We start from the raw sequence: 273932 nt of genomic DNA on the forward strand, positions 1-273932 counted from the left end.
TTACTATTTTTTGTAAGCAATACAGCATAAAAATAATAAGTCTGTCGATACTCTTACTAGTATCTTCTCGATAAGTATACAAGCACAGCTGCCCTAACCTTCAAAACGACTTTTTTGTTCGTAGTATGATATTATGGACTATGGTAAAAAATCAAGTGTCGGTAAAACGTCACAATACATAGAGATGCTATAACTTAATTATGGACGTATTTCGTAATTCACGTACGCTAAGAGCATGTATCATTAGTTTTGGAACGTTTCAAAATCTGAAGTCTCACGCGCATACGCCTAATAGTAACTATACAACTATATCGATAGTTGAGCAGAAAAGTCAGCTCAAATTTTGGGTGGAAAAGGAGTAGATTGAAATTTTGGGTGAAATAGGTGTAGGTTGAAATTTTGGTTGGAAAAAGTGTCAACTCAAATTTTGACTGGAGACAGTGCCAGCTTAAATTTGTGCCGCAGAAGATGTCAGTTTAATTTTTAATTAAAGGTGTCAGTTGAAAAAAAAACCATTTTTTTCCTCGTATTTAGTAGTGGCAGCATTTGAAACAGCTGAACCAACGTAGGTAAGTCCTTTTTCAGTAAGTATTTAAAATTAAGGACAAAAAAGTGAAAATGCAAGCATGATATGTACGAATTTTAATAAATTAAGAACCGAATTATAAAAAGTATGTATATAATGCTTCTATATGATCTGTGTAGAATAATTTTAAATTTAAGATGATATACTATTCGCAAAATTCATTGCATTATTTACACTTCAATGAACTTATGCAAGTCAGAAAATTCATACTTATTAAAAAAACTATCATCTCTATCACCCTCCAAGATTTTCCCGGCAAATTTTCCTGCGTCGTCTCGAACCATCTCGTCGCGAAGGTCCGCTACTCCTTATAAAAAAGCCCAGAGGCCCCGAGAATGCACTCGACTCGACGATAACCTTTCAAGGTAGACTGAGTAGTAAGAGTCCGCCTCTGCTATAACCTAGTCTACTGCGAAGCGAGGCACAGTACAGTTCAAATTTTACCCTTGAACGGTTAACTGGATAGTTAGAGTCCGTCTCTGCTATCCCACGGTCCTTCATGAGTGCGGTTTCAAAAGTTTTAACCTTAGACACTCCACGCTGGTTCTCTGCGTGTGCATTCTAATACTTAAAATAAAAGTAAGTTTTTCCTAAGTATTAAAATAATTTACTGTGTTTTTGTCTTTTGTTGCGAAGTCTGCATAATTGCCTACTACGGCATCGATAAGTTTTAAAACCACGAGAATAAGTAATCGAGTGTTTTTCGTGAATCTAGAGCAATCACATTTACTCCGGATGGTATTGGTGGCTCATAGATCGATCGCGAACTCAAACTCATACGTCGCATAAATCTGGGGCAATTACCTTTTATTTCGGATGGTATTTGTGGCTCATAGATCGATCGCGAACTTAAAACTCGTTCTTTACGTAAATTTGAGGCAATCACCTTTTACTCCGGATGGTATTGGTGGCTCTTGGACTGGTCGCGAACTTAACCTTATACTTCCTTCCTTTACGTAAATCCAGAGCAATCACATTTACTCAGGATGGTATTGGTGGCTCACAGATCGGTCGCGAACTCAAACTATTTTTCCCCTTCCGTAAACTCTCCCCCTTCAGGACACCCTGTCAAGAGATTTAGCTACCTTCTAGCCCCGCGTCCCACCTACGCGCCTAGTGCGAATCCCGAGTTATTAAGCGCAAGCTTAGACTCGAATAATACGTCGCACCGACGTAACATTATGTTTAAGACGTGTAAAATGTTATTTAATACTCAAAGTTACTATTGTTTGCCGATAATGTTAAATTTTTTAAAAATGTTACAAATATTTTTTACTGCTCGGTTCTGCTACTTTAATTCGTTCTCCAGACCAAGAAAGTTTGTTACATTCGAATGTAAATTTCGGTAAACCTCATTGACCTAATTTAAAAGTAACTCCAAAAGTTCTTTAAATTTTGATAAGCATACTATTACGTTCTCAATTGACTACTCAGATTTACGATTCCTAAATAGGAGTTCTTAGGACTTCGATTATGTTGTTTTCTGGATTTACTTATATCCATCTGTTGTCTCTTCATCCTGTTTGTAAGGTTATCGTATTTTGAAGCCGTACATGTGGCAATCAAGCTGCGATTTGGTTTACGTTGGTCAGTTTTATCTATGAAGTAGGTATGGGTAGAAGTATATTTCAATTAATTTTTTTCCTTATATTCAAATATATCGCTATACCTGAACTATTGTTAACTTAAATACACGCTCCAATAAGAAATTTAGAAGCTCTTCGAATCCAGTAATACTGTAAGAGATTTAATAAATGGAAATAACTTATAAGAAATAAATAAAACTTACAATAATAAATACATACATACATAAATATGTCAAAACTAGTATGGCTTCCCCCCCCCTTGCGCTCCGTTTGTTAACCCCACACTACCAAATTCTAATAAAACAGAAATATTGTATTTAAATTACAACATCCTTATTGTATCATACAATTTTAGCTTTTTCATAGAAAATGAGAAAACTTCCTCAACCTTGACTTTAAGAAATTAAAAATTAAGTAAAATTGGTATTGCTTATACATTTTTTTAAAAGATACCATTTATTACATTCGCTTCTTTTTCTCATTCGTATACATCATTTCGAAGTTGCCATTCTATTTTTCTTTTTGATATACATACTAGCGGCCCCCTGGCTTCGCCCGAGATTCACGGAATGGAACACCGTAGTGTATTGATACGTGATGTGCAACGTTCTCAGTTAAGAATTTTTCATATATTTTTTACATTTTTCGTTACAAAAAACTTCTTATTAAAAACATTTTTGTTCGAAATCCATACAGTTTATTTGGTCAGATAATAAGCCGGAAGAAGTAAAAAAAATATAATGATGCTGAAAAGTACCGTGCGTTTCTAACCCCATAAAATAATTATTGGTCTAAAATTACCGTTGATTCGCACTTTCTCACTTTATTATAAACAACAAAGGCTATTTGTTAAAACTGTAAATATTTAAAACTTACGGAAAGTATATAATTAAAAAATTATTTTTTCTAATCTCACAACTTTATTACCAGATCAGCAAAATTTTAGAGCTAAATCTTTCCATTTTTTATCACCACAATAAATACAAACACATTATTCTACTTATTAAAAAAATCTAGAAGATTTAGGTGACTACTGCTCGGGTTATAATGGAAAGCTCATTTCACCTAATGGATTCTTTATTTGTCGATTTTGACGCTGCTGTTTAAATATCGGTAAATGTTCTGCGTCAGTTTCTTAGGGCCTAAAATTGTATACATTTAAATCAATTTTTCTTTTTAATTTAATCTCTTGAAACTATAGGCATGGTTAAAATTTTGTGAGCCTAAAAGCTGTTTTTGTCAATTTTTTAAAGTGGTATTATATTAGTTGGCAAGGTTGTTTGACGCCCGAAACCCCTTAAAAGGCTGGTGTTACGCTCGAGACGCTGATGTGTACAGCACTTTTTTTTTGTAAAGCTCAGTCGTTTTGGTGATCCAAAGTGGGGACATTGGCTCGTGATGCGGGAGACTGTCCCGTTTCCTCATGTTTATCCTTTCTTTATTGCTTCACTGTTAGGTTCGCCCAGCGCAGACCTCGGAGATGATCGGTAATTCCTGGTGAAATGCTTAGAGTTGAGAGGATAATATAGGGTCGTTGGTCACTGGGGTTCCCAGCTTTGCGAAGAATAACTCCGCTCGTGACGACTGCCAGTGAATGACTGACTTGGTTTAATAGTGGCCGGCTTTATGTAGTCTTTTAGTGGATTAATTGTTATCAAAAATGGTAGTAAAAATTGAATTATTGTCAAAATAGTTTAACTTTGGATGGCCCTTACAAGAACCAATGAGATTAATGGTTAATAAGGGAACATAGATACTTATGATTGACCTAAAAATGGTCAGTGATGATACTTCCAGTCATTACTTATTGTTGATAATGGAAAGCCGGCTGCGGATAGCTTTACTCTTACCCTCGGAGTATCTGCGTTTGGAGACCGTTCTGGAGGCAGGTGCGCTGCTTGCCAAAGAATATCAAGTCTTTGGGTCGTTCTCCGAATAACCAACTGCTTATCGTCAATCGGAAAAGTGGGCCTGGAGGATACCTTCTCTGTGAGTATGCTGTTGGGACGAACCACTGAGAAGGAGACACTGAGTTGGTTACAGCGAGACCAAGAGGGCATCAAAGAGAATTGGGAGGTCAGAATTAAGTTGAAAATCTTAGCCACTTACATTAAGGCCACACTCAAATAGTTTCACCTTTAATGGTTAGAAGTATCGAAAATTATGTAGACGTTATTATTTTGTTTTGGATGGCTTATAATGAAGGGAGAAGGCTATTAGTGAGGGAAGGCACGCTGATTCGGCACCACGACATTTTTCCCCTTTGTAGGCGTATATGTGCGATTAATCAAATCAGATATGAACGCGCATTTTGATTTTTTGGCAGCTCGGTTTTGGAAAGGGACGAGTTTTCAAGGGCCTGGAGATGAGCTAACGTAAAAGGCTGTTAATCTCGGGGAATGAACAAAAGTGGGTTGAAAATTTTTAATGAAAACGGTAAGTCTTTCTCTGTCGAGCGTGGCCGACAGGCCGATAAGTCATTGTCGAATTGGTGTAAATCCTCGGATTGTTTAAGTATCAATCGGAAGGTGACTAATTCCGAGATTTGTCGCTCTGAATTGAGATGGCTTACGTTGTCATATAAATTGTGTTTTTTGTATCAATCCTATTGAATCATTGTTTGGCCCGTTTTTTTTTTTTTTTTTTAATGTAAGACCATTCCCGAAGATATCGAATCGCACAGGATTATAGAAGCAGCGTGTTTTTTATCTAGTGTTGGCCTTCTCGCTCTACTACATCACCATTGGGACGGATCAATCCACGAGCTTTGGTTGAGTGATTTTGCAGTATTTAGTGTCCATTGATTTCTAGTTTTAAGAGGATTCAAAGAATATTTATCTCTCTGTTTTTGCTCTTTTGCTCATACACATACAAGAACGTTCCAAAACACAATAAAAGGGAAGACGTATGATCAATTTTATTTTTTATCTGTTGTAACTAATTATCGTTTTCTTTTTGTTAGAGTTAAAACTCAATTTATGAGAAGTTGAAGGTCCGCTCACTGGCTGAATAATTTTAAGCTGATACTTGCTCGGGCCATTACGATTGATATGCTTGTCCCTTTTTGTTTTCTTTTTATACTTTCGATATGAAAATGAGTGTACATTACGATTCATTGCGTTTAAACGACGAAAAGGTCGAGGCGCCCTTTGATTTGGATATCGGCTAGCGCAGATCGATTATCGCGTTATAATAAGAAAGAAGCAGTAGACTTGAGAAAAGAACGTGAACGATGCATCTAACCAATTTGAGCGAAAGCTGGCGCCTTACCAAAAGAATCTTATGATCGTTGTTACCGCTATAATTTTGATCTGACTTTAAACATAGTGTTAAATCTAAAAATAAATAAATCGTTTCAATGTATTCTTCTGTACACATCATTTTCCCTCCCCAATATATATCATTACAAAATAACATTACCTAATTGACTTCGTACAGGCAAACACGACTCATATTTGCTACAAAAAAGATAGACACTTGCATAGTCAAAGGCTCAGGGGAGCCAACGTTATAATAAAAATGAGGGAGGCTGAAGGAAGTTGATATGTTTTGTAAAAGTGAGAAAGAAAGGAGAGAGGCTACAAGTTGTGCAAATGGGGCTAAGAGGTGACAAGGGGGGGTAAGAAAAAAGTATGTGGAGAAAAAAGAGGCTTAACAAAACCTTATAAGGTTAATTTTACAGGAAAGGAAGAACAAATTTGCATTTTTAAAGAAGCTGTGGGGTGACGAGAGGGATTGTAAGAAAGCAGTGGAGAGGGTGTAGACAGCCTCCCTAATTAACTATGTAATACAGAAAGATATGTGTCTTCCTGTATTATACAGTTATTTTGGTGGGACTGTTTACAAATTCCCCCACAACCCCATTGTCCCTCCACAGCCCCTTTTCAGCCCCCCTCAATAAAAGGGAAAATTCTTTTAATTTTTCTGTAAATTTAACGAAAGGAAATTTCTATGAACCTCCATACAGAAACGTAAAATATTTTAAGAAAATGTTGTGATCATACTGTTTTAATGAAAGTTTTAAAAAAAAATGTACATATGCGGTAATTCACCCATTCCACTACCCTCCCTCACATCTTCCTACAAAAACTTACATTGTATTGTAAAGATACTTTATCATAGGATCGTTATCGAATACTTACCCCCACAGCCCCTCTACATCCCCTTAAATAACTTGAAATTTTTTGTAAGATTATCTTATGATAGAGACAAGAGGGAGTAATTTCCCACCCCCTTCATCAAAAAATGAGAATTTTTCTAAACAGATACCTTTTATTTTTATGTTTATCGGCATCTTACCTCCACTGTACAATAACTTTAATTTGTGTTGATTCTGTTTCATCAGTTTCTATCTCAATAACAATAAATGTAATTACGAATAGAAACTTTCCAAACAAAGGTAGTTGACGAGGTGGACAGTCTCAATAGTATGTCGAATTACATTACGTTTAAATCTTTTTATGTCGTACATTTAGTCTTTTTTGTTTACTTCACATAATTCTTTGTTGATGGTTATGGCGCGCAGAGCGTACAAAGATTAGCTTATTACAAATATTAAATTTGTCAAAAGTATTGCTGTAATTATAAAAATCATCATGTTTTAATACTTTACCTTGAAATTCAACGCTTTAATATTTGTAATGAGATTACTTTTCGATTAAAGATTGTAAAAAAACTAATACTAGTTGGGTGATTAGCGCATCTTCCAGTTATTAGGGCAGTTTGTCCTATAGCGTTGATTTTTTAGGCAATACATCTTGGGAGTTACTTTGAAAGAGCATTTATTCTTCACAATGACTGAATATTTTTGTATAAACTGTATTTGTGTGGCGTTTTTAATAATTAATATTTCGTTCCCCTTAACCAATCTCTGATTACTTGAAGTACATCATTATAAGACTTTACTTTTTACGCTTCTAAGTACAAACATAATATGATGTATTTTCTAAAATATTACAAAAGTTTTTTCTTACTATCTAATGACTTAAAAAAAAATTTGTGAAAAAGTCTTTTCAGTCCTTTTTAACAAAATTATACAAGCAAATCTAAAACAACAAAAATTTTGTTTTTTCTTAATTTGTTAAAACATTTTCATAAACACGAGTGTAAAGTTTTGATTGCTTGCCCACAGCAATTGATGACCAAAAAACTTTTAATACCATTATTATAACTGCAAAAGAACAATTGAATGTGAAAAAGTCGTTGACAGAATTATCTTACAAGTTCTTATATAGGTGCTACTCATGCATGTATGTTACGTCTAAGTACTCATCGGTTAACAGGGAGTAAAAGAAAAAAATCTGCTGAAAGAACTGATATAAAATGCTAAAACATTTGTAAAGCGTTGGCATAATTTGGGAATTTCGACGACTATGAATTGAATTTAAAACCTTCAGACGTGGTTAGGACGAATCTGGCAAGATGTTATAACTTAGTCAGAATACACATGAAAGGACACCTTTTGGGCATTATAGTTTCCGCTGTAAATCCCCCAACCTATAATTCATTGAAATTTTTAACAAAATTTTAAATCACAATATTCTCAAAACCAATTTATTTGTAAAAAGTAGTTTTCATTTTAAAGAAAACATCGATTTATTCACTATACTACCAAGTTTTACGTTAATGAGTTAAGATGTGGTTAATTTATGTAGCAATACGAGTGGAGAGGTAATTTTGAAGCCCATAGAGAACAACTCATAAATTTACACAACACAATTAATTTATCTTGTAATGAGTTTTGCGATGGCATTAAAATTGTACTTCATTCCACTTTTTTTCAAATTAATAAAAAATTTTTAAACGAATTTTCGATCTATTAATGTGTAGTCCTGTACGTTCAGTTCTTTGCAACTTGGCCGTAAGACGTTTGGAAGAGCGTTGTCTTCAAAACTAAGATTTGACATTCCTTTACATGTGCGTTATGTTGACGATGTATTAATATTTGTGCTTATAAACTCAATTAACGAAACAGTGAGAACTTTCAATAGTTATGATGAAAGTTTAAAATTTACCGTTAAAAAGACAAATAACAAACAAATTAGTTTCCTTGATGTGAGGCTCATTATTTAAAATAACAATCCCATAATAACTAACTGGTTCAGAAAACCTACCCATTGTGGGAGGTATCAGATTCCAATTCACACCATCCCTAATGTCAAAAAATAGCTATAATATACACCTAAGTTGACTACAGCATTAAACTATCTCACAATAAATTCCGCTATGAAAATTTAGAAATCACTAAGAAATTTTTATTAGACAACAGTTATCCACCGAACTTTATTAATTAACGCATTAACAAAAGATTTCATTAAATTAATAATAATCAAGTCTCAAATCAAGTAGTTGTAAACAATGATTTGATCATTTTGCCGTACTTCAAATGGTTTGATTGGTTAAAAGAATTGCGCATAAAAATAGTTTTAAGATAGTTTTTAAAAGTATAGACAAGTTCTCTGCATTTGTTAAATTTGGAAAAGATTGAGTGATCAATAATGACTAATGCAATATTGTATACTTAACAAAATATAATAATTGTAAGATTTGTTACATAGGACAAACATCCACACCTCTAAAAACGCGAATAAGCGGTTGTAAATGTTTGAAAGAAAAATCAGTATTAGTGGATCATACTAAAATAAGTATACACATTCAATTTTGACAACGTAAAAATATGAGATTCAGAAAATAATAGATTTAAACGACCTTTCTCTGAAATGTCACAAATCCAGGATAACCTCAACAAAATTAACAGAATGCTAGATACGAATAAATTAAAAATTTGATTTGAAGACCTAATCAATAAAATCAAATAAGGTACTTATATTATCACTGAGTGCTTCAATGGCTTACTGGTTAGCGTGCTAGCCTCCTATCCGGAGATGATCGACGGGTCGTGGATTCGAATTCCGTTGAAAATTATCGAGATTTTTTCTCGGTCTTTTCCGATGGGATGGGTATCCAGGATACCGAAGCATCACATCTCCGAATTTTTAAACCAATAGTAAATTTTTTCTGGTGATGTCTGGACCTCCAGGATCTTTTTTTTTCAAAGAAAAACCAACACCTGGCCAGCTCATTGGATAAAGTCACTGTTGGTTATAAAAAGGTTGGTACAGCGAGTTGGATGATTTACTGGAAAATATCTTGTCATTAAGCTTGATAATACTGGGGGTGTGTTTGAGATAATTGCTGCGCCCTGTAAATAGTATCCAGTTGGATGGATGACCGAGTCATCTGAGGGAAACTTTGCAAAGGGGCCCGAACGAAAGACTCACATACTTGGGAAATAGGATGGTAATTATGATGGAAAAAAAACAAGAAAAGTAAAAATTAGGGAAATAGGATACGTAAAAATTCTGGAATAGGTATACATTGGAATCTTAATACTATATATACTGACATTATCTTATTTTACTAATATATAAAGCAAAGTCACTAAAACTGTTGTAATCGCTAACCACGAAAACTACTGAACCAATTTTGCTGAAATTTTGCGTACAGATTCTTGACACTTCCTAGATGGTTTTAGTATGGTTTTTATCTTGAAAAATTTAATAATAGCAATAAATAAGCTCAAAGTTTTGCAAAAATACGCCAGCTTTTCACTTTAGTTCAGTAGGATCCGCTAGGTGGCGTCGATATAAAATTAAAGCTACCTGCAACAGAATTAAATAAGTGTGGTTATAATACGCCAGAGCGTCACAAACGTTTCTGCATACGTCTACTGGCGGTTCATCGATCTGCATCGAGAATGTAGATCGTAGTCATGCATCTCGGTTTCCCGGTTACCGATGGGGCTCTTCTTTCTTAAATGGGCAAGTGACCTAGGTTTACTTTTACCCCTAACCCTTCCAGGATTGCTGAGTGCCACCAATAAAAAATTTAATCCAACCGATAACGTCTCCGGCAGAATACCAGAAGACGTATATAGTCAGAGCACATCCTGCTCCTGCACTTCAGAGTTTTGTGGCCGTACCACTACCACAACCTGGCTTAATGCCGTCAGAGAGTTTTATTACTACAAATGTAAGCCAGGGAAGATAGCCCTGAAGAGTACGGGCAGCCACAACTGCCAACTTCTAAGTGGTCGTTCCAACGGCATACCTACAGAGAAGGTATTCTCCAGGTCCACTTTCTCGACTAACGATGAGCGGTTAGTTATCTGGGGAACGACCTGAAGATGAGATATATTTTGGTCAGTGGCATATCTCCCCCATGTACGGTCTCCGTACACAGAGACTCTGAAGGTAAGAGTCAAGCTACCCGCAGCTGGCTCTCCATTATCAAGAATAATGATGAGGGAATAAATGGAACTTTTCAGGGCCAGTATAAGTATTTACGTTTCCTACTTAACCATCAATCTCATCGGTTTTTCTAAGGGCCACCTAAGTGTAAACTACCTAGCCAACAAATACATTTTTACTACTATTTCCGGAAGCGATTCGTCGACGAAAAGACTATATAAACTAAAGACAGGCACTATTAAACCAAATCAGCCATTCACAGGCAGACGTCACCTGTGGAGTTGTTCTTCGCAAGGCTGGAAACCCCGGTGACCGACAACCCTATATTACCCTCTCGACTCTATACATTCAACCAGGAATCACCGATCCTCTCCAAGGTCTGCGCTAGGTGAACCTAACAGCTATGAAGGAAAAAAAACTTGAGCCAACGGGCAAGCATCACGAACCAATCTCTACTAATCTCTCCACCTTAGATCATCAAAATAACTGAGTCTGCAAAGGTTTTCTGAGTAAAAGAGTTTACTCGAAAACACAAGAAGTATTTATTTAATAGGTTGCAGACACTACAGGTATTTATGAATTTGTCGGTTGTAAAACAAAATAAACGGTTTGAATGGTCATTGCAATTTATTTATTCGTAATAATTGAAAAATAATTGTCTTCATGGCATTTAACTAGATAAAAGTAATGTATTTTCTGTTTTACATACGTTAAGGTACGTATGATGATAGATTGAAGAATATGGCCAGTTGCAAAAAGTGCAACTTATGACGAAGCATACGAATAGCAAAAGAGATCTTCTGCTGCTTTGCGATCTCACTGCCTGCTTTGATGAGACAATCGAATATTATCAGAGTCCTGTTAACATACACAAATTGTTATTTATTAAAATTCAAAACCATTATCTATGTAACTTGTAGTACGATGGAAGTTGTCTTATTCTTACAAAATTAACGAGATGCATCGTGATCAATAGTCGACTGTTCTAAAATAACAGCCTATCACACCGTACGTAGGATCGGCCATTTGTATCATAAGTGTTAACATTATTGACTGATAAACCACCTGAAAAATAGTCAGTAAGTGGATGGATACGTTTCGGGTGACGTGATTTCTACTACACTGAAATTTTTTGCTTTTGGAGGACTATCTTAAATTATTGTTGGAGAAATGCACGAGTCAGAACTGTGGACGGAGAAACAAAGTAGTGAACACCTTTTGCTTATTTTTACAACCTTTATCTATTCATACTTTATTTTAACGACGTGGGAAGAGTCTTGGTGCTGGATACTTGATAAGGGTTGATCTTAGGAATGAGCAGTTGTGGTAAGTACTCCATGTGATAAAAGACTTGAAGCAACCTCATTGATATTGCATTGTATATACAAGTTTCAAGTATTTCCATGTACGTTCTTGTAAACTGCCGAGAAATCGAACCATGTCGATCTTTTTTTTCTTCATACTAACCTTCAATCTAAAAACTTAGTAAGATTCAGTCATTTATTGACTCAGCCTAAAAAATTTAGATTTTAACAATGTCATTTGCTTGTGTGATTTAAATTAGAACAGACTTTTTTTCAACATTAACAGTTGAAATTTGTTAATTTAATAGCACTCAGACAAACGAAATAATCCAAGTTCTTTAAGGTACCTTGCAAAATACTTTAAAATGAAATTTTCATCAATGTCCACTTAATACTTCATGCAAATAGGAGATAAATCTGCTTTTGAGTAAAAATATTAAGTGGTCAAGTGCTATTTGGAAATAAGACAAAAAATAGTGATTACTCTTGATAAACGTATTAAAATCTTGTTTAGGGTACAAAATGTCTTACAGTGAATTATAAAGTAATTAAAAAAAAAGAAATTTTTAAACTATGCATTACACGGCTGTCTGCTAGAAAGAATGAATATGGATTTAGATAATCGTAGGTTTAAATACTAATTACAATACAAAGAACAATACTTTGTCAGCTGTAACAGCAGAAGTACCGCCTCTTACTGCCTGTCATTTCAGCTCAGCCCATGAACAATAGTACCAGGAGGCTGGGAAACGTCTTCCATCGTAGATTAACATGTAGTACTTCTCCAGCATACTGGAACGAATAAGCTGGTTGGATGTCGAACCCAAGCCAAAATCCTGGTCCAGTAACATATTTATGACTTAAAATGAAAATTGAAGATTTGCTGTAGTTTCCTCAAATAAAACCATAACTTTGCGAATGTTTTTTGTCTCCTGAATCGATGAAATATTGCAAAAATTAATTTTCGATGTATTTTGATAATAATATAACTAAATTACCTGAATCCAGTGAGCCGTTCAAATAAAAAATCTTTAGCTGAATTAAGTTTTAGAAGTATTTGTAACTCGTATAGTGAATTAGATAATATATAATTTAAACGTAAAGTTCAAATTCAACTTGATCGGGGCAAACAACGACAAGACACAACCCAGATAAACATCTATCCCAAACTTCTTTGGTTGCTATGAGTAAAATTTTTTAATGATTCAATGTATTTATTTTGAATGCTCAATACCGTATCCTTTGATATACCTTTCATTTTAAGATTTCCATGTCTTCGTGCACCAATATTGTTTTTGAAAATTGCAATAAAAAAAAAATTATTGAATTTAATTTATACGATTTGTCACACAACTTATCATTGGGGTCAAATTTCCAATAGTTTTTCCAGGTTTTTGTGCTGTTGGCACAAAACCTTTTCTGATAGCAGGCCAAATATATGTTTGTATGTATGCAAGTGTGCGAACACCATTCTTAGAGAGAGCCTGTTAATGTTAGAAAAAATAGAGTAATTTTACATGTTTCTGTTTTGTTGTTAATACTTACTGCTGGTGATATTCAACCAAAAAGTTTTCCTATGCACGCCTGAGGTAAATTTTGCTTCTGATCAACTGTAACAGTAGAAGTACCGCCTCCTTCTGCCTGTCACATCAGCTCAGCGCTTCAACGGTAGTACCTGGAAGCTGGGAAACATCTTTCATCGTGGGTTGACAGGTAGTACTGATTCAAGCATACTGGGACGAACAAGTTAGTTGTACTTTAAACCCAGGCCAAAGTCCTAGCCCAGTTGGTTTGGTCCCTGCAGCTCTTGTCACTTGTTTGAGAACAAAAGTCAGACAAGAGACATAATTGTTGTAAATTAGAGAAAAAAAGATTACAACAATTCTCATGAAGTTGCTTTCGTTATAAACGGAAGTAAAGAATACTATCCTTACAACGGTGATAAACCTAAAGTAATTGGCAACTGAAAGTTATTGGAATGCCCAAGCAGTTAACGTAGTGTACGATACTAAATATCTAGCTCCAAACAAGGCCTACAATAGGGTTAGTACCTTCATTTAATTGTTATAGTTGTATTATTACTCATTAAAAGTGTACTAAGTTATAAATAATAATACATAAGTAACATACCTGTACTTGAATACAGTGGCTGCCACGCAAAAAACAAGACAATTTTACAAAAATCTCTGCATGATTTTCATGACTTTATCATAACTGCGGAATCTCAGAAATAAAATACAATTCAGTTTCATGTATATTTATTTCAGGTTATTTCAAAATGTCAACTGCTATCAAATATGTAAAATGTGAAGCTTTTAGTGCAGTTACCTGAATTCACAGGTTTTGCATTGCAATAGCTTTCAAACCATATCCTTGACCAAATATTGTTGTTACTCATAAAAAACAAAACTCACAACGGAAGGAATACGGAAATATTATAATACCTGCATCTGCGACGGTAACCAACTGTTAAAAGCTATAGCTGTATTAGAAGTATATAATGAGGAGAATGATAAGATGAGAACGAAAACGAGAACCACTGGTTCCTCCCTCCTCCTATTCAGCTTTTGCATTTTTCTCACTAGGATCTGTAGATATATATAGGTCCTAGTGACATAAAACGCAAAATCATATCTGCCTAACCCAACTCTGCTTGAGGATCGATGCCTATTGCAGTTTTCACACGAGATGCAAGGACTCAACCAAAATCACCTGAATTCGGTCTTCGTCGAGACGCTGTGGATGGATCAACTTTCTCCGGCGATCCAAGTATCACTTTTCACCACGAGAAACCTCATGAATCACGATGTAGCAAAGCTTGTTGACAAGTTATTCGACATTTCGGCATCATCGCTGAATCAAAACTATATCTTTGCTACATTAACTTCATAATATCAGGCCATACTTACCACAAGAATTTCAGAAACCAATCTTCTTGAATTTAAACAACTTGTATCTTAAGATTCGCCTGATAGCCGGTGATGAATTTGAAAATAATAACTCAGGTGGTAATGCTGTCAAGTATTAATTAATATAAATAACTTTTAATGTTTCAGCCCATACAGTTATATGGATGAGAAGGTCGCCATTAGGTACAAAGTTTTTATAAAATATAAAAAAATGTAGTACGTAATGTGATGAAAAATTTAAAAACAAATAGTATTTAAAATTTCTGCTATAAGAAAGACTTACAATTGTCACACAACACTTTAAAAAATTCTGTAGTAAAATTACTAGAGGATAGTAACTTTTTACTATTCCAAGCACAGTGTTTATAATATCTGATCGTGAAAACTACGTTTGAAGCATCGTAATTTTACTAGCAGTGTGCCTATACTACTATCCACTAGTAAAATTACGGTACTGACCATAGGTAACAGTGAGACCTATGCTCAGCATATAAGTTGAACTAGCTGCATGATGAATACAATCAGCTATTAAAATTACAAGACGATGGAGATTCTACGTTCCGATAGTAAGTATATATTTAACATCTCTCGGAAAAATACGAGACGATCGTAATATAGTGCTCCGATGGTAAAAGTGCAGTGATCCAAGTAACAAGAGATAATAAAAGTAATATCTGGCATTACAGTTACATGCAGATATTAAGCACTTTTCATTAAGATTGGGGAATCTCGCATTGACTGCAATGTATATACATTAATATAAGTAAAACCTAATTTACGGTTCGCACTTCGCGCTCTAGCACTATAATGAATTATTATATTTGATTTATTCTTATTTCCCCAGGATCGGAAGTAAGTTTCTTATTAGAGCTTAAGAAAACTCGTAATCAGTGAGTATTATAGGTATATTGTACTTATCGTGAAAGCATTTAAGGAAGTAAACACTTTTAAGGTCACATATTATTTCGTCACATCGCTGGTATGCAATTTCTCAGATTTTTTTTTAATGTCGATAGTATTAGGTATTTCTTCATACTTTTTTATTATACTGCGCCGAAAGTAGGAAATTTCGATCCACTTTTTGAGACGAAAATCCCTTCTCTCACCGCAGAATTAATAAAAAAAAAGCATACGCATCACGTTCGGAGGTTAAGTAATGCATTAGATTTAACATTATCCACCCTCGGCTTTGCCTCGGGCGTTTATTCACGTGGCATCTGAGACATTCTTAAACCTCACTCACTAGGTGCGTAATATTTTATTAAATAATTAAATTTATGTTAACAGTACATTCAAATTCTGGTTCCTCATTGCTGATATTAATAAATTAATTTTTCAAACAAAAATATTATTTATAAAAAACTACTTAAATATTTATATTGTTGTTTTTCATTAAAATTTTCAAATAAAAATAAGTTCTTCTATAAACCTATGCAGGATTATTATTATTATTATTATTATTATTATTATTATTATTCGAACACAATAAAGATATTTGTATGAATGCAAAATAAATAGGCATACGTAGTAAAGATAAGAACATAACTATTTTCGTGAAAGTGGAACTATTAACAGTATAATAGTACTTCTCATAGCAAAAATATGATTTTTATGCTTAGGATAGTAAAATAACGACGTGATCACAAAAAATTTCTGAAGGTTTTAGCCTCTCAAAAAATTACTATCTTAACGTTTGATTTTCTTATCCAGAAAAACAACATTTCACGAAACGATAGCGAAATCTCTGTACTAAGCTTAAGTCTTTACTTTACCTATGCTAAGCATAGTGATTTTACCACAGCATTTTTTATAGTATACTAACTATGTGTAGCTTGTAAAATGGTAAGGAGGTGAATGCAACATTTTGATACTTTGCAAGTTCTTATACACCATGTATCGAAAATGAGTAAGGGAAACTATACTACACGATAAAGCTCGTCAAGACTGATAGAAAAGCTCTTTACAAAATTTTGATTTGATGCGCATTCTCCGAGGTATAGACAAATTAACATTAATAATTTCGGCCAATCACAAAGTGTTTAGCGTCGGGGGGTTGGCTCTCAGTACCGGTAGTATAATCGACTCTTGATGGAGGGTGCCGTGGTGGGTACGTGCCTAGGGGAAAAGAAGGTTGGTACGCAGAGTGTAGCTTTATCGAATGCAGAGAATCAATGAGTCGTCGAACCGGGAGGTAATGCAAACACTGCCGAAATGAATGAGGATGTAGCAATAATAAAAGGGATAATAAAAGAATGCTCTTGGTAGTAATAATCCATTCTCTGAATAACCAATTCGCTTTTCTCCAAATTTTTAGCACATCTCTAAAAATAAACTCTACAGAAAGAAAAAGGAGTCATAAAAGGACGCTGGCAAAGCGGTATAAACAATTTACACAAATTGCCAGTCCTTGAGTATGGAGAGACAAAATAATAATTTCTCACCTTTGAGCACACTCACTGGTGACAGCTCAGTAAACTCCAAAAATTAAGACTAACTGACCAGTTGGCTTATTGTAAATCTGAAAACCAATCAATGTATGGATTGGAGTAAGCGCATAATTTTCAAGTGCCAGATGATGGTTCCACTAAGAGGAGCAGTCCATTTTATGACTTTCCACTTCCTCGCATACTCACTGATGAAACATACGTAAGATTACTCAACTGAGACCAACTGACCAGTTAATCCACTACACAATTAAAAACAAAGATAATTAGTAATTAGAGTACAAACTAGGGCAAATACTAAACCTTTGAGTGTTACTGTAACTTTTAGTACTAATCCACTGAAAGGCTGTTTGAACACTTACTGTTGACTATTCCATATACTAGCACAACTGAAACCTTCTTGCCAGTCAGTTTAGTGCATAACTAAAAAAAGAAAATCTGATTACAAGCTTGAGCATGAACAAAAATGACAAGGGTTGCAGGATGCTTTTGGTACCAGCAGAAGTGTACTTGGCGCAGGTGCTCTGCATTGTCAAACTAGAATACCTCTTCATTTGCAGAACATCTCTCAAAATAAACGCTTCAGGTTAACCACAATTACACAAAACTGTGGACCAGGTATTGTTTAGGTAAAAATACTGTATTGCATGTGCAACATTATCTGAAATGAAGAAAACCACAAAGAACTACGCATTTTAAAAAATCAATGTATATGTATGAGTACATGTTGTAAACGTATCTGACGTAGCAAGATTTACATAAACGATGTTTGGTAACATGACACATAACTTTTGATGATAAGCCCACATCGTTACCTGCAGGAGCAAGCTGCTGTGACGGCGCGGCCGATATCCGGGTAGGTATCAGGCTTTTCCGGAGTCTCATCTTTGTTTACATATCAAGCGTGCCTCTCATGACGGTAAAGGAGCAAACGACAAAGATCTGATGATGTACCTCTACTTATTCAAATTTTTTGAGATGCAAAGGAACATTAATTTGGAAAAAAATAGAGCCACAAATTCGCTAATAAATATTTTACTTAAGGAAATTACAGTAGTAGTAGTAGTAGTTTTTTTTTTGTACTCGTTTTTTGGTAATTTTGTCGGCTTACTATTTGACTTGTTTGCGATCACTCTCTATAAGGTATTTATCTACAGCTTTCGTGTCAGTTTTTTAATAACCGTTATTTTTACTATGGAGCCTCGCGGTAATCGCGCAAATTATACTATTGAGGACTACACGCAAATGGTGCACTTCTATTACCTGGCGCAGGAAAACTTGAAACAGGAAGTATTTCACCTGTTCGTAACATGCTGGTCGAGGTCGCCCCCGTGAGATTCTTAATCCTGATATGGAAGAGGTGATCCTGGATGCTTTCGATGATGACCCAACGACATCGATACGTGTAGTTGCTCGTCATATGGGAGTTTTGCAACGACGAGTCCAAGCGGTAAAGGCTGATAGTGGTAAGCATCCTTATCATTACCGTCGTGTGCAGGAACTGCTAGAGCGTGATCGGCAACCGCGAGTCAACTTTTTTACGGGTTTGTTAGCTTAAGTGCGCGTCAATGCTGAATTTGTGAACTACATTTTGTGGAGTGACCAGTGCACGTTTACGAGAAATAGTATGATGAACCATCATAATTACCATTATTGGGTTGAAGAAAATCCACGGCTTACACGACCTACAATATTCCAATACCATAAGAATATTAGTGTTTGGGCTGGAATCATCGGTGATCAAGTTGTAAGTTTATAGTTATTATTTAAACATATCGAGCCTTAAAGTATAGTCTACAGGTCAGTAATTGGAGATCCTAGTATTTAGCATAACCAATTTAATACTTGTTTTATTTGAACACAGATTGGACCAGTATTCTTGCCACCCAGACTGAACGCAGCAGCTTATTTCGATTTTCTAAGGGCTACACTACCGCCCTTGCTAGAAGATATCCCGTTAAACATTCGCATACTAGCATGACGGAGCTCCAGCGCACTTTTCCGCCAACGTCAGGAGGCTATTGGATGAGCGCTATCCCGACCAATGGATTAGACGAGGTGATCCAATTCAATGGCCAGCACGATCGCCAGATCTGACCCCACTTAACTACTTCTTGTGGGGCTGCGTGAAGGAGATCGTGTACAAACTAAAACTCTCGGGAAAGAAAACTGTCGTGAAAAAATCATCAACGCCTTCAACATTGTGCGAGGACGGGGTATAGTGCAACGAGCAGTAAACAACATCATTCGTCGTGCCAACCTCGTTCTTAGAGTCAACGGATGACACATTAAGCAACTCCTGTAATCATAAACTTAAACCATCAGCCCTTTTCAGGGCTAAAAAAATAATGCTAAGGTTCTATTGCACTACTGTACTATGCATAAACTGTATGTATAAACAAAAGGAGCTACAAGTATCTGCTGTAACTGCCTCAAATTTATTTTTTCTAAATTAATGTTCCTTTGCATCACAAAAAATTTGAATAAGTAGAGGTACATCGTCAGTTCTTTGTCGTCTGCTCCTTTACTGTAATGAGAGGCACGCTTGATATGTAAACAAAGATGAGACTGCGGAAAAGCCTGATACCTACCCGGACATCGGCCGCGCCGTCACAGCAGCTTGCGCCTGCAGGTAACGATGTGGGCTAATCATCAAAAGTTATGTCTTATGGTACCAAACATCGTTTATATAAATCTTGCTACGTCAGATACGTTTACAACATGTACCCATACATTTACATTGATTTTTTAAAATGCGTGGTTCTTTGTGGTTTTCTTCATTTCAAATAATGTTGCACATGCAATACAGTATTTTTACCTAAACAATACCTGGTCCACAGTTTTGTCTATTTGTGGTTAACCTGAAGCGTTTATTTTGAGAGATGTTCTACAAATGAAGAGGTATTCTAGTTTGACAATGCAGAGCACCTGCGCTAAGTACACTTCTGCTGGTACCAAAAGCATCCTGCAACCCTTGTCATTTTTGTTCATGCTCTAGCTTGTAAACAGATTTTCTTTTTTTAGTTATGCACTGAACTGACTGGCAAGAAGGTTTCAGTTGTGCTAGTATATGGAGTAGCCAACAGTAAGTGTTCAAACAGCCTTCCAGTGGATTAGTACTAAAAGTTACAGTAACACTCAAAGGTTTTGTATTTGCCCTAGTTTGTACTCTAATTACTAATTATCTTTGTTTTTAGTTGTGTAGTGGATTAACTGGTCAGTTGGTCTCAGTTGAGTAATCTTACGTATGTTTTATCAGTGAGTATGCGAGGAAGTGGAAAGTCATAAAATGGACTGCTCCTCTTAGTGGAACCATTATCTGGCACTTGAAAATTATGCGCTTACTCCAATCCATACATTGATTGGTTTTCAGATTTACAATAAGCCAACTGGTCAGTTGGTCTTAATTTTTGGAGCTTACTGAGCTGTCACCAGTGAGTGTGCTCAAAGGTGAGAAATTATTATTTTGGCTCTCCATACTCAAGGACTGGCAATTTGTGTAAATTGTTCATACCGCTTTGCCAGCGTCCTTTTATGACTCCTTTTTCTTTCTGTAGAGTTTATTTTTAGAGATGTGCTAAAAATTTGGAGAAAAGCGAATTGGTTATTCAGAGAATGGATTATTACTACCAAGAGCATTCTTTTATTATCCCTTTTATTATTGCTACATCCTCATTCATTTCGGCAGTGTTTGCATTACCTCCCGGTTCGACGACTCATTGATTCTCTGCATTCGATAAAGCTACACTCTGCGTACCAACCTTCTTTTCCCCTAGGCACCTGCCCACCACGGCACCCTCCATCAAGAGTCGATTATACTACTGGTACTGAGAGCCAACCCCCCGACGCTAAACGCTTTGTGATTGGCCGAAATTATTAATGTTAATTTGTCTATACCTCGGAGAATGCGCATCAAATCAAAATTTTTTGTTCTGAGATGTGTCAGGAATATGTGTAAAATTTCTAACTAAAAACGTTTTACATTACATGTCAACCCACTACAGTGTTTTATTTAGTAAGTCTCGGGCGAAGCCGAGACGGGGGGCTGCTAATACTTCAATAAGCGTAGAATTAATTCGCAGGTCAAATGTTCATATTATAGACTAGCGGCCCCCCGTCTCGGCTTCACCCGAGACTCACTAAATGGAACACCGTAGTGTGTTGACATGTCACGTAAAACGTTTTCAGTTAGAAATTTTACATTTATTCTTGACACTTCTCAGAACAAAAATCTTCTTACTAAAAACATAGTTGTTGGCAACCCATACAGTTTATTTGGTCAAATAATAAGCTGTCAAAATTGAAAAAAATATAATTATGCTGAAATGTACCGTGAGTTCCTTATGGCATAAAACAATCATTGGCTATAAGAAGCCGTTGATTTGCAGTTTCTTTCGTATAATTTACGAAAAGGGCTATATTTAAAGCCGTTAAGATTTTGAACTCCCAAAAAATATATATTAAAAAAAAACTTTCGTTCTTTTATCTCACAACTATATCAGAGCCACAAAGTCCTGGAGCTTAATCTCTACATTTTTTATTGCCACAAAAATACAAATTTTTTTTTTTCTTATTCAAAAACCTAAATTTAGATCTTCAAAAATTTAAGAGATTACCGTAAGGGTAAAATGAAAAGCTGATCCTTTACGTAAAGGATTCTTAATTTGTCAATTTTGAGGCTGCTGTTCCAATCTCAATAAATTTTGTGCGTCAGTTTCTTGACGCCTAAAATTGTATTCATTAGATACATTCGAAGTTTTCCTTCCAATTCATCCTCTTGCGACTGTTGTGACCCCTAAAGGCTATTTTCTGTCAACTTTGTTAAGTTTTAATATATTTGTTGGCAAGGTAGTTCGACGTCCGATTGCCCTAAAAAAGACCGGTGAGCTTCTTAAGTAAACTCTTTCTTGACTAAAGTTTACAGCAAATTTGACTGTCTGGATACCTCAGGGTTATCTTCTCTGGTCTGCTGTTGAAGCCCCAGACTGATCGGGAGAAAAATTACAAAGTCCAAAGCTTTGGAGCTAGTTGTAGTGCTCTTTCCCAACGTCTCCTGGTATAACGTCAAGGACGTTGGTACCTACACCTTTTTTTTTGCAGACTTAGTTGTTTTGATGAAAACCTTTTAAAAATTTTTGATAGTAAAAATTCTAATGATATAGTTCTACCCTTAATGGCTTTTTATGATGACATGGAAATGGACAATGCGCTTTGAGCGCACACTGGTGTTAACCAAGTAGGTCCAATTTATGCGGGAATTTTAGAATTTCCGTCTATAGTAGGGTAGAATAATCAGAAAAGCATGGTTAATTGGAGGAAATTGCTATTAGCTCGAAAAAAATCATAGTGATAGTTATTCAGTTTCTTAATAAATTTAAATAGTTTTAAACTCCAAATTGTGTGAATTAACGGCCCAAAAAAATGGTAAATGTGGTCAAAAATGGTTTTTCGCGTCTAAAAAAAAACTGGGAATTCGGACAAAAAGGTTACATCAGTAAAAAAGATGCGCAATTTTGAGACAAAGAAAATGAGCTCCAGAGGAATAAAATTGGCCCAGCCGTTTTTTCGCAATTAGCCAAAAAGTTCTCTCTTGGACCATTTTTTTAAAATCTGTAACACACGTTCATTTAAATATTAAGACTTAAAAATATGAATACAAGGTAGATCTTGTACCTCTTAACATCCACACTAAATTTCAAGAAGATCGATGGTAAACTTTTTGCAAACTGTTGCAAGAAGCAATACATGGTCCCTATAACCTACCAAAACGTCGTTCCGTTCGACATTCCGGAAGTACGCGAAAAATCGATATCAAAAACCGGCTGTTTTCCATGGATGCAGTGACGCGGCAAGCCGCCGCCGTAGGCCATACCCCCTCTCTGCATCATAGCTCCGGAGTTTGTGAGCGGGTCGCTTCGCCGCCGCATCCACGGAAAATAGCCGGTTTTTGACATCGATTTTTTAGGTACTTCCGGAATGTCAAACGGAACGACGTTTTGGTAGATTATAGAATAACTCTCGACGAGTACAATGCCGTTTAAAAAATAGCAATACGTTGAAAAACCAGCCACGTCCAATTTTTTTGCGGAGGGATCATTTTTTGCTTTTTGCAGCGGTTTGCAAAAAGTTCACAACCGATTTTCTTGAAAGGACCCCGCACAAATGCTATGGATAGTGGGTTCCAATGAAATCTTTTGAAATTTTAATATGTTGTGGTTCGTTATTTACTAAGCAAATGTTGCAAATGTCAACATACGCGTCTGATCCATATACAGACAGATGAGATACTAGGGTTATGTCGTTTGCGTGTACTACCCTTGGCTGTGATGAGGCATACATTGAATTGATATCAAAGAATGTTCATGCTCAACTGAATGATTTATTATTGTGTTCAAATAATGGTAGTCACTGTTGTATTATTGTAACTTCGCCTGGGGTACTACACGATTCTTTCAAAAAAGACTAACTGTAACGACTGCAGAGATTGGTTATCAATGTTTAATTCTGAAAGTATATTTTAAGTACATAAAAATTCTAATGATATTTTTAGTGATTAGGTTATTTCAAGTACTTATTAAATAACTAAAAGCTCCTTTGTTCCTTAATAATCTCTTTCTACCTTGGTAGTTTTTGAGTGCTTGCCGTGCCCACGGTACTGAGTATTGCATAGGTCATATGCTCATCTATTAAGAGTGATCACAACGATCCCATTCTTTAGCGATTTACCTTATAAGATATTCATGCCCTTAATAAAATATACTAATGGTAATACTTATTTACGAAGAAAATTTTTTATTGATCATCTTGAAGTAACATCTGTTGATTTTTTTTGGTTTTATGTCATTTTTTGGAGCCTAATGTATCTTCCTAAAGTCAATATCCTTAATCTGTTTTTCAAAACTGTTTTCATCGTGAAAAGTTTCTATGTAACCCCTGTTATTTCAGGGCGGATTTTTCCGTGGAATTTTCCTTCAAAGAAATTCCAGGGTTTTTTCCTTGCCCCACAGGTTTTCGGTCTGGGTGAATGTGAAACAGTGTTAGGGAAATAGGTAGGGATTAGCGGACCCGATGCCAAGCGTTGGGCAGGGATCGCCGGCCTTACCGGCGAGAAGTGGTACCTGAAACATGGGGCTTCTTCGGGGATGCTAATTTGCCTGGATCCGATGTTTCGGCAGAGAGCGCCGGCTTAACCGGTGAGGAGGGGACGTCCTGGAATAATGGAGTCTTCTCCGGGGAAAGGCTACACAGTGGCGAGTGGACCCGATGCACCATTGGTGCAGAGTGTGCCAGCTTAACTGGCAAGGTGTGTCTCACCGGAGATACTCACACTGTGCCCATGGATTAAGGTAGGATAAGAGGAAAAAGGTTTAGAAAATGGGTGTGGCAATACACCCCCACATATAGGTGGTGAGTGGGTGGCCCCGTAGACTAGGCCAGTAGGCTTGTGGTAACCCGGTAGAAAAAAAGTATCCTTAATCTGTATCGATGCTTCACCTTCACTGTTTTATCCATGTTCCAGTGGCAGATTTCTTTTACCAACAACGTGAAGAATGCATGGGGGTGCCGTTTATTTTCACATGTTTTTGTACATTTTTTAATATCTGTTTTAAGCTATACGTTTGAAATCTATTTTAAGATTCGTTTTAAGATCTATTCTGATTCACGATTCGAGATTTCTGATATCTGCTCTAATGCCTATTATGTTATCTTGTTTATACTTTTAAGTATTGTTTTTAAATATACTTTTGTTTTTTTATTTTTTTTTTTAATCTACTTGACTTATACTTTTTGATCGATTTCTTAGAGATACTTTGTGATTTGCACCAAGGCCTCTTTCATAATCTGTACACACACATGCTTTAAAATCTGCTTTACAACTGTATTAATATTTGATTTAGAACCCATTCAGAACTACAAAATTTCTTATACTCATTATAGAACTCCTTTGACACACATTTTAACTATATTTTAATAAATTGCTCATACTTATTTTGAAACCTGTTTATAGATGTATTTTGAAACTTATCTCTGTATCTAAAGTTATATTTTTTAATAAAATCAATACATCATAAGTTTTCTCGAACTATAAAACTAACTCACCACAATTAATATACTGTCTATCTTTGCAGGCACAAACAGAAGTCTTTTCTAATGTCCTCTTTTTGATGCCGCTCAAAGTCCTATTCCCAGCCCTAAACCTAGTAGCAGTTGAAGTCCTTGAGTCCCTACGGGATCCTTCACAGCAGTTATAGATTTGACGATGCACCTAATCAGATGAGTACAATTATTTATGACTTAAATAATGATTAAAGTAGAGATGCGTCACTTTGTTTTATTATTTTTGTTAGACTAACCGGTTCTTGCTTCATCTCCTGTCTACTTAACAAGTTCTACGAAAGAGCCACCGCCTTCATCCCACTCTACTGCTAACAACCATATCGTTGGGAGCAAGAATAATGCAGCGTCTATCGTCAGGGCCAATTCTAATGTTGAGTAGCCACATCCATAGTGCTCAGATGCTCAACAGAGTAGGCACGCGTTAACTCCAGTTATTAAGAACTCTGTCAGGATCGTTTTTTTTAGCAAGCTTTACACCATTTTAAAATATCAATCTTGTTATCTGTAATAAATCCTTTTTTCAATCTACGTATATGTATTTATAATCAGTTTGTTGATTTTGTATGATAGTAACTGTAAGATTTGCTTTTTCGATTTAATTAATAACTTATTTTCGAGCAAGTTTCTGAAATCTATTTTAAAATCAGTTCTTACACAAGCTTAAAACCTGTTTTTAGGACGAACTTCAAGACCATAATTGAGACAAGCTTTGAAATGTATTTTAGAACCACTATTGATACATGCGTGGAGATCTATTTAATGACTTGTTGTTATACGTGCTAACATTTTTGTGACCGGTTTTTTACGTATACTCTGTGACCTACTTTAAAACCCGTCGTAAGACAAACTTTAAGACTTGCTTTATAACTAATTTTAAGACAAAAATTGAGACTTAATTTAAGACTTATTTTGGAACCATTTTTTTCAAGCATTTTAAGACCTATTTTTTCACCTATTATCTATATCTTACATCTATATCTTATCTATATCTATATCTTACAAGAGTTACGAAGAAGGTAGAAAAATGTGTGAAGAAACTCGTCTCGATATAAATTTCATCTTCACAAATGCTATTGTAACACATCTATCGACCGTAGGTCATCGCTCTGCACAGATCCACCTCCGGCTACCACCTGGTGTATCTCGACCTCCAGCTTTGATCTCTACTTTATTGAAATTGACACAATCAATACATCTCAAGTCCTTAAGTGCAATTTAATACAATCGTGTAAATATCTCAAAAAGATATCGCTTTAGTTGGAAAATAAACATAAAATTATGTACCACATCGACATTACGTCAGAACAAAAAAGTAACTTGACAAAAAATAGAAATTAATACAAAAATTAAATAAAAGTTAAATGTTTGTCTTAAAACTAGTTTACGAATGCGTTTCAAAGTTAGGCTCAAAACACATAATCGAGTACGTTTTTGAGAACGTAAAAGGAGTGGTCTTTAAATTGGTCTCGAAGCTCGTTTTAAAGTCCGTATTAAAACTAGTCCTGAAACAAGTATTAAAGTTTTCTAAAACCGTCAGTAAAAAAGTTTCATAAGTACGTGAGAGAATGGTCTGTAAATAGGCTGCCGAACTAGTATCAATGTTCGTCTTATAGGTAGCCCAGACCAAATCCCGATGTTTGACGAAAAACGGTTAGTAAAATAGATCCCATGATTTTACAATATGTCTCAAATCTCGTCCTTAGACTGGTCTGAAAATCAGTTGTAAAACTTTTTTCAAGGACTGTTGAAAAGTGAAATAGAGCCCAGGGGGGTAAAAGAAACCTGATCCTGAAAAGGTCTAGAAGCTAGTTTCTATTTTTGTCTCAAAACTAGTCCCCTAGTGAGTCTTAAAGAAAGTTTCAAATCAGATACTAAATAAAGACTGAATATTCATGAAACACTGGTTTAAAAATAAATCTCAAAGCTAGTCTAAATGATCGTCTTGAAACCAGTCCTTGAGAACGTCTTAAAGTTTGACCAAGAATGAGAGGTAAAATAGATTTTACAGTGTGTAAAAAGCAGGTCTTAAGTAGGTCTCAAAGCTAGTCTCCAAACGAATTTTAAAGCAAGTCTCATAACAGGTAATAAAATAGGTCTTAAAATGCGTTAAAACAATGGTTCTAAAATAAGTCTCAAACTTAGTCTCAATTTTTGTCTTATAACTAGTTACAAAACAAGTCTTAAAGTTTGTTTCACGACGGGTTTTAAAGTAGGTCACAGAGTATGCGTAAGAAACCGGCCTCGAAAATTTTAGCACGTATAATAACAGGCCATTGAATAGATCTCTACGCATGTATCAACAGTGGTTCTAAAATACATTCCAAAGCTTGTCTTAATTCTGGTCTTGAAGTTCGTCCCAAAACCAGGTTTTAAGCTCGTGTAAGAACTGATTTCAAAGTAAATTTAAGAGACTTGTTCTAAAATAAGTTATCCAGGTCCAAAAGAGAACTTTTTGGCAAATTGCGAAAAACAGCTGGGCCAATTTCATTCCCCTGGAGCTCATTTTCTTCGTCTCGGAATTGCGCATCTTTTTTACTCATATAACCTTTTTGTCCAACTTTCCAGTTTTTTTCTAGACGCGAAAACTGACACACTATCACTATGATTTTTTTCGAGCTCATGGCAATTTAATTTTTCAAAAAGCTAATTCTATCCTACTACTAATTTTTCATCAAAGTTGGAGATCTTAGTTTTGATGTGGTGGTTTCTGTACTAAAGTTTAAAAAGAATACGGTAACGAAGTAGTTTTTTAACATTTTATCAAGGAACTAACGTTTTTAGTGAATAAAGGTATTGAGATAGATACTGGAAAAAAATGTAACGTATTTTTTATCACAGCTTTGATTGCAGGCGATAATTTAGGCCTTAACAGTATCTTTGGTTTTCTCTCCTCATATACTCTCACAAAATTTTGTCCGATTTGTTATGAGGGTGGTGAGTTATGTAAAGTATTAACAAAAGACGACTCACTGTTATTAAGAACAGTACAAAGTTACGAGAAAGATGTTGAAAACATCACTAAGTCTAGCTTTCAAGAAAACAGTGTCAAAGAACCAGACATATTAAATAAGCTACCAGGTTTCCATGTTATACAACATATTACAGCAGATGCAATACATGATTTAATTAAAGGGATGTGTAAATATGTTGTTTCTGAAATTTTCTTGAAATTTATCGTTGATGACCAATTGTTCGCAATCGAATACATAAATCACTAATAAAAACCGCTCTATTTTGGTTTTAATGTATCTAATGTACCTCAACCGCTATGCATAGAATATTTTTTTTTAAATCGAAAGCTCAAAATTAGCACCTCAGAAACTCTCTTTTTTACACATTATTTGGGGATCACCATTGGGGATAGAATACTACGGGGTAATGAGGATTATCAAATATATATCAAATTTCGCCAGGTCGTGCATATCATAACATCTCCAGTTGTGACTAACAGCTTGATTTCACAACTTGAAATTTTAATAACTGATCACCATGAGCTGTTTTTAAAATAATTTAGACATTTAAGGCCAACGCTTTACTTTATAGTACATTATCCTAAATTAATGAAGAAAAACGACCCAGTAATGAAGCTGTCGTGTATGAGGTTCGAGTCTTATTATCAAAAAACTAAAAACATCTTGGCAACTTTATTAAACAGAATTATTGTACTTAAAACATTAGGTATAAGATATCAATTGCGTATAATGCATTTATCATTTTTAGTTTACAAGAGTTTAAACATCCATTATGGATCTCAAGCCAGAGACGATTCAATTAATTAGTTTTGTCGTACAATTAGACCTAATTCTCGCTAAATAATATTAGTATTAACGACATAACATATAAAGTAGGGTCTATTATAGTCGTTAACATAAATGTAAATTTCACGGAGTATATATATATATATACACATTGTAGGTGATGTAATTTTTTTTAATGTTACTGCATTAACTGCTATTATTTTCGATGAACATTTTTTCGCTTATAGCGTGACAGTTGGAAATAAGTCCAAAGTTATTAGTTATGATGCCCTTGCATCCAAAATTTAAGCGTTTTTATTTGTTAATCAATCTGTAAAATATGTAGCAAATAAGACACTACTTGTAAATGATTCATGCATGATTGTAATTTATAAATTTATATTTTAGTTTATACGTATAAATAAAATGTGTAATGATTGGGTCACGACTTCTCGTCTTTTCAGAGAACCTGGATAATTCCTTGTATCAATTTTTTTATAAGTTTCTATTTGATTCTAAAGCATTGAAATAGGATTCAAGTCTTTTTTTTGCAAAATAATGTATTTAATTAAATGTCAGAATAGAAAATTTGGTTATACAATATATTACAATGAAAAATATGCCAGATCACCACAACAAATAAGAAAGAAAAATCTCAAAATTTTTTGCATACGTATGCATATGAATAGGAAAAATGAAAATAGGGTTATAAAGAAGAGAGAGTATTAATACTAAAAGACTTAAGTAAAAAGCTTGTGGATTTCGAAATCAAACTCATAGATTTCAAAATAAAACAAAATTCGTATTCTTGCTTGACCAAGAAAAAAAAATGAAACGTCTAATCCAGGTGGATCAAACCTGGATGTTCAGCTAAGCAAAAAGCTTCGAATCGGGCCGTCGCTCTTACGAAGTGCGCAAGCACAAATTCTCGTAGGAACTGATGTTCCAAAAAAGTTTGAACTCGTGAAATCAAATTTTTTCAAATATTCACGTTTTACCCTTTTACTGCGCCAATAGATGCGTCTATCCTGTCTCGTCTTCTCTTTGCTTTGAACAGCTTGCCCGTAAAAAAAAGGTAACAGCCGCGAGGAGGCTAGCAAGGACGTAAAGATCAGCAGTAGAAAGGCGTCCACAGCGATCATAAACCTCAAAAGCCAAAGAAGGAAGTCGATGAGACTGCACGCTTCTTGATGGCAGGTCGAAGAGAAGTGTGTAATAAATAAATTAAAGGTTACGGCAACGAGCGAAAAAAATTTCAAACAGATAAAGGAGGCGGTGTAACTAAAAGTAACTTTTTTGTTGTCAAGGTGACGCTCTTACGTTTAACCAACAATTGAAAATCTACTGCCCCTCACCCTTTTTTTGAATGTTATTGGCTGATTTGATATCGATACTACATATTTGTATAACATTATTAATATATTCCATAATAAAGTAAGTAAATTCTTTCAATATCAGACTATAATATTTCGTTGTTTTTCTCGAATGTTACGATTATATAATGTATTTTATTTATATTGTTACTGTATACGTTAACGATATTACTGCAATACTATATAGCTTAATTTTTGTCACATCTTTACTACAACCCAGCTACGTGGTAAGACTCGTAACATTAGATAGTAGTGAGAGCACAGCAAACAAAGCAAACTTCACGCCAACGAGCGGGAGTACAGGCATGCTCTCTCTCGCAGTTCACTCGTCACAAGCAACCATTGGGATTTGCTCTCTGCGTATGCTGTTGTTGTTGATGCCTGCCTCGTTGCTGCTGTGAACCACCTTGCTCCCATGAAATATCGCTTTTGTCTCGACCTCGTACATTGTGCCTTAAAATATCGATATTTTTCGCACTTGAAATCTGTTCTATTTTCTTTTGTTTTGGTTTTGCAATTTCGACACACCGTGCCCGGGGACTCAATTTCTAGTTATCTGTTGTGGCTCTTAAGACCTTGATTTACACTTGCTTTGTGTTCAAAATAACTTCGAGCTAGCAGAAAAACTTCAGAAACTTGTGCGTACAGGTCATTTAAACTTTGAACAACGAATTACAATTTATGACATATTTTAAGAATATCCCGACATCTTTATACTACCAAGATACTTCTTACCCTGCACGAATTTAGTTACACATAAAATCCCGACGCAAAACAACATTACTATAAACACCAAACAATATCGTGACCCACCCACCAGTACACAAGAGTTGTAGAAGAACATGTAACAAAGAAACCTGACAATGGAATAATTGAACCTTCCTCATCACCATACTATTCCACCCTTTGGATTGTTTTAAAAAAATAAGATGGTCAAGGAAATCCTAAATCGAGAATAGTTAATGATTTTAAAATATTTAATCAACTATTGGTGATGTATGCCCACTACCTAATGTAGCCATTCATTAATTCATTGAAAATTTTTTTAAGGTGGTGAAGCCATTATTGGATCTTTTTGAGGAAAAGAAAAAAATGTAAATAGACTAGATTACATAAAAAGCTTTGAGATATTAAAATATTATCTATGCAAGGAACCTTTACTTTAATCTCCTGACTTCAGCAAGAAGTTAAAATTAACAACAGATGCCTCCGATTATGCTGTCAGCGGTGTTTAGTGAAGAAAAGAAAGGATTTAATCACTCCGTCGTTTACTTTTGAAAATCTTTTAATAAGACTGAAATATTTTATCAATCAACCGAATAAGAATGTTTGGCAGCATTATATGCAACTTATTAAGAAATATGTTTACTCTTGTAACCGATGAGAGGCCATTAAATTGGATGTATACTAGAAAAGATCTAAGAAAACGTTCAATGCATTGGATGTTCAAGGTAACAGATTATGAATATACTTTTTAATGTAAACCCAGAAAATTTAACACAAATGCGAACACATTATCTCTGATTCCCGTAGGACCTTTTTCATTTCAAGTTAATGATGTAAGCAATGGTTTCCCTTTACTGAGGATAATTATGCTAAGAGAAAAAAGATCAGAAGATAAACGGAAAGAAGAAAGACAACAACCACGAAAAAGGTCAGTTACACCCAAACTTACTATTATTAAACCAATGAGAGTAAAATAAGTACAAAGAAAGGGAAAACAAGTAGAAAAAACTTAATATACAGCTACAAGTTCAAAAACAAGTAAAGCACGACCAAAATTAGATCATAGTTTTATTGCTCAAAGGATCTGTTTACGAACAGTGTCCCTATCAAAATCGTTACCATCGGTTTTATCAAGTGTTTGAAAAAAAGCCCTTATTGAACCATCACAAAAATCAAGCTCTCTAAGTTAATTTTTTAGATACTAAGTCAACTTCAAATTAAGAAACGGCTTCGTCATCATATTATAACAGTGACTTAAACATCAATAATGTAAATAAACTGCGGAATGATGAACAAATACCAATTTTCTTTCCATGGGCACTTTCAGCCTACGGACACAAACGTTTTTTAAACCAAAAGTACTCTGAGGCTTGAAGTGATTCACTGGGCGCAAAGAGTCCCCATGGAAGCAAAGCATCACTTTGTGTACTCGGTAAGAAAAATATTATATGCGACTTAGGTACCAACACACAAGAACCGCGCCCTTCGAGCGCTCATGTTTGTATTTTGTGCTCTAGTGACGTAATATATCATTTTCTACCAGGAGAAACAACAGGTTGATGCGATTTAAAGAACCAGCAAAATCTCAGACATTGACATAAGCAATACCAAATTGGGTTCACAGAAAGATTTGTATTTACCGGTATATGATCAACGAAGAAGCCAATTACGACAAGAAACTGAAGCAGACTTGGCCGTTGACACAGACTCTAGCACAAAAGACACAGAGGTGGAAGTTGTAGTGACACCCACTTCATTGAGTGAAAATATAGGTGACGACGTATTTCATGATAAAACTAATATTAATGAAAACGAAAATCATGAAAAAAAGTTATACTACAAAAGTATAGGGATAAAGTTACTTACAAAAGAGTGCAGAACCTGACAGAAAAACGTAATTAAAATTCACGAGGAATATTAAGTAAGATAAAAGAAGACACCAAACCAGAATAAATAAATAATAATTTTCTTTCTACAACCACATTCTTTGATGAAAATAACCCAGATCCTATAATTCATGATATATTAAATTAAATGGATTCTTATGATCCTGATAATTTTATCGATTCCATACTAGTTAAAAAAATTGCTAAAATGTCAAGACATACTACAGATTTTAAACCCTTAATTGACGTAGATAAAATTTGCGTTTAACTAATAGTAGATGGCAATTCACTAGTAAGTCCATATGTTTCAAGGGGAAACCCTTTAAGTACTACAACACAGACAAACCTTTCAAACTAATGATCGAAAGCACCTGATCCATAACAGATAACAAGAACCTTCAAGGAATTTCAATCAATACATTAAATCTTAAGGTACGCATGATAAATAAAAACCGATTAATCAAAGTGTTGTACCTGATAAAATGCTGCTATCAGATTCATACCTCTTTCAACCAATAAATTGATATGAAAAAGTGTACGTAAGTTGCAGTGATACTAGCAAAAATACTGATGATGTCTAATGTAGGCCAAAGCTAATAAATAACGTGATCACTACCAGACAGTGTTTCACGTATGAAAGAGACGATATGGTTAATTTTATTAGTAAGAAGTACCAGCCAGTCACGCCTGCCTAAAGACTGTTGAGTGCGATAGGTGTACTGGACTTAAATTATTTAAAACCAATCAAAAATAAGACATGACAATAAATAAATAAAAGCTTCATATGTGAAACCAGGAGATTTCGTGTGAGTAAAGAAGAAAGTGCGGATCCATAAATTTGATCGTTTATAAGTGAAAACAGTTTTAAGGGAAAATAATATATTACTTGAGAAAGAAGATGGAGAAATCATACGAATGTACACAAATAAATTAAAACCAGTACCCTAATAGTATCTGTGTATGAATAATATTTTACATGTCTTACAGAAACGAAACAGCTATGTGGATTATATTGGCCATCTCAATGATAATAGTACCTGAAGATCGCGCTGATTTAAACTACGCCAATTATTGCAAATATAGTATAAAACCACCAGAAATTAGCTCTTAAATTTTATTTTAACTTTGAAACCTTTAGTTTATGTTCTGGAATAAATAAACAAATATATTTTATTTGTAATACTATGAATCTGACGACAGCAGGATATTGCAATATTAAAGTATGACTCCAACGGCAATGCTGTCCAATGGTCTTTACTTATTTATTAAAGCAACGTTTCGGCCACTTTAGAATGAGGCCCTTTTCAAGCACTATAAATTTCATACAAATCATGACAAAATTAATAAAAAGGTAAACAATTATACAATCGCTCGTAGTTTAAAACACTAAAACTTACAATTATATCACAGTATACAGGCTTTACGAGATCGCTTACATTTGTCGAGATCTTACTTAATTGACTGTAGCCTGTAAGCGACTCGAACATACTAACGAAAATTAATTTCTATACCGAGGACAGGTATCTATGAGGCAGGACCAATACCAATACATACATGTGCAAGAGTTGAAATGGTTAATGTATGTATTAGAGAAGGCGTGACCTATATGAAATGATATTTTTGAATAAAATTTATTTAGTTATTATGCTGTTGTCTGCGACTAGTGTAAATTACTTTTGATAAATTCTTTAAAAATTGGTAATAAATTTTGTGTATCAAATTGTCTATTCAAGTTATGGATATTTCTACTTTTGATATAGCCTCGTATGACTTTATCCTATTCTCAAAACTGAAGGGACCTATGAAAAAAGAATGATTTTTAACGATAGAGAAAATAAGATCTGCATCGTTGAAAGAACTGGAGGATTTACTGAAAAATGAAAATCAGAGGGGCTTGAAGGATTGGGAAAAACTTTGGTACAAGTTTATGATATTTGAGGAAGATGACTTTAAAAGGGACAAAAAATTAATGTTGATGAATAAATAAACATTTAAAAAAAACATAAAGTCACTTTATATTTTCAACATTTATTGTATAAATGAGTGGAGCCTTGAAACGAACGATGAAGGCTTGATTCAAACCTGACGAGCATAAAGCCACTATACAGTATTGTAACTACAAAAGAAGAATACTCTTGTGAAAGTTAAAGGTGAAAAGGACGCTACTTGATTGCTACTAAACACGTGACGAAGTCAGTAGCTAATATAAAAAAGGTGGTTCTCAACGAACAAAATATTACACTGAAAGTTAAGGACCTAGACTAAGGTGCTAAAAAAGGAAGAATAAAGGAGGTTTTTGAAAGTGTGATCAGTAATAAAAGCCATGACATGGAGATGTAACTCTTTACATTAATAAGATGAAGAGAAAGACAAGTGAAAGTAAATCTAAGGAAAACAAATGCAAGGATTTTCAAAATGATAGAAGAATCGAAGTTGAATTTGTCTTCTGCCAAGTAAGAAAACAAATTATTGAAACAAGATGTTGTGTAGGTTATGGACAAGTCTCAACTAGCTGTAAGTAAGGTAATAGATAAGAAATTAACTTTTGTTACTTTTGAGAAAGCTTTAACCACCGAAAAAAGTGCAATTGTGCAGTGAGGTATACTTCTGCATAACAGGTAATACAACGAATGAAGTTGACAGTAGAAGCTGCCCAACATTCCGTAAAACGTTGATAAGAGTCTGTGAAGAAAGCTTTCCAAGAACGCACTCACCTCATTAAGCATTTTAGGTTCCCATCAGGATTTGTAGGTAATGACTAAATATCAACGAATAAAGGACGAGCTTTAAGCTTAAGCTTAATACTACTGTTAGCTAGTGCCTGAATACGTTTTTCTTCCGACTAATAAAAAATAAAATTACCACCGTTATCAAAGAGGTTCTTGTCAAACTGAAAGATGCGGTGAACGAACATCGGAATGAGTTTGATACAGCCTTAAAAGATGATGTGGTGGTTAATAATGGTATCCAAATACTAGTCACGCGTATGCTTTAGATAATAAGGCATGGGGACGCAATAGTAACTCGAGATACGTCAAGACTGCTGTCAAAAGCTGCTTTAGCGAGCTGGAGGGCTGTACGACTTTCTCCCGGCGATGTCAGAGAAAACAAGGTTTTACCTATATAAGTTACTACATTTTCCCTAACATAGCGATCGGTGTTTTTCAAGAGCAACTCACTGCTTTTGAATTCTAAGTCTACCGCTTAGGTTAAAACGAAAATTGATATCAGATAGAAAACGATTTTGGAGATCGCTGCAAGCCTTGATCTTACCGTAATAAACTTTAGTAAAAAATTGACGTTCAGGAGAATAAAAGATGTGACACAAGCGCAAGCACGTTTCAAAAAATGGCCAGGTTACGACGAAAATCGAGGACTGAAGAGATCGTTGACTTTAGGAGATTATCAGCGACTCAGTTGCAAATCTCAGCGCTATCATCGGAGGGGAGATGCGGGGGAGACGGTGGTACTTTACAAGGATGCAATGAAAAGGAACCTGGTGAGGACAATCAAAAGTAGTCATACTTTTTTTGGAGTGAGCTCGTCATCGAGGTTGACAGACATCTAGGGCCTAGGCTGCTGTATACTCTTAGGATGACTTAGTAGCTAAGGATCGCTGAAGCGTATAAGGCTACCGTTTGTGCAGGACAGTGTTAAAATTAATACGGCAAAAAAGCTACTATCTGACTAAGACATTTTTACTTCAAGTCAACTCTAGCAGGTCTTTTTACTTGAAAATAATTTTTGCCCAACAGGCACGGAAAAATCATTACGAAGGCACGCAGTAATAATTGATTAATTGATTAACAGTCATGAAAAACGTATATTCCTAGAATAAAAGACTTCTTACCTAAAAAATGGAAATTCAGTTTTAACATCTGGTTATGAACTCAATTAGTTTAGTATTAATAATAAGAAAACGATTCATATTAATCATAATACATTTAATACATATACTATTAGACATGTAATATTTTTTAACTTTTTGAGAAAATGCATTTATTCATTAAAAAGGTGTCAAATGTTAAATTCAAACTCATGTGGTTTCCGTCATCTGACGGGTCCTAGCGGGAGCTCATTTTTTTCGTTGTAACGTCTAGTTCACTAATGGCATAACGATTTTTGCAATTTTTCAATAACCAAATAGTCTTTACAAAAGTGCGACTTTTTTTACGAATGATTATTTTTGAATATCCCATTAAGAAATTAACACATTGGCATAAAACTGGTATATTCTGTAAGCTGTAATTTTTTACGAATTTGAAATAAAAATTTATTGTTGTAAAATGTTTACAAGCCGAGATAATTTTTTAAATTGTTTTTCAAGTCATTTGTTTATTTAACAACACAGACGTTTGAGATTTGGACGGTAGGTAGTTTAATACTTGAATTTTTAGATCCTGTATTCTTTTTGTTTTGTTTAGTATGATGCTTGCAATAGCAATACAGTAGTTAAAAATATTTCATCACGCTACCCTAAATAATAAAAAAAAAGGTCAAAATCAAATCACAAACGGCCTGGATACAACTTTTGTTTCTCAAGGTATGAATTTGAAGTTGTTCGATCAAAAAATTCTAGTTAAAAATGACAAGCGTGTCTTGCGACTCGATCAGATGGTTGTTAAGAAACATTCAAATCAGCCCTAACAAGCGTCACACTAAAAAAAAAAGAGAAAAATACAGGATCTATAAATTCAAGTATTAAACTACCTACAGTCCAAATTTTAAACGTCTGAGTTGTTAAATAAACAAATGGCTTAAAAAACAATTTAAAAGGTTATCTCGGCTTGTAAACATTTTACAACAATAAATTTTTATTTCGAAATTCGTAAAAAATTCCAGCTTACAGAATATATCAGTTTTATGCCAATGTGGTTATTTCTTAATGGGATATTCAAAAATAACACCATTCGTATAAAAGTCGCACTTTTGGCAAGACCATTTAGTTTTCACATTTCACGTTTGGACACATTTTCACTAAGTTTTAGAGCTGTTAAAAAATTTTTGACGGAGTGAAAACTTAACAAAATTTTTGATTTTTTTGGCCTCATATGTCAATTATATTAAACAATCGTCGATTATATTAATAAATCGATCTCGAAAATTTCGGTCACCAAATGTCTGTTTTAATAAGACCTACAACTGGCATATCACAAAATATGGCTTTTGTTGATTGGCTTAAAAATATAATTAAAAAACACGATTTTTCAGCATTTTTTTGCATAAAATCGTTAATAAAAAAATGATGCCCGCATTTAGAATGGGCGCTTTTTAAAAGATGAGTTCTTTACCACTCAATAATTTAAATAAACCGTGTGAGATACTGTAAGCAATTTTTTCCAAGATTAGCCTTTTAAAGAGCTAATTCTATCAACCTATTAGAGCTTAGTTCTACAAATAGTAACTGCCAGTTTCTATATTTCAAACCTAATTAGATAGTTACTTGGCTTTGAAATTGCGTCCACAGGGACAACTTTCGACATGAACGGCCGTGTATTGGAACATTTAACTTTCTCAAATAAAATAATTTCTTCCTAGGTCATAAACAGAATGATTGGTTCTATTATAAAATAAAAGTATATGACGACAACCTAATTATAATTTGTAGTATCACTTAAAATTGAAGTTATTATGTGCATTTTTAATATACTTTTAATAATAATAATAATAATAATTATGAAAACAATCAGTTATAATTTCAAAGGCTACTAGTAACAGAGCATCGTTCAACACTGTCCAATATTTTAAAAAATCATACTAAAGGAAGTTCACAAGAAATTAGTTTTTTACAAAATGCTAAAATTTAATATATATTTTACTATCACTACCATACATAAGTGTTCAAAAATTTATGAGAGTTTAAGCACAGATTATGATATGTTAATCTTTAAATTTACGGTATCTTATCAATGACTAATTTGAAAATATATCTTCTCGTAAATAACTGCTGAAACTTTCTTACAATTCTTCAAAAAATGAAGGTGATATCTGTAATACATCATTTTGAACATCAAAACATCAGAGACGTGTAACAAACAGTTAAGAAAATATCTAAGTTTCAAAATAATTTGTTATGATTTCACTATTTCAAAGTTGTTGTTAGATGGTACTCTGGAATTTCTTAAAATTTTTCAATAATTACATTGGCTCTGTAATAGAAAGTTGCTTAGGGGGTTTATCTGTATTAACAGATGAAATATAGAATCATTTTTAGAAATGTCAGTAATCAACTGCTGAGCTAAGCAGGTTCAGAATAACTGTGGGAAGTAGTAACGGTAGCATAGTAGGTTTGGCTGTAATTCATGTAACTTAAGGGCTCGGTAACGCATGTTCACAAGTGTAAGTTTCGGCCTTTTACTCACTTAGATCAAACTAATTAAAATTTTTTTTTTTCGTCTTCTTATTCGAACTATAGTCTAATCGTTCAGAGGATATGTAAAATATGGTGACTCCATTGATGAGTGATGTTTTATGGATTAATCAAGTTTTTCTATTAAAAAAATTAATTATAGTGTAAGAGAAACAAAAGTATTAAGAAAAAAAGTTATCAATTTTATTTGGTTATTTACACTATACGTATGAAGTGTAAACAAAGTATAAAAGGAACAAAAAAATTACAATAAAAATTACAAAAGCGATACTCTGTAATACAGTCTTGTCATAAAATTATAAAAGCTAACCATACTGTACATTTTTAATAATTAGTGAATACAACTTTATGGAAGAACTCTATGCGTAATTACTGATAACAATGGTGTCACTTTCTCCAAGTATGCATTTTTTAATCTGTGGTTCATTAATTGGACTCCTGAATCGTTAAAGGAAAGTAGTTATTTTCCTATTCACTCAAAGCTCATCATGATCCTGAAAAAGGTAAACATTAAATTATTATGTGTATTAATAATATAAGACATAAAAATTTAAGTAAAAGTAAGTTATAAAAAATTTTGTAAAAAAAATTTTACATTCATTATATTATATCCATATATTTTGTAATATTTTTAAGGACTTATTTCAAAAGGAAAATTTTTGTAAATTAATGAATGATTCAATTTTCTTGTAAAAAACAAAGTGAGTGAAAAAATCTAGTTTTTCAGGTTTTTCAGCAGAAGAGAAACTCAAGTTCATAGTAAAAAAAATAATACTAAATCTACATAGTATTCAGATTTTTTACACCAGATGATAATAGATGTAAACATGAGTTATGAATTCAAAAAATATTGTGAAAATTTTTTTGGTTCTCCAACTTTGGTTCTTACAACTTATTTCTCTACACTTAATTGTATTTTGTTAAATTACAGGTATGTAAGTGGTTCATCTGCGAATAAATATTTCTAAAATTTACGAATCTTTCGTGCACTGCACATGTTGCTCATGTGGATAAGTCTCCTGATACTATGTTTAGTTACCAAAGCTCGTTTACTACTTATACAAAATGTACACAGTTCGATATAAAAATTCTAGACTCCAAGCTTTAATGAAGAATTTAGCCATATGGTGTAATGTAAAAGCATCGTGTCAAACCTACTATCAAATGAATTATGTTTGCCTTGTGTGACGAGACTGTTATCGTCCTAACTTTAGTTTATTTTTACATGAGTATGTACATACATCCAGTGATTTGTTTACGGATCGAACTATTAATCCATACGTTTTCACAATATTACCAATGCGCTATTGAATGCTAGTACAGAACAAGTCAATTCTTGATTTCTGCTTTACTTACTTTAGTTAAGTACGTAATTGAAGAAACTTATATGGTAATGTTCTTACTCACTTTTCAGTTAAATATTTTTTGTCACTAAGAAAATATTATGAACACTTCTTGTTCATATTACGCCAATATAATAGTAAGTATTATTAGAGCTGTAAGGGATGTCAATTTTTTTTCAAGGAATAATGTTCCACCATGCTGAGAAACTGTACTTATTTAGTTAGTGGAAGACCAAAATATTCTTAATGTAAAAAATGCGACTGTATTAAGAGGTTTTATGTACATAGATACTAGTCAAACTAGTTGAAATTATGCATAAAGTAGCCCAAGCTAACTTTGTGACGAACTTGTAGATTTGAACATCAATACATTATTACAGAGGCATTGCAGGATGTTATCCCACATCGCATTCTGTGTGGACGCGGATGGACAAAGAACTAACTGTAAGTACTAAAGTGATGAAGTCACTGCTCTAGGTAGATATATCAGGGCTAGCAATACAAAATAGTTTAGTAAAATAAAAGAAGCTTATCTTACCATAGGCCTAAAGTGCAACTGCCGCTTTGCGCCCTCGGGCCATACTTTGAGCCTTTGAAATCATTTTGGGCCCACGGGCAGAAAAGTACCTAGGGGCCAAAGTGATTTACTCGGTAAGAAAAACATTATACGCGACTCGGGCATCGATCTACAACAAGCTCATGATTGTATTTTGTGACCTAGTAACGTAATGGACCATTTTATCAATTGAGTAATAAAGAAGTAAAGGGGATCTTTCATGAAACAAGGACCAAGCCACCTACAACCGATCTAGGTCACCATGTAAAAGTAGGTCCTAGGTGTCAAGGCAAAGATAACCACATACACAAAAAATAAGTAGCTACGGGAATCGTTATCTAGAAGCAAATCGTTATCTACAAAAATCAAAGCAATGACTAGCTAAAAAAATTTGATAGAATGACATTGAAAAGTAAATAAGCATATTGAGTCAAATTACATTGAATAAAAAATATTGAGATATTATAAGATTCATATATTCATTCAGTAATTTGTACAAAACAACTCTTAAATACAGCTTTTGCTAAGGGACAAATTACCAATTGCATAAACTAACTTTTAGCAAATTGAAAATTCATCGGATTTATTTAATACTATAAGTAAATTTTTATCGTTAGCTGAATAAAAAAATGTATCTTTTCAAAACATTCTATGTAAAATGTACTGTATTGTTGATTATTTTTTATTAAAAATAATTTTTATAAAATGCACTTACAAAATAATATTAAAACACGATGAATCTCGAAAATGAGTTGGAAGAACGTTTTACCTCAAATTTACTTTGCAAAACGTATTTTGAAACTTTCTGAAAAATCGTCGCATCCAAGAATAATATGAGAATGTGTAAATTAATAGTCAACAGTACTGTTTTAGTTATATTACAACAAAATATTGATTTTGGTATACCGTCATAGAGAAAAGTTATATAAGTCGGAATAACGAAAAAGGTGTTCTCATACACTTACCACGTTTTTAATACGCATATGTTACTAGAAAATAATGGCCACTAATATTTATGCATGTGTAAATTGGTTTACTTTCAGAGGTTACGTCTTATTAAAGTAAGCTAATAAAATAATATGTATACGTGTATGCGTGTAGGTACATGTCAGGGCGAGTATAAGCTGTAAAGAGACAGTCAGATTCCATAAAAAAGTGGGGGAGATATGGGGAAGGCAGTGAGTGATCAAGAAAAATTTTGCAAGCGGGAGTGAGAGGAATGTAAATAGCCACAAGTTATTTTCATTGGGTTTTATTTTTGTTCAGCTCCTCCCCCGTATAACCCCCTCAGCCACCCTGCTTGATTTTGAAGAGCCCTCACAGCCACCCCTCTAAATAGAGTAATATTATGTTGGCTTTTACCTTACTTGAAATGGGTTTAATGTTCGTCAAGCCTCCCTCTACCTTCCTCACAATTTTATAACTCAATAACCGAATAAACCAAAAAGCCCCCCTGAGAATTGTAAGCAACTTTCTTCAGCCGCTCTCCATTATATCGGTTATTATGTCATATTTAGTTAAATTACTTTTCGCGTCCCTCCTGTCAGCTCTCCTCACACTTTTGAACGAACCTTCTTTAGCCCCCTCATAGTTTCTAAACAAGTCGTTTAACATTTGTTCTAGCCCTCTGTAGCTATTTTCTACCACTCCCTTGATACTCATTTGATCTATATAATGTGTTAGTACATCTCCACACCACTCGTGAGGTAATGCTATGATGCGCTGATTTTTTTCTTCTTAAATTCTCAATAAGTTTATCAAGTACACTATCTTACTAATATATAAAGCAAAGTCGCTAAAACCGTTAAAATCGCTAACCACGAAAACTACTCAACCGATCTTGCTAAAATTTTGCATACAGATTCTTGACACTTCCTAGATGGTTGTAGTATAGTTTTTATCTTGAAAAAGTAAATAACAATGACAATAAATATGCTCAAAGTTTCGTAAAAATACGCCAGATTATCACTTTAGTTCAGTTGGATCCGCTATGTGGCTCCGACATAAAATAGAAGCTACCTGCAACAGAATTAAATAAAACGTGGTTATAACAGGCTGAAGCATCTCGAAAAATTTTCCAGCCGTCTACCAGCAGTACATTGGACTGCATCGAGAATGTAGTTGTCAGTCGTACAGTTGGGTATACCCCGGTTACCGATGACGCTCTTTTCCAATGGGCAAGTGACCTAGGTCTATTTCCACCCTGAACCTCTAAGATTGACGAGTGCCACGAATAAAAAAATTTAGTAACCGATAACGTCTCTGGCGGAGTACCAGGGGACGTGTTTAGCAAGAGCACAACCTGCTCCAACTATTCAGAGTAATGTGGCCGTTCCACCATCCAGACTGATACCGTCAGAGAATTTTTTACTACAAATGCAAGCCAGGGAAGACAGCCCTAAGGAGCACAGGCAGCCACATTGGCTTCTTTCTCAGTGGTCGTCCTAACGGCATACTCACAGAGAAGGTCTGGTATTTTCTAGCTCTACTTTCCCCACTAACGATGAGCAGTTGGTTATCCGGGGAACGACCTAAAGACGAGATATGCTTTGGTCAGCGGCGTACCTCTCTCCATCACGGTCTCCGTACACAGAGACTTCGAGTGTAAGAGTCAAGATCCCTGCAGCCAGCTCTTCATCATCAAGAATAAGAGTGATAGCTGGAAGTTTCAACACTGGCCCTTTTCAAGGCCATTATAAGTATTTACGCTCCCTACTTAACCATCAATCTCATTGGTTCTTTTAAGGGCCATCTAAATTTAAACTACCTTGCCAACAAATACATTTTCACTACCTTTTTCGGAAACGATTCGTCGACTAAAAGACTATGTTAACTAAATACGGCCACTATTATACCAAGTCAGTCATTTACTGGCAGTCGTCACGAGCGGAGTTGTTCGTCTTAAGACTGGAAACTCCGGTTACCGACGATCCTATATTACCCTCTCGACTCTAAGCATTTAACTAGGAATCACCGATCCTCTCCAATGTCTGCGCTGGGCGAACCTTACAGCAATGAAGGAAAAAAACACTTGAGCCAACAAGACAGTCTCCAACGGGCAAGCATCACGAACCAATCTCTGCACCTTGGATCACCAAAACAACTGAGTCTACAAAAAATATAAGGTGCTTTAGACACCAACGTTTTCGACGTTGTACCAGGAGACGTCGGGAAAGATCTCTACAACTAGCTTCAAAGCTTCAGACTTTGTAATTTTTCTCCTGATCAGTCTGAGGCTGTAACAGTAGGCCAGAGAAGATCACCCTGAGGTATCCCGACAGTAACGTTTGCTGGAAACTTCAGTCAAGAAAGAGTTTACTTAAAAAGCTCACCGGTCCTTTTTAAGGCCATTGGACGTTGAACTACCTTACCAACAAATATATTAGAACTTAATAAAGTTGACAAAAAACAGCCTGTAGGGCTCACAAAAGTCTTAACAATACCAAAAGTCGCAAGAGAGTGAATTAAAAAAAAAACGTTATGTGCATCTAATGAATACAATTTTAGGCGTCAAGAAACTGACGCAGAACATTTATCGAGATTGAAACAGCAGCGTCAAAATCAACAAATAAAGAATCCATCACGTAAGAGATCAGCTCTTCATGGTAACCTCACAATTATCTCTTAAATTCTTCAGATTTTTAAATAGGTAGAATATGTATTTGCATTTTTTTTGGCAATAAAAAATGGAGAGATGAATCTCCAGGACTTTGTTGCTCTGGTAACAAAGTTGTGAGATAAAAGAAAGAAACTTTTTTTAAATACATACATATTTTTGAGCGCGCGGTGGCTCGGTCGGCTAGGTCGTGGATTGGCACGCGGGAGACCGTGGTTTGATTCCCGGCCAGTGCGACTTTACGAGCAAGTACCTCTGTGATATTTCGCATGTGCTTTTTCACCACGCAATGCTCCTCGAGGAGGGTTTAGGCGACCTTTTCGCAGCAAAAATTTTCTCATTTCCCCCTACCCCCCTCCCAGTAATGGAAGGCCTCCCATCCCTCTTCCCTTCCTTCTCCAAAGTGCTAACTGCCCTGTGTAGTGCCCTTTATAGGACGTAAAGCACTATAATATAAAAAAAAGCATATATATTTTTGGGAAATTCAAATATTAACAGCTTTATTCAGCATGATTATATTTATTTCAATTCTCACAGCTTATTATTTGATTAAATAAACTGTATCGATTTCGAACAAATATATTTTTGAAAGAAAATTTTTGTTATTAGAAATGTCAGGAATAGATGTAAAATTTTCAACTGAAAACGTTTCACATTACATGTCAACACACTACGGTGTTTCATTTAGTAAGTCTCGGGCGAAGCCAAGACGGGGGCCGCTAGTTAATATACATACATACAAAAACATAAAATATTTTCATACTCCATCAAAAGTTAACGAATAATCTTATACAATTTTTGAACCGTGGACTTCACTTATAGCCTTGTTTACCACAAAAGGGATTTGCTTCGTTTGTACCCCACAATTTTTGAATATCAGTTGAATGCTTCATTTTTACAGTTTGCCTTTGAAGTTAATAAAAGTACCAAAATCTTTCAAAGTAGTTTGAGAGTAAAAAAAAGTAGTGTATATTTAATTTTTTTTTTTTTTTCCAATTTATGAGACAATTTTTTGCTTGGTTTATAATAGCAGAAACTATCCAACGATAAATTAAATATTGTTTTATGACATACTAAGGTAAATTTTTATGATTATTTTATTCTTCACTTTTGTTTAAAAAAAAAATTATGCTGTATTACACGTACATACTATTTTTACGCAAACTGTTTAGTTATATTGAATATCTTATATTAAAAGATAAGAGTTACTAATTTATTTTTAAAAAAATTTGTTGTATCAAAATTTCAAGTTAGAACATAAATACAAATGTATTGAAATATTATGTATATCAAGTTTTTAAATAATATATCGAGGTTAAAGACAAAAAAGTAAACTTTATTAAAATATTTAAATGAATTTAATAAAGAGAGAGAAAGGTGATTTTTATTTTTCGTGAATAAAAGGACTACGAGCGAGGTCTACGGTTTAAATATTTTATGAGATTTTTCGTTGTTTTTGGATTAAGTATGAAAATATCATGTCATGTTTTTATTCATGTTTAGTAATGTAATTAATAAACTTATTGAGAGTTAAAGAACAAAAAAACAGTGCACTATAGCATTATCTTTAAGTTGGTATGGAAATGTACTAACAATCTGTATGTACATAATTACTAAGGGAGTGGTAGGGAAAGGCTGAAAAGGGCTAGATCAAATATTGGAGCATTGCTAAGACAATGTGTTTAGAAATTGTAAAGGGGAGATTTTTTTAAAGCATTAGGAGAGCTAAGAGGAAGGGAGAGTGCAAAAAGTAATTAAACTAAAATCAACATGAAAACTGAAGGTGGCTGAATGAAGTTATTGCAATCACCTTACTGATGTCCTCATTCAACAGGTGAATCGCACGATGCGTGTAAGACAAAATGTACTGAATGTAACACTGCAGGCCATCCATGAAAAGCATGCCAATGCTTTGTCATAACATCAACAATACATAATAATAACTCAGTGATGCCCTAGGGATTTTTATAGAATTTGTTAGTTTTTCTTTTATCTTCATTAAGCTACTGGTCAGAAAGTGGGAGGAATCTCTAACCAAGTCTAGCACTACCTCAGAGATACATGTCAAGTAAGAATGGGACTATTTAATTGCATCGGCAGAGAAACCTATACTGGCCATGATGCGTAAAAGCACGGTATCAATCGAATCAAACGGCTTGCAAAAGTCAAAGGAAATGAGAATAGTAATTATCCTGTGCTCCATATCTAGTCAGACATTCTCAGTAACCTTGAGATGTGCCGACTGCCAACTGTAATGGTGTCTAAAGCCAGACTGCGCAGGTGGGAGAAAATGTTGACTCTCTAAAAACAACTATTAGAACAAAAACTTTTAGGAAATAGCCTAAACTCGCAACATATCTCAAATTTTTAGCGATAACAGGCTGGAAGATTTTGGCTGGAGGAACAATAACAGACTTTTTTTATTTGGATGGAGTAGTACATGAAGAAAACGATTAACTGGAAACAGACGTTAAAAAGGGCAAAAAACAGCCAGATAGCTACGACAGTAAGAGAAAGGTAAACTATTTAAATTACGGCCTTTTGTTCTAATCCGCTATAGCTTGATAAACTTCCAAGGTTCAAAGGATTAAGTCACTTCATTGACTGGAACAGCAGCTCAAATTTCCCGGCATTCGGCTATACTACTCGACGGATGTACGTAGGTAGCAACATCTGAGAAATAACGCCAACAACCAAAACACCAACTGCGATACAACTCAATAGAGAATCAAAGATGCCACCCTGCAATCCAAACCTGCAAAATAGTTTCTAACGAACCATCGAGTTAAGTGAGCATTCAGTTTCTCGCCACTGCTTTTAACTGAGCCCTTATGCGATGACCCTTCGCAAGCTTCACGGGAAGCACAATATTACTAAAACTGTTTACTTTGAGATCGACGTCCACGGGCATGCTGGTGACACTCACATCCTGCAGCCACGAAAAAGTATCCGTGAAAAACGCCCCCACATTAAAACTTTTAAAGTCTTGTACTGTACTTTTAATTAACACAGGCAGTGCTGAAATATCATACTCATGAAATCATGAACGATTATGTAATAGTTTTCTGATGACCAAAATAAAAGCATTCTACGAAAGAGAAAGAGAGAGAGAGAGAGAGCCGGAAAGCTCATAGTTTTTTTGCTAATTGCCGCGAGGACTCTCTGCTTTTGTTATCTACGGCTGGTTTTTCTTTTTGCGTGCAACCTTGTTCGTGTCACGAGGACCACCAGCTACCAACTTCATTCTCTGCTGCCACCCCCGTTGCTGTGTTAATCAGTGGACCTCCAATACGAGGAGCCGATGTTAACAAGCTACGATAAGGAAGTCACAAGCACAAGAAGTCTAGGTCTACCAGGAGCTACGAGAGATACAGTGTAGAGCAAGGGCTGTATATCACTTTGTTGTTTTAAAGCGTCCGCAGATTATGTGTTACGTGAGACGTCTGTATAAAACGGAAAGCAGCATCGACATCACAATGACAGAGAGAAAGAGAGATCTAGAATATTTGTTCAGCAGTGTATGTAGGTGTAGATGTGCACCAGGCCAGAGGTGGGCTAGGGCCGAACTTTACCGATAACGAGGAGCCATGAGAGTGTTGGCCGATGAGTAAAAAGTAAAAAAAGTATAATGATGCTGGAAAGTACTGTGCCTTTTTAACGCCATAAAATAATTGTTAGTCTTAAAGGGCAGTTGATTTGCACATCTCATATTATAAATGAAAAAGGCTAGCTGTTAAAAATGTTAATCTTAAAAACTGACAAAAAAAATTACAAATTTTTTTCTAACCTCAAAACTTTATTACCAGAGCAACAAAGTCCAGGAGTATAATCTTTCCATTTTTTAGCGCCACACTAGATACAAATACATATTATTCTACCTATTTAAACATCTGGAAGATTCAAGTCATTGCAGTCAGGGTTGTAATGAAAAGCTGATCTCTCACTTAATGGATTTTTTAATGGTCGATTTTGACGCTGCTGTTTTAATCACGATAAATGATCTGCGTCAGTTTCTTGACGCTTACAATTGTATACATTAGATGCGTTTGAAGTTTTCTTTCCGATTCGCCCTCCTGTGACTTTTAGCATGGTAAAAACTTTTGTGAGCCCTAAAGGCTGTTTCTTGTCAACATTGTTATATTTTTATTAGCAAGGTAGTTAGACGTTCAATGGCCTTCCAGCAACTTCTTTCTGCAAAAGCACAGCTTAGTAATTTTGGTGATCTAAAGTGAGGAGATTGGTTCGTGATGCTTGCCTGTTGGAGACTGTACCGTTTGCTCAAGTATGTTTTTCTCCATAGCTTCACTTTTAGCTTAGCTCAGCGTAGACCTTGAAGAGGATCAGTGACTCCTAATTGAATGCTCAGAGTCGATCAGAGGGTAATGCAGGGTCATCAGATGACGGGGTATCCAGCCTCGCGGCGAGAAACTCCGCTCATGACATCTGCTAGTAACTTGGATTAGTGGTCAGCTTTGTATAGTCTTTTAGTGGACAAATCGTTGCCAGAAATGGTTATAAAAATGTATTACGTTTACCGTTGGTTGGGGAAGTGGGTCTGGAGAATACTTCCTCTGTGGCTATGCCGTTAGGACAAATCACTGAGGAGGAGGCCCATAAAATTTCCTGCCAGTGTGGCTGCCCGAACTCCTCAGAGTTATTTTCCCTGGCTTGCTGTAGTATCAAAATCTGCTCTGGTATCACCAAGTCAGTTTGAAGAACGGCCACGCAACCCCAAAATGTTAGAGCAGATTATGCTCTGGCTAGACGTTTCCTGATATTAAGCTGGAGACGTTAGTGTTCAGAACGCCTTTTATTCACAGCACTTACTAATTTTGGTTGAATTCAAGGTAATTTGCTTGTCCAATAGAAGAGAGTTCGTCGGTAGCCGGGATGGCCAGCTGCACGAATTACATCTCAATTCTTGATATACTGCTGGTGAATGACTATGTATTCGACAATTTGCTCAAGAATATTATAAGCAAAACTACTTACTTCTATTGCAGGTAGCTTAGATTTTACTTTTACACTACTTAGCAGATCTTACTGAACTAAAGTAAAAAGCTAGCGTATTTTTGCAAAACTTTGAGCTTATTTATAGCTATTTTTATCAATTTTCACAAAACAAAAACTGTACGAAAATTATCTACGAAATGTTATGGATCAGAATGCAAAATTTCAGCTAAATTGGTTAAATAGTTTTGTGGTTAGCGATTACAATGATTTTTGGGACTTTGCTATATATATTAGTAAGATGATGCATTTTTTTTAATGCATGTATACAATCAAATATATGTATATATTTTATAGGTCATTTTTAGTCATGAAATTATATACTTAGTTTGATTAAGGTAAGAAAAAAACTTATTTGTTATAGAAAAAATCTTTAGGGTTTCTTTATGACACGTATAAGCTGAAGACTGGCTTTTGGAATGATGTATACAGAAAAATAAAAGTGTGTGTTAATTAATAGTTAAAATTTTTATGTTAATCGATTATTATAAATCTAATTTAAAAAAGTGTTGAGGGTGGAGTAGAGTGATGATTGAGAGAGTGTAATAAGTAGGTACACTTAAAGTGTAATGCATAGAGGAAAGGCTTGCGCGAGACGATGGTATAAATGGGTGTGTTTTTAAATTAAACAGTACTGTTAACAGTATCTGATGTTGGCTACAGGTATTTTTTAAGTTCCAGCAGACGGAATGCAGCGTGGATAGCGTATGGCGGCTTAGTGGTGGAGAACTTGCTTCTCACCTGGAGGGTTCGAGACTCCGTTTCGCCACTGCCTTTTAGGTAACTCAGTCATATTCTTCATGACCTTATTACTAAGACATTGTATAAGTAAGCAACTTATATGAAGCTTTTACCATGGTATGCAGGTAATAGTAAAGAACAACGATACGCAGACAAAAGGAAAGGGCAGATGACCCTCTAGTAGTAAAATCACCCTGTGAATAATCAATAATACAAATAATGAAATATATGTGGCGAATCAAAGCCGTATATAAACGTATATACCTAGAGCCATTTAACAAAGACAGACAGGACGTGGCATTTTTAAGGTAGGATACTCAGCGGAAAATTTTAAATATGTATAAAAATTTTAATATCTCGAATACATCAATATCCTATTACTCGTACCCTGAATTTTGTATGCCATAAATGTGAACACCTTGGATCCAAACTCAGTATCAAAATTCGTGATGCATAAGTTATTAGCAATAAATCGTATGTTACAGTTTCTACAATCTTCGTAGTTGGTAAACACGAATTAACTGTAAAAAGAGTTTAATTTTTATGATAAATGTGAATTATAGGCAATAAATAATGTATAACCCAAAGACATTTGAAATTTCCTACATTAACTCTACCGTTCTTCATAACTAATCAAGCTCATATTTGGCGACGTAATTTGGAGCTTAAGGAAAAAATGAGATGACAAATGATTGAAACATAACCTGTTTTTTAATGTTTTTAACTGCGTGTTATGAGTCAAAGACGAATTAAGAAGCTTAGTGATCTACGTATTGTTTGAAAAAACAGCTACTTACAATAATTCGTGCTATTATAGTATCACCATAATCCAACTAATAAGATAGAAAAGTAAATATATTTTGTGGTACCCTAATTAACAAACCGTATACCTAAGCCTTATTTCAACTAACGATGTGGCTAGTTAAGAATCATATATTAATAATCTTTTTTTTATGAGGTAGTGAAGTAAGAAATCGTTTAATAAAAACAATTGTTTACGTAACTTGTACATCGCTTTCATGGTTTTTGTATGTATTTTATAGATTTCGTATAAATAATTATTTGTTGTGAGAATAACTTTGCCATTAAGAAAGTATCCCCATTATGTATAATAACGTCAAGATTCTTATGATATTTGAAATATAGGTGAATAATGGCAAGACTAAGCTCCAGTTGAAATTTCAAGACTGTTCAGAGCTTTGGAAGCAAATTATTCATGAAAATACATCTTTCAATTTAACTTGGCATCTAATGGGTGTATGAATTTTTGAATATGAATGGGTATATACAATGTATTGAAAATTATGCCAGTACTATAGTTTTCTACAGAAAATCGAGTCAATCAAGGAGATACTTCCTTAACTAACTGTTATTTAAAATGTTTGGACTTGATTAATATAAAAAAAGTCACTATGATGAAAGCTAGTTAAATAGATAATAGATTTGGATTTTTTGATGCGTTTCGTTACAAAATATTTTATTTAAAAATTTTGAGGGTAAGAGTAATTTAATTTATGTAATTATTAAAAAAAAGTTATTGTTAAGAATTATACAATAGAGCAGAGTAAATATAACAAGAAAATAAAAAGTATCATGGATTCAAAATCCTGAAACTTTATTTTTTACGAAAATTTATTTCGGTTGGTTAAATTATTAACTATTTCTTTGAACACATTTATACATTTAAAACATCTTTATAAGAGCAACTGTACTTACTAAAAATTTAGTGGGATGATTGTACATTGAAAATAAATATTTGAAAAATAGTATTGTCCTAAAAAGTTATGATCTTCCCACAAAAATACCTTTGAACAAAACTAAAAGGTTAGGTAAGTTTAATTTGCTGAGTTAATACTTTGTCAAAATTTTTCGAAACCTTATAATAATTGCGTAAGACCATGTAAGATTACTACGAAATAGATACTTAGGATATACAGCATTTTTTTTAATCCAAGCAGTATAACAGATTTTATTATTTAATATTGTTGCAACTTTCACTTTAAATAACTAAGAACTCTGGAACTCTGTGCAGTTGAAATGCAGTAGTAACCACAAAAACAGTAGTAACCACTACAAACCACACTTTTTCTATCAAAGGAATAAATAGTCTAAAAATTAGTTCATAAATACCATACATAATTACTAGTAGGGTTCCACCTCTCTTGATTTGATCTATTAATAGATGAATTGTAAGACACCAATAGTATTTTGTGCCAGAAATAAGACCCAAGATTTAAGAAAAAACTTTTTGCCACAGTAGGATAATTAAAGGAAAATATCTATCCTGCATGCACAGATAAAAGAACTGTATTATCGCATACTGCATAAAAACACTTTTCCATAAAACTAAAAGGTTAGGTAAGATTTATATGTTGAGTTAATATTTTGTAAGAAATTTCTGATGCCTTTACATACTTGCAATGAATGGTATTCTTCTTAATAGATCTTAAGCCTTGCAAGGTTCTGACTTCAAAATATGAAAACGATCAAGTTTTTTATGCTCGACATACTATTCTATAACCCTCGTAGTATAATACTGTTAAGTACTCGTCTTTTTAGCCAAATTAAATTAAGTTATCTTGACTGGTACTTAATGTAAACCAGTCAAAAGTACATTAATGCCTTGCTATTTCGTAAGTATATGAAAATGTTAGGGCATTGATTTAACCTATTCAAGGTAAGGTTTATATACCACACTAGTCAAAAGTAAAAATTAGCTAGTTTGATTTTATTAAAGTACGAATACTGGACAGTATTCTCTACGAGTTTTATAGAAAAAGGATGTTGAGCAAAAAAACTTGACCGTTTTCATATTTTGAATTTAGAACTTTGCAAGGTTAAAGATTCATTAAGAAGAATACTATTCATTGCTATCATATGAAGACTTTTAAAGTTCCTTACAAAATATCAACTCAACATGTCAAACTTACCTAACCTTTTGGTTTCGTTAAAAAGTATTTGTATGGGGTATGCGATAATACTGTTTTTTCGTCTGTGTGTGCAGGATAAATTCTTTTCTTCTATTACCCTAGTCTAGCAGTTTTTTCTTTAATCTTGGGTCTCGTTTCTGGCATAAAATACTATTGGTGTCTCATAATTTATCTATTTAAAAATAACCATTTTATACTTCAAGTATCTTATTAGTAGTAATCTTACATGGTTTAACGCATTTATTATTGTTGAGTCAATAAATTAAACAACAACATGAGCAACTTACGTCCATCAATTAGAAAAAAAGTTTTATGGAGGGATTGGCGAATGGAGAACGCAGGAAGCGAAGCATCACTAGTATATATACACGCTATTATAGTTCTTATAATGTATACAGACCTTTTAGTACTGGGAGAGATTGTAGTAAGTTTATTCTATTCTTTTGTTATCAAAACTTCTCAAGGTTTGGCATCCTTCAATTATTGCAATACTTTAAAGAAAATTCTTTAAATTCTTGGTGTTTTGGATGGTTCAGTCGAAGTTTTTTCATCGAAAAAAAATATAACTACAGTTTTAATTATTAGCCACATTACCCATGAATTATACCAACTTATTTAGTTTTTTACTGTGTCTAATAACAGTTAACACTTTTTTCTTACATATGAATCTACAATAAATAAACGTTGACTATACTACACTGACATATGAAACGACTACTACTCCTTACTTTCGAATGGCGGTGCTCTCACGATTTAAAAGCACTGCTCTCCTATTTCTAGCAGCTACGATCCCAAAAGTGTGACAGAAGCGTTGCCGGTATGATGGGTCACTAACCTTACTAACTCAGAGATGGTTATGATACATATTGAGGACACAAAGAGAAACATTTCATGAGTTATGTGATGTGACTAAATATTAACATACATAGCAAAAAGCAATAAATAACAAAAAAAAATTTTGAACTCGAAAAATTTAAGAATAAAAAAATGTAGGGGCTAAGACTGAATTTCTTTTTTTACTTGATGGTTAATAAGTATTTTCGACAAAAAAAGCCATGTTTAATCAATATCGGTCAAAAGATTTATGAGATATCTGTATTAGTAAATGTAAAAAAGTGATAATACAGGCTTATGTAGTTAAGGTAACTTACTTGCTAAGAGAATTAACGTCAATATATTGATAATACTTTGAACAGAGATTAATTAGTGTATGAAAAACCTTCGATATAAATTTCAAATCCCTTTATGGTTTATAAAGTGAGATATTGATAATTTTGCTATTGAACTTTAAACGTGCAGTTTTATGAGAATCAGTACTGTTCAGATACATAAGCTGCAATATCTGAATAATCGACGTCAAGATTTGATTAGAATTTTTTTTGAAAATAGCTAAAAACTTGGTGATTATGTAGCTATAGTCTTATCTTCTTTCATGGCTTATGGAATGAGCAATAAATTAGTGAATAAAATAATTCTCTATACTCATGCAGGTTACAATACTGCCAGGGCCGGATTATGCCTTTTGCCGCCCTACGCCAATATCATTGTGCCGCCCTCTCAAGGAGAGCGTTTTTCCATATATATATATCAAATAATTTTTGACTCCCTTTAATCTCTGAAAAAATTAAATTAACAATTATCTGTCGTTCTGCACAACGTGGTTAAAGCATGTTTTTTAAAGAATCAAACAAAAAAAGTTTATTTAATTTTAATATTTGTAAACGAACGCAAGTAAACACACTTTCGTAGCAGTGGCCTAAGTTTTGGGTAAGTTTAGACCGCCGTGGAACGGACACATTCACTAAATCTCCGACCCTGAACAAACTTTATGCGTCGGAAATCTGTGCATTCGCTTGTCAGCTGAATTAGGTACATACGAACAAGAAAACAACAAAACAAAAAACAGCTTTACATTCCAAGTTTGGTTATTGTATGTACTTATAGTGATTTTGCATTGATCTGCGTCATGCAATAGAAGAATAACCTGATCTTTTTTTGAGTAAGTATTTTTCCATACCCCCATTAGTAATATTTCAGCGAGATCATCGTATTTTTGTCTGGTTTGGCTAAATATGAAATATGAGCTCTAAATATTACTGAGTTGTAATTTGTACTTTAGGTTAAAATGAGTTCTCGTGAAAGATTAAGTGGAGCTAAGTATAAACAAATTGCTAAAGAGAAGTCGAAACGTTTTGAAGAAGAAGTTTTAGCTAAAATCCCAAAGCTCGATAGTTTCTTTTTAACAAACGAGTCTACATCAGAGACTGAACCTACAAGTGAACGTAAGTATTTTCGAGTGTTTTCAGAACTTGAATAAGAATAAACGTGATTAAATCAAATCTTGATCTACTCTCTCCTTTTTTCGAAAGAATAACATACGAATGTGTACATAACCTATATCTCAAATTATAATGAAAGCGTGTAAGTACATCAAACCTTACACGGTGCCCGGTGTACGGTGCATCAAGCCAATCATAATACCTATCCTAAATAGTCTATTATACTCTAAAAAGTAAGATGCACTTTGTATCTCACATATGATCGTCCATGTAATACAATGTGAATGAGCAAAAAGCTTGCATTTATATTTATCTACACATGTATAATGAGCTGATAGTACTCCATTTTTGTTCGGATAGTCGCTTTTCATACTTGCTAAATTTACTTTGCTGTTTATCCATTGATTATATTTTATTATTATATCGGGGAATAATACTTTAAGAGAATTTTTATCGTTTTAATTACAGAAGAAAGTAACTTGACTCTGCAGGCGGAGAATTTCCAAGTTACTTCTGCAATCAACGATTCTACAAAAATTGATGAAGAACTATCTTCTTTGCGTGATCAGCCATCCGCCTCTTCAGAAGTGAATGAAAACAATGAAAGTCAGATTTTGACAGCCAGTGCGAATGATGAAGTGATGCCGAAAAATTTAAAGTCCGTTAATCACGTAAGTGATGATCCTGCGGAGTGGATCATAAATGAAGTAACAATTAATACTTTTTTACAAAGAGGATTTAAACAAAACCTTGATTGTTTTGATTCGTCTGCAACAAAACGTGTTATTTATGGTCGATCGCGATACTTGTCTAAATCTATTTTCACGCGTACTTTTGCAAATGGACAAACTCAGCCTCGCCAGTGGCTTATTTATTCAAAAAGTGAAAATGCAATTTTCTGTGGCCCCTGCAAACTCTTCGGCGAATCACAAAATTTGACTGTTGGTTACACAGATTGGAGTAACGTCTATCAGCGAGTTAAGGAGCATGAAGAGAGTCAGTCGCACAAAACAACTGTAATATTATTCTTGAAAAAGTGTGCAGTTGCTAAGACCGTACATGCATCTTTAGAAAATCAAATAGTCAGTGAGATAGAATATTGGCGCAATGTTTTGAGGCGAATCGTTGTAGTTATACAGGCACTGGCATCTCGCGGTTTAGCATTTAGGGGTGATGACGAGAATTTTGGTTCGATTAGAAATGAAAATTATAAGATGATGTTAGAAGTCATTGCCGAGTTTGATCATTTTCTTTCTAATCATATAAAAACTTATGGCAATGCAGGAAAAGGTTCAATATCATATTTGTCATCAACAATATGCGATGAATTCATACAACTGATGGCTGAGAATCTTTTGAAAAAAATCATTTGTGAGGTTAAAGTCGCAAAATATTTTTCTATCAGTGTTGATTCCACATCTGATATCTCACACGTCGACCAACTTTGTTTAATTTTGCGATATGTTGACACTGCAGGCGTCCCGAGAGAGAGATTTCTCAAATTTATCCCAAATTGTGGACATAAATCTGAGAACTTGACTACTACCGTACTCTCTATATTAGAAGAACTTGGCTTAAATATTCAAAATTGTAGAGGCCAGTCTTATGACAATGCAAGCAACATATCTGGAGTCTATTCAGGGTTGCAAGCATGTATTAAGCAAGTAAATCTGCTTGTTGAGTTTATTCCCTGTTCAGCTCATTCTCTTAACCTTGTAGGGACTAATGCCGTAAAATCATGCCAATTAGCTGTAAATTTCTTTAATAGTTTACAGAGTTTGTATAACTTTTTTTCTGCTTCGACTCATAGATGGGAGATTTTAATGAATAGTTTACAATCAAATTGTACCGTAAAAAATCTTGCGAAAACTCGATGGTCAGTACGTTTCGATGCTTGTTATAGTCTTTGTGAGTCTTGGCCCGAAATTTTATCTGAATTAAGTAAAGTAAGTTAACCAAAAGCAAGGGCAGAAGCCTTAGGAGTACATAATGCTTTAAACTCTTTAGAAAGTTGTTTCTTCACCTTATTATGGACGGATATTTTGAATCGGTTCAACTCAGTCAACAAAACACTGCAGTCTTCTCAAGCGGAATTAACAACAGTTGTAAACTTGTATCAGTCACTTATCGAATTTATCACGAATATGCGGTCTTCTGAAGTTTTTGAGCGTTATGAAATTGCAGCTATTGAAAAATGTAAAATCGAAAAATACAAATACGAAGGTACTAGAAAACGTCCTCGTAAAAGTCATTTCGATGAACAAAATACGGAGGATTATGTTTTTTCTGCAAGTGAATATATGCGCGTAAATGTATTTTATGTCATTTTAGATAGCTTGGTAACAAATTTAAAGAAAAGACAAGAATCTTACGATTGTCTGAACAACAGATTTGGATTTCTAATGAATTTACACAGTTTAACAGAAGCTGAAATATCGCAAAAAACCAGAGAATTAGTTAGCTTTTATCCTGACGATTTAGACCATAGTTTGAATATTGAGTGCCAGCATTTTGGAGCGTATTTAAAATCAATCAAAATTATTAAACCATGCGCATTAGATTTAAGTAAATTAATTTACGACAGTAAGTTTCTAGAAATATATCCTCACGTTTATATTGCACTGTCCATATTTTTGTGTTTAATGGTTACGAACTGTAGCGGCGAAAGATCATTTTCAGTCTTGCGTAGAATTAAAAACTACTTACGTTCTACTCAAAGTGAAGAAAGACTTAGCGCATTAGCAATACTTTGCATCGAAGCAGATTTTCAGAAGGGGTTAGATATAGAATCAATGATTGATGATTTTGCACAAAAAAAAGCACGGAAAGTTCTCCTATAAAAATGTTTTTGGTAATAATAATAAAAAAAAAAAACTGTACCTATGTTATTTTTTAAGTACCAATAAAAAGTTGAATACGTACTTTAATGAATCGTTACTATTTTGACGAATAATTTATTAGAAGTTTTAATTTTTCTAGGAACATTTTTTTCAAATTTTTAGAAGAAAAAAATATGCTTTAAAACCTTTTTTTTTAAATCGTGCCACCCCTGCCACAGTGCCGCCCCTACGCCATGGCGTTGTTGGCGTAGGCGGTAATACGCCCCTGAATACTGCTGATCTTATGCGTCCAAAAGGTTAGGTACGAGTGAACTCGTTTAAGGGTGTAGAAACTCAATGCATGTAATAATGTACATAGTAATAGTGTATTATGTACTATTACAAAGTAGAACAATAAATGTACTAATACGTTAGTCTGTGTTTGCCCACGTTTGTCACTGCTCTATATTAAAGAAAAAAGCATAGCCACTATCTAGTGCGTTGGTTACATAGAGACATTATAATAGAACACGCCAGGGACCAAATCTTGTGATACGTGCAAAGAGAAAGATCACTGCCAGCGAGTCCCCCTGTGTCCTTGTCTAACAAGTGTGTACATAGAAAGAAGTCAAAGCGCATACGTTAATTAGACAAGAACACAGGGGGACCGTGGGCAGCCTTCTCTCTCACTCTGCATATCGTTGCCACTTATAAGCTATCATATCTCTGGCGTGCTTTATTCTAATATCTCTATGGTTGGCTACGGACTGGTGGCCGTTTAGGACCTCTACACTTCCAAAATCAGTGGAGCGTGGGCACCACAGTGTTAGTACAGTAAATTCGCACCTGTCAGTAATGCAGCAGTACCAACATTTTATCAGTGGCTTTAGATTCACAGAAATTTCAGAAACACAAGGACATAACATCTGTTATACTCGTAGCTTATTAAACACTTTTTTCTCTTTTAAATTCAACTATTAAAATCAGAATATAAAAAAAATTTTTTTAAATTATTTTCCTCTTAGTTTTTTTTTAATTCACTCATAATTTTTATGACTACCAATTATGTTCAAAATTTTTTAGGTTATACTGATGGTAGGAACATCGGTATCAATATTTTGATGTAGGTACGTAGGTACGTTTGAAGATAAAGTCAAGCTTGTACCTACGTAAAAGACATATAAATCGCGAAGATTAAAAATGGTATAATATATGGGTTACGCAATTGGTTGCAATGCTGTTAACTAAACACAAAAAAATCAGTTAAATTAACAATTTAATAAAAATTTTTTATAAATTTTCGTTTACTGTTTGTATACAGCAATGTAATTTTTGTAATTTTTGTTGAAGTTTTAAAAAGGTCAATAATAATATTGCAATAATGTGTGTTCACTGCTCACTGATAAATCAGAATGAGGTTATAAGCTACTCTTTGTAAGCCGTATTTCCACAAAAGTTGTAGAAATCACACGAATGAGTCAACAATATTTTATCGTCCCCCATTGCTGAGTAAAAATATTAAAGAATACACGTTTACTAAAACATTTTTAAATAACAACATTGAATACTTTACAATCAACGAGAAACAATACGGTACGTTGCAGTATCTTATTTTTTACATGGACGAAATATCTCATCTTGGCAAACATCAAAAAATCAGATCAAGCTCCTTGAAAAAATTTTCAAGCACTTTTTTTACATAAGAATTTAACTGGCTATCGGACAGTACGCACAATTTTTAAGAAGTTGGAAAAAATTTGAAAATTCAAGGCATGGACATCAATTTTTAACCTCAAACTCAAGGAGTTTTGGGATCACTGATAAATAATTCAATGTCAAATTTAAGAAAATTTACCCTGTTTAGCCGTGAATGGTCAACTCTTGGCATAAACTATTGCATAACTATTCATATAGTCAAGTTACATTAATTTTAGTTACATTAATAATAGTTACATTAGTAAATAGTTACATTAATAATAGCCAGGTTTTTAAAGTCGCTGATCACGAATGTTATGTTTAAATTATAAGAATGTTCCCACTTTACTTGTTTGACCACAACCTGACAAAAAAAGTATGAGTTTTTCTGCAAAATGCCGACATATTATTTTCAAGGTTTTAGAGACCCTTATCAATATGTAGTATGTAATATTCAATACAAATGAATAAAAACATTTTTATTTCAAGACTTTAAGGGTGTTGGTCACTACATCGGGTGGTAACAATAAATCAAAAACTTTGCTTAATAGAGATTTAAGCAGTTTAGCTGGTAGCTGTCGATGAATAAATTAATGCGTATGAATCAGATATAACTGAAAATCTAAGAGATATTTATTACTTTATTATTTCACGAACATTTTCGTAAAAAATTCTTTCGAAAGTTTTCGAATACTAATTATTTGACTTTAAAATTTTTTTTAACTATTAGTTACACTATTAAATATTTTAGAATGATCATCGTAGTTTAACCGTATAGCACGTCGAGTTAATTTAATCAGTAGTTGTCACAACACAAAATTCATGATAGGAAGGTTGTCCTCTGATTATGACTTATGAAAACAATTATTTAACTAGTTGTAATAAAAAATCTTAAGTTTCCGGTCACAAGTACTTAATTGTTTCTTCTGCAAATGGAATTCATCATTTTTAATGTTTTCCATCCTAACAGCAAGAATATCATATTTTCTACAACCTAGCAGGAATCGTGGGTTAAGTACTAAAAATGTTTTTGGGTCATGATTGTTCGGGAATTTCTTCTGGAATACAGTAACACTGGTAGGCTGAAGAAAAACATATCGTAGCCTTGGCTTTACCTTAAAGCGTGCTTATACCTGACACCTTACGTATAGGTATAGTAAAAGTCTAGGCTTGCCCTTCATAAGCAACAATAATTAAGACTCTATCCTAAGGTACCGTGTTGCCTTTAGTTTTCCATAAGACATAAAAATAGCTAGAACTATCACTCAACACACAATAATAACTCACTAACAGTATAGTGATACATAACATTGTCACTTAAGGTGTACAGTGGTATTGTAGGCCCTTTCTTCGAGCCCTGTAACAAGTAAGGCTAGTCCTAAAGAAGTGACCACGTTAAAAAAATCGCTTTTATTCAAGTGTCATTTGTTACTAAGCAAATTTTTCATTCCATTGCATCTATTTAAAACTGTGTGACTAATTTTATACTAAGTGCACTATTCTTTACTAAGTTATTTTTGCACATGCTTTTTGCTGCTATATGCAAAGTAGTGGCTTTCTGGTATTACTTAAGAATGCTGTCTATAATTTGTAATATAATAATTCAAGCTGAATGAAGTCGAAAACTAATAGAGTTGACTGCTGAGAAAAGACAAAACAAATGTAAGTATGAATAAAAAAAGATAGTAAGAGTGTAATTAGTACAAAAAAATGAGCTCTTAAAATAACTCAACAGTAACTACAGCAAACCAAAACCACAAAACAGTAAATAAATTTTTCTATGTAAGAAGGTCAAAAAATTAGTCAGATAATGGTAATAGAAGTGTGTAGCTGAGTCACGTATACTGTTTTCTTACCAAGGGCAAAAAAGGCGATTTGGTGCCTATGGGCAGACTTTATACCGAGGGCCCAAAAATAATTTTCTGCTTGTAAATGTATGGTAATAATAAGGCGGCAAAGTAGGACCTAAAGATGAAAAGCGATTGTTGTACTTCGAGCACTAGTTAAAAAAAGTACTTCAAGCACAGAAGACCGTAAAGTATTGTACTGAGTTATAACATTTTACACCCATGGTAATGAAATAGTAGTTTTCACAATGCTCTGCAAGTGACTTCGGGCCTAGTATTTGTCCTGCAGAGATGCTAAATAATTGCGAACGCTGTTTGTTTCACCAGGACAATGGCTTAAACAATAAAAATCAAAAAGCTTTTCATCAATGTACAACTTGATATCATGAAAGGTTATACAACAGTTTTCAATTAGGTTCTTAAAAAAATCTATGCAATTTAGCTTTGTAGACGAAGAGCAAAAAATGTAAATAACGACTAAACACATTTTACGTAGAATTTTCATAAAATCAAACTCACACTGCATTTACTAATTGATTATGATTGCAATTTGATTTTTTACTGATACCTATGTAATTCTGTTAAATGAATATTACAAACATAATTAATTTTCAAGTAAACATAGGGAAAGGCGAGGTATATATGTTAGACGAGGAGCGGCGGCAGTAGGGTCGAGAAAAATATCTCTTAATCTGATAAGGTAGAGAAACGGTCTAATTAAAATGTCACATCAACTTCATGATCAAAACATTATACATAGTTAGGCATTGTAATCGGTTTGAATTTAATTATTCTTGTATCCAAATGTTATTTTACTGCATGTTGACAATAGACTATAAATTAAGTACAAATATAATCTTGTGCTTGAAGAATCTTTTTTAAATAAACTTATATGATAAAAAATTTTTTTTCTATCGACTTACTTCAACATAAAATTAAATTTTGCTGTGAATTATTGGAATGTTAAAAAAAATGTTGAAAATAATCAATTTTTCAAAAATTATAAAATAAGAAAATTTTTTATTCAATCTGACAGAAATTTTGTCAATCAGGAGGGAGAAATAAAATTTTTTTTAAAAACACCACGCTTGAATAATAGGAATCCCCTCACACTAATTAGTGAATACCGTATGTAAAATATTTTTCATACAAAAACATCAGTTTTTTATCATTTACAAATGGTCAATCTAATGTATATTCATATAAACAAATTTTATTGTTGGATTGTTGAATTCTGAAAGAAGCATTAACCGTGTAAGTTCTCGAAATTCTCAAGTGAAAAGTCTTAAGACTATGGAGAAAACTTCAAATTTTCTAGTCTGTTGCTAAGCTGTCTCTATACAAAAGCTAATAAAAAACTTTACTGGCCAAAGTCGAGATATTGAAATAGTAAAAGAAAATCTTATAAGTGCTGCAATTATTTTACCTCTGAGTCCGAAGTTCCTTCATCTTCATCTTCATCATCTTGAGCTTTTTCGCTATCTGTAGTTTTTGTTTCTTTGTTTAACGTCTCTTGATCATCTTGCTCTTTTTTCATTTTTTTCTCTCCTTCCTGTAATAAGTTTGAATCGTTATAAAAAGCCTTAATCGTTACTGAGTTTGTTTTATTCTTTTAAAAGTTAAAATTTTTTAGGCAGGTCATGCATGGAAATTTAACCTGTAAAAGGACAGGGTGAGTACAGATGTAGATATACAACAACATTTAGATTTTTTATATTCTGTTTTGTGCAAATCTTTGGATAAGATTTAAAGCTAACTCCTAACTTCTGTAGCTCCACCAGTCTGCTTTCTGTTTACATATGTTCATTGATACAAGCGTATATTGTGATTTCTATTTTCACTCTCTCTCTCTCTGTCTTTTTTACTCATATGCATACACACAGTTGCTGTATTCTTTGGAAGCCAGATAATTTAATTGTATCACTAAGTAACACAGCCTATACTAGACCAATACAGAATTTTCACTGGTCAGGGGGCTATTTTAGCAACGTATCGACTATGCCTGACAACGATATGTTTAGAGATAAAAGCTCCTGCTGATAGGAGCATGATCAGAAAATGTTAAGTGGCTGTAATCATCACCGTCTCTGAAATCATACCTTGCCTGCAATACACTATTGTTAACTTATTTTTAATCTATTTTCAAAATATGTTTCTGTGATACGAAGAACTTTTAATGATCTGCTGTTTACTTCTAATGCTTTTTCTTTAGAATTATTGAAGCTTCATCCCAAATAATGAAATCGAATTATCTTTTTTTTTTTTTTTTTCAATGGGTATTGAATTTGAGAAACATGATCTCTGTATTGCTCAAATCTTATGAAAGTCTAAAGGGTGACTACTACATTTAGTCAAATATTTTTTTAACTACGAATTTTTTCTAAATGCAATTCGTTTCAATGTAGTTAAGTTAAATCATTTACATGATGTATCTTCTGATTCTAAAGTTTGGTTTGTATGTAAAAGAACCATTTAAGTTGACGATCAACAAAATTTTGTAAAAACTCTCATTATGCATTTGATATTCAATCACCTTAAATATTTTTCAAATTAAAAAACCACGCGGAAATGACCTCAATCGATAAGGAAACATAAAAACTACATAAATAATACAGGATATTCTTACTTATAATACAGATTTTTCAATCATATGCTATCTTAAAAGTACTAACTATTGAGACAGTTATAACTGTACCATGAACAATGAAGGGTTTGACGCAAAAAACTTGCAGAAAAGCGAAGTCACACTAGTATAAATATGTACCTTTCTATGTTATATGGTTTTCCAAGCCAGGCTTTTCACTTTACCCCTTTACACCCTGCATATACCACCACGCCGCCACCACCCCGTTCGCTCCCCATAAAATAAGAGAATATTAAATTGCTATTGCTATTATTTTAACCTGATAAAGTAAAACCTAGAGCCCATCGAGCTCTCTAGCCGCCCACACTGTATTTACAATACATGCTGCCACTAAAGCTTTCTCCGAAAAATTAGAGAAAATTTTATAGGTTGGTCTGTTATTTTCACTTTCATTTTAACTAAGTAATAATAATATTCTGCATTTTTTTCGTACTTTTCCCTCCTTGCAATTTGAAAAAATTCTATAGATGTGTCCATTATTTCCACCTATCAAAGTTATACCGTATTTATTCTCACCCCACTCTCTAAAACATATTTTTTTTGCATCATAGTGTACTGACTAACTGAGGATATGTACACTTTTCTTTTCCTTTATTTGCAATAGTCTTTTATACTATGTTATCGTATTATTTTTTTTACATATTCATTGTCTTATTTATCGCTGTCATTACATTGTCTTCATTTATTTCGCTTTCACGCGTGACCGGATATCGAGAACTCATCACAATTCTTTATCTTTTCATACGCTTAATATTTTTATTTTCATATTAAAATTGAAGCCTTATCCTAAATTGGTTTCATGAATTCGATACTCGGCAAGAACCATCAGAAAAAGTCTGACTGCCCCGACCCGGAATCAAACCGACGACCCCTTGAGCTGTGTTGTTTTAATGGTTAGCACGCTAACCAACTGAGCCAACGACAAGCTACTAAAATATATTCAAGACTCAAGAAAATGTTAGAAAATATGGTAGTCTTGGACAGTAGTTCTATGAAACCCTGAAGAGACAGAACATCCCAATGCCCGATTTCAAGAAAAAAAAAACAACATTCAAAGAATGTAGTTATGTGAAAATAATATTGTTTCATGTTATATAATTACTTTCAATACCTTATTTGTTTTTTGATTTAAAATTAGAAAAATTTTAAATAAAAATTTGATCACATTAGACATTTCTTGATTCTTAAGTACTTTTACGTTTAATTCGAATCAAATATCCCTTCTTTAGTTTTGCATCATAATAAAAAAAAGTGCAATTGTCTATAAAAAAATGAAGACTTTTTCAAGTATAAACCTACTTAATCATAACTTTGCCCATGAGATTTGATAACTGTCGTAGCAAATGCTAAAACTAGAGGAAATTGCTTTCTGTAAGGTATGGAAGGTAATGACGAGGTACTAACTGTATTGAAAGTGATTTTCTGTAGGAAGACATTTTTGTATGCCACACGATTTATGCTTTTGGAAGGTGTCGTATTTCTTTTAAATAAATAAAAAAATTTGTTATTTTACCAACTACAAGACTTTTTCGCTAAAATACCAAAGTTATTAGAAAATTTGTCATTAAATTTATGTGCAAGTTAACAGAACAAATATATTCATTCGTACGATGACTTTATTTAAATAAAAAGTGAAAATATTAAGCTTCCAACATTCACACTTGGCGCATATTTTTCTTTCTAGCGCATTTTTATGATGAAAACCACGAGTTTCGTTCAAAAATTATGAAATAGCAATAAGGAGAGCTACAAAAAAAAGAGATCTACTCTGGCCAAGGCTTTAGTTTTTTCCTAGGGAATGACTCGCAAAGCACGCAGAGGGGCAAAGCTATATACATTTTTGTTATTTCGGCAGTACATAAGAAATTTTGAAAACAATGTTATTTACGGTAAGTTATACTAGATGTACGTAAAAATCAGTATCACCATCTTGAAGTTGAAGAGAAATTATTTATGAATGGATTTTGCTACACTGTTTGACGAGACTTGTCAATGGAGTAATCAATTGTGCTACCAAAAATCCAGACACAATGTCGAAAGGCTCTGGTAAGGCGGTTTTCGAGTTACTATGCATGGGCGGCACCCTGCTGGCTACAGCTGCTTAAGTGCCACAGTTTAAGCGCTATTGTTTTCTAACTTAATAAGTTGTTACATGCAAAAGGATTGACCAAAATTTTGTTTGGTACAATAAATCCTAACATAAAAGGTCATGGAAATTCGAAGTAAAAAAATCAAATATAACGGCCATAATGCATAAAAAATTGAAAGTATCAGATCTTGGCTTTTATTGGTCTGCCAGCAACTTTTTTTTTGAATTCATGTAACAATAAGCGCCAACACTTGCACTAAGCTGTTTTCATCTTAGTTTAAATTAGAGAAAAGAAGACCTTGGAATTACGGTTTTTTGTCTATTTCAAAATCCAATTTTGAAGATTGTCACGATAATGTTATTTTTTACTGATTCCAAAAAGATAGATGTCGTTTCCATATCCATGACATATTTTATACATTGTTGAAATTTGTAATTAATAATTTTACACGAGACCGCTAATTCAAAATTTTGTGATCAGACTTGGCATACAATAAAAAATATACTTAAGTCTATAAAATGTTTGACTATCATTTAATTTTGAATACTGGAACATGCACTTTAATTTTTTTGCGCTTGTTTAAAAAAGGGAAATTTTTAAAAACTTTTTTTAACACTTATCCTTAGCGTAAAATTATCAGATAAACAACTTTAATGTTCATTATTTTACTTCAAAACCGCTACTTGCCAAGATATTTAATAACAACTTTAAAAAGTGAATTTTTAAGTTATTTTTCATTAAAAAAAGAATGACACGTATCTCTCTTGGAATAAACATTTAGGAGTGTTATTTTACACATTTTTCTAAAAATTGTAATATTTTATTTTTGTAATGGTCCACCGTTTACTTATTCTCTGACACCCTGACTATAGGCGAGTAATATGTTTTTTTTTACCTGTAAAATGTGAACAGATACAAATTGGTCTGATTAACTTCTGCTTCTTTAACTCTTGCTGACACTTCTTCCTCCCCTAAACAATGCAATTTCATGTGGTATGATTTTTTATTATGTAGTTGATGACGTAGTAGTATGATTCTTAGGTAACAGCTAAATTTACATGTTTGGGATGAAGCGTTTATAATTTGAAATAAACTTCAAAAATAGTTTTTAAAATTTTAAGAGGTTTTAAAGACAATAAAAAAACTTCTTAAAACAAACAAATGGTGGAAAATCTGTTAGATAAAAACTAGCAAAAATATAATATTAAAAACAAAACAAAAAATTTATATGTACATGGTAACTGTTCACAATTTTCAATTTGAGTAACAACTTTTGTTAAAATAATGCTGAATTTTTCAACTATTTAAAAAAATAAGAAATATTAGTGTGACATAATATGTAGTCCCAAGAAATGGTAAACAGACGATTTATGTTTTACAATATTTGGTAAAGTCAGTTTCAAATATAAATAGTGAAATTTTAGCGACATATAATGTATATATGTATAGATTCACCTCTCTGCTTGCTACGCTCGCCAACCCCGTGCAATCGTAGGTTAATCTTTCGTAATGACCCCAATAATGCCTTTTGAGGACTTGATGAATGCTTCAATGTACATATATGTGGTCCTCACTGATTAATATTTTTATCAATTATTATTAATGTCACATGATTAATAACTAATTTATTTACATTACTATGGGAAATATCAGTTCTATTTCAATATATGCAAATATAAAATTTTTGGTACGCTAAGTTTTTTTGGTAATAACGGTAATGAACTGTGTCAGAAAGTTAAATTTGTTATTTAGTTACGTATAACATTATACTAATGTATACATAAATTCAAATAAAAATTAAATAATAATACAAACCATGGAAGTATTGCATCACTGAGGAGGTCAACTTACAGAACCAGTTAGGAAATTTTAATAATATTTACAATACTGTTGGATATAAATGTTTAATTAAGGTTTAATTGCGTTAAAAAAGAGATTAAAGTTAGATACGCTGCTGAGAATTGCAAATGAAGGGCATTGATCTTAGGGACACGATTCTGGTAATGCATCAATTATCAACTATATGAATAAAAAATATAAATAAAATTAAAGAAAAAAAAAAAACTTGTTATCGCGTAGATATAGTAAAATGATATTGCCGTTACCTTTATGCGATGTATGTAATTAAGGCAGTGAATTTTTTGTAAGATAGTGAAATATGAATTTCATCATGATTTTTCATAAGAGATCACATGAACACCGTAGTTTGATGATGTAACCTAACTTTTTAAGTGTTAATTGCATTGTGTCAATGATTTTTAACTTTGAAAGTTTCGTAGGCAACGTTATTTAATAAATTTATGAAAAAATAGTTTATGCGTGTGCATTAACCTCTTATTAATATTACCATGATCGTAACTTAGACCCTCGACAATTAAAACAGGCTTGATACTAGGGTTATCTACCTTATTCCAGACAAAAAATATCTTATATTACACAAATATATTTTCTGTGTTAATATATTTTTCATCACCGAAAAAAGCATGGAATAACAAGTAACCGTGGGGGTTGGCTTTCGAAGCGTGCACGGGGCAGAATTATGTATATACGAGTGAGGTTCACCCCGCTGCGTGCACTACGCACCAATCCCCTACTACTCTAACTTAAGAGAGGAGTCTTAAAATTAAAAACATGGAATAGAAACATGGAGCATTGGAACTTTAAATTTTAAAAACATAAGTAAATTTTTTATTTCATCTGACCGCTCCTACCATGCTACTATTATAGATTAAAATCTTTCTTCTTGTTCTGGTCGAGTTTGTAACTTATCTATAATTTTTATATTCTCTTGCTATATATTAACTTATTAGGTTCAACTATACATTACATAAGTTGATAAAGTATTTATTGAATAAACTGTTTTTTTATATATTTTAACAAGTCTTGTCAAAACTCGGAAATATTAGAACGGAGTTCTTCATGTCGCGTGCTTGGGGGACTGGAAAAAAAAAAATCCAACTGTTTAAACTATGGTTAAACTTTGTGAGAACGTCGTGCATAAATCTATTCATTTTTAAATTAAAAAAAAATACATGTTTATTTTCTTTTAATCTATAATAAACCTATAATACTGCTCTAAGATTACAGATTGTAGTTACTAGTAAAACGGATTGAAGACTTTAAAGCAATATATGTATTGTTAGAACATAAATAAAATTTTATGTATTGTTGTTCTTTCGTATAAATGAATAAAGTATATTGTACTGCCAAAAATTTAAATGTTACGTAAAAAACCACTCTATGTATGTAATTATATGGCTATCAATTGAAAATAGAGTAGAGGGAGACAGGCACGCGGAGCTTACAGAAGTTCGAAACTCTACACGTGTATATATATATATATATATATATATATATATATGTACACACATATACACACACAAATATACTCATTACTACTTCTGGTCCACATTTTATTACTATTTCTGTTAAGGCAGTGTATCTAACACTTAGCCAAAGGTTTTGATTTGTTGTTTTTAAGATACTGTAACCAATGTCGATAGTTCTATAGCAGCAAATTAAAATATGTTCCAAGCAAAAATCGTTTCGTATAAGAATACCTAAAGAAATAGCGTCAAAAATCAGCAGTAAGGTTTTAAAGATCGTCGCTTAGATACTTTAGTTTTTTAGATCATATTGTGTAATTTTTTTAATAAAGATATTAAGTTTGGAATGAATGACGTACTTTTTACCATCCCAATATAATTTCATTAAAAAAAAATGGTTTTATAACCATATTAGTAAAAAAATAAAATAATTCATTAGCTTTGCATTTAATTAAAGGATTTTGTTATAAGTGACATTAGAAATTATTAAAAAAGAAATTCAAGTAATTAATTGTTCAATTAATTGTAAAACATGTTGATATAACAACCTACAATTTTTAACAACCTACATTATTTTATTTTTAGGTAAGTATTTAATTACGATTAACGTTTAACTGCACAAAACTATATTCTAGACCTAAATTACCAAAACGTCGTAAGATTTTAATTTTTCAAACTCACAAAATCATAAATATTCCATCACTGCTATTTTTTTAATTTGCTACATAACTTCTCTTCAGTGTGTCTGTTGTCAGAGCACGTATTTTTTAGCTCACGATTAGATTAAAACCATGTACCACCATTTATCAGTAGTTCTATTAGCGTACGTGTGATATATCACACAATTGTGTCGTCTTAAGAAGTCACTTGTATTGAGATATAATATAGTTTAGAGACTAAGTTGAATAAATATAATGGTGTTCACTAATTTGTGCGTTGAAAGTAAGTCATGTGAATTCAGTTAGTCAAGTGATCCCTAAAGTAGAAACCGAGCTTCTGCTTTGTACACCTAATCGGAAAATAATCGTAAGATGTAAGAAAAACGAAATTTTTTTCAGTATCAAACTAGAATATGAACAAATTTCTTTCAATTAAAAATCTAGGCTGAAAAAATGCAAAGCCATTCTAGGTACATTGAACTATTTTGCAATTATTTCAATTGATAAATAGTTATTCACACATCTGGGGCAGTTGAGAAGAGAATTTTTAAACCTCGTGTGTATTGTCACCTAAGGCGAAGTTGGAGGTTATGAACATGGAATTTGAGCAGTCTTTAATTCCACCCGTTTTATGTATGTAATTTTACACTTTACCTAGACCAAAACCAATACGTAACTGCCCACGTAGCGATATTTTATTTTAATTTTATTTATTCTTTCTGCAATGCTTTGGAAAGTAGGATTGGACAACAGCCTATCGTACAAGAGTTTTAACTTGAAAATTTTACAAAAAACATTCTAAAATTTTAAAACAAATGGCACAAACAATATTTGCCAATTATAACCAATAATAACCAAAAATGTATGACAACGTTACAAAGTAATAGAACAAACTTGAAACATTTTTAAACATTGATTTCTTACGATTGCTAGAAATCAGCCAGTGAAAGTGTATCAAGTTGCCTGTAATAATTACAGGGTTAGAAAAAAAAGTTTTAAGTATTTTACAATTCTTGAAATTAGAAATTCGTTTTGTCTGTTTTAAATCTTGACAGCTTTAACAAACATCCCTTTTTGTAGATTATATGGGGGAAACCGCAAATAAACGGCCCTTCAGGGTCAACGATTATTTTAAGGAACGCACGGTACTTTTCAGCATAATTATATTTTTTTCACTTTTTAAAGCTTATTATTTGACCAAATTAATTGTATGGATTCCGAACAAATATGTTTTTAATAAAAAGATATCTGTGTCGAGAAGTGTTAAGAATAGATGTAAAATTTTTAACCTTTGACAGGACATGTCAACACACTACGGTGTTCCATTTAGTGAGTCTCGGGTGAAGCCAAGGCTGCTAGTCCTTAATAACGAATAAGTCTCATTGACCACAGTATATTTCTGTAAATTGGTCTTTTGATGCAATTTTCTGCCAATCTGGTTGAGTGCTAGTTCTCTTATTGTCAATTATTATTATTATTGCCTCATCTTTTATCTGATGATTTTGCCAGTCTGTTCCTGTTCCTGCTTCAATAAAAACGATTGGACCGACTGTTTTATCCTCTGCTTAAAAGTTTTCTTCAATCCGATAGCAGTACTAGCAGGATTTATTTTTAGATAGTCATCTGAATAATCTATCTGCATTTTTGTGAATTGTTCCTCTCCCATGAAAAATTTTGAACTCGTACTGACCTTATAATTCAACCCATTTAGCTAGCTGGCAAACTAGCTTTTTAAATGACAACAACTAAGTTGAGGCGGAATGATCTGTTTTAATGACAAATTTCTCTCCATATAAGTAACAACAAAAATGTTTTACTGACTTAACAATCGCTGATAACGAGTAACACAATGATTCTTTTTTAACTGACTCTACACTTAACTAAATAACCTCTAAACCTATTCTTACCTTTTTGATTCTGAGACAAATCTGAACCGATATCAGTATCTAAAGTAAATACACAATGTAACTTAGGAAAAGCTAGAATGGGAGGAGATGTAAGAACACTCGTTAGTTTTAGAAATGCTTCCTGACTTTTCAAAGACTATTCAAACCGCTCGTTTTTTAATGCCAAAGTATGGAGAGATCTAGCAATATCTGAAAAGCCTTTGATGAATCATCTTTGGTGCTAGAAAAATCCCAAAAACTAACGTACGGTTTTTTTGTTCTTGGAATCGGCCATTCCAAAACAGTCGTAATCTTTTCAAGATGTCTTCTTTCCTTTCTTTTGATTTAACGTGACCAATAATTAGAATTTCCCTTTGGAAGGAACTACACTTCTTTTTATTCATTCGAAGATTAACTTTCGAAATGAAAGAAACACCTTCTCTAGATTCACTAACATTTCTTTGAACGAGTCTGCTAATACTATGTCATCAAAATAAACTAAGCAGATTTTGTTCAATAATCCTCCAAGTGCTTTATCTATAAGTCGTTAGAAAGTCACTGATGCATTGCACAATCTGAATTGCACGACTTCGTATTGCCACAACCCTTGTCGAACAGAGAAAACTGTGATTTCTCTATCTTCGTTCTTAATTTTCAATTGCCAGTAGCCATTGTGCAAATCTAATATAGAGAACCACGACTTTCCTGATAATCTAATGTATCATCATATCATGCTAAAGAATATGAATCCTTGATTGTTGTTGCATTTACTTTCTGAAAGTTGACATAAAATCTTCTAGAACCATCCTTCTTTTTCTTAAGGACGACTGGAGCACACGAGGAACTTGATGATCTTTCAATAACTTCAGGTCTCTCCATTTCTGTCCCTTACAGTGTCAACTTCCTCTTGTTTGTGAATAGGAACTCTTCTTAGTGCACGGAGGATTATTGTCCTAATAAAAGTCGATTCTTAAAATAGCGTCCTCGTTAATTAATGTGTTGTAACCAAAAAGTACGATGTATGACACAAACATTTCAAGTGCATGCAGCATCATAAAATTAAGGTGTATGTAAACGGTTATATTGCGTGCATACACTGCTAATCTCGATGTCACAATACATACACCAAAGTTTTCAGTGAACGCTCTTGCATTCACTGAAATTTCCAGTGTACGTTGAAGCGTTCACTGAAATTTCCAGTGTACGTTGAAGCGTTCACTGAAATTTCCAGTGTACGTTGAAGCGGTCACCCAAGTTGAGATTTTGTATCCATATACCATGATACAATGATACGTTAATAAAGTTATTGATACACGGGAAGTTTTTAGAAAGGGTTTGACTTTTCAATAAGTTGCAAGGTACAAAGTTTTAATGATGCGTTTGTGTAACCAGGAACGTTTGATACTCACAACCATATGATACGAGCCACATAACCTGTAAAGTGTCAACTTATAAATATCCTACACGGCACCTTAAGTTTCACCGAGATTTTGGATGCATCCTGCGTCGTACATCGAAAATCTCGGTGTACGCTGTGTCGTACATCGAAAATCTCGGTGTACGCTGTGTCGTACATCGAGAATTTCGATGTACGATATATTTACACGCAAAGTGACCGTGCACACGCACCTTAATTTTTTGTTATCAGTGTACCTTAAAAATAACGTGTCATACATCATACTTTATTGTTCATACATGCTTATTGACGATGCTCTTTTATTGTTCATCGAAGTTTTCAGTGCTTGCATGTGAGAACAGTGATTATTTAGGACAATAATCCTCCGTGTGGCTGTCTAATTGGTTCTGTGCCTCTCTTTAGGTGTATCTCATGCTCGAACAAACCACATTTTCTACGACATTGTCATCTATGAAAATATTTGTATGTTTAATTAGCGAATCCGCAAACTTTGACTTATAGTGATAGTCCAATTCTTCACAAGTTTGCTGAAAAATACCTTGTAAATTAACTGGAACAATGTCTTGTAGGTTCATAATCCGTCAAACAGGGGCTACATCTTTATCTTGTCAAACTATTTTCTCAAATATCAAACTACGAATTTTTTCTGTTGAACCTATTTTATTAATAAATCACTTTCGAGAATACAATCATCAACTATATCCACTAAATATACGATCAATTTAATCTCGTGTTTCCGTAAAACCACAAATGCTTTTACCCTAAACTTAAGAGGAACATCTCTCACCTGTTATATACTTTAGTGTTTCAGAATTAATGGGAATTTTAATATCCATTGAATTAACAAATTTTGAATTCGGAATGGTTACATCAAAACCAGAATCTAATACAAAATTTCAAATTTTGTTATTTAATGTACTTTTAAACATAACTTTACTAGAATTTCTATTAATCCTTCTGGTATTTAAGACCGAATGTAACGGAGCTGACTTGCTTACTGTCAAACTCGCTCCTGGAAGTTCAACAAAACTTAGTTTTTCTGTCGATTGAACTCGGTAGAGGTTGTATTGACTGTAATGTCTGTCACGAGCATCAGAAAGAGTTGACCACAACTGCTGGAGTGTCCTCTCATGAACCTTCTGTTGTTTGCATAGGTGTCCTCCATTTCCTGATGTGTACATTGTCAAGCTGAAACCGCAAATCATCACGATTTTTCTGCAGCTTAAACCAGTTCATTTTTAAATTCTCTTATCTTTTTATTCCGAGTTATTACAACTCGTCTTGTGTTTTTCGGCTGATTTTTCAACTCCAGGCACCGCTGTTTGGATTCTTCCAGCTGTCGCGTGATTGCTTCAGTCTCTTCTGTAGACGTGTATCTGATGCAGGGTTTCTTCAACCTCGAAACACTTGACATTCGGATCCCAGACGAGCCCCCAAAATTGTTACACTAACCAGTAACAATTAAAGCACATTACTTTACGAAACGAAACCATTCTTTTAGTAGAAGTGAACAGAAGTAATCAGCTTGAGGTTATAATTTCGACTAAACTACTATTTTTTTTTTAACAAAAACACCTAGCAACGCATAGCAACATTTTTTGATCGCGCGGCCACTTATACCTTCCACGACTTTTTAACCGTGTACTCAACATTTAGTGTTTAGCTGTTAGTCCAAGCCATTGATAACATTTTTTTATTTTGAGAAACAAAGTATTAATCAATGCTGTGTACAAAAAAGTTATTCCCGATCCTTCAAACTCATTAATAAAAACTAATTCCATTAGTTTGCTCACATATAATCTTAAAAATATTTTTTTGATCGTTTTTAACAAAAGATACATTGAATAAAACCTATTTATACAAAATGAAATTTTTTCAGTGTAATCATTTGTTGATATTGCTCAGTAAAAATTTTTTAATAAAAAACACAAAAAGAAATTTAATGAGTGTTAAGTACGTGGCGTAGTAATCAAAGTAAAAAAATATCATGTACGTCATATGAGAGACCGTATTAATCGCAAATTATATAAATGTCATTTATGTCATAAAATGTTCAAGAGACAAACACTTTTACGTCGTCACATACTTATACGTAATCCTAAAAATGTATGAGAACGTTTACAATGTGGAAGAAAGTTTTTGCAAAATGATTCATTTAAAAGACATGAAGTTAATATACATGAAAAAGTAAGTATATTAAATAACTATAATTATTTAAACTTTTTCAAAGGATGTTTTTCGATAAACTTTATTAATGAAGTTATAATTTTTTTGAATTCAGAAACACTATCAAGAAGAAAAGTTGACTTTAAGATAAACTATAGAAAATTATGATTAAAGTGATAAATGTGTGTATATTTACGTATATCCCTATATTATACAGTGAGTTTGGTGAGTTTCGCGATAAGACCCTCTCAATGCCTCCTTATAGTCCCCAATTGACCACCCACACCTTGCCCACCCTTCTCATACCCCTCCACTGACCGCCCACACAATAAAGTAAAACTGGTTATATTTTTCCATTATATTAATTAGGTTTAAATTTCCAATCGTCTACCCACCGTCTCCCTACAATTTACGGGCCCCCCCATATGATAAGCAAATTTCCACACCACCTATGAGGTATTGCTAATTAATGGGGCGTTGATTATTTTTCTTTGTTTTCAATAAGTTTAATAGTGATATTATTCAGAAGTACAATTTTACTACATTATACAATTATACTAATGCTATTGGCCAGGTGCATGTCATGCAGCGCCACTCTTGATGTCAAAATCACGCAACCACAGGTACCCACATTATACGTCAACAGCATACACCGATGCACACTTTTAGTAATAATCAATTAATTAGTATATTTATTCATCTGATAATTTGTGTAACTGCAATTTCATAACATTAATACTATTTAGGCATACGTGCTGATAACATCTGTAAATTTGACGAAATACTGTTATTCTTCCCTTAATTAAGCAAAAATGACAGTAATTTGGTACCCCAGATTTCCTGTTTTCGCCACTACGCACACTGGCGTCGACTCACCTATCCCCTCCTATTACTTGCACCTGGCCAATATCAAATTAATAAAACAGTCGAATTAACAAACCAGCCGTAGACCTTGCTTGTAGCCCTATTTACCACGAAAAGATAGAAATCATATGTATTGAAATATGTCAAATAATGTGCATCGTCATAAAACAATATTTAAATAATAATTTCATTGATTTGATACAGTAGTTTATTATTTAATGAACTGTGCAAGAATATTTTGGATAATTTTATGCTTTAGCTAATGTAAAGAAATTAAATTTTTACATTATTAAAACTACGTTAGATTTTGGTATAAAAACTCCCTTTCCAATTTTTTCTCCAGTTATAATTTTTGCTTTAATATTGTATTCAAGTTGTTTTGTAATTTGTAATCTTCTACTGTTATATAAGCCATCCACTGTACTTAAATTGCGTATTAACATATCAACTGCTCTAATTCTCAAATGAAGTGCATGCGCTGGTAAGCCTTCACGAATATTGTTTGGAAATTTAATTGTATAGTTATTATTTGTTTTTGTTATATGTTTTTGTTTCTTCTTTTACATGATTTAGAATCTTATTATTTAAAATAAGTATATTTTTTACAAGAAGTAAGTATAACGGTATTTATTAAAAACTTAATATTCTTGCCAAAGATATCGGAATACACATCAGTTGTTTCCATTTATTTGGAACTTGAAATTATTTAGTTTATCCTGTCTAAAATCACCTCCTAAAACAATTAATTTATTACCAAAATGAGTATTTGTATTACATAAATCACGTAATGTTCTTTAAACCATTTCTAAGGCTTTTTTGGGATCATAAAAGTCTCGTTCTGATCTGTACTTAATATTAGGCCTAATTACAATCCCACGTTAGGATGTTTAAGTGAAGTAAAAAGAACTTATAAGACCTTTTTCTCCAAAAATTCATCTGATAACCCCTTATTTCCTCAAATCTTTACCTTTGTTTTAATATATAATTCTTTGATTCTTTCGATTAAATATTTACTGAATCCTAGTTTACTTGTTGTATCCTATAGTTTTTTCCTATTTACCGTATCGAATGCTGCTTTGAAATCAACAAAAGCGCAAATACTTGACCCTTTTTTTTCCTTTGCACTATATAGTCTAAAATGAAAACATTATCTCAGGCCGATCCACCCCTTTTAAATCCCACCTGACCCTCTGGTGACACTTTCTTCTCCTCTATTTTTACCATTAGTTTCTCTTTTAAAATTTTAGTGTATAACTTGTCGTCTGTAGAAAGCAAGTGGATTCCTCTGTAATTTTTTGGGTCATTTCTATCGCTTTTTTATGTAGGGGCACTACTACCGCTGTTTTCCACGTTTCCTGTATTCCTTCTCCCACCAATACCGTATTTAATACCTCCGTTAACTTATTTCTGACTTCTGCCCCAGCATAGATCATACCCTGCAGCCTTTTTTCTCTTTAATTATCTAATCGCTACTTCAACTTTGACTTTACTTATACTTTCTCTTTCATCCCTATGATCACGCTTTTTTTCCATGTACCAGCACATTTTGTACTTTTACCTATCAATAATTTTCTAAAATGATCTACCTCCTTGTTTGGCCTTATGTGATTGTCAACGTTCTCTCTTCTTTTTCTATATTTATTAAGATACTTCCACACATCACTCTCGTGCTTAATGTATTGTAGTTTTTTCATCTGTCTTTTCTAAAACTCTCTTTCCTTTTCCCAACATATTTCTTTCCAATCTTTCCTAGCCTCTACGTACTTCATTTCGTCCCCACATTCCGTCTGCCACCTTAAACAACATCATTTTTGCCTTCCTTTTTTTCGTTTTTACAATTTCTGTCCCACTAACCATTAAAACTTTTTTTTTTTTTCTTAATTTTTTTTTTTTTTTTTTTTTTTTTTCTAAACCATGGCACTCAGCACGTATTCATTCAGTGTTCTCTAAGCTTTCTCTGTCCCTCATGTACTACAACCTAAACTTTATTCTGTACCAACTTTAAATAATTCAATGCTTTCTTTTGTCCACGTATACACTACTTTTTTGCTCAGTTCTTGTTTTCTGTCGTAAGTAATTTCATTCAAATCTATCCCCCCATCCTCTTATAATACTTCTAACGGCATATGATCCGACTCTATCCTATGACCAACTTTGAAACTCAGAATCAACTATAACATTTCCGTATTAGTTAACAGATAATCGATTACTGATTTTCTCTTAGGACCTGTATATGTAAACTCCCTCTTGTAATTCCCCTCTACCGAGCTATTTAGCAAATAACAACCTTTATCATTTATTAAATCTATAAGTCTACCTCTTTTATTACTTATCACTATGTCTTTACTACACCTTGCTTTATTTTAATCTTCCATTTTTCTCAGCCACCACAATTCACATTACCTATTCTTATATAAAAATCCCCACCAATTCGTAATCTACCTTAATTTACCATATCTAAATTTTCTAGAATTTCCACAGTTCTTATAAGATCTCCTCTATTCTATGTTGAAAAAACATTTATATTTTTCCTTTATTTCCTATCCTTTTAGTTCAGATCTGATTATACCTAACTCCATGACTTAAGTTAACTTACTATTTGCATTGTAAAACCCCTTTTTCAAGTCAATAAGAAAAACCCCTTTTGCTCTACCTTTTTTGTTATGTCTCATTGCGTGCACTGCCTCCCATGAAAATTCCTTAGACAATTTTTCTTTAAAATTATTTCATCCTTTTTCCTCCATCCAGGTTTCCAACAGGCTCACTAAATCTGCATCTTCTATATATTCCCAGAAATTTTTATCCTCGTTGCAAATCCCTGCTACGTTCCAAAAATAATCTTATTTATAATATGATCACGCCTTTTCATATTTTCTGTGTTATTTGTTACTTTTTGTCGTTTCTGGCTTATGCAAAAGACTTGCTCAACGTCTTTTTTCCTCCCTGACTATCTCCTTTTCTCCCTTCTGCCCCTTTTCTTACCTTTCCCTCCCCTTTTTTCTTGTTTTTTTTTCTTTTTTCTTTTATCTCCCTTACTGTCTTTCATCCGTTTTCTTCGTTACTAACTTCTGTAAACTTTACCCCTTGTCCTTGTAAAATTATATTTTCTTTCCATCTATACCAAATCCCTTTAAATTTAATCTTGACAAACCCTGTTTTCACCTTCTAACATGCATTTTTGCCTGTTAACCCATCTCGTGATCTGTTCTTGATTTTTTTTTCCTTGAACGACAAATCCTTTTCTGTAGACATATTTTTTTCTTTAAACTCATACTTTTTCTTAATAATATACATTTTATTATTTAAACAGTAAAACTTTACAATTATTACCGACCTACTTACTATTCCACTCAACACTTACATTTTAATTTTCAAAACATTTTTAAACAGACTCTCTAGCTGCTCTTTAAAATCTCCCGCAGCAGAACTTTCTTCCCTTATAATGTATAATGATGTTATTTGCTCTTTTTTCTTTTTCTTTTTCGTGAACTAACTTTTTAACTCGCAAAACGTCCCTTACCGATAATTGGCTACCCGTACTCCCACATGACCTCCGTCTTTTCACTGATGCTTTCCCTCTGCTGCTGTTTCTTGTTGTCCCACCACCTGACGTCTCTTCATTCGAATCTTCTTCATGCAAATTTTTCGCCAAGCCTCTTCCAACTTCTTCTCCAGTCTCTTTAGCATGCTTGCTGACAGCATCTTCCTCTCCTTAATATTAACTATCTTTTTAAGCAACCTAAGCATGTTTCATTTCAACCTTTGGATCTGTTCTGTGTAGCTTTGTCTCATTCTCTTGTTTTCCTCCCTCTCTTACCTGCATTTTCTATATTCTTCTTTTAGTTCCAAGTGTTTCATAACCTTTTCGCTCTCTTTGACATCGTTTTTTTCGAAAGATGCCGTGCTAGAATCGTCTTGACTATACTGCTTCCTACTCCCTGTCTTTTCTTCCTTCGTCTAGTTTTTCCTCTCCTTCTTTTGCCTTGTGTTCTGACTCAGTTGGCTTCAGAGCGGGTTTTAGTTGTGCACTTTTGATGGGGTTCAACTGTTTCGCTGCCGTCTTCCCCTCATCTATCCTTGGCGCCATCTTTTACCGACGACTATATCCTTGTCACTTATAGTTGTACCAATATAACCTCAAAATGCACTACACTTTTCCAGTCTTGTATGCACCTTCTTTAACCCACTTCCACACTTATTACTTACTTAGGGCGTTATTAGCCTACTTTTTTATCTGAAAACATTTTTCATCCGCTTTTTACGCCACAGAACACCACGAAAATACACACACAGCACGGACACTATTGACGATACGTCCGTGCGCTGCAGCGCCCGCCAACCGTGTCCAAGATCGAAATAATATAATAGTAGTGAAATTATTAGAAATCAAAAAGTAAACTTACTAAAAAAGTTTTAAAATATAAGTTACAATCTATTTATGGGAGGTTAGTAAATAAAGCGTGGAGAGGGCAAAGCCCCACTAGTGTATTTACATAAAAAACCGTTCATGATTGTTATGTTTCCTAATACATGTACTACATAGTGCGTGCATACATGCATAAGTTGTTTATGTTTATAATAGAGCCCCTTGTACACAGTTCATAGTAAGAGTCTACAGACTACGCATATTCTTATGACTGACGCGACCGACCACTTGTGATAGCGATTCTAGACTGCAGTGGTCATCTCTACATAAAATGTACTGTGGCGCATGTAAAACGCGTAAAGATTACAGTTGAAGATTTTAGGGACTATTAGTTTGTAGAACAAGTTTGCTTTTTGCTTTTGGTTATTCTGGTTTTGTAAATTTTAGTGTGAATAACACCAGCGAATAAAAATGGGATGAAGAAGAAGAACAGAAATTAAATAATAGTGATACTAATAATGACTTTACCGGGGTAAGAAGTAAACGATTATAGTCTTACATCAGTATACATAATCCGAGTGAAATGATATTCAACAATGTTTTTTCTATGACACAAACTCATTTAATGAATTGAATAATTGACACTAAATCAAAACAGTTTTACCACGTAATACGGATAAATTTTCAGCAGTTTTCGTTGTACATTTGAAGTTTACAATAGAGCAATATGCAATCGTATAATTGTCTAAGAAAAGTGAAAGAATTTAAAACACAGATAGCACATATTGGCGACCTGGAAATTCTTTCTATGATTCTTGGTCAATAAAGCAGTATCACTAAACACCCACGTATTTGTGTTTAAAGAACAGTAGAAATGGAAACAAAATTTCTGAGTAAGCTAAATGGCTATAAAGAATATCTTTCAACGTTAAATTTCTAATTGTCATCAAGAAAGCTTTAAAAATCCATCTAAGATTCTTATTCCCTTACTACATAGAAAGTTAAGTCTTATCATCCATCAACGTCTATTTTCCAAGCAGCAGGGCTCTTTTCAGCAGGCCTTTGACCAATGGTACATTAAATCGGATGCGGTCAAACGAATGATTTCATCTATCACCTTTAGCATTTTATTTTCACCCATATATCTTTGCAGTCTGACCCTAAAGAACATGCTATTGGCAATTTGTTCAGCTTTCAGAGTTTAGGCTTTGACCTTTATTAAACTAGAAAACACAAGGTTTAAAGACCCTCAATATAAGGATCTTCGATCTTGTAATGACGTCCAGGATGGGTGCAAAACAGCTATTAGCCTGTTTTCTATCTTTTAACAATAAGGCTTTTTGCATCACATGTACGGTAGAAGCGTATATCCAAAAAACAGAGACGATAAGAGGCTCAGCTGAGTAGCCACTAATCTCTTTTTTTCCTCCGTTAAGTCCAATCTTCTTTAACACAGTCAGGATTTGGATAAAAGTAGTTTTAAAAGAGGCAAGAGGAGATGAATTCTTCGCCAAGCAAGCAGCCAAACAGTTGGAAAGATTAAATACCTTTGATAGGTTTTACAACAGACCGGTTGATAACGAGAAGGGATATTTTGCGGCTACAGTTTTAGAAACTCGAGATTCGAAAAATTGGGGGGTTCATAAGTTAAATTGTTATTTGGCTTTTTTCTGTGAGAAAGACTTTAAGGATTCAAGTTCAGAGAAATTTTTTTTTTTCAAGCTTTTTCTATGAGGATATGGAAAAAATCTGGTATGATAGAAAAAATCAGACCACATATTAAGATTGAGTGATCTTGAAAACATAAGATTGACCTGTACTAGTCCAATGAACAATATTTTTTTGATTTTGTGAAGCTATGTTAACGTAAAAGGTAGGAAAGGAAGAAAATATAAATTATCTAGAAATATTTACGATAGTTGATTTTGTTTGTAGACACAATAAAAACTGTGAGTCGTCTATGATGAGATAGTTTTTTGAGGCTGATTATAGAGTTTTCTTCTTGAAGCACTAAATGAGTGCACTTTATTTATTTGTATGTAATACACATACCAGAATTTGTATTAACGATTTCAGATTATTAACGTTTTTTAGACCCGTAATTTACATGTACATGTGAAACAAAAAAAAAAAACAAATAGTAAGTTCTGTATATTGTTAGTAAAAATACAAAAAGTACGTATTATAAATTAACGTCAAAAAAACTAATGTGCCTTCAAAAGAACATTTATATAATCCTAAAATAAAACCCTTTTATTTGTCATTTATAAAGCTGATAAAGTACAATTTTATTATTTTCAAATACCTAAAAAATACTCACAATTCTTAGTTTCCAAATTTCATCTCCTTTCTGAGAAGCATAATCGGGATCATCAGTTAACAAAATATTATCGAAAATGGTTCCATTTTTTACTTGCCACAAGTCAAATCCTACCGCACAAATTTCGGTTTTGACATATAATTTAGAATCAGGTGCATAATCGGGATTGTCAATTTCAGGGTATTCCCATGGTCCCTTATAGGCAGGATTATCAATTTGTCTTGGCTTCCACGTACCCTTATAAAAGTAAAAAATTTTAGCACACAGCAATTTGCTTTAACGTATTTTTATATGTCACTTAACATCATGCTTTTTTTTTTTTACATGTTATTCACTATACCTTGTATTCCGGATTATCTATAACAGGAGCTTCCCACTCTCCATCCATTTCATCTTCCCAATCTTCTGGTTTTGAAGCATCTGGATCAGGAATATGTTCAGGTTTGTCCCAGTCTTCAGGTTTTTTGTCATTTGGATCTGGAATAGTAGGTCTATCATCCCAATCATCCGGTTTTGACTTAGACGGATCTTTAATTTTTTTGGGAGGAAGAAAGTCCCAATCATCTTCAAGCTGACCATACTCAATTCTTTCTTTATCAATTAGTACCTAAAACAGGTTTTATTATTGTTTGATAAATTAATTTCGAATGATAAACTTGGAGTTTGCTATTACCAAATGTACATGAACATAAAACGAAGAAACATAATATAATCATAATAAAAAAAAGAATCAATTAAACTTGTACTGTAAGGAAGTTTTTTTTAATACATCGTGGTACATTGACTATAATCTAAGGTGTTTGTTCTTACATTTGCAAAATAAAATTTTGATATAAATTTATGCACTCGTTTAACATTAATGGTTATAGAACATGATAAATACAACCACAGTGAATAGTATATCATGTGGTTTTAATTATCGCAGGCCTTTTTAGTACATTATTAGAATGACACACTTAAAGTATGTATTCTAGCTGTTCTTAACAGTCACAGAACATCAGTAGTATTAATTACTGTAGAGCGTTGACGTTAGTTTCTTTATTGAAATAAAAAGATAGGAGAGATTAGTACTTTTTCAGGAAAAATTAGAAAAAAGCCTTCCTGAGGTTTTGTCTCAAATTCTGCAAGATAACTTCCTATTCTTCGAATCCGTCAAGATTTGCAGTAAGCGATTCTAACTAGTAGGTGCATAATATTGTTGTCATATTTGTCTTTATGTTATAAATTTTTAGGAATTCTGTTTATAATTATGCCTCCCTTACGAACCAAATACAATCACATGTCCATTATTGTAGCAAATTGTTTTCTTGTTAAAATTCACACAAACAGAATATAAATTAATTGAAACCCACTAAGTAAGATTGTAATTGAGACAATGAGATATAGTTTACCTAAGAGTAACACAGATGGATAAATTACTTTAAATAAACATATGTTTTATACATAACTTTTTACATTGAATGATACTAAAAATACTATTGGTGTAACTGACGTAGAAACAATTAAAAACTAAAACAAACATAAAAAAAAAACACAGAAACATAGAAAATAAAGACAATAGCAATATGACCTAGTTTAAGGACTTAATAATTCAGAGACAGCGGGATAAAAGTAGACGTAAAGAATTAATTATAGAGATGAAGAGTTAAAATATTTTTTTTCAACTACGATGACAAGACACAATAAACACTTAAATACATAAATAGAAAAATAACGATATAAAAAAGACTCACAAATCAAGGATGAAAAAGGACAAATAGACATATTTCACCTTTTCAGGAAACCTCCACCGACCCGTAACAGCCTCACGCACCATTTTTCCCATCTCACCGCCTACCGTCTTTTATAGTATACTTGAATGAATATACTATTGTTATTATTTCATCTTGATATTACTGATCGTAAGGAAGCATAAGTTTTCTTATATATAAATCTACATTATCGAAATTCTGACCTTGAAATTTGTTGATAGTCATGGCAAATGCCACTACTATTGGGATTTGCTTACGATATAGAATAACAGATAGTGAAGAGATATTTCTAGTGTTTAATGTTATTCTTATAATAAAAACATTACATCCGTTTTTTCCCAAGTAATAATTTCTTCTTCCACGCTGATTTTCAATAACTTAGTAATTCTTAATCGTGTGCCATCACATAAACCATCTAGTATAATTAAATTACTTATCAATATTATTTTTGTACCAATTCTTAAATTACGTTTATAAGGTGATAAGCCTTTGCGAATGAATATCACATGATGTTTGTTCTGAAATATTTGGTGGTTCTAAAAATCGTTCAGTCGATGGTCTCATATTTACTTTATAAAACGAGTATAGCAGTTTCAGAAGTAATGAAAATATTAGAGAAGTAATTCAAGATATTATTACTTATTGTACTATATATGAGTGAAACACGCTTACAAGTGATGGAAAATAGCTAGAAAAAAAATGTAACAAAATGAACCGATAGATTTTGACGTGTCCTTTCTGATAATGACATTTGTTTTTTCTGGGAAAATGTTTTTAGCGGTGGAAATTAAGTTTTAGGTTCGGGTCAATTTTTTTCAAAATATATTAAATTATATATATATAAAAAGAAAATGTAATTTCTTTAGTTTGAATTTAGCGCGTCATATGCGCACTCAAAGAATACAGCTGTAAAGAGATAAGAGAATGACAAACGTAGAGTTAGTACGTGGCCCAATAGAAGAACAGAAAGTGTATATGAGAGGCTGACACGTAGAGTCACTATGTAGCCGCTTGTATCAAGGCGTGGCTCAGCAGTGAACAGAATACGAGGCAGTTGAAAAGTGGATAAAGAATAAACATTAGTTGTCGTTTTTTTATTTACCGGTAAGATCGCGTATAACATCTATTATTTGTAAATAGTGTATAAAGGGAAAATATTTAAATAAAACAATAAATAAAATTAACTTTATTTACAGAGAAACTTATTGTGTTAATTTATTAATGAAATTCAACTTCCTTATATATAGATACAAAATAATCAAAAGAGCGACTCATAAACTACATCTTCTCAAATTTTTAGAGTGAAAGAGCTTAAGGTATAGAAATAGTCAATAAATAAAGACTATGGCGTGTGGTCACATGCAGTGCCACGCACACAGAGCGGACTGACCACTGCGGCTGCTGGATGATACACTAATTTATATTTACTTATAACCAAAGAAAGCAAGCTAAAAAATATTTTAAACATGTAAACCTATAAATTTTAAGCTGCTTTATTTAATAGTTTCTTTGTTTTTTGTCGTTAACTCTTTATTTTGTTTTCGTACTTTTTGACACCCGACTTTTGTACTCTCACTGCAAAAACTTTTCCTTTATTATTTATTTTGAATATTTTCAATATATCACTTAATTATTGGTTATGTTGGCGTTAAAAAATGTAAAACATAAAAGGTAATACAAATTACTGTCAAACAGAATAAAACAATAATTACAAAGGAAAGTATATATAATACGAGTAAGCTTGTCACAAATCTACAGATAACAACAACAACAGGTATTAATAAGAATAAACTTAATGTAATAGAAAACATACATTTAAGCGCAAATTTGACGCTTAATTTACAACCTTTTTTGTTTTACTCAAAAAAAGAGTTAGAGATGAAAAAACAAACAATCTATCTAATAAAGCAACTGCAAATCGATAGGCTTACATGCTTTAAATATTTTTTTAGCTTGCTTCCTTCGATTATGAATGAGTATAAAAAAGTGTATCACCCAGCAGCCGCAGTGGCTAGTCCGCTCCATGTGCGCAGCAGCGAGCGAGACCACGCGACGTAGTCTTTATTGACTATTTCTACATCTTTAGCTCTCCCACTCTAAAAATTTAAGGAGATGTAGTTTATGAGTTGCTAATTTGATTGGTCTGTGTATATATATATATATATATACATACTTTGAGTAAATTGACCTGAGCTTAAAACTTGATTTTCACTACTAAAAAATTTTTTTCAGGAAAAACAAATATCATCATCAGAAAAAGCAGGTCAAAATCTATTGATTAATGTCATTACATTTTTTTTAGCGTGGACGTGATTATATATAACGCAACACATGATATGTCGAACAATAATATTTATATACATTTTTCAGTATAAATAATGAAAAGTATCCGTAAAGGTTTACCCCCGAATGAACTCAATTTAAGAGTTGGTGCAATAGTAATACTTAAGAATTCAAGTGTATCAAGCGCTTTATGCTAAGGTACACAATTAAAAATTACTAAATTTGTGAAGTACAACGTATAAGAAAAAATATCTTGGCAAAAAAAAATTGGGTTAAAATAAGGAAGAAATACATTGAATTCTCCTTTTAATTTTGGGGGTGGCAAATCTTTTTATTTTATATACAGTAGTAGTAGTCTGAGGCTAAATAATAACCCTCCCTACTCCACTTCAACCTCTCTACATCACTTTGAATGGTATTCCTCCGCAGCCCTCTACACATTCACATAAAAATATGCTTATTAAAATGTAATTTAAACAATGATAAACCCAATTGCCTCTTCCACACCAGCCCATCTATTACACGCTTTAACACATTCCCCATGAAAATTATTGAGACCCACCACAAATAAAGAGAATAATTAGCTATTTTTCTGTTATTTAAAAGATTGGTGAGATTTTATGAGCATTCTGTATTAGTTTTTCGAGGCTTGGACAATTCAGAATCTTTACTTGACAAACTATCACAATGAAATTTTTTTTTCAAGTGTAAAAGAGCATAATTTTTAAACTTCTTCAAATGTTTTATCCGTATGGAAAATATGAACAACTAGGCTTAGATAACTTAAATTTAATTAAATTAAAATAATTCAAGTTTTATCTTTCATCTTGAATCATTGGAAAAAAGTTTTCATGAGTCTGATTTGGTAATACTCCAAAATTTAGAAAAACAATATGGCAATGAAATTCCCTCCTAATGCATTTCTATTTGCCTCGGCTTTTACACTTAATTAGCTAGTGAGAGTGGAAAAATAGGCACAGACTTTCTTCAACCGAGATACTGCAAGGGTCATACGATGAACTGTAGATATCGATCGTTATTCTCTACTCTGACACCGGATGTAAGTATGTAAATTTTTACGGATAAGGAGTGTCTGATATGATAAAGAGAATAATTATGGTTTGTGTATGCTATGGGAGAACCTGTTTCGTAAGAGGCAAGTCTATGAGTGCGATGAAGTACATTGTCAAGTTAAGAAAAATTTTGATGCGTGTACGGGGACCAGATAATCGATGCATAATTTAAATGTAGAAGTATTAAAGACTTAAACAAATGTACGATGGACTCCAATAGGAAGTTGCGAGTGATTTTTCGAAAAAATCACGCGTTTTTTTTGTGTAAAGCCCAGAAGCTCGTAGCACATGGAGATGACTTTACTGATATGGTCTTTGAAGGACCATAAGGAGTCGAGAGTACACCCAGACCAGTTAGTAAATTAACCCCTTTTTTATTTCTTGTCGTTAATTGAGTTATTATAGTGTGATGTGATTTTGCTTTTATTAACTAATTAAACTATGCACATATCTTCAGAAACCGAGAATCCACTGTTGGAGCAACACAAGATCGCATTTAAGAGATCGGACTGTAGAAATAGAGAATCTGAGGTAATCAAGCAGTTTTGGTATAGGACTCAGTAGAACAATAGGTCTGTCGTTGTTAGCCCATTGTGAGTTTTCAAATTTGTAGATAGATATAGAAATAGGATAGAAAAGTTTTTGGAGGTCCAGAGTGTTACAAATACAAAAAATATGGGAAGCGGCTTGAAGTCGGTCAGGTAAAGCGTAGCCCGTAAGATGCAGAGAAAGCGGATAATATAATTAGTCCAAGAACAGTTGGACAGATTGAGATCACCACATATTAAAATTTTTGGGAGAGATATAAGTTTATGAGTGACCCAGTATGGTCATTAAGTTCGGTGTAGGCCACTATAGCAGAGCTCAGAGTAATGGAGACCACTACTAAAATAAAGTCCAACGCAGCACCTCATATTCGTACACACACTCAATGTTTATTTATAACAGAATGAGATTAGATGGTATGTTTTTGTCTATTGCCACTAAGACACTACCACCACGTGTATGATATTCTTTAACTAGATGCCTGTCCTGTCTATGGATGTTATAGTTGGGTAGAGCCAGCTTAGAGTCAAAAGTATATAATTTTGGATAAGTTTCATTAAAGATTATTATACCTGGAGTTATAGTAAGTAAAGGTAAAGTTGGTTCTATTCTACAGAGTTCATTTTATAGAAATCTGACATTTTTATAGTACACGAATTTAATGTGATTGTTACCACGATTGAGGGTTTTTATCTGAATTAAAGGGCTGCTCATCATCAATAATAGTCGAAGTGTCTTTAATGTATTTGATTTTTTAGAACGAAGTTTTTTACCATGGGATGTATACTCCTCGTGTATCGTGTATTTCCTGCCTATAAGGACGGTTGGAAACGGAGACCCATCAGCCAGAAAGTGTAAGGAAAAAGCGTGCACTTGTAGAGAGAGGGAAGACAGAGTAGTAGTAGTGACACAGAGAGAGACAGAGACAGCCAGCGAAGGGATCCATCAGCCAGAAAGAGTAAGGAAAAAGCAAGCACTCCCATTTTTGCTGGCGAAAAAAAAAGCCAAATTACAGAGAATTTGATTACGAATCGAATACAAAAAAAAATATTTGCAAACGAATGTTATTTAAATAAATGGGAGCACTTTTTTGGTCGACATGCATACACACGACTCTCACACCCATCTAAGTTCAGGCGCCACAATCACATAATTGGTGGTAGATTTGAACATTCAATTAGACATATTCCTATTGCCATGTCGTAGTGTGTTACTGTGTGCAGTGTCCTCGTATACAATGTATACATGCAAGTATGAGTGTAACTTGTTCCCAGAATTATGAATGCAACCATAGAAGTATGCATGTATGATGAGTGTTTGTGTGTACTTTCCACTTTTACTGTGCAAGTATGTACATGTTTGCCGGCACGCATTTGTATGGAGTAAAGTAGTTATATTAATACTATATACACTAGTTAATATTATTATTTTAATAAAGGATATTAACAAATAATTATTGAATGCATGGCAGATCGATGCAGATGGCCAGTATTGATTAAACAAATATTTATAATATGGTATAACCTCCAAACATTACAAAATACGCCATATCTTTAAAGGGTAACAAGACAGAGCAAAAATAACGAGTTTTACGGGCTTTCTAAAAGGAATAAAAATATTATGATGTACAAAAACAGAGGCATTGAGTTATGAAAAAATATAACCTTAATTTTTGATGTACCTTCATGAAATGAAGAGGGAGAATCATGGGAAGTTATATTACGCTCAGTACAGGATAATGTCAGTGAAAACAACCTTGAGAGATTTAGACAGCCTCACTAGCTATAAAAGTTCATCAGCCTCCTTCTCAGTGGTTCATCCCAACGGCATACCCTATACTTCTATATAACTAAATAGAAGACGATGAGAAACAACGTTTTTAAATCAACAATAGTCATGAAAAATATAACGTTAGTATAATAGCGAGAGGTGAAGTTTTCATCAATAACCATAGTGTTAGGGTTAGCACAGTAGCTGAAGTAATTTGGCAAAACTTACTTTGAACCTTTACAGTTAAATCAGGCGATACCATAATTCACAAAAATAACGATAAAAATATTGATGTTCTTATAAGTTATGTCTCAACTAAGTTCCAAAATAAAAATAAAGATAATAAAGAAATTAAACATATTTACCTCATAAGTGTGATCTGGTCTTATGATGAGAGTATATAAATGTGTGAATACATCATCTTTGCAACGTATATCTTTTTTGATTGAATGGTTTTTTCCTTTGTAATTAAAAATAACGTGAACTTTTTTCGTTCCTGGTCCACAAATGTCGGGTCCTACAAAAAAAATGTTCTTAATGAAATGGTAATAAACATTTTACGTTTATGTTAGGTAGCGATAATTCTAATTTGTTTGAAAGAGAACTTGTTAAATAATCTTTATTTTATGATGACACAACATTTTTAATATAGTTTTGCAGAGAACTCTGCAAAAAACTATAAGTATCGCAGCGACTACAGTGGTTATTGTTTAGCTAGAATCAAATGATAAAAGTCTTTCTAAACTTTGGGCTTTAGTTTAAATTCTTATTTGAATATTTTTTAACTTATAAAAGTATGCATAAAGTTATTTGTTCTTGCAGCATAAAGTGCAATCAATACTTTTCGCTGTCAGACAGAACTTTTCACCCTCGTAATTACTTTGCACGCACGTCATTACTCTGCAATAACGGTCAGGAAAGTATTTATTGGTCCTCCGGGAGTCAAATACTTTTTCACTATACGGCGGCAAAAAAATTTTTAAAAAATTATCCTTATATTGTGGGGGTCTCAATCTTACCTCGTATCAAAATTTTTGTGAACTTGTAAATTCAGACCAAGCTAGCTAGAGGTAGGCAGAGGGCTGTAATGGTCAGATATATGCTCTTGCCTTGTGGAACAAATATCGAGCTACCCTGCAACGAGTTGTGCATACGAATGCCTTTATGTAGCATAATAGGTTCCAGATTGTGATTGGACGATGCCAGGCCAGTTATAACGCTTTTTTAAATAAGGTATAAGAAGAGCAAGGCGACATGGATTGCATAAAACGATAACGTACTGAAGCCAAAAAAAAGCGAGCTACCATGTAATTAGTACTATAATATTTCTAATACTGAGAAATAATTTTTTCTTGTTTTTTAGTATGTTCAAGTCGAAGGATGTGTCTACACAGCACTAGTTAATTTAAAAAATAATAATAATAATAATAATTTTGACCAAAAAAACATTACTTTGTAAGAAATTTAACAAGGGACAGAAAAGGTAATATAATATTTCCTTATTGAAGTCTTTTTTTTTATTTATACGCTAAAGTATGCCTAAAAACAGTGATTTTCGGTTAAATTAGTCAGTTACCGAGTCGTTACTAAAATTGCTCTTCATACAATCACTGCAGAACCCCGTTATTATGATAAGGTATATTATTTCTATCTCCTAACAGTAAAAATCATGGTTGTCCTTTGTCACAACTATTCCACTTCTTGTGCCGCTTAAACTAACAATATTATAGTGAAAATCCAGAAATAGAATAAATAAACAACGATAGTGCGCACTGTGTTATTACGTCGGCGCGACGATTTATTTGAGTATAAGTTTTTGCTCAATGACTCGGGAGACACGCAGGGCACGTAGGTGGAATGCGGGGTTACAGAATAGTTCAATCAAACTATACGATATTTGAAAAAAGGGGCTACGACTGTTTTAACACGACTCAAAGCGACTGCTGTACAGTTTCCCAATGTGCTTACTTGCGGCGCGCTTGAGGTTTGTCGACATTACCCGAAGCAGCGTACTGAATGGTGTCCGGTTCGCAATCTAGAAACTACCCGTACCGTTACGAGTAAAGGTATCGTTTCTAGAGGTTACGTAAAGGGTCTGATTGTATTTTAATTCGCGACCCGTCCAGAATCTACCAAAACCGCCACGAGTAAAGGTGTTTGCTCTAGTTTTTATGCACAATCCAATAGATTATATAATTTCCGTGGGTCCTGGGGTACCAATACTATTGCAAGTAATGGTGCGTACGTTTGTTAATTATTTCCCGGTATTCCATGGGTACCACTACTGCAACAAGTAATGGTGTGTGTGTTAGAGTTTATGCCCACACCGAAGGCGAAAAGAAGAAATTAGAAAAATAAAATAAATGTTAAACACTTATTTTTATTTCAAAACATAACGCTTATACACGCGGTGGATCAGCGTAAGATGTCTGAAACCGAAATTAAATCTCGCTCATGAAGGACCGTATGGTAGCAGAGGCGGACTCTATCTACACACTCGACCGTTCGAGGGTAAAAATGGACCGCGTTCTTACCTCGTGGTATACGGGGAGGTAGCAGAGGTGGACTCTAACTACTCAGTTTACCGTTTGAGCTACGAAAATTGTGTGCCTGTTTTTGGGGCATCTTAAAAATCTTGAAAAAATGATAATAGCCAAAAATCTAATTGGCTAGAGCTGCACTACTTCAGCCACTCAGAAATTAGCACTTTCTACATCCGGCTTGCTTTCCTACATGCGTCAAGAGAAGGGAAGGTGATTCACTTACTTTTGCCCTTCCTTTTTCTTTTACATTCAAATTTTACATAATTTTATTATAACTTAATATTAACATTAAGATAGAATATTATTAATATTTACCAATGCTAAACAGTGTTTGTTTATTCAACTCAACTCGCTGCAAAAAGAGCAGTGAAAATCGCTTAAAAATTTAATTAATGCTCGGGTGAATAAATGATCGATGTGTTACGATATGTCAGTTAAGACTAATACTTAAACAGCAGTAACGGTGACCGTTGCCATAATAACTTATAGTTATAATATAAATGGTAGTAGTTATAATAATAATAATAATAATAATAATAATAATAATAATAACAGTAATAATAACGATAATAATAATACTAATGATAATAATAATTGTCATAGTAAGGATAACAAATGGCCATGAATAGTCACTAACTTATTTTAAGATCATTGACTTAAAAATCGTCATTATTTGCAGATGTACAAACCTCAAGCATGGTTACACGTGTACTACACTGGCTTTATATCTGACGTGGACTGTACTCGACCTTCTCTACATGTAGTACAATCACTGCCCTACTAAAAAACCCGTTACGTGAAGACATCAATAAATGTATAAACGGAGAGCTTGAGGTACTATACTGTACGTATCATATCAATGGTATATTTACCAAGCGTAATACTCCAACTGTACGACTGATTATAGTGAACGGCTTATGTAGACATACTACAAGTATAAGGGTGTATCGCAAAGCTTACCTTAGTGAAAATGGCGTCGTTCACGCGTAACAATATAATTATATATGGGTAATTATGTCGTAATTTGCTCAGATCGACTTAAAAAATTGTTTAAAGAGAAGTTGGTTGAAAAAAAATATTTTCATGTTATTTCTACTGTACACAACATCAGTAATAACTGTCTAAAGGGATGCAACTACAAGATTAACTAGTCAAAAGTTATACGAAATTTTATGAAAGTCAGTTTTCATTGATTTTTGAATAATTGTATCTCTTTGTAACACGTGTAGCTAAGCTTCTTCATTAGTTTGAGTGTTCTTACTAAGCGCAGATAAAAGCTGGGGTCAAAACCTATCGATTAAAAATTTTTTTTTTATTTTTCCTCTCCATATAAAAGTTACAGCTGTTTTAATTAGAGCAGAAATATCGCTTATAATGAGACTTTGGCTAAAATTTAGTATTTTTTATAAAATCACTATAACTTTTCATTCGGGGCATAAAATTCAAAGATTTGTGTTTTAATCATTACGACAATGTTTTTGCTTTCATTCAAACCCAGATAAAGCCACCTAATGGAGTGCACCACGTGGCTACCAACGTTGGAAGTAGCACCACCGTTTTTGCATTTATGTAGCGAAAAGAGGTCAATTGGACGAAACCCTGAGACACGTGTCTCGTCTTTTAGCTCAACAGTGATGAAAAAAAAGTTTGGCTGGAATTGATTGCTCTAAAACAAAAAAAAAAAACGGTACTTTGAGGTGAGGTAGGGTCGGAATGGAAAAGTTCGGAATGGAATTTTCAATGTTTGTAGTGCTCGTACGACATAGACGTATTACAATGACTTGTCCACCCATACTTTATTTACTAGCCTCAAATGCAATAGGAAACTGTAGTTTGCGTACTTGCACACATACACCGAGTGGTTGTTCCATGGGGGGTCAGAATGGAATAAAATGTTTGTACGCGCGAAATACGTAAATAGAAGAGCTTGGCTATTCGAGACGTAACATTTTCTGGTACTACTGCCGTGAGGATTTGTTCATTCTAGTCCTATACTTTAAAAAGTGACCGTTGGTTAGCATTTCTAATCCAAAAAGTTACTAGTTTGAACTGATTTTTGTTAAAACCGTTATTATGATGTAAATATGCAGACAAAATGTATGCAGTGAAAACTCACTCGTCTTTGTCAATTTTTGGTGGGGCTAAGGTACAAATCCTATCCCCAATAGCTAAAGTATATAATGCTTACACACCTAAGTAGCAGATAAGCTTCATTTTTTACCGGTGAAAGTTTTCATAAGTGAAATTGAGTTGTGGACATGGGTCGGAATGGAAAATTCGACTCTAAATGATCAATTATCTCAATGAAGAAATGAATGCATTGATATTAGACAATATAACAAGTGAAGTTGACAACATTTAACACAATTTAACGTTTTTAAAATTTTGGATTTAACGATGGCATGCGAGTGCAAGTACCGGACATAATCTGAGCAACTTACGGCAGAATCACCCATATACAACTTCAACTTGTGTGCCTATACATATTTTATATATATGTGACTCGTATGTACACGTATGTTACACAGTGAACGACGCCATTTTCTCTAAGGTACGGTCGCACTATCCGACGAATGAGCTTTATGCGATATACCTTCATAGGGGTAACATAAGCTTCGGTTCGTCGGCAAAAATTAGGAAGAGAGTAACTGGCTAGAAAGAATCTGCGTTCTCTTTTTAACTTAGTGAGAGAGAGAATTAAAAAGCTGTACCAGAGCTAGCAGTTCTCCTTGATACCAAACACAGAGAGGAAGAGAGAACGCAGATCTTTTTAAAGCAAGCTTTCTTTTCCTTACTTTTGGCGACACTTAACACAACAAATGCATTAAGTATGCTCGATTTATATTCATACTATGTCAGTGCTTATTGTTACTATTTTTTATTTTATTATCTGGCCATTGTGTTTCATAGATGTGGTAACATTATATTCTAGAAATCTAAAGACTTTTGTCTTCTACTTATACTTTTACTTGAATCATTATGTTTTGGTTCGTCAATAAGGTCTTGGCACAAAAATCTAACAAAGAAAAAGTTCACACGTAAGCCTAAAAATAAGCAAAGAGTATGGTATGAAGGCCTTCATAACAGAATAAGCGTCAAGAGTAAGGCCCCTAATCAGCCAGTAAACCAAAGCCATAGGCTGGCCGTCTTATCGATCCTAGAACACAGTTAATCAAGTTATGCTACTTATAAAAAATGTGTCTGAAATTCAGTATTATCAAAAGTATGGCAACTTACCACTCGTCTAATCAGTAGTTAGTATTTGTTGTCATCGATTAAATGTGGTGTATCGTAGTATTTATTATGATCGAACATACAGTAGATAAGACATTTTTTAACATGCAATGAAATAAATGTATATACTGCGCCCTAAGATAGTCATAGTATTTTGTTTCTCTTTTAAATTTGTTTGATGTATAATATGATTAAAATCAAGTAACATTGCTTATCTTTTTAGATTTTTTTCGGGCATTATAAAAAATCTAATTTATTTGGACACAGCATGAGTTTGTAATTACTTCATATCACAAAAAAAATCAAAAATAAATAAAATTAGTTATTATAAAACTGTTTCAGACTTATAAACACAATAATCAGTGTAACCTAAAAGTGAATGTGTTTAGTGACATATTAACTCCTTTGCTAGCTGTCTAATATTTGAAAAATTTAATAAATTTTGCTAAACTTGTTGACTTGTAACAATTTGGAATAATAAGTCTAATTACGCGTTACGCACTGCGCATATAACGTTTGTCTATTATCTCCGAACTTGTATTGTTTAGCCCTAACGAAGACAGACAGATGTCAAAAGATTGACATAAGTAATTTGTTGGATTAAATACAGTCATGCTCGAATCATCAAATCCCGTGTTGCCAAGTTCATTTACCATACAACAATTGAGCAAGTATAAAAAGGTATATATCTTTATTAATATACTAGTGGGGTTCCACTCATTTGCGCTCTACGCACGCAAACCTCCCACGATTATATCTTAAAAGAAAAGTCTTTTTCTACCTAATATATGAAATAGAAGCATATGGAAAATTGGATTTTAGATATTTTAAGCCGATGATTCCAGATTAGTTAACTTAAGAAAATGTGTAACGTAAGTGAATTTTTTATTTAATCTCGCTTTTTCCCTCATGATCTTCTGTACACTAGCCCAGTACCCTATACAGTTTGCTAAGAGCGATCCCTTTTGTATATTAAACTTTTTCTCCTAGTTTTAATGTGGTTTGTAACTTATCCCTAATTTTAATATTCATTTACTGTTTATTAATTTATAAAGGTTTTTATACATTACATAACTATATTAATAATTCAATCAACTATTTTTATATAATTAAATAATTACTTCTAAAACTCAGAAATAAATATTTTTTGATAGCTGCTTCGCTATTAACTATTGAATATAAACTTGATTTTTATTAATTTTTTTCAATAAATAAATAAATAAATAATGTTTATACAATTTCTTTATTTTAAAATAGTTTGTAATAAAACTTCAAGCAATTTATAATTCTTTCCGTCTTTTTTCTTTTTCTGGTTTATTCATACACGGTTCTGTTAGTACATTAATTGATTCTTATTCCATTTTTCTTACCATGGGCACAAAGTGCAACTGCCGCTATGCGCCTTCTGAGCCCAAAGTACTTTTCTGCCCTAGGGCCCAAAGTGATTTACTGGACGCAAAGTGTGCCCACGGGCGCAAAATTACACTTTACGCCCTCGATAAGAAAAACATTATACGCGACTAGGTCACCAACCTACAACAAGCGTGCCCTTCCGGCGCTTATGTTTGTACTTTGCACCCTAGTGACGTAATGTACCACTATTCTTTCGCAATCATTTATTTAGGACTAACGTGATATTTTTACTTAAAGACGTTCTTAACAGTTAACAGGGTGAATGTTCAAAGAAGTGAGAGGAGTGCAAATATGCAGCAACTCTGACAATTACTTTCATCATACGGATGTACCTATGTATACGCTTTTATGCATACTCGATCCCTTCTTGCTTCTTTCATTAAAATAACCACTTAAGGATCCATTTAAAAATTAAATTGGTTTATCTAATAATAATCTATAATAGGATAAAAATTGGAAAATTTATACAGATCTTCTTCTAATAAATACCACTTTGAAGTTGGGGTTTTTTTTTTTTTAAATTAAACGTATAAGAAATTGAACAAATAATCAATTATAATAATTATTTATGGATATTTTTTATGCTACAACGAATCAAATTAAATATTTTAATTAAATCTATCAAAAATTTATGTATGACGAACGTCCTCTAGCGACATTCACCGGCATGTAATACTGTTCTATTGAAGATAAAACGGTACTACAAAATGTTTTTTCTCTCACTTTTATACATGTATAGTCACCCTCTTGATTTTATCGAAAGACTTATCAGACCCACGTAATCTCACTTTAGATTTGTTATCAGCGACCATAGAAAAACTGGTTTGTTGTTTAAAGCTAATGATTAGAAATGTATTATTTTAATATTCATAATCAAAATAGTAGATCGAAAATAGTGCCGCAAGATAGTAAATGGTATGTAATCAGGCAAATAATATTTTAAACTCACTTCAATTATTAAAATAATTTTCCAATATTTGCAAAGTAATATTCTTTGTATGTAATGATCTTGACATGACTAGAAATTCTTCGCATTTATAATGCAGTACTCCAATGGGAAGACTGAAACTCAGACAAATCGAACAAAGAAAATCATTAAGGTTTACCGTTTCAAGATACGACCAATTTTATGTAATATTGAAAAAAAAGTAAAATAAAAAATAGATAGATTTTTGTGTATCGAGATAAAAGTACAAATATATCAGTTACTTAGTATTTGTAAGTATAAATATACTGGATGAGGATTAGTAATATTTTAAGGTGCAATACTTTCTTAAAATAGTGTCATGGCATAATTTTTTGTTATGTTTTTAATTTATTTTTACTGATTACATAAATAAGCATTAGTAATCTGATTTTTTACCATAAATTGAAAGTGTTGAAATAAAGAGACATTTAGAACGATTTTATCTTACTATAACACACAATATTTGATACAAGATAAAAAGAAGTCCCAATGTTTATTGTATTACAATACATTTATGTACTTCTAATTTATATTATTATTGGACAATTTTTTTTTTACTCGCATCGAAGTATTCTGATAATGATTTTTTGCCAGTAATGGAAATGAAAGAGTGACTGATTTGGATGTTGGGTACGAAGGACACTGTTTTGTAAGTTCGTTTCAGAAACTTTAAAGTCTTATCGTGATGCTCCTTGTTGTAGTGGAATATTCTTGTGGATGTAAAAATTTTTTGGCCCAATCTTGGAGGGATTTTGAATTCAATACAGCTTTGCCTGGATTGACTTGTAGACTGTAACGTATTGCCTCTCTTTTCAGAACAGCCCTCAGATCGTCACATGGACCTTTTCTATGAGCAGTGTCATGAAAGTGCCATTCGGCCGCTATATTACAATCGTTTTCATGATTCATCAAATTATTCATGTTTAACCTATTCTTTAAGTGCTGTTCAGCACCATTACTTACAATAATTATTTTTTAAACTTTTGAACAGATTTTTTGAATTTCCGTTATCACCATTTTAAATACACTGCTGCTGTGTCATGAGTTGTGCAATGCGATAGCAAAATTATATTATGCTTCATTTCTGTATCGCAACTATAGTAAAAAATAACTGTAACAACTGAGCATTGATCATTGTTGTTGTCAGACGCTTGTACAGCATCTTGTGCAACGTAAGCGTAATTTTCAGCCAAGTCTTACGAGAGAAATACTTCACCTTCCTTTGAATTCCGTTTTCTATTGCTTACTAAAGTTAACTAAGCTTTTGATAGGAAATTATGAGGGATAAAATTTAGTAGATATTTACTCATTCGTTCTACAAAATCTTCAGAAACAAGACATTCTTGTTCTAAGGTGCAGCGATTACTAGCTGTCTGTGTGCTGAATATAATTTGCCGTACTATAGATTTCTTAAATTACTCTACGAGTAAAATTGAAAATTTCTCCGTATCTGAAAATTTTTCACACTCAAGTAATTGACAAAACGCAGTTTGCTTTATATATAAAACGTAATTAATACAGTCATTGTAGTTTTTTTATCGAAACTTTGCAATTGTAAGTTAAGTACTGCAGCTTAGCTACATCAATCAAATTCGTAAATTTTAGTGAAGAACGCAGACATTTACACTGTAAGTACCAGATGTTTTTGCAGTCACACACCAGTTTGGTCTGAGCTCGACAAATTTTGTCAGCATAATAGGTAATTATTTAAATTTTTATGTAAATTGTGTATACTGTGCTTTTATGTCACTCAATAATAAACGCTTCTGCACTTTTAATTTTTGACCATTAACACTGACTGAAAAAGTATCTCTTGTGTTCGAAATTATCCTACTATATAAGTCACTTTTACAAAATTCAAGTATTTGAGAAATAGTATCTTTTCTTGAATCTTTTCCTTCTTTTTATCAGTGAAAGAACTAAGATACCAAGTGAACCTTTCAGATCTTTTGATTTTTTTACCATACAATAACAGGTGCCGAGCTCTGCAGCTACTTTACGGATACTCCAACATAGTAGGGCGATCGTTAGAATCAATACTTTAAGAGTATTATTTTTTGGCAAAATTTGAAATTTTTTCTCAAGGCCATCTAAAACTGAATAATAATTTATCAACAATTTTAGAGGTAATGATTTTAAAAGCATATTTGAAGGTAATAAGCAAATATGTGTGCAGAAATATTTTTTCTTCAAATTCTGTAACGTAAACACAGCTGGAAACTTTTCCAAAAACTTTTTTTTACAACTGAATCAGACGATTTTTGTTTTTCGTTTTCGGGAGAAGCCCTGTAGTTACAAAATCAGGCCTATCACAAACTTGTTCCTCAGATATTAAGTTTTTAGGAATTAATAGTATGTGAATGTGTAGATTTCGGTAACATATAACTTAACAAGTCAAAATTATATTTCAACTTCAAATCAGTTTTGAATTCTAAATTTAGTAATAGTTTTTAAGCTAACTAATAACGTCAAAATTAAACGACCAATCAAAGGCGTTTTAAAAAGCGACGCATCACTTCTTCATTAAAGAATGGTTCATTTAGTGCTTCTCAATTGGTAAGTTTTTTAGACTTTTTATTTACTACAATTTAAAATAAAAACATTTTTTTCTAATTACTGTCCTAAATCCTTTAAACAAAAATAATGATAAAACGATGAAATTTATTGCAACATACCTTACCAATATATAAAGCAGAGCAGCAAAAACTGTTGTAATCGCTAACCACGAAAGCTACTTAACCGATCTTGCTGAAATTTTTTATACTGAGTCTTGACATTTTCTAGATAGTGTTAGTACAGTTTTTATCTTAAAAAAACTAGTAACAGTACCAATAAATAACCTTTAAGTTTAGCAAAAATACGTTAGCTTTTCACTTCAGATCAGTAGCATCCGCTAGATTGCGAAGAAGTAAAATTGAAGCTACCTAAAATAGAATTAAGCAAGTATGGTTGTAATATTCTCAAAAAAATATTGCATTCTACAGTCATTCACCAACGGTGCATAAAGCATGGAGCTGGGAGCCGTGCAGCTAAGTATCCCGACTACCAGCGATACTGCTTCCTACTGGACAAGCGACTTACTTCGACCAACATTAACGAGTGCCACGAATGAAAGGCACCCTGAACGCCGACATCTCCAGCGCAATACCAGGAGAAGTCTAGCCAGAGCACAATCTTCTTCAACTATTGGGGGTTTCGTGGCTGTATTCCTTACCAGCCTGGTACTACCAGAGCAAGTTTTGCTACAACACCAAGCGAGGGAAAACGACCCTAAAGAGTTTGAGCAGCCTGAAAATTTCATCAGCCTCCTCCCTAGTAGTTCGCCCCAACGGCATAGCTACAAAGGCAACATTCTTCAGGCATACTTGCCTGACCACTGGTGAACGATTGGTTATCCGAAAAACGATCCAAAGACGAGATTTCCTTTGGCCAGTGTCGTACCTCTCTCCAGCACAGTCTCTGTACGCAGGAACTTTGAGAGTAAGAGTCAAGCTACCCACAGCCGACTCTCTATCATCAAAAATAATAATAAGGAAGGACTAGAAGTATCACCACAGGCCCTTTTTAAGGCCATTATAAGTATTAACGTTCCCTTATTAACCATTGATCTCATCGGTTCTTTTTAGGACCACTTAACGTTAAACTACCTAGCCAACAAATACATTTTTACTACTATTTTCAGCAACGATTCGTCAACTAAGAGACTATATAAAGCCGTCCACTATTAAACCGAATCAGTCACTTACTGACAGACGTCACGAGCGGAGTTGTTCGTCGCAAGGCTGGGAAACCCGTCGACCGACAACCTTACATTATATTACTCTTTCGAACCTAAGCTTTTAACCCAGAATCACTATCTTTTGCAAAGTCTGCGCTGGGTGAACCTAACAGCTATAAAGGAAAAATAAACTATACCAAACGGGACAGTATCTTCTCACACTAGATTACCAAAACAACTGAGTCTGCAAAGAAGGAGGTGCTTGAGACACCGACGTCTTTGGCGTAATACCCGGAGACGTTGGGAACGAGCTCTACAACTAGCTCCAACGCTTCAGATGTTGCAATTTTCCTCCTGATCAGTCTGGTGCTACAACAGCAGACCAGAGAAGATCACCCTGAGGTATAAAGGCAGTCACGTTAGCTGGAAACTTCAGTCAAAAAATAGTTTACTTGAAGCTTGCCGGTCCTTTTTAGGGCCATGAGACGTCGAGCAACCTTACCAAAAAATATATATGAACTAAACAAAGTTGACAAAAAACAGCCTTTAAGGCTCACAAAAGTCTTGATTATGCAAAAGCCGCAAAAGGGTGAATTGGAAGGAAAACTTTAAATGCACCTAATGTTTACAATTGTAAACGTCAAAAAACTGACGCAGAATAAATTAAAAGACTCTAATATCTTATTGAATGACATGTTAAATTTGAATAATTCGCCTCTACTTAATTTAGCTTTGAAATGACCAGTATTATTGACTATATGCGAAATGTATGCATGTGTGTGTGTACGTATGAATGTGTGGATGTATGTATGTGTATAGCCCCTGTTATCTGATTGTCGACCACGGCGCAGCGTGTATGTTCTTGAGAGAACGCTGTATATTATCAAGTCTTGATGTACATCTGTCTGACAAAGGTACTGTGATACCGATACAGCTGTAACACGTTTTTAACGAATAAAGTGTAGATCGACAGTACATAATAAGTCTACTTTTTCATTTAATCTGATATGGATCTTCATTAAGCGACGACCGATAATATAGAATATTAAAATAATACGTACAATTACTGTACAAATAATAACAGACATCGTAGACGATTCTGTTAATTCTCAAAATGAGATGGGGAGATAATTTTTATCATTTTTTGATGGAGCCCTATACCATAGCCCCAAAATGAGCTTTTTTGATAGAATGATATTTTTACGTTTTTATCATAGCATACTTATGTTATATTCTAATTAATGTACGTTTTTTAATAATTTTGTTTAATTAAATGTAAGAAATGTAAAATTTTAAATATTTTTATAATAATATTATCCAAATACAAAATCAAGATAGAGAGAACTTTCCATGCACTGAAATAAAAAAAATTAAAATAGAATACATACTTAATAAGTTACTTATACACATATGGGGTATCCATCTGCATGACGTATTTTTAAAATATAGGATAATTTAGTTAGTGCTTTTTAATTAGATTTTTAGATTGTTTCTTTATTATAATTAAAAAAGAAAAAAAAACTTCTTTTTATCGTCCCAAATCTACTAAACGAAAAAAAACATAGGATGCTAAAATTTTCTGCAATGTATTGTTTGTACCATAGTTAATAAAATAGAATTAGACACTGCTAAAAAGTTTTTTTCTTACCTAACAAACCTATAAAAGCACAGGAAAAGAACACTTTTATTTATTTAATTCAAAAATTTTCTCCATTACTTCAAAAAACGACGAAGGAACATATTTGAACTTATGGTTTGTGATACTAAACGTTTGACAAAATTTGACATACATAAACAGCTACTACCTAACCTACAGAAATGGCAAACCCTAAAAAAAATGATTCATTTTTATTTAAAATCGTAAGTATCTTAAAAAAATTTTGTCTACGATTTACTAATTAATCGTTCTTTGAACTTATTATGTAACTTACAACAACCTACAAAATCCAGTTTTTGTCTACAAAGGTTGTTGTTTTTCTTTTTCAGTCTTTGGTATGCATGCAGGTGTGTGTTAAAATTATCAAGAACAACTATTTGCCAAGTGCTTAATTCAGGCAGCACCGCCACATGAAAGAAACTGTCGAACACTGAGGTGGCCATGTATATGGCACAGAGCCATGTATACAGTATAAATTTTATTTTTTATTTTTAAATTGTTGCGTGCAAGCTGACCGAGTGAATTAGTGATTTTAGTGTATTATAAGTTCCTATAGCTGATTTAAGGCTTTGTGCAATCTTTAATGTTTAGTTTCAGTACTATGACAAGTTCCAACGGCCTCAATATGTACACGAATTTTTGGCTTGTAACATATATACTAATAATATGATGGTAGTAAAAGGAAGTTATAACAGTGAAAATAATAGAGAAATCATACTTAAATAAATGCATGTATTTGGAAAAATATCATCTTATTAGGTGTAAAACAATCGCATGATTTTAGTTTCATGTTAGTTTATTTATTCATTTCATAAAAATGGTACAAGATTTCTAGATAAAAGTCTAATTTGATCATTCTTTAAAATATTTTTGTAGTATGTCAGCATGCATGAGAAATTTACAAAATTCAAATTTATATGTAGAAAATATGCATTTAGTGTACGCAACAAGAAACTTTTTGCAGTACTCGACAGTACGTTTCTGCTTGTTTATGAAAATATAAAAACGTTAAATGGAAAAGAAGGATTGCAGAACATAATTTTTTAAATCAAATTATCAACCTTAGTTGCACTTATTTTACTAAGTAAGTTAACGATCAACACAGTGTCATGAGGATCTCACCATCTAATGGGCTAACAATCCGATGAACTCAGTGCTGGGGCACGTAAAAGAAGTAAAGCACCTGAAATATTTGATACATAAAAATTGAGAGTAGAAGACAGTTGAGAAGCTCTATATAAGCTCTGGTTGCAGAAGTAACCGTTAGGGAGCTACAAACATTTAAAAAACTTCTGTGTACGTACCATAAAAGTGAAAATTTCGAAAGAGAATAACCTAAAAAAATTCTATAATCTTTTTCTCAACATATTACACGCTCTTTTATTACATGATTTAGAAGGGTTGTCTATACGTTACTCTACTGCCTCCCCCCCTTAGTCACTTCTCGATCTTCTTAGCTCTCTTAGTCCCCCCCCCCCAAAAGGAAAACTTCTCTTTATTTTTCTTTAAAATCAACCCAATAAAATTATGGTCAAGCCTCTCATTGCCACTACTTTAACCACTGTCAACACATCCCCGCACTATTCTCTAGGCCCCCTCCTTATCTCCTCTCAGTCACTCTTTAAAGTAAGGCTTAATTAATTGAACTATGAAACGAGATTAATGATCTTTGATATCTTTTTGTCCCCGTATCAGCCACCTTATTTATTAAAATCTAGGCACCAGGTAGGGTCCTATGTACTTCTTAATTTGGAAGGACCCACTTAAGTTTTTTTAATGTATTTTTGTCAGCTAAACATAATTATCGATAGTGGGTCATGATTCGAATGGGCAATTCTTTGCTGTCAATAAATTTTTTAAGCAAATTAAAAATATTACAACTTTAAACAAAAAATTAATCGGGATGTATGTGCCTAAAACCAAGAGATTTAAAGTAAGAAAATTCCATAAGTCTGAAAAAACGTGTTTTGGGATTTTGACCACGTGTTAGTCAGCTGCTGGTGCATTATTTTTTAGGGCACAAATTTCACCACACAGCATTTACTTTTCGATAAAAAAAAATTCATAAACGTGAGTTGCTTAACAACTCTGATGTAACATCTACAAATGGTCATTTTCATAGCCTACTGTATATCTGTATACGATATGTACACATATATATGTAGAACCAATCCGTAGACAGCATAGAAGATACAAAAACCATTCGTAGACCAGTAATACGGCAGTTGTTGAGCAAGTAACGTTTATCAATTTTTTTTTATTTCCAAGTACATGCTTTAAAGTAAAATTTGAGATTAGACAAGTTGAAAATAACGCAGCAACAGCTGAATAACATGCAGTCAAAAATCGTAAAAACGCGTTTCTTTAGACTTGAGAAATTTTTTTACACTATATCTGCAGGGTTTAGGTACATATATTCTAGTTAATTTTTTTTTTCTCAAGTGTAAAAGGATCAGAATGTATTTTTGGTTCACCGAAATTGTAATACTTTTAAATTGTTTATAAAATTTGTTGATAATTGGTTTGTTACTTAATTTGGTTAAATTTTATATTTGGTCCTCTTAGCCTTACAACTTTTTTAAAACTCCTATTTTAATAAAAGTAAAAAATTTTTTTCGTTTTTTATTTTGTTTAAACAGATCGGATTCTCTGTTCAGTACCTCTTAACTTTTTTGAAGTATTAGAACAAAATTTTCTTCTTTCTTGCATAACTTATAACTAATGTTTTTTACTGTCAGTTTTATTTAGTATTAATGTGCAAATTTAATACAATATTATTTTTTGTATAATTTGTTAGCAAGTTTTCAAACTAACCTTGTAGCGTTACTTTGGCAAGCTGTATTTTTCATTCAATTCCCAATAAGTTTACGAATTGTGTTAATTAACATGTAGAAGAATATGACATGGTACCATCATACTCAGATCAAATCTAATGAATAAGCTTAAAGAATGTTTATGCAGTGGACCTCTCTAGTACCCCTATGTACCACATAAAGACAAAACCCTTCTTTCTCTTTTTATGAAAATATAAAGGTTAAGTACTCAATAAAGTTCAACCTTTTGCCTTAAACTTAACATTTGTTAATAATCATGGAAAACGCTTAGACTGAAGAAAACTGTTATTTGTATAAAATAACTTGCATTTGTTGTACTTCATGTAATTTACTACATAAAAACTTTCGATACAATTTTATCTGTGTTTATAATTTGGGCTAGATGTAACAGAAAAATAAAATGGTATAATCAAACGTAGGAAACAAATTCAGATTTCCAAAAAAGATTTGTTGTTATCAAAAAATTTTTAGGTAAAATTTAGGTAATAATATTTCTTTTTAGTACTTTAATAACGAACTTTGGAGTTCTAGCTTACCTCTCGGATAGTGCTTTCAAATTATTTGAGTGAAAGAGTAAATTATTTAATATGATTACTTTGGTATTAAATACTACTAATCGTTATTTGTCAAACATGACTGAGGTTGATACCACTTCCAACGTTTATATGATGAATCAACTAAAAAATTAAATGTCATCAAACAAAAAATATTTAAAAATGTTTTTGAGGGAGGATGAGTTACTCGTCGTATAATTAAATAACTATATTATGTACAATACATTTAAATACAGAGTTAAATTCAACTTTTAAGACATTTCTCTATAAATAACAGCATATTGTTTATTTAAAAGGAAAAGTGAATAGTTAAAAAAAAAAAAATTCAGATCTATTTCTCTCTCACAATGTAAACAGTATTATATGACTTATGACGGTAAAAAATCAACAGAGAAATGTATTTGAAAAAAACACTCTTGATGCGATAAATATTAAAAAATTAATATATGTTAATAATCATTTAAAAGCGGACAAAAGCGGTTCAGTCGACGTCTTGTATACTATGGAAATAATTAAAACAATATTTTTTAATGCAGAAAGTCATTTCTAAAAGACGATTTTAAAAGGCATCTGAATAGTATGATTTGAAAGTTTTCGTTACATACAATTATGTATTCTGTTAAGAAATTAATAAAACAAAAATATATTCCAAGCACGTTAAGGTACTTTGAGACGTAAGTGTATTTATTATAAGTTGTAAGTATAACTCTGTTAGTTAGTGAAGAATCTTGTTTAAATAATCTAGCGCAAGTATGCTTTGTTTTTCAATTCACTTGGACATTCAATATTTTATTCTTCTACCTTTGATTTGGAATAACAGATTTAAGTATTATTTTTTTTAAATAAAATAGAAAAATTTAATGCTAAAATATAAATCATAGAAGCCTTTATGTTAGACAATAAAATACACTTTTTTCATGATCCTCATAAAACAGTTTGACTATTCGTTTAATCTAAAGCTAAACAAAAAGTTATATTGCTGATCACACTTTTTCGAAGTTTAACGAATACAATGCCAGTCGAAGCCATCGATACAATTTTTTCTTTAAAGAATAATATAAATTATATAATTAGAAGAATATACAGTCAGGAGTATAGGGTTAATTTGTATTAGATGTTTGAGAATAAAATAGTTTATGTAACTGTCAACAGTGCGGAACCTCGAAGAAAGTGGATTTCTTATTTTCGTTGGATTAATTGCTCCACATATGTATAATTACATTTAATTACTTTCTACTAAACGCTTGGAATTGAAAAAATGTATTTAACAAATAGAAGTCGATTTACAAGCTAAATGTATAAGATATTTCATTGCCAATTGATGATTCTCACTATTCAAGTTACTTATTTAGTAGATTATTGTCTAATTTTTACTATTGTTGCATAATTTTATTTAGTGAAGACGATCATTTTTTGCTATGGCTTTTTTATGCAGTGTTGAATGTGCTCTCTGATCTCGTTAGAAGAAAATTCGATACGTAAAGTTCCTTATTGTTACAAGCTTATCACACTCTTCTATTAATTTTTTACTGCTTTGACATTATCATAATACACAGCATAGCACACTACACATTACATTACATCATGGCACTGGGAATTCATCAAAATGTAAATAAAGTGATAGTATTAAACCGTTTACCTACTCAATTATTACGTATTTAACATCAATATTTAAAAAGACTTAATTGTACAAAATACATTAATAAACACTTTATTTTTACGAACAATTTATATAGTTTGAGATTCATTGTACCATTACTTATACTATGAACCGTACAAAATCATTAGTTGTGAGATAAACAGTATAATAGAAATATTTAAAAACTAACTTAGTGTGTAAATTAGGAAGGCTGAAAAAAAACTAACAAAGGTGTGACAATTATATTACTTAATAATTTTTGGGAGCGTAGCAGGGCAAGAGGGACGTGGAAGGCTACGGTTAAAATGTAGATAGGCTTCGGGAGGAGGGGAGGGCAGAAACATTTTTAATCACAGAAAAAATATCTTTTAACCTTGTTTTGAGTAGAGATGCAGATAGCATACAGAAAAAGTGTGGGAATCGTTAGGGGTCACAGTGGGCCATACTTACAATCAAGAAGCAACAAAAGTAGGCATGTAATCTTTATTAATAATTACTCATGAAGGTACAAAAAAAGTGTAGAGATGCATTGACTTGGATCCACATCGATTAACGATGTTACTTAGCCGATGTTCACAGTGAGTACACACGTATAGAGGTAGAGTGAATCAATTAAAGGTCAATATTCAAGTTGAAAGTTGCGCCTTTTCTGCTCTAATAATAAAATACAATATTCTAAATGGTTAGAGTAGTTTACTTTAAGAAAAAGGCGTGAAATATTTTTTCTGCCAGTATCACTTTTCAGATTTTTTATCTTTGACCTCTTGCTGTGCGAACATCGAGCTTATATATCGAGAACGTCAATAATTTTGAGATATTGTCAATCTTTTGACACTTATATTGCAATTAAGTTCCTCTACAAACAATCCGAGAAATCTGTTTACACGTTGGCCGTACACTTAAGTCAAAATGTAGTGCATCACAAATTAGGCCTTCACAACAGCCCTAAGTAGTTAAATGACATCCTACAGAGGTGTGTTTTCAATATTATAGCATACAAGTAAACAGAAGCATGCTTAGGAAAGAACCTGTATCAATCTAACCTTTGGTAGAAGCTTTCGAAAGCATATTATGTATGTTCTATCCAAGTTTTTTTTGTCTACCTCAATGATTAAAGGATCTATTTTTTATACTTTAGAGCAACATATTATCACTAAGCTTGTTTTTTATCACTATTAGGCGAAAACATTGGATACGTGTCAAGATACACCTATTGAGGAGGCTTCTTCGTGAAAGTCCCTAAAAAAGATATACCATTTCTAATAGAAGAAAACTGACTGTATCCAATGCTGGCCTGATTTATATCCCATATGGATCATAATATTGAGATATTGGAGCTCGAAGTTGTAACTGTTATCATGTATTCTAATAGGGCTACGTGAAAAACGTGTTTTACGTTTATGATAAGCCAAATAAACTGTTCCAGGAGAATGAATATATAAATTTTGTAGATAAAGTCTACATCTTTAATGTGCTACATTAAAAATTGAGGGTAATGGGACAATTTAGAGATACATTTGTGATAGAAATAAATATACAGTCATGTCCGGAAGTTCATGAGATTACGTGGGTAGCAGACATACTTACTCAATTTGTCGCGCGAGATTTAAAAAAGTTAGAATTAGTAAGGGTTGAAGTTTGTACCTGCAATCTATCATAATGAAGGAGTACGTAATCAGATAAATACTGTTACATTAACTTTTAGACTTATAGAATTTTTGTAACATACAGGTCCGGAACACTATATTTACTAGGTACAGCCAAAATATAGTCACTGCTACACCAACCGACACATTGCTGTACCTGTCTGCACTGGACTGATTAAAACAAAAATTCTTTTTTCGTAAAAAAGAAGAATTAGACACAAAAAAATCATTTCTTTCCACTTCAGTTATCATTCAAAATAGCATAACACTTTTTAGATAAATCTGTTAGTTGACGAGCGAAACTTGATTTTTTTGTTTTTATTTGACCTCAGCAATAGTCACAGGAGCCTCCTTGATAGAACACTAATTTAAACTTCAGTAGCGAAGTAGTAATGTATTTGAGGTGATAATAACGTGGCTTAAATGAAAGCTGAAATAAAGCCCAATTGATTACATGAAATTTTGGGCCATTTAGTTCCACCAATTAAAAGTTACAGTGGTTTTCAGTGTAATAACGGATTATTAATAAATATATACAATAACTCATTGAGGAATTTTCAACATTGAAAGCTATCATATAAATATATCCATCCCTATGTTATATAACTGTATTAACAAAAGTGAGTCTTAGCACCCCCGATCCCCCCTCCCCTTCAGCACCCCTACAGGTCCCCCTCGATTCACATATTTATTTGCTTGTTTGAACGTTATTTTTGATCAAATTACATTTAAGTAACCTCCCCCCCGCTCCCCCTGCACCACCCCCCCAAAAATACTTATTTATTGAATGTTTTACCATCATAAGTGTTAAAAAATATATTTAATTTAGTACCCAAGTCACACCTCGTTTTTAGGGTTTTCCAAGTCACTGATCTCCCTCTGTCTATTTGCTTCCCCTTACTTACTATATGTCTCTGAAGTACCATTATTTGTTCAACTTAATTGAACTTTTACATTTCAAATCTTTTTCTGGTCCATGTGTACTTTAACTAAATATAAAATTCTTGATTACTTGAGGACTTTATTTACAAAAAGACAGAATTTAGTAGAAGGTACAATTAAATAGACAAACACAATTAAGCTTTTAAAACAATAATCCATTCTGTTAGCTTAATGTTGTGACATTTCATGTGTCGTTTTAACCCATCTGTTCTTTTAAAACCCTTTCCACATATTTTACACATTTCTTTTTCATGGTTTTTATGAATTAACATACATCTGTTAAAATGTGACGATCTTCAAAGTTACGTATTTTTGAATTACTGAAAAATTTCTTGCTAAACAATATTTTTAATTTCTGATTTATTCTCGGATTCAATTTGAATAAAAATTCTTTTTGGATTCTTACGTCTCAATAAAGCAACGTATAACTGTCCGTAAGAGAATAAAGGTTTTTTAACATACAATCCTAAGGAATCAAAACTCTGTCCTTGTGATTTGTTGAAAAACATAGAACATACTAATACAAAGGGAAACTGTTTTCTATATAAGACAAAAGGTGATGATGATGAGGTGCCAGTATTCAATGTTATTCTAGGAATATAAACTTTGTTTTCTATTTTTTCTCCCGTTATTATTTCTACTTCTACATTATACTAAAACAATTTTGTTATTTTAAATTTTGTGCCTCTACAGAGACAGTCTGATATACTTAAAGTTCTTATTAACACTACTATAGCATTTATTTTTAATTTTAATTCGTGTAATGTAAGAGCCTCTCTAATATTATTTCAAAATACTATTGGAAAATTAATATTTATGTTGTCATATGTTTTATTAACTCTTTTTTGAGTCACGTATTCTGCTGTTGTGAACTAATTATCAGCCTGCATTGATAAATACACGAGTAATGTCATTATTTTGTCTACTCTATCTGTTAGTGAGGGGTTGGCGGGCGGAGCGCGCAGGGGGGGCGTTAGCTTCACTAGTGTATATATATATATATATATATATATATATGCATGTCCTGGAATTTTGCAGTCACTATTTGACCTAGTTTTATTGAAGCTATCGTATTGAAAGGTGTCTTAGTGTATAATTTTTCTATTAACATCCATGATATAGGTATTGAATGAAAAGATTAAGTTTATCTTAAAACTTTTACTATCATTGTGTAACGTCATTTTGCAATTCATATGATATAAAAGATTGTCGCACAAGATTTACCTGAAAAAATAAACACGTAAATTAAATAACTTAGTCAGATTTTATTTAGGATTATTATTGATGGTATTGAAAAAACGTAGTTGTACTGAAGAAAACAAAAAAAAAGACTTTGTATAAGAGGCGGATGGATGAAGCTTCAAAAAATAGATTCATTCTTCAATGAGAAATTTTCTGCGACTATGACGAAAATTGTTAGAATTGCTTTGTATTGTGATCAGAATACATGGAAAAATAATTTTGGGGCATAATCGTGCCAGTTTTGTTTGTTACAAATGAATAGTGAAAATCGACTGGACTTTTTCATCGAATTTCGCTTATAAATTTCTTTAAGGGCATCGTATAAAAAAAATAGCTTAATATAATTTAAATAAATAAGTAAGCCAAGGGCTATGCTGTTCATATAATTATTAATATGCAGGTGATGACAACGTTTCGACTTCACGATTGGTAGTCCTTTTTAAGTTTTGAACATAACATAATATGCAATGAAACATGGCTATCAGATCAGGACAATTAATGTATACGTTTGTAATGGACAAATGGTATAATCATTAGATAACTTACAAATTTGCTAAGAGTAACGTTGAAGAAGGAAATAATCGTAATGTGTCGATACTCAAAGTAACGTCGGCAACGTTATCGTAAGTTCATAAAGCTAGCTAAAGTATGAGAAGGTATACACGCATAGTACACACTTATGTGAAAGAAACGAAGTCCAGGAAATTGAAGAAATTAATGTGAAACAAACTTATTTAAGGCAAAAATGGATATAGTATTAGAAAAATAGATTCTTATTATATTCACTCATAATCTCTAAATGTTTTTTAAGATGCAAAAGGCCGCCAGATCTCGAAAATTAAGAGTTTTCCGCGGACACGCATATCAGCGTATACGGAGAAAATCAGAAAAAAAATAAAAACTTTTTTGGGGCTATTGTGCCACGATAAAAATAATAGAATACGTTTCTATTATATCCACTTATAATCTCTAAATGTCTTTGAAGATATGAAAGGCCACCAGGCCTTGAAAGTTAAAAGTTTTCCGCGGATACGCGTATTAGCGTATACAGAAAAAATCGGAAAAAAATCTTAACTTTTTTTGGGGCTCTTGTGCCACGACAAAGAAAAAAGTATATATTTCTATTATATCCACTTATAATCTCTATATGTCTTTGAAGATATGTAAGGCCACCGGGCCTTGAAAGTTAAAAGCTTTCCGCGGATACGCGTATCAGTATATACGGAAAAAATCAGGAAAAAAATCATAACTTTTTGTAGGGCTCTTGTACCATGATTGAAATAGATAGAATACGTTTCTATTATATTTACTTAAGATCTTTTAAAATTTTTGTAAGCTGTGGAAGGCCGCCCAGCCTTCAAAGAGTTTTCCGCAGATACGTGTATAAGCGTATACAGAAAAACTCGAAGAAAAAATCATACTTTTTGTTTTTGCTCTTGTGCCACACCAAAAATGAATAGAATACAATTTTATTATATCAAATTATAATTTTTATAGGTTTTCTAAGCCGTGGACGGCCACCAGGCCTCGAGTTTTAGGCGGATACGTATACAAGCGTATACGTTAAAAATCGGAAAGCAAATAATTTTTATTTAGAGCTTTTGATCAGATCGACCTAAAATTTATGATTTTGAAGTTGTTATATTCTAGAAAAAGCAATTTTTAAATACTTGATTTTGAAAATTTGTAAATTTAGAAAAAGCAATTTTGTAAGACCCGCCACAATACGTATAGGGCGCGAATCTCATTTTTATCGTGGCACAAGAGCTAAAGAAGAAGTTATGATTTTTTGCTCGGTTTTTTCCGTATACGGTAAACGCGTATCAACGGAAAACTTAATTTCCAAGGCCTGGCGGCCTCCCACAGCTCAAAAAATCCATAGAAATCATAAGCAGATATAATAGAAATGTATTGTATTTATTTTTATCATGGCACAAGAGCCCCAAAAAAAGTTACGATTTTTTTTCGATTTTTTCTGTACACGCTAATACGCGTATCCGCGAAAAACTTTTAACTTTCAAGGCCTGGCGGCCTTTCATATCTTCAAAGACATATAGAGATTATAAGTGGATATAATAGAAATGTATTTTATTATCTACATCGTGGCACAATAGCCCCAAAAAAGTTTTTATTGTTTTTCTGATTTTTTCCGCATACGTTGATATGCGTTGTGACGTGGCGAAGCGAAGGTGTGTACAAGCACGTCACAGAGCCCTTATCATCGCGAATAAACGGCGAGAGTCTTAAAGATAGCTCTCTCTTTCCCTCGTGTATGTGGCTTACTAAGTATAACACGCGGAATTTCGATACAAGGCCCGGAGGCCGTAATAATACAAACAATCTAAGAGCTCGGCTTGACTCTCCCTCCCGTGGTCCTACAAAGGCACCTTAGTAATGTGTACATGAGAAATATCATGAAAGTAGGCTGTATGTCCGTGAGCGATAGCTGTCAGTGTATTGGGAGATAGCTTGGTAGCGGTGGTCGACCGGTGAGGCCGTGTTGGGTGGTGTGTGTGGCAGATCGTAGAGAGTACGTTGCGCCTGCGCGGCGAGACAAGGATAGACACTTGGGCTCGCTGCGAGGCTGGTACTGGTGCTGCACGACGTGGCATCGTTAGACTCTCGCCTGCCGAGCCACTAAGTAGTCGCAACACTGCAAGCTAGTGCCAACACACAGCCTCGACGACGTTAACCAGGTCGCCCAAGCTCTCCGCTGCCCGTGACGCACGCAGCATTGCCGGGAACAAGACGATTAGTCCGGCAGAAATATTGAACTGGTAGGTGACGCCAGGTTATCTTAGCGTTGTGCATACAGTGAGTGAAAGTGGTCCTCCCATAACTACCCATCCCTAAACGTTTAAATAGAGTCAACCCGAAGCACCCCTACGGAAGTTAGTAACGTATAGCAACACATAGACTAGTAAGCCACATCAGAGGGAGCGTCCTCGTGGTGTGCCAATCGAATCTTATATTTTAGTAACTAGGTGGATTTTAATAAACGCTCAGTTCACAACCAGACGCAAAGTGTTATTTCTAATTGGAGGTGCGCCGTGCTGATTGTAGTGGCAGCAGACTAGTGCCGTTACATTGGTCATAAAAAGCTAGTCCACAATACTTGCTATATTGCACTACATGCTGCTGCAGTCAGCACTGTACACTGCCAGCTGAATCCCGGTCCCTTTCCCTAGTAGAATCTAAATATAATATTGTACTGAGCGTTGCTATAACTAATTAAAAAGATTAAGGTAAAAACCACACACAGACACGCTAGTCGTAATCCCCGGCTACCGTATCACAGCGTATCCACGGAAAATTCTTAATTTTCGAGATACATCTTAAAAAACATTTAGAGATTATAAGTGAATATAATAGAAATGTATTTTATTCATTTTTAATTTGGCACAAGAGCTCCAAAAACTCTTAATTTTCAAAGCCTGGCGGCCTTCCACAGCTTAAAACATCCATAGAGATCATAAATAGATATAATAGAAATGTATTCTCATCATTTTTATCGTAGCATAATAGCCCTAAAAAAAGGTATAATTTTTTTTCCTGATTTTTTTCGTATACGCTGATACGCGTATCCGCGGAAAACTCTTACTTTTCGAGGCCTGGTGGCCTTCCACCGTTTAAAAAACTCATAGAAGTTATATGTGCGAGAAGTGCAATAATATCTATTGTTTTCTAGCTAAAATAAGCTCATAAAAATAATTTTAAATCCTCAGGGCCTCCCTAAGCCCGATTCGTCCCTGGTGAGGGTACTTCGGCGTGAGGCTAGTTTCAGCCAACCTTTTGCGAAACAGGTGAATGAGACAGAAAATTCAAGAACATGTTAGCATGTGCAGGTTTTTGAAACTAATTAGTTTTTAATTGGCCATTATTATCGTAACTGATTGTGACATCCAAAAAATTGATTACTCTACTACACGGTACCTTTAACGTGAATTAAATGCTTTCGTCTATTTTATTTGCAAATTGCAAAATGTCCTTTCATGTCTAGTGAGTATGCAGGCTATTATATCGTCTACATATATTTCAGAACATTCTCACAGAATAAATCACCGAAAAGGTACTGCAAGGACTACCCACAGCTGACCCTACAAAGTTTATTGTTAAGAATAAAGTAGTTGTTGTGTACTATAAATTCAATTAAGTCTAAAAAATCATTCAAGAAAAAATTAATATTTAATGTTAAAATTAATATATGCCAACGAGATTTAATTGCTTTTTTTATAGCTTCAAAACGTACGTTATTTAACAGGGAATGGCATCAAAACTCACGAAACAAAAACCATCCAGAACAACACATTCTGAAATATCTTTGACAAATTTTAAACTGATTTTAATGTTAATATTTAAAACAGGTAAACTTTTTTTTTTTAATTTGTAATAAATTTGAAAAGAAAATATGTAGGCGATCCGATCGAAGACACTATCAACGTTATAGGTTTATCCGGTTTCTATATCTTGACTAAGCTATAGCATCTTACTAAATCAAGTCGCGCGGCAGCGCGACGAGGTAATTTTGAGTAAGCAGACGAAGCTTTGGTGACCGCACGACTATTTACTTCAGATTTACATACTCGAATTTTTAAATATCGAAAATTGAGTATTTTTTCTGGTGTGCCTGACATATTTTGGTTTAATTCAGTTTTTTTAATCTTACTCCACAGCTTTACCGAAAAATTTACGTCAGAAAGTCGTTATAACAACGAAAACGAGGCATGTGTATCTCGAAATGCTCAAATTCAGATTGAAATTTCTTAAGTTTTAGTTTCAGCCTGAAAATGTTTTTACCATGAAGTTGGCTGCAAGCCAAATTTTTCCGGTGTATAATTGGGATATGCGTGTTCTTAAAATCAAGCAGAGCTACCACCAGTGTGATATTCGCTACAGGTATTTAATCTAAATTTAACTATCTCGAATACATCAATATACTATCGTTCTAGCCCTGAATTGCATGCGCTTTACACGAAAACATCTTAATTTAAGTATCTGAATAGGGATTAGTAATAAGTAAATATATTTTATCAGCAATCAATTTTATAATTTTTTAGTAACAGTGATAAGTTATTACTCGTACTGTTTTTATGGTTGTTATAGACGAATTAAACGTAGAAAGAGTTTGATTTATATGATAAATATAAGTTATGGGTAACAAATAAAAGATAATAAAAAGAAAATTAAAATTTTTCACCTTAAATGAAACAGCAAACTACAACAAATCTTGCAACACAGCTGTAGTAGTATCAAAATAATCGATAATAGGAAACTCATGTTATTTTTCGAAGTGCCCTAAATAACAAGCTGTATACTTAAGCCTCATTTAATTAAGCTGTTTGGGTAGTTAATAATTATACACTATTAATTAATTTTTCAAGTCGAAGTACAAAAAGGAATTGTTTAATGAAAGCAATTGGTCAAGTAACTTGTACATAATTTCTACAGTTTTCGTATGTATTTTCTTAAAAAATAATTATAGAATCACTTAGTTATTGAATAACTGTAATTTGGAAAGCTTACACTTCATCAATTCATAAAAAAGATAGAAGAATGAAAGCTATTTGAATAAATGACACACTTGGGATTTTTGATGCGTACAATTACTAAAGTATTTTATCTAAAAAGAGTAATTTAATTTATGTAATCAGATTAAAAAAAAAAATGCTGAGAATCATACAATAAAGTAGTTCAATAAAAGAAAGAAAAATAAAAAAGCGTTGTACAGACTTTGTTTCTATCCAGTACTTTCTAGTAGTAGCAATATCTGATGTAATAAAGTTTTTTATTACAAACATTTAAAAAATATTATTTTCCTGAAAAGTTATCATTTCCCCATAAAAATACCTTTTAACAAAACAAAAAAGTTAGGTAAGTTTCAAGTGTTGTTGAGTTAATATTTTAATGGAAGTAATTGCTGAAGTCTTTGTATGCTGGCAATGAATAGTATATTCTATCTATTGAATCTGTAGCCTTGACAAGTTCTGAAATCTAAATATAAAAACGGTAGATTTTTTGTTTGCACAACATACATTTTGTATGACACTCGTATTATAATATTGTTTAGTACTTGTACTTTAACAAAATCAAACTAAATAATTTTGACTTTCGAGTGGTACTGTATATAAACCTTTTCTTTCATGGATTAAAATAATGCGCTAATATATGTATGTACTTTTGACATAGCAAGGCATTACTGTATTTTATGTGAGATTTGCATGAAGTACCAGTCAACAGTCAATATTATTTAATTTGATGTTGTCAAGGTACGAGTACTAAACAGTATTACAATACGAGTGTCATACAAAATGTATGTTGCGCAAAAAAAAATCTATCGTTTTTATTTTTGAATTTCAGAACTTGTCAAGGCTACAGATTCATTAAAAAAAATATACTATTTATTGACAAAAGACTTCAGCATTTCCTTACATTAAAATATTAATTCAACAACACATCAACCTTACCTAACCCTTTTGCTTTGTTAAAAGGTATTTTTATGGGGATTACTCTTACCCTAAACAATGTAAAAAATCTCAAATAAGTTTGTTTTGCATTCAACTTTTTCAATTTCCTGGACTTTATTTCTGTCTCCTTAGGTGGCTCCAGTGGCCTCAATGTTAAAATTATAGATAACCCAACCGAGGTTAATAAAATTGAATTATATTCTTTGAATTCCCATCTTTCTATTCGTATAAAAAAAAATTAAGGTTGACGATGAAAATTGTAAGAAATCATGCTTACAAAATCGTAGTTTTAAGACGGGTTAGATAGGAAATACAAGCTTACGCGATATACAACATACTGCTGCACTTATATAAATAACCCGTAAGGTGTAAAAAACATACTATCTTGTATATATTATTACGCAGTTTTCGATGACATGAGAAAAGTGTCTTGTTATCGAACAAAATCTTTAAATAATCGGAGACTAAGTATACAGCTGCGAGTGCACGTCAGCTCTCAGCTGTCTGCATTCTGCAGAGTACATATATATAGGTATAACTACTCTTGAACTTAGGAGCGCACCGTAACAGTTTATCAATTAGGGCACCATAAAACTTTTTTGTTTTTTTATATTAACTCACTAAAGTAACAGATAAAATGTAGAATATGGCTTACAATAATCTCTACGATAATTTTATACCATATTTGAAAGAAAATAATGATTAATTTTTAGTCTCCTTATTTTGATACGGCACTAGGCGCTGGAGCCACCTTAAGTGTGTACTATGCATGTATGTGGCGTCTCACATCTCTCGCGCTTCAGGCTCTACTCGCCAGGTGGCCAGGACGAAACACATTTTTCTCTCTCTTGTAGTTGACAACGATTCCTACATGTATACCTTCTCATACTATACCCAGTTTTATGAACTTATGTACACATTACCGACGTTGCTTTGAGTATAGACACATTACTTCCCCATTTGACGTTACTCTTAACAAATTTGTAAGTTATCTTATAATTATACAATTCATCTATTACAAATGTATACATTAACATACATGAACAGCATAGCCCTTAACTTACTTGTTTCTTTGATCTTCTTCTCTCACAGTTTTTGGATGCTTTATTTTGAATTACTACAATTTGTTCGTTATTTAATCATTCATCGATCGGTGCTGGTTAGGTTATCTGAAACCTATTTTTCAAGTTATACAGAAAAAAAAAAAAAAATCAACACTTTAATCTTTAATTTTGCAACATTATTAACGTTTTCATTATTAAATAAAAATTTTTTAATTTTGAATTCGATACCTCTTACTGGAATCTTTAATCATGCAGAACGATTTTTGTCCCATTTCAAAAACGATATCACAAAATTATTATTAATTTAAAAACTAAATTGGCTGCCCTTAACCTCGCAGAATTGCTAGATCGAAGTTTTGAAATGGATTTGGCTACAGATACTAAAAACTTTAATATCAAGAAAAAAAAAGTTTTTCCTACCGAGGGTGTTTTTAAAAGGCTGGAGTGTCCTCGGTAGGAATAGTAGAATTCGCCACAATAGCGCCATCAGACTGCAACCGCAAAATAGCCCCGGAGACGATGGCATTTATCCGACAACAATTACCTTTTTTTCAATTGGACCCTAATTTCTTACAAAATTCAATTTTGCAGCATAAACAACTCTAACGTTTTATTATTTACTGTTTTGCAACCATTTTTTACTCTTAGAGTACACTTTCAATATTTAATTAAATGAATTAAAGGAAAAGAAATTATTGCAATAACTTATTTGAAAAAGTTTCTAACTGTTTAGTGTTTATTACAACTGTTTCAATTTTAACTATTTAACATTTTAGACCAAGAGCTGGGGTACAGGCTCTACCAGGCTCAATGGATAGAAAGTAAAAAGTTTTTGTAAAGAAGTGACGTTGGCAGCAAAATTAGGACTCATTTGCTACCTTAAAAAAGACTTTACATACAACCCACCGTTCAGAGAATGGTATATAGCACGTCAAAATGTCTAATTTTTTTTCTTTCGTGTTAACGTTTTTAGTATCCATAACAAAATTCATTTTTCAGAATTTGATCTAGCTGAACTCTGAGATTCAAGGTAGTCAATTTAATTTTAAAATTAATAATCATTTTGTGACGTCATTTTTGATGTTAGACAAAACTCGCTGCACGTGATTGAAGATTCTCATAAGAGGTATCAATTCAAATATTTTTAGAATTTTTATAAAAAATATAAAAGTTAATAACGTTGCAGCAAGGAAATTTCTGAACACGATTTTTTAACTTTTTTGCTATGTAACTTTGTGAAAAACAGATTTTAGATAATCTAGCCAGCACCGATCAACAGATAATTTAATAACAAACACATTATCATGACTATGGTTTTGCTTCAAAAAAAGTTATAAGCAAAATTTGAAAAAAAATCCCGTCGATTTTTACTATTTGTTTAATAACATAAATAGTCGACACGATCATGCCCCAAAACTAATTTTTTTATGTATTCTGATCAAAATACAAAGCGATTCCAACAATTTTCGTCACAGTTGCAGAAAACTCCTTTCTATATGCTTTATCAATCCATCTATTAATCAAAAACAAACATTTTAATTTCACTTTGTAATTGTGAGGTTATAAAATGAGAACATTTTGATAAATTTTGTTACTTATTAACTTTATTATACTATGTACAGAGATTCAATTACTATAGCCTTTACTATTATTCGCTAAAGTATACATAGTACTTCAGTATATTTATATAGTTTAATTTAATTTCTTGCTTAAAATTCAGCAATACATTTGCATATTTTAACTATTCATACTGTAAGCGGCAGTTTCGCTTTGCACTCTAAGTAGAAAAAAGGAGGTTTTTTTATAGTAGTAATAAACAACTGTGAGTGACCAGAACTGTAAGAAATAAGTACAAGTCGATTGTACGAATTCGTAGCACAAGTGTAACTATACAGCATGAGCTACGGGCATCGATCACAAGTATGAAGTTATCACACGAGTATTGAAACCATTCCATACGAGTTGGGAAAAAATTTTCACGATTGTGTAAAAAAAATATATTTAGCAGTATTTTTTGTGCGGAAACTATTGATCGCACTATGAAAAAAAGATGTTTTTATATCTAGTGGTGTATGACACCAGGACAAGCTCCAGGCTTAATGGACTTCTTATGTTTGTGCTTACTCTAACTGGATACTTACCGGCTGCATAATTCATTTTTCCTACTGAGAACGCAGTTAATTTCTAAAGGTAAGACAAAACGCCTATATTCAAAAATAGTTATGCACGTAACAAGTACAATGTCCTGTATAATTAGTCATTGTTTTGCACGAGTAGCCAGAGTTGCCAAGAACGAGTGACAGTTGATTGCACAAGTACTTAGTATGAGTATGATCGCACAGCGTAAGTTTCTCGCATTGAACACAGGTATGACATTATTAGGCTAGTGCTAGAATCGTTCTGCACAAGCTACTTACTCCTGGGGTCATTTTCATTATCTTTGGATTTACTACACTCTCATAAACTGGGGTTTGCACTTGGTGCGCATGCGTAGTGCGTTTGGACTTGCATTATGTATAAAAATAGGATACGTAAAAAAATTATAAATGAAAAACAGACGTAATGATACAATTTTTTAACAAGCACACTTTTAACTTACCAAACATCATAAGGTAAGGGCTATCTCCGTGCATATCCACTTGATTTAAAGAACAATCAAAAACTTTGATGTAACCTCCACCACAGTCGATATTTTGTTCATGCTTGACCGTGAACTGAAGAACAAATATTTTATTTTCATTACTAAATGGACTAAATTTACGACTTAAAGCGTAAAATCTAGCCTCGTCCCAAGTTTTGATTCCTACAAACACACAAGATATAAATTTAAAAAACTTAAACAAAGTATACGTGTATGCATGTGTGCATAAAAATATTTTTAAACCGTAAGGGAGCCATATTATCGTAAATTTATTGAGATTTTAAAAAGTCTAGTATACTTTCGAATGACATAGTTGAAACCTCCCTTGTTTGATAATTCATAGAATCAAATGAAAAACCATATCGTGTACGGACACAAAGTTCGCTTGAGGCCATACGTGGTATAAATATTAAGCAATTCATTTATTTTACACAGTCATTCTGTAGGCAAATGATTTTATGTTAAATGTAACAGCAATTGAAATGAAAATTAGGGAGCACTATGTAACGTAACAAAATCAAATACATAAATAAATTAAAAAAATATTTTTGATAAAATTTAAAATACTGAATCAATTTTCTTCAGTATCACATGAATTAAAAATTTTTTTTTGATATTTTTACTACATTAAACGTGCATCAGAAAACTCAATGCATGCTTTACATGCCAACTTTTGAAATTGGATCTAATTTTATTTGAAAAATATTTTTCGAGTACAATTAAAATAATATATCTTACTACATAATGTGGTAATTTAGGTAAGGCTTACTCCATCCACAACCTTCTAACGTGACATGTTGTTTGACTTTTTTTATTTATGTTCTCGTACTTACATTATTTATGTAATTTTATTATGTTAAATGGTAGTCAAATAAACCAGTAAGATGTAAGTATACAATTTTTTTATTTGTAGCCTTAAAATATTTCATAATTGATCACTCGTTTATAATAAAATAATTAGAATAATTACAATAAACGAAACTGTTAACTGTTATTATATTATAATACAACAAATTACAATTTCAAATTCTAATTAGCATGTTCTTTTTATTTTGCTACAATATTTTTCGTTTTTATTTAGTATGGACAAGTTTTCACACTATTACAGAGATCTACAACCTGTTAGATTTGTATTTTAACTATTGTGTTGTAGCTATTGTTTTGTGAAAGTAACATAAAAAACTAACTTTTTTTAGCACATGAGTTTGAATTTTTAATATGTTAACGTAAATTAAGAGTCATTTTAATTTAAACAGCAATCTTTTTACGTTTGATCTAAATATGTGCATTCAGTGAGTAAGTAAAAGGCTGCGTATTATAAAAAGGAATAATGATTTCACACTAACAGCGCATCAAATTAATTACCGATTTTTTTAGCTTAGAGAATACATTCAAAAATTAAAATACAAAATAAAGAACACAAAAAAAACCATAAAAATGTATTACTTATACCTCTGTTTATTTTGACGATTAAGGATTATTTTTAATTTAGCATAAAGTATACTAAGTCATTAAATAAATAAGTCTTTCCTGGTTATTAAAAGAAGGTACTCAAGTAGCTCATCACTCCCATACTATCTTTTTACGTGATATCAGACTATCACACCTAAAAACATTAGGTAATGAAGTTGCCACAGTTTATTATTCAAGTAACCTGTACCTTTTTATAAACAGCCACCTAATTGATAAAATATTACACAATATTTTCTGTCAAACCTAAGTTTTCTTGATATAATCGAAAAGCTGATGATTACTTTTTTTGAATACCTAGTTGTATGATCAAAGTAAGAGTGTAATTTGGGATATATTATGTTTAATGTTGTAAAGATTAAATAACCTCCTATAAAAGGCCACGTTCAACATATAATTTTTAACATTAAACAGAAAATTGCCTGAAAACATGGTTTGAAATTTTGTGAGATGAATCAGCTTATATTTAAATGTAATTCCTGAAAATTTTATTCATACTTACAGTATTTAAATTTTGTGACAAACCACCTTAAGCTCGTGTTCTCAGGTCACTAAGAATAAAGTCTTTGATTATTATAATTGTCAAGTGTTGCACTTGCTTATTTTTCAGTGGCTGAACAGTATGTATAACAATATAGATTTTGTACAATGTTGGTATTTTAAAAATATTGATTTTAGTGGTCGCGGTGACGCAACGGTAGAGTTGCAGTTTCGTCGATCTCCGAGGTTAAGCTGCATTCGGCGCGGTTAGTACTTGGATGGGTGACCGTCTGGTGACCATTCAGGTCTCGCCGTTCCACCTATGCTCTTGATTCATGAGGGTCGATTAACTGTTTCTCTTTCGCTTCGGCATGGTGATCATAGGTGTGACTATAAGTTGGTCCAGATATTTATATGCGTATAATATAATATGGTCATAACTCAGGTGCACCGATGGCTGAAAAACACTATTCTTGTGTAAAAAAAGCCATATCTGAGCCTACGGGCGATGATAAATAATAAAAAAAAATATATTGTTTGATCACGAGGGGGTGTGTGTGCAATAGTGGGGCTCGACCATTTACTTAATTTGTTAAAAAATTTTAAGAATTCCCTGATAATGGCAATACTAAATTGCTGAAATATCGGTCAAATGTTATACTTTTTTAAAATAAATAGTCCGGCTCAAACAACCAAATTGTCATTCATTTTTACATTGAATTGCGGCTAACTGAGCAAGTTTTTGATGATTAGAAATGTTTATATTTCATTCATAAAAGTAATAAATTTTATAAGCTTTTAAATTTCAGGTTTTCACCCAACTTTACTGGTTAATAACTGTCGATCTAATTATTGTTCTTAGAGTTTTTAAAAACGTACTTCTTCAGTTAGTGTACCTTTCACGGTTCCAACTTAGCCTTTATCGTTATTATTTTTTTTAAGAAGTGGTTGATGCTAAATTGAAAGTCTTTAACAATGTCCCTAATGCATCTATTATGTAGGCTTGGTCGAGGTATAAAAGAGTGCCTATAGTTAAAACACGATGATACTTTTAAATTTTTGAATGTGGATTCAGAATTCGTCGATATATTTTATAAAATGTTAACATCGTTTGTTTAAAAACCTATTAATTAGACAAAAATGTAGGAAACTTCATTTTTTTCGAACAAATTTTTTTGTACGTTGGTTTTTTTTATTTTTTTTTACAAAACCAAGGAAACTTAAAATTTTTCTAAAATTGCATTAAAATAAGTTTATAAGTATTAAAATATTCTAAGATTTCTTGGAAATTTCGCTTGACGTTTTCTATCTTGATTCGTATTCAGCTAAGCTGACCAATGTATATACCAGTTAAGTAAATAAGTATATAAAAAATAATCCATTCGCTTTGTAAGCAAGTGCCACAAAATGTCATAAAAAACATATAAACACAAAGCTGTTAACTGATAATAAAAGAAAATTTTGGGAATAAGCTGTAACCAGTAGAATCATACTTACAGAGATAGCGCATTTAAAAAAAAATTCTATTTATTCATAGCCGTTGACTTTTATAATTTGTTCTAAAAGTAATTTGTGAGTTAAAAGAGTGCATGGATAAATTAGGTACAATGCAGGCATCAGTAGCTGTACCATTTTTTTATTTGTATTAAAAAAAATTTAACGTGGGGAGAAATAGAAATTTAAGGGTTAAGTAAGTTGAAAACTTAAGATTATCGCAATACCAGGCTTAAAAATCAACAATTCCTACGTATCTTGAACAGTTAAAAATATCATTTGAAGCTGTAGCATTAATACAGAATTTGCTAGCTTCATTTCTTTATCATTTATTTTTATACTTTTTTTCCTGGTACTTACAACTAACTTTGCATTTGTTTATTGTATGATCGAAAGTAACATATTTTTTATGTTGGGAATTTGAAGTTTCTAATACATCAGTTAAATATTTATTTGCAAATTTTATGTTACGGATCTTTATACTTTACTAATATTCTTTTCTATAGCCTATGTACAGAAATATTTGAAAATATTTTTAGATATTAAATTCTTGTACCATTTGTTTTACTTTGAGTTACCTTTTTTACTTTTTATTTGTGATTTTTCCAAACGGCCCATTCTTTGTCCTAATCTATTTCAATAATATCTACTTTTATTTTAATTGCTTATTAACGCCCTAATCTAGGCTATTTAAACAGTTTTTTCTTTTCACGCTGTATAAATATCACTCCCAATATTTCTATTTTGTTCTAAAATACTTTTATTAGTCTTTCATTATTCGTATGCCTCAGCTTTTTTTTTTTTAACTTAAAGCTTTGATACTTCACACATAACGTAGTCTTATAGTATTAATATTCTTATTATCACTGTATCTCTTGCATAAAAATCCAGCTTCATCATCCATTTGATATAGTTGAGCTGCATTTTCTTGCTTTTTATTTCCAAATCCTAACCTCATATTTCTTCTAAGGTCATTTTTTTTCAACTTTCTCTCTCCTCAAGGGCGATTATGACAGTTATAGGGAAAATGTAGAGAGTGCAGTGAGGGGGGAGCGAGCATGCGGCAGCACCGGCAACTGTTTTGCACATATATATATATAGGACATCTATTTTTTTATTTAATTACAACAATAATTTGTTGGTCCCTCTGAAAATTAAATATGATACCAGTATTATGCTATAACCATTTTCTCATAAAACACATTTTTATGCGACTCTTCCAAAAGGTTGCGGGTTGAGATGAAATTTTTTCAACATTTAATACCTAAAAAATGGTGTTGTCAAACGGTTTCAAATTTTACACGTGACTTTTTAACATCATTAAAAATATCCTGTTAAAATTTTAGGAAGATTCTACCCAAAACGCTAAATGTAATAAACGTCCTTAACTCCACAGTTTTTTCCTTTCTTTGTAAAAAACTTATATTATCGTTTTACTTGTAATCAGTATCACATTCCTATCTATGAAAAACTTTGTTTATGTCTCAAGCACATTTTATATTTGCTCATAACCTTTGAGCTTTGATTCTTTACTATCACCCGTATCACTGTTTTCTCATGTATCTCCTTTATCTCTATTACCATCCAACTTGAAATACACGGCAGTGTCAAGAGCAAGTACTCTTTAATAAATACTACTATACATTGAAAACCATAACTTTGCTGTATTGTCTCTCTCTTTTTCTTTCTTACTCATTATGTCCTTATGTCGCTTAGCTAGATTGTCTAAGCAGAGATTAGTAGGGACATTGCCAGTGCCTATGGTAGAGAGTGTGTCGCTTTTTTCTCACTGATTTGAGCGCACCGTCGCGGCAGACCAGTCGAACTATACGCACGTTTTCAGCAGCGGAGGGGAAGACTAAAATGTGCGTACCATAGGTACCTCATAGCAGTGTTGCGACGTACCCAAGACTTCTCTTGGGTGCTCTTGGCTAGTAGCGCAAGCGCAGAAGAACCATGCTCTCTCTCTCACCGGGCAGGTAGGAGTAGGGGAGCCCCCCTACCTAGCCTTTAACTTAAGCCCCGCCCACTTCTCACAACTTAAATACTACTTTTGACCCTAGCTTTTCGTAGCTCTCGATGGTCGAGCGGACTAAGAGTTTTGCGCTCGCTTGACTCGTAGCTAGGTACTCTTCGATTCTTGACCATGACGTTTTTTTATTTTTATTATTATTATTATTAATATTATTATTACTATTATTCATATTATTATTAGTGTCATTATTATTATTATTATTATTATTATTATTATTATTATTATTATTATTAATATGAATTGTTAGAGCCGTAATTAAATGCGCAATAAAAATACTAAAATTAGCAGATACTCTTTCCTCACCACCTTGCCGTAAGTATCGGGGCGCGTTTTTTTTTTTTTCAAGAAAAAATTAAGGAGTAATTTAATTACTAAGAAAAGAATGATGAAGCTATGACTCAAACTAAAAATACATTCGAAAAATTAAGTAACTTTAAAAAGATTTATTAATAAATGATCAGTTTTTTAGAAATAAAATTCATTTACTTAGCGCGATTTGTTTTATTTTCCAATTGAAAGTATTAATGCAATCAATTTTAAAATTTCAAAAGAACATCTTGAACTATTTAACTCTAAAATGTATAAACGCGATTCAACAGACGATCCAGAAATCAAAATTCAAGGCAACTTGTAATTAGTTAGGTGTTTCGAAATTTTTTAAACTTCATACTAATTTAGTTTAAAATGGCTCCTATAATTTGTGTATTTCATGCAAAATTAATTCTTAGCTATTTTTACGATAAAGTGCAAGATTTAATATTTAATTTTTTATTTTTAAAGCTACAATTTTAAATAATTAGAGTCTGTGAAATTATTGCTTTGTTTTGTATCGATTGCAATTTAATTCAAAAAGTTGTATTTAGATAAGAAATTACATTAATTCTAATTACATGTAATAAATTTCATTCATTTATTTATTTATTGTGTACGTAGTATACGTCTATTTGAAAAAGTTTAAATTAGTCATTAGATTTGTGTCACTTTACAGTATTATTGAAAAACCTAAGATTTTTTTATTACTATCCAAATAAGTTTACTTAAGGGATATTTCATTAAATCCTGTATTATAAGTGTTCGTATAAAATAGTTGTTGTTTATCAGAGTAACGTTGATAGTCACTTAAAGAAGACTGCTTAGAATTGTAGTAATTTATTTATTTGTTAAAATTATTAATTTGATACTTTATGTAGATTTCTGAATTGATAATTGCTTTAAAGTAGATTATAACTTATCAATTTTAAAATTATGTTTAATTATTCTGTTCTTATTTTTGTTTGAATTAAGTGTTTTTAAAGATATTCATTCAGACATCATCATTAGTGGAATAGGCCTATGTGGGATACCACTAAAAGAAAAAATTACGGTTGTAATAAATGTTTTTTTATTAGTCCAGTTTATTCATTTTTTATTTTTTTTGTAAACTTAGTTTATTCCGAAAAAAATGATAATTTATTAATAAATCTTTTTAAAGTTACTTAATTTTTCGAATGTATTTTTAGTTTAAGTCATAGCATCATCATTCTTTTCATAGTAATTAAATTATTCCATAAGTTTTTCTTGAAAAAAAAAAAAACGCTCCCCGATACTTACCGCAAGGTGGTGAGGAAAGAGTCTCTACTAATTTTAGTATTTTTACTGCTCATTTAATTACGGCTCTGATAATTCATATTAATAATAATATTAATAATAATAATACTAATGATAATAATAATAATAATAATAATAATAATGACACTAATAATAATATGAATAATAGTAATAATAATATTAATAATAATAATAATAAAAAAAAAAAAAAACGTCATGGTTAGGAATCGAAGAGTACCCAGCTACGAGTCAAGCGAGCGCAAAACTCTTAGTCCGCTCGACCATCGAGAGCTACGAGAAGCTATGGTCAAAAGTAGTATTTAAGTTGTAAGAAGTAGGCGGGGCTTAAGTTCAAGGCTACGTAGGGGGGCTCCCCTACTCCTACCTGCCCGGTGAGAGAGAGAGCATGGTTCTTCTGCGCTTGCGCTACTAGCCAAGAGCACCCAAGAGAAGTCTTGGGTATATCGCAACACTGCCTCATAGTGAGGAAAGGAATATATGCGTATACATGGGTAAAGCTGTATAGGTTTTGGCTGCCTCCTGCCTGTGCTCTTAGCTCTCACTGTATCTCACAGCTCTCGCATGCATGTATACCTATATATGTTCCTAATGCGCTGTATTCCCTCGAAAAATATTTTGCTTTGAATGTTAGACAGTTAAGAATGTTATTATGACTGATCAAATATTACTTGTTAAATAGATAGTATTAAATACTTTAACAGCTAAACACCGCTAAATACTGAGTTTTTCCTCGTTAAAAATGACAAATCGAGTAATTATAACGTGAGTCCCTTTATGTAACCTTTTCAATAGAAATAAATAACTATTAAAATATTCAGAAAAATAACTGTTCTGCTTTAAGGTACTTAAACTTTAAATCAATTAACAACAGAGATAAAACCAAAACTTAAATTTAAACCTTGAAGCTTTACCATGAACATATGTCACTTTGATTGCATGGAGGGAAAGTGTGCCAGTAGTCGAGGCAGCTAAGTGTCTACCTATACTTTTGCAATGATCACTCCAGAGTTCAAATCTCCGTTACGTCATATTTTTTTGTTACATTTGTTTTTACTTTTTTTATTTTTTTTTATTTCGATATTACTAAGTAAAAATTTTTTTCTATAATTGTATTTCATTTTTATATTTACATTGCGTAAGAAATAATCCTAATTAATTTATTAGTTAGGGGATTTCCTTAGATTTAAATTAATTTTTGTAACAATATAATGCTAATAACGGGGTACATGTTTACTAACATATCATCCTTGTTTCGATGGAGGTAGAACTATTGTTGGTGTGTTTAAAAATTATTCAAAGGTAATGAAATAATTTAATACTTTCGAAGAGGACCACACTTTTCATAACATAATTAACTATCACATAAAATGTTACTAAATAATTAATAAGACCATTAAGTATCAGAGACATTTAACAAAAATGTTTTCTGGATAATTTTTTAATCAACAAATTGATACAGTGGGGTGTCGCAGCACAAGCTCTCATGAAGAGAAGAACTTCTTCGCTTTCCTTTTTTGAGAAACAATGCACAAAATTTTCATGGCCGTCTCTGCTCTCGTAGCTTGCATATCAAATACTTGAATTTATTATGTATTTGTTAGTGTTCGTGATAAAGTTAAAAAAAAAATCTGTACTACAGCACTCACTTTTTTATCCCTTACATTATAATGACAAAACTAAGTCACGATATTTATACAAATGGAAATATTAACTGATTATTAAAAATATTAGACATAGATGGTAAGTCAATAATATTTTTCGCTTAGATACATATATTCATGAAAATAAACAAAATCGCTTGCAACTGCGCAACTACAATTTTATAACCCAACCGATGAAAATTTATTAATTATAATACAAAGTTAAGCTTTTTCAAAATTAACTTTTTATTCTACGTTACTTCAACGTCAGCCAAGTTTTACTTTCTCTTGAGTCCTGAAGCTTTATTATAAACATATTTTACGTTTAATCATGAGATGAGCAGAGTTTCGGTAGCCTAGTTAGCTAAGACATTGCGTGATTTATTTCACCTCGACATTCTCAGGGTTAAAATCTTACTTAAAGCTTAGTTTTTTTTTCTTTTCTTCTTTAGACATGTTTTGGTGATACAAGCATTTCATTTTTGTGACCATAGTATTTATTTACGTTTGATGTATACGATCCATAATAAATACTCACAAGTATATATAAATTGATAAAAGATGTGACGCACACGTATGTATATATTTATATTTACAAGATTTATTTTATTGTGTTATTCAATAGTTAAAAATGATATTTACTAAACGCTGTTTTTAACCAGCAAGCGATACATTGCATTTTGCGAAATAAGCTATCATGAAGCGCTGTAATTATGTGCATTGATTATTACAGAAGATATGATCTTATTAAAATGTATGCAGTCCAGTAAGAATTAGTACAGCCGTTCCTGCGGTAGGTTTATAATGAATGATTGTGTAATAGTATTTTAATACTATATTTAAGTGTTGTGTGAATTTAAAAGTGTTGCATTTTTTATCATTTACTGTAAGGCTTGAAAATTTAATAAGTTTTTTTGTTTATAAAAAAATCATGAGCGCTGCCCATAAGCTGAAAAACAAAAGCTCGGCTGTTGTCTCTCCTTTTACCTCTCGCTCCGTACCAATACATATGTGGTCTAATCCGACCGTGCGTTCTATCTCTTTCACTCTCGTGGCATCTTACATAAATACCTATTTTTAATTAAAATTTAAAGAGATATTGATCCAAAAACTTTTTAAATTATTGAAGGGATGTTTGCTGTTAAAGTAACAGTATAATTCTGACCACCAAAAATATTTTATTTTTACATGAAAAAAGGGGCTAAATTAGCATTACTCGTCATTCGCTCGTAAGTTTACAGTTTTTACGACACCTACAATCAATATGTGGAATTTTTCGTTTCTAGCCCACTGAGATACGTGAACGCCGCTGCACGGGATCCTTAGTTACAAAATTAATGAATTATGAACAAATCACTGGAGAATTTCTGGAAGAATGTAGTTTGAGGTAATTTTTCCTCAGCTTTATGATGAAGCTATTTACTTTTGTGTACGTCTTCTCTGAGACGCCGAAAAATGCACTTTTCAAAAACACTTACCAAAAATTAAGCTTCCCAAAGCTTTTATCAATATTTGCTTACTTTTTTGTGCTGCTGCGTCAGTTTTAGCCTATTACCAGTATTAAGCATCAATTTATAGGAGACACTATTAAAAATTGTGTTTTTAACGCTTCTTGCAGATTGATTGTACTTAAATCATAATATACTTAGTATTTATGATTTTCGAAGGACTGGGTGTATGTAAGTCGTTGTAGTCATATACGTTTAAGGTGTCTTATGTATAGCATTACAACAACGAGAAATGTAGTTTTTAAATTTGACATTGAACATATAATCGGCGTTTTTTTGATGCATGCTGTGGTTTATAACAATCAGAATAGGGACCTTCCTCTTCGCCTGAATAATTATCAAGCTCCGTATTATAACTCATCATTGGTTCAACACTGTTGATGACTTTTTGCATGGTGTCCTCCGCTTCATCATAACTCGGTACGTCGACGTCCACTTATGCTCATAGAACAATGCTCTTACTGTAGTTAGCATTGAAAATATAACCGTAAACAGTGCTGGGCGGCAGCTTCTTCGATAACTGAGAGTGCAGCCAAGTTGCTCTATTTTCGTAGTGACAAGAAAACAAACAGTTGGTACCGTATACTGCGCACTTTATCTTGTTTGGTTTTTTTTTCTATACATTGCACAAGTAAATTATATTCTGATGTTTCTTTTATATTGATGCTCAATATTGCATCCAAGCGGTCAGCCAGAATATGAAATGGACATTTTAACGATGTTGATTTCGTAAAAAATGATCAAGGCCAAATTGAACGCTTTCTACGAAATTCAACTACAATACACTGGCAGGCACCTGAAGCAAGAATCGTATGAAAATTACATGACACAACATCAAATCGAACGGGAGCGATAGCCAAAGGAGAAATCATCATGCGAACAAACTGAAAATAAACGTCAAGAATTAACTCTCACAGCAGTTAATATGCCTGCAGTATCTATAGACGATGCTGACGAGCGTGACGAAACAAGCGAGTGATGTCATATATCCTTCTGGAAAACAGATTTTTTTAATTTTGGAGAAGTTGAGGTAAATAAAGATTATTTAAGCTTTGAAAGACTGGAACAACAAAACAAAATCGTAAATTCCAGTAGCAGCATAAGCACTAGTCATATTACAGATACGAAAACAGAACTAAAATTTAGTGTAAAATTTCTTTAAGTTTAAAATCAAAATCAGTTTTGTGTAAAGCCCGGCAAATGATTATTAATCTGAGAAAAAGAGTAGTAAATTTAGAAGTAGATAAAGCCAAACATCTTAGAAAAATTAAAACGTTAAAACAACAAGTTGAGCGAAAAAATTTAACTATTAAAAACCTAATTAAAACTAAGATTAGTTAAATTGATGTCGTTGTAAACAGCAAAGGTCTTTCTAAAACTGCTGCTACTTTGGTAAAGATGAAATTCAAACATGAGAAGAGCGAGAATGAAAAGAACTGATGTAAAATAATATATTTTCATTTTGCACCTTGCTATAGCCGGTTGTGAGATTTAAAGGTACGATTAGCAGGGGAATCAACAGTCAGAGGGTTGGTTGCTGAGTATAGTGTTTTAATGTATTTGAATGATGTAGTTTGGAACTCGATTGAGAAAAAATTGATGTCGTTGCCACGAGAAGAACGTGTATGTGCAATGAAATTTGATGAAATGGCGATAAAATTATGCGAAGAATATTTAAAAGCGCAAGATCTTATTGAAGGTTTTACAGATACGGGTGAAAATCGTAGAAGGGGATAAGTTAGCTCTTTATGCTTTGTTTATATGTTTAGATAGTATAAATGCAAAAAATCCTAGACGCCAATTGGTTTCTTTTGATTTTACTGAGCACGGTGTACGCCTGAAAAGCTTCTTGAAATAGTCAGAGAAACCCTAACTGCTTCATTTAAAATTGGAGCAAATGTAAAAGTAATCGTTTGTGATCAAGGTCCAAACAATCTGACACTTATGTGGAAATTATTCAATGTAACTGTTAAAGAACCTTAATTTTTTTCTCGAAAATCGCAAAATTTACGTAATCTTTGATTGGCCTCATCTTATAAAATGATTGCTTGTCCAATTAAGATCTCATAGATACATTTGTGTCGATGATAAAATTATAATGAATTTTTCTGACATACTGAAAACTTGGGAACTTGACTCGAGCAGTAACACTTCAAACATATTAGTTCATTTAACTTAAAGTCACTTCACTCCCAGTAGTTTCGAAGTTATGAATGTTAAAATAGTGATGCAATTTTTAAGCCGTCGAATGGCAGCTACGGTTCACACAGCTTCGCAAGATCCTCATGGATTGGTATCTGATAATGCGGCAGATACTGTTAAATTTATCGAAAAGTTAGATGCTGTAATTGATGCTTGTAATAGTTTTTCTTTGCGAACTGTAGATAAACAGAAACGCCCCTTATCAAAACAAAATCCAGAGATTCTCGAGCTGTTAAATGAATTTGTTGAATGGTCTGAAAAATGGTACACTGTCGTAATAAGTAAAAGTTTTAAGGACAGGCGATTAATTAGAAATTCAAGACCACCTTGTTTCAAAGAATTGCCACAGACGGTAAGAGCTTTAGTTTCATTGTATAAAGATTTAAACAAGGAATTTTAAAATTTTGAGTTGGCGACAGGTCTTTGCAATCAAGACAGCGTTGAGCATACTCACTCGCAGTTCCGAGGGAGGTGCGGTTTTAATAATAATCCTACTTGTTGAATGTACCGTTTAAGTTTTGGACACGTTTTGTCAATAGATGCTATCGGGGCCAGCAAACAATGTAACGTCTTGATAAATGAAACACACTCTTTGGTAAGCTCGAGTGAGAATTCTCTGGTTAAAGATGTTACAGTTTCTATTGGTACAAATGGAATTTCTCAAAACTCGAAGACTGATAAAGCAGTTATTCAAGAGAATGAAGAAAGTTTCGTTTTACCTGAATACAACGATTCTGAAGCTAAAGAAATTAATGAGCTATTAAACATGGCTAAATTGATGCAATCATTTGTACCAATCAATTGTACAGAAATACCTGATTATTAAGCCAAACAACTGTTTGAACAAAATTCAATTGCTTTTCTGAGTTGTTACGTGTGCAAAGCATCGTTGATGAAAAATAAGTGTTGTGATTGCGAAAAAAAGATGTTGAAACCACTGACAGAAGACTTATGTAATACTGAAATTTATTTAGAAAGAAGAGAATATTCCCATTTAGATCCAAATTTACCAACAAAAAGTTATTCAACTAGAGCCAGCGATTACTTTGTTAAAATTAAGTCTTGTCAATTACATGCTTTCAACAATCATCAAGCAAGTGGCATCAAAGAAAATTGTTACTATCTTTAACCAAAATTGTTGAAAAATATACAAATGACGTATTTTCTGAATGGTTTGATAAAAAACATAAATGTTATGAATACAGGGTTTTTGCTTTACAAAAATTATTGTTAGTCAAAATTTATAGAAAAATGAGTGATCATAATCATGGTAGACGGAATGAATAAAACAATACATATGCTACGAAAAATAAGAAATTAAAAAATTTTTTTAAATAGGTAAAAAATACTAAAAGTATTTATAACTTCCTACACACACACACACACACACACACACACAATGTTTTTTTTTAAATTTTTTAAATATTATGAGAACTTCTCAAGACTCATAAGTAGTAAAGATCTATTTTTTAATTGTGTTTGACGTTTAACAATAATTTTTCTTTCAAGAATTCATCTTTGTATAGCTAACATAATAAATATAAAAACGGCTTTAGTGCGTTGTACGTTGCTAAGTTAGGATAATAGTTGCGCGCTGTTAACTTTTTAATCTATCTCACTAGCATTTGCATAATTACTTTGGAAATCACCAGAAAAGTATAAAGTGACACTCAAGTCATGCAGCTTTTTTTTTTTTTTTTTTTGTCAGTGTCTGCTATAATTTATGTAAACAATGATTTTAGCCTCACAATTTACGAAACGGTGTATTAATTCAATAGACAGAAGTGTGTAAGAAGTCTTTGAAAATCTACAATTTAGTGTGGTAGTGAGTATTCAAAAATATCTACCCAACGTTTCATATTTAAATATTAAATACAGAAGATTTTACAGATGGTTTATCGAAAGTTTGTTGCACCTAAGCGTGACTGTCATCTATTATTTTTAAATTTAATTTTTTAATATTAAAATAGTTTGATTACCTTCAAGTCCCAAGGCTTCAATGCATTCAAAATTAAATAAGATCTTGTATCATAAATTTGGAATGTAGCTTTGATTTAATATTTATTATGTATACTAGAGCTCATTGAATTTTAAATGCAACAAACCCTTGAAATTTAAAGGTCGTCCAACTATTTAAATATTTAGAAATAATATTAAAAAATAACAGCTGAGGTGCAACGTACTTTTGATAAATTATCTGTACAATCTTTTGTATTTAATACTTGAATGTGAAAACTTGGGTAAATGTTTTTGAGACGTACTCCAACACTACCACATTAAATTATGAATTTTCAAAAACTTCCTACATACTTCTGTCTATTGAATTATTACACCATTTCGTAAATTGTATAATCGTTGTTTACATAAATTAATGTGCATACCGACAAAAAAGAAGTACGTGAATTAAAGATTTCTCTATACTTTTCTGTTGATTACCAAAATAATTATGCAAATACAAGCGAGATGGATTAAAAGTTAACAGCGTGAAGTTATTATCCCAACTTATTACAAATCATTGCACTGGGGTCACAATAAAAAACTAATAATTTCCAATTAAGTATTGCCGTTCATTATTCCCATGAATGTAAATAATTGTATAAATACTTATTAATTAGTTATTTAATATAAACGTTTGTAAAATGTTTGTTACAAGCGTTAATGCCAGAAAAATATTTTACTGTAATTCATATCATACATTTGTATGAAATTATCGCTGCACATTATAAACGTTGGAATTGCATTATCTAGCATTTAATTCATTTGTATCTTTATTTTATACTATAACGCTGTTGGGTGGATCTTAGGAATTATGACAAAAGAAAATTGTAAATGTTGCGAAATGGTATAATTAACGCATGCTTATTTATCTTAAATAATTTTCTTATGACTTAAAAGTTCAAACGTTCCAGGAACAAAATTAGAAAATCGGAAAAACTATCATTGGCAATTGATCAATGTCGTTTTAAAGTATTCAATGACTGAAAGGGCTGCTTTAAAAGTAGTTTTTCCAATTTTCTAATTTTATTCCTGGAACATTTCGAACTTCAGAGTCGTCCTACAGCTGTACATATGCATGCAGAGTTCAAAGTTGTGTTAAATACTAGCGTGGTTACAGTATGGCTACCGGCGAGGTGTTCCACGATTTTTACTTCGAACATTTATTTTTAAAGAAAAAAACCAACTTTCCCAAATGGTATTTTGGCGCGGGCTAAATAAATAAATTTATATTTGTTACTTGTACATACCCTCCTGACAAATCTCACCTGAGATCTCATCTTATATCTCATGTGATTTCTCACCTGAGATCCCAGGTGAGATTTTGGAAAGAGAAATAAATAAAAAAATTTTGTGCAACGATTATAATTTACACATCAATAAAATTATTACCTTAAATATTAATAGTTATAGAAAAAAAAAAAAAAATCGGCTAATATCGGACACGAACTCGAGCCCCCAGTTGATCAGGCAAGCATCTTACCGCTTGGCCAGAGTGGATGAGATACTAGTTCGACAATTAACGTCTATATAAAGTGTAAGTACCATGTGTTATTGTTTTTCTTACTCACAACTGAATCATAAGTTTTTAATAATTATTATAAATGTTTGTTTAAATGTAATAATAAAGAAAAACTACAATATAAAACAGGGGGACTTGATGTGTTGTGAATAAATTATTATAAAAAAATCCTAATTGCTTGCGTGTATATTATCTTATTTTGAAAAAACACTTATAAAAGTTGGAAATCCTTAAAGCTATTTATGTTATTCCAATTTGTTGATACGATCCAAGTTTAGTGAGTTAAATGTAATTGTTTTCCGAAAACACAAAAAATGAGTGAAAACCTACAGTTTCGTATAAAAAATTGCACCTAACTCATCACACATGTATTGTATCTAAAAATTTAAAGTAATTACTCCATCTTAAATTCTTTAAGGAGTATAATAAGTTTGAAAAATTGGAATAACATGAATAGCTTTAAGGATTTTCAACTATAAGTGTTTTTTTTAGATAAGATAATATATACGCAAGTAATTTGGATTTTTTTTAAATAATTTTTTCACAACACATCAAGTCCATCTGTTTTATATTGTAGATTTTTATTATTATTACATTTAAATAATTATTTATAATAATTATTTAAAACTTATGCCTAACTTGGATATAAAGCTCCCTCAAGAGTAACTGTAAGAGAAAAAATATTGTTTGTAAAGAAAATAATGTTCCTGAATATTATCTAGTTGGTTAACTATCAGAATTAAGATTAGGAAAAATTATATCTATTATTAATTGTATGATTCAGTTATAAATAAGAAAAACAATAACACATGGTACTTACACTTAATATAGACGTAAATTGTCGGACTAGTATCTTATCTACTCTGGTCAAGCGGTAAGATGCTTGCCTGATTAACTGGGGGCTCGAGTTCGCGTCCCATATTAGCCGAATTTTTTTTTTTTTTTCCAATAACTGTTGATATCTTAGGTAATCATTCTATTAGTGTGTAAATTATAATCGTTGCAAAAAATTTTTTTTATTATTTTTCTTTTAGAAATCTCACCTGAGATCTCAGATGAGAATTTGGCATGAGATCTCACCTGAGATCTCAGGTGAGAAATCACATGAGATATCAGATGAGATCTCAGGTGAGATTTGTCAGGAGGGTAGATTTAAAGTAAAAGAAAAAAAAAAACACAACGCACCGAGTAGTTTGTTTAGAGAAGTAAAAGGTACCATTAAACAAGAATGTTTCCAAGTAAAATTATGAGAGCGAACGTTCTTATGTATTTGTTAGCTTTTGTCTAATCTTTTATAAAAAAGTTATAAAATATGTATCACTTCTTCAAACAACGCTTAATAACAGTACCTCCACTGAAATGTAGCTATTTTTTTATCCAAATTTTATTTTATTATAACTACTCTTTTAATTAATTCATTATTATCAATGTTTTATTCATTCACTACAGAGAGTGGACTTCTACTGTCACAAATGTTATTACCACTATCATTATTTAGTCTACAACTATTGTATTTATATCTCTGTCTCTGTCACTACTAAGAGTTTTCCTATCAATATTATAATCATCAACGATTATCTCAGTGTTAGTATAACTGGCTCTATCACTAATTAAAATATTTCTATTACTAATGCAATCGACATCATGACAGACACCATAATTTTTTTATTTAGGCTAGCTCAAATGTCACTACTACTGTTAATGCCGAAATTACTGTCACTATTAATATTACAATCACTGTCACTGTCAACATTAAAATCACTTTCAGTTTTGACTCCTTCAGTTTCATTTTTCTGTATGTCATATTTTGTAATATTTTTGGAGTCCCTACCATTTATTATAGTTTTCCGATTTTTTAATGGAATATATGTGGGTGGGTATTCATCTGGTTTTACTTTAGCCAATTTTCCTGGTACAAATTGTATTCCAAAATCGGTACAAACAACTATCCTTTTTTTATTAGTATTAAAAAGGGCAATTTTTTACCATCACTCATTTTACGACTTTGTTAATTTGCAATACACAACAATGTTTTACAAATACTCTTTGAACTGGTAGATAAAAAATATGCATTCGCACTATTGGAAAGTCAGAAGAGAGCTAGTAGTCCTTTAAAAAATTTTTAGTCTGAAAAAACTGATAACTATGCTTCATCTTATATACAACGCTTCAACTTCTACAATCTTAGCTTTGTATGTATATCTACGTCGTAGTAGGGACGTACCAGTTCAATTAGTCATTCAACAACAGATGTTGATTGTTTTTCCACAACAGAATTGTTTTCGTAAAGTTATTGGTAGATACTGATCCATAAGGTCTCAACATCCAAACAAGACCGCTTTAATTCTCTACACGTGCTCTTTTTCTGACATTGTTTTTTGCTTACAGTAATGTTGCTGCAACAGTACTCTTATTATATAAATATATTTTTTCGTATAATCGATGGAACACTCAAAAATATGAGAGTAAAAAATATTTCTTGAAATAATTTTTATTTTTTTGTTGTTCAACTACTGTAAATCAACTTTATATCAAGGCTTGCTTATCTGTTCAGCCACAATCTTTTTTAAATATACTTTTTTTCATAGCTGTAGCATTCTTTACAGCACAATAGGCTGATTTAAATGAATGATTTGTACATGTCACATGAATTATATTAAATTGTTTTAATGACAAACACTCTTTTAAGTTGTAAATGAACCTAAGAGGGAGAAAATAGTCCTTTAGTTTTTATTTATTATACACTGGATTGCATGAATCATATACCTATTAAGGAGCACTTGACAAAGCCACTTCGTTTTATCAAGTCCTTTAACATAAATTACGTCATTCTATAGTTATATAATCATAGACTGAAAAAAAAAGATTAAATCTCCATAGGACACTTCTCCAGAGTCCCAAAGGAGACCATGGTAATTGAGTTCTAACCATCGATTTTTACATTTATTTTCAGGCCTTAGCTGACTGGGGTAGGAGGGCGGGGCTTGAAGAGAAATACTGTTGGTGTAGAATCTTCTTCTAATAAAAGTAGAATGCTACCTCTTTAAAAATAAATTCGTTAGATATAGTATTAAAGCCTTGAATATCAATCACGTATTTAGCCATCTTTAAGCTAGTACAACTAACAGCCAACTAATTTTAATGTTTACTGACAACTTCTTTTCATACCCTATACGTGTATTATAGTTTTTTATTGCACCGCCAGGAGGTAGCACTTTTATCTACGTAACCAAATACCTTTAAACATATGTCAAAGCAATGTAGAAATCATTTAAGGACGTTAGCAATTGGTAACCGCATCATGGAGCGACTTTTTGATAGTTCTACTAATGCTGACTGTATAGAAAATTTTGTGATTTTTTGTGAGATAGTGCGAGTAGAACATCAACAACTGTTAGGAGTTTGGCGTGAACCGCGGTAGAGAGCACATCGTGGCTCACAAAGATAGGGCAGTACGTACCAAATAAAAAAGGTGAAATGAAGAAAGAATAAGGCAAAAGAAGACCAAAAATCGGAGAAACACAAGAAAGAAGAGAACCCGTAGGTGAGAAACAAAAGGGACCTGAAAAGCGAACAAACAGGGAAAAGTTGGAAAACTATAACCTCGACAGAAGGTTAGAGAAAAAGAGAGGCAGCTAGGATGTGCTAAAACAGCTAAAGAAATAAGAAGAAAGCGAGAGAACAACAAGATTGAGCGTTAAATCTCAGAAGGCCACTGAACAGTTAAAGATATTCGAGCTTGACAATTTCAAGCTCAAGGTTAGCAGTGCAAAAGAGGTTGAAGAAATGGACAAGGCGACATAAGATAAGCTTATCAAGACATTGTCAGAAATAAAAGAGGAACTAGGAAATGTTAACAAAGCAGTAAGAAGCGTAAAGGAGGATACGCAAAAAACGAAGGATGACATCAAAGAACTGAAAAATGAATGCAAGGGTAGACTGGAGAAGATAGAAAATCAAAGAGAGGAGGACAAGGCGAAATGGCTAACGGAAAAAGAGAAAATAAATGAGAGATTGCAAATAATAGAAGAGGGGAAGGAGAGGAAGGACAGAGAAGGCAGGAAATTAAACAGTCATAAAAGGCTTGAAAATCAGAGAGGAAGAGATGTCAAGAGAGGTTGAAAAGCAGCTAAACCATCAATTAGGAATGGAAATGCAGGGCCTGAATGTTACAATCATAGGAGATAGAAACAAGAATGTGAATAAGAAAATCATTCTGGTGAAACTACCTAATTGGGAAACTAAAAGACAAGTGATGCAAAAGAAAAGGAACCTGATAAGAGGAGTTTATATAGAAGATGGCCTACACAAAAAGAAAGGACCCTCTCCAGAGAGTGGAGAGAGGGGAAAGGTGACGAGAGTTGGTTACCGAAAAGTGCTAGTCGATAACAGATGGCACCACTGGGACAAACGAAAAGGTGAGTTCGGTGAAGGGGGGACACAGAAGCAAATGGAATAGCTAGAGAGGGATGGCGAAACGAAAGAGGAGCGAGGGGAGGAAGTGCAGGTGTATTTTTGGAACGTGGCTGGCTTAGAAAATCAGGACGCTGAAACAAGAGAGGCATAATCTCGGGAGTCAGAAGGTCTAGAAAATTAAGAAGGGAAAAAGTTAAAGAGTGGGGCAAAGGGTTAGTGTACGAGGAGATAAAAATAGGAGAAGTGATCTGGAGATTCCTGAAAGTATATAATCATGAAGGAAACGCTGAGGATAATGAAAGAGAAATAAGACATAGAGGAGGAGGGCAACCTGCTAATTGGGGGTGACTGGAACGCAAGGACGGCGGAGGAAGGTGGCATCTGGAAGTACAGCGATATAATAAAGGAGAAAATTAACGGCTTAATGAAATCAGATGACAAAACAATAAACACAGAAGGAAGGATACCAATAAATGGATAAGAAGAGAGGGGAAGGTTTATAGTCAATGATAGTAAAGGTGAGAGAGGGAGCTTCACACTTCACACATGTGGATGCAAAAGGAGAGTCAGTCATTGACTATGTCATAGCAAACAAAGAGGCTCTGGACAGAATCGAGAGGATGGGAATAGGTGAGAACATAGATTGAAACCATATGCCACTAGAGCTGGAGCTACAGGGAGTAAGAATAGCTAAACAAGAGAGAGAAAAATATACAGAGAATGAAGAACAACAGTGGATAGAGAAGAGGTTATGGACAGAGGAGCTATAGAAGAAGTTTATAACGGTATGCAAAGGTTGGGCATCAGAGGTGACATCGAACGAGGAAAGATGGAGCGCAATAAAAAACAAAGTGGAAATGGCAGTACCAAAAATAAGGAATAAGATCAAGAAGTGGAATCTGGGGAATAGGCCATGGAAGGACCGAGTATGGGTATCTAAGAAAAAACAAGCAAAAAAAGGGATCAGAAGCTGGAAATACAAGAAGATTTCAAGACTAGAGTATATTAAAATAAGAAATGAGTACAAAAGATGGTGTAAAGAATTTGACAAACAAGAGTTACAAAAGATCAAGAATATAAAGACAGAGGTTGAAGCCTGGAAGTATGTAAATGAGTACAGGAAGAAAAGAGAACAAGTAGATAAAAATATGAGTATGCAGAGCTGAAAAAAACACTTCATGGAAAAACTGGAAGCGAGTTATGAAAAGAGTGAGATACAAATCAATATACAGGAAGAACATTACTTAAAGGAGAGGAAGAAGATATCTAGAGAAGAACTAATAAAGCAGATGATAAACTTAAAGATGAGAAAAGCACCAGGAGAGGACGGAATTGAAAACGAAGTGTGGACAAATATGTTAATGAAGGTAGGATTAGCCTTGTGGGAGCTGTACAAGCGGATATGAGAGGTGAAGGTATCCTGAATCAATGGAGGGAAGGGATAATTATACCAGTGTACAAAAAAGGGGGGAGGAAGAGGTACAGAATTATAGAGGGGTAACGCTAATGGATACGACATGTAAAATATATGCAAGCATACTAAACGAAATACTGATCAAGGAAGTAGAAAGTAAGCTGGGAGAGAACCAGTTTGGCTTCAGAAGTGGAAGAGGGGCGATGGACGCAGCCTTTGTGCTGAATCACATAGTGGATAGAAGAATAGGAAAAAAAGGAGACAAGCTTTTTTGCTGCTTCGCAGATTTGGATGAAGCATTTGATATAGTAGATAGAGAAGAGCTAGAAAGAGCTGAAGTTAGTGGGAATCTAAGAGAGAGAATTTTGGAAACATACACTGAGACAAGGAATAGAGTTCAGCTAGAAGAAAAGAGGTCGCAACCCTTCTGATCGACTAAAGCCCTAAGACAAGGATGCCCACTCGGCCCCACATTATTTAATGTTTATGTAAGAGGCCTAGAAGAACATCTGAGGAAAAACATAATGGGAGGGGCAAGAGTGAGAAAGAGTAAGATCTGGTCGATTATGTATGCGGATGACATAATCCTAATCGCGGAGCACGAAGAGGACCTGAAAGAGATGCTTAGGAGACTGAAAAAAATTTTAGAGAAAAAGAAAATAAGACTGAATGTAGGGAAGATAAGAATTATGGTATTTGAAAGAAGTAGAAAAGGGGCAAACAGAAGGAAATGGTATTGGGAGGGCGAAGAAATTGAGGAAGTTAAGGAAATTAAATATTTGGGCTACACCTTGCAGAAAAGTGGTAGAGCAGAAGCACACATAAAAGAGAAAAAAAGAAAGGCAGTAATAGCAATGAAGAACACTTGGAGCATAGGAGAGAAACTATTTAGAAAAAACTACAGAAGGATAATGCTAATGTTTGGAGCACTAGTGGAGAGTATTGCACTATATGGAGCCAAAGTATGGGGACGGAAATTAGAGGAGAGCATGAAAAGAATGAAGATAAGATACGTAAAATGAATTTTGAAATTAGACAATACGTCAAGCTACATACTAATAGAGGAGACAAAGATAGCAGAAATATCGAAGAAGGCCTTAGAGAGAGCAGTAAACTATGAGTACAAAGCAACGGCATCTAAAAAAGTACTGATAACAGATTGCTTGGAGGAAAGAAACAAGGCGTTGGTGGCAGGGCAAGAGGAAACTGGAAAACCAAAAGAAACGAGGTGATAGGGGCAAAAGGGGATAGGGATCTAGTAGTGGATCAAAGAAGTCTCGAGCATACACTAACAAAAATGCTGGAAAGAAGATGCATAAAAGAGGTTGAGGAGAGAAAGGACAAGATAGTAGAATCCAAATATAATCCACTGTACAAAGAATTATGGAAAGAGAAGGAACCAAGTTATGTGAAGAACATGACATTAAAGGAAGAGAGATTAACGGTAGCAAGGTTGAGGCGCGGAAATATAACGAGAAGTTATAAATACTGAAAGGAGGAGGAGGACAGAGTATGCAGACTATGTTGTGCGGAACAAGAAACAATGCATTGCGTACTAAGAAAATGCATGTACACAGGGAAAATCTGTCAGATACCGGATGAACTAGACGAGAAATGCAAGGAAATAATAAACCTTATATGCATAGAAAGGAAACGAAAGGAACACGAGCAGCTGATTTAGTAATATGCAGTCAGAAGAAAGCGGAAGGTGCGTTGAGCTACGAAGGAAGACAAAGGAGCACAGAAGGCACAGGAAGCAATCAAAACAGACATGCAAGCCCCGACCGCGCAAAGGAGTCGAAAGAAACTCGATAGTCGAAAGAGCTATCGATAGCAAGATAGATATCGAAGGGACAAATATCGAATGGAGGTATCGTAAGGAAGAAGGACAGTAAGGGGAGATTAAATCAGCGGTACGTAAGACCTAACGAACAGGAAAGAGTGGCACGTACGGGTGTGAGAAGCAGAAAAAAGGCCAACGTAAAAGAAGGAAAAAGTGAGATTAAAGAAAAGCAAAGGAAGTCGAGTGAGAAATGCAGAGCGTAAGGCTAAACGTCAGGTGGCTGAAAGAAGTCTGGGAGAAGATGATAAGTGACCAGAAAGAGATCTTTTATATAAAGGTAACGCTGAGTAAGGTGTAAGTCAGGTGTACAGAGTTAGAAAAAAAGATGGCAGAAGCTTAGAAAATCCTGGAAGAAATTAAGGCAAAAGAAAGGGTAAAAGATGAAGAGAGGGCAGAGCTGAGAGAAACGGTTGAGAAGATCAAGAACTGATGCAGAAGAATGACAACCGAAAAAAAGAAAAATGAAGAAGAGAAACCGGAGATGAAGAAGAGGGTGAAAGAACTGGAGAGAGGAGTGGAAGAAATTAGGACTGAAATTAAGGAGTGGTACTAGGATAGCTCCTTCCAGACCACAGTTACAGAAAATTAAAAGAAAGAAGGGAGAGAAGAGGGGACACAGTTACAACGGATAGTGAAAGCGTGTGATGGGGGACTAGGCGCTGAGTCGTGCTCGGTGGTGTGGCAGTGTCTAGTGCGCAGGGGGACTGCGAAAATGTTGTTGAATTGTAGGTAAAAATAAGTGATTCTGATGATAACTGAAAAGACTTGATAAGAGACCTTAAGTGTATCGATAATAAAGAATATATTGAATAAAAGTAAAGTAGTAACTTGGCGCTGTACTGGAACTTTTCGTTTGTGTTTAATTTGATTAGTTACAATCGTTTTCTGTTTTTTTTATCTTTTACTTGATGAACGAAAATATGTTACCATCTATTTTTACAATGAAAAAGTCATGTTTTTCTTTTTATAAATGGAATTTTATTAGCATATTTAATTAGTAAAGTAAGAATAATAATAATATATGTGCGTCAAATCCGGCTTCTAGTCTAAGGAAATTGGACAGAGGTATATAACAAATAAAAATACATCAACGACTGTTGAATGGTGAATATATAACAAAAATTCCAGATATAGTTAATAATAGTGTGATAATGCTTGGAAGCACTAAAAACTATCAACAATCTGTGGAATTGTCATTGCGCATTAAGCAAAAATGATTAAATATTGAGTGTCTCATAACAACTTTTTTAGAAACGTTTCTTTTTAAATTGAAAATTCAAAGATACGGTCTTGCAACTACATCAAGCCATAACGACGATAATGCTGCTGTAGTCTGGAAAGAACTTGATAGTGCGTTTCAGAATCGTATAAGAACTGTTATTATTGTGAATAGCAAGCTCTTGGATGTGGTAAAATTTCTGAACTCTGCAGAAAAAAAGTTTGTTTTAAAAGTACCAAAAATTCTAAATCAGCAGCACGCTTTGAAAAATTAACAGTTTTAGCATCAAAATTTGTCTTTTAAATTATACAGAGAGTACTGAAGTTAAGTACTTTAACATCAAGTCAGAATGTATATTTCATACAACTGATTTTCATGAATGGTTCAAAAATAATGTTCAAAAACCAGTGCTACCGACATTGAACGAGATTTCGGGTGGACTCTGAGCTCTATTTTGAATTTAGTAATAATTATAAATAAATATCAGGCTATGAAGGGTAGTTCTTACATAGAATTACCCAGTTCTAGCATTAAAACAAAAGTTGAGTTAATGTTAAGAATTTCGATCACCAATGTTTCCAATGGGTCATATTTGCGGCACTACATCCTGCAAGTAAAATGCGTATCGAGTCTTGAACTATAAAAAATATGAAAATTATTACGATTTCACTGGGATAACATTCCCAGTGCAACCTAAGCAAGTACCGTAATTTGAAAAACAAAATGATATTTCGGTTAATGTATATTTCTTAGAAAAGACTTTTAAGAAATACTGTTAAAACTTTTCCCCTTCATTTGACGGCTAAAAAAAACCTTCAACATGTATATTTGTTACTCATAGAAAATCAGTATATTGAAATGGATGATAAGGAAAAAGTAAATAAAAAACGAAAAAAATTTAACAATGAAGACTATGATGATTTCAATTATTCTGAAATGATGAGAGAGGTAAAGGAAGATGTAGAAAAAAATAATATAGAAGAAAGTGAAAAGAATTATGATTTTAATCGTGCTAATAATAGGATTATAGAAGAGGTATACGAAGAAGAGGCATACGAAGAAGATGTTGAGTCAGAGGAAAGCTTAGAGAGCAGGGTTAGTCGTACGGATATTGATGAATACAATTGCCATTATGTGTTGGTTAAAGATTCATATTAACTTGTAAGAAGCTCTCTTACTAAATGTAAACGTAAAATACATTAACAATCATTGCCTGCATTACTTTATAACTAATAAAAAACTTATAATTCATACAGTGGAGTGCATTAAAGTCAATAAATGTAAAGCTAGCTTGCCAAAATGTGGTAATAATATTTTAAAATTTTAAAATTATAAGAATAAAAATCAAGTTCTATTTATAGTATATTCAAACCTTGAGTGTTTATTAAAACCTGATTACATTAATGAAAGAGCAATACAACACCACAAAGCATCAAGTATTGGATACGACGTAAAGTGCAGTTTTAACGACCATAAATCACGATACGTTTCTTGTAGGAAAAAAACTGAAAGCTGTGAAAATTCAGCTACCTGGTTTATTAAAGAAATGCGAGATCTCACCATAAATTTGCAAAGTATGTATAATAATTTAGTACCCATGAGATTGTTAAGTAAATTTTAATTTTTTCAACGCTGACAAATGTCATATATGCGAGCTATATATTAAAAATGATGATAAAATTCATGATTATAGCCATTTTATTGGAGAGTAAATATTTTTTACTACACTTTTTTAATCAATATTATTTTAATCCCAAACTTATTGATAAATTTTATTTTTAATTTCAGATATGAAAGCCCTGCGCATAATAAATGTTATCTTAAATACTAAGCCTCGCGAACAATACCCATAGTTTTCCACAACATAAGTAACTATGATGCGCATATATTTATACCAAAACTTGTTACTTGTTTTCCTGGAAGAGAAGAAGTAATACCTCAGACAAAAGAAAAATATATTTCTTTCACAAAATATATTAAGGGAACGAGAATCAACTTACGTTTTATTGACTCTTATCGATTTTTACCTTTATCACTCAATAAGTTGGCATCCTATTTAGAACAGCATAATATTTTAGACACTACTTTTAGTCAAGACGATGCATACACTATAGATTAAATTAAACTGCTTAAAAGAAAGGGTGTGGTTCCATATGATTACGTAATATCGTATGAAAAACTCCAAGAAACTGTACTTCTATCGAAAAATGATTTTTATAGCAAACTATATGACGCACATGTAAGTACTGAGGATTATATACATGCTCAAACAATATGGAAAATATTCAATATTTACAATATATACCAAACATATATACTAAATCGCGGAAAGTATTCAGATTTATACCTCAAGACGGATGTGCTTCTATTAACAGAAGTTTTTGAAAACTTTAGAAGTAATTGTCTAGAGGTATACAAATTAGATGCTGCTCACTATTTTACAACACCAGGCTTCACTTGGGATGCTACGTTGAAAAAAACTAAAATAAGTTTAAATGTAAACACAAAGAGTTTTACTAGAATATAAAAAATAAATTTATAACTTTTTTTACAGATTTCACTAGAACTCATTACTAACATTGACATGTTTATGTTCTTTAAAAAAGGCACAAGACGAGGAATAAGTCAGTGCTGCAACAGATATGCCGAAACAAATAACCATAAATGGATGATTACAGAAAAAAGGATGTTAAAAAATATGTAGTCTATTTGTATGTGAACAATTTATATGGTTGGACTGTAACTCAACGACTTTTTTTATGGTGGATTCGAGTGGATTGAAAAAGTTGACAAACAATCTCACGATTTTTATAAAATTAGCAATAAAATTGACAATAGATAAATTTTAGAAGTAGATTTTGAATACTCAGAGGTGCTCTATGATTCTCATAGAGACTGACCGTTCTGCTCTGAACACATTTCAGCCCCAAATTCACAAAAAAAAAAATAATAACTACATTACACAATAAGTATAAATATGTACTTCATTATAAAGCTCTCAAGGAAGCTGAAAATAATGGATTAAGAGTAACAAGACTTCATCAGGCTTTAAAATCAGGCTCAAGGAGTATATAGACCGTTTAGGCCACTAGCGAGTAGGATGGGCGTGACAGTGCAGGCACATAATATATGTTGCTAAACCTAACTTTCATAGCTGCGATATTTTTGATGAAAATTTTGTAGCGATACGATTACAGTGATTAGAAGTAATAACGAAAAAGCCTATGTTTATTAGGCTTTGTATATTTGACTTGTCTACAACGCTTGTATACCACTTTCGTTATGGTTATACGATTTCTTAACTAAAAAATGATTGTAAACTGTTGTATACTGATACACACAGTTTAATATATGAAATGAAAACCATGATATTTATGAAATTATAAAAACTGACCTTCAGAAATTCGATACATCTAGCTATGCCGAAGATAATAAGTAGAAAACACGAATCAAGACGTAATTAAAACAAAGGAAAGGATGTCAAGACCAATGTTGTTAAAGCCACCATTGATTTTGCTGGTAACACTGATTCCCTAAGCAATCAAAACTTACATACAAATCGAGAGCAGATAAATATTACATCTTGTCTGCAAAAGACTTATACTGAAAAAACAAAAAAAATAGCTCTTAGCTCTTGTGATTATAAGCGATGTATTTTTACTAATATCACTGACACATTACCTTGGGGGCATTATAAAGTAAATCATAAACGGCGAGATAGAAGGGTAGAAAAAGAGAAAGCTAAGGAGGATAAAGAAAACGTCTAATATCAAGGGATATTGACCAACAACCTCGCAAGAGCACAAGTGTGGAGACGAACAATTTTGAAGAACTCTCATTGAGAAAAAGGGCAAAACACAATTTTCAGGTGAATATAAACTTGTTTTTTTCATACCCATATTTTTTTATCTTTTTTTTTTCATTAATATTCAAATTAATAAAAAAATTTGTATCTCTTTGTTATAGATGTCCAATCTGACAGTTTTAAATAAAGTCAGTTCTGAAGGCTTCCTCCCATGCAAGAAAATCATCGAGATGACAGTAAACCACAGATTTATGTTTACCAAATTAAAGAAAGTTAACACTTAATACGAAATGAAGGCACTTGTGGAACTCAGTTACGAGTTTTAAATATTTTGACGTAGTGCAGTATCAAAAAATTTTGTTAATAATAAACTGCTGTACAATAATTTATTAGATTCCATACAGAAAATGGAGCTCTTTACAACTTATAATGGTAGTCATATTCAATTTTCAATTTGTAGGTTATATAGTTTTAATGGAGATAACAAAAAAAAACCATAAATTGTATTTTTTCGTGAAAAATTTGTTTAAAAAATCAACTCCTTTACAGTTCGAATATTTCCATTTACTTTAGTTTTTTCCATGCATTTGCAATATATCTTCTATCCATCATTTTTTGAACTATAATTGATCTTTTGAAATCTAACTTTTGTGGGTATTGTCAAAATCCAAGCATTCAACAAAAATTTAATGTTTTGATCAGCTTAGAATTTTTTCTACAAGATAAGTATGAGGATATTTGGATTTCTGCAGTTCTTGCTCGTAAAAGCCACTAGAGATTGGCTGCTACTAGTAGTCCTCCAAATGGTAAGAGTTTGGCTTTGTTGGTGCTACTCGGGTTACAGTAAAAATTTCTGTCGACTAGTTAGGCGAATAACCTTTTTTAAAGACTTGTTTCGTATTACTCACACGTACTTTATCACCAACTTTAAATTTTGATTTTGTTTTTTTTTCGAATATAAAAATGTTTTTAACATGTTTAATTTATTAAAACTACTGAAACTTCTTGTTGTTTCACAGCAATCGTTCGATGTTTTCGATTATTGTAAGAAGTTATCAACTGTTGTAAAATATTGAACCACTACTAACTAGCTCTTACACTCAACTTTTTCCACATAGCATGCTTCAGGGTACGATTAAATCGTTAACACATAGACGTTTTAAGATAACTATACGTAGAGTATAACTTAATTTTGTAATTTTTCATGAGACCTTGAAAATTTGCGTTGTTAAACTCTTTACCACGAACGGTTTGCAAATTCGTTGGAACTCTTCCTTCCGTTAATATAGTTTTTATAGCTGCTGTCACATCTGTACTAGTTTTATTTTTTACAGGCACGGACCATGCATACTTGGAAAATACATCTATGACTGTCAGCAAGTATCTGTGACCTTTATTTTCACGACCATTAGGTATTTATTTTCACAAGATCCACTTGACATGTTTCATCCAATCTCCGAACATCAAACTTTCGGGGGAGGTATTTATTTCTCGCAGGTTAATGAAGCTCTTCCACTACATCTTCCATCCTTCTAAACTATCTTTTGGAGTTATATTATATGTATGGGTCAAAATCTCCTTAACTGTATTTATTTCATGTTGCAAATTTAGTGTTGCTTCTGAGAATGCATCACTCAAATCGATCACTAGTAGATTTATTTATTTTTGTTCATCTAAAATGAAACTTTGATCTTTCTGTAAAGTAGTAAGATTTATAACATTATTAGGTTTAACAGCTGGTACAACATTGCTCAATTTTTTGTTTTTTACGTCAAATTAGCCATCTGAGGTGAGCTTCTATCCGATTCCAGGAAGTCCTCAACTACCACCTTTAGACTTAGCTGAGCCACGTCTAAATACATCAATACTTATTTTAATACTGAAGTTAAATTTAATATGCAAGCTTAGTATATAATATTAGCTTCACGAAGCTTCATAACGATTGAATTCATTTCATTAGTATGACTAGAATTACCTGCTAATCTTTCTCCTATTAGCAATCTTAGTCGATCAACTAGTTCGTTAGGATTAACCCAGTAAACGTAGTCCATTTGCGTATTTAGTTTACGTTTAAAATGAAGGTATAGATCCACCTTTTTTTTTTTACATGTGTAAGATCAAATAATGGAGCAATATCATCATTAACTTTTTACTTTTGTTTGGACAAATAGTCTTATTTTTATAAAATTTTCTTTTATGCTCACTTGAAGTCTCCAAGATATATATTGAACTTAATTAACTGGTGTCATCCCTCTTTTCAGAAATCAGGTGATAAATCAGATGATTTCTAATGCCAAAACATCATGTCATTTTTTTTCTCCTCTAAACCTTTTTTTTTACAATCCATAGTTACATTAAGACCTTTTTTTTAACTTAGAATTTTCATCACTATTTCTTCAAAATTATTTCGAAATTTAATTTTTTGAAAAAAAAAAGAAAAAAAAATGAAGTTTAGAATTTCAAAAATAAGCATAAAACAATCAAAAATAATAAAAAACACATAAAAATTGGAAATTTGTACAGGTAAGATTTTGGCATTAGAAATCACCTGATTAATCACCTGATTTTCAAGTAGAGAGGTATGCTTCATCAGGATGCTTTTTAATGAGTAACTCTATCAACCTAGCAGTCATTGGATAGCTTAGATTCTTTATTTGAATTAAATTATTTTTGAAATAAATGGGTAAATGATCGAGTACGTATTCTCCGTTTTTTCTCTTTTCATCCCATAAATACGATCTAATCCTGGCTTATTTTTAATAAGTTTTTTCAAATTAAAAATTTATGAATAAAGTTTTATCAATATCATGCGCTGCATCATCATGATTACTTTTTTCAACATCAGTATCATAGTCTCCGATAACATCATTTGATGAAAACTTATCTGCATCATCACTGTTACTATAAGCTGATTGAAACATTAATGGGTCGATATTTTTGTTTTGTTTAAAAGGCTTAAAGAGAGGTCAAAGGCTTTTTGGATTGAGATTCGAAGCTTTGCGTTACATTTTTTTTCCTCAATTGGTTCATGGATGATTTTATTAAGCGGATCAGTGATGGGCATAAAAGTCTTACTAATTTGTTTTTAAAAATTTTCTTTTTTTAACTTTAACAATCAATGCTTACGTTTAACAGCTTCTCTCGCTTTTTCAATTTGTTGAAGAACGTGTTTTTCCTTGTGTAATGCATCCATGTTAACGGCTTGATAGTTAAGAAAAGATTAATGCATACTTAATGTAAATAAGTAACATTTTTGGGTAGGAGTCAAATCTTCTCCTATATCTATCATTATTTACATCTTTTTTCTTGTCTATTGCGACAAATCCATGTTTCCTAACTCTCTAACATTTAACACATGATTTTTTTAAGTCGTTGAGGCTGTTCATATAGACGCAACAGAGCAACATATTACCATTAGTTTCAAGTGGAACTGCGTGAAACTGCCGCGCCTATGTGAACAGCCTCATAAAACGTCATATCGGTATCAACATGATCATTATAGATGTGTTTCAAATTCATATTATCTCGTCAAAATATTACTAAGAGGTTTAAATTATCTCAGACTAAATGCTTTGGAACTTGAGCATAAGATTGACAAAGATAGAAGCAGTCAAAATTTTTGTGACGCCTCATGCAGAAAAAGGCTCTCATATTATCTTGTTTCTCACAGACAATATTATCAAATATTATTATGAAGTAAGATAGTGCCTTATCCGGTGATATAACTGATTCATGCTCGCTAAATGAAAAATATTTTGCACCATCTATGGCATAAAATAATTCTTTTAGAAACTTATGCTTGGGTTGATTCAAAAATTTTGAGTACAAATATATATTCTCAAATTTTAACTTATAGGTATGAGTAATAAGAGATCGTAAGCTATTCGTTTTTCCGCAGTTTGATAGATCGCAAAAAAGAGCTCTTACAGTATTCGGTAGCAAATTACCGTGGCGTTTTATTTCCTTATTTTGTTCAACAACATTATCAAAATTTACGACTAGAAGTTTTACACTTTGTTTCACGAAGCTCATTTTAACTATACGCTGACTCAACTGAGACTGAAAGTGATAGTGTCATCAGTTTGTTTTTAAAAAATTCAATCCATTGTTTTTCAACATAAATAGCGTGCAACTAATGTTTACAAGCTTATTAAACGTTTCACACTCGAGAAGGGATAATCATTTACCGACAAAAAGGTCGTGGTGTCATAAATACAGCCATAAACAAACTGCCGCTGGAACTGCTTGTACCAGGATATCAGTATTGCGGACCGGCCACCAATCTAGCTAAGAGATTAGCCTGTGGAGATCCAGGCCTCAACCTGCTGGATGAAGCTTGTGAACAACACAATATAGCTTATTTTCAAATTCCTGACTACATTACAGCTAGAAACGTAGCAGATTAAATTCTTTCGGAAAAGGCTTGGCAACGCTTTAAAGCTAAACATTCAAGTATTGGTGAAAAGGCTACCGCTCTTGCTGTGAACAGCGCAATGAAAATAAAATCTAAACTAGGAATAGGTTTATTAAAGAATAAAAAAAACAAGAAAGGTGAGAAAAAAAAAAATTTGGAAAGATAGTGATCTTGAAAAACTCAATTTAAAGAGCTCAAAAGTCTATAGTTTCAAGTAAATGTACTTGCGAAGTTGTAAGTTCTGCTTTGAAAGGAGATTGAGCAGCCATGAAAAAAGCAGCTGGTAAGAAAACTGAGTAAACGCCACGCATATGACACATACTTAAAAAAATTAGAGGCTTTTTACCATACATCGTACCCGCATTTGTAGGTCCAAGCGCTATAGAGGCTATTGCTAAGTGGTATATATAAAACAATAAATCAAGAAAATAAAGAAGAAACAGCTTGAAGAGAGTGCGAGAAACAATAGAAAAATGGAAGCTATTTTACTTAGTAAAGGCCTCTTCCTAAAACCATATAAAAAGGTTTAGGTCTATGCTTAAAACCAGGAAAAGAATTTTAAAAAAAAGTTAGAAGTAAAAGTGCCTAAACGAGCTCTCACAAATAATTATATTATGAAATATGAAAATGTTAAAGATACTAAATTTTTCAGGAGTATTCATGAGAAACGATATGCCATTTAGTGGTCCACATCAAAATGAATCAGCTATTGTTAATCCATATAATAAAGAAGGTCCTTGGTACTCATTGGGTTAAATACAAAAAACAAGGTGATGATGTAACACATTTTGATAGTTTTGACGATCTACAATCACCGCTAGATTTTATGTTAGACCTCGAAGTTGGTATTATTAAGTATTGTTGGAAATGAGAGCAACCGACAGTAGGCCCGGCTTTTGTGTACATTGTGTACACTTGTAGTCTCTGTCGGCCCAACGCTCTGTGCATGTGCGCTTGGTCGACTTGGCGCGCTGCAGGTGTGTGTGTGCGTATTCACGCGGCAAGCCTTGTATACTGTAAGCGCCAGATTATACTCAGCTCTCGTCGAAGATAGACTCTCTTAATTTACGTTGCCAAACTCTAGCATTCAAAGGTGCATACATCACCTTAAATGCTAGTGTAAATCTTCTGATTAACTCTCGCAATACAGTGGACAAAACTCAGTTGTGCAGTGCAGTGCACTTAGTGCTTTGTTTAAGTTGCTCATTGCATAATTTGCAGACCAGTTTAAATAGTTAATCTCATTGAACTACCAGTGATTATCAACAGCAAGATTCAGTGAAACTCTTGTGTATTTCTACAGACAGTAATTGTGTATTTTTACAGACAGTTATTGTGCATTTCTACAGACAATCGTTTTTCGTTAATCAATATTTCAATCAGTTATATTATATCAGTGTTTTCATTCTCACATTTATTCGTGTAACTTTTAAACTCTCTTGCGAGCTCAAGGCCAGCGTGTGTTTACACATTGTGTTATTCAACTTGACTCTTTTCTTTCTACATTCTTCGCTTTTATATATTTCAATAGTTCATTGCTTTAAGACTATAGACATTATTTTCTCCTGTATTATTTGACCTTTACTATTTTTGGGAATATTAACTGTGAATTTTCTTGGCCTTTGAGTGACATTAAAATTTGTTATTTTATACTGTTTAATTTTATTGTGTTTTATTGTGTCTTCCCAATCACCCTATCCGAGTGTGCTAACGCATACGCCTCGAACAAGTATAATTACAAAAGATATCAAGAATTTAATACTTGTAACTGTGGTCATCTCTGTCTAAGATTTTTAAGTAATAATCTCAACTGTAAGCCTTTATAAGCAATTAATAGAAAAAAGTTCATCATTTATCGATGAACCGTTATGGGACACGCATTTACTTTGAGTTTGTCTAGTACATCATCCGTTTTAGGAGCATAATATTTTCCTCCGATTGAGCTTTCACCGCAAAAAAATTACGTTCTTGGTTTAGTTAAATTACTAACATTTGATTCTATACCTAATATTGACAAGAGTAATAATTAATTTTACGTGGGTGAAGAGGTGGTAAATTTACTAACAGGCAGTTTTGTCATTCAAGATATGGAAAATTTTCTCATTGAGATGTTAACACCTGAAAAGATTTTGATAAGTGTAAAGCCAAACAATATCACGCTTCGTAGCGTAATTCTGTGTAGCCACTCAATTGATTTTCGACCAGAAGACTCCAAAAACCAGTTTTAGGTTTTACATAACGTTCACTCGCACCAAATAAAACTTATGAGTCAGATAAACCTGTATCGATTCTTACGGTAAATGCACTTGAGTGTAACGTTACTACTGAAGCTTATATAAATGAACGTAAAGTTCACACGATTCATGAATTTTTTCCTGCAGTTCTTTCTGGGTATAAAACTATTGAAGTTCTTATACAAATTATTTACCTACCCGTTGCACTTAAGATAATATAATAGATCATCGTCAAGTTCATACTGTTGATCAGGAAGGAAAATTATTAAATTTCCGAGAAGTCATAACAATGAGGCTACTTGTGAAACAGGTTAGTTAAAGTAATGGATATTTTATACGTCATGAAGAAAAGAAAAAAAATATTGATTGACGATACATAAGCAAACCAACATGGGAAAGACAAATCAGTTATCAACGAGCAGCTAAAGCATTAACATGTCAAAACATTCAGTTTTTAAAAAGCCTAGGCTTAAAATCAATCCTCAGCCAAAGATTAATTGTTTATTTTCCTGGTGTTTTAAGGATAGAAGAAATTCTAAACATTTAGTCAGGTGTCACATTTAACGAATCAATTGCGCACTATGAAATTCATGCACATCAGCCTTACATTTCATCAGCATTCAACAATAGTGATGAGATTCGCATCTCAATTCAACATCAAGATTTGCCGCAGTACTGCAGTAACACGAAATGATTTAGTTAATAATGCTATTTGTTATTTTTTTTTTTTAATTTAGTACGAATTGATTAACATTGAAATACACATGTGCAAAAAGTATGGTATAACAACTTTAATGAAGGGTTGGATATCACACTACGGTTACACTACACGCGGAATGGTTAGACATAATAGAAACAAACAAATTGGTGACTGATGAAATTTATTTTGATGTTTCTATATCTTTAAGCATGATACTTGACTGTGCCAATTGTGATGACTATCGTAAAGTTGTAGTAAATGCAAAGCATAAATTAATCCTCACGAAATCGAGAAATGACTTAAATGAAGCCGTACAAACAGTTGCAAATGATGTTTACGAAAACTTTAAAATGATATTGACTCGAATAGAATGGCTCATGCCTTACGTAAGTACGTCAGACATACTTGAAATTTGCTTAATGTAATTGCAAAAAATAAGTCAATTTACATCAGGTTTGCAATTGGAAGTTGTATGAATATCCTTTTCTTCCAACAACAACGAAATATGTTTTGACCGTAAAATATCAAATCAACAGGAAAAGCCACGCTTTGTTGTTTTAGGCTGTCAAAAAAATCGTAAAGGTCAGAAAGCTGCTAATACTAGTCGCTTTGATCATTATAATATAAGTAATGTTAAGTTATTTCTTAACTCTCTGTACTACTCCTATGAAAATCTCAAACTCAAAATTAATCATAATCAATTTCTTTACTCTACAATATGTGTACAAATTTTCAAAACGTCTATTATGTTAAAGGAACAGAACCTATAATTAATAAAAACGATTTTATTACATACATGTCACTCATTGTTATTGACTGTTCGAAACAAAATGAAGCTTTGAAAAGCGCACCAGTTGATGTGCGTTTGGAATTCGAGTCAAGAGATAATTTTCCGCAAGGAACAGATGCTTATTGTCTGACTCTACATGATCGCACAGTAGAATTTAATCCAGTGAGTGAGAATTGGAGAAATCTTGTCTAAACTCACTCATAAAAAAACAGCATTAGTCATTTTAGTCAGTCTATTCTATGCTATGATTGAGTATGTAGTGGACATGCAAGGCTTTAAAAAGCCTGACAATGATTGTATGATAAAAGAATTACCAATTTTTTTGTTAAGTTGAAGCTTTGAACCACATATGTTTCTTTTAAAACCACCATTCCCTTGGCATAAGTTGAGTCAAAAGTATAAACGTGAAAATTTATTGTTTGACCTTTACCATCATGGGTTAGACTGGAAATTTAGTAATATTAACAATACAGAAGTTGGGAATATACTACGAGAAAATCTCAAAGACGCTAAGAAGATTATTTTAATTAGAAAATTGAAGAAAAGGTAGACCGAAAGGTTTAATTATCAAGTTAATAACATAGTTGATTATCCAGAGTTTGACTCCCAACATTAGCAACTAGATGTCCTCGGTCTAGATGTCTAACGGTGCGTATAAATCCATGTGTGCCACCCACAATGTCAAACGATTGAAAAAGTTCTATTTTGCTATGAAGTGGGAAGATGTCGCTGACTTGGAAGATTATATATAAGAAAAACTAAATAAAACTGTATTTTTAAAAAATTGTTATCACAAATAAATGTATTGAGTTTATTTATTGTTATAATTTATTTAACTTTTCCCTCAAACTAGCGTAAGATTAAAATATTAAGAACCAATGATTAATATTTATAAGACACATACATACAGTAGCAGAGGAGGACGTATATAAACGAACTCCAGCGCAGAGTGCTGCATAGTTTATCACGCAGCATCAAACGTGACGGATACGCATTTATGTCACAGTTAGTAGGACGTGTTCAAGCTACAAAATGAAAAAAAATGGATTTATACACGGATTATGTAACAGAGGTTTTTTCGACACTTCTCGACAGTTTTTACCAAAAGAAGTGGCTGTTGTGTCTTTTATGACGCCAGCCGTCAGTCATTGGATTGTGCGGCCCCCGTGCAATTTTTTTACCTTACCTATGGATGTGTGCTGAAACAACGATCATCAGTCGAAGAAAGTGCATGAACTTGGCTGGTTCGACGGTGATTGTTCCATGAGAAAATTACAGCAGTACTTGTACGCTGTAGCAAAAAATGCTCACCAAATTTACGTTTATGAAGGTAGTAAGTACAGCCATGTATTACGAGGCACAAAAAAGTCTACGTAGAAAGAAATTATGCGCACTTAATAAAGCTTATTAACTTTAATTGTTTTTCTGCTCTTTGGTGGAAAGTACATTGAACCAGACACGGAATGTTTTACAAACGCTCTTAATAGTTATGAGAAGAAAATTTTTAACATGCTTTCCAGTTAGAATATCGTTGATGGACTTAATACTGCTAATACTGATAGTGGCTTTGAAACTAACAATAACATTGATGCCAAAAACGATGACTGTGAGTAGGTAAAGAAAAAAAAACTATGAAATTTCAGATAAAAAATATCAAAAGACGTCGTGCAGCTTAGTACAAAGAAATTAGTAACTTCTTATAAAGCTAATGGAAATTTGCGTAAAGCTTCAGTTATCCTGTGACGATTGAGCAGTCAACATAAAAAACATGGGTGTATATGTACTTTAGCAAACCAAATTACGAGAGCGTCAGAAAGGAAGAGGAGGATAAATATAACCGAAAACCTCTTATAAAAAAGCATGTTAAGGCATTTTAACCAAAAGTCAAGGGAAATTATTACTCTGAAAATATACGCTCTCATTCAAAGAAAGATGGATATGATATACTTTAAAAAAATCAATAATTGGTCCTTGCTAGGGCTATGAAAAATTTTAGTATTTTTTCAAGCTACAAATATATATTTCTACATCAAATTGGAATTTTTTGTTATTATTGAGATCTATTTGCATATTATTTATTTACATGTTACCTTAACTATCTCGAACCTTAAATTTATTAGCTTGTTCTATTTATTGGAAAGGGACTGTGTCTAAAATATGTAAGACATAAATAACACATGTTATTGTCAAAAAAAAAATTTGTTTACATTTTTTAGTAACAAAATACATTATCACAGGCAAAAAATGTTTTTACACAAAATATTTAACTTCATTAATCAGGATAAAAGAAATAATTACCAACACAATTTAAAACACACTTGTCATAAAACTTTTCTGTTTTTATCTTTTCAAAAATATTGTTAATTCTTCATATAAACATGAGATAATCACTTGAGTTTCCATCGATTAAAAAAAGATTTTTTGTGTGCTGCTGATGCAATTCATATTTGAATTATGTAAGAAAAAAGTTTATTGGGATAAAAGGTGTGCAGAATTAAAGGTTCGTGTTGCAAAATCAAAGTTGTAAAGAATTTTTCATTAAAAATTTTACTTGCTGTTATCAATGACGTCACGCTTGGAGTAAATTAAATCCTCCCCCATTGTACGCTGGAACTCTTGTAAATTGATTGCCGTCAAAGGTGCATATCCGTCTTCTCTAAAGTACACCGACATGTGCAGCGGTGCTCTTACAAAATGGAAATTATCATAACTATACCATTGGTAGGTACCAGTAAACTTAGTTGGGTACTCCCGTTTAAACTCACTGATTTCGGCTGTGTGGATACAATAATATCTATAATAATGTGGCCAAACTAACACCTCGGTCACTACATTGGATATAATTTTGTCGAAGAGAATCATTCACCTTCGTCAAAAATGTAAAACTTGTAATAATTTATCATTTATTACAGGAACAACTGCACTTTCAATGGCAGGTTCAAGATCGTTATCTGGATTTTGAGGCTCCACCACTTCCTTGAGTGGAAGCATTTCGTCAACTGAAAATCTTTTTTCAAGACGCATTCGTATTTTTTTTTTTTTCATTCATAGCGCATGTTAGATATGTAATTAGCTGTAAGACTGTCAAACTATTCGTAAATACCATTTAACAAGCAAAACAAGCCAAAGTCATTTGAGAAGCGGTCTTATTTAGATAAGTATTGCTTACATCCCTAGGGTCTTACTTGAGATAACACAGTACTCTACTATAAAGTTTATAGGGCTGGGCAGAAAAATGCATGATTCAACTAAACGTTTACTATTTCTATTTCACTGATACCTACGTACATGATCACTCGGATTAGTGTGAGCTTATTCATGGGCGTATGCAAGTGTACATTTTTATGCGTGTAGGTAAGTGGTCCCATCCTAAAGCTAGTCTGGGGAAAAAGCTGACACTAGAAGAGGGGGGGAGCGCGGATAAGCTCGTCCAATAGCACAGCTAATCGGCGACCTCTTATACACACCGCACGTGCGGCACTTCCCCTTTGCGGCCGCCGCCTACTTGGAGGGGGGAGCCCCATACCCTCACATTACAGCTCCCCCCTGGGTGAGCTAGAACCCTCACGCTAAACGTCCCCTTAGGGGAGGTGAGCCAGAATCCTCCCAGTATACCTACTAGAAAAATAAGTATGGCCACTTTTTTCACTGATTCGAGTGCCTCATCACGGTCAAGTGGCCGAAACAGGCACACTTTTTTTTTAATTTGAGAAGCATCGCAGGGGTACGCGTCTGCGGGGAGAGGAGTGAATTTGCATGGAAATAAGCATATAAGAGCACATTTTGGAGATGCGTAGAAGGGATGTATCAAAAATACGCGTACGAAAAAAGAACAAAGGAGAGGATGTGTTGACTGTAGCTACAGCTGAGCGTACAACGTAGCGAAAACAAGCGACGATTGACGAGGCTTTTTCGCTAACGTTTTATACTATACATGGATACCTTATTTAGTTAACTCGCTTCAACCTTATACATAATTCAATACATTCAAGATTATTTCCAAGACTTTGAATACTTGTTTCAGTTGAACAAGTTATCAGATGCAGCTTAAGCTCTAAATGTTTTCGATGAACATTTGTTACGTACATATGATATGGGAGCCCGCTCACGATAGCCAAATGGACTAGTGGCCCATGCCTTTACTCTTGCTTTTTTTCAGTTTCAAGTTTGAACCAGCACTTGAAGGGCTTTTTTTCTTTAACAAAATTTATTGGTCCCTTATACTTTTTTGCTATTCATAATTAAAAAATTGTAGTTATTGCTATTATTACCATTTTTTTATTATTTTCATTTTTATTATTGCTATTATTTTTGTTATAATTATAATGTTCATATTATCATTATTATTACTAATGACGTTACTATTTAAAACTAATTGAGCAGCTGGAAAATAGCATACGCAGAATACCTCGACACTGCCAATGAGTTGATTGTAATTCATAATTAACGTTATATTAAGTAATTAAATTATTACAATCAAGTCAGATACAAATTTCGAATCATCTGATGTTAATTTCAAAAAGTGTGCGAGAAGTTGTGGCTTTACAAAATGACAGGAATGTTTATTAACACTTGAATAAGTTTTTCTCAAAATTTCTCATAATTTCTCATAACGATCCAATCACAATTACTCTGATTACATACCTTTTTTTTCTTTGTATAAAGCCGATACAATTATATCGCCACGGCGTTTCCTCAGCTTCTGCATGGTTGTCTGATGCATGCCGGTGACAGCTCTAGACTATCGTTTGCTGAAAGCGAATAATGGTATGTTTGTAGACTAGTTAATTCCTGTGTTGAGATGAGTTGTTGCGGTGTAACCTTTTGCTAATACGACCGCTCTTTGAGTGAATTGATGGCCTATTATCGAGAAAAGTATTGTATTTATACATTTTTGCATTACTTCCAGATAATGTGCATTACCTAGTGTGGCCAGTTCACATGTTTTGTGACACTTGTTTATAGTTTAATGTTTAATATTCTCTTTATACAAATGTGACAAATATGTAAAATAATACAAAGTATACAAGAAAAAAAAAAAAAAAAAAAAAAAAAAAAATTGACTTAATTGCTACTAAAGGAGATGAAAATGGGCTGATATCTGATACGCTGGGGATCTGCATTGCAGAATCATCTACTAAATCTTTACGTAGCACTAAACTGGTAGCAACAGCAGTTTGTTTAGCTTCATTGATCAAAAGACAATGTTGCGATCTTTTAAATATTCATTAGGACAGCTTTTCAAAAGATAATGCTAGGAAAAAATTGGTACAACCAGTATAGAGCTACACAAGGATTCAGTAGATAATTATGCAATGCAAATCCCCAAAACTGATTTAATCGGTAATTTGTAAGGTTATGGATTGTTTTGAGAAAATTTTTTGGCAGCATAAGAAAACCCATCGTACATTCTTGTCTGGATACCACAACTTGATTAAGCACTTTTAAGCTCTTAGTCAACTTGTTTGTAAAACATTACATCCACAATGTCTATATCTACTACCATCACTCCCAGCGCAGACCTGAATTTGAGCATTGTGACAGCATACAAGACTTAAAAGACAATGATTGTAAAAGACTAAAATGTAAGACTCGTTTATATATTTTAGTTTAGGAATGGTTACGAAATCAGGTGTAATATCAGATATGGAATATTGTTTTAAAATCAGTTTGTAATTAGGACTGAAAAATTTTTGCTGACACTGCATGAAAGAGCTTTTAAATGTTCTTAATAGCTATCCTTGTTGATTTGAGGACTTTTTTATTTTGTAGAATCTATTATCTGTTGCATAATAAGTAACTGAAGTAATAAGGGCATTTTTTACGTAGTATATGCACATACTTAAGTAGAGAATGCCCCAAAATTCTGTCATTGTGATGTACTACTACCTTTCAGTTCAATACTTTACTTGCTTGAAATGTCCGTACAAGCTTGAATTTATTTTTTCATTTTTCTGATTATTATTGAAAATTATCTGTGTCTAAAATCATTTTATTGTAAAAACTAATTGCTTAAGTAAAGCTTTTTCACTAGAAATGTACTGTGGTAGGATATTATGTACAGTAAGTAAACGAGTAAAAAATTATGTATGTAATCAAAATACTTGTGAAAGGATCGTTACACAACGATGAGGAAAACTTCGAGTCACAAGGAGCATCTTTGTCTAGAGCTACAACTTCTTGCATCTTTCTTAAAACTAACATAAAGTTATTCGTAATTAGAACTCAACTTATTTGTAATTATTTAATTACCTTACATAATGTTAATAAAAAATTATGATCAACTCATTGGCAGTGTCGAGGTATTCCACGTATGCTATTCTCCAGCTGCTGTATGAAACTTTGTTTAAACATATTTTGCAAAAAAACGATGAAATGAAAAAACAGTTATTAATTTATTTCAACATTAACAAATAAATAAAATTTCAACAATTTTTTGATAAGAGTATTTCTACAGATTAAAACGAACATTGAAAATAGCGATATCTCTTGTCTGGAGAGTAAAAAATTGATATTTTTTTGTTGATTGAGGGTAGCTTTTAATAATATAAGCTTTGCAGGTACTAAAAATTTTCTTATATAATATGTAGTCGTCGTAAATTAACATTTGCGGTAGTTGCATACTTAACCTTCTTTTTCTGTTCAGTTGCCGTACTGTGGTGTGGTTTTTTTGAGAGTAACATAATAAAACGTTGCATGTCAATGAAAAATGACAACTAAATTTAAAATGATAAGCAACTGTATTGTTAATAACAATTAATAAATTTTGTTATACTATTTTAGTGATTATTTAACATGTAGCATAATCTAATATTGCATGCTTATCAACAGTAACTTATTGTAAAATTATTAACTAATGTATTGTTTATAATGATTTTTAACATATTTTTTAAAACTGTTGTATCGTATTTCCTATTTGGCAAGTAAAACGATTATATTCAACTGCAATACTGTTGTTAACTATATTTGGGTGGATTTGTAATGATGATAAACTATATGGAACTACATTTTTTATGATGACACTTCATTTATTATTAGTTTTGACAGTCACAAAAATGTCTATCAATAAGATAAATTTTTTTTTCTTTAATTTTACATTATAGAGATAGTGTTACTTTTTTATTATCATTTAATTAAAGGACTTATTAATCTGTGTACTTATGATTCATAAACAGCATGAAAAAACTAAAACTGTCTCTTAATGTTGAAAATAATAACTCAAGTGGTAATGCTATCCAGTATTTATTAATACAGATAACTTTCAACGTTTGGGCCCTTACAATTGGATAGATAACAAGGACCTCATAATTTATCATCAGCTATCACTCGAATCTTAAAATAATTGAAATTAATACATTGATGCTATAAGCTGAGGAACATGAGTGAATTGGGGCCTACCACAGCTCGCCTGATCCATACTTTTCAAACAAGGAAAGACTACTTGATATCCTCCATCTTACGCTCAATAAAACATTCTTTAGGAGGTAATGTTAGAAGATTATTTTTTAAACTTTATACTGTTCAACGAGAACTAAAAGAAACCGGATCAGTGTCAATTTCTCGTTAAATGTAGAAATTATGAGATATTTCCAAAACACATCTAGAGTGGACTAAAATTTATTAATAATTATAAAACTTTTTACTATAAAAGCCATTCTTGACTATGACATAACTAATACAATTACGGAAATAAATAATATACTTATTGGAAATTATGTCGATTGCAACACTATTACAGTTTTCGAAAATTACGTTTTTTTCTAAAATAACAATAGATTTGACCACTGTCAATCTAAAATTTAAAAAAAATTTTAACAACTTACTTTATTGCAAATATAACTCCAGTGCTGATAAAAATAAATGTATCATATACAATAAGACACTAAGAAGCGATCACCTGACAGGTTTACGCACCTAAAGTATAGTATTATCATCTACTCCTACCTCACGTAACGACTTAAATACCAAGTGGCTTTATAATTTAACTAGTGTAAATATTCCAGAACCAGTCGTCAATATCTTTAAGCCAGGCGATCTGTTTAATTTTACAAGTAACATTGATAGCAAATCAAAGCTTGAGCTTTTTAAACTACTAGAATCAGAACTTTATTTTTATTCGTTTTAACGCTGATAAATTTAGAATACCATTTCAAAAACCTTTGAAAAAATATTTGAATCTTCTTCCAAACAAAAATTTGATAACTTAAAAATGACGAACAAGATTGCATTAACTAATAAATTTCTCAAATAAAATCGAAGTTTATTAGTGACAGAAGCAGACAAAGGCGTTATCGACAAATTTAAAAAACAACTAAATAATGATAAATATTATATACGAATACAAAAAATCGGCTGAAAGAACTGGTTAAAAATATCAAAACATTTTTAAAACGTTGGTATGATTTGGAAATTTTTAACGATTGTAAATTTAATTTAAAACCTTTGGACGTGGGCAGGAAGAATCTGGCACGATGTTATGGCTTGGTCAAGATACACAAGGAAGGACACTCACTGCGCATTATAGTTTCCGCTGTAAATTCTTCAACTTTTAATTTATTAAAATTTTTAACCAAATTCTTAAATGACAAATTTTCTAAAATCACTTCCTTTGTTGAAAATAGTTTTTACTTACAAGAAAAAATCAATTTGTTTATTGTACCACCCAGTGTTTCACCTTAATAAGTTTAGATGTGTTTAGTTTATTTACCAAAACTTTTGAAAAATTAACTTTTAAGTCCATAAAGAACAACTGGAAATATTTAAGCGATAAAATTAATGTCTTATAATTAGTTTTGCGATGGCATAACATTTGTACTAAGTTCCACTTTTTTCAATTTGATGAAAAATTGTTTAAACAAATTTTTGATTTCGTAATGGGTAGTCCTGTAAGTTCAGTTTTGTGTGACTTAGCCATGAGACTTTTGGAAGAGTCTTGCCTTCAAAAACTAAGGTTTCACATTCCTTTATATGTACGATATGTTGACGACGTATACTAATGTGTGTGCCTATAAATTCAATTGACAAAACGGTGAGGACTTTTAATAGTTATAACGAAAAATTTAATTTACGGTTGAAGAAGCAAATAACAAACAAGTTAGTTTTCTTAACTTGAGACTCATTATTTAAAATAAGAATTCTATTTTAACTGACTGGTTCAGAAAACCTACCCATTCTAGGAGGTGTTTAAATTCCAATTCGCAGCACCCCTTATGTCAAAAAATAGCCATAACATACACTTTAGTAGATTACAGTACTAAACTATATCACAATAAATTCTACTATGAAAATTTAGAAATCACAACGAAATTTTTACTATGCAACAGTTATCTATTGAACTTTACTAATGGATACATTAATGAAAGATTACGTAAAATTAACAATAACAAAGTCTTAAACCAAGTCATTGTAAACAATAATTTGATCTTTATGTCATACTTCAAGAGATTTGATAGTATTGATAAATTAAATGTAATAATTGTGAGATTTGTTACACAGGACAAACATCCAGACATCTGAAAACTTAAATAAGTGAGCATAAAAGTGATTATAAATATTTGGGAGAAAAATCAGTACTAGCAGATCAAACTAAAACAACCAAGCACTCATTTAATTTTGATAACGTTAAAGTATTAGTACAGAAAATAGTAGATCCAAACGACTTTTCACTGAAATGTTATACATCCATGCTAACTTCAACAACATCAACAGAATGCTCGATACGAATAATTTAAAAATTTGTTAAAAAGACCTACACAATAAAATCATTTAAGATACTTAGATTGTCACTGTGTGATCTCACGTTACAAGTTTTGAATTTTAAAGGCGAGTTGTGGTATTAACATTACTTTTACTCAAATGTTAACCGACGCGCGACGCTTACATAGACATAGCATACATGTATGAGTAGCACCTGTGTAAGAACTTGCGAAATATTAAAGTGCTGTATTCGCCGTCTTGCCATCTTGCTTGCTACACATAGACACTAGTGTGATGATTGTAAGTGTTACTTATAGCAAAAATTTTAATCATAATTCTTGTTCACTGTGAAAATAGAATGTTTGTCATCTTACAACACAGTTTGTTCGTGTGTATTGTATTAACCCTCATTCACGTTTCATAAATATTTATACATAAGCATTAACGATTAAGTTTTATTTTACATGCACATAATGGCATTGAAGTTGTAGGTAATTTAATTATAGGCAGAATGAAAAATACAAAAAAAAGTGCCAATTTTTTTTTTGAAATTATAGCAATGTATTTGTAATTAATTTTTCAATTACTCATTATTGTTAATGCACATATAACATTATATTATGTTTCTCATAATATAAATAGAAAAAAAAAACTTTTTTACAATTTTTAATACTGTTAACGATATAATTTTAAATACTTTCACATTCAGTCGTCATTTTTTTATTACCATTCAACATTTTATTACGTTACTTTAAAAAACTATACCGCAGTATAGTAGCAGGACAGGAAGAAAAAAAGGTAAAGTAAAAAAAAAAGGGTATGTAATTACCGCAATTGTTTATTTATGACAATGAAGTTGTCGTAACCCATGGGGTCACCATTTCTCACACCTCCGATAGTACCTTGCAAAAATTTTCTATTTTTACATCAAAGTTTGCGGTATTTCACATTAAAGTAGGGTTCCGAAAATTTTTCAAGCTATAGAGTAACTTTTGAAAAAGAGTTTTGCATTAAAAAAAAATTTTTTTTTCGAATTTCTCTTACAACTTTTTTTGAGGCATTGATTGCAATTCCAGCTGAAGATTACTTGTTCCGTTATTTAAATATCTACCAAACGTTGCGCGTTAATCGATTTAAAACCTATTTTGTGCGAAGTTATATAGCAAAAAAGGGCGGAAGTCGATATTTGAAAATTTAATTTTGCAACTTAATTAACTTTTACATTTTTGAATAAAAGGTTCTTAAAATTTGGAATTCAATAGAGAAAAACACATACCGATTGGGAGCATTAAGTACAACAGTTAATCAGGTAAGATGAGTGTGTATACAGTGTAACTGTGTATCAGAAAAATAATTAAATCATTAGTACGCTCATTTTATATTAGTTTAGAGGAACAATTAACATAAAAGTCAGAAAATTAGTGACTAACAAAAAAAAAAAAAAAAAAAAAAAAAAAACAACTTTGAAACAGTATGCACAGCAGATGATCGATGTTTATCAAGAAATTTATTTTAATGAACATAACACAGTAGCATGCAGCCCAGTTTGAGAAGTAGATAATAAGAAGATAACTAGATGTAGTATATACTTAGATATTGAATTTTAAGAAAAATGTCTGCAATTCCCGGTGGACATTTTTCTAGCACTTTTTGCATTTCTAGATAGCGAAATTAAATGTTTAAAGAAAACAGTATCAGACATGGCCCGACAACTTACGTAAAACAGATTTTTTAATTGTACACTAAACTAATTTATATTAATATTTAATAGTTCAACTGTACACAAAACTATTTTATATTAAAATTTCATATTAAAGTAAAATGGGGTATAGTGGAACAACGCAGAAATTGCAGGGTACAGTGGGACAGGAGGAGAAAACCATAACTGGTAAATTCATTTGTCAAAAACTATCCTTCAAAAAATTTCCTAATATTTCTTTATCTTTTAGCTAGATAAGACTCCCAAAATTAATTGTGGTAAACATTGAAGGGAGAATGAATAAAATATTTTATCAAGCTGTCCAAGTACTCGTTTTATGCATACGTCTTAAACGAGGCATTTCGCCCATTTTAGATGTAACACTAAAGTTGACTATCAAGATGATATACCAAAAATACAATTTTTTTCGTACGTTCAAACTATTTATACGTAATAATATGACACTCAAGAATAAGTTTTACTAATTAGATCTTAAAAATAATTACTTTGTCATAAAATATAGCCTGTCTTAGTATACCCTTATTTTCTGCAAACACCATGTAGAAGTGGGACGAAGCTTATCATTGCTGTCCCACTACTGCACCCTTTTTTTTAAAAAAAAAGTAGTAGTGTGACAAGTACTTAACAAGACCAAATTCTATTTTTAACGACTGTGATTTCATGCTTTTTACTACAGTAATCGTGCAAGTGTCATCAGTCTAATCTTTAATAGTAAAATTTAACTCAAATATATTTGTATGATTAGTAGTTAAGTGAATAGGAGCATTGCTACCTGGTAAATAGACATAATCTGAAACCTAACCTCAACACAATCTGTATTTATCCATCCTATCCAATGTAAAAAAATCAGCTTTGCAGAAAATGATGTATATTTTTAATAATTAATTTTCATCATACTAATATTGAAAAAAAACTTAACAAAATCGATACCTCTCAAAATTGTCAACAGAAAAATACAGGTATTAGTTTACTCACATTATATTTTCATTTGGTATTTCAGCCTTTAAAACTTGCTTCTTATCTTGACAGAAGAACCAAATAATTCTCTTTCAAACAATACATTTTCTGTAACCAATCTGAATTTTAAGATCAAGAAGGAAGCAGCTAAGGAAAACTGACCCATGGTGGTTGTTAATAATTTGATGCATTACTAAAAAAAAAAAAAAGGAAAAAAAAGAGAAAACATTGAAAAAGCAGTAGGTTTTAGTTAATAAACAAGAAAAAGAGGAAATAAAAATGCTAAAGAGTACGAAAAAAATTTTCAACGAGAAGTTTTAAGAGAGTAAAAAAACTGTTAGGAACAAAAACAGAAATCAACTTGAAAATTGAAAATTAAAAAAAAATTTTTCTTCATACCCCGGCCGAAAGTACGTGCTTCCCTGCTCGATTTCACTCAAGGAAGTGTAGCTTTTGTGGCCGGCCAGAAAAGAGGGCGCCTCTGATTGGCTGCGTGCCTTTTGCTGCTGCTATCAGCAGCGCACGCGCAGTGGAAGCAAGAACAGCAAGAACCGAGCCAACGAGCCCGACTCGTGCACGCAATATATATAGTGTATAGACTGCTCTTGCCTCGATGCTGTGATCATCAACAGTGACCTGAGACTACGGGTAAAGCTGAATATGTATCGTACAAAGATTGTAATTTTCATAATTGTACTTTTAATGTAAATGAGAAGAAATAGCTTCAAAAATTTTGTTTGCCTGTGAAAATATTGCTACAAATAAGAATTTTCACTGCAAAATTTTGTACTTGAAAATATTATTTTTACAAAAAAAAAATAAAATTTCAACTTACTATTTGTTACAAAATATCTATAAATATCTACTATAAAATACTATGTATAATTTGGTTTTTTATAAAAAAAATTTCATTATCTAATAAAGATCATTCGGATAGAAATAATAATTACTTCATACTCATGAAGCTTTCCTACTGCACTTATTCAATGAATCGTATTTAATTTCTGATTTCTTACAAAATGTTAGTAAAAAAAGTCGTCGATGCCCGCCCCCCCGACCAGCACAGCCTCGGCTTCGCCTCGGCAGAGATAAGTAGGGAGATTGCCAGTGCCTATGTTAAAGAGTGTGCCGATGTTTCGGCGCTGATTTGAGCGCCAATCCATCGTGGCCAGCAGAGGAACCGTGCACATGTTTTCTATTGGCTGGCGGCTTGTAGGCTCGGCTCGCGGGGAGAGGTAAGGGGAGATCAGTGAGGGAGACATGAGAATCCAAATGTGTGCATCGGTGATGATGGAGGATGGAGATAGAGGAGAAGCTAAACCTATATGTATATGCATACAATGAGCTATATATCTATAGCTATAGTTGTAGACTGCTAATACGGAAAAGATGAGCTGCGCGTTTAAGTATTACTTTTCTCGCTTTTCCTCCCTGAAAGAAAGATAAGCTTTTTAAATGCAGTTGATCATTCGTTCAACTACAATAAACAAAACATAATTGTCAGGTTACTAACAATTTTTTTTTCATTTTTCAAAAAATGACAAGCTCAACGCAATTAGTATATTATTTTGCTTTATTAATAAACAAGCGCCTTTATTCCAATAATCCGGTGCGCTCAATAGTTCTTCACTTTTACGATAAGTGAAATTATTGAATAATATATGAAGGCATTCACCACAACGACACAGTAAGCTCAAATATTTTTTGTACTAAGTAATATTATTTACTAATATACTGAACACCTTTACCCGAACGCTCCATTGCACTGATATCTTTATTTGTTAATTTATATTTTTTCACCATTAATACATAGCTTAACGGCAATAATACGATAAAGCTTAAATTAAATCTCAAGCTTTGAAACTTTACGATAAACATATGTAACTTTTAGTCCCAAGATATTCGAAGCGTTAATAGCTGAGAGGGCTGGAGCAGGAGGGTGAATATTAGTTTTGCGGCTCCGGGTTCCAATCTCACTTGGAGCAAATTTTTTTTTTTTTTTTTTTTTATTCCAACATTACTTTGAATGTTCATACCTTTTTTTTTATGATTACTTACGTATTTTGTTTTATCAGTGACTAAAACGATTTTTTTTTTTTCCTATATTGGTACACGATCCAAGAAAATTTTTTTCCATTCATGGCTAAAAAAATTATTTGACGCATTAAGTAACAGCTTTTTAAGTGCAGTTAATCATTTCAATTTCATATTTTAGTTTGCATTACAAGTACTGACGTTAACGAATTCTTGAATTGCTTGAAAGTATTTCAAAAAGTAATTTTAAACTTTTTTTTAAAATTATAAACAAAATACTTTTTTTTTTGTACATTAAAAATGATTGATTAGTATGTCTTAGATAGTCATGTAGAAAAAATTACTTGTTTCATTGCCAAAGAATAAAGACTGTTTTTGTGTTGTCTAAAAAATTTTCTAGACAATATTATTATTATTATTATTATCATTATTATTATTATTATTATTATTATTATTATTATTATTATTATTATTAGCCGTAATAAATTAAAATAATTTCCCGCTCTAAATGGGATGCAAACGAGATAGGATGCGCTACTGTGTGTGATAGGAGTCATGAATTTAAATTTCTGTAAAAATATTGTTTACTACGCGATATTTATTATTTTTATAATTATGTACATAATGTATGCGTCACTGAGAATTGTATTATACTTTTCAATTCGAGTCGTAAAATAATCGCTTAACGAAATAATTATAGTGCTTTCGGAAAACAACTCACCTTAATAACAGTTACAAAAATTTTCAGTATTTATGAATTCGTTGTAGTAACTAGTTAATCACTAGTTTTCATTATTCAATTTGTCTTGAAGTAGTATTTTCAATAAATTCGTCAAGCACTCGACTAATTAAAAAAAAAAAAAAAAACGCGCGCGTAATGTAGCCACATTTAGTGTGCCGGTCTCCAGCCCGGAAAAACTACAGAGAGAACGTGCATTTTTTCATAATAACCTATTACAGGTATTACCACAAACAAAGCTGTAATGACTTTCTTTTTTGATAATTACTTCTTCATAAACAGTAATTGAAAAAAATGTTTTTAGTTACTGATAAAACAAAATACGTAAGTAATCATAAAAAAAAAGGTATGAACATTCAAAGTAATGTTGGAATAAAAAAAAAAAAAAAAAAAATTTGCTCCAAGTGAGATTGGAACCCGGAGCCGCAAAACTAATATTCACCCTCCTGCTCCAGCCCTCTCAGCTATTAACGCTTCGGATATCTTGGGACTAAAAGTTACATATGTTTATCGTAAAGTTTCAAAGCTTGAGATTTAATTTAAGCTTTATCGTATTATTGCCGTTAAGCTATGTATTAATGGTGAAAAAATATAAATTAACAAATAAAGATATCAGTGCAATGGAGCGTTCGGGTAAAGGTGTTCAGTATATTAGTAAATAATATTACTTAGTACAAAAAATATTTGAGCTTACTGTGTCGTTGTGGTGAATGCCTTCATATATTATTCAATAATTTCACTTATCGTAAAAGTGAAGAACTATTGAGCGCACCGGATTATTGGAATAAAGGCGCTTGTTTATTAATAAAGCAAAATAATATACTAATTGCGTTGAGCTTGTCATTTTTTGAAAAATGAAAAAAAAATTGTTAGTAACCTGACAATTATGTTTTGTTTATTGTAGTTGAACGAATGATCAACTGCATTTAAAAAGCTTATCTTTCTTTCAGGGAGGAAAAGCGAGAAAAGTAATACTTAAACGCGCAGCTCATCTTTTCCGTATTAGCAGTCTACAACTATAGCTATAGATATATAGCTCATTGTATGCATATACATATAGGTTTAGCTTCTCCTCTATCTCCATCCTCCATCATCACCGATGCACACATTTGGATTCTCATGTCTCCCTCACTGATCTCCCCTTACCTCTCCCCGCGAGCCGAGCCTACAAGCCGCCAGCCAATAGAAAACATGTGCACGGTTCCTCTGCTGGCCACGATGGATTGGCGCTCAAATCAGCGCCGAAACATCGGCACACTCTTTAACATAGGCACTGGCAATCTCCCTACTTATCTCTGGCCTCGGCCTGCAAAAGTCGGGGCGGGCATCGACTACACATGAGCAACATGTGCTACAAGAGATCCCCGGTGGATGGCGCTGATGCAGACAGCAAAAAAGTAACGTATACGTATATACTCGAGCGTCAGAGCGTCAACTATCAATCAACCAGACATGCTATTTATTAGTTATTATTAATGTATCAAACGTACTTTCGGCCGGGGTATGAAGAAAAATCGTATACGACCCACGGCCAGTAAACTAAAGACCCCGGCCTGCAGTATGAGGGCCTCGGCTTCGCCTCGGCCATCATAACCACGCAGGCCGGGATCTTCAGTTTTCTGGCCTTGGGTCGTAATATACTATTGAAATAAGAAAACCGGATTGCGAACAATCAATAGTACAGGAAATAAAAAAATGTTCATCTAAACTAGAAGATAATGAAAAAGCATTAAGTGCGTGTGAAGTTCATTTATTGCAGAGCAATATAAAAAGAAAAAAAAAAAAATTTTAAGACCTTAGAAACTAATATTTATTTCAAACTTGTGCTCACTATTATTATTTTCGTAGTTTGTATTATTAATAATTATAATTAATTTAGTTTATGTTGTATTAGACAATATTATTTCCTTTATTATTAACGGACATAGTAAGTAGGGATTTTGTGATACCGTTGAAAAAAATATATGTAAAAGAGAAATCCCTATTAATCTATTTTTTTAAATATTTATATACTTTCAAAAGTGATAATTCACCTCTTATAAATAAAAACTTGTGTTCTTACATATGCAAATAACATTGTCATACTCGTATACTGTCCCACTACTACCACATACAGTGTCCTACTATTGAAGTAATTCTCAAAGACTATGTCCTACTAATGCAGATTTCACGACTTATTTGAAAATTTATTTAATTAAACGGATAATGATAAGCACAGTCAATAATGATTGTTTTCTTAAGTAAAGACCTACATTTTCAATTTAAAAAGAAATTTAGGTGAATTAGCATTCATGGAACTTTAAAAATAAGAAATTAATATTTTTTGCATAAAAAACTGTCCCACTATTCGCTACGTGCACAATTTTGAAGCAGCGCCACCAAGGGAAAAACGAGAACTTTTGGTCTGACACAGCAGAAGGTAATATTCGCGATATGTACTTGATACCTATAGGAACACAGTAGCTCGATAGATACACGAAAGGTTCTGTGTTTATTATATCATGAACTTATACAATGTCTCAAGTAGTACAATCCTATGTGAATAACTAAGGACAAAATTTGTACTACAAGCACTATAAGCGCTTGAGTATTACTTCAACACAAGTCCATGTACTGTGTGATACGTGCTACGTTTTATGAGTTTGCAATGTAGTCAACACAGACCTCCTCTGACCAATCAGAGAGCTTCGTTAGCCCTATACCGGCGTGTTCACACAGTATGTACACACGTTCATGCGATACGCTTAGAGGATCAGGCCCCAGCTAAAAACTCTAAGAAATACACAGTATCCAATGTATTTCATTGCGTTTTTTAGTGAACATGCCTGAGTAAAATATGTACATACTACTCATAATTTTATTAAAAATTTAACCCTTAGAATGGTTGTCGATGTATAAACACATAACTTTCTAATGATAGTAATGCTTAGCAGTCTGCTAGCAGAAGACAAACATATCGTTTAGTTTCACATATTAGCACAGGTATTGCTGCGATCGCTTTTTCAGCTTGTGCACGTAGCAAATACCCCATTTTACCTTACCATGTCAAAATTTTTTGTTTGTTAAGTGTTGACGCAGTAAAAAAAATTAACATTGTTATTATTATTATTATTATCATTTTTATTGTTATCATTATTATAATTATTATTAATTTTTTTTATCCGAGGTCCAGAATGCTTTGATGCACGATAGTATGGGGTACGAACCTCGTCCCTGTATGGAACTCGCAGTCAGCCTACAAATGCTTATTTCTCGCTACGATTTCCTTAGCGACATTGACTGAATACCGACTAAACTGACAAGATCTATCTCCTGGGATACCCGGCTCGGAATCCGCTTGTGCATTCATACTTCGAGCCGGAGCCACGGAGTGTTGACAAGTAACGTGGCTTTCCGGGAACATCGATTCCCGTTGCTTCCCCTTTCTGATGGCTTGGGTAAGTCAGCGCAGCTTGGGTCTGCAATGGTCATCTAGCTTCCATCCTTTTAAACTCTATCTGCGTCTTGTAAGCACCTTACTTTTGGCTCCTTTTAGTGCCTTCCTAAATGCTGGTCAGCTGCCGCTACCAACTCCATGTTTTCAACTTCTGTTTCGCAAGCGAAACATCGGGCTACCTCCTTGCAATCTTTCTTATAGTGATTGCAGCTGCCACATTGAAAATATAGTTTTGACCGGTTCTCCTTGTTGCAGTTTTAAGCCATGTGTTCATACCCCATACACCAGCAGCATCTGAGGACTTTAACCCATCTCCTCATTTGGCAGCTTGTAGAGCCTATTAAAAACCACGTTGTTTCTTCTACAGTTCTAGAATCGGTCTCTACAGTGTTCACCAGAGCTACCTTCTGTTTTTCCTTATTTGCTTCTAGCAACATCACTGTTCTTATCTGTGGCAAACGACCAGGGAGTTTACTCAACGCAAGTTCGACGACAGCCTTCTCGGTCATCGGATTGAGATCCCCAATTTCGAGCGTTACCCTTTTTTCATCTGCTTTAAGGGAGTTGGGTCGCTCCCGCGGGGAGGTGAAGAGGAGCACTTGTATGTTCATAAGGCACCGTGCTAAAGTCTGCTGTACTAACCTAGCCTAAAAATATCTGCCCTTTCGATTACGGAAAATGCATTTGTGTTCGACTCGCCAGTACTCGTTAACGTTCAAATAAAATACTTCAAAAAAATTACAGAATATTCTTTAAGGTATCTCGTTTCTTATGGTATTAATCAAATAGCCTAAATACTTTCTCTATGAGAGATAAAAAATAAGGAGTAAGCGGTATAGTCAATCTGATCTTCTTTTAATAAAAGTGTGCTATAAATTTTCGAAATTAGAGGTTTTAATGGTATATCATTAAAGTATAAAGTCTCATTAAGGCCTATACCAAGTTTGAGATCATAATTTTGAGTAGAACGGCTTCTAGAAGTGATTTGGTGAAAAACTATCGCGTCACGTAAAAAGTCGAGCTGACAGCAAACAGTGTACTCAGTGCGTCTTTGTCTGCCACATGAATGAAGCATTCAAGCAGGAAAAAAATTTGTTTACGTTTGTGCAAATATCTCCATAACTACAGACGCGATTTTATTGAAACTTTGCACGTAAACGAATGAAGTTGTCATAAATGACATATCAGTTTTTCAAAACATTCTCATCACTGTGTCAAGAGTAATAGGTATTTTTTACAACTTTTTTCATAACTTACATTTGAGCCCATGATAAAGACGACGAAAAAGGGACACTTCATGAATTTTTTTTTTCGAAATTTGTAGACGCGATTGTGCTCAAATTTGGTGACTACATCCACGCAATGTTTCTTTACAACATATATTTTTTTAAAAATGTTTTCATCGTTAAGTGGATTGCAACCCAACTCCCTTAACGGATCCTAGCCTTTTAACGGTCTTAGCTATACTGCTAACCAGGGCCTTTCGGTCCTTTACTCCTTTAACTTTGAGAAGAAGGTCACTTTTTTTAGTCGTAGTGACTCCTTTGACTGTGATTTCGGCTTTTTCCGACTTAAAATTAGTCCTCATCTTTTTTAGGACTTTGGCAAAGCTCTGCCTTTCCACGACGTCAACGAGAATTTTCTCTTTTTTCTGGCATTATCTCTTTTGCCACTGTCACTGCCATTGATTCTTATCTTGGGTATAAGCTTTTGATTTTTCCGTATCTTATTTCCTTTTTTAGAAGGGGAATTAAGAGTCTCCTTCGAAGCTTCTGAACTTCTGTTCCACTTGCCTGTCTACGCGCTTTTCACGAATTTAGATTGAACAGAGCGTGTGATTTTCTTCCTTTTTTTAGATCTGTACGTCTTTCTCATTAGATTATCATCAGTTTGTTCTAGGAGATTTTTCATTTTCTTCCTTGTCCCCTAACGGCTATTCTTTAACTTATGCAGAAGGTTTAACGCCATTTCCATACCTTCTTTCATCGTCATTGCTGTTTTTGCGTACGTCGTGTACGTTACTGCTTCCACTATATCTTTAATTTTTTCCCGAGTTCTGTGAATACGATATTCTTCTTTGTCTGCTCCATAATTAGTTCGTATCTCAAGTTCCTGGTATATTCCAGATCCATCTCGGTGTTATTGCTGAAAAAGCCTGCATCACTGACGTCACTTGATTCGCTTCTAGTGCTTCGCAGCCTGTCTCGTCCATGGATGGGCAGGAATGTGAAGCCCTTCTGTTAGTGTTTTTTTATCGGAGGTTGTCTTCTCGCTTACATTCTGGACGTCTTTGTACCCTCTTCCAAAATCTGTGAGGCCAACACCAGTCACCCGGGCTTTCACTAGATCGGAACTGTCGGTGGATTCTCTTTCAGAGGTTACCGCCAAGGGTACTCTTAATTATTTTTATTGTTATCATTAACATTATCATTGTCGTCACTACACCAGTTTTTGGATGCTAAATATTTATAAAAGTTTAATTTCACACCTACCCTTACGGAGGAATCACATCAAAATTGAATGTATGCAAAAATAATTAATTTGTCCAATTTTTTTGCACTACGTAATATCATGAAGAAAATAAGATGTTTAACTTTTAAAGAGACCAACAAGTAATTGGTGCAATAAAATAAAAAAAATAAAAAACAGATTTAGGTACATGCAGGCATATAGGTATATTTATCCATGCGAAACAGTTGCCAATGTTGCCGCATGCTCGCTTTCCTTTCACCGCTCTTTAGGTTATTGAATTAACTTCTTATTTTTAACATGAAATATAAAGATTTCTATTACTCTTTTGTCATTGACTTTTAATCTCAATACCTTTGTTAATGCTATGAAACTACTTAACGTATTTTTGGAGATTTGCCTTGAATGGTGCAGCATGGCACAGTCCATAACACAAAATTTTGACTGCTTTTTTTGGGCTTTACAACTCGGTCGAAAAAAATAATTATATGTGTTATAGTTATACTTAAAAGTGGGTTTATCTTAGCCTTTAAATGGCATAAATTATTTTTACGATCATCGTTGTATAGTTAAAAAATTGTAAATAAAAATAAAAGACGTGTTTTTAGCATGATCTTTGAATTCTTTATCTGTTTTGACCGAGCATTTTAAGCGATAAGATCTTGTAGGTATTGTAGATTGAAAAAATAAGAGTTATTTGTTTTTTGCAAATAGTAAAATGCGTAGGAAAACAATTTTTACACACCGTATGTACAACGACGTCACAACATGTAGACAATAGATTTTTGTATCTGCTGCATAGCAAATTGATAGATTGTGAACAACAGTACACTACTTTATTTTTACTTGTCAAATGAAATATAAAATCGCTTGATGCATGTCATCAGTTACCAGTACTGTTTGATCGTTAATGCTTTAAAGCAAATCTTTGGCTTTATGTAGATTTAGATATGAATAACAGATTCATCTTTTATAAGATTGTTTTTTTACGCACTGTAGTAGCTAATATTCATAATCCTTATCAAACTGTTATTGGTATAAGCTATCATACTATTAACAAACTTAATCTCATTTACATTTTTCACGGGTGTAACATGACGCCAGACGTTGATACTGGGTCGATACTATGGATACTTATTTTATTCATAACCTAACATATTAAATAATGCAGGTATATATGTTATTAACTTATTATCGAAGTTTGACTGTAAAAAGTATATCTAACTAAGATCAATTTTTTGGCTACGAAATAATTATTTGTGGTTAAACTACGATAAAAAATTTTAAAAAATAACTTTTATTTACGTGTGTTTGAGTCAAGTTTGCTGTTTTTCTTACTGAGACACTTTGCACCTAGTAATTCACTTTGGATCCTAGTAAATCATATAGCAGTAAATTTAACAATTTGAAGTACAATTTTAAAAAAATCATTTTTAAGTGGGTGTGATTAAGTCCATCACAAGAAACGGACAAAAATCATCTCAAGCTTGGTATGAATCGAATAGAACTAATTATTCGCAAAAACAGTCAAATATGTGCACATGCTTAAATACTATATTTTAATACTATCAATATTAAGACAAAGAAAAAAATTATAAAAAAGAACCTGCACAAAGAGCCGTTTGATGACTGAAAAACCTGTATGGGCATTGAATATCATTCGTTCAAGAACACTGACATTTCAATGGGTTTGATTAAACATGATTCTTAAATCGATGACAGTTTTCGAGAAGCAAGTACTACTTTATGATAATTCAATTACGACAATTTTTCAAGTAATTCATGATTTCATATCATATTTGCAAAAAAATTTGAAAGGCTAATAATTAATTAATGTTTTATGTAAGATTTTAGTTGTATTAAGAAAAAAAATCATGTGAAATATTCAAATAACGTATTCGTTATGCACCTGTTTCAGTTGCATCACTGAGTTACTCACTGAGTTCTCCAGAATGCATAGAGCTTCAAGGAGATTTTTTTAATTATTTGAAAAAATAAAACAAATAAATAAATAAAAATATTGAGAACGAAGTGACCAAATAAATCTGTGATTTGAGTGTATATTATGCTGGTGTACAGTAATAAATTTTTTTTGATATTGTCACGTATCCTATAAAACTGGAAAAAATAAAAACATGGATCGCGACCATGTCAATACAACATTTCAATCCTTTCACTTATGTGAAGTTTCAAGAGATGCAAGTAAATCTTGCATATATCTATTTATGACACCGCGGTGTTTAATAAACATAAATATTAATGGCAGGTTGGATGAACTTTTTCATATTTATATTTCACTTCTGCGAGATTACTTTTGTGTCTTCAGCTTTACTCAAGTTAAAGCATGCATTTCTCCTTATACATATTGTGTTGACACAGTTACAATACATATATTTTTTTTAGTCTTGTACTGTACGTGAAAACACCAAACAAAATTTATTACTACACACCAGCTAATATACACTCAAATCACAGATTTATTTGGGCAGTTCACTGTCAATAATCTTTTTCTTGATTGATTGAAAGAATTGCTCCGTGCGTTCTGGCAATCTCACTGGGGACAATTTCTCTCACTCGGTGGCGCACAGTGAAGTGAAAAAGCGGTTTTTATTTAACAAAAAATGCCAACTTCTGTGAACCGATTTTTGTAAAATTCTTTTATTTACTTGCAGGGTGGGAGTTTGAAGTTTCAGATAGTATGAAAATACAAAGTATACATAAAGTTAATATTTACATTTAAAAAAATAAAAACATATTTCAACAAGATGTATGTCATTTTCATGGATTTTTGAGTAGCTGATCACATGTCAAAAGTCCAAAAAAACAAATTCTACCCCCTTTATTCCCTATTTTCTACCTCTAAGTGTAATTTGAGGGTATTAAAAAATCATCGACATGATGTGTATGTACTTTTTTTTTTTAATCACTGATCACGTGTCAGAAGTCATATTGAAGAAATTTTACCCCCTTTATCGCCTACTTACTACCGTAAAGTGTAATTTTATAATACATACAAATCTTACACATAATGTATATGATTTTTATGGTTTTTTGAGTCGCTTAACACATATCAAAAGTTAAATGAAACAAATTTCACTCCCTCGAAATTCTCGTCTCACGACTATATGTGTGTAGGAAGGTATATATTTATACCAATAAACATTGAAAAATACATCAGAAAATGTAAGATTCAGAAAATTTTTATCAATTGTAAACAACATCTTCGTAGATAACAGCACTGCATATGTGTTCGAATTAAAAGGGTCATCATAAAATTTAATATTGATTAAATTAAATAAGAGGAAGTTTTATTTAACTACTAAGTTATTATTTTCAAAAGTCTTTCAATTAACGATTTTATACTGAAAAACATTGAATAATAATCATTCGTATGAATTCTTATCATTCATAAATTTTGTTGTTTTAATGACTGATTTGCAATCAGCGGAGACGAGGGCCATTGGATTATTAAAACAAATATTTACCTTTATCAGCCTCGGGATCATTCCAGAATTCTCCATGGCTTAAATTGAATCTTCCAAATTCTATTCCTTTATGTTCTGAATATATCCAATTATTTTCCCATGAATCTATAAAGAATAAAAACTAGTTCTCAGTACTTATAAAATAGCTTAAAATTTTAATTGGTCATAACATGAGGGATACAAAAAACATCTACATGTACAATACATACTTAATATAGAATATTTTCCTGCCTATAAAGCTTATCACTCGAGTTTCAAATTATTGCAAGTCATTTGTACGTTAACGATTTAGCCTATTGCATTTCATTTGGTCTGGCTTAATAGATTTATGTTGTCATGTTTATGGTCATATTGGATGTTTAAAATTTTTTTATTATTTTTTGGGCTTAAACTATTTAAAGTTTTCATTAGAAATAATAAACTGCTTTGCTCTGATATACTTAATTACATTAGAAAGGAAGTTTATTTAAAAAATCGTCCAATTTAAAAAATGAATAGTGGAATTCTTCTGGTGATGTCTGGACCTCAAGGGGCTTCAAGAAAATCCAAAACCTAGCCAATGAGTTACATGATATTTTGGAATAAGATCCTTCCACAAAATTTGATGATAGCTGAAATAAGCTTCAGACATTTACAGCGCTTTATAAATAGTACCCAGTAGAAGGAATGAGAGAGTCTTTTGAAGGAAACTTTGCCAGGGGGGCGCACGTAAGACTCGAATACTTGGGAAAATAATGCTGATTAGAGAAAAAAAAACAAGAAATGTAGAAATTAGGGATAAAGGATATGTAAAAGCAATGGGGATAAGTAGAATCTAAATACTATACTACATCAGAAAGGTGAATACTAACAGTAGAGGCACTACAACTTTATCTGCTATCGTAACATCTAACGATTAGAATATAAATAAGAAAGAGGACATTTAGAATTTGTACCATACCTATACAGGGTTTTTTTTATCCAAACGCTTTTTGTTGTGTAAGTGTGTGTGTGTGTGTATACATGTCGGCACTTGAAACTCGGATCATTGTACTATTTACCTTCGTGTAAGTTTATGTCTGTGTGTAGCTATACATTAACAAACACTATGAATTTCACGCCTTTTCCAATTTAACTTACGTAAGAAAAAGTTGTTCGATACATCAACAATTTTTTTCACGGTCTTTGAAAAAGATACTTTGTGTTTTTCTATTTAATGTTTTATATGTCATTAGCATTAAGAAATTGGTCTTTGTATATTTATTCGTTTTGATAAATGAAAATGAAAAGGTCAGCACACCAGTGAACGAAACATTGCAGTGAAAATAGTATTTTACTTTGTTATTAAGCCTACAATATCAAGAATAAAATTTTATACATCAACAATATGAAGGGCAATACAAATTGTAACTATAATATATAAAGTGATTATTTCAGGAAAAAAGCGAGTGTCTCGTTTGAAGAACAGGTCTTCCTTCCTCTCCATCTTCGGTTCTGTGACTGCCCTCAGTTTCATAGTCGTGTTTTTTAAATACTCTTACTATATAACTCTTAATATACATATATCTCTTCTTTACTGACCCAGTACAGAGAATCGAGAACAAAAAGATGCACAGACGCATAACTGTGCTATTGTACGTGACACATCTTGGACTGCAACAGTAGATCTGGATTTTTAAATACCAAAAGGTTATCTTTGTCATATTTTGCTTTTTTACTTCCGAAAAAGAAAAATTGCAGCGCAGGTTTATCAAATATTATGTAGTGTTAATGGTGATAACAGCTTAAGTGAACGCCAGTGTCAATATTGGTTTGTTCATTTTGTTTTGGGAATTTCGATGTTAGAGATGAACATCACCCTCGTCAGCCAATTGTTAAAAAAGTTGATGAAATTATTCAAAAAATCGAGGTAGACCGACATATTTTGTCTTGCGACATAGCTACGGAACTAAAAATCGACTATAAAATAGTTTTGAAACATTTACATACGGCTGGATACCAAAGAAAGCTCGATACTCAGGTTCACATGAATTAACAGAGAAAAATTCCATGGACTAAGTTTCCATTTGTGAACCACTGCTTAAACAAAACAAACTTGAAAAATTTTTAAACCAAATGATTACGAGTGATAAAAGTGGATCATGTACAGCACGCCTGTGCGAAAAAGATCATGGTTGAAGCCCAGAGAAGCTTCACAGACGGTTGCAAAGCGTGTATTGACGCCAAGGAATGTGATAATGAGTGGGACTGGAAAGGAATTGTTCAATATAAGCTCTACCATCTGTTTTGGTCACTGCCAGGATTCTTCTAGTGGTATAAAATTGGCTTCAAAAGAGGCTTGGCTTCAAATCACTTGCTTCAGTGTTTTTCCCAGAAACGTTAGAAGTTCTGTAGTGACGGAATTATGGATTTACCAGAAAAGTGGCAAAAGGTCATCAATGAAAACGGCAAATATATCATTGATTAATATTTCAAATTTATTTGAATAGATTCGCTTTGCAAAGCGGAAAAAATCAAAATTACTTTTTCCCAAACCCGATATGTTAAACTGTTCTTCCAGACATTATGAAATGGTTGAACTGAAAGGTTAATCATGCAAATTATTAAATTTACTGATAACTAAGTAAGGTTGATACATGAGGCAAAGATAACACTCAGGAAATTGTATTCTGTAAAAGATATTTGATTCGATGTACTACTTAGCTGGATAAAATAAAAAATATTTTGGAAATTATATTTGAAAACGTTAATAAAATTTATTTTATAAAGATCTTGGAGGGTTAGGAGAAACCTTTTTATCAATCATGAAATTTTTCACTACCTTTGGATTTGAATAATATCGAGATTGCAATTTTTTAAATTCGAATCTAAGAAGATTTGCGTGAAGTCGATGATACTTGGGACTTTTATGATTCTGAAAAAAGCTTTAGAGATAGTAGACAGAACTTTATGTGATCAAGTAATAAACATGTATATTTTGGAACTTAATTAAAAATCTGAGGAGATCAATCGCTTTTACAATGGTTAAATTCTGTTTTCAATTGTTAATGATATCGTATTTCTGCATCAAACGAATAATAGTCATACTTTTAAGTAGGATGACATCAAAGTTTTTGATACAGAACAAAATTATAAAAAACGGTTAATATTCAAAGTGCTACATATAGTTCCCTATAGTTACAACATCAATGACAAAGGACATCTACGACTCAAGCTTTACATACAAAAGGTTTTCGAATTTTCGCACTTGTAGTCACGTATATGTAATTCTATGTGTAGTTGAATACATGTCATGGTACAGCGGTTAAAATGTCGATGTGCGCATGAACTTGATGATTCTATTACAACTCAGAGCAATAGTGTTGCTCTTGCAAATTAAACGTAAGTGCGAATAAGTCGTTCAATACATTAATAGTTTAAATGTACAATATGACACATTTAAATGTGTTTCAAGATTTTTTGTTTTAAGATGTGTGCTCGTGCATGTGGTGAGCTATAAATTTACAATACAGCATAATAATGCTAACTTTGCCGATTCTACTTGCATAAGAGTAAGTTTTTCGATACGTTAAAATTTCTTTCAGTGTTTCACATAAGGTAATCTGCTGTTATTTTTTTACTTTTATAATACTAAGACAGTAGTCATTGTTTTACATTATTTTTTGTTTATATAATACCTGCAGAGGTTAACACACCTGTCAACTGAGCGTTGCAAAAAAGCAAGTGTGTTATTTCTATTTAAAACCTCATCCCTAAAAATCAAAGAAAAAAAAAGATACCAATCCCTATAACATGGAGGACAAGAAGTCTACAATTAGTAAAAAGGAAAAAATCTGGAAAAACAGAAAAGGTAAATGTAAAAAATGCAGTATCGGAATAGCAAACATTTCAAAGTACATAAACAGATTCAGAAACAAAAAGAAAGAAGAAACAATTTGATAAAACTAGAAGAATAAAGTAATTGTGACGTACAGTATCTAGAGCCTTTGTAAGTTCACGCCCAAGACTCACCTCTCACGGCGCATGAGCAGTAGATACAGAGTATGATGATCACCTTTCGGCGGTGGGCCCGAGCGTTATCAGCTCTTCCGCTAGCTTCCTCTCCGATCAGCCTCCGAACCTAACACCACGCACGCGACTGCTCTCGCTTTGAGGCACTAATAAACGGATATATACTTTCTTCCACGTGTATTCAATCCCCTTACACCCCCAAGCTTCACAATTCCCACGTAACAGGAGGTTGTAGATAACCCAACCCCCAATTTTTGGCGCTCGACGTGTGGCGAGTTGTGTACGTTAAAGTGATAGAAAATTTTTTTTTCGTTTTATTTCGTCGTCGGGAAGCACCCATAGTGCAGTGTAAGTGTAAGTGGAAATGAAAAGAATTCTCGTGAAAAGAAAAGTGAATTAAAAAAAAAAAAAAAAATTTGAAAAAAGAAACAGTGGATAATAACAAGAAAAGAAAAATACACTGTTAAGAAGATACACGCGGCGATACACGCGGGAAACGAGCAGGCGTCAAATACCAGCGTAGGCGCAATGCAACCACCCAGGAGGCCGGCACCGTCACGAAATAAGACAAGGGAGAGCCAAAACACAAAACAACACCACACCACGCACCTTTTGGTAGCATTATTTTTCCTTGGACATTTTGTTTACGGACACGGAAATGCTTTAGATCGTACTGCTAACAATACTGTCCAGGTAGATAAAATTTATATAAACGGTAAATAATATTACTGCTGGGCGATAAATTTTAGCAAATTAGAAAATAGGCCCATAACAAACAAATACAACCAAACAAACCAAAAAAAAAAAACAACAAATAAAAAACAACCAAACAAAAAAAAAATGCAGTCGGGAAAAATTGATAACAAAAGTAGGTGGGGCGGAGGACCGCTTAGCAGACGCGGAGGTCGTAACAGACGATAGTTCGTGGTTACAATTTTGCCACGATCCCAAGGCTGTCAAAGAATTAGAAAGGTCGAACAAAAAAACAAAAGACTAAATTGGAAAAATTTTTAAGGGCATGAAAACGGTCGTGCTGAAAGATAAGAAAAAAGAGGGCCCTAAGCAGATAATTGGAGGAAACGTATATAGAGAATTATATATAGAGCCCCTGCGTAGTGATGATAGTGGAGAGGAAGGGGATGAGTCAGATAGGGGGCCCGCTGGAAATCAGCTTGTTGATTGGAGTAGGGAGACAGAGTTGCTCCGGAGATGGCCTGAAAGGGAGGAAGGAGAGAATAAAAAAGAATCCCACAACAGAGATAAAAGGAAAGCTAGACCGATGCTGAAGTTCGAAAATTTTAAAAATAACCAGGAGAGGTGGGAGCAAACAACAGGTGGACCTACACAAAGATTGCCGCATCACCGGGAGTATGAGAGGAATATAAATTACTCAATTAAAGAATTGAGCACAATAATCCCCACAATACCAATTTTACAGGGGACCCAATAAGTCAAGCGGCAGCACATTTAAACGATAGAATCACACAGTTTGAGTCCATAGAAAAATTTCTCGAAGAGGTTAGAGAGAAGTACGGGGCCATCAGTAGCACAGAGACAGTTATGGCATAAATTAGGTCGGAACGGCAAAGGGATAGGAAATCTGTGGAAAAATACTCAGATCGCATGCAAAAGTTGTTCAACAGGGCCGTGGGACTTCAAGAAGCAAACCTTGAAATTTCTGAAATGTGAAGGCAGGAAATAAAGAAAAATATTTAAAAAGAGGTAGTGACCCAATATATATTAGGCCTTAATCCGTACAACCACTAAGTTTCAATGCATAGGCCCATAACGCTAACAAAGGCCATTACATTGGCATTGAAAGTCGAGGTTAAGGTAAAGTACCCAATTGTGGTCCCCTAAATGTTGAGGTCAGCAATATAATAAATGTTACACACACAAAACACCGATAGTATGCAAAAGTTATTTGTTTAATTCATTTTAAATGCCTTTTTGAATGAAACTTTACAAAATTTACTTAAAATTTTTGCTCATTTATTTAATAATTAGCTTTTAAAAATATGACTTTTAAGACCATATTTTTGAGACTAGACGGCGAAGTACCCCAGTTGTTGGACCATGCATATTTCCATGGCAAAGACCTTGCGTACCCCAATTATTGGACCGCTGTGTGTTTTCGCATTATTTACGCAGAGCAAGTATATTATGAGCTTTTTATGAAGATTTAGTAATTTATATTTACTATTGTAGCCTTTTATTTTAAATATTCATTAAAGTTATGATATCACAGTAAAATTGTTATGTTACAAAATATACCTAGATTTAATTTTAAAAAATGAACACTTAAGTATACAGTTACAAGAAGTTCTCGTGATACATTTGGAAATTAACTATCAGATTTTATATCGTACTGCAAATCATTAATCTGTTTTTGAATATCTTTAAGTTTCATTTCAAATCTAAATTTATCATCTTCAATATTCTTTTTCTCTTCGATCAAACCTCTTTTAGTTTCAATAATTTCTTCTTTTTTTATTTTTTCTGCAATAACTTTTATTTTTTCTCTAAAGCCTTTGATAACATCTTTTGAATCCATTTCTGTCTGACAATATAAGTACCTCTGTGAAAAACAGTAAGAAAAATTGAAAAAGTGCATGCATCTTTTGAACTTTTATCATCAATAAAGGCTTGAATTTAATGAAAACTTAAAAGCATTAGCAAATTCTTCATAAGTAGGGTTATGTGAATCTGTTTATATTAAGTAATCGTACAACAATCATCACTGAGTCAATTGTGTGATTGAGACGGTAAATTATACTTACAGTAGCACTTTAAAACTGATTTACTGACGATTAAATCATTGTAACCAGCAAACTAAAAAAAAAATACACTCTCACAATTGGGGTACTTCGCTTGAACAGTGGGACTGAGCAAAAGGGCCGGTAATTATGGACCGTTGTAATTGCGGGCCAAAAACTGGGGTACATTCATCATAAGGACACCTTTTGATGGACCATCGAAATTTTTAATGAAATTCTATTTTTTCAATTTTTTATTGGTAATATGTCAAATCCTAAAACTATAAGCTTTTGATTCATATGAAAAACATTGCACAAAACAGAATACAAAATTTTAAACCTGTATTTCAAAGTTGACGAAAAGCGCATTAACACCTGCACAACTTAACCGACTTGCTATACGCACTGCATATGACGATTATAAATACGTTGAAAAACATGCTAATTTTATGATAATCGGGAGAAAATTTATTTAATTCTTTGCTCAATGCCTTATGTTTTGATTTACTATTAACTTACAGGCTTTAAACTTGATTAACAATTATTTATTAATGGTTAATTCAGATGTGGACCATTAACTGGGGTAAGGGGACCACAATTGGGTACTTTACCTTATGATGGCTATGAAGTTACCTCGAGTGGACAGCAATAAATATAAGAGATGGAAAAAAGAATCAAACAAAAGGGAAGACGAGGTAAATAAGTGTAATTATTGTGGCCGAATTGAGCACAAAGCAGAAGAGTGTAGTTCATTGTAGCACGACATAGTAAAGCGATGCTCGAAATACTCCTTCAACATCGAACATCAGGAAAAAACGGCTACCTATTGTAAGGGACGAAAAGTAAACGATGGAAAAATTGGAGAGAAAGAAGAAAAATCCAAAAAGTCGGAGGTGTGGGAAAGGAAATGAACAAAAACAAAATTAATACTTGTCAACAAATCGAGCCTAATGTAGAAAAAATCTAAAAGATAAAAATATATCGATGGGAAGAGGACAAGAAAGAAGACACAACGGTACTAATTAATTACGTAGACCGCCAACAGTAACGCTGGAGAGTGAGGATTTTCGAAATAAAAGATCAGATTGATATGCTAAAACGGGTGCTGAGATCTCGATACTCAAAGAAGATTATATAAAAGAAAATTTGCCATTGGATGAGAATGTCAAAGTGAAAATAATTAAGGTACCTAATGAAGAACGTGAAACAAAAGGCACGGTGGACGCAATGATCCACGGTATGAAGTGAACTTTCCATTTAGTCCCGCAAGATTTTCCGATCGAAGTAGACGGAATCCTTGGATGGAATATGTTTAAAAAATGGCAAGGAATAAAATACAATGGCGAGGTAAGCGCAAAAACAAATACACTTAGCCTGGGTGGTGTGGAAACCACACTGAAGACGGCAGAATATTTCGAGATAGCAGCGAGATATAAGCAGGTTAAACATGAAAGAGTCAGAAAAGAATTCAGAAAGATTCAAGTCGGATTTGTGCCACTTTAAGATGTGGGAGATTATGTGCATTTTGGAGACTTTTACGGCACTAACAATAAAAGTAAAATATATGCGGAATGCGTGAATTTTTCAAACAAAAAAAGGAGAATTATAGTACTGGAAGTGGATCTAATAGAGTGCGAAGAAGTGAAGAAAAGGGGAAATAACTGGCAACGTGGGGGACGGCACCAGAGAAGAAGAGACTGCATTTGTGGGCTTGCTCGAGGGAGACAAATTAAAAGGAAAAGAAATGGAAAAAAAATACCGATTGGGATATAAACGCGTAAATGGAGATAAAGAAATCGACACGTACGCGGAAAAAGTCTATGATATAAAAAGTGTCGAAGATAGAATCAAAAAAATTATGACACTGATCGACACTGAGGGCTGTAACGAAGAAGAGTTACAGCACGTAAGAAATATAATATCGATGAATTCGTTTGTGTTTGGGTTGGACGGGGAACCGTTAAAAAGAACTCATTGAATTAAACACAAAATAGAGACTACAACAAATAAGCCAGTAGTGGTCAGAAGATATGGATACACGCCCGCGGTGAAGAAAAACTTTAGGAGAGAAATTCAAAAATTGATGGATTTGGATATAATAGAACCGTCAAAGTCCCTATATAACTCAAATATATGGATAGTTCCATAACTGCCAGGACAAAACGGCAAGAAGAGGTGGCGACTGGTCACAGATTTTAAACAGCTGAACGAAATAACTGTTGGAAGCTGTTACCCACTACCCTTTCAAAGCGACATATTGGAGCACTTAGAGGCCGCTAAGTACATCACAGTAGTTGATTTAAAGAGTGGATTCCACCAAATTAAAATTCAAGAAGAGGACGCGCATAAAACTACATTCTCGGGACCCGACGGGCACTATCAATATAAACGTATGTCAATGGGGTGCTCAGAGTCACTAAATACATTTCTGAGGGCGATAACGTTAGCTCTAGCCGATTTACAAGGGCGAGAAATTGAAGTATACATGGACGACATCATGGTCTTCGCAGCAACTCCCGAAGAACACGAGAAACGCTTCAAAAATTGATAGAAAGACTGGCATAAGCAAACATGACCATAGAGCCAAAAAAATGTCAGGTTTTGAAGAAAGAAGCAAAAGTTATTGGTCACGTGGTTGGAAATAGTAAGATAAAGACGGACCCGAAGAAGATCGAAGCCGCAAAAGAATATCCAAGACCGACAAATACAAGGAAAATTGATCAGTTTCTTGGATTCACGGGATACTACAGAAAATTCATAAAAGATTATGCAAAGATAGCGCGACCATTCTCTACAATGACAAGGAAAAGTACGGAGTTTAAATGGGGCGAAAAAGAGGAAAAGGCCTTTAAAAAACTAGTGGATGCACTATGTTCGGAACCTGTATTAACAGCACAGGACTCAAGTAAACCGTTCATTGTAACAACAGACGCGTTGGATTATGCCATCAGGGCAATCCTTAGCCAGGGAGAGATAGGTAAGGACAAACCGTGTGAATATGCGTCACGGTGCTATCGAGTGAACTCAGATATCCAACGTATGATAAAAAGTTGCTAGCAGTAGTTTTTGCAAAGGAACAGTTTAGACCTTATCTGAATGGCAGGAAGTTCACGGTGGTTACGGATCACGAGCCGTTGAAACATTTTAACACGTCCAAAAAACCCGTCATTCGGTTTAACAGATTAAAGGCAGAGTTGCGTGGTTATGATTTCGACATCATTTATCGACCAAGTATCTTAAACAACGCACCAGATGCTCTTTCAAGAAACCCAGTCATAAAAGAGGGCGAAAAGAACCCAGAACTACCACGAGTAGAACTCAAGAGAAGAAAGAGGGTGTTGTAAGTGATGGCCCGCCAGGGCGTATATTCAAAATTAGGGCAAAATCAAAAATACGGATCGACGATAAGTTAAAGAAAGTAGTAGTGGAATCAGATTTAGATTCATCACATAAAAATCTAGGAAGAAAAAGACTGAAGTGGAATTGTGTTCGGAGGAAGAAGCTGAGGCGAAACAACAAACTGAAGAGAAAATCTTATCACAGGGGCCACTAAAGAATAGATTGGGGCTCATAAAGAAAGAGAAGGGCTGAATAAAAGGGGTACAAAAAACGAGCACACCTTAAATCGTCATAGACCACTTAACAAGGCAAAAGGAAGCAAAGGAAGAAAAGATTAAGGCAGCTCGACACTCTTAACAGAAGTAGACAGAACTTTTCGGTCACTCCTGTAAGAAACACACAGACTGAAGAAAATATAATAGTGAATTGGGAAAAAAGGACAAAAGTTAAACACAATAATTGGGAGGAAATTAAAATATGCTTGAACGGATCAGAGCATGGGAAAGAGAGAGACGACAGAAAGGAGAGAAGCTCAAAAAATCGTAGTACTTCGGAGGATCGAATGTTCGGGGAAGAAACAGAATCAGAAAATCCACGACAGGAAAGGCAAAAACAGTTCAACAATTTTGCAGAAAATGATCTAAAAAAGCTGAACGACCTTCCCAGCATGTTACAAGAAAAGACAGATAGACTCAAAAAACAAGTTTGTCGACATCAGAAAAAGAGAGGTAGAGGGAAAACCAGGAGTCAGAATAGATGTATGGGAGGTAAAAGATAGCAGCAGTGATTCAAGTAAAAAAGGTGATCGAAACAAAGAAAAAAAAGGAACAGTAAGTACGGAAGATAGAAGTGAGGAAGAGAAAAGTGAAAGCAAGGATTATGAGTTTGGGGACGGAGAGAGCGTTTTTGTCTTTTTTCAGGAGTTCAAAAAGAACATATGTGTGCACTACGTAAATGGAGATGAACCTCCAATGTGTTATCTCTACACTAGAAAAAAAGGAGATGAATATGAGCACATGCGGTATGAGCCGGAGCACTATCAGGCGCTCTGCGAAAAAGGACAAAGACGTTTTAAATCAATAGATGAATTATACAAAAATTTAAGTGATAAAGACAGTAAGATAGTACGAGGAGCGAGAAGAGCAACATTGAGGAAAAGGGAAGAAAACAAGTTCTCATGTACGAGACAAAAAATCAAGGGTGGAGTTAATAAGAAAACAAAGGAAAACAACAAAACAGATTACGAGACGAATGATGGGTTGGATTTTGAGCCAAAAGAAAAACGAATACCAAAGAAGCGCGATCCGCCACCACCCTCACCGGAACTGACGAATGAGCAAAGCCCAATAGCGGAACAAAAAACACCAAAAATATAGGATGACGACGTAAACAATAAAAGCCACAAAAAAGAAATTAGCGATACTGAAAATGGAAAAGAGTTACTAAATGAGAACATGGGGGCAGATGATAATGCCAAAAGCACGGATGATGGCAAAATCAATATAAGTATACCAGGTTGAGATAGGTACAGAGCTTGCCAGACACGTCTACCAGTACAAAAACCACCCTGGAAGCCAGAGGATGATAACGATATACCACCATTCTGAAGGCTTAAGAAAATAAACGAACACCCATTTAGTTACATTGACAACTTAGCCTTCTGTACAATAACAGAAAACATACCGGACACAGAAGCCATAGACGCGCTTCACGAGAGAGGTTACATAAATCCAACAGCCATGAATAAAGACAATAGATGGGTTAGCGAGGTCTTTCTATCAAGAGCAAGAAAAGTATCAGTAATGCAACTGTACGTAAAAAAGCACTTTGACAGTGCGGGATTAAAATCGAATATTAAGAAATGCATATCGTCTTTAAAACAGCTTATGTTGTTTAACAAGTTGACGTCAGTAGGTATTGTACGAGATCTAGCAATACTAAGCGTATTACAGTAGGACTATTTCGCAGAGCAGTTTGAAAACACCTTTAAAAATACAAAAATATCGGCGGTGTTATACTTGAACAATTTAGTAGTACCACCAGTGGAGCAACGATTTAATGTACTTTAAGTATACCACGAGTCATCAGTAGGAGGCCACAGAGATATGAACCAGACTTACAACAAAATTGCGAAAGATTATTACTGGCGAAATATGCGACCCGACGTACGTCAGTTCGTGTTAGGTTGTGAATCATGCCCAAATAAGAAACCTGTTAAAGTAAGAACAAAATAGGCTGTAGTTGTAATGGATACACCAGCTTGGCCATTTGAAAAAATATCAATCGATTTTTATGGCCCAATAAACAAACCATCGGCACATGGCAATAATCACATATTGTCCATTCAGGACTGGCTCACGAAATATATAATTTTTGTACCAGTGAAAAATCGACCTCTTTAGAACCAGTTAAAGCACTTTTAAACAGAGTAATTGCATACTTTGGCACCGCAGGAAATGCTGTCAGACAGGTCACGTATCCAAAACAAACTGTTAGAAGAGTTCGCAAGAGTATTTAAAGTAGACAAAATGGGAACAACAGCCTCCCATCTACAGAGTAACGGCGCAATAGAACGAATGCATCACACATTAACGGAATATTTAAAGGCGTACGTAAATGAAGACGACTTTTGGGACGATCATTTGGGCATGTGCATGTGCGCATACAATTCGACAAAACATTCAGCAACAGGGATGGCGCCTGAACAAGTATTGCTGGGCTACCCAGCCAGAATCCCATCGAGCTTCAAGAAAACAATGAATAAACAAACGTATGATAAATATGTAGAGGACGTAATAAAAACAATGACGCAGCTGAGGACAATAGCAGCCATGAATCAAGTTCAGGCCAAGTACAGGTCCAAATATTATTAAGACAAAAAATTGAACACAAGATTTTTCATGAAAGGAGAAATGGTCTATGTTTTTAATGAGCCGAGAAAGAAATATGAGGATTACTACAAAGGACCATATGAAATCGTAAGAATAAATTACAAGAACCAAAATGTGTAAATGAAACGTGGCAATGGAACAAGAATCACACACGTGGATAAAATCAAGAAAGCATGCGTTATAAAAACCCAATTTTTAGATAATAGGAAACTCGAGGAACAAAGCAGGATAACAAATACAAATCACATAAGAGTAAGAAGCAAATAAAAAACAAGATATCAGAGGCAAAAAGACCAAAATAGTGTACTTCTCTCGTAAGCGTGGCCTTCGGACGACATATGAGATCAGCAGCCATTTAACTGTATAAACAAAAAAAAAGAATACAAATCTTGTGTTTCAGGGCTGGAACCATGCCGGAGACACAGCAACCTGGAGAGATAGAGTTAATTGAAAGAAACCCTGGAATATTGGTGGAGAGCTTGGGCCCAGTCCAAGCGGTCGCATCAACTTGGAAAATGATATGGTATGTAGATTGAAATGACGTTGTCGAGGAGGTAAATTCGTTTTTAGATGCGAAAAGGCAAACAAAATGGAAGTGCAGGGTGACGGTGAAAAAGGAACACGAATGTATAGAACAAGTAGAGTACATATCAGAAAAAGTTTTAAGAGCCTTGGATAGAGTAAAAGAGGCATATAGAACAGTAGTAGGCCAAAAGATCGGTGATCAAATCAAGACGGTGCAAGCGCTGCAGGGGGGTAAGACTGACGCGGAAAAAGAGAAAACACAAAAGTTAGTAGAGGCAGTCTCGACTAACACAATGGAAACAACTAAGTACTTCACGAAACAAATTAGAGTCACAACATATGGAAACCATGAACGATACCTTCAGGATATAAAAACGTTTAAAGATAAAACTGGGAGAATAACGGAGGAAGGTTTAAAAATGTTTGCAGAATACTTTAGCGATTATGACAGAGTTACAGGAATGGTGGGCGAATTTCAACACTTAGCCGAGAAACTTATAACAAAATTTGGAACAACGGTGGACATAATGTACTTGGCGAGTCAGGGAACGACACAAATACCAGATGCGGCATTGAGAGCAATTTTGGAAGCAAAAGTTTTGGCGGAGCAGCTGAGACCAGATCTACAGTTTCCAGTGAGAGAGAATACAACTACAGAAGAGGAAATTGGAGAAATCTCAGAAATAACGACCATGGCAGAATAATATGTTACATACGGATACCACTGGTTACGAAAGAAAATTCGGACCTTCTTAGGATATCATCATTACCAGTGAAACGAAATGGCTCAAATACTACGGATTTAGTGGCATACTTGCAGCCAACATACGAATACATAGCGAGCAGTGTTAGTGAGAGAAGATTTACGCCAATACCGCAAGAGGTGATGAAACTATGTAAAAGACTAGGAAGAACACGAATATGCACACAAATGGAGCCAACACAGGAGGTCAAAGAGGACTGCCCCTGTGAAATACGTATCATATTGGGGATTGCAGTGAAGAAACCAGAAGAATGTCCAATAATATTGGCCAAGTTAAAGGGCACATTTTGAACAAGTCAACACGCTATAAACCAACATGCCTTTACCACCACGAGAAAGGACAAAGTCCACATACAGTGTGAACACACCGAACACAAGACACTGAAGGTGGTGGATTCTGGGGTAGTCAGCTTAGCAAGAGACTGTATAGCTTAAGCATCGGATACAAGACTGGATCCAGGACAAGAGGAAGGTGAAAATCGCATAATGAAGCTTGAAGGCGCAAATCAAAACTTGAAGGATATAATACAGAAGGTGAAAGGGACTGAAGGAGGTATGTTATTGGAATTAATAGAAGCAGTGATAAAAAGAGACGGACTACAGGAGCTCGACAACCAGGAGCACGGACTTGACGATAGGATAAAGACAGGTACAAAGCTAGCGGATATACTTTAACGGGCACACGAGTTAGTACAAACAAAGGAGGAATTCTCAAATTGGAAGGAACACGCATTGATGGCAGCGGAAATAGCATTAGGAGTGGCAGCCGAATCTTTTGGATTTTTAAAATGGGGGGATCCAATAATACTCGAAAGTTCTAGAATGATTACAGGCGGACAGAAGAGGAACAGCGGAAACACCAACTCGGTACTACAAGACTTGTCAACCCAGAGGGCCATGGTTAACGCACAAGAGGTACAAGTGCTACTGGGCGAGCGGGTAGGATCAGAAGGCAGAAGACAACCGGCTCAGTTAACAACCAATCCGCGATGATTATTGAGGTCGACGATGTAATAAAAAGGGTTATGCATAAGATGCGTACAGATTTAGAAAAAAAAAAAAAAAAAAAAGAAAAAGAAAAAAAAGGATGATAAAATTATAAAAAAAATAAATAAATAAATAAAAATAAAAAGGAATAATTGAATAAATAATAACTATACAAAAAATATAATTATACAATTAGAATGTTCAGAGAGCAGCGCAAACAAAAACAATTATGTACACACAAATAACTTAGAATTTACAGACAACATAACACAAATATACTCACACACACAAACCAGTATGGCCATCGAGGACGATGACCGCGTGGCCTCGGACGTGTGACGTACAGTATCTAGAGCCTTTGTAAGTTCGCGCTCAAGACTCACCTCTCACGGCGCATGAGCAGTGGATACAGAGTATGATGATCACCTTTCGGCAGCGGGCTCGAGCGTTATCAGCTCTCCCGCTCTCTCTCTCTCTCTCCGATCAGCCTCCGAACCTTAGATCACGCACGCGACTGCTCTCACTTTGAGACACTAATAAACGGACATATACTTTCTTCCACATGTATTCAATCCCCTTACACCCCAAAGCTCCACAATTCCCACTTAATATAAGCATTTCAGGAATAATTTTGATAGCAAGACTAGAAAAGTAATGGTAGTTAAATAACCAATAAACAAAAGGACCAAAACCATACAAAAGTACACCGAGTAATTTTGTCCTAAAAAATCACTATTTCTTATGTGCAAGCATTGTAAGCTTATATGAAAGTAAGAGAGTATTATCAGTTTACATGTATAAAACAATAAATTATGGTGTATGATGCTATTTTACGTGCAAATGTATCATGAAGCCGAAACTAGCAGACAAATTCTGGCAGAGTAACCGTAAAATTACAAATTTTACTTTGGGTCAAGGCTCCCAGATTTTCGGGAGTTTGCCGCATGCGCAGTGCGCAATCACCCTTTCTCCATAGAGCAAGCTGGAGTGGGAGAGCCCCCCTACCCAGACCTTTAACCTAAGCCTTGCCGACTTCTCACAACTTAAATATGACATCTTGTCAAGTACGAGTACAATCGAAGATAGCCGCGCGGGCTAAGTCTTTTGCCCCAGACAAAATTTCCAGCTTTCGAATCTTACTGATAATTTTTTTTTTTTTTTTTTTTTTTTTTTTTCTATCAGCACAATTTTTATACGTTAGGTTTTTGTATTAAAATAATATTTTGTTGGTTTGTTGCCTTCTGTATGCTTGGTACATGCGACGAGTCGTCACTATAGACAATTTCAACAAAGCAAAATAGTAAATTTTTTTTTTTTTAATTAAAAAAATGCTTGTAGTTATACATCAAGTGTCATGACACGTTTATTTGACTATGTAAGCTCATGTATAACGTTTCAATACTTAGACATAATTTTTAAAAATAGTATGTACAAGACAAGGTAAGTAAAATTATAAAAGAAAATATTCGTCACTTATTAAGGAAATCAACACATTAATATTTAGTGAGTTAAGCTGTGAGTAATGATAATTAAAGTATTATTTAGTATTTAAAAATTATCGAACGATACGTCTTGATCATTGTTAATGTAATTCACTATTAAATTATTATGGTCGGTAAGCAACACTGTTTGATACATTAATCAGTCCCGAATTGCACCAACTATTTTTTGATTGGTGTATCATTAATAACTTACTTCGCTACAAGTATTTATTCTTGGAAATACGTCTCGTCGAAAAATATGGATTGCCATAAAAGCTCATGCTGCAATTTCTTAATATTTTTCTATATGTACCCTAAAAACACTCGACAAAAAATAGTAAAAAAATTCATGCTGATTTCAGATAGTATAATTAATAAAATCTATGAATTTTTAGTTGTTGTTAAATAAATAAACAACTTTTTTTTCGCTCAGAGTATGTTTATCACAGCACGCTCTCTCTGTAGTTTCTCCGGGCTTGAGACCGGCACATTTACTGTGGCCACATTACGCGCGCGGTAATTTATTTACATTCACGTTCGAAATTAAAAAAAGCCAGGAGAAACTACAGAGAGAGCGTGCTGTAATAAACATACTCTGAGCGAAAAAAAAGTTGTTTATTTATTCAACAACAACTAAAAATTCATAGATTTTATTAATTATACTATCTGAAATCAACATGAATTTTTTTACTATTTTTTGTCGAGTGTTTTTAGGGTACATATAGAAAAATATTGAGAAATTGCAGCATGAGCTTTTATGGCAATCCATATTTTTCGACGAGACGTATTTCCAAGAATAAATACTTGTAGCGAAATAAGTTATTAATGATACACCAATCAAAAAAAAGTTGGTGCAATTCGGGACTGATCAACGTATTAAACAGTGTTGCTTACCGAACATAATAATGTAATAGTGAATTACATTAACAATGATCAAGACGTGTCGTTTGGTAATTTTTAAATACTAAATAATACTTCAATTATCATTACTTGAAGCTTAACTCACTAAATATTAATGTTTTGATTTCCTTAATAAGTGACGAATATTTTGTTTTATAATTTTACTTACCTTGTCTTGTACATATTATTTTTAAAAATTATGTCTAAGTATTGAAACGTTATACATGAGCTTACATAGTCAAATAAACGTGTCATGACACTTGATGTATAACTACAAGCATTTTTTTAATTAAAAAAAAAAAAATTTACTATTTTGCTTTGTTGAAATTGTCTATAGTGACGACTCGTCGCATGTACCAAGCGTACAAAAGGCAACAAACCAACAAAATATTTTTTTAATACAAAAACCTAACGTATAAAAATTGTGCTGATGGAAAAAAAAAAAAAAAAAAAAAAAAAAAAGTTATCAGTGAGATTCGAAAGCTGGCAATTTTGGCTGGGGCAAAAGACTTAGCCCACGCGGCTATCGTCGATAGTACTCGTACTTGACAAGATGTCATATTTAAGTTGTGAGAAGTGGGCGGGGCTTAGGTTAAAGGTCTGGGTAGGGGGGCTCTCCCACTCCAGCTTGCTCTATGTAGAGAGGGTGATTGCGCACTGCGCATGCGGCGAACTCCCGAAAATCTGGGAGCCTTGCTTTGGGTACCCTTAAAATAAGACCAGGTACCCTTTTAATTTAGTAAATTAAAAGGGTACCTTGTCTTATTTTAAGGCAGAATTTCAGATTCATAAATGTATCGTACACCACGACTCTCGGTGTACAACGCAGCATACGCACTGAGATGTTTAATATACAACGCAGCATGCATAAAAAATCTCAATGGACGCACGGCACTTGTTTAAAGATCATTACATTATGCAGATTATGTGGCCCGTTTAATACATCATGAGTTTTTTATCAGTCCATTTTTTACAAAAATTGTTTGATTTATTTAATAACCAGTATTATTTACTTATTATTATCTTAGAATCAACTTAAAAAATTAATTTAATAGTTCCTTAATATTGTACATAAATACGTCGCCTTAAAATACCTTGGACTTCGACCAGTAAATCTAGCTATTTGCAGGCCAATCTGAACTAACCAGGTGACCTAGATGAATTAGTAGTTTAATCCACGAGGATTGAACTAAAAATTCAATCGATTGAAGTAATCCTAAAACAAGAAAAAATTTATAAAAAAAATTATGGGGACAAGCTTGGCTCATTGAAGATCAGATTGTTTCTGTACAAAAATGTTGCTAAAATATGCCTTCTGAACTTAAAACAAGTTCTAAGAGTACGAATGATTCTTAAAATTAGGGTTTTTTCATTTTTGTCAATGTTTTTGGGTATAAAACAATAACTTAATGGAGACTAGACGATTTCTTCACGAAACAGCATCTTAAATTTTGTAGTGACAAATATTAGTTATACAATGATTACTTTATCACACGATCCTTACGTAATACCGAATATAGGATATTTATATTTTTCACTTAGACAAACTTTATGTGTTACACGTTCCCGTGAAAGTGGATCAAAAAAAGCCAGATCCACCAGTGTTGAAAAAAAAACGACTTTGTTCCCCATTTCCAGAAAGTAAAGTATAAAATTCCTTCCCGGTAAAAAATCTTATGTACTGCTCCTAAGAAAAATACTATTTACCCTCTGCGTGGTTGCCTTTCTCACCTTTAGCTCTGCCGGGTGTTATTTTTTCGTAGAAGATGACAAAGTACATATAGTGGATTTACAAAGAACGTGATAAAGACAAGTTAGATAACTTTAGAAAAATTAGCCTGCACAGCATATAAAATACATGGAAGTATGTTAAAGAATTATTAAAAAAAGGAATACGAAAGCAACAACTTGCAGAGAATATTTAGATTTTAAGAAATATTAAAGTAATAGAAGCAATATTCACATTAAAAAACATAGTAGAAGATTAAATGAGCAAACCAAAGAAGAAATAATTATTCGCATGTTTCATGGGCTCAAATGAAGTATTCGACTAAGAAGACAGCACGTACTAAAGAAAAAACTACAAAGGAAAATGTAGGTGAATGAAAGACTCCGAAGTAGAATTATGAATGTAAATAGAGAAATCATAAATATATTAGATCAACTGAGTTCTCGCTTGGACGTTGATAAAACATTTTAAATCAAACTGTTATTAATGACTGTGTTCAGCCTTACTTAGAGTCAGAAATAAATTGTGAAACAAAGCCAAAGTTTTCAATTATTATTAATAAGCCTAGTTATTAATAACAGTTTTTTTCATAAATATAGTTTAGATGAAAGAAAAAATATCGGATAAATTTTAAACATAAAGACTAGTAAAGCAAGGATGCTCATATAGCTACTATTTAGTGTGTATCACTACTATTTAATGGGTTCCTGGCAGACCGGAAAAAAACTTTTAAAAAAGACAAACTGGAGATTGTCAACTGTCAGTTGCACTAGTATCAGCGACAAAATTGGTGAACTGTTAGTTTTACTCGTATGAGTATTATTATCTATTTTGCACTTTATTCGACAATTTTTTTTTATTTTTGTATAATTTATTCACAAGTTTAATCTGAGAGGTTAAGTGATCACATAAGTACAGCTTTTGTAATGAAGCTGAAATAATATACAGCACAGCAAGGTTCTAACTTACCGGAAGTCCTGGACTAAAACTTGCAATACGCACAATATACCTATATTGTATGTTGTATACATGAATATACTTCACCTTTAGTACAGGTGCAGCAGTTGTTTTTCTCTTCCTTTCTCTCTTTTCTCATCTCGCTGTAATGTACATTATATATCTATTTCCCACATAGTCAATTATTACATGCATACTTACAGACTTTCTCAGGCGTTCCTTCTTTACAATATAATAATACTGTTAGTCAATGCTAAGCAGATACTTTTTTTGAATCGTATGCCGGAAAATGTTGGCAAAGATATAACATTCGCACGACCTTGTACACTTAGTGGAACTCTGATCTGTCTCGGACCCTATTATTGAACAGTACTTCACGCCATGGTTCCGAAATAGGGTCGAGGACAGATCAGAGTTCCACTGAGTGTACATCGTCACTTTGATGAAATATTCGCACCACGCGTCGGTGTTTAGAAAAGTCAAACTGTATACGTAGCGTTCGGATCCTCTTGTCGATGTTTGTTCTAACGTCTTTAGTCAGCTTTAAAAAGACTGCTTTGAGTTGAATTGTGATGCTTCTGGCTCAAGCATTGCTATTAGCACCAAGGGTTGTCGTATTATACTTGACATGAGTGCTACTCTCGTCAACCGTTCTGGATTTATTGTGTAGTGTGTTTTATTTGGGCTACTTGTAGCTACGACCAATGTACCCCCAAGAACCACGACTAATGCGCCCCTTATTACCATATTTAAATGCGATTTACTAACAATAGGAACGAGCTTAAGAAAAATACTCCTGTATTTGAAAATAAATACACCAATTAAAATAAACTTTTTCAGTGTTGAAGCAAATAGCAGTGATGCAAAAATATACGGTGCACAGCAGCAAAACAAACGATACGAGTCAGCGGCAAGCATACAGAGATCTGCACTTCAGCAGAGCCGCAGGTGTCAAAGAAGTGGCTATGCTGAAAGCAGTTGGTATCAGCACATCTTCTTTTGGGTAATTGTTACTTGACTTGATATTATAAGGTCACTATCTAAACGACGATAAATATGGTATGTATCACATCCTTATTTTAGTTACGGTATCGTATTCTACGTACTAGTTAATTTTCAGTCAATTTTGAGTTTACTAAATGAGTTTATCACTCTGACACTTGTGTACTATCTATAGTAATGTTTTAGTGCACGATAGGGGAAGGGGGGGTTGCTATACAATATAAGGCCTGTTGTAGCTTGCTTTACACTACTTGTGTTTCAAGTAATTTAGATTCACGCGGGTGCCAGGTTAAGTCACTGTTATGTCTTGGGTTGCAGTAATAATGTTCATGCTTCGGTAATGAATTCGGATGTAAACCAGGCTTTAGCGGGGACCATTGATAGAGAGAGTGCACAGAGACAGTCTACTCAACCTTCATTCAGTACGGTTGGCAAAGAGTAGTGCACTCGTGGTCCGCACATCATGCGATACTTTTGTTTTACTTAAACGAATGGGTAATAAAAAAGCCACCAATATTAAGAGTGCCTTGCGGAATGCTATTAATTCTCTGAATTTAACTTTACAGTTATTTCTTCAGCTTATTTAGCAAAATTAGCTTCTGATGACGCAAGGCGTTCTTGCCACACCGCTCCCTGCGTAATTTTCACTTTTCACCAATGTTGGTTAACACGGTAATTCTATCTACAAGCTTGCCTTCTGCGTTAGTGCCATCTTTATCATTTACTGATTTTCAAGTTTTAAGTAGTTTTGTTGTTAACAGAGCTAGAAACGTAGCTAGAAAAATTATGCAAAAGTATAGTGCTATAAATTATTTCATTTTATTAATTGAAAGTTGTTTTTTTATTTTCAAAAAGTTCTGAAAATTGCGTAAAGAAAAACTATTCTGTATACAGTACCTGTATAGCTTTGCGCAGAGAAAGAAACATTTTCAGAAAATTATCGAATCAAGAAAAAATTGTTGTTAACCAACGAAATATGACTCTAAATCATCGTAGTTCGTGGCAAACTGAACGTCTTTAGAAACCAAAATCAACAACATCTTTTTCACATGACAACAATTGTCATTTACATTCGAACGCATTAGCCTTAGTTTACTGTGAATACACATTAACATATATGCTTAATTAATCCGAAACATACTTCCCCCGTTTAAACTTTAGATTTGTGTATATAATACAAATAAGTGATGTTGTTGGGGCATGAATAATTCCATGAAGTCGAACAATTCAAACTTATGATGGTGACAAATTAAATAGTCTACATTTTATGAGTGGTTTTATTTAATTTTTGGGAAACAAATTGACTTTAAAATATAAAAGTCTTTGATTCGACAATTCAAAATACGCAAAGACAATCGCTTCACAGCTAACCGTCTACAATAAGCATCTACGATTGTTATCCCGTGCTTTAGGATCCATAGGAGATATGCTCCCGATAACTCTCAGAAAATCTCCGTAACAACACAGTTTACACAAACGACGCTTTTCCATTGTGAGTGTTAAAACGACAGTCTTTATAAACGCATGTCAATTGAAACGACGGGCTTCATATTTTCAATTTTTGAAATAAAATTAAGGTTTCCAATTTTCAATTCGGATATCGACAGCCATAAATTCTTTTAAATATTGTATGTTTCAAATTATATAATCCATTTTAAATCAGAGATCTCTTGATGAATATCACTGTCAATCAAGCCACAGATTGATCTTACTTTCAATCTTTCTGTCTAAGTGCCAATATTATCGGAACTAAGAAAACTGCTCTTGAAATAAACCACTCGAGTCAAGTTAGTTCTAGAAGATTATGATAACATGAGTCTGAATTTGGGGATCAAGAAAAAAAAACTTTTTTTCTTTATTCAGCTGTAATGAGCAATTTCTGAATGATTCTGACTATAATTCATTAAAGCTATAGAAATAAAAAACGAGTTGTTTCGTTACTACTAAAAGTGTCAGAATCGTATCACATTCATACTGCAAAAACACGCATTCAAATCTCATGTTTATTCAAATATTGGTCTAATATCCTAAACAATTTTCACCTTCTGAGAAATGTTTGTTTTAACAACACTATTTAGACAACATGAAGTAATGAATCAAATAATAGGCAATTTTGAAGTTTTAGATAATATCAATAACTGCTATGCTTAACCTACAAGAGATGCCTTTACTCGCATAAGGTCAACTGAATACGGGTTCTCGCCAAGAAAATCTCAGCCTCCCACACTAGAGGCTTCGTCTCGTAAGCACTCTTAAACCTTCACCGCCCAAGAAGTGCGTCTCTGTCGTCGCGATCTGGGTTGAGACTGAGCTTAGAATAGTTATTCGGGTTCTTTACTACTCGAAGAGCGCTTCCCTGCCGTCGCGAACCCGGTATCCTGTATGACGTAATGATTGACTGGTCCGGCTTTTCCCACCATGCATTTTTTAACCATACTCACGACGGATCACCACTTATGACACGGCTGACGAGACTATCATATTTAAAATCAAATATAATTCAGGTTCTATGCTCATGGGACAATCTGTTTTATTTTACATTTTTGTTTGCATCTTGTCTAGTAAATACTCATTTAAATAAAAATTAAATGCCCCCACTCAAGATTACAGTATGTACAGTTACTCAAATTCTATTATCGATAATTAAGACATTAACAGGAACAACGAAATTTTACACAAAATCGTAGGAATAAAAGGTAATTATGTTATCACCAGACATCTTAAAGACGTAGGAAATGCAATACAATACATTTCATCTTTACATAGCCGGAAAATAATGTAACTCGCGCGCTTAGCCCACTACCATATTTTTTCAGAATAAAGTTAGATAACGCGGTGTACATGAACTGAATACGGCCACAGATATATGATTTGCGGAAAGAGAAGAAAGCAGCACAATTGCACAGTTCTCAAAAAAATCACGAAGATGAGGAGACAGACGACGAGACGCAGATACGACGTGCACGATCGCACTGCCACTAAGCAGGACTAAAAAGACAAGAAAACAGAGTGCGCTAACGCACAACTCAACAGGGCCACGAATACGAGGAGACAGCATGGTACACGAGATCATGTGCGGAAGCTCGCCGTGTGTGTCATTTATGCGACCGTCAGTACCGCCGTCCACGAGGTTAGGGTCATCGAGGATATCTGCGTCGTCTGTACTACCCACGGCTCATCAGCTTGTCTTGATGCAGATGCCACTGTTACTGACACTGTGGCTGGGCTTCTTGCTATCGTTTCGTTAGAGAATTCATTAGAGCTGTTTGCTTTTCTTTCCTATGTTTTTTCTTGCATGAATTCCCGATGAAGTAATAATATCCAGGTTTCGGCACCAAAATATAGCTGATAAAAACAGCATCACGCAGAGAAAGAAACATTTTCAGAAAATTGTCGAATCAAGCAAAAATTTATTTTTAACAAACAAACGAATTCTGAGTCATCGTAGTTTGTCGCAAACTTAACGTCTTTAGAGACCAAAACCAACTACACCTTTTTATCATAACAACGCTCGTCATTTACATTTGAATGCATTTTTCTTACTTTACTATACATTTAAGACAGAAAATTTCCATATATTTCACATTAAAATATATACTTGATTGATCCGGAACATATGTAGACAAACCAGGATGCCTATAGGTATAGCCAAGCACTTTCCCCGTAACATCACGCCATCTGAGGCACTGTATTCGCCACACTAGGTCCAATGCAGGCCAGCTTCTGGTATATCACATGGGGCCCCTCACAGTTCTGCGTGTCCTATTTTACTTTGTGTAATTGATCGCAAGGTCTCTTTGATTGGTTATAACCCATAGTTTGCCACTACTTAACATCGCTTATTGTAATACTTTGAAGCCGTATTTTAAGGACATAAAAGACATCTGATACACAAGAAGTCTTAGTAAATTTACTTTAGTCCACTACTGTAAAGCACGAACAAAAATGTACCTCTTACTTATAGAGCAGCCGATACGCGGTAAAAGCACGCAGCGCGCGGCGCGTAGTGGCATTCAACCACACGCACTACGATTGTTCATCACTTGTTTGCTTTTTGCCCTCCTAACTTGAAAATTTGAGGAGTTGTAGTTTAAGACTTGCTTTTTCAAATGAAGAGAAAAAAAAAAAGAATTTTTCTGCAGTAACATTTTGAACTTATATCGTGGTTTTCTCTATAAAAAAAATTTTAATCTTAAAACGGACTACACCATTTAAAAAATCAGGTGTAAATTTATCGATTTACCTATTTTTATATTTTTTTTAGTACCTTGTCTTCTTGTGTGAGTGAGTTGAACAGAGTGTCCTCCACTGCAAAATTGCGCTGCGCGCGCCTATTAGCCGGATCTTAATGGGATGGAACTTACACAAGATCATATGACAAGTGAAGCTTACACGTCATTAATGTGTATGTGTGCGTATTAACCTCAAGGTGCATCTTTCACACTATGTTGACATATAATCACCCTCGTTGTAAGAAAGCATGTATGTATTAAAATTGTACGTAATATGAAGGTATATATGTATGTATGAATAAATTGTGTTGTATGTGTGAATGAATAGATTATTTAAGCATTGATTATCTATTGTTCATATTGTATACCAATTTTAGAATTGACATTAAAAAATTATTTAATTATATCCAAAATTAGTTGTAAAATTTCTAAAAGGATAAATCGCGAAATTTGTAAGCTTATTAATCACATTCAAACTTGTATATGGCACTTCTTTTATTGCTGATGTGAGCTTGCGTCATCACTGATCCAACATCTTAACCACACCTGTCAAAAAATGCGATGGGTAATGTTGTATTGTTATTTCCTATTACATGAAATGATAACATGTAACATCATCGTGCAAGCCTACTGTTTTGCTGTCAACGCAGTCTGCAAGAACATCACTTATTGGTTGACCTAATTCAACCAAAGGCCTCTTTTACTCGCTCTAAATCTATAAAAACGCACCATTAAGAGAAAAAATTGCTTTTTTTACGTATGTCACCTGTCCTCTAAGCTTTTAGTCTACTCTTGACTTCCGCGACTCGCGAGTACCTTATACATGTAAGGCATAACTAGTTGACTGAAGCAACTCGGGTGCATTTTGAGAACATCAATAGTATCGAACTACGCTATGGGGCAAGGTACGACGAATGAGGCCCACGGAAAGTGGTTCCGGCGATAGCAGAGAAAGCAGAAACTGCAACATCTTACCGGCCACGAATTCATTAGTTTAGCTTAAGGGATCACTGAGAAATACTGCACGAATCATTAGGTAACTCCAAATCAGCTGTTACAATTATCAGTGATAGATGTAAGTTAGTTATCAGTCACATAATTAATACTAAACTTTGTTAGAGTGACCCGAGTTAATTGTATTTAATACAATACATTATTTTCAGTTGTTTTAATAAAAGAATATAGTTACGAAATTTATTCATATCATTAAAACAAAGGCATCTAGCCTATTAAAAGGAACAAAGAAAACTCACCAGCTGAAACCTTAGAGACCTCTGAATAACACTAAAATAAAACGGTTAAGACCATACTCTAAACAATCCGATTATAACAAATTGTGCATATGTACGGCTCACCAATGATTTTCGATTTTCGTGTAACAATAATTTCTCAGAAAGTTTTATTTTTAACTCCCATTTGATAATTCAATCACCCTTCGTACTATTAATACGACACTACCACACTATTGCGAATTTCCACGTTCAATATACACACACATCAAACTGTATTTCAGCATTCCATTTAGAAGGCCAAGGCCGTTTGAATTCTAAGAAATCCGTAAACGTTAAAGGCCATTAAATTAAATCAATATACGGAAAAATAAACACTTAAGGTACGTAAAGACTTTGGGAAAGCTATAGAAGCTTACAATACCTTACAGTGTTGTTGCTCATTTAGCTTAGGACATGGTATTTCCGCTGCGAACTGAAAACAATCTTCTGGAGCTTATTATTATGCACAAAAAAGTATTGCATACAATTGTGTACAACCAACAATAACGTAGATGTTTGTTAAATGTCGAGGCGGCAATCTTAAGTTGTGCGGTACCTTTTGGTTTTTCGATTTTACAGGACGAAATTAATATAAATTAGTTGAGTAGAACTACGGTATGCAGAATACTAAGTGATTCTGTCATCACTTTGAGCCTTAACGATATTCCTTTTGATCCAACGTTCCGTACGGAATCTAGTACAATCGATTATACATGTTTAAGAAATCTGTAGTTAATTTATGATAAGCAGCAATTTGATGCTCCTAAGATTTTGAGACGTAGTGTACTGACAATCCAAATCGGTCGGTTATCCCTTGATTATGTATCATGTTGGGTTTCAGATAGATCATTTTATGATATTTGCCACGACAATTTTATGCGTACTCCAAGAGCTATCGACTGAGACCCGTTAAAATGTTGTGTTAATGTTGATTCTTTAGTTAATTGTCCTCTTTTTAACACAGGGCTTATTTAATAAATACGCCCTGTTGTGGTGTGGGGGCATAACCATAAAAATTTTTAAATTTTCTAAACCAACGATTTTGTCTATTGGGATTCCAAAAGGTCACGTGACTCTTGCGATGTATGTGTGTGTGGATATATACCAGTGGGGCTAACGCCCCCCTGCCGCTTCGCGCGCCAACCCCCCACTAACAGAATGAGTAGACAAAATAACGACATTACTCGTGTACTTATCAATGCAGGCTGAAAATTAGTTCACAACAGCAGAATACGTGACTCACAAAGGAGTTGATAAAACATATGATTAACTTAACATAAATATTAATTTTCCAATAGTATTTTAAAATAATATTAGAGAGGCTCTTACATTACACGAATTAAAATTAAAAATAAATGCTATAGTAGTGTTAATAAGAACTTTAAGTATATCAGACTGTCTCTGTAGAGGCACAAAATTTAAAATAACAAAATTATTTTAGTATAATATGGAAGCAGAAATAATAACGGGAGAAAAAATAGAAAACAAAGTTTATATTCCTAGAATAACATTGAATACTGGCATCTTATCATCATTACCTTTTGTCTGCTATAGAAAACAGTTTCCCTTTGTATTAGCATGTTCTATGTTTTTCAACAAATCGCAAGGACAGAGTTTTGATTCTTTAGGATTGTATATTAAAAAACCTTTATTCTCTTACGGACAATTATACGTTGCTTTATCAAGATGTAAGAATTCAAAAAGAATTTTTATTCACATTGCATCCGAGAATCAATCAGAAATTGAAAATATTGTTTAGCTAGAAATTGTTCAGTAATTCAAAAATATGTAACTTTGAAGATCGTCACATTAAAACAGACGTAGGTTAATTCATAAAAACCATGAAAAACAAATATGTGAAAAATGTGGAAAGGGTTTTAAAAGAACAGTTGGGTTAAAATGATACACAAAATGTCACAACATTAAACTAACAGAATGAATTATTGTTTTAAAAGCTTAATTGCGTTTGTCTATTTAATAATACTTCCTCCTGAATTCAGTCTTTAACTTAATAAAGTCCTCAAGTAATCAAGAATTTTATATTTGGGTAGAGTAGACATGGACCAGAAAGAGATTTGAAATGTAAAAGTTCAATCAAGTTAAACAAATAATGGTACTTCAGAGACACATAGTGAGTAAAGGGCAGCGAATAGACAGAGGGAGACCTATGATCAGTGACTTAAAAAATCCTAAAAACGAGGTATGACTTAGGTACTATATTGCGTATATTTTTTAACATTTAGGATGGTTATACATTAGATAAATAAGTATTTTATTGGGGGGGAGGTGGAGGGAGAGCTAAGGGGGAGCGGGAGGGAGCTCACTCAAATATAATTTGATTAAAAATGACGTTAAAACAAGCAAATAACTACGTAAATCGAGGGGGAGCTGAGGGGGAGCGAAGGGGGGCTGAGACTCACTTTCGTCAATACAACTATGTAATATAGGGAGATATATATACATAGCCAATTGGGGGAAAAATAAGACAGGCCTTACGGGTTCAATTCTATTTTTATTTTTTTTACACGTTCAACGATTGTAGTAAGATTAAAGCCTTTCAATAACATGTTTTTGAGGAGATGACAATACCTTAGCTATTTTTTTCCAATTCAATTAGTCTTTTGCAGCTTAAAACTTTCCTTTAAAAGTGCGGAAACGCACATTTAACCTTACCAAAGCCCTGCTTCTTTTCCTATATTCAGTCGGGAACGGGAGAACTTTGTACAGGTTTGCCCTTTGGTGAATACAACGGCCATAGGCGCTTGTCTACGATCACTGCTTCAATGACATCAGACTCTTAACCACACGTGTCTAGAATGGAGGGAAACTTAGTCTTGTTTAATATTTAAGTTCTATCAAAGGTCATAAATTTTGATGATGCATAACATTACTGCGTCATAGGCACTCGTCCACGATCGCTGCTTTAATGATATCGGACTCTAAACCACATGTGTTGAGAATGGAGAAAAACTTAGTCTTATTTAATACTCAAGTTCTATCAAAGGTCGTAAATTTTGATGATGCATAACATCACTGCGTCGTGATCAGATTATCGAGGGGGTAACTTTGATGTCACTATTTATCGAATATCTGACTGTATAATATGTACATGTAAAATGCATAAATATTTTTCCTCCACGAAACATTTGTTCTTAGCATAGTAAATAAAATATTAATCAATCTCTCTCTCTCTTTTTTTTTCTCAGCGAGCCATGAAGCAATGAGACTAAATTTCAGCATGAACTGAAACTAGCCGCTTCTCCCAGCCAAGTGACGGTCACAGTACGGCACAACTATAAAAGTAGTTAAAAGCCAACTGAGAGCCGTTCAATTAATCAGTACAATACCATGACATATAAATAACGTAGGAATAACTAAATATTTTTATTTTGCAATAAACTATTAGTTAATCTGCATAAAAGGCTAATTTCGAAAAATTCGTCGTACTTAGCATTTAAAGAATTCAAAACAATAATACTGCGATAAAAAAAGTGTACACGATCATAATTAGATGAACCTAATTGTGTCTAACAACTTTTGCAAGGGTACATCTTTTCGTTTTGCAATTAATAATTAGTTTGTTAGCATCTATTGTAGATTTTCATGAAATTTATCAAGGCTGTTACATTTCAAAAATTGGAAACCAAATACTTGAAACAAATTTGATGACATATACCTAATATTGTCTATAAACTTTTGCAAGGGTACACCTCTCCCTTTTGCAACAAATAATTAGTTTATTAGCTTCTATCGTAGACTTTTATAAAATTTATCGAGTTTTTTCAACACTTCCAAGATTAAACATTTTTTCAAGATTCAAAATTTTGCAAAGGTGCACACATCTATTTTGCAATAAATATATAGTGTATCAGCTTTTATCGTTGATTATCGTGAAATTAATCGTAAGAGTTTTTTACATTTCCGAAATTTTAAACCATATACTTACACAAAATACAGTTTATACCACTATAATCCAATATACTTTATGTTGTCTACCAACTTTTTCCAGGGTACACACCTCTATTTTGCAATAAATAATTAGTTCACTAGCTTCTATCTTAAGTTTTCGGGACCTTAATTAGGGACCTTATACTGAAACGAAATAGAATATATTTAATCATAATGAGATGTACCTAATGTTGTCAAACAATTTTTGCAAAGGTGCAGCTCCCCATTATATAATATTAGTTAATCAGCTTCTGTTGAAATTTTCTTGAAATTTATTAAGTTTTTAACATTTCTTAAATAAGGAACCTTATACTTGAACAGTATAAAATTCATACAATCATAATAAGATGTACCTAATGATGTCAAACAAATTGTGCCATGGTACACCCTTCCATTTACCAATAAATAATTAGTTTTACAGCTTCTATTGTAGATTTTCATGAAATTTATTATTAGGACAACATAAAGTAATTGTTATAATAAAAGTTACACGGTTATATAAGGATAAAGAATTTAAGGTTACAGAATTATAGGGTAGAAGAATTTGTTATTTCGATTGTAAGTGAATGTGAGACATTTCTGAGACCGAAAAATGTTTCTATCAAGGAGGTTCAATACAATCTTTTAGCGAGGTCCCGATTAGAAAAAATCTAAGGACCACCCGCGCCGGAGACTATCATACGGCACACTGGACATAATACTCTTGTCCTGTGTAACGCGTGTAATCACGTACGTATACGGACAGTACACGGCACCCGTCTCTTACGGCTGCCATGTACTACCCGTACCCTGACCGTACATTATACATATCTATGAAGCCTATGAAAATTAGCAAAAACAAGCGTCTAAATTTATGGAAAACACCATGTTTTGCATGTAAGACACTATCAATCTACAAGGTACCAGAGCAAAAAGTATTATTTGTAATATTCCTCCATTATAATATGATACTAACTTTAAATTTAAAGTAATTAACGCTTTTTTATACATTTTAAAACATCTTTCGATATTAAGTGTCTTTATAACAACACTATAGGTAAAATTAGTCAATAAAAAAGTATTTTCAAAAGATCTACAATGGAGTTAATATACGTATGAATAGACATTTATTACATATGAGATACGTTAGAAAAAGAAATAGAGAAACAGAGATCATAAATATATGTTTGAAACACGTAGCAGTGAATCTGATGTTGATAGTGACAATAATATTAATTTGAAATGCAAGCAATCGATTGCAAAAAATTTTAAAAGACTGTGCAAAAGATCGTAAGCCTTAAAATATACAAATTGATTATTTGTTGAAAAAATTTAAATTAATTGAATAATACTGTGACCATCGGTTATGTAACTACATAAAAATGGATACATTTTTTTTTGTTACGATGTAAGTTTAAAATTAGGCGCTCATAAATATCAAGCGCACTCGCGCATCAAGTAGGTAATTTTCTGGGAGCTCGTTACGCAGCACATCCCGTACCGTCGCCCGCGCCGCAGTCACCGAGCCTAACGCTAGCACTACATGGGAGAATTACAATATGTGACTTGAAGCGACTACCTGTCTCTTTCTCTGGCACATCGGTATCATAAACAAGGACAGCGAAGATTCATATGCCGCCCTAAAACCGAGGTCTCATGTTGCAGCTAGAAGAGAGACCTGACACTCTAACTTTGACTCCCTTGCTTGGAAGGCTATGAGGCCTCTCTTTCCAATCGAGTTTTTGTTAGCAGTCATTTGTTGCGCGCCTTACAACACTTTGTATAAATCTCTTTCTTCCTTTTAATTCATGCGTTGATTAATATCATTATTAACTATTTCATAATCTTCGGAAATACTTGAAACGCAAATGTTTCATAAAGAAATTGTTTGTCATAATTATAATCCATTAGCGTCCTTATTGGTAAAACGGAGTAATTTTGTATAACCGACGTTCAATTTGGATTACTGTTATGGTCTTTAGAAAACGAGTTTAATGATAATATATAAATTAAACGTACAACTCAATGGTCTTTTTTTTATCCCCAATTTCGATTTATAATTATTTGGGTTAATCCTTCACCCTTCCGGGTTCGCTTGATCTGTTAAATCGAGTTAATAGTGACCACCGACCTTCACCATTCCTCGGTGTTGTCCTTTCATGACCCTTTTTGTTTAATAATCCCAGTGTGTGCGTTCAAAGGTAAGATATCGAATGTTACAATACTTTACTCGTAATCTCATAAAACATTACTCGAAGACAATCTGACCAAAGAATATAAAGCTGAAAAATTTAATCCAAATGACGTTAGCGATAATTTAAAGATAGCTTATTTTGGAATTGCAGGAAATTCACAAAGATCGATGAACTTGTTATTTCATAATATGATAATATTATTGAACTGCAATTTTACATTGACGGTGTATTATTATTTGGATCAAGTGCTACTGAATTTTAGCCGATTCTAGGTAGAATTTATTTAGGATATTAAAAAAATAAAAAGAAAAAAAATATTGCATGCAATTCATTAGGTCTGCCAGCTATTCTCGGTACACAGCCTCACGGGCAGTACAAGGGCAGTACATGGAAGCCATAATATACGACAGCCGTATGCTGTCCGTACACACACCTGATCACACGCTGTAGACAGGCCATGCATTACGGAAGCTTGTGTCCACCATCTGTAGGCAAGTTGCTTCTCTTCGCTTTTGAAAAAAACCACAAAGTAAAACCATGTTAAAAAACCACATAAAAACATGTGGTTTTACCACTCCGTTTTCATGTGGTTTTTGTCTCAACTCACCATGTGGTTTTTAAGTAAAACCATATGGTTCTTACAAGCTTTTCTTTTTATAAAAGAAATTATTTCTACTTAAATTTAACTATTTAAAAATCTTAATAACGCATCAACAATGAATATAAAAATAAAACAAAAAAAAAGCCTCTAAAGTGGATTGAACTTTGGTTAACAGATTCTTAGCCAAGTATCTTATCCATTGGGCTGGACTTAGATTTGATTCTAGTTTCCAATTTTGTGTCCTTATAAGGTACAGAAGGCACAGTATTCTATTGTTTGTATTTGTACATAACTAGTTATTTACATATAAACTACAGTTAAATCGTGTGAATTTGTGTATGCAATAAATTTAACGTTGTTATTATTAATATTTGTAAAGATATTTGTTTCCAAGATAAAATGGCTACGGTAATTAAAATTTTAATTAAATTTGCTGTTTATACATACCAAAATGATACACTTTTCAGTCATACATTATCCAATAATTATATTAATATTTAATGAATAACTAATCAAATTAATAATTATGTTTTGCCATTTAGTTGTAAATAAAAAAAATTTTACTTAAATACAAATATTCTAAGAATATAGATGGATAAGATACTTGGCTAAGAATCTGTTAGCCAAAGTTCAATTCACCTTAGAGGCTTTTTTTTTGTTTTATTTTTATATTCATTGTTGATGCGTTATTAAGATTTTTAAATAATTAAATTTAAGTAGAAATAATTTCTTTTATAAAAAGAAAAGCTTGTAAGAACCATATGGTTTTACTTAAAAACCACATGGTGATTTGAGACAAAAATCACATGAAAACGGAGTGGTAAAACCACATGTTTTCATGTGGTTTTTTTACATGGTTTTACTATGTGGTTTTTCGATATGATTTTTTCCAAAAGAGTCGCTTTCCTTATAGACCAAGAGCTGAGGCCGGAGGGTGGTCAAAATCCTAATCAGCCGCCACTCTTACCAGAATTGAGGAACCTCATGATCCGTAGAGATCCGAAATATTTTTGTCATATTTCATTTTGGGAAAGAGTTTTGTTGGTATTTAAAAAGTGCCATATGGTTTTTATAAAAACCAGCCGTAACTTAAATTAATAAATAGAAAATAAAAAGTTGTCAATGAGAATTTCGTTAGTGGCAGGATTAGAATGCATCTTGTACCCGAAAATCGACCTTCAAATAAATAGACCCCCTACCTGATCGTATGTACAATACTTATTTAAGATAATAAATGAGGCATTGTAGATAACATTATAGATAAGAATAAAATATCTATACTTTTGGAGGTCGATTTTCGGGTACAAGATGCGTTCTAATTTTGCCGCAAATGGCACTATTTGTTCACTAAATGACAACTTTTTATTTTCTATCCATTGATCTAAGTTGCGGCTGGTTTATAAAAAAATCCATATGGCACTTCTTAAATACCGACAAAACTCTTTACCAGAATGAAATATGACAAAAATATTTCGAATCTCTAAGAATCATGAGGCTTCTCAGTTCTGGTGAAAGTGGCGGCTGGTTAAAATTTTGACCACCCTCCGGCCTCAGCTCTTGATCTATCAGTATAGGCAATGCAATTTACTTACTTTGCTCAAAAAGCAAAATTAAAAAAAAGCGTCATAACTTGTTTTTGGATCTTCCAGCAAATATTTTTACAATATTTATTAATTTTTTGAGTATACACATAAATGTTTAAAAATAAGTAACTGTTATCCATGTTACGATCCTCCATTTATCATTAAATTACCAGACTTCTTCCTGGAATCGTTAGAAATTCGCTTTCATTTTGGTAAATAATTTCTATTCTGTCTTCGCTGACTTCCTCCATCGTACTCTGTAAATTTATTCAAATACGTAATTAAAACCACAGTTTTCTTTTTTAATGATAAATGGAGGATGGTAACATAGATAACAATTACTCGTTTTCTAACATTTATGTATATACTCACAAAATTAATAAATGTTGTAAAAATATTTGCTGGAAGATTCGAAAACAGGTTATGACACTATTTTGGATTTTGCTTTTTGAGCAAAGCAAGTAGTTACATTGCCTACACTGAGGAAAGCAAGCAACTTGCCTGTAGATGGAGGATACAAGCTTCCGTAGTGCATGGCCCGCTAGTTGGACCGTATACGGAGCCTCCGGCACCATAAGTGGCTGTACACGCCACGTGGATTCATTTCTAATAGGGTGGTGAAGCGGGGTCAGGGGTGTAGGAAGCTCACGGCATTACCGACAGAACGTAATACAGTTTATTCCTATGACGTCACATACATTGATCTTATAAACCTAATCATAGTTGATATTTTTATGTCAAAAATCATCATTTTGTCTTTAATTAGTATGGATATGAATAAAAATTAGAGGGACATACGATTCTGCAGTATTTGAAGAAGTAAAATTTTTTTTTTCTATTTTTCAACCATTACTAAGGTATTTCATGTTTAGGTCACAAAAATTTTCCTATATCAGCCCTTGTTAAGTAGCTTATTATTTATTTTGAACTATCGTAATAACTACATGGCTGAGATCACCCTAAAAACGCACGTTTATTTTTCATAACATATAGAATTAATCAAAAACTAATTTTGAGCTCTCAACCATTGCCGATGGTATGTATCGAACCTCCTTAAACTCTACCTAACTTTGTTCTACATTGCCTACTTCTACCTGACAGTGCCAAATTTTGGAGATTCAGACCTTTAGCAAAGTTAAGAAAGGTTCAGCCAGCAAAGTTTGGCCAAGTTAGGCATGGTACAGCAGAACCAGCAAAATTTGGAAGATTTAGATACAGTCCAGAATATTATAAAAATTTCAACAAAGTTTGAACAACTTCAAATAAGTATACAAATCGCACTCAAGCGTGGGCAAAAGCACGTCATTATATTTAATATTATATTGTATGCAATGAAACATGGCGATACTTGAGTGATTTTACCGTAAGCGGCTCAAATTAGTATCAAAACCTTTAATTTTTTGTTGTCATACCTATTACTGGGTGTTACATAAAAAAAAGGAAATTAAAATTAATATACTACGAAATCTTTGCATCAAAAGTTGGGTGATATTTTTTTTTATTTAGAGGGGGTACAAATGTGACCAATACTTTAAAAATTTATAAAATTGTTTTTCAAAAATCGAAAAGCTTAAAAATTTTTCTGTGTGTATTTCTACATTATATTCTTGTTTAATACTTTATTTCACATTAAAAAAGGGAAATAGTTAGACTCAAAGTTAAATTAAGATTACAATTATTAGCTTGGAAGTTTTTTCCAAGAAAGTTCAACTTTTCCAACATAACTTCGAGTGTACGAAGCAAAAAAACCAACTTACGGCAGAATCACCCTCTCACTTAATACCGTATATTCTTGTATAGTATATCCTTTTGTACTAACAAGAATCAATACTTAACGTACATAAAATCTTAACTAGTATAATAACTACTCTAACAAAATATTTATTTTTCTCGTGTTAAGTGCACTTGATCAATACAATAAAAATACACATAAAATTCAGAATATCTTAGAACATTTGTTACTGTATAATTATGTCAAACAACTTATTGAAATTTCAGTGCCAGCCGACGCCCGTGTTTTAAAACATGCGCACTGCAACCGGTTAGCCACCTAGTTGCAAGAGAAGGGTACGGATAGGAGCACTGAGCTGCTCCACTTTGGAACTGACCCGAACTGAACAGGTGTAGGGCTACCATGGCTCCATCTCTGCGGGGGCAGGAGGTGGATCTTAATTTTGATGTGCAAATCATGGCTTGTGGAGACAATACAAAGGTTATGAGAATTTCAGCAAGATTTTTTACTGCAAACGACTTTATTATATGAAATTCTAGCGAGTAATGAAAACCTTCGAGAAACTTTACTTTGGAGAAAAAAAAAATACTTTTAAATATTAATATATATATATGGTTCCTAATCAAACTTCTTCCTATCCACCTTTCCTTCATGCCAAACTCACCTGATTATCCCATCTCTCTTTCTCCCCTTACATAGCCAGACGAAAACCGAACATCTGTTCGACACTTCGACCACTCTATCAACTTAAAGGTTAAACATACGGCTGAAACATCACGACCAGAAATTAGAGTATTGAACGAGCAGCAAAGAATAAGATTTGGCTAAAATCGACTCCTGATGTCGGTGTTGCCAAGAAGTTAAAAAAAAAAAAAGCTGACCCAGCTGTTAAAATGTGACTTTTTTGATTTTTTTTTCCACTTCCCTTTCAATGAAATTGATAAAACGCTCCGGCTGTGTGATGCAGAAATAGATGAAGATAATACACAAATTTTTTTGCAAATAAAAAATTCAATTATTAGTCCGTTATTGAAAAAACATCAATTTCTTGTATTTCGCCCTTAGAGTGAGCTAGAGCATTCTTTTTATTGAACTCGTGTTTTTTTATGACAAATCCAATGACGTTTGTTAAGAAAAAAAAAATGCAAAACTAATTGAGATATTCACAATTGTTTAAGTTGCAAAATACATTTATTGCAGGCAAAACGTCAAAACTCACAAAAATCAATTCTTTCTAATTTTTTTATTATTACTAACATCAAATACAATGTTTTTAACGAAGCGAAATGTCGATAAACCAACTGTGAAGCATGGGATATCACTTTAAAGTTTCACTTTAAAAAATTAATTAACAAAAAACTAACAATTATTTTGCAATTTTACGAATAGATATTTGTTATGCAACTTAATAGCTATATTTTGCACGGTCATGTTCAAATTAACATTATAATTTTTTCTTTAAGTCGATCTAAAGTTTTTCAGCATAAAAAATTTTTTCTATACTTTTTTGCTATTAACATGTTACTAACAATTATTAATAGATTGGTAAAAGTGTCTACTTTATAGGAAATTTGATGACGAAGAGATTGGTGGTCGAAAAATTTCTCCAAGAGCAATAAAAGCGAAGACATAAGCAAAAAACCAAATAAAAAATTGTCATTTTTCCATTTAATTGTTATATGAATAAATGAAGCCGACTTTTGATTGGGACAGAACTATTTCTCCCGTATTGCTGGGAAAATTTTGAAGGGAAATGATCAATTTTCTCTCTACTGGAAAACATAAGATTGAAAAATCCTTCGGGCCATGGAAAAGTATATAAAGCCGGCATCTTTTAAAACCAATTTAGCCATTCACTGGCAAACGTTCAGAGCAGAAGTATTTGTCGTAAGGTTGGATCAGAATTACTCTTTCGACTCTAAACATTTAATTATGAATCACTGATTATTTCTGAGGTACAAGTTTGACGAATTTAATAGTGAAGCTGTAAAGGAGAACAAACTTGATCAAACAGAACATTCTTTAACAGACAAGCGACATGAACAAATCTCCGCTTTAGATCACCAACACTACTAAGCTCTACGATAAACGGGAGGTGCTTATCATGGTAATGTCTCTGACATAACACAAGGAGACATTAGAAAAGAGCACTAAAACTAGCTTTAATACTTCAGAACGTAGTGGTTTTCCATGCAACCAGTTTGGTGTTAGACATGCTGGTCAGAGAAGATCACCTTGAGGTATCCAGGTAGTCACATTTGCGGGAAACTTTAGTCAATAGAGCCATCTAACGTCGAACTAACTTGCTATTAAATACATAACAACTTAACTAATTTCACAAAAAAGCCCTTAGGGCTCACAAAAGTTTTTAACAATGTCCAGAGTTGCAAACGGGCGAACTAGAAGAAAAACTTTGAATGATTTCAGCGTATACAATTTCGGGCGTTAAGAAAAGGACGCAGAGCATTTATTGAGACTGGAACTACAGCTTCAAAATCGATTAATTAATAATCCATTAAGGAGGCTCCCTCGTGACAGTTCCCAAACCAAGACCAAATGAATAGTTAAACATCTACTGAATCCAATGAAATAATTATTTATATCGCTTACCCTGCAAAATTTCTAGATATTAATTTAATGTAGCGCTTTCTAACACGTATTCTTATAGTGGAGCTCGCACACGTAATGACAACAACTTAAAAACTCGAATAAATCAACAGTTCCCGTAATAAGAGCGCACACGTTTTGTAGAAAAAAACCTCCTCTTTCAAATGACGCCTAGCATAGTAAGTGTTACCCTGAACAATTTCGATATATTCTATAAAAAATTGATAAAGTCATAGTATTTTCATAGGTTAGTCTGTCTTCCTTTGCACCAGTGATGCCAACTATACCTGAGTTTGCGAGAAAATTCGAGATCTACGACAAGGGTTGGCAATTCTGCACGAGGGAGCCTCCATAAGTGACAGATCAGCTAATGATTGTAACCCTGACATTGATTACTCAAATTTTCAAGCCATTTAAGTCAGTAGGACAACATGCATTTGTATTTATCATATTGCTAAAAAGTAGAGAATTGAGGCTCTAGAACTTATTTGCTCTGGTTGTTAAGTTTTCTGATTGTAAAAAAATTTTTGGTTATAAATTTTTCATTAGTCTTGAACATTACAACTTTGCCCACCTTACCCAACTTTGCTAAAGGTTTTCCTCGCCATAGTTTGGTAATATTTTAGAGGCTTAAGCAATAATAGATAAAGTTAAACAACGTTGAGAGCATTCAGTATATTTGGAACTTCTAAATTAAATTCTACCGTCAAGTATAACTCAACAGATGTGCAGTTTAAATTTCAGTGCATGATGCCATTCATAACGGAAAAAAAAACATTAAAATCCAAAATTTTAATTTGAGTCTGATGCATTTTCATTTTTTCACCAAATGTTCCAGGTTTTTTTTTTGTAGAAGTCGAGCAGCATGCTACGAAAACTAAGAGTAGATTATTTAAATAATGTTCTTTTTACTGAAATCGAGAATGCCCAAGGTTACCGAGCTTGCTACTTAATATTTTCAGGTGTGATGGTCGAATGTCACACAAACAGATAGTACAAAGATTATGAGCCACATGTGTCTGAAGTTTCGAGCACTCGCTCAGGTGATTTTTTAAAATTAACTTTCCCGCGCTTATTTTTTGCCAACTAGTTTATTACAATAAAGACAATAATAATTTACAATATTATCGTATTTGTAGCCAAGAAAATTTTTGGCAACGTAAATTAGGATTTTTATGTGCGTATTAACCATGTACATGAATATAATAGCTTATAACTCAGATTCAATATTCCCACGCCCACTTTGCAACTGTAGCAAGTTTAGTAAATAATCATTTGTATTTTACCCTTTCACGAATGTCGGACTTAAGGAAAATTTTCTACGTCATTATTACCCACACGTTTTCGACTCAAATAAGCTAGTTTTTACAATAATAATTACGTAACTCTCTTTATAATAATTTTCCTTCGCCCAAATTGCATCTACTATAAGATAATGTAATAAACATTCATCCATAATAATTTTATTATATTCTGAGTTAAGGAAAAATAACGGCAGTGATATAACTTACCGTTTTTCCGACCTGACTTTACTTTCTTTGGGATATTCAGCTTGTTATTCTAATTTTACAAATTTTTCCACTCCAAATTTTATACTAACTAATAATTAACCATATAAACGCAATACATTAACCCCCAAAATTTAATCAAACATTCATTTTCTATATTTTTAAAGAAAAATACAATAATTACATCTTTGTCGTAACACGTAATATTGTAATATTTATCAACTTACAAATTAAAATGACTTTTCACTGATTTTTCTAAATCTCATTTTCGAATCTACCCGCGTTTAATCAGTCTCAGCCAATCACGTAACGAATAAACAGGCTTTATCACGTGATCCATCGTTTTTTTAAGTTAGGATTAGTACCCACACGTTTTTGACCCAAATGAGCTAGTTTTTACCATAAGGAGTACATTACTTTCGTTTTAATGATTTGGCCTTGCCCATTTTTTGCTAACTAATTAATTACAATGAAAAAAAAAAAAATTTACGTCATTATTTCACAAACCTCTTTAACTCTAATGAGTCAGTTTTTATGATAAGTATGTTACTTTTAATAATTTTTAATTTTCCTGTCCAAATTACATCTTTTTTTAGCTGATGTTACAATCATTTTTGGGCTTTAGTTTTATAGCAATCTGAGTTGAGGAAGAATAACAGGAGTGATATAACTTACCCTTATTTCGTGTTCCTAATTTTTACTAATTTTCCCGCACCAATATGTATACTAACCTTTAAACTAACCCAATATTTACGTATTCAGAGTCGAGAAAAACGTTTAAGAATCGTCAAGAATGGTTACAGGCGTGTTGACCGTTGTACCGCATATTTAAGCCCATGTACCGGCCGAATTAGACTATTTTTACACCGATTTTGTTGCTAAGGTAAGCTTACAATATAATAAAACCATTAATTACTGTAGGAATGTCAGACTTGAGGAAAATTCTTGAAGCCAGCATTCTTTATATTTTTAAAAAGAATTTGTTCAAATTAATTTATTGTAACTGCACCTGAACAAGGGTTTGACTACAAAACTGTTTTCGTGCGCACTTATATTTATGTTTCTCTAAATTATTTAGCAAAAGGCATTAAATCTCGAAGAGTACTAAAGTTTACTTTTTGCCGCTTTGAGCGAACCGTGGAAAGAAATTCTTACTATTTTGTGCGCCTTACTACATACTTACGTACTGTAGCATGCGTTGTTGACGCACTGCCTTCACGGACAGCATAGCTCTGTGTCTCGTAAACGATTGATAACGACTACGCTGCGCTACGGCAGTCGAGCCACACTTTCTCGCGCGCCCCGTCTCTTTCTCTTGTATGTACTTGTACGTACAGGCAAACCCTAACGCGTGTGCGCTTTTTCTCGCTTACAGTAACAGCTTACTATATAGCCAATTCAGAGAAGAAAGTCCCTACGAGAAGGATATATTATAAAACTGTGTACCTTATAACTGCCTGCTTATAAAATATCGCGCATTTTAATGTTCACTGTAAATTGTTTTTCTGCAAATTTATCATGAAGTTTCTATGAATTGTGAAAAAAATGGCAGTGATGAGTGGCAAGGTGTTTAAAAATAGAAAATTGTCTGCAGAGATAATAAAGCGCCGTGGAACAAAGTATGCTCATATTATAGCTAGACATGTACAGTGCACGGAAGACGTTAATTTGAATGTGTATGGTACAGGATCCTTGATAAAAAAGGTATGCAATAGTTTAAGCTTCTTATTTTTTTTATTTCTTTAAAAGTAAGTATCAAAATAGGCACAGTAAGTTCTGCCGACAGCGACAACGCATCAAAAGATATTTCAATAGTTAGGTAGTAAAAACTAGAAAGGCATGCATGCGATTTACATCAAAAAGCCACTTATTTGTTTCCAATTTTTTACAATTACTGACACAATTAGAAGTGAATAATCAGAAAAGTTAGAGTAAAGTTTCAAGCTTTTAAAATAAAAGTTTATTTTCACATCGATTGAAAAATTTGTGACAAAATTCATTTCATTACAATATCTAAACTTACGTCTACTCAATGCTAGTATAGTATTTTTATAGGCTACATTTGTATGTGTGTATAGGTGCATGCAAGTGCGCGTGTCTATATTTAAGCCCATGCTGTGTTTCTTACTAATTTTTTTTTGCTTTGTGCTTTTTGGCGTAATTGAAGCCAAAAAAATATATTTCATGATATTGTCTCTTTCCTTTTTATTATCTATTTAAATAAAGATTTAGAAAATGGTGCGAGCGCTTTGCGCCAGAGATACTAACTATGCCTATACTCGTTGATATGTATAAAAACTAGATTGAACACATCTTTAAATTGTACAATAATCTACGCACTATAACACGCAGTTCAATCTCCATACCGAGACACTAATAAAAGTTGTATACTGGTCACGATGTGTTAATAAAATTGTGAAAGTATTGTTTTTTTATGAAATAAAAATTTTCTTTTAATCGTTTTCAACCAAAATAGGTTTCTTATACTCTGAGTTTTTTTTCATGTCTAATGTGCAGGTGGCATAAATTAAAGGATTTTTTTTTGGGGCTGTGGTTAAACGATGCAGAAATCGTACGGCACTAGATGAAATTTTGGCTTAAGTGTCTAAAAGTCACTAATTGGCTCCGTTATTTTCGGAACTAACTAGGAACATAACAAGCTAAGCAGTATGTATGTGCATGTAGGTATGCGTGTGAATCCGTGTTTCCCTCTCTACCGTTTTTATCACTCATGCGGTCCGAAAAATGGCGTAATTTAGAACCAAAAATTATACATCTATACATGATACATACAGACATTATAATTGAATTTAAAATCCAAAAAGTGTAATACAACGAGTGAAACTCGTATTCACGATTTTTTTTGTACACTACATAGTATTGCGAATAAAATAAGACCAGTCCCGAACCTGTACTTTCAAAAAAAATTTTATTAAAAACGATGACGTTTGGCAGAACCTTTGTAGATTTTCTTATGTATGTGTGGATCATACGTAAAAATTATGTATCAATCCCTAGGGCTCGATACGCCTCGCACCTTGGTCATGTCTATTTTAATGGGAAATATGGTCAGACCGGACCAATTTTTTACTTTTTACTCAATTTAAACCAGTTATGAAAAATCGATTTACTAGTATTTTTGAAATGTTTATTACTCCTATATTATGCTTTATACAAACATTTGTTGTTAATATACCTGGTATGCCCCACCCCCTTTTTAACTGTCCAACATACTGATAGCTGCATGTATGTATTATTATATTTCTAAACCTCTATGCAGCGACCCGGTACATCCATTGTCAGCAAGTACTACAGATTTAAGGAAGCAAGTACAAAAAATTGCAAAGTGGACCAGGCCTTGATATTCATTCTTCAATTGCAGTTTTCATAATGTATTACTCTTATTTTGTTTCACCTCAAGCTTGTTGATGATTTTTTATCTGTATAAAGAATTGATTGGTTGTAAGGGTGATAAATATGCATTTCTTTTTCTTCCTGTAGCAATACTTTCAAATATATGTGCAAATTTTTACTTGCATCTGAAAAAGTGGACATCAAGGCCTGACTGCACTTTGTCGACTATGACTATAGTCGACTATGTGCCCTCGTTGGGTACTGACGTTGTTTGAATTTTCGAACAAAATAATCTTTTTGACTTGAAAAGACTCCTACCCAAAGAGGAGAGAAACGTCGTCAGGGGAAATAATAAAAAATTATGTACAACAGCAATAGCCATTGGTTTTATTATTTGATGAATTTTGTCTTGCTCGCTGTTGTTGGAGTCATAAACATCATAAGTAATTATTATTGTTATTGACTATTATTTATCATTATTATTATTTATTATTGTTATTAACTATTATTTATTATTATTACCATTATTTATTATTATTTGCTGACTTCTTTGATCTTTTCATAAATGAACGACACTGGATATCAATAATAATGTTTACAAACTCTATAACAAATATAGGTTACAGCCTCTCTTATTAGACGTGATTTTAAAAACATCAGTCCACCGTGATAAGGTTTTTATACATATCTACGAATATTTTTCGATTATTTCCACAAATATAAGTATTTAAACTAACATATTAACTTTCATAAAATCTTCTAGATTGCAGATGAATGTAATAAGCAGAGTAACAGAAATTTTAAAGATCACGAATAATACTTACGGAAGGTTCCATCTTCGCCGATGAAAAATATTTTGAGGCAACTTTTAGATAATAACAAGATAAGTTCAATACAAAAAATAAACCAAAAAAACAACAGTTATGACAACGTCACCGTAAATACGTCGAAACTTTTTCTTGACCAAAAACACAACGTAGTACACCTTAAAGAAACCAAATCAACAGAGATCGAAGGCAGTAAGAATACTATTTTTGATGATTCGATTTCTAACAGCAAGTCTGAGACACACCTAAATTCAATATCTAAAGTTAACGATAACAATTTAAGGAATAATAACGATCTCACTTAAATTGCTAACAAAAAAATATGCATTCCTGAAACTGAAGTGAAATGCAATGAGTATTGTAATAAAGGAACGACATTAACACTCGGAAGCAGTACTTCCAAGGTAGATTGTCTTAGTGGAAGAGCTGATATTGTCAAAAATCAACATTCTGCTGAAGTGTGTCCACGAAAAGTACAACCAAAGAAACGGGTCTCCAATGTTGTTAGTTCATTCATCAAAGGAAAATGTAGGACTATTTGCTTTGAAAACCGTTTATTTAATGTTATTCTAATAATTGGAGATGGTAATTGTCTTTTTCAGTGTTTTTCTTATCATTTATACGGTAATGAAAAAAATTATGACATCATTCGACAGGAAATAGTGGAATACGCTACAGAAAAGTGTGATAGTATAGCAGACACTTTAAAGTGTACTTTGGTAGAGAGAAAAAAATTCAAAGATGCCGAGGAATACCAAAAAATTATGGGCAGGGACGGAGAATTTGGTACTGATTTCGAAATTGGAATATTCGTTGCGATGTATCAGATTAATTTTTTATAATTTCGAAAAATTAGAGGTGTGATCTCAAAATTTCTCATAAATGCTAATGTGGTTTCTAATAAACATATTTATTTATATTTTCCTGGAACAGACCACAGAGGTCACTGAGAAATTTTTAAAGAACCAAACTCTGCGTGTGATAATGAACAAACCTTGAAGTAGCACGAAAACGGTGGAAAAAAAACTTTCAGGTATTGGATAAATGTATCAAAGACTGTAACGGTTCTGATGTTTTAGCAAAATGTAGCCACAGTATCAATGATAATAGAGCTAATATGAGCAGTGCGACAAATAAAAATGACGAGTTTAATACTGTAAGTGCTGAACTTAAAAATAATGAGTCCCATGATACTCACCATAATAATGACATGAGCACATACCAGCTTTCTACTGACATGCATGAACCACTTGATACTGAATATTGTTCAAACAAATCTGGGGAGGGAGAAAGAAGAGAATTTTCTGATGGAGATGATAGTAACCGTACTTTTATTGATAACAGACAAGAAGATAAGACTGTTTCTCCCATTCGAATTCATCATACAGAAATACTTTTGCAAAGTAAAGTTAAGTGTGATGAAATTTATGCAGTCGAAAATGAGAAAACTAATAATGGTTTCCACTTTAAAGGATATGCTGATAAATGTAATAAATATGATAATGGTATTGATGACTGCATGGATAAAAATAACAATGATGACCAGAATAGTGATGGTGCGGAAAATGCAGAGGACGATGACGACGAAGACGTCGACGAAGACGAAGACGACGATGAAGACGACGACGACGATGTTAAAAATTATGGTGATGATTGCGACGATAGTGACTGTGATAGCGTCAATGACGGTGATTATGAAAAGAGTCGGATGAAAAAAAAAAAAAAAATCTTTGAAAAAAAAAATTGTCGCAAGAATATTAAATACAAATATGACATCGCTAATCTTAAATGCCCATTCACAATTTTTAAATTTGATAATGGTGACATAGCACCTTACACTATAAAGTATGCTTTCAAAAAACTAATGTATACGAAATTACAGTGTACCTGTACTCTATCTTTTTGCAGCAGAGTAAATTTTAACGAACAAGATATCACTGCTTACGCAGAATGCAGATCAGCAGAGCATAAGCAGTGGTTCCGCTTTAGATTATCAGGTATTAACGATAACTGTGCAGTACTGCTTATCGCAAGTGACATAAAAGGTATTAAATACGTACATGACATTAGCAAAACGGGACATTTGTTTGAATCTTGTCAAGGACAAAGACGTCAAACCTTGGCAGAAAAGCTGCGGTATGGAAGAGCAGCCACTGTACTTACGGAGATCGAACAAGACGTTATTCCAGAACTATTACATGATGGTCATGCACAAGAATTAGTACGACAAAATACGTTGTATAAAATAAGGTCAGAAGATCTAAAAAAAGGTAGATTATCTTTGCAGTCATTGGATTTATCTGATCTCATACAGAGGTATATAAGTCAGCAAAAAATGGCTGATCCATTCCTACGTTTCATAGAGCTTCCTTTATGTGCTGTAATGTTCACTGAAGAGGACCTGCTTTTAATCATTGATAAAAAACGAAATATATTACACATGGACGCCACGGAATCCGTAGTACGTAAGTAAACTGGTCTGAATTGTAATCAGCGATATTATTATACTATTGTGGTTGCCTATAAATATGTCATAGTAGAGCTGATCAGATGGATAACATGTGATCATACCACAAAAAATGTAAGTGTTGTTTTAAAGTGGTATGAGTTTTTCATTATGTTAATAAAAAAAATGGCCACTATTTTATACCATTACAATTGATTGGTCATGGCCATCAATTCACGAAATTTTACATGAGGAGAATGTTATGAACATAAGTATGTACTTGTTAATTTTGTATAAGTATTGTGTCGATCTAGAACGAAATTTCCCTAAAGGTGTAATTTTGATAAAATTTTATGAAAATTGTTTCAAGAACTATAGATACAACTTTTCCTGAATTAAAAGACAGGAAAACATTTTATTTTAAGTGTATGAGCATTATTTGTTTGTCTAGAAATTTTGAGCAATTGTGTGAATATTTTCGGCACTTGAGTACAATACTATTATCGAAAAGTGAGCGTGGATCTTCGGAAAGTATTGTTGCGATTAGCAACCGTGCTGCTAAAAATAAAAAAAGTATAGAGGATCTTCACGAATTTGAAAATCTCGAGGAACAAACGAAGGATGAAGAAATACTTCACGAAGACGAACAAAGTGATACTATTTATAGGAACTCTCCATTTTTCAATGTTTTTACCAAAATTGAACAGCGATGACAATTGCAAGCCTACAAATACATATTTTTCTCCCGAACTCTTGGAACATATATTATGTTATTGGATCCCATATGTGCCAATGTGGAGCGGTTTGGACCTTGATATAATAAATCCTGATGTCTCTCGTGTAACAAATGCGTTCGTTGAAACGACACACAAAAATAATAAAGATCTGGTGTTCAAATGTTCAGAGAATTCATCGATTGCTGATAGAGTGCGCGAGTTAGAAAATCACCGGAAAAATATCACGGAAAAATTAGAATTGAATATTGACCTTAGAGGTCGCAAACAACGAGAAAAGCTTAAATATCCAGAAACAGTACCAAATCCTGTAACCGAAGATAAATGGCAAAGAGGGAAAAAAAATTCAAAAATGCAAAGATGACACTGCAAGCTGAAAAAAAATTTTAAAATTGCTCATGAGTTGCAAAAAAAAAAAAATGACACAACTGAAATAGTTAAGGGTATTTAAGATGTGGGGACTAAAAAAAAACAGGAAACGCGAAATAAAAATTGAAAATACTAAAAAAGTTAAAAGACGAAAAAGTGGATTAAAGATTAATAAAAATGAGACTGATATTGATAAAAAAAAGGAACATTTGATTGCTCCGTAGAAAATTTAAAAACAAATAATATGACACAAAAAATTAAATTAAATTAATTAAAACCTGTACCGATAAAATTGAGATGGATTTTGAGACAGGAATGCATGAAAATTTTTTAACAGAAACGATTGATAAAAAACAGAGTATGTTAAAAAACACTAGTTCTACTGAGTATGATTGTAATAGTAAAGCCGAGAACCTTGCATCCTGTAGTGAGAAACTTGATATGTATTTTAATGGAACGGTGAAAGATATAAAATATTACTGGACGGTAAGTTCAGATTGTTTCTCTGTAGGTCTATATTCCTCTGAGCGGTCACTAACAGAAGAGAACATTTTTTTAAGTACGCAAGAATTTATTAGCTTAAAACAAGGCAGATGGGTTCATGGTCTAATTATAGATGCATTTGTAGTATTTCAAATCGATTCGGACGGTTACTCTTTTGTAAGAACTGACGATACGGCATTGATTATAGGAGATTCATCTACAGAAAAACGCCTTATTAATAAATCACATAAAGAAATTTTTTCCACTAAAAAACCTCTGGGAAGGGTAATTTTAGTGCCATTTTTATACTTTTCTCATTAGTATATCTTAATAGTTGATGTTGAATGAAAAATGAAAAAATTACGCTTCTAGATCTATATGGACGTACGGACCATGAAAAACGAGTAGAAAAAGATTTCATAGATTTTCTTAAAGGAACAATTGCAGGCTCTAGTTTTTATAATTTGCGTTACATCCAATGGAAAATTTCTCAAATGTCTGTTGCACCAACACAGTCGCTTAACGATGGGTATAGTTGCGGTGTTTACATTTTGTACTATATTTTTTGTATCTGTAATCAAAGGAAATTTGAAGAAAATTTTTCGTGTTCTGAGTTTCGCGAATATGTCACAAGAGATTTGTTGATAAGATCACTCAATATTGTAAATAATTGTTTACATTGTTCCAGAAAATTAGAAAAAAATACCATCGTATGTTTAAAGCGCAAACAAAAAAGTCGTTATCGATATAAAATGCGAAGTAATATAGAATGCACTGCTGAATTTGATGAAAACAATGGAAAAAAAAACAGTTCATTTGGGGGTTGTGTAAAAAATATTGGCGTCAAATGTAACTTAAAACACGTTACAATATAGTTATACGAATAAAGCAGTAATTTGTAGTGAAAAAATTATTATAACAAAAAAGACAGGAGTAAGAAAAAATAATTTTAAAAGTATTCGAATAGATAGTCATGAACACTACATATGTATAAGTATAATTCTAACAAAAAAAATCTGCCAAGATGACCTGAATAAAAAAATTTTTTTTTAGGCAAGCCATGGGACCACTTTTGTCGTGCTCCACATACCCTCTGAAATGTGAGAAAAATTATTAAACTTACAGAAATTTAGGCTTATTTTAATTTTTTTCCAATAGATGGTCTACAAGCAACCCTTGTGAAGTGCTCGCCTTCGACTTTCATGCAACTGTGAGATGTAGAACATAAAGAAAATAAAAGAGACGTTTTTTTGTCTTTAGTGGAAAATCGTTTTTAGAGGGTAAAAATAACCCGTCAATATCACCCCTGCCAATAAACTTTTTTGACTATTTCTAAAAAATTGGATGTTGATGTAATTCCAACATGAATTTGTTTGCTGTAAAACGACAGTTTTTTTATGGTTGTTTGGACCCTAAACAATTACATTCCATCATTTTGTCAGTAAATTTTTGTATTTTTAAAAATTTTTCGAATGCGAAATTTTCTTAATTCAAGGGTACATAACAACCATGAATAGAGTTTTTGATTAAATCCGCGAAACACTTTGAATATAATTAAACGAAAAAAAAAAAAAAGTTTTATTCGAAAAAATTAAGGGTATCAACCCTTCCGGGACCAAATAATTATCATAGTACTCCCATTTTACAATACATAATTGAGCTTTCGAATTATATCAATATTACATTTTCTTAGAAATATTGAAAGAAGTTTATTTGCAGTGGTAATTTTAAAGGGTTGTTTTCACCCCCTACAAATGCTATTCCACCAATAAAAAACCCTCTTCTCTTATTTTTTAATGTCCTACAATACATTAAAGTTTTATGAAAGTCGGAGGTGGTCATCTTACAAGGGTTTATTGTAGTCCATCCATTAAAAAACAAAAAAAAATTAAAAAAAAAAAAGATTAACTAATCTTAAGTTTTCAAGTTCACGATTTTTTCGCATTTCAGAGGATATGGGGAACATGACAAACATTGTCACGAGACTGTTTTGAAAAAAAAAGAAGATAGTTTAGAAAATCTAATAATTTTATAATAATTTGTACTGTACCAAGACTATTATAAGTCAAATTGACTAATTAACCATTAGAAAAAAAATGTGATACATCAAAAGTGTAATAATATAGTTCTATGGAGCGATAAGTGATACTATCCTCAATATATGTAACAGTTACTTGCTAAAATTGAATGAATCTTTTGTAGTCTCGACTATGTTTTATACTTATTTATTGATAATTTACTTATTAGTACTAATGATAGCACACATTTAAATATTGTTTTATTCTTACCGAAATTGCCATTGATAATATTATTATATTGTCACTCGTATGATTTTTTATTTTTCTATGCAAATAATTAGTATATGTTAAGATATTCATGTTTTATTTGAATCACCAAAAAGCGTCTTCCCAAAAAAAGTTGTATTAAAAAACTATGTGGAACATAGCCAAAAATAAACAAATTACTAGTTTGGCGTTGTTATTAATCGAATCCCTACTTTTTTTAACCTATAAAAATAACAATAGGCAAAAAACTTGTTTGAAGTATAAATGTAAAACGTATAAGTACTTTGACTGTTGATTATTTCCTCCTGCTTTTTTAATTAAAAGTTCACTCATGCGTGAACAAACATTTTTCACGCAATCGTTAGTCGTAAAATTACGTACGAAATTGTGTGATGATTCATAATTATGAGAATTTTTTTCTGCAATATACATACTTGGGGCTAATGCAGCCTACTAGACATTAAATGAATAGTTCATAAAGTTTTAGAAGCCATGGCTACTTTTTCAGATTGCTGTTTATGTGCTCCAATAGAACTTTGATGCGAACGATGAATAAAGCTAAATTTTGCTTTTTTTTTCTTTGCAAAAATTTTCATTATAAGCACTTGATCTTATTATTTATAACATTCTTTAATAATCACCATATGGCCTCATCACTTTTTTGCACGAATAATAATACATATTTCGTTTCTTTAATTTTTATGTATGCTGCACTTACTTTGACCGCTATAATTCGCATTACTTCATGAGCATACATACTGACTCATTTATTTTACTCAACAAACGATAATGATTGTAAAATAGAGTTAAACTCGATTTTTTTCAAACTATCACTAATAACTAGTAAACTTAAATACTATTAATTTAATTCGTACAAACTGAAAACTATAATTCTTAAAAATTTTCCTTGACTCTGAATACGTTAATATATTCCGTTTATATTGTAAGTTATTAGTTTGTATAAAATTTGAAGTGGGAGAATTTGTAAAATTAAAATAACAAGCTGAATATCCCAAAGAAAGTAAAGTCAGGTCGGAAAAACGGTAAGTTATATCACTGCCGTTATTTTTCCTTAACTCAGAATGTAATAAAAATTATTACGAATGTATGTTTATTACACTAGCTAGTATTAAATGCAATTTGGGCGAGGGAAAATCATTATAAAGAGAGTTACGTACTTTTTATTGTAAAAACTAGCTTATTTGGATCGAAAACGTGCGGGTAATAATGACGTAGAAAATTTTCCCCAAGTCCGACATTCGTGAAAGGGTAAAATACAAATGATTATTTACGAAACTTGCTACAGTTGCAAAATGGGCGTGGGAATATTGAAACTATTTGAGTTATAAGCGATTATATTCATGTACATGGTTAATACGCACATAAAAATCCTAATTTACGTTGCCAAAAATTTTCTTGGCTCCAAATACAACAATATTGTAAATTATTATTGTCTTTATTGTAATAAACTATTTAGCAATAAATGGGCGCGGGAAAATTAATTTTAAAAAATCACCTGGGCGAGTGCTCGAAACTTCAGACACGTTGAGCCACATTAAACCTTTTCATACCTCTATGGTTACATCTCATGAGCCTGGAAGAGTGTTTCAGTGTGCATATTCTGAAATGTAATTTTTTTTTTAAAAACCATGACAGGAACGGTATTTGTCTATTTATTTTAGAGGCTCCATCTAAATTTCAGATAGTTCAATACATCACTTTTTGAAAAAAGTTACATCTCAGATTGTGCAAACTTCAGTATTACTTAACTCGTCGGAGAGGGTCGCGAATATCTAACCGTTTAGTGTACATAGAATTTAGGCTTTGGGATTAATTTTTTAAAGTATCAGAGCTCTTTTTGTTATGTTAGGTTTTAACAGCTAGATAAATAGTTATTAAGGATAATTTCTTAAATTTGTGAAGTCAGTTGAGTAAAAAGTCCAGATGATAGTCTAAATGCTCCTTAAACAGCTTGGTGGCCAAAGTACCAGCTTGGGGGCTCTTTTCATTACGTTGGGTGGAAACAGTTGGATTATTCGTTATGAAGGATAATTTCTCAAATTAGCGAAGTCAGTAAAGTGGAAATTCCAGATGATATTCTTAATGCCTTGTAAAAAGTTTGGTAGTCATAAACAGTATTTTTATTTCCCCTTAGTGGACTAAAGTTCTAAGCAGATAAGCACTTCATAGTCCCATATCATGAGCAAAAATATAGCCTAACATAACATACTACAAATTGTAGCACAGAAGGACTCTTTTTTTTTAACGTAATTGCTTCTTATATTATCCTTACTAAAAATATCAATGCTGAAATCAGTCGTAAATAAAATCAATAATTCTGCGTCGATCCTATGTTGTTTCAGTGTTAAATTAGCATTGATTCAGTCGAAGTTTTTAGTTGATTCTAAAATAATGTCTTTTTTCATGTTAAGTAGTTTGTATTAACCCTTAAAGCACATCGTAAGTTTTGTAAAGCAGACCTGTGCACTTGTCACGCAATTACATAAGAACTGCGTGAGAAATGCAGAGGGTTTGCTTCTCAAAACTTATACGATATGCTACTAGGGAACAAACTTACAATAAGTAGTGAGCAAGGACTTGTTTATTACGTGTAAATCATATAAATCAATTGGATTTATGAGAGGAAAGTGATAAGTAAATGTATTTTAAGATCGTTCGATGCTAATGTTCGGGACATCCTGCGTGCCAAATACTAACTTAGAAGGCAAAAAGTCGAACCTCTTTTTCGTCTGACAAACTTCTGAAACGCTTGTACCAAATTTTTCTTGAAAAATTTGTATAACATTCAAGAAACCATGTCATAAATCATCAGCTCATGATTAAATGAAAAATTTTTTAAAGCTGAGCTTTCAACTCATTAAAAAATTTGAGTTCCGTTGTAACATAAACAATTTAGTAACACATGGCATGTACAATAATTTTCCATTATAACGTACATAGCAGGAAGAAATCTTGATGAAAGTGAATTTTTTTAGGTGGGGTGATAATCATCAAAACGCCAAAGTTTGTCCAGAGAAAAATATAATGCGAGTAATTTACACACCATGAGATCCGCAATGCAAATAGTACAACTTTTTTAATTGATAAAATTAAATTATTTTCAAAACTTTGTGAGTTAAGTTATAATTATCAGGAGTTTTAAGAGACTAACGAGAAAAACAAAGCATTTAGTCAGATTTTGCTGTAACCTAGTAACTAAAAACCAAGTTGTATCGTGTGGAAAACTTTAACAGTTCAGTGTACAATAAAAAACGGAAGAAAACATAACGTTATTATAGTGGCTAGTTTCCTGTACAAACAAAAACTATGACCATATGCTAGCACCACATTAAATATGTAGTAAAAACATGGAATTACTATGTTCAGACTAATAGCTAATAGTTACATTAATTATCTAAAAAGATAGGTGAGGGGTGAAATTTCAAAATAATTGCTTATTTATGCAACAAACCAAAAAAATTAATTAAAAATAATCTATTAACGTATTGTATGGATTTATTCAATTACAACTCTTAAGGTATATTCGCAAAGAAAAGAAAAGCATATACAAAAACTACTTACCATCTTTAAATTCTTCTTGGAAATATATTTCGGCATGAGCTGTATACAACAGTAAAATAATAGTGCAATAGTGAAACATTTTTAAAATGATTTGTATCACTTTAAAATAATTTCAATCGATTTCAGCTTAATTGCTCTTATACTGCGATTGGGCTAAATAATTAAAGCGTTTGTTACACACGAACACTTCAAGCCCTGCAAGCCAGATGGACAAAACTGATTGGTTAATTGTGAACAACGAATCAGGTCTCACCACGCTTAAAACTGTTTCCATAAGGGCTAATCTGCAACTAAAAAATACTTCAGCATGCGTCTCCTAGATAGGCACGCTCGATTTTCATCGTTCATTCGTTTGGTTCCTTCGTTTCGTTCGTACAGTTCGCTAATATACATTAGGTAAGTTCAAATCATGGTGTAAAGGTCTACGCGCTCAAATTTACATAATGTGGCCAGTGCACAGTGCATAAGAATAACATTGGTTGGTACATCTATATCTGTAAAAACGAAAAGCACACCGCGCTGTGCATCATGGAGCTATTCACATCGATATTTTTTGCTTATTTCATTGTAAACGTTCAAATTGAAAAGAGGGTTCCACTGTTCTGCTAAACTCAAAGTGAGTGAACAGACTGAGCAGACCTATACCTCTTTTTCCATCAGAATCAGGGTCCGTACCATATAACTTTTCTTCGCTTTGAGGGCCTATGTTTTAACAGGTGGTACGAACAGCGTTGAATTAGGCAAATTCAATATCGGAACTTTTCCCCTAGATCGTATATATAGCTATACGATAGGGAAAAAGTTCCGTCGTGCAGACAGCGCAGCAGTAAAGGGGCATTGCCAAAGACGCGCGAAAATTAAAAATTGTAATATTATAACACAAGTGCCTATCACCCAATGACCCGGGTCGCTAACTAGCCTCTCTATTAAATAATAAAGTATTAATTATTAACACAAGCGCCTATCATCCGATGACCTAGGGTGCTAACTGGCCTCTCTATGAAATAATTAAGTATTAATTATTAACACAAACGCATATCACCCAATGACCCAGGGCGCTAACTGGTCGCTTTATTAAACGATATATATTATTGATTATTAACACAAGCGCCTGTCACGCATTGTGCTTACTTGCCACTGTATATATAAATAAAAGGTTAATTTATAACCCCAGGGCCTATCACCAAGTGACCCGGAGCAGAGATTAGTAGAGAGATTGCTGACTGCAATGCTACGGCGCGAGTTCACTTTTGGCCACTGTTTCGAGCGCTCCGTCGCGGCCAAGCGGTCGAACCAGGCACACATACTTTTTATTTTATTTGAGAAGCGTGGAGGGGGTATACCGAGTGTGTGCCTACGGATTCGCGTGGAAATGGGCATGTAGGCACATACTTTGGAGACGCGTGAAAGGGGTATACGGAATATGTGCCTACGGAGAGAGGAGTGGTGCATGAAAATGTCGACTACAGCTATATAACTATATACCCGCGTATATCATAGCGAAAGAAAGCGACGAGTCTTTTTCGCTATATATACTAACTTCTTAAATATAGTCTTAAAAATTAACAGGAAATAGAGAAGAAAAAAAAATTTCACATCTCACATTTGTAAAATAAAAAAACCTATTTTAATTTACAATTCTCTATAACATATAAAAGCTTAAGAGAGGCTAGCCATATTATTTTTCGAAAATTATATCATGCAAATAAATGTTTACGCAATTGAAAGCTCAGACTTTCAAGGCATTTATTTTTGAGTTCTTCTAATACTTTGGATTTTTGTTTAGTACTGCGTATCAAAAAAACGTTAAAAAAATGTTTAGCTTAAAATATTTTTTGAGGTTGATAGTATGGCTATAAGCACCTTAAATATAGATTATTATTTTTACTTATCATAATCGCTATGAACTGTAGGCCAAGCTCCGGAGGGTATCAATGAACATATGTGACTTTGGGTTGTATGAAGTCCGAAGTTTGAATAGATGAGATGGCTAGGGCTTATGCCTTCGACGGCATATTTTGGCGTCAGTTTTAAACATTTATTGCAATCTGAAGTTTTTTGTAATGAAACAATCGTATAAAATATTTAAGAACAAACCAAACTACATTTATTTTTTTTAGCTACAGTAAGTATTAAAATGTACACATATAAATTACAAGCTCAGATGTGTAAAACCTGTCAATGATATCATGATATTTATCACATTAAAGTAAAATTATCCTATAAAAAAAACTCTTATGGAGTGTGCGAAAATAGAAAATGTGGTTTTTTCGTACTGTATGAAATAAGATCTTGTTAAGAATTTAATTAAAATTACAAATTAGGGAATTGTTCTATCAATCTTATTGAAATACTAATCTTGAATGCATGAATCGAAAGAAGAAAAATTGTTTTATTGTTCAAAATAAAACTGTATAGGTACGTATGGAGAGATTAAAAAAAATGTCATTGTTAGAATTTTCCCTAAAGTAAAACTAAAATATGTATAAAAATATTTTTTTCACCTAAATAATACAACAATCTGCTTAAAAAAATTAAGAAATCGTCAAGAGGTATGACAACCTCAAAAAGCTATGACGATTGTTTTTCCCAAGCCATCGTAACAATATGAAAAAGTAATCCTTCTGAGTCCTGAATCATTGACATCGGTCAAAAAGTTTGAGATCTTACACATGCAAGCATACGAATACGCACATAAAGATTTATATGATCTACCAAGTATTTAGTTAGTTATCAATGTAACTATCATTCAAATTATTACCTTTAAAATTATGAATTAGCCTTGACAGCTATAACTATTAACGTAATAAATTATTTAATAGTCAGTTGTTGCGTAGGATTCCATGTACGCGACACAGTATTAAAAATAAAATTTTTTTAACGTGCCCGAAAAAAAAGTGTTGACAATATTTATAAATTAAAATGAAAGTTGCAATAAGAAATTGAAATAGAATACTGAATTATATTTAAAAAAAAAAAAAATCTAAAGGCAATCAGAATTGAACCCCAAATCGCTAAAATATGCTGTCGAAGGCATAAGCCCTAGCCATCTCAGCTATTCAAACTTCGGACTCCATAGAACCTAAAGTCTCATATGTTCAATAATACCCTCCGGAGCTTGGCCTACAGTTCATAGCGATTATGATAAGTAAAATTAATAATTTATATTTAAGGTGTTTATAGCCATACTATCAACCTCAAAAAATATTTCAAGCTTAATATTTTTTCAACGTACTTTGATACGCAGTACTAAACGAAAATCCAAAGTATAAGAAGAACTGAAAAATAAATGCCTTGAAAGTCTGAGCTTCCAATTGCGTAAACATTTATTTGTATGATCTAATTTTCGAAAAATAATATGGCTAGCCTCTCTTAAACTTTCATATGTTATAGAGAATTGTAAATTAAAATAGGGTTTTTTTATTTTACAAATATGGGATGTGAATTTTTTTTTTCTTCTCTATTTCCCGTTTATTTCTAAGACCTTATTTAAGAAGTTAGTATATATAGCGAGAAAGACTCGTCGCTTTCTTTCGCTATGATATACGCGGGTATATAGTTATATAGCTGTAGTCGACATTTCCATGCACCACTCCTCTCTCCGTAGGCACATATTCAGTATACCCCTTCCACGCGTCTCCAAAGTATGTGCCTACATGCCCATTTCCACGCGAATCCGTAGGCACACACTCGGTATACCCCCTCCACGCTTCTCAAATAAAAAAAAAATATGTGTGCCTGGTTCGACCGCTTGGCCGCGACAGGGCGCTCGAAACAGTGGTCAAAAGTGAACTCGCGCCGTAGCATTGCAGTCAGCAATCTCTCTACTAATCTCTGCTCGGAGCGCTTACCGGTCGCTTTATTAAACGTTGTATATTATTAATTTATAGCACAAGCGAATGTCACCCTATGACCCAGGGCGCTTACTGGCCTCTGTATTAAATAATAAAATATTAATCAACACCACAAGCACCTATATCCTGATGACCGTTGTGCTATTAATTAGTAATATATATCATTTAATAGAGCAACCAGTAACACTGCAGGTCATTGGGTGATAGAGGCGCTTGTGTTAATAATTAATAATAAGATCAAAATTCTTTCTGTCGCGTTACTCGGGGGGCTGGAATTTTAAAACCAACAGATTTTTTTTTTTTGAAACGAAAGTGGTTTATCCAGAGTCTCTTTCTCTTAAGTTTCCCTCCTTACCGCGTCTCCCTCACTTACTGTTCTCTATACATTTTCCCTCTTCCGAATCTATATGTATATCTGCCAACCGTGCCGTGTTACTCTTCTGCACACCTTTACCCCTCACACTCCCAAGCAATTAATTTTTAAAAAAATTTTAATTTTAGTTTCCCACAATAACTTTTATTCGACTTTGAATTTTTTTTTTTTTACAATTAAAAAAAAAAAAAAAAAAGAAAACAAAAAACACTTTCCAATAAAGAGATTTAAACCCTCGACCTCCTGCATGTGGGTCCAGTACCTTATTCACTCTCCTACGAGCGCTGCCGACTATAGGAACTCGGTTTCTTGTACTTGTGGTGTGGTTCGGAACTATAACATTCCATTTTTTAATTTATTCACTGATAATAAATTTAATTATGTTTTTGTTTTATAAATTAGGTATTTAATTTCTAAATAATATATCTCAAAAAAAAAAAAAAAAAAAAAAAAAAAATTAAACGTGTAGAACAGAGTTGAAGAACGTATCAATTGAAGAACGTATTAATGGTTTTTAAAGGCGCACAAATAATGTTATATTATTACATAATTGCATAAATAAAGTAATTCATTAATTCAATTATAAATTAATTATGTAAGATCATTATATAAATATATTTCGAGTTTCATATCATTTTAATGGTTTTTATGGGCACTTATTTCCAATTTGATAATTTAATATTAGCACAATGTCATTGAGTAATTATTTAAAAATAAACCAAAAATTGTATTAATGGGCTGTAAAATCGCAAAAAATAAGTAAAAAAGTGTTTTTTTAAATTGATGAAATAAAATATAAATATAACATAAAATAAAATTACAAAAGACATAAATAAATACAATGGAATGAAAAAAAAAATGAAATAAAAAAGGGAATGAAAAAAAAAAGATGAAATTTGAAAATAAAAAAAGAAATTAGATAAAGAAAATACAAAAAAATTAAAAAAATGTAATAAAATGAAATATGAAAAAAAATAAAACAAGAAATAAAAAAAAAGAATACAACAAGAAAGTAGGAAAAAAATAAAACAAGAAATTAAAAGAAAAAAAAAAAATGAAAAAATTATAAAGGAAATTAAAACAACAAACCAGGGGGTATTAATAAGTCATGGGACCCACGGTAAGAACGAAGTTCTTTAAACATGAGATGGGTATAGACACGATTTCTCAGGTAACAAGGGGGTCACCAGACCCACAGGAAGAACGAAGCTCTGTAAACGTTAGTACTGCATTCATATTGTTTACTGAAACAAAAACTTGAAATACGAATAAAAAAAAAAAAAAAAAAATAGTTTACTACTTACGATGGTTGAACTTCGTGAGAACGTCGTGCATAAATACAGTACTCACAAAGTTCAACCATCGTAAGTAGTAAACTGTTTTTTTTTTTTTTTATTCGTTTTTCTAGTTTTTGTTTTAGTTAACAACATGAATGCAGTACTAACATTTACAGAGCTTCGTTCTTTTTGTGGGTCTGGCGACCCCCTTATTACCTGAGAAATTGTGTCTTTACCCGATCTTTGTTCTTACCGTGGGTCCCATGACCCATTAATACCCCCTGGTTTGTTGTTTTAATTTCCTTTATAATTTTTTTTTTTCTTTTAATTTCTTGTTTTATTTTTTTCCTAATTTCTTGTTGTTTATTATTTAACAGAGTGGCCAGTAAGCACGCCAGACCATAGGGTGATAGGTGCTTGTGTTAATAATTAATACTTTATTATTTAATAGAGGGACCAGTAAGCACCCCGGGTCATCGGGTGATAGGCGCTTGTGTTAATAATTAATTATTTATTATTTAATAGAGAGGCCAGTTAGCACCCCGGGTCATTGGGTGATAGGCACTTGTGTTGTAATATAACAACTTTTAATTTTCGCGCGTCTTTGGCAATGCCCCTTCACTGCTTCGCTGTCTGCTCGACGGAACATTCTCCCTAGATCGTATAGCTACATATGCGATCTAGGGAAAAAGTTCCGATATTAAATCCGCCTAACCCAACGCTGGCTGGCCGTGATGGTCAAAAGTTTGCTACCAACCCCAACCGCCAGAGCGCTTCGTTATCAGAGCCATCGCTGGCCAAGCTGATAACTATCGCTCATGAACACATATGGTACATATATATACCACTGCCTATCACCTGATGACTTGGGACCCGGGGCGCTTACTCATTACAACATGATAAAATGTTAACTCATAACTCAAGTGCCTAATACCCAATGACGCGGGGCACTTACTGGCCACTGAAACAATTAATAAAATTTTGAGTTCTACACAAGCACCTATCACTCAACAAACCAGGGCGTTTACTGGCCACACTATTAAATAATAATTCATCAACTAATAACACGAGCATCTACTACCAAAGATCCTTGTCAAATTTCACAATTATTTGAAATATTAAATTGATGACATTGCAACCCTATAAAATAGTACCTTTTGGACGCTACATTCCCATATATCAGTACAAAGAAAAAGTGTTTTAAGGGATGTACCATATAATTCTCCTAGTATTATTAAGGCCTATTAATTAATGAATAATATATTCCAAAATCTTTTTAAGATTTCTTTGTCGTTATTATACGTTGCATCATGAGTCGTTGCGTTTTTAATAACTTATATTATTAATAAATAATTGACTATGACCCTTACTAATATCTCTCTCTATGATAAACCAATGAAAGCTTTCATGTTTATTAATAGTTTATTATTTATTTTGTTTAACTGCATACTCGTCTAGTATCATTTTTTTTTCTTTCATTGTAAATAGAGCCCCTGGATATAAGGTGGTAGGTGCTTGTGTTATACATTAACGTTTTTTAAACAATAGAGTGATAGGGGCTTTTGTTATTATTTAAGATTTTATTATTTATTAGAGTTGCCAGTAAGCACCCCGAGTCATCGGGTCATAGACTTTTATATTATTTAAGATTTTATTAATTCTTTTAGTGGCAAGTAAGCGCCCCGGGTCCTGAGTCGTCGGGTGAAAGGCGCCGATATAAATACATCATATGTATACGTCAGCGATAGCTCACAGCTCAGCCGGCGGTGGCGCTAATAAAAAAGCGCTCTGAAGGTTGCGGTCGGCAGCAAATTTTTGACCATGGCGGCCAACGCTGCGAACCGGGCGCACATCTTACTACTCGTATCGGACAGCGTGCGCCTAAGAGAACAGGAGTGGATTCGCGTGGAAATGATCATATAGGCGCACATTTTGGAGAGACGTGGAAGGGGTATACCGAATGTGTGTACGAGGAGAGGAGTGGAAATGTTGACTATAGCTATATATCTGAGCGCATAACCAAAGCAAGCGACGACACGAGTTTTTCTCTTTTGACTGAAACCGAGTATATGCTATATATATTTAACTAATTTTTGCTCCCCCTCTTTTTTCTTTTTCCACTACTTTTAATACTTATTTTGAAATTCAGTATTATTTTGAAAAAAACTTCAGCATTTTTTTTAAGGATGGCAGTTCGGTTATAATCCCCAATTTTTTATTTTTCCTCACAATTGTTATGAACTGTATGACAAGCTCCGGAGGTTATTAATCAACATAATTGGCTTTCAGATTCCTAATGTCCGAAGTTTCGGTAGCTAAGTTGCTTGATGCTTATGCCGCCACTCGAATTGTTTTGCTATCACGGGATGGATTCCAACTTTCTGCAGATTTTTTTTTTTTCAATGCAGTTCATCGTTTTGTTTAAATTTCTTTTATTTATGTTTTATTTAAATTTATAAATAATGTTGCCAACTTTTTTTTTTTTTTGATACGTTGAAATAAATATATTTTTTATACTAAATCTATTTAATTACTTTTATTACAATAGCATCAAATATGATTATTACCAGCAAAATTCATACGTTCCTCACAATTTATACCTTGTGGTAACAACTACTTGTTATTTAATTAATTAATTTATAGTGAGTGTGTGTGTGTTTGTTTTAAGGAAATGATTAAGCTGTTCCGATCAATAATATTTTATACGATGATTAATTATCCATGAAAATCGTTTAAAATACGTAATAACAAGAAACACCGCTCTTAAAGTTTCAATTTAACAAATGAAATCTTTATTATTCTGCATCACCCTGATAAATTATAGTTTCTCCTTTTTATTAACAAATTAATAATATATTTTAAAAAATTCGTTATACCTTAGAAACTTGCCAATTTTTTTTTCAATTATTGATTATTAACTCTTATATTAGATGCTTATAATTTTTTGTGAGTTTTAAAATGTATGAATTATACTTACATCTTAAGAAATTTATTTTATTATTATAAAATTGCGAACTGGCCTTGCCAACGAAAAGTATTAACTTACTAAATTATTGAATAGATTTAATATAAAAAAGATATTCATTTCAACGTATCGAAAAAAAAAAAAGTTGGTAACATTATTTATAAATTTATATAAAACATAAATAAAAGAAATTTAAACAAAACGATGAACTGCATTAAAAAAAAGAAATCTGCAGAAAGTTGGAATCCATCCCGTGTTAGCAAAACAATTCGAGTGGCGGCATAAGCATCAAGTAACTTAGCTACCGAAACTTCGGTCATTAGGAATCTGAAAGCCACTTATATATTCATTAATAACCTTCGGACCTTGTCCTACAGTTTATAACAATTATGTGGAAAAATAATAAATTAGGTATTATAACTGAACTGCCATCCTTAAAATAATAGCTGAACATTTTTTCAAAATAATACTGAATTTCAAAATAAGTATTAAAAGTAGGGGAAAAAGAAAAAAGAGTGAGAGCAAAATTTAGTTCTATATATATACATGCGTATTGGAACGATTACACACACACACACACACACACACACACACACATATATATATATATATATATATATATATATATATATATATATATATATGTGTACTACCTTTTTGACACTAATACACCTGCCCGATTAGAAAAAGTTGGTTGGCAACCGTACAGAATCATTCGTTCGGCCCGACTGCTGGGTGCCGAATAATATAACTCTGCCTAACGTCGTTTGCCACTAAGTAGATGCATATATCGTCATGTAAATCTATACACATACATATATTGCCAGCAGACGACGATCGTGCAGTGCACACAGCAACTGTTTGTTTACGCGCTCTCTGTCTCCCTCACTCTCATGGTATCAGGCAAAAATACCATTGTTAATTTTTATCTCAAAATTTTGTGCTGTTCCAAACAAAAGTAAATGACCAAATCGATAGAAAATTTTTCACTCTACACGCTAGTATTTTTATTTTTATCCTATTTTGTAACAGTTTACGAGATATTTACGGAATAATCTTTAAACACTATTGTAAGGGTGTTAAACAGAGTTTTAACGAGTTTGACTATTTTTTCCTTAATCTACGAGTTTGATGACGTATAATATCTAAAATTTCTCTTTGGAAATGAATTTCGAGATTTAGAGGATTTTCTATCGGTCTAGCTGTAGTGTGTTTTCATCTACCACTTCGATCGGTACACTGCGTTCGAGAGGCAGTCTTCGGGTCAGGCCTACTTTAGCTATCAAAGGTTTGGCTGCCTACTGTCACGTCAGGAGTGTCAGGCCACATGTCAAATTTGCGCACAAGCCAAATCGGAACCATATCGGCTACCACACTTGGCCCGCAGATGGCTGTGTGGCAACCATCGACGGCCCGAACGTTTGCCGACCAATTTTTTCTGATCGGGTGGTGGAAAACTTGGTACTGCTACAAAATTGCGACAAACCGCACAAAGCATACAGGTGGTACTTTGTCTTGCACCGTGGTTCAGACACTTTGTATTCAATGGCTAGGTTCATCCACTTCGAGACAACCTTTGAAGATAATAATAGTCATTAAGGTGGTTCTTTTATGAGATAATTATGAACAGAATCACATGAAACCTTGAGAAATCATTTATTAAGTTACAATAAACTACCCCTTCAAATTTTAGAATAGGCTGACGAATATAAACGCAAGAAAATGATAAATGAAAACTAAATTCTAAGCATGTGCTTTTATGGCAACTAAGTATTCCCTTCAATGAATGTTGTAGTCTAGTTATTTATTTACTGAACAAAGTTAAGTAAAAAACTACCATAATAAAGCTTACGCAATACTAAACACACTACCATCTCGACATATCTGTTCACGGTTTTAATTCAAAAGATATTACAATAAACGCAGGCATGCCCCACCTAAAAAAAATGTCATAATTCTATGTAGAATTACTTCTGTAATACTTTCAGGAAAGCCATGTGGCATTACGCATGGTTTTACATATGGCATTACATAAAGGGTTTTAGCTTGGTGATGCCACATGTAATTTCATGTGGAAAAACACATGGAATCACTAATTGGAACAAGAAAAAATTTCTATCATCTAGAAATAACTGCAAAATACTATAATAAGTTATTTGCAGTCTGCAATTTGCCTTACTATCGAGATGATAACTCCAAAACAAGGGGGTTCAGCTGATTTTACTTCGATATAAGAAAATTTAATTTTTCAATTTTTTTTTTTTATTCTTGAAATATAACTTGAAATCCCCTTGTTTTAGAGTTATCTTCCTGATGGTAACGCTAATTGTTGACAGTAAATGACGCATTACAGTATTCTGCAGTTATTTCTAGATGACAAAATTTTTTTCCTTCTTCCAATTTGTAATTCTATGTGTTTTTTCAAATGGTTTTACATATGGCATTACCAAGCTAAAAAATCCCACATGTAATGCCATACGTAAAACCATATGTAATGCCACATGGCTTTCCTGAAGGTATTACAGAAGTAATAACACATGGAATTCTGTCTTTCTTTTTCAGGTGGGGCATCTTCGTGTCCTGTGTTAACAGCATAGGCAAGCATCTACTGCTGGTATTTTGAGGTTAAGCGCAAATTTGACATAATCATTCCTACGTTTTTTACATCACAAAACTGTCACAAAAGTTCTAAATTGTTGTCCTATCTATTCTTACGTAAAGTTATTTTGAAATAGACAATACGTTTAACGAGCTTGACAAACGACTAAACAGTACAAACTGTACAAGCAAAACGAACCGGTCAAACGATGAAAATTGAACGTCAACGTGCCCATGCTGACACAGTGAGTGGGCTTACGCGGTGAAAAACGCAAGCATATGCACAGCCACAACCAGTGTTGGGTAAAGAGGATATAATTTTGCATTTTTGTCACTATAGGACGTATATATAGCTACAGATCCTAGTGAGGATAATGCAAAAGCTGAACAGGAGGAGGGAGGAAGCCAGTGGTTCTCGCCAAATGTGACTGACAAACTCGCGGGAAATTCAAATTGGCTACATGGAGCAAGATGCAAATCCCCAGATAACTCGACACAAATTCATGCATAATAACTTAATAAACTAATCCCAAGCTATTCAACCCAATAACCCAATGGGCCAAAAAGCAGCCTCATGAGTTTGAATAAATAATAAAATTTATTTATTAACAAAGCAAGCGCCAATCTCCACACGACCCGGGGTGCTTACTGGTCGCTTACTTAATTTACTATAAATAAAATAATAACGCAAGCACCTATCCCCACAAACCCGGGGCGATTACTGGTTGCTTTAGATATTGATAAAATACAATAATAATGCAAGCGCCAATCACCACACAAGCCGGAGCGCTTACTGGCGACTTTAAAATTTAATGCTTTAAATAATAACAAAAGCGCCAATTACCAAACAACCTGGGACTCTTACTGGTCGCTTTGCAAAAAGCAACGTGAAAAATAAAAAAAATAAAAAATAAATAAAAATAAACATAAAAAAATCAAATTTGTCTCTTCTAAGCTTTCCAATGTGACTCCACAATACATCAGGTGATTAGCGTTCATGATATTTTCACCGTCTTCGTACTTTCACACCCCATTCCCTGCATATTTGAATAAATCACTAACATTTGAAAAATAATTACTCATGACAGCCTACGCTCCCGCGACAACTTTAAACTGATACCTGTCCACAGGTTCGGGTTCCTATAAGATCCAATAGGGGGGCGCCACCAGTGGGTTAACACGACGAATAGACACAATTCCTCAAGTAACAAGGGGGTCGCCAGACCCACAGGAAGAACAAAGCTCTGCAAACGTTATTACTGCATTCATGTTGTTTACTACAAAAACTTGAAAAACGAATGAAAAAAAAAAACAATAAGTAGTTTAGTACTCACGATGGTTGAACTTCGTGAGTACTGTATTTATGCACGACGTTCTCACGAAGATCAACCATCGTGAGTACTAAACTACTTATTGTTTTTTTTTTTTCATTCGTTTTTCAAGTTTTTGTTTTAGTAAACAACATGAATGCAGTACTAACGTTTGCAGAGCTTCGTTCTTCCTGTGGGTCTGGCGACCCCCTTGTTACCTGAGGAATATGTGTCTATACCCATCTTATGTTTAAAGAACTTCGTTCTTACCGTGGGTCCCATGACCCATTAATACCCCCTAGTTTGGTGTTTTAATTTCCTTTATAATTTTTTCTTTTAATTTCTTGTTTAATTTTTTTCTTTATTTCTTGTTGTATTCTTTTTTTTTTATCATTTCTTGTTTTATTTTTATTTATATTTCGTTTTATCATATTTTTTTCATTGTTTTGTATTTCCTTTATTTAATTTCTTTTCTTATTTTCAGATTTAATCTTTTTTTTTTCATTCCCTTTTTTATTTTATTTTTTTATCATTCCATTGTATTTATTCATGTCTTTTGTGATTTTATTTTATGTTATATTTATATTTCATTTCATTAATTTAAAAAAAAATTTTTTTTTAACTTATTTTTTTGCGATTTTATAGCCCATTAATACAAGTTTTGTTTTATTTTTATATAATTACTCAATGACATTGTGCCATTATTAAAATGATATGAAACTCGAAATATATTTATATAATGATCTTACATAATTCATTTATAATTGATTTAATGAATTACTTTATTTATGTAATTATGTGATAATGTAACATAATTTGTTTGTCGAATTCGAAATAAGCGCCTTTAAAAACCATTGATATGTTCTTTAATTGATACGTTCTTTAACTCTATACTACATGTTTTTATTTTAATTTTTTTTTTTTTTTTTTTTTTTTTAGATGTAGTATCTAGAAAACAAATACATAATTTATGAAACAAATACGTAATTGAATGTATTATTAGTGACTACATTTAAAAATGGAATGTTATAGTTATGAACCGCACCATAAGTACAAGAAACCGAGTTTCTATAGTTAGCAGCGCTCGTAGTAGAGTGGGTAAAGTACTGGATTCATATGCAGGAGGTCCAGGGTTAAAATCTCTATTGGAAAATGTTTTTATTTTTTTTTATTTTTAGAATTGTAAAAGAAAAAAATTCAAAGTGAAAAGAAAATAAAATTAAAATATGTTTAAAAATTAATTGCTTGGGAGCGTGAGGGGGAATAGTGGGCAAAGGTGTGCAGAAGAGTAACACGAGACGGTTGGCAAATCTATATATATATATATATATATATATATATATGTGTGTGTGTGTGTGTGTGTGTGTGTGTGTGTGTATGTATATATATATAGTGGGGAGAGGGGAAGTGTGAACAGTTGGTGAGGGGGACGGGGTAAGGGGGAAACTTGGGATTTAGAGACTCCGGGTAAACCACTTTCGTTTCCAAAAAAAAATCTGTCGGTTTTAAAATTCCAGCCCCCCGAGTAACGCGACACAAGGAACTTCGTTCTAATAAATACAATAACACAAGTATCAATTATCATTTAACCTGGAGCACTTACTGGCCACTTTAAAATTTAAAACTTTAAATAATAACAAAAGCGCCAATTACCAAACAACCTGGGACGCTTACTGGTCGCTTTGTTAATTAATAAAATTCATAAAATAACACAAGTATCAATCACCATCTAAAGCAACCAGTAAGCGCCCCGGGTTGTGTGGGCATTGGCGCTTGCGTTATTCTATTTATTTAATTAATAATCAAAGCGGCCCGTAAGCGCGCTGGGTTGTGTAATGATTGGCGCTCGTGTTATTATTTTTTTTATAGTAATTTAAGTAAGCGACTAGTAAGCTCCCGCGGTTGCGTGGGGATAGGCGCTTGCAATATCATTTCATTAATGATAAATAATTAAAGCAACCAGTTAGTGCCTTGTGTCATGTGGGAATTGGCGCTTGCTTTGTTAATTAATAAATTTTATTATTTATTCAAACTCATGAGGCTACTTAATGGCCCATTGGGTTAAATAACTTGGGATTAGTTTATCAAGTTATTGTGCATGTAATTGTGTCGAGTTATCTGGGTATTTGCGTCTTGCACCACATTGCTAATTTGAATTTCCCACAAGTTTGCCAGTCACATTTGGGGAGAACCACTGGCTTCCTCCCCCCTCCTATATTCAGCTTTTGCATTTTTCTCGCTAGAATCTGTAGCTATACATAGGTCTTAGTGACAAAAATGCAAAATCATATCCTCTTCACCCAACACTGGCCATAACGCACAAAAATAACAGCTGGTATATCTGTGGCACCATCCCCGGGCGAAAGCTCAAAACATGCTTTAAGGCGAAAAGAGTCCATATGCTGGATATGCATGCGTTTATAAGACAAGGATACAGGGGAACTCACTGGCAGCCTTCTCTCTCGCTCTGCATTTCAAATTCACTTACAGGCTAGCAGACTCCTGGCGTGCTGTATTCTAATGTCTCTATGGAAACAATAGCTCAGTGCTGGAAAAGAGGATCTTCGCATATACCCCCACCACTATCGGAACTTTCAGTTAGAAAAGTTTCAAAGCTAATCGGAGCAAAGCTACAGCAGGAAAATAGGGAAAGACTCCCTTCTCCGGGGATTCCTATACACTAAAGCGTGTTCAGTCATTGAATAACAGGACTCCTAAATCATTTAAATTATTAACACAAGCACATTTCACCCAATACAGTAGGTCAAGGGACAGTGCGACGGATAGGGTCCCACGGTGCTGATTGGTTCCGCCATTTTCAGCACCTCCCACTATTTTCCAGTGTATGGAGATATACATTAAAGTTCTGTGCCTTCTGGGCCTCTTCTATAATAGCGCTATCCCTACGCACTTGCGATTGAAGAATCACATTGTACAGTGGTTCAATGTAAAATATTTACCATTTTAAATTGACCGCCACTGACATGTGCTATAAATGGAGGCTATCTGCCACACTGTCCCTCAACCCACTGTATCACCCAATGACCCAGGGCGCTTACTAGCCACTCTAATAAATATTTAAATCTTAAATTATCACGTAAGCGACTATCAACCGATGACCCAGGGTGCTTACTGGCCACTCTAATAAATAATTAAACCTTAAATAATAACGCAAGTGAATATCACCCGATGACTAAGGGCGCTCACTGACTTCTGGCCATTCTAACAAATAACTAAAATGTGGAATAATATCAGTGGCCAGTAAGCGCCTTGAGTCATCCGGTGATCGTCGCTTGTGTTATTATTTAACATATTAATTAGTCATTAGAGTAGACAGTATGCTGCCCGGGTCATCGGTAGAATGGTCATTTGCTTTATTATATAAGATTGTAACATTTATTAAAGTGGCCAGTGAGCCTGAGTCATTAGGTGATATGTGCTTGTGTTAATAATCTAAAAGATTTGGGAGCCCTGTTTTAAAAGACCGAACACGCCTTAGTATGTGGGAATCCTACGGGTGGTATTCTGTAACTTATTTTCACCGTGTAAGCTTATGTTGTGTAGCATAGGCTGATGGCTGATGTACAACAAACTAGTTACGGAATACCACTCCAGAAGAAATAAGTCTTCCCCTAAACTTCTGCTGTCCATCTGCTCTGATTGGCTTCGGAACTTTTCCAACCATAGACATATAAGAAAAATAGACTGCTCGTTTTTATGTACGGTGCTGAAGCATTAGTAGGAGACACAACATCGAACGCGGATATCTGTCTCTCTTGCACACAACCAAAGGTGGAAATGTTCAAGAGAGATAGATACCCATGTTCGATTTTGCGTCTTCTTCTACTTGTGCTTCAGCGTCGTACATAAAAACGAGCAGTCTAATTTTCTTATGTGTCTATGTTTCCAACGGAAAGTTCCGATAGCGGTGGGGATATGCGAAGATCCTTTCACCAACACTGCAACAGCTCATCCCACGGACGGATTAGCCACGCGCACCAAAAAGCGCGCCGCCTCTCTCTCTGCCGATGCAGCGCCTACCGTTAGGTAACGTTAGCTGCCAGCATTCCAATTTTCGCGTTCGACAAGAGAAGACTGTAAGCGCCCTGTCCGTGAATACTCACTGTTCAATATCAATGAACGATTATGTAACTTAACAAAGTCCTTTTTCATTTCACAATATGCTTCGTACCTCAGAGATCCTCGAGCACCAAGACAAGCTCAGATGCGGCATTCTTGACTTCTCCAAATATCTACATCTGTGAAAATGTAAAGGACACCGCGCTGCGCAGCCTGTGTATCACATATATATATATATATATATATATACACCAACCAATCGTCTGATAGACTCGTAAGACTCGAGTCTGGTAAGTAGGATGAGTCTATTGGATATTCTAACGTTTAATAAAATTGAATTGAATTTAAGTAGTTTTTTATTGGCTTTAAACGTAGAGTTACATCGCCATTTTCATCGAAATGGAATGAAATACATGAAATTTATAAAAATAGATCGCAAATTAACTTGTAATAAAAGATTATAAAATTGTAAGGAAACATAAAAATTATTGACTAATTGCAAAATTATTTTAACATTATGTGTTAACTGATTAATTATATTTACACCGGGTTACGACGACAGCCTACTTGGCCTAGTCGCGGGGGCCACCCACTCACCACCTATCTGTGGGGGTGTATTGCCACACCCATCGATAAACCTTTTTCCTCGCCTCCTACCTGAATCCATAGGCACAGTGTGAGTATCTCCGGTGGAACACCTTGCCAGATAAGCTGACACTCTCTGCACCGATGGTGCATCTGGTCCACTCACCTCTGTGTAGCCTTTCCCCGGAGAAGACTCCATTATTCCAGGACGTCCACTCCTCGCTGGTTAAGCCGGCGCTCTCTGCCGAAGCATCGGATCCAGGCTAATTAGCATCCCCGAAGAAGCCCCGTGTTTCAGGGGCTACTCCTCGCCGGTAAGGCCGGCGATCCCTGCCCGACGCCTGGCATCGGGTCCGCTAATCCCTACCTATAGCCGTATAGTTTAGGCGCCAGGTAGGGTCCCGTGGCCTTTTCAATTAGAACGGACCCACCAAAGTTTTTTTAATGTATTTTTGCCTGCTGAACACGATTATCGATGGTGGGTCGCGATCCGGATGGACAATTTTTTTTTATCAACAAATTTTATAAACAAATAAAAATTATTCATTTTTTTGGAAAAAAAAAAATTGTTTCCTATTCTTTAGCTCATTTTGAACAAAAAAGTTTATATACACACCATATGCCTAAACCCAATACTTTTCCCGTAAAAAATTCGACAACTTTCAAAAAATGCGTTTTTTGCTATTTTCAATAGCTGGCTACTTAAAGCCCGATTAATATTTTTCAACTCAACACCTCTCAAATTGTGAGCCAAACATAGTATTAGATGAATACGTAAAGACCAATTGATTTTATTTGGTTGTTCTTATCCAGCGAGCTTGACGGTCTGTGCCTTTTTAATGTGACCGTACGGCCTCGGCGCAATACAATATATTCTGGCATTAAATGTTTGTTATCTGGACAGCCATACATAGATTGTTTTTTATGTATTTTTGCCTGCTGAACATGATTATTGATGGTGGGTCGTAATATCGAAGGTGATCAATGTTTTTTTATTAACAAATTTCATAAACAAATTGCAAAAATGTAATTTCTTCTAAAAATAATGTTTTTTTTTGCTTTTATTATATTCTTCTACTAAAAAGTTTTTGATTCTCCAGTTTATATAGGGGCTTATGGTAGTATATATATAGCTATGTAGTCAGTTTCTTGTTGTCAACAAATTAGCATAAGCCAGTAATCAAAAGTTTTTGATCTTATCAATGTGTGCAAAATAAAATTTAAGAAAATATAACAGGACAACCCCAAAGTATAATAATGTGATAATACGTAGTTTATTAAGGTACGATACATTTCTTTGTTTAGAATCTATTTTATAGTATACTGCATCTTGTACATATATACATATCTTACGAAGTTAGCACAATTTTTGTTATTTTATTTTCCACTGTACTTATTTTTACATGTGTTTTCTTTTTTACAATTACAAAAGTGCAGCACGGTATTTGTTCTGCAACACATAAGCAGGTTTTTCTACTGCATACTTTACAAGAACAAGGTTGTAATAATTCTTCGTAAGGTGGAATTAAAGTTTCAATTTTTCGTGGCATAAGGAGATCGTCATCTCTCTATGTAACCAAACTCTTTCAGATCTAATTGTTTAACATCAACATTCAAACATTTAATTTGATAATATACTACAAAATATGCTCTTAAAATGTGCAAATTGATAGAATTAGAGGTCGGAGGTAGATTTTCAATTAAGCACTGTTTTTGATGATGATAAGACCATACACGCAATTCATCAAAGCTATTGCATTTTGAATTTTATTAACAACACATACCAAATACTCTTCAGCCTTGGTGATACTTTCATTCAAATTTGACTCAGAGTAATCTGAAAAATATAGTAATATAAAAATAACACCGAATACTGTTATCGTTAGAATATAGTCAAAATTTTCATGAAAATCGATAAGCTCTATCTTCTGATGTTTTTAGATACATTAACATGTTTTTTGGGGGGGGGGGGGTGTTACCGGTATTTGCCATTACTAGAAAATACACTATCAGAGAACTTACAAGAACGCATCGAACTGCACTCTGAACTGCGTGCAGAAATACTCGCGCTCACTTGTTTAAACACAAGTTTAAACAAGTCTGAAACGCTACAGGGACTTCCCATCGTTTCGCGGGAAAACAACGAAAATTCAAAATTTCAATGTCTCGAAAATTGCATTGCAATTAAAATTTTACTTTGCTATCGAGTCAAGGGACACATTGATCAATTTACTTTACTAATTGATTGTATACGTAACACAAATAAATTGTTTCCGAACGATTTTTGTAAGACAAAAAGTTAGACAAAAGAAGGGGATAGTATTGAAGACGTTGGGTTGTCTTGCATTTTTCTACTTAGAGTTAAAAAGCATGAAGCTGCTAAGTTCACTGAACAAAAATAACAAACGAATAAAATTAATCAACCATAAGACATTCTTAAACCCCTGCATGAACTGGAGAATTAAAAACTTTTCAGTAAAAAATTATAATAAAAGCCCCACGTTGCAGCTGTGTGAAAAACGGAAAAAGTGAATTTTTTACAGTTCACGTTTTTTTGCGGAAATAGTATGGGCTTAACAGATGAACATTATACAAAACTTTTTGTTTAAAATAAGCTTGAGAAGCAGAAAAAACTTCATTTTTAGAAGAAATTACATTTTTGCAATTTGTTTATAAAATTTGTTAATAAAAAAACATTGATCACCTTCGATATTACGACCCACCATCAATAATCATGTTCAGCAGGCAAAAATACATAAAAAACAATCTATGTATGGCTGTCCAGATAACAAACATTTAATGCCAGAATATATTGTATTGCGCCGAGGCCGTACGGTCACATTAAAAAGGCACAGACCGTCAAGCTCGCTGGATAAGAACAACCAAATAAAATCAATTGGTCTTTACGTATTCATCAAATACTATGTTTGGCTCACAATTTAAGAGGTGTTGAGTTGAAAAATATTAATCGGGCTTTAAGTAGCAAGCTATTGAAAATAGCAAAAAACGCATTTTTTGAAAGTTGTCGAATTTTTTACGGGAAAAGTATTGGGTTTAGGCATATGGTGTATGTAAACTTTTTTTTTCAAAATGAGCTAAAGAATAGGAAAAAAATTTTTTTTCTAAAAAAATGAACAATTTTTATTTGTTCATAAAATTTGTTGATAAAAAAAAATTGTCCATCCGGATCGCGACCCACCATCGATAATCGTGTTCAGCAGGCAAAAATACATTAAAAAAACTTTGGTGGGTCCGTTCTAATTGAAAAGGCCACGGGACCCTACCTGGCGCCTAAACTATACACTTCTTTAAATGTTTCACACTTCTTTTCTATGATTACTATTTTTAATATATAATATTTTTTCACCATTAATACATAGTTTAACGGCAATAATACGATAAAGCTTAAACTAAATCTCAAGCTTCGGAACTTTACGATAAACACATGTAACTTTTAGTCACAATATAATCGAAACGTCAATAGCTTAGATGGCGAGAGCAGGAGGGTGAACTTTAGTTTTGCGGCTCTGGGTTCTAATCTCACTCGGTGCAAATTTTTTTTCTCATTATTACAAAACTACTTTAAATGTTTTACACTTGTTTTCTATGATTACTTACGTAATTTGTTTTACCAGTGACCAAAAACATTTTTTTTAATTACTTTTTATAAAGAAGTAATTATCAAAAAAGAAAGTCATTACAGCTTTATTTGTGGTTATACCTGTAATAGGTTATTATGAAAAAGATCGCGTTTTCTCCGTAGTTTTTTCGGGCTGGAGACTGACACACTAAATGTGGCCACATTACGCGCGCGTTTCTTTGTTTTTTTGGTTTTTTTTTTTTAATTGTCGAGTGCTCGACGAATTTATTAAAAATACTTTTAAATGTTTCATACTTTTTTTTAATGATTACTTACGTATTTTGTTTTACCAATGACTAAAAAGTTTCTTTTCTTCCAATACTGGTACACGATCCAAGAAAATTTTTTTTCTATTCATGGCTAAAAAAAATCATTTGACGCATTAAGTAACAGCTTTTTAAGTGCAGTTAATTATTTTAATTTCATATTTCAGTTTGCATTACGACTAATGACGTTGATGAATTCTTGAAATGTTTGAAGATATTCCAAAAAGTAATTTTAAACTTTTTTTAAAATTATTAACAAAATACTTTTTTTTCAACTTTTGTACATTAAAAATGATTGATTAGTATGTCTTGTGTCTTGATAGTCATGTAGAAAAAATTACTTGTTTCATCGCCAAAGAATAAAGACTGTTTACTTGTTTTATCGCCAAAGAATAAAAACTTTTTTCGTGTTGTCTAAAAAATTTACTAGACATTATTATTATTATGATTATTATTATAATTAGCCGTAATAAATTAGAATAATTTCTCGCTCTAAATGGGATGCAAACGAGATAAGATGCGCTACTGCACGTAAAATAGTTTTGAACACTGAAAGCTGGTACACTGTGGCTGTGAGAGTTCAAAGTATGTTGAACTGTGATAGCACGTCAGTATGCGCTGCTATAGTTCAATGCATTGTGTATGTACAGTTCAACGTAGTATTGAGCTGCATGAGCCCGAAGATTGTGCTCTCACAGCACAATCTCTAGGCAGAGCCGTCTTTTAAAATGATGGGGCCCTGGGCCATAGTGGTTAGGGGGCCCCTGTAAGGGCAGTAATTTACTCCTGTCAAAGATAATAGATGAAATTTTCCCGAAATTCAACAATTATTTATTTGATTTCGTCGAAGTTCAAATAATGTGATAAAAAATAATTACACCAAACATTTTTATTCAAATTACAATTGAATTATTTCAAAATTTCAGTTTGATAAGGAAATGTGTTACTTTTTCAGTAATTTAACATTAAAAAATCAATTTTTTGCCTTTAAAAAAACTAATTCACTGTACATTATATGAAAAGATATTCAGCAACTGGGGCGCTTTATTCAGTTAAATAATACATCTAGTATTCGAATGAAAGTTAGATGAAATATCGAATCCGCAGTACTAACTTTATATCACCGATAACCATCCAGCACACGTTACACTGCAGATGGTAAAGTAGAGTTGGTACTGCGGAATCGAGATTCCTTGAAAATTTCATTCGACCATTCGATATATGAATAAAGCCCCTGGAACGACTACGAATCCATGAGTTGAGTGCCACTGTAGCAAACTGAAGTGAGATTATAACCTTATATTCTTTTCTGTGATTGTTGTCAAAACATTTCGTATCGTGAGGACGTGAAACATAGCCTCGGTAGAACGTTAGAAGTTAGAACAGAAAGATCAGCTTTGCAAAAGTAAGCATTAACCTGTAAGATAAACTCCATACGCAGTCTTCAGAAAACTCATCGCAATTACTTGTACACTATGAAGCGTTCTTATTTGAGTGGTGCTGCAAAAAAGCGAAAAGCCAAAGAAGAATGTGAAAAAATATCTAAACTTGCAAAAATAACTACATTCTTAGATGCTAATCATACAAACAATTCAAGCGCTTCTGCCGATCACTCAGTAAATACGTGCAACGCTATTTGCAAGGATCAGGCTGCGAAATTACAAGCTGTAAGTGAGCTATGCGATGTCTCTGTCATTGGTAAGTCTACAGGAATAAACATTTTTGTGAATCATACTTTAATTAATCAAACAATCTTTTGATTAATACAGAAAATAATTCAACTATTGAGAATATGCAAAGTGTAAATGATAGTTCAGATTTACAAGTACAAGATGAATAATTGCAGAGTCTCGAAAAGGATGACAGTAGTATACCGGGTAAATATGAATATTTAGTTTGCATTGTGACGTACGATAAAAGAAAACCAGTATGTTACACCACGGGGGAAAAAGTACGAGAAATTGTTACCTCGGGGCGAGGGTGGTAAACACCCCGGAAATGATGTATTTTTGCCCCGAGTGTAGCGTATACGATTTTCTATCATACGGGGGCAAAAGTACGTGCACTGTTAGATAAGCCATAATAATGTAAATTGTGATATTCATATATGTATATAAAAAAACCACCTTGATTTCACGTACATACTTTGTGCATATATACGTTTAGCATCGTATTTAAGGTTATGGTTTTTGTTTACAAGCAAATTTTTTGATCCCGTCAGCTGGCTAGCCTGATTTGGCTACCGCTCCTCTTGCTACCGGCGCACTTTTGTATATCCATCTATTTATGCGAAGTAGAATGTAGAGTAAATTGTGTGCATACCAGCAGAGATAAAAAGTCTTGCTGAAGGGGATCTCAGGGACAAAAGTTCGTACTTTTGTCCAGGATATGATAAAAAATAATTCTAATGCATTATATTAAATGATTTGAGTGTAAGTTTAGAAGATCATTCAGATTATTAAATTATTTTCAAATTAGTTTTTTGAAAATCAATAACTTGATTAAAAAGTATTAGCTAATTAAACAATAAAAAATCCATATAAATAAAATGACTGACCAAAAAGCTTGTACGCCGGTGTTTGAGTCTTGGATGTTTGAAATTTCAGATAAAATTTTTAGTCAACACAGATAATATTTCACGTTTAATTTGTACCAGATAAATATAATAACACAAAAAAATACTTGTCTATTACAAATAAACATTGAAAAAATAATAAAATCGAAACGTTTTAAAAAGTATATTAAATTCTTTAGGATATAAGTTTTGTGAGGTAAAAATTTTTATGAATATAATAGTTTTTTTGACATTTACGTCATCAAAATATGCACTTTGACTGATACAAAAGAAAAATTAAAAAAAACTTACAATAAATATTTATCTATGTAAATAAAAAAATTAGTAAATTACATCTATATTTGTATAAAAAGCAACTTTTTTTTTGCATTTAACAGTTTCAACACTCATAGAAGAGGCTAACCTGAAAACTCCGGAGATTTTTTATTCATCAGACCCAGCATTATGGGGAAAAATAGATAATGATCTACAATTGTATTGGTTACGAAAAGGGCCAAGCTTATGCAACAATAAAAATGGCGATTTTACCAAATCTGCTCAGACTTATGAAGATGGACAGAAACAAAAAGTCAGAAATTTTAATAGATCATTATTTCAAATGAAATTACACAATGGCGAAGTAGTAGAACGTGAATGGCTTTTATATTCACCATCGACTGGGTTCGTATTCTGTTTTGTATGTCGTCTTTTTTCTTCAGAACAAGATAAATTTACAAGTCAAGGTTTTTGTGACTGGAAGCATCCAAACCGTATTGCAGAACATGAGCAAAGTCAAAATCATAGAAAAAGTTTAACAATCTACTGTCAAAGAAAAAATGGATTAAACTTAATTGATACGCAGTTAACAGTACAATGCGAAGACCAGAAAAAATATTGGATAAAAGTTTTAAAAAGAATTACTGACGTTATCAAGTTTCTTGCCTGTAGAGGTCTTGCTTTTAGAGGTGATAACCAAATATTCGGATCAAAGCATATTGGAAATTATTTAGGAATCTTGGAACTGTTAAGCGAATATGATACTTTTTTAAAAGAGCATATTAGTTGTCACGGAAACAAAGGTCACGGTGTAACATCATACCTATCAGCAAACATATGCGAAGAATTCATAGAATTAATGGGAAAGAATGTTTTGAAATCTATAATCGAAGAACTCAAAAAATCAAAATATTACTCGATATCTGTTGATTCAACTCCAGATCCATACCGATCAACTAACTTTTACAGTCCGTTATGTAATAGACACAGGTCCTGTTGAACGTTTTTTAACATTCATTCCAATTGAAGGACACGGGGCAGAGTATTTAAATACTGTATTAGTCGATTTTTTAGAAAAAAATGATTTGAACATTAGGGATTGTAGAGGACAGTCTTACGACAACGCGTCGAACATGTCCGGTCGATATTCAGGATTACAAGCTAGGATAAAGCAATTGAATAAATACGCCGAGTATATATTCCTTGTGCTGCACTCTCGCTAAATTTATTCGGTGTAAAAGCAGCTGAATGCGTGCAACCTGTAGTTGCGTATTTCATGTTTGTACAGAAACTTTATACGTTTTTTTCTTTGTCAACCCACAGATGGCGAATTTTATTAGTTGAATTAGGAGCAGAAGATCTTATTTTAAAAGCATTATCTGCAACAAGATGGTCAGCCCGGGCTGATGCTATTACTGCACTTCGTAAAGGTTATACGAATATTATGAAAGCTCTTAATAAAATATCAAACGATACTACTACACGAGGCTCAATCTTTACTTAAGAAGATGTTAATTTTACAAACTTTATTTTTGACGGTAGTATGGTTTGACATTCTGACTCGTTTCAACGACACAAATAAAATTTTGCAAAAACAAAATTTAGATTTACACGTCGCTTTCAATTTATTGAAGTCATTAGAATCATACATATCCAGTTTAAGAGAAAATTTCTCAATTTGCTTAGAAAAAGCAAAAAATATAATTGATGATTTTGAAATACCTCAGCAAAGGATAAAAAAAAGGAGTATAAAACTCATGCAACAAGAAGGACTCAGTAAAGGGATCAATTTTAGTTATGAAGAAAAATTAAAAATTGAAATTTTTTTACCTTTGATTGATACTTTAATAAATCAGTTAAAAACAAGACAAGAGGCTTATAAGAAATTAAACGACAAATTCACTTTTTTTACAGTTTTACAAAACATGAATTATAATGAAATAGAAGAATCGTGTACAAATTTAGCTAATTTATACGAAGATGACATATGTAAAGAAGTTTTAATTTCCGAATGCATGCATTTTAAAAGCTATCTTTGTGAAGTTAAGAAATCTGAAGAAACTATTTCCATACCTGACTTATATTTATTAATAAGAAAGGATCTACTAATGTCAACTTTTCCGAATATTGAAATATGCTTGAGAATTTACTTAACTCTAATGATCTCTGTCTGTACTGATGAGCGATCCTTTTCAAAACTAAAATTGTTAAGAAATTTTCTCCGAAATTCTATGACACAATCAAGACTTAACTATTTATCAATTTTAAGTTTGGAATCAGAATTTTTACAAGCCTTAAGTTTTGAAGAATTGATATCAGATTTTGCTGCTAAAAAATCGAGACACAAGTTGTAACAATAATTTTTTATTTTTCTCGCTGTAATAAAATAAAGTTTGACAGTATGAATTTACGGTAATTGAGGTTGTTCTTAAATAATAATTTCTATTCGAATACAAAATAAATAATAAAAAAAATATGCTGAGAATTGGGGCCCCTACTTCCAGTCCAGTAAGCTGGGGCCCCGTAGGCCCGTGCCTAAAGACGGCTCTGTCTCTAGGCTTGAGACAACACAACTCTGGGCTCGTACAGCTCAATACTACGTTGAACTGTACATGCACAATGCATTGAACTATAGCAGCGCATACTGACGTGCTATCACAGTTCAACATACTTTGAACTCTCACAGCCTTAGTGTACCAGCTTTCAGTGTTCAAAATTATTTTACGTGTGTGTGAGATAGAAGTCATGAATTTAAATTTCTGTAAAAATATTGTTTACTACACGATATTTATTATTTTTATAATTATGTACATAACGTATGCATCACTGAGGATTGTATTATACTTTTCAAATCAAGTCGTAAAATAATCGCTTAACGAAATAATTATGGTGCTTTTGGAAAACAACTCAACTTAAAAATCAGTACTTTAAATAATAACAGTTACGGAAATTCGTAGTATTTATTGATTCGTTGTAGTACTTAATCACTAGTTTTCATTATTAAATTTGTCTTGAAGTATTATTTTCAATAAATTCGTTAAGCCCTTAACAAATTGAAACAAAAATAAAAAAATTAAAAAAAACAAACACGTCATGTGGCCACATTTAGAGTGCCGGTCTCCAGCCCAGATAAACTACAAAGAAAACGTGCATTTTTTCATAATAACCTACTACAGGTATTACCACAAACAAAGCTGTAATGACTTTCTTTTTTGATAATTACTTCTTCATAAAAAGTAATTTAAAAAAATGTTTTTGGTTACTGGTAAAACAAATTACGTAAGTAATCATAGAAAACAAGTGTAAAACATTTAAAGTAGTTTTGTAATAATGAGAAAAAAAAATTTGCACCGAGTGAGATTAGAACCCAGAGCCGCAAAACTAAAGTTCACCCTCCTGCTCTCGCCATCTAAGCTATTGACGTTTCGATTATATTGTGACTAAAAGTTACATGTGTTTATCGTAAAGTTCCGAAGCTTGAGATTTAGTTTAAGCTTTATCGTATTATTGCCGTTAAACTATGTATTAATGGTGAAAAAATATAAATTAACCAACAAGGATGTCAGTGCAATGGGGCGTTCGGGTAAAGGTGTTCAGTATATTTGTAAGTAATATTACTTAGTACAAAAAATATTTGAGCGTACCTTATCGTTGTGGTGAATGCCTTCATTTATTATTCAATAATTTCACTTATCATAACAGTGAAGAACAATTTAGCGCACTGAATTATTAGGATAAAGGCGCTCGTTTATTAATAAAGCAAAATAATATACTAATTGCGTTGAGCTTGTCATTTTTTTAAAAATGAAAAAAAAATTGTTTATAACCTAAAAATTATGTTTTTGTTTTATAGTTAAACGAATGATCAACTGCATTTAAAAAGCTTATCTTTCTTTCAGGGAGGAAAAACGAGAAAAGTATTACGCGCAGCTCTTTTCCGTATGAGCAGTGTGTACAACTATAGCTATAGATATATAGCCCGTTGTATGCATATACATATAGGTTTAGCTTCTCCTCTCTTCATCATCGATGCACACACATTTAAATTCTCATGTCTCCCTCACTCAACTCCCCTTACCTCTCCCCGCAAGCCGAGCCTACAAACCGCCATCAGCCAACCCAGCTAAAAATTTGTCATAAGTTCTTACACAAGTTCTTATAAAATTTCTTATGTAATTTCATACATAATTTCTTACATATATTAATATGTAAGTTATCATATTAGTTCTTTCAATAAAACATATGTCAGAACTTGTACACGATATTACATTTGCCTATCAACCAAGAACTTACATAAGATCTTATGTAATTTATTATTTAAGTTCTTATAAGAGTCCGTGTATCAGTCGTTTGAACGTATTTAATTACTATCAACATACATACATGATGAATTTTAATACTTTTCCTGCTTAAAAGCTGTTAGAAGAGCTAATATAAATAGGTAAATACAAAAAATAGGCATCTTTTACCTCCAATGAGGTGATTTAAACCTGGTCCGGAGAATTTCCCTCACTCATCTCCCCTTACCTCTCCCCGCGAGCCAAGCCTAAAAGCCGCCAGCCAATAGAAAACGTGTGCATGGTTTCTCTGCCGGCCACGATTAATTGGCACTCAAATCAGCGCCGAAACATTAGCCAGCGTTAGATTGAGAAGATTTCCGCAGTGAAAATTACGGTCAGTAACACAAGAGTTACCGTCACTAACATACCGCTCTATAGAGTGCTGGAGGAGCAAATAGGCAGAGAAAATAAGGGCATTCCAGAGGTTCTCACCTGTGCTCCAAAATGTGACTGGCAAACATGTGAGAAATAACACAAGCACCAATCAGAGTGCCAATCCCCACACAACCCAGAGCGTTTACTGGCAGCTTTGTTTATTAATTAAATTGATTAAATAATACAAGCACCAATCCCCACTCATCCCGAAGCACTTACTGGTCCCTTTATTTATTTAAAATAAATTAAATAACACAAGCGCTAATCCCCACACAACCCAGAGCGTTTACTGGCAGCTTTGTTTATTAATTAAATTATTACAATAATACAAGCGCCAATTCCGCTACCACCCGAAGCGTGTACTGGTCCCTTTATTTATTAAAAATAAATGTAATGATAAGACAAGCAACAATCCCCACACAACCCGGAACGCTTACTGGTCCCTTTAATTATTTAAAATAAATTAAATAACACAAGCGCAAATCCCACACAACCCGAAGCGCTAACTGGTCCCTTTATTTATTTGAAATAAATTAAATAACACAAGCGCCAATCACCACGCATCCCGAAGCGTTTACTAGAAGCTTTGTTTAATAATTAAATAAATTAAATAATACAAGCACCAATTCCCACACAACCCAGAGCGCTTACTAGTCCCTTTATTTATTTGAAATGAATTAAATAACACAAGCGCCAATCCCCACACAACCAGAAGCGCTTACTAGTCCCTTTATTTATTTAAATTAAATTAAATAACACAAGCGCCAATCCCCATACAAACCGGAGCGTTTACTGGCAGCTTTGTTTTATTAATTAAATAAATTAAACAATACAAGCGCCAATCCCCAAACAACCAGGAGCGCTTACTGTTTCCTTCATTAATTTAAAATAAATTAAATAACACAAACGCCAATCCCCACACAACCCGGAGAGTTAACTGGCAGCTTTAATTCTTAATTAGATAAATTAAATAATACAAGCGCCAATCTCCACATAACCCGGAGCATTTACTGGCAGATTTGTTTATTGATAAAATAAATTAAATAACACAAGCTCAAATCCCCACACAACCCGGAGCGCTTACTTGTCCCTTAATTTATTTAAAATAAATAAAATAATACAATCGCCAATTCCCACACAACCTGAAGCGCTTACTATTCCCTTTATTTTTTTTAAATAAATTAAAAAATACAAGTGTTAGTCCCCACACAACTTGGAGCGCTTACTGGTCCCTTTGTTTATATAAACTTAATTATACAACAAAAGCGCCAATCTCCACACAACCTGGATCTTTTACTGGCAGCTGTGTTTATTAATTATAAATTAAATAATACAAGCGCGAATCCCCACACAACCCAGAGTGTTTACTGGCAGCTTTGTTTATTAATTAAATAAATTAAATAATACAAGCGCCAATCCCCACACAACCCAGAGTGTTTACTGGTCCCTTTGTTTATTTGAAATAAATTTAATAACACAAGAGCAAATTTTCACACAACTCGGTGGGTTTACTGGCAGCTTTGTTTAATAATTAAATGAATTTAACTATACAAACGCCAATCCCCTAACAACCAGAAGTGCGTACTGGTCCCTTTATTTATTTAAAATAAATTAAATAACTCAAGCACCAATCCCTACACAACCAGGAGCGCTTACTGATTACTTTAATAATTTAAAATATATTAAATAACACAAGCGCCAATCCCCACAAAACCAGAAGCACTTACTGGTCCCTTTATTTTTTTTAAATAAAATCAATAACACAAGCGCCAATCCCCACACAACTAGAAACGCTTACTGCTCCATTTATTTATTTAATCTTAATTGAACAACAAAAACGCCAATCCCCACACAACCTGGATCTTTTAATGGCAGCTTTGTTTATTAATTAAATAAATCAAATAATACAAGCGCCGATCCCCACACAATTTGCAGCGTTTACTGGCAGCTTTGTTTATTAATTAGATAAATTAAATAACACAGCGCCAATCCCCACACAACCTGGAGCACTTACTGGTCCCTTTATTTATTTAAAATAAATTAAATAACACAAGCGCCAATACCCAAACAACCCGGAGCGCTTACTGGTCTCTTTATTTATTTAAAACAAATTAAATAACTCAAGCGCCAATCCCCACACAACCAGGAGCGCTTACTGGTCCCTTTATTTTTTTTTAAATAAAGTCAATAACACAAGCGCCAATCCCCACACAACTAGGAACGCTTACTGCTCCATTTATTTATTTAATCTTAATTAAACAACAAAAATGCCAATCCCCACTCAACCTGGATCTTTTAATGGCAGCTTTGTTTATTAATTAAATAAATTAAATAATACAAGCGCCGATCCCCACACAATTTGCAGCGTTTACTGGCAGCTTTTTTATTAATTAAATAAATTAAATAACACAGCGCCAATCCCCACACAACCCGGAGCACTTACTGGTCTCTTTATTTATTTAAAATAAATTAAATAACACAAGCGCCAATACCCAAACAACCTGGAGCGCTTACTGGTCTCTTTATTTATTTAAAACAAATTAAATAACTCAAGCGTTAATCCCCACACAACCAGGAGCGCTTACTGGTCCCTTTTGTTTATTTAAAAAAAAAAGAACACAAGCGCCAATCCCCACACGACCTGGAGCGTTTACTGGTCCCTTTGTTTATTTATCTCCTTAGTCGCATACTTATTTTACAATTAATAAAGTAATAAGGCAGACTTTAATCACTTCATAATCCTGGGCGCTTACTCTTAGCATTAATTATTATTAAAAAGTAAATAATAATTTAACTGCAACTAGTGGTGACCAGTGAGTATCCTGAATAGTTAGGTGATAAGCACTCGCGTTGTTACCTAATAAATTTTATTGATTATTTCAGCGACCAGGAAGCACTCTGGGTTGTGTGAGGATTGGCACTTGTGTTATTTAATTTATTTAATTAATAAACTAAGCTGCCAGTTAACTCTTCGGGGTGTGTGGGGATTGGCGCTTGTGTTATTTAAGTTATTTTGAATAAATAAAGGGACCAGTAAGCGCTCGGGGGGTCTGATCGGGGCATTCGATATCTTGCAAAAGTAAGCATTATTTTTAATAATCTCTATAAAATAACTAAAAATAACGACAATGCGCATGCGCAGTTTAGGAACTATCGCCGATAATCGACAAAAATGCTTACTTATGCGAGATATCGAATGCGGTCCGGGTTGTTTGGAGATTGGTGCTTGTGTTATTTCTCACATGTTTGCCAGTCACATTTGGGAGCACCGGTGAGAACCTCTGGAATGTTCCCTGCTTCTCTGCCTATTCGCTTTCTCAACACTTTATAGATTTCATTAGATTTGTACGTTAGTGACAGTAACTTATATGTTACTGACCGTAATTTTTACTGCAGGAATCCTCTTATCCCAGGTGGCTGACATGGGCACACTCTTTAACATTGGCACTGGCAATCTTCTTACTTATCTCTGATTATACTTCTATATACCATAGACTATATGCAATACATATACTTTTTTTTTTCTTTCCATTTATCATCGCCTGTAGAGTATAGGCTCAGGGGCCGTACAATATAACTATTTTTCTGTACATCGGCCTACGCCATAACATAGGCCCGCGAAGCTAAAAAAAGTTATATGGTACGGCTCCAGATACATATACTCTACTAGTTTGGGTTTATCAGTAAGCAGTCTATCCTTTGTACGTCTATGCTCCTTCTAATGTGTCACTAAAATGGAGTACTGTAATGGGACCCTAATGACAGTATATAGCTCACTTTAAATCAGATGTAGGAAACATCTAAAATGTTTCATACCGTCTGAATCTGAAAAGCAATGTTTGTTTACATGCCTGCTTTTAGCGCTCCGAGCGACACAAGGTGTAATATGTATTTATGGCCAAGACCGTAAATATAGATGTACCTCAATGACTCTTGGGGTGTGCTCGATTCGCAAGCTCAAACAGTTAATTTTTAAGTATCTCGGTATCCTAGAAAACATTTAAGTGCAAGGGGAAAAGTACGACATGTTATCTCTCTTACCCTAACAAGTTACATATTGAGGGTATTCCAAAAGGCTGGGCGCACGGGCGCCCGCGGGTGCATACTTTTATGGCGTTCCAGAAGCTAAAATTGGGTGCACCTGAACTGCTCTAACTTACAAAAGGATACAAATTGTGAAGAGAGCCTCAAAAGACCAATATGCATATAAATCTTACTAATATATAAAGCAAAGTCGCTAAAACCGTTGTAATCGCTAACCGCGAAAACTACTGAACCAATTTTACTGAAATTTTGCATACCGATTCTTGACACTTCCTAGATGGTTTTAGTATAGTTTTTATCTTGAAAAATTTTAAACAATAGTGATAAATAAGCTCAAAGTTTTTCTAAAATACGCCAGCTTTTTACTTTAGTTCAGTAGGATCCACTAGGTGGCGCCGACTTAAAATCCAAGCTACCTGCAACAGAATTAAATAAGTGTGGTTATAATAGGCTGGAATGTCTAGAAAATATTTGCTGTTTTATTTACCGGCAGTTCGTTGAGCTGCATCAAGAATGTAGATGATAGTTGTGCAGCTGGGCATTCCGGTTACCGTCGACACTCTTCTCCAATAGACAAGTGACCTAGGTCAACTTTCACCCTGAACCTCCAGGAATGACGAGTGCGACCAATAGATAATTATTTAAACCGATAACGTCCCTGGCGAAGTACCAAGTGACATGTCTAGCCAGAGCACAACACATCAGAGTTATGTGACCGTCACCACCCAGTCTGGTGCCGTCAGACAATTTTTTACTACAAATGTAAGCCAGGAAAAACGGCCCTGAGGAGCACGGGCAGCTACAATGGCTTCCTTTTCAGTGGCTTTGTCTCAACGGCTTATCTACAGAGAAGGTATACATATTTTCTCCATGCCCACTTTCTTGACTAACGATGAACGGTTAGTTAACCGCGGGGAACGATCTGAAGGCGAGATATTCTTTGGTCAGCGTCGTACCTCTCTCCTGTACGGTCTCCATACCCATACACACAGAGACTTAAAGGGTACGAGTCAAGCTACTCGTAGCCAGCTCTTCTTCATCAAAAAAAATAATAAGGAATAGCTGGAAGCTTCCCCACTGGCCCTATTAAGAGCCATAATAAGTATGTACGTTCCCTACTTAACAATACATTTCATCAAATGTTTTAAGGGCCACTTAAGTTTGAGTCACC

At 33.2% G+C, this 273932-nt stretch overlaps 1 protein-coding gene across 1 annotated transcript; it reads right to left on the reverse strand.

Annotated features, from left to right (window-relative positions):
- Positions 1-39449: 39449 nt before the first annotated feature.
- Positions 39450-240573, reverse strand: Calr (calreticulin). Its single transcript, XM_089593647.1, has 8 exons — positions 240225-240573; positions 185169-185273; positions 123802-124005; positions 91651-91802; positions 84203-84469; positions 83863-84099; positions 63551-63676; positions 39450-39782 (listed from the first exon to the last, which is right to left on the reverse strand). The coding sequence occupies exons 1-8, from the start codon at positions 240301-240303 to the stop codon at positions 39765-39767; spliced, it is 1188 nt and encodes a 395-aa protein (XP_089449773.1). The 5' UTR covers positions 240304-240573; the 3' UTR covers positions 39450-39764.
- Between the last annotated feature and the right edge of the window lie 33359 nt (positions 240574-273932).

The sequence above is a fragment of the Copidosoma floridanum genome, unplaced genomic scaffold, assembly GCF_036245765.1.
Source record: "Copidosoma floridanum isolate Cflo_tuat_1 unplaced genomic scaffold, Cflo_Japanese_pri ptg000020l, whole genome shotgun sequence".
NCBI classification, from domain to species: domain Eukaryota; kingdom Metazoa; phylum Arthropoda; class Insecta; order Hymenoptera; family Encyrtidae; genus Copidosoma; species Copidosoma floridanum.

Coding starts and splice junctions, on each gene's coding strand:
- Calr (XM_089593647.1), bottom strand. CDS start 240,303: ATGTTTCACTATTGCACTATTATTTTACTGTTGTATACAGCTCATGCC. Junction 91,803..123,801: donor CCCTTACCTTATGATGTTTG/GTAAGTTAAAAG, acceptor TTTTTTTTGTAG/GACCCGACATTTGTGGACCA. Junction 84,470..91,650: donor GACCAGATCACACTTATGAG/GTAAATATGTTT, acceptor AACCTGTTTTAG/GTACTAATTGATAAAGAAAG.